Source organism: Pygocentrus nattereri, chromosome 19 (assembly GCF_015220715.1).
Source record: "Pygocentrus nattereri isolate fPygNat1 chromosome 19, fPygNat1.pri, whole genome shotgun sequence".
NCBI classification, from domain to species: Eukaryota; Metazoa; Chordata; class Actinopteri; order Characiformes; family Serrasalmidae; genus Pygocentrus; species Pygocentrus nattereri.
In genome coordinates this window covers 12628861-12917218 of record NC_051229.1, presented here as the reverse complement: position 1 = coordinate 12917218, position 288358 = coordinate 12628861, and the positions used below count along the sequence as shown (strand labels likewise).

The following is a 288358-nucleotide window of genomic DNA, read 5'->3' as shown; positions in this document are numbered from 1 at the left end:
TCCACTGCTGTAGTGGTGTTCAACACTTCGCATTGCGCTTGGTGATGTAAGGGTTGGATGCAGCTGCACAGCCTTGGAAACTCATTCCACAAAGCTTTCCCGCACAGTTCTTGATCTAATCTGAAGGCCACATGAAGTTTGGAGGTCTGTAGCGATTGACTCGGCAGAAAGTTGGTGACCTCTGCGCTTACCCCACGCTGTCATTTTATGTGGCCTACTACATCATGGCTGAGTTCCTGTCATTCCCAATCGCTTCCACTTTGTTATAATACCACTGACAGTTGACTGTGGAATATTTAGTAGCGAGGAAATTTCATGACTGGACTTCTATTACGGTACCATGCTGAAATTCACTGAAATTCAGCTTCTGAGAGCGACCCATTCTTTCACTGTTTGTAGAAGTAGTCTGCAGGCCTAGGTGCTTGGTTTTATACCTGTGGCCATGGAAGTGATTGAAACACCTGAATTCAGTGATTTGGATGGGTGAGTGAATACTTCTGGAAATATTGTGTGTCAGCTCAGCTAAAGGTACTAGCACGTGTAAGATAAATTTGAACTTGATGTCTATCAGCGGTCACACGGCAACACATTCTGCAGCAGCACTTAACTTCATGATGCTACAGGATGCTGCACAGTACAACATTGCCACTGTGTGGTGACCTTCAAACCTACAGCTCATCATGTGCATGTGCAAAGCCTTCTGTGCACCCATCGATGCCTCAGCTGAGCCATTTTGTTTGGTAAATCTGGCCCATAGTATTTGGTGCAATACAACTGCAAGTATATTTCATGGTCAGCTGGCTTGTATTCATACAAAATAAAGGCTCAATATATTTTTTGTATTTATTTTGTCTAGGTGGCAAACCAGCCATTAGGGGTGTACTTTGTGTACTTCTGGCGCCGGTCCCAAGCCCAGATAAATGGTGAGGGTTGCGTCAGGAAGGGCATCCGGCGTAAAACTTCTGCCAAAACTATCATGCAGATCACATATATGATTGCCATACCGGATCGGTCGAGGCCCAGGTTAACAACGACCGCCTCCGGTGCTGTTGACCAGCAGGCGTGCCAGTGGAAATTGGACTACTGTAGGTCGAAGTCCATCAAAGAGGAGAGGAGGAAGGCGGGTTAGAAGGCAGCGAGAGAGAAGGAAAGACAGGAGTGTGGAGGTTAGAGTAGGGACTCTGAACATAGGGACAATGACTGGTAAAGGCAGAGAGCTTGCAGACATGATGGAGAGAAGGAAGGTAGATATTCTGTGTGTCCAGGAGACCAGATGGAAAGGAAGCAAGGCCAGGAACATTGGAGGTGAATTCAAACTGTTCCATCACAGTGTAGAGAGGAAGAGAAATGGAGTAGGGATAATCCTAAAGAAACAGCTTGTGAAAAGTGTTCTGGATGTAAAGAGAGTGTCAGACAGTTGACACTGTTGATGGTATATTTTTGAATGTGGTCAGTCCATATGCACCACAGGTTGGTTGTCAGTTAGAGGAGAAAGAGGAATTTTGGAGTAAGATGGATGAAGTGGTAGATGGTGTCCCTAGACAGGAGAGATTAGTGATTGGTGCAGACTTCAATGTAAATGTTGGTGAAGGAAACAGAGGGGATGAAGAGGTGCTGGGTATGTATGGTGTGAAAGACAGAAATGCAGAAGGTATGATGGTTGTAGATTTTGCAAAGAGAATGGAAATGGCTGTGGTGAACACGTATTTTCAGAAGAGGGAAGAACACGGTGACATACAAGAGTGGAGGGAGGTGCACACAGGTGGAGAGGAATGAAGGTCAGTAGAGACAAGACAGAATACATGTGTGTGAATGAGAGGGAGGCCGGTGGAAAGGTGAAGATGCACGGAGTAGAGGTCATAAAGATGGATGACTTCAAATATCTTGGGTCAACCATCCAGAGCAATGGACAGTGCAAAAAAGAGGTGAGGAAGAAGTTGCAGGCAGGATGGAGTGGGTGGAGACGGATGTCAGGGCTGATGTGTGACAGAAGGATAGCAGCAAGAGTGAAAGGGAAGGTTTACAAGACAGTAGTGCGTCCTGCTATTATGTATGGTTTGAAGACTGTGGCTCTGTCTAAAAGACAGGAGGCTGAGCTGGAGGTGGCGGAGATGAAGATGCTGAGATTTTCGTTGGGAGTGACAAGGATGGACAAGATTAGAAATTAGCAGATCAGAGGGACCATGAAGGTGGAGCAGTTTGGAGATAAAGCCAGAGAGGCCAGGTTGAGATGGTTTGGACATGTGTTGAGGAGGAATAGTGGATATATTGGGCAAAGAATGTTGGAGATGGAGCTGCCGGGTAGAAGGAGAAGAGGTAGACCTCAGAGAAGGTTTATGGATGTAGTGAAGGTGGACATGGAGATGGTTGATGTGAAAGTAGAGGAGGCAATGGATAGGGCAAGATGGAGGCAGATGGTCCGCTGTGGCGACCCCTAAAGTGAGCAGCCGAAAGAAGAAGAAGAAGCAGACTTGTTATTGGCACTGTGGATAGGGCTGCCCACCACTCCAGGCAAGTGTGCTCACTGCCCCCTAGTGTGTGTTTATCTTCACTAGTGTGTGTATGTGATGTTTCACTTCACGGATGGGTTAAATGCGGAGGTGGAAATTACCTGGTTGTGGGATTAAAAAAGTATCACTTAAGCTTCTGTACCTTCTTAAGACACTGCAGTTATCATTTATTTTTCATCTTGAGATATTTTGTATTTAAAAATGTAAGTGTTTATTGATGATGTGATTCCTGTCACGATTGGCCCCTCCCAGACCTGTGCATGTGTTCCTGTTTTGGTTTAGCCCCCTTGTCTCGTGACTCCCCCCCTGATTGTCTTCTGACTGTTTTCCACCTGTTTTCCATGTGTATTTAAGCCCTGTGTTTGCCCTTTGTCCTTGCTGGTCTTTGTTTGTTCTTTGAATCTCTGTCTGTGTTGTTGGTTGCACTGGTGTTTGTTTGATTCTGGTTTGTCTGGTCCCCGATCTATCCATGTTGGCTCATTGACCCTGGACCGTTTTGAGCATGACCCTGGATTTGCCCATGATCAGTTGATTATCTCAACATGTGTGTCCGCCTCCTCACTCCCCGTTACAATTCAATGATTTTCTTGCTGATTTAGAATTTAAAGCTACACTATGTAAGGATTTTGTTAAATTTGAGAGATGTAGCCTTACTGAGTAAAGAGATAAAAACATGCTAATACAAAGTCTGTGTGCTGCTGTGATTTGCCCAGTAAAGCCTGAAATAATATTTTACAAGTCAGAGATGTTGGTTTGGGTTTAGCAGAGGTTTTTTAGACCACACATCCTCATGTATTAACAACATGTGCAGACTGAACAAAGACAGTCCGGCTCAATGTTTAGATATCAGATGCATATACTGATGAAGATATGATGAGCATAGTAAATCATTTACTCACATATTATTATTATTATTATTATGCAACAAAAGCAGCTAGAAGCCCATTTTTCATGTATGCAATAGAAATACTTCAAGCAACAAGCACAACCCTATCAGCCCATTTCAGTGTATAGTGTTGTGACTCCCATCTGTAGTTGTATCACATAATAATCTTCTCCTTCCTCCTATCTTTCCTCTGAAGTAGTTCTACAGTAATGCTGAATTAATTGGCTTCTGTTCTGCAGATTCTGAGAGCCTGAAGACACTGAAGAATTTAGCTGTAAGACGTGGAGGATCTCTCACTATTCCATGTTTATATGATGAGAAATACAAATCAAACCGTAAATACTGGTGTAAAGGGAGGGACTGGATCAACTGTAAAATAGTAGCCTATTGAAACACAAGTGGAAGAACATCAGTTACTGATCATCCAACCCAGAATATGTTTATTGTGGAACTGAAGAGCCTCCAAGACTCTGACTCTGGATATTATTGGTGTGCTGTGGAAATTAGTGGCGGATCAGATGACAGTGATTATGTGTACCTGACGGTCAGTTCAGGTAAGACGTCTCACTGTGTGAAGTAGAATCTGTTCACTGTAACTTAGACGTGTTATTTATGATGGAGGATGTATTTATACGACTCATTCTCTGTCTCTTTATTCAGATCCTGCTGTGTCAGTGATAAACAGCAGAGTGAGTGGTCAGGAAGGGGGCAGTGTCAGTGTCCAGTGTCTCTACAGTGCTGAATATAAGAAGGAAAACAGGAATTGGTGCAGATTTAAAGACAAGAGGTGTTTTTTATGGGTGAGGACTACCACATCCCAGAATTCAGCAGTGCTGGTCACTGACTATGGAAAAGGCTCTGTCAGTGTGGAGATGAGTGGTCTGCAGAAGAGTGATGCTGGCTGGTACTGGTTCAGTGCAGGAGATGTGGGGGTTATTGTTCACCTCACTGTCACTGAAAGACCTTCAAGTAAGATCACGTATCAGAAATACTGTTCATACCTGCTGATCATCAAGCTGTAATGTTGTTCCACTCACACCACTTTGTTTCTTCTCTCTTCTTCTCTTATGTTAGAAACAGCTGTGACTACAACTTTAAGCAGTCAGGAAACTCAGGAAAGTATGACCACTCCAGGTATGGTCACTCCTGTGCCTCTCGTTGTTACACAGGGCTCGAGTGCTGTTGGCAGCAGCCAATTTCTCTCTCTCTCTCTCTCTCTCTCTCTCTCTCTCTCTCTCTCTATCTCTCTCTCTCTCTCTCTCTCTGTGTGTGTGTATATATATATTATGAGAGAGAGAGAGACTTGTTGTCAGATCAAAACCTCATATTTCCAAAATGGTAGGTTTACGGGAGAACGAAAAAACATACTGTACTTTTAATGTAAGACAATGGAACCAGATGTTTTTCCAAGTAATTTTAGGTCATTTCTGTTGGTTCAATCTTCATGAAATTTACACACAATATATAGGACCACAAGTACTTTGAAATCATGTCAAAAACTGAAAAATGACAAAAATAGAGATACAACGTGTATATTTTATTACACAGACAGATATGATAAGAATATTATATTTATATATATTACATGTATTATTATTATTATTATTATTATTATTACTATTACTACTATTTCATATGGCGTGACTGACAGCTTTCAGAATCTATTAACTTTTCATTTCTTTATTCCTTTCTCTACAGAGGAAACTACATATTCTGGCACTGAGAAACCCAAGTGAGTAGAAAACCATATTAAAAATACTGAAGAGAATGAGTCACTATTGGTCAGTACTTATGGTGCATTTTTTGCATATTAATTGCCACATCAATACTAAGCAGACTCGTGCTGTTAAAATACATCACATTATTTATCTAAATTTATCTAAAATTATCACAATATTGCATTTAGAAAAAATGCTACCACATCATAAAAGTTAAGATACAACATGATATAACAAGAATTCTAATTCTTAACAGTGAGCTATGACGCGTTTGGAAAACCTTTCATTTATTGCTGACTGTTACTGACTGACAGGCCCTGCTTATTCTCTGCAGATAGACTGAATGTTATAATCATTTACATGCAGAAATGAAAGCATCACAGACTATAAGGGATGCATTTGTAAGGGATTAGTCTGTCGCCACCACCTGCCAGCAAAGAGCACACTATTGTAGCTTCTGCTTTTTTGGCCTTTTCTGCTATTTTCTCACTCCCAGTCTTATGAGTGTAACTGCTCTTGCTGTCTGAACCCCCCAGTGACGCAGTGATAACACATTATAGAATCTGTCATCACCACCACAAGATATAAACTGACAGTCTGATACCTCAGTTTGTGAATTTATACAGGTGGTGATTTATTCCTGCTTTGTTTTGTGTTTCAGAGAGTCACAGCAGTTCTGTCTTTCACACAACTGAATGATTCCACAAACTCTGAGATCCTGGAGGTGTCGATAATTAAGAAGCTACAACACTGCAGCTTTTGCATCTGAGCTTCTGTTGTGGGCAACAGGTTCATCAGCACTGTCAGTTTAGAACGTATTTCTTCATCTTCTTGCGTCATGAGCTCCTGTTTTGACTGCTGTTTCTGCTTTTATTGGTCTCTGTGAACAAACTCCAACCCAGACAGGGGTGCAACTACATACTTTCTGAGGTGGATGCAAACATATTATCGGCGTCCCCCCCCCCAAAACCCCGCCCCCCCATGCTAAACCCCGACCCCGCCGTCTATGTGTCCAGATCTCACTTATTCATGCACTTATACAATACAAGACAAATATTGTACACTTTTATTGTGTTATTTCATCACATATTATAGCAGATGATCATCTCAAATATCACAAACAAAAAACACATTTTTACTTTAGTATGTAACAGCAAATCTGAACAACAGCCTGGACTCTACATAAGATTTTTAACAAGAGTTTTAACTAAATCGTTACCTTTCGTGCTTTTGCACTTGCCCATTTGTCAAGAATACTATCAAATGAAATAGACTGCACCACATTGCTTTCAATTGAGATCACTGCTAACTGGGTCAAGCGATCATTGTTCATACTCGAATGAAGGTATGTTTTGATAAGCTTCAGCTTGCTAAGGGATCTCTCGGCAGATGAAACGGTCAGAGGCATGGTCAGGAATACTCTAAGGGCTACTGTCAAATTTGGAAACACCAAATCAAGATTCTCTTTTATGAGGATGCCGAGCATTTACAACTTAAAGTGACTGAAAAAAATTAAAATTAAAATCAAATATTTAAGCAGGCAAGCTAAAATAAGGAACTTTATAAACAGAATACAAATTAAATGGTAAGAGCATAAAACAAGCAATGAGGATTTAATTAAGAAGAAATAAAATAATTCAGAATAAACTGATAAGTGGACAGGCTAAAATGTAACGCAATAAAATAGAGATTAATAATTAGAATAATAAAATATAAGCACAAAGAAAGAGGGTTAAAACACCAAGTTTATATAAAAAAGTAAATTATGGAAATAAAATAAACAGTAAAACAGAAGACAGAATAAATAAAAGGAAGAAATGAATGAAATAAAAAGGTAAAAGGCAAAAAGTATGGAATAAAATAAATAAAAAGGTAAAACAGAAAATTAAATAAATAGAAGGACAAAATAAATAAAAATGTAAAGGAAAACTCAACTAAAACAGTTACAGGCTGAATGTGTCTGAATGTGGCTAAAAACTAAGAGTTTAAGATGATTTAGTGACACCAGCGAGCTGAGCTTTAGACCAGGCTGCCACGGTTAGGATATTAACTAGAATGTTGACTAGCTAGGTCAGCTAGCTAAACAGGCTACTATAAAGAGCTATGGCTTGACTAATGTCACTCGTTTTGAAGTTAAACCGAGAAAATAACCAGTTCAGGGTTAATCAGGTCGTAGCTGGAGAACCAAGTTTAGCTTTAACGTTAGCTTGCTGCCTCACTGCTACCATTCATCGGGCTGGCTGGGTAATATTAATATGGCTAGCCTTAGCTAGCACAGTAACATACATCTTAAACTGAAAAGGCGATCTCTTCTGATTGTGTGAATCTATTCACGGTGAAGTGCGGGATCTTTGGGGAAACTATGGAAGGTTTGACCTCTATTAGATTCTTTTATTTTTGAATAAGTGCATTTGGGAAGGCAGCAGTGAGGCAGCTTTGCTAGAACCCAGTGGTCCAATGCTACTTTGTCTACTTTGGTAGACAAAGGTGACGTAGGTGAATAAAGCGTAGAAACTGACCAACCTGCTGTCTTTCAACCACTTTGAGAAGCTTTTCTTCATCCCTACAACATCTTTTTCTCTCTCCCTCTTCCGTTTTCTGTTTTGTGCCCCGGAGAGCTTTTTTTTCTGTCCCTCCATCCTGAACACCCTGCAGGTGCTTGCGCCACGACGGGGAAAAATAAAAAATAAAAAAATAAAATCACATGCCTTGACGCGTTCCCTATGGGGCGCGTTCTCAAGCGCCTGTGTTTGGGAGCAAATGACAGGAGGGTAGGGGACGGAGTGGATGGGCGCCTGATTAGTGCTGTGCTGTTTTTTTGATGTGTATTATCATACTTGAACAAACAGCTCTTACAGAAAATGCAGACTAGAAATAATTTTCCGGCATCGTTTTGGCGCCCCTCTAGTGCAGCGCCCATATGCGCCGCATACGCTGCATACCCCCTTTTTGCGCCACTGAACCCAGACTACACACTAAAATCTCAGCCAGTAGAGTCTCACTTAAACCCAGCAATCAGTTCACGTCACCACTATTCTCTATTAACTGCAACGGTTCCTCTCATCCCAAATTTAGTATATAAACCTAATTCCAGAACTTGTTGGGACCGTATGTGAAATGGCAATAAACCAGAGCAGTGATTAGCAAATTCTGTTGAACTGTATTAAATTACAAACAGTACCAAAACACAATATCTGATGTTTTACATTGTGAACTTCATTGTTTTTTGTGTATGTAATTTTTCAAAATATGAAATTGGAACAGGAGCATATTTGTCATTGTTGAATCACCTTTGAAGTGACCCACTGCTCTTTAAGTGACATACGCAGAACTATGATCCTCACTTTTGTTTGTCATTCTTGTTGGGAAACTGTAAACTTCAATCAGACAGAAATAATTTCTTCAGAAATGTTCAAGTTTTGTATGTAAAATGGAAGTGATGCACTAATGTGGAGCTATAATAAAGATTAGTGTACGTTTCAGGAGGGTCATTTCTCGTGTGTGTGTGCGCTCAGTTTTGTATGTAAACCTCACATACTCACGGTTTCTCATGGTTACTCATGGTATGCGCATGATTTACAACTTTCATGCAGAACTATAATGCATATGCAGAAACCCCCAGTGGTAGAAAAGTGAATTCACTAGGAAAACCATCATGAGATGCACAAACTCTCATTGATTATCAGCTACTTCAGTATAAGTGACAGAAGGACTGGTGACTTTTGAGCTCACACACTGTAAAAATGTTTCCTCAGTCAACATGAAAATACTTACTGATTGTAGAAGTGAGTGAGTAAGTGTGTAATAAGTCTGGTGATGCTTGAGGATTTCAAACATTTCAGTTGTTTTAACATTTAATCCATATTTCTAAATTTTATTTTTTTTATTTTAATTCACATCTGATGTTCAATGTAAACTTGAAAAATGTTTTACACCTAGAAGTAAATGTGAAACATCCTTGTAGACTTTATAACCTAAGATTGAAAATCTGCGCAATGAAGTGAAATTGTAATTATTTAAACTTCATATTTGATTTCTAAGGTAAAATAAACAGCTGGATTTTAATCAATCAGAAGAAATTTTACATACAACACATCAGCTTTTTAAATGCTTTATAGGCTACTGAGAAATTTGTTAATCATATATTCACTCCAAACATGTAATGTCATAACAAATATCTCAACAAAACACTTATGACAGAAAAAAGAGCAATGAGCCAAGACATATTTGTTGCCCAAATTTTGCTTCTTTCATTTAGCACTGGATCTATGCGGCTAACATTGCTAACAAACACTAAAAGACAGTAGTGATTTTATATAAATGAGTGTCAATCTTGAGTTTTTGACCTGAAGATTAAGTTTAACAATGGAAACAGAATGACTAACGTAGCGTCCGGTGTACAAAGAGGAGCTGGACTTTGTAGGTTATTCAGAATTCAGCACAACACCTGTAAAGTGGAGGTCTTCAGCATTCAGCTACAGTCATTCTGTGTCCTAAACCACATCATCAAGTCTGAACTTTAATGAAGACCTAGATGTGGTTTGAAGGGTTTGAGAGACATGTTAAGGCTGTATTTATGGAAAAGATTTGGGTGACTATTGAATTTTAGTGTTTGGTTGGGATAGTGTAGCGGTTAACACCTCTGCCTTCTACACTGTAGACTGGGGTTCAATCCCCACCTGGGCAAACACCCTACACTATACCAATAAGAGTCCTTGGGCAAGACTCCTAACACCGCCTTGGCCTATCTGTGTAAAATGATCAAATTGTAAGTCGCTCTGTATCAGCCAAATGCCGTAAATGTTTGTTAGCAACATTAACCATTAGCTCCTGAGCTAAACTAAAGAAACAGTATTTGGACACAAAACTTGTCTTGTTGATGACATTTTTCAGCAATCCATTCCTTTATCTTTACATTTGTATAAGCAGTGTAGCTGCAGGTAATTCTAAAGGGCTTTTTACAGATAGAAAGTGTGAATCAAGAGGAAGTAAAAACCTTAAGCTAAAGTCTTAGAATGAAACCATTTTCATCATAATTATATGAGATATAGTACAAGTTCATTGTAAGATGTCTTGAATTGCAGTATCTTCATTGTAAGAGACCTGGCCAGAAACACACTCGCTTACACCTGAAATCAGAACACACAAAAGAAAAAAAACAAATCAAATGTACACAATTTTCACCTGACCCCAAAAGTGCTTAAAGGCAAAAATGTGTTTGGTGTCTGAGGTTTGCTTCTTAATTTTCAAGTTTAATGATTTTTAACTGCATTTTAAAACATTCCTCTTTTCATCTGCTCATGATTGAGCTCTAAACATCTATTTTTACTGCACATTAGCCTTAATAAGATCATTTCAAAAACATTTAAGCCTTTTCATATTAACTTTGTTAAAAGTTATATTTTTATTTTTATGTACTTTGTACTTCCTTTTAATTCCCCATTTAATGATTTTAAGCAACTTTGTATTTTTAATAATTTCTCTTCAACGCTTAAGCACTAAGCAGTAAGTATACTGAATTCCATTACGGACCATTTCACAGCTGTTGACCCTCACTCTGAGACTCTCTCACCTCTTATTCCAAAACCACAGAGCTGTAGATCACCTCATCATCTCTGACTGCCTGAGAGAGCTGGAAAATAGGACAGGGTTAGAAATAAAGGAGGATCTCTCACTCCTACCACCCTGAGTGCTCTTTCACCAGCTAAACTAAATGCTTAATAAGGTTGAGGTCAAAGTAATAGTGTAAACTATATAAACACTTATACGCTATATTTTCAAAAGTATTCATTCACCCATCCAAATCATTGAATTCAGATACTTTTAGAAATATAGTGTAGCTTTCAACCAGCTAATGTCCACTCAACTTACTGTGAAGTGATCAAAACAGTGAACTGCTACTGGTGAAAAAGGCTGTATTTTTACTTACAGTTTTCTTTTTGGTTGTTGTGGTTACGCTGCTGTAGATGACGACACTTTCATGATCCAATGCAGATGAAGACTGTGGACACAATATACTCAGTAACTTAATCTCTTAATGTTTCAGTAATCAAATACCGTTTGCATGCAGCAGTAGTTTAGGCAGTGCAACACGTTAAATAAAAGCATGTGTCCGCTCACCACAGACACTATTTCTGCCCAATGAAGACGACATAAGTGGGGTATAATCTGACAGCTGAGATGTACAAAGAAGAGGAACAACACCTAAACCTAATCATCATAGGCTAATTACTGCCATAGCAGGCGTGAAAATGTTTATGGACCATTTATGTTTTACCTTTGATGCCAAAGCCCATTGTAGTATTTGTTAAACAAAAAATGCAACTTTGAAAATGTATGAAAAAAAATAAATAATTTACCACAAAAAATGCAACATCATAAATATCGTTTCAGCATTTGATTGGGAGACTTGTGATCAATGTAGGCCTACCCATGTCTACACCCCTGATATACAGATGTGTGTGAAAAATAAAGCCTTAACTTTTTCTTACTACGATTCACAGCACTGTACATCACTGGGCTTTCAGTCGTAAGTGTCTGTTTCACACACACAAATGGGATTTTAGTCAAAAGTAGATGACCAAAAAACACCCATAAAGTATTTTATTCATTTTCTAAAAACAAACAAGCTTTCAAAATTACAAGTCTGATGCAAAAGAGGCACAACACTAACTACTGCACCAACAGCAAAAATGCACCAGAACCTCAATACTGACCGTGTGAACTGCAGTGTTACTGACCCTCCCTCTGCTCTCTGTTTGATTTCCATCTGTTAGAGGGAGATATTAAAGAATTAGTGGCCTACTTATACTTATGTAATAACACAATATTCATAATACACAAGATAGCACAACAGTAACATTCTGTTATTCATTTTTAATCCTGTCCTTTACAATAGCAACATTTTAAAAGCATGCTAAAAAAATCTGTGAGAAAATGTAAGATAAACATTACTTACTGCATTTTTTTGCCAACATACAGGTTATAATGATGGTCAAAATCAGCAGAAGCCCCAGGCCTACAGCCAGTAGAATCCAGATGAGCCTGGTATTTACATTTCTGCAATGAATAATTTCACTGAAAACTTTACATTTAACCTAAAGTACATGTACATGTACACATGCTGTCAAATAAGATACATTTTATTATCTAATGTACACAATTCAAATAGTTTAGTTCATCAGCATTTCAGATCATGTGTGAATTACTTCTGTTGCTTTCCTTCACTTGAGTCACTAACCTTCTCAGAAGCTGTTACTACTGAAATGGCATGCAAAACACAACATCAGTACCTGACCTTCACTAATGCTCTTGTGGCTGAATGCAGTCAAATTCTCACATCAATGTTCCAACATCTAGTGTAAAGCTTTTGCAGAAGAGTAGACTGTAATAAATGGGACAAACTCTACTAATACCCCCAATTTCAGAAGAAATGTTGGATAAGCAGGTGTCTACAAACTTTTGGACATATGGTGTATGTGTAAGTCAGCATTGCTTACATTTGCTGTACTAACTAAACTAAAGAGAGACACATCTTGGTTCATGTATTTTGAATTATCTTTCAGTAATGCATTTATAATCTAAGTTCAATTCATCTGCTTTTCACCTACTAATCTTCCCACTGTTGCTTGTGTCGTCTACCTACTCTGAAGCTGTTACTGCAGGAGGGGCAGTCCTTCTACTTCATAAAGCAAAATGCAAAAACATGCCACACTGAGGTGTGAAAGTCCAGCTATTTTTACCGACCAAGACCATTTACCAGACTGCGCTATTTAAATGTCTTGCAGAATGGAAACACATATGTCCAGAAATGTCAGACAGCCATTCTAATTAGTGAACTCAGCTACGTTAAAGTTGAACCCTTTACTGACACAGAGTTAAACTGTACACACATAGCTTGTATGATCTCCTTAGAGTACTGCTAATAGAACTGATGCTCTGGATTTGTGGCATGACACATAAGGTCATCATGCCCAATGTCAGAGGTTCATAAGGCTATATATACATACATACATACATATTATTCAAAGAATATTACACTAATCCAGCCTATCAGGAACGTCTGAAGAAGTTAATTAGCTGTGGTTGATTGTGGTTGGAACTAGACACCACAGGAATGTAGCTCTCCAGGACCCAAGTTGGAGACCTCTGCAATGGAGGGTACCACACAATGCTACTGAAGTGTTAGGTAAGATGTGACTCCATGAAGCAGACCTTTTGATTGAGCGCTAAGCGAAAAACAACTGCACAAATTACTAATAATTGTAATTGCATTACTATTTGGATTTTGATACCAAATAACTCTAGTGGGCTCACATTTAACAGGGCCAAGTTTAGACAAAAGGTGGTGAGGAAACACAGGAGCTGTAGATATTGCACAGTTTAAGGTCACTCCAACACTGCAGACATTTATACTGCTTTGTTATCTTCTGGTAACACTTCTAAATGCTGCAGGTTGTGAATAATATCTGTCTGACAAAGGAGTAAAAAGAGCACGAAGAACAGAAAAGGATCTAAACTGAATCAAGCTTATGATACTTTGGATATTCACGCATTTAATACCTTATGTAATACATTTTTAGATATTTATCACTTTACATTTTCAGTATCTACAAGGAGATTCACTTGTGAGAGGCCCCAAATATTGTGTAAGAACTTGCTAGGATGAAGTAGTCTGAAAGAAACAACATGCAATGTGCTCCTCAGTATGCAGTATCGTGCCTCAGGTGTGGTTTTGATAACTTTATATAACTTTTTACAGCTGAATGCTGATGAGACTGAAGTCTTGATTGTTGCTCCTGAAAAGGTTACCCCAATGATTAAACAAAATCTTGGTTTTCTTTCCCCTGTTGTCCACTCCAGCCTGTGTAATCTGGGTGTCATTTTTGATCAGTCATTGTTGTTTGACACACATGTTAAACAACTGACAAGATCTTGTTTTTTCTGCTTAAGGAATATCAGTAAATTGAGGTCTGTAGTTTCAAGGGTGGAGCTAGAGATGCTTACACTGGCATTTATCTCATCTCGTATTGATTACTAATGCTCTTTTTTCTTCACTTAGTATGTCTGCTCGTGACCGATTGCAGGTGATTCTGAATGCTGGAGCAAGTTTACTGACCAAGTCAAATAGATGGTCTCACATTACCCCTCTGTTAGTTTCATTACACTGGCTTCCTGTTGAGTATAGGATTCAGTTTAAAATCCTTACACTTATTTACAGAGTATTGCATGGTCAGAGTATCGCATGGTCAGAGTATTGCATGGTCAGAGTATTGCATGGTCAGAGTATTGCATGTTCAGAGTATCGCATGGTCAGAGTATCGCATGGTCAGAGTATCGCATGGTCCTATGTATGTGCTTGATCTGCTTCATCCATACGTATCAGCACATTCTCTTAGGTCGAGTAATTTACATGAACTGTCTGTTCCACGGTCTCGATTAAAGACTCGTGGAGATCGAGCATTTCAGGTTGTCGCTCCTAAATTGTGGAATACACTGCCCCCTTTTATAAGATCAAGTGATTCTGTGGAGTCTTTCAAAAAGCAACTAAAGACATTTGGATAATGGTCAAGGCAGCTAAGGTACTGCCAGTCTTGGTTTTTTTTTTTTTTTTTTTTTGTAATGTCATGTTGTATATTTTATATTGTGTTATGTTTTGTAAAGCACTGTATAAGTGCTGTATAAATAAAATTTGCCTAGTAGTGAGTCAGGTCCCTGAAGGTACTGAGACAGGAGATATTGAGAAAGCATTGGAACATATTAAAGCTTTGGGGAGGGTGCGAGTACGTGGGCGCTTATTTGAGCCACAGACCCAAAGTCTTGTAGTGTTGTGTGAGTGCAAAGGTAAGGTCAGTGCAGAGTCTGTACCCCGTGAAATACACCCTCTAGAGGGAGGTAGCCCATGGGCACTTAGTGGGCCTGATGATGTCACCCCTGTAGTAATGGCGACCAAAGTCACCCCCCCTGACCCTCCAGAACCGGTACCAAGCCCCTTAGAAGACCACCCCTACTCTGAACCTGCTCAGTCAGCGCCTCAGTCATCCATTCCCATGGAGACCTTTTTTCAGGTAGTTGAAACCCTCATTGAAAAGTCTGCAAAACCCTCATATGACAGCCATGTGTTCAGACGGCTAAGAGCCTTCTCAGGCCTAGTCCCCACTCCAGCTGGTGAAGAGAGCCTTGACATCTGGTTGGAACAAGCCAGATTGATGGTAGATGAAGCTGAACTCCCAGATCGTGAAAAAAGGAAAAGGATTTTGGAGAGTTTAAAGGGTCCCGCTTTCGAAATAGCCCAAGCTGTCCGCGCTAATGATCCTGATGTGACCCCTGATGATTATATAGCAGCTTTGGAGAAAGTCTTTGGCTCCACAGAAACTGGAGAAGATGTGTACATAGCTTTCAGATCTATGCGACAGCACTTTGGAGAGAAACTGTCAGATTTCTTGAGACGAATTGAGCGAACTTTGACTAAAGTTGTACAGAAAGGTGGACTCCTACCAACCCAGCGAGATGGGGCTCGTATAGAGCAACTGCTAAGAGGAGCCACCGAGTCTGAACTGATGCTGGTGCAGTTACGCATAAGAGAGCGCCGACACTGCCCTCCAAGATTTCTGGAACTGTTGAATGAGGTACGCGAGGAAGAGGATAGACAACTAGTGCGACGAAAGACCACCCTTGGAACAGCCAAAGCTACAGTGAGACGGTTTAGTGCCACTGAGGATATGCTAGCAAGCCCTTCTGAAACGGTCAAACTGCAAAATGAGATTGAACAGCTGAAGACCAAAATCTCTAAGATGACATTGGATGCTTCACAAGCCCATGTGGAAGATGAACTAAGGCAGTCACACAAAACAGTCAAACAGGAAGAAAGAAACGCAGTCAAGTGTATACAGCAACAAGTAAGTGACATGCAACACCAACTCCAGGCCATGGCCGTCACCTTTAAAGACACTACACAAAAGGCACAGAGAAGTAGACAAGGCGGCGATGCTACAGCAAGGTTCCCCAGTTCAGCGCGAAGAGACCCACAGGAAAGGTGTACAGAGATGAGTCGGAAAGAGACATTCTTTTGTTACCGCTGTGGAGAAGATGGCCATGTGAGCAGGAGATGTTTTGCTGCCCAAGACTCCAGTAAAGTAATCTCCAAGCTGATTAGTGCACTAAGAAGACAAAGACACAATGAGTCTTCACCAGTCAAAGATGAACTCCCAGTGAGCCAGAGTAATGTCAAGACCTGCACTGTCAAGACCAGCACTGTTTATACCCCCAAGCTTCCAAGTCTCCCTGATGGCCTAGTGGGTAAGACTTCATTAAGCCAAGTTATGATTGAAGGTAGCAGCTGTACTGCTTTGATGGACAGTGGCTCCACGGTAACCATTATTTTTGAACAGTGGTACCAACAGCATTTGAAGCATATACCGCTCCAACCCATTTCTAGCCTTGCCATATGGGGCTTAGGAGACTCAAGCTACCCCTACTGGGGTTATGTGGCTGTTAGCATAGAGTTCATTGAAGATGGAAACTGTCAGCAGCCCAAGTCCATATTAGCTCTGGTGTGTCCAGATCCCCCAGGACCTGACCAAGTGCCTGTGATCATTGGTACTAATGCAAGATCCTTTCATCATAGACCGAGTGATGAGTCCAAACTCGAAGAGCACTGTCGCCAGGCTAAGGTATGGCGTGTTAACACTCTTCCAGAACGCCGCAGAAATTCCTGCCTGAAAAATGGGCCTGTGGATGAATGTTCAGGACATAAAATGGGTAGGTCCAGGCCCGCTGACCATCCCTGCTGGTGAAGCCCGTCATGCCATTTGTAAAGCAGTGGTTAACCAGGGAGAGAAACCAAGCATCCTGGTCATTGACTCACAGAGTATGCTGCCATCTGGAGTTACATTACCTCCATGTGTACTTCTTCCTTCTGACATACAGCACGGAACTGTGTCATTATGGATACAGAATGAGACTGTCAGGGATAGGGCCATTCCAAAGGGTTCCATCATAGCACACATCTACTGAGCTGACGTGGTGACAGAAGTTAAGGCCACGACAAGCACAAAAGGCCAGATTGACCCTAAGCTCTTCTGTTTCGGAGACTCTCCCATCCCTAAGGCATGGAAAGAAAGGTTGGTACATAGACTAGCTCAAAGGACCAACGTGTTCTCAGTGAACGAGTGGGATGTGGGCATGGCCAAGGGTGTGAAGCATGAAATCCGCCTCAGTGATCCACGACCATTCAGAGAGAGGTCCCGTCGTCTTGCACCTGCTGATCTTGATGACGTCCGCCGCCACCTGCAGGATTTGCTGGCCGCAGGAATTATTAAAGAGTCTCGCAGTCCATATGCTTCAGCTATAGTAGTGGCCAGAAAGAAAAGCGGGAAGATCCGAATGTGTGTAGACTATCGTACCCTAAACTCTCGAACTGTCCCAGATCAGTATACCGTCCCAAGGGTGAATGATGCTCTCGACTGTTTATCAGGCAGTCAGTGGTTCTCTGTCCTCGATCTTAGGAGTGGATACTATCAGATAGAGATGGCTGATGAAGATAAGGAGAAAACTGCCTTCATCTGTCCCCTAGGATTCTACCAATTTGAGAGAATGCCACAAGGAATCACTGGAGCCCCCGCTACATTTCAGAGACTGATGGAACGAGTGGTGGGAGACATGAACTTGCTGCAGTGTCTAGTTTATCTAGACAATGTTATAGTTTTTGGACGGACCCTCGCTGAACACGAAGAACGGTTGTTCAGAGTCCTGGATAGACTGGAAGAGCATGGTCTAAAAGTCTCCATTGACAAGTGTCAATTCTGTCAGACTCAAGTAAAGTACGTGGGACACATTGTATCTGCTGCTGGAATCGCTACAGACCCTGACAAAATCAAGGCTGTTTCACATTGGCCGCAACCAACTGACCTGAAGTCTTTGCAGTCCTTTCTTGGGTTTTGTGGGTATTATAGGCGATTTATCGCCAACTACTCTGCTATTGTGCGTCCCCTGACTGACCTAACAAGAGGCTACCCACCCACGCAGAAAAGGAAAGCTCACAAGAAGGAACAGCCCTATCTCCGAAAATCTGAGCCTTTCAATGAGCGATGGACACCTGAGTGCACTGAAGCATTCGAGAAGATCAAGTACTGCCTCGCTCATGCTCCTGTTCTGGCTTTTGCCGATCCCAACAAGCCTTACATACTTCATGTTGACGCCAGCTTAGATGGGTTGGGTGCAGTGCTGAATCAGCAGTTTCCATAGGGCCTGCGCCCTGTTGCTTATGCAAGCAGAAAGCTTAGTAATTCAGAGCGAAATTATCCTGCTCATCAACTTGAGTTCCTGGCTTTAAAGTGGGCAGTGGTGGATAAACTACACGACTACCTGTATGGTGCACAGTTCACTGTGAGAACAGACAACAACCCGCTCACATACGTCCTAACCTCTGCTAAGCTGAACGCCACAGGCCATAGGTGGCTAGCAGCTTTGTCCACATATGACTTTGGGATCCAATATAGGCCGGGTAGAGAGAACGTGGATGCAGATTTGTTATCCCGAAATGCAGCCGAAGACAGGGGACGGCTGTCTCCACAGAGTGTTAAGACTGTGTGCAAACAAGTGAACTTCAGTAAGTCTGCACACATGTCCCAATGCATTGAAAGCCTAGGAGCATCTCCTCAAGCTATACCTGACTGCTATGCTTACCCAACTAAGCTGACTCCCAGTCTACCAGAACAAGTGAGTTCAAAAGAATTGCGACTTGCCCAAGAAAATGATGCCGTCATTGGTAAAGTGCGTCAAGCAGTGCTGAGGGGAGAATGGCCCACTAACAGATCAGAGGTTGACCCCGACTTCGCGTTGTTCCGAAGAGAGGAAAAGAAGCTCATGATGGTCAATGGTCTCCTGTATAGAAAGACTAGTAAGGCTGGGGAGGAACCGGGTCTTCAGTTGGTTCTGCCTGCGCAGTACAGGGAGAAAGTTTTGAAGTCCCTCCATGATGAGTCTGGTCATTTGGGCATCGAGAGAACACTAGCCCTGACCCGAGATCGATTCTATTGGCCAAAAATGCTGGCATATGTCACCAATTACATCAAGAATTGTGGCAGATGTGTGGTCCGAAAAACCATTCCGCACCGAGCGTCTCCTCTGCAGCAGATCTCAAGTAACGGTCCATTGGATCTGGTCTGTATTGATTTTTTATCTTTGGAGCCTGATTCCAAAGGTATTTCTAACATCTTAATTGTGACAGATCATTTTACACGTTATGCCCAGGCTTACCCCACCCGTGACCAGAAGGCCTTGACAGTTGCAAAGGTGCTGGTGGAGAAGTTCTTCGTTCATTACGGGTTACCTGCTCGGATTCATTCTGACCAGGGGCGGGATTTCGAGAGCAAGTTGGTGAAGGAGCTTCTACAGTTACTCGGAGTGAGGAAGTCACATACCACCATATATCACCCTCAAGGTGACCCACAGCCAGAACGCTTTAACAGGACCCTCCTGTCCATGCTGGGTACTTTGAAGCCAAGCCAGAAACGGCAATGGAGCCAACAAGTTGCCCTGCTAGTGCACGCATACAATTCTACTCGTAATGATGCTACTGGATATTCTCCTTACCTTCTGATGTTTGGACGTGAGGCCCGCCTCCCGATCGACCTCTGTTTTGAAACACCATTACAGGTGGAAGAAGGTGTTCACCATCAGCAGTATGTTGAGAGGTTACGGAGTAATTTGAAACAAGCATACCAGTTGGCTGTAGAGAATTCTGACCGACTGCATCAGAGAAACAAACGTCGGTACGATGCTTGTGTTCTCCCCCAAAAACTAGAGGAGGGAGATCGTGTCCTCATGCGTGCTTTTGGAGAAAGTGGGAAGCTCAAAGACAAGTGGAGTTCTGAACCCTATGTCGTGTTGGGAAAGCTACCCAACCTCCCTGTGTATCGCCTGCAGCCTGAAAGAGGGAAAAGGATAGTAAAGACCCTTCACCGAGATCATTTGTTGCCTGTGGGATGCCTAATTCGGTTGCCGGGGCGGAAGATGCCCAAGACGTAAGTCTCTCACAAGCTCCAGCCAGACAAACCCGACAGAACAAGCCACCCAAGAGAAGGAGTGGACATCTGTTGAGAGAGAGCAGTAGTGATCCATCTGAGTCTGAGGAAGAGAGGATCTACTCTAGGCCTACTGACCACTGGAGAAGTGAGCTGTCCCAGTTACAGACCTTATTTGCCAAGAGAGAAGTCCTGACAAGAGCTGATACCCCCAGTTATCCCAGTGAAGCAGAGGTCAGCAGTGAGGAAGCTGAGCCAGCCAACCTTCCTGAGGATGCGGAGAGTGTTGAGATGCCGCTGGACGATGACGAGGAGGCCGTGGAGAGCAGTCCGGAAGAAGTGCTGCCTGAACAGGGGAGAGTGTCTTTGTTCCCTAATGTGGGTGACGTGTCACACAATGCATGCAGTGATCTCTTCTCAGAACCAACCTCTACAGAGATGCTTCCCTCAGTTATTAAAGAGAAGCGCACTGTTAAGCCTGTAGTAAGGTTGAGCTATGAGGAACTAGGAAAACCTGCAGATCTACCAATAGAAATTGTACATAGAGGCCTTAGGATTGGAACATCACCGCTCAGTGATAAGGGTGCCACCGTAGTTCAGCCAAAGTTGCAGAATCTTAAAAGGGAGTTCAGGCGGGTAGAAACTGCAGTCTGATGAGGACATCCAGACCTTTTAGAAAGGGGGGGATGTAGCCCAGGGTCAAACCCATAACCCTAGTCTAACCTAGTCTCACTAAACGTTTATTGAAATATGTTTTGTTGAAGTGTGTTCTACCATGTGAAAGACTTTTATGCTGGCGGGGCATAGCTAGCTGGCATAACTAGCTGCTCCAATTAATATGCCAAAGTAGAGTGAAGCGTAGAAGGATCCCATGTGCTTGCAAGATCTAACCTTACTAGCAGAGCTCTGAAATCTCATTGGTACAGAGACAATCTGTCTACCCTTTTCTCCAATCAGAGTGGTACTGGTGCTCAGGGGAGGGGCAAGCGCGCACACACACGCTGATGCGCGGGCTCAGAGTCAGAGGGCTCCGACAGAGAGTCAGAGGCAGACAGAGAGTCAGAGGGCTCGGACAGTGAGTCAGAGGCAGACAGAGAGTCAGAGGGCTCAGACAGAGATAGAGAGAGAGACGTGGGAGAGGAGTCGTGCAGCTCGCGTGACTTAATAGTACTCCGTGTTTGAGTTTATTCAGTTCTGTTACTGTTTAAAGTGAGTAAACTGCTACCAGTCAGGGTTTAAACAGCAGTAACGACACTCTGCTGAAGTGCAGCCTGATAGGGGTGAGTTTGCAGTGGGTTTCCCTGGCGCTAATGCTGGGTGCAGTAGCTTTAGCATTAGCCGCTAGCCGTTAACCGCTAACGCTAGCTCCAGAGCCATTCAGAGGCTAGAGTTTTGGACTGTAGTCTGCCGTGATAAACCAAGCTACGTGGGACAACCGCTAGCTGATAGCGCCCGGGGTTACCGGAACGCTCAGGGTTCCTCAGTCTAGCCTCCGAGGGACGTGAATGCTGCCCGCTAGCGCTCCGAGTTACCGGAATGCTCAGGGTTCCTCGGGTGAGCCACCATTTCAAGCCCCACTGTCTCCCAAGAGCCGCTTAAGGACGAGTTTGTAAGCACACCACACCTAAGAACTGACTTGAGTACTGTCCCGATAAAGAAAAACAAGGGATTTCCGGAATACTACACTTCAACAGGCCTGCACCTTTTATTATTTTTATTCTTTTCTTTGCCGGCTTTAAAAGGTTCCTTAAAGAGTGACCGGTCACAGTAGCAGTTGTTTAACTAGTTAAGAGTATCCTTATCTAAATTGTTTATTTACAGCATTTGGTTATTTACATCTTTGGTATTCGTGTATTGTTTTTTTTTCGTTGCATAAAATATATTTTTATAATACACACTATTTTCAAAACTGTGTCTGACTCCACTCTATGGTTGTATGGTTGGTACGTGTAGTACAGTTAGAACGGGTGAAGTTAAGTTAACTGGTAACAACGGGAGCTTAACTGGTGGGAACCACACCCACGAACACAAACACCACCCCCTCTGTGGTAAAAGAGGGCTACACTTACTTTTCTTTACTTTACTATTCTTATTAATATAATGTTGCATGTGAGACCTAAACATCAAGCTGGATCTTCTCGTTGAGCCTCTGTGTGTGACTTTAATAAATAGAGTTGTGGTTTGAAAAACTCATGCCAAATTCAGCCTGACTCCTCTGACTTTTGAATTATCGTTTTACAGGGTGACTTGCAGCAGTGATCGGACACCATATCTAAAATCAATAAAAGTTCACCTCATCTGAATTTCACATACTTATATTGTATCTTTCCACTCTTGCTTGTGTCATTTTCTTTTTCAGAAGCTGTTACTGCAGGAGGGGCAGTTGTTCTTGAAAAAGGAAAGAGCAAAAACATGTTATATTGAGGTGTGAAAGCACAGCAGCTTTTTAACACTTACACAAAGTAAAGCGTCACTTACAGCTCTGCTGTTGTTGTCTCTGTATTTTTGGTCATAGTTTCAGAAACTAGCAGGACAAAACAAACATATTCATTCTTCTTATTTCTTGATTTGATTAATTGTAAACCTCTATTTGTGATCAGACCTGAAGTGGTTTCATTGATGCTCGTTTTCTCAGTGGCAGAAACTGGAGTCACAGCTGTTGTTGCTGTTGAAAATAAGATATAAAGTGGTGTGAGTGGAACAACCTTACAGCTTGATGATCAGCAGATATGAACAGTATTTCTGATACATGTGATCTTACTTGAAGGTCTTTCAGTGACAGTGAGGTGAACAGGAACCTCCACATCTCCTGCACTGAACCAGTACCAGCCAGCATCACTCTTCTGCAGACCCCTCATCTCCACACTGACAGATTCTTTTCTATCATCACTGACCAGCACTACTGAATTCTGGGATGTGTCAGTCCTCCCCCATAAGAAACACCTCTTGTCTTTAAATCTGCACCACTTGATATGTTTATTCTTATATTCAGCCCTGTAGAGACACTGGACACTGACACTGCCCCCTTCCTGACCACTCACTCTGCTGTTTATCACTGACACAGCAGGATCTGAATAAAGAGGCAGAGAATGAGTCGTATAAATACATCCTCCATCATAAATAACACGTCTAAGTTACAGTGAACAGATTCTACTTCACACAGAGAGACGTCTTACCTGAACTGACCGTCAGGTACACATAATCACCGTCATCTGATCCGTCACTAATTTCCACAGCACACCAATAATATCCAGAGTCAGAGTCTTGGAGGCTGTTTAGTTCCACAGTAAACATATTCTGGGTTGGATGGTCAGTAACTGATGTTCTTCCACTTGTGTTTGTATAGGCTACTATTTTACAGAGGAGCCAGTCCTGCCCTTTACACCAGTATTTATGGTTTGATTTGTATTTCTCATCATAAAAACATGGAAAAGTAAGAGATCCTCCGCGTTTTACAGCTAAATTCTTCAGTGTCTTCAGGCTCTCAGAATCTGCAGAACAGAAGCCAAAATAACAAAGGTTCTGCAAGGGTTCTTTAAAAGTAATAGTAGTTAGACACTTGCTTCCCAGTTTTTTAGGTCCACTTGCACATTTAGGTCCACTTAAACAATAACAGACTGTAGTCCATCTGTTTCTCTGTATCATTTGTTAAATCGCTTTCAGCCTGTTCTTCAACAGTCAGGACTCTCACAAAGGAGGTAATATTTGGGTGGTGCATCATTCTTTGCACTGCATAGAAGTTATATGTTAGCCAAGCTATGTCAGACTCACTGCTGGGCTGAGAACGGTGTAACCCTGATAAATAATTAACAGTAAAGTTCCAGAATAGTTATCTCCCTTAAATAGTTTATATAATTGTTGCGATAACTATACTCTATTCAGTCTCTGTTAATACATATTTTCCTGCTTTTATTTTGCTTGTTGGTCCCATAGCTCTCTGCATTTGTGGGGTCTGCTGGGAGAAGGGGGGCGGGCTGAGAGAAAAGGAAAAAGGGGTGCGAGAGTGCGAAAAAGAGTTCTAGCTGAGTGGTCTCCGTGGTCAACGGAGCAAAAATATAGCCCTGCAGTTGTGTTTGTCAGCTCGACATCACGCAAAACTGTAACTATGCCGCTGTACGATGAGTGAAATGACGGTAATGTTCTGTTATCGCTTGTGTTTTACTGCGTGCAGGTAGTTTAGGTGTCATTGAGGTGCAGGTTAACCCCATCAGGGACAGCACTAAGCCTCGTGGGAATAGCTAACGCGGGACTTGTTCGGTTAGCAAAACCAAGCTTTATATAGTCCAACCACGTTCAAGACCTCCCCTGTTCAACGGATACTCAGAACAACCTGTTAGCCAGCGGTTAGCCAGTCCGGCCAGCCGAACCTCCACCAACCCCGTGGTGAACAGTACTGCTAGCTTAGCCACCTGTGTGCATACAGCCCTAGTAGAGATTGGAGGCACCGCCATTGTAATTTTAAAGTCTCTAAAGTAGACATTTTTCATATTTGACATAAACCTAGTGAAACCAGGGTGCTCTTATAGGTTATTTCAGTCACGTGGGTAAAACACTTAAAACCTGGTTTAGGAGCGCTACAATAGTCCACCAGCCAATAAAGTCCTGGAGTCAGACACTGACCACTGATGAAGGACTAGAGGATGGATGGACAGCAACAAATACGGATGCTGTAATAGTCAGGTGTGTCTATTAGAGTGGACAGTAAGCGAACACAGTATTTATAAACTCCAGCACCACTGCTGTGTCTGATCCACTCGTACCAGTACAATACACACTAACATGCCATCACATCAGTATCACTGCATTGCTGAGAATGATCCGCCACTCAAATAATACCTGCACTGTGGTGGAGTGCTGGATATGATGAATTTTTTAAAAGAATAAAAGTTGGTGTATAGTGAAAAACACAAACTTGTATTTCTCTAATAAAGTTGGTATTAATCATAATATAGCACTGATGTTTCTTTTACGTGTAAAGTCCACTCCCAATCATGTGTCAAAGGACGTCAAAAAGGAAAAGGTCTCCAGCCGCTGAGTTGTGGAAAGAGAATATGGCTTCTTCTTTATTTCACTGCTCAGATGGCACACAGGTCCGTGGAGACCAGCTACGCCAATACAGTGTTCTGTCAGCCCTTATATACCCTTATCTGAGTTGTTATGATGTCACCTCAAAACTTCATGTTCCGTTAGACCATATTCAAAAACTTCCCCATCACTTGGCCTCTCTTAAATTCAGTGCGGCCACTTCTTTTTTAAAAAAGCTGGTTTCAGCCTATTTGTACCAGTATGTCTGATCCTTCAAGGCTCTACTGGACCATTTATCATAGGGACTCGAGTTTACTGAGAGTGCACCTGCAAGTAAGGTCATCTAAGTTTATTCTGCTTTGGAAAGCCCCCCAGTGGGCAGACTATGGCCTAATGCATCCTATATTGCATCTTAGTGAGATATATCCCTTTTAGCCAATGCTTAAGTATTCGATTTTTGATTACATATCTAATCTATTTACTTATCAGTTAAGGGTGTATTTATTTAAATTTGCCCATCAATGAAAAAAAAAAACATTGAAACATTTAAATTCTGTGTTTTGGAATCAATTGTAGGACATCAGCTCTAGGACTACAAAGTGCAACCTATATGGTAAGTGGACCTGTAAGGTTGGACAACGAGTGTAGATATATACCTAATAAAGAGGCCAGTGAAGGATATAGAACCAAGACAATTTAAAGAACAATGTGAATACTTAAATGTGTCTACACCACTTGCTAAACAGTTGCTCTCACAATGATGGTCAGTTATTAAAATGTTTTAAAAATGATTCCACAATAATGTTTCTACTCTTATAAGTTACAGGACTTTTGTGTTATTACACCGAACCTTTCTTGCTAAGCGTGAACCCAGAACCAACTTCACAACTATTGGTGTCCTTAAAAATGTTCACTACTAAGTAAAGACACTTTTTATGAAACATAGTAAACTAGAGACAAAACATTAAAAAGCAGGTCACATCAAAGATGTCAGTTCCCACCCTGACGTGGAAGAGTAAAAGCATTTAAAGTGAAAGTGTAAAGAACACAAGTTCAGTGCAAAGGAATGATGCAGCATTGATCTTACCTGAGATACAGAGGAGTAACACAAAGAGAATTAAAGAACTCAGGAGTGAGTAAAAGTGCATGTTTCTACAAGAGACTCCAGAGACAAATATGCTTCCTGCCTCTGAGTAAAGCGGCTCCACGTCATGACATGTGAACCACTTAGCTCTAAGGTCAGCTTTACAGTGAAACTTCCTTGCAACTTTATTCACTTGAAACCTTAATGAAACTAAATTGGACACAAATTCCATAAAGTATCTTGCAATTTGAACCTGAAACTCAGTCGCAACAGTTGCAAGTGTCTCAAGTTCTTGGAAGAGGTTTCATGAAACAGCCTTTCAGATTCAGCTGCTTGTGCTACTGTTCCTTTTTTCTTACTCTGCAGTTATCTATGTTAGATAACTCATTTTCTCCTCTCTTTATACCAGCTAATTCTAGAAATGGCTCAAATTTGGTTGGCATCCACATGAGCGATATACAAAGGTTACAAAATGCTTGAAACATGTAAATAACACCATCTGGATGACTTTATATAGCAAGAATGATACACTGTACAAAAAAATACAAGCTGCTAATTTGGCTAACTAACAGAGCAACTGAACGTGTTACATGCAACGTCTGTTGTTCTGAATTGCTTTATGTAACTGTCAAGTTGCATGGGAATTATGATGCATGCAACTTGTTTCATCATATAAAGCCAGCTTAACATTTCACACATACTGCCTCTGCATGGTGTGAACAATGCAAACATCTAGTATAATACAAAATGCATGAAAAAAACTCATGGTCATTATCAAACACAGTAAGAGACAAACATTTCTTGCCACATACTCATTTTCTGTCTAGATCTACTGGCTTGAAATGTTTGCGTCATCACACATAAAAAAACTGCTGAGGGTAAACAAATGCAGCATGCTCTGTAACAAAGAAGATTTTTATTACTCAAGTAAAGTCAGAAAAAGAACATCTGTAGAACTTACAAGTGCAGGTTACAAGTGGTGAGACTTTCCAGTACAGGCCAGCTGTACCACTCCACTGTATGTGTGAATGGCTAATGTGTGTAAGCTGCAGTCGCCACATTGCTGCTTCACACTCGTCACACAGAAGTCTGTGTGTAAAAGAGGCCTAACTATCACTTCAGTGTGCATTGGTCTTCTCTGATTGTGATTTGGCACAGATAACACAGCTGTGCAGCAATACTTGATAATACTTGAATACTTGAAAATGAGTGGAGCCTTTTTCTTTTTAGGCCCTTTAGTGACCAATGTGCTGGTGGAATGGATTTTTAAATCAACTCTGGTATTTGAAATTAATACTAAGAGATCTGCTCCAAAACATGCAGAAATCTTTATGGCTTTTATGAAAGGACTTAAAGCTGCCACTTGAACAACAGTTGGAAATAACCTTTGGTTTGTGGACACTGAAATGATGTCACTGTCTCATTTTAAATATCTCTCTTTGGTCCCTCCCAGGAAATGATAGCATCTAAATGTTTAAATTAAGTTTTGCAGAGGGAAGCGACCTAAAGGCCTCTAGGTCTTGTTTTTCTTCTGCTGGATAAGAGATGATATTTCAGTGCTAGTGAAGATCAACAGGTTACTAAAGTGTTTCTCGAGATATTCCATTAAAATCTCCTCCATATTTTATGTTACTCTTTGTGCTTATTGCTACATGCAAGCTAACGCTGCTGTGCAGTGAACCAACATCATAAGACTGGCAACAAAAACCAGCAAGGTTTGTCAAATGTGGGAGTAAAGCTGCTTTAGCAGTTATAGCCTGAAGTTCGAGGAGCCGGTGTTGTTTTAGAGATGATGTACAATATTAGACTTTCATGTGACATCATTTCAGCATGCACAAGCAATAGATTGCTTGTAGCATAAATGTAGCAATATTCATATTTCAGCTACTTAACATGCTGTCAGCTGATCCAATGACAATCAAAGGAAAAATGTATGGATGGACTTCATGTGTGAGACGATGTGCTCACATAAATATGGCGACCCAAGACTGTCAGCATTGCCAATGCAGTCGTCCTAAAACAGACAAATTCCTCTGAAAGTGATGTCCAATATATGAAAAGGGATCATGCATTTACTTTATTGTCCACAGAGACAGGCTCTGGAAGTCAATCAGTTGCCTCTATCTTAAGGGTTTGAAATAGTGATTTTCTATATCTTCCTCATAAACTGTAAGTTTGCAGGTGAATGCTTTCTATGTCTCAAACAGACTCATGACCGTTTGTCCAGCTCCCTGTATGTAGACACTGAGTTCATTCAGGTGTGATTTAATGTGTGTCAAAGCCACAAGTTCAGACGACCGGATGTCCTCAAGCTGTGGGTAATGCTGGTCCTTCTCAACAAGACAGATTTGAATTGCTTCAAAGCAGTCCACAAAACTCTGAAGCACATTTTCATTTCTTAGCCAGTTGACACTGGAGTGAACTGGGATGTCTCTCTAGGCACATTCCATTTCCTCTTGCCTGTGAGTCAAGGCAGAGCAGCCATTGCCATCACAGTGTTAAGATCAGAAATTGACATCTCAGCACAGAGATTTTCCTGGTGTGTTATGCAGTTGGTGTCCATTTTTGTCCAAAATTATTTTGACAAATCCTTTTTTTCAAAATCAAAGACTTTCAAAATGTTTTAAAAGGTTTTAGCCTAGTGTTCACCTGTTGCAGTGCCGTAGATGGGTTTCAAACAGCAAGTTTCCTATCATACTCCAGAAGAATCACAATATCTTGCTATAGCTGCCAAACAGGACAAAGAGTTGATCTCCACACTTTCATCAATTGTGACACTAAATACAGCACAGTCTTTCAGTCCAGTCACTTGCTGTTCCCTCATGTACCAGTGATACAGCGCTGAACAGTTCACGCCTAAACAGGCATTTCTTTAATCCCAGCTATGAAATTATCCTTGTCCGGTAAACCGTCAAACAAATCACCCACTGCACAAAATGCTTCTTTAATGTATCCTCCGTCTGTGAAGTGTTTACCATGTTTAGCAATGCACTGGGCTACACTGTATTGTCAAAAGTCTTCACTCACTCATCCAAATCACTGAATTCAGGTGTTCCAGACACTTCCATGGCCACAGGTGTATAAACCCAAGCACCTAGGCCTGCAGACTGCTTCTACAAACATTCATGAAAGAATGGGTCACTCTCAGGAGCTCCGTGAATTCCAGCATGGTACCATGATTGGAAGCCACCTGTGCAACAAGTCCAGTCATGAAATTTCCTTGCTACTAAATATTCCACAGTCAACTGTCAGTGATATTATAACAAAGTGGAAGCAATTGGGAATGACAGGAACTCAGCCACAAAGTGGTAGGCCACGTAAAATGACCGAGCAGGGTCAGCGGATGTTCAAGGTCCATGAAGACGTTGGTGAGGGAGTTTGGTGTGGAAGAACTTGACTGGCCTGCAAAGAGTCCTGACCTCAACCCGATATAACACATTTGGGAGGAATTAGAACAGAGACTGCAAGCCAGGCCTTCTCATCCAACATCAGCGTCTGACCTCACAAATGCTCTTCTGGAAGAATGGTCAAAAATTCCCATAAGCACTCTCCTAAACCTTGTGGAAGGCCTTCTCAGAAGAGTTCAAGCTGTTGTAGCTGCAAAAGGTGGACCAACATCATACTAAACCCTATGGATTAAGAATGGGATCTCACTCAAGTTCATATGTGTGTGAAGTGGCAGATGAATGAATACTTTTGGCAATTATATATATATATATATATATATATATATATATATATATATATATATATATATAGTAGGGCTGCAACAAACGACTAATTCAATAGTCAAATAATCTGTCGATTACTAAAATGAATAATTGATTATTCGGATTATGAATCACTACATTACCAAAATAATTTGCTATTAACTTTTAAATTTGGCTGGAGGTTGTTTTACGCATTTGTTAACTCTCTCTCTCTTGAAATAATTTGAGATGGCAGTAGGTGGCTGAAAAAGTAGTAGATGACTGGAAAATGTAAAAAAAAAAAAAAAAAAAAATCAATAACCTAGGCTTACATGCCATGTCCCAGATTTTGTATATTGATGCTCAAACTGAGACTCACCTCTTACTTGTGAACCACAGAGCTGTAGATCACCCCTTCACCTCTGACTGCTGGAGAGAGCTGGAAAATAGGAGAGCTTTAGAAATGATTGAGGATCTCTTATTCCTGCCACCCTGAGTGCTCTTGCGCCAGCTAAATGCTTAATAAAGCTGAGGTTCCTGCATCAAAGAGAGACATTTCCCTTCATACTTACAGCAAACAGCTAATAAAGCCTCCTCAACCTGAACTGTGATGTGGTCAAAGCAGTGAAGTGTTACTGGTGCTAAAGCGGTATTTTTAGGAGCTCACTTACCATTTTGTTTTCAGTAGTTGTGGTTAGATTGCAGTAGATCACATTATTTTCATGAGCTGGCACAGATGAAGGCTGTGGACATCATTTACTCAGGTTCACATAGTCTCTTAATGTGTAATCAAATGCTGTTAATATGCAGATGAAGGTGAAGACTAAAGTCCTACCTCCTCCTTTTTATTCCTCACAGTACTGTACGTCACTTCAGAGTCTTCAGCAGTTGAGAACTTTTCACATACATACACAAATACACACAAAGCTAGAATAGCAAAGTGTTGTTTATATATATTTTGTTTATTATATATATTATATATATATATAATGTTTATTAACATTAGTTTGGTACACTTTGTGTATTTTTGTGCAGCGCAAAGTAAAAGCAGTAGATAAAAACTTATGGACATTAATAAATTAGTAAGTAAATCATCATGAGTTGTTAATTTGCTTGGTCTCTTCCCTAAACACTGCCACCCTAACGCACATATTGATGAAGTCTGGCACACTAATAGTTTCTGTGCAGCACCAAAAAAATCTAAATTTATTTATCTATTGTCTTTAATGAACTGATGTGTGCTGACACTTGGTGACTCTAAGCACTGTTCAGTTTCTCAGTGTGTAACACACCACTCAGCATTTTGCTGTTATGGCATTAAATTAAAGCCGTATTAAGACACAGTAGGTCATGTCTTTTAGATAAACAGACAAATGCTAAAGCTACACTATATTTCCAAAAGTATTCGCTCGTCTGCCTTCACATGCATATATAATTGAGTGAGATCCCATTCTTAATCCACAGCATTTCATATGATGTCGGCCCACCCTTTGCAGCTATAACAGCTTCAACTGTTCTGGGAAGGCTTTCCACAAGGATTAGGAGTGTGTTAAGGGTCGCAGTCTGATTGAAGCTCTGATTCATCCCAAAAGTGTTCTGATGTTCAGCTTGGTCATTGGACGCATGTTCCGGTTCCGGTTGAGTGTACTGTGCGCATTTGGCTGCCGCTACTCGCCGGTGTTTAGTTTGTTTTTCTTTCCTTTTTGCGGGACTTTTGGCGCAGATACTCTCCAGTATTGATGGACTCTCTCTCTGTTTTCTACTAGCAAGCTGAATCTTGCTTTGTGATAATGCCTATGACACACCTGCGCGAGCCCTCTTCCTCTTCCTCTTCCTCTTCTCGTGCACCGTGACCGCACCTGTGGTGAGTGTGTTTGTGCCCTCTTGCTTCGTTGCTGTTGCCAGTTTGTTCTGTGGTCAGCTGCCGCATTTCTGCTTGTGCTTCTCACAGTCTTGGCTGGTGGTGTAGTGGGTGTGGTTGGCTAACGTGCGCGGTCTGAGCTCTGGCATGTTCACTCTTCTCCGTCATGTCCACGGCCGGTGTCCAGAGTTTTTGTTTTTGGCCTCGAGTCGTGCTGTTCATTCTTATTTTTTACGCTCTGGCAATGTTTAAATACTCACGAACTGAACTTACACACCTCGCCTGCCATGCGCGCTTGGATTCCGCGTCATATAATCTCTGCCGGACACTTGGGATTGCTCGACGTCCACGTTACATCCACCGCTCAAAAAGAGGACCTTCGTTTAGTTTTGGCCGTGATGGCTCTAATGCGCGGATCCCGAATATATGGACATATCGTGCTCGCCAGCGTGACACTAAAGCCATCCGTGGAGTAAATCGTGGCCATCTCCGTCCACTTTCAAATCTGGTTGAACCTTCTCTTCCCAGCCGTCGCTGCTTTAACCTCGTCCATCTTAACACACGATCCATAACCAATAAAGCCTCGTTAATCAACGACCTCATCACCCAGAAAAACGTGGATATGTTTTTTCTTTCGGAAACCTGGCAACAACCTGGTGACTACTTACATCTCCACTGCTGTAGAGTCCAGTGGTTTTCAACACTTTGCATTGCGCTTGGTGATGTAAGGGTTGGATGCAGCTGCACAGCCTTGGAAACTCATTCCACAAAGCTCTCTCGCACTGTTCTTGATCTAATCTGAAGGCCACATGAAGTTTGGAGGTCTGTAGCGATTGACTCAGCAGAAAGTTGGTGACCTCTGCACTGACCCTGCGCTGTCATTTTATGTGGCCTACGGACTCTACAACATCATGGCTGAGTTCCTGTCGTTCCCAATTGCTTCCACTTTGTTATAATACCACTGACAGTTGACTGTGGAATATTTAGTAGCGAGGAAATTTCATGACTGGACTTCTATTACGGTACCATGCTGAAATTCACTGAAATTGAGACCCATTCTTTCACTAATGTAATCAGCGGTCACACGGCAACACATTCTGCAGCAGCACTTAACTTCATGATGCTACAGGATGCTGCACTGCACAGCACAACATTGCCACTGTGTGGTGACCTTCAAACCTACAGCTCATCATGTGCATATGCAAAGCCTTCTGTGCACCCATCGATGCCTCAGCTGAGCCATTTTGTTTGGTAAATCTGGCCCATAGTGTGTGGTGCAATACAACTGCAAGTATATTTCATGTGTCAGCAGTTCCTGCAAGATGAAGGCACTGAAGCTATGGACTGGCTCGCCTGTTCCCCAGACCTGAATCCGATTGAGCACATCTGGGACATCATGTCTTGCTCCATCCACCAACGCCACGTTGCACCACAGACTGTCCAGGAGTTGGTGGATGCTTTAGTCCAGGTCTGGGAGGAGATCCCTGAGGAGACCATCCGCCACCTCATCAGGAGCATGCCCAGGCGTTGTAGGGAGGTCATACAGGCACGTGGAGGCCACACACAATACTGAGCCTCATTTTGACTTGTTTTAAGGACATCACATCAAAGTTGGATCAGCCTGTCGTGTGTTTTTCCACTTTAATTTTGTGTGTGACTCCAAATCCAGGCCTCCATTGGTTAATAAATTTGATTTCCATTGATGATTTTTGTGTGATTTTGTTGTCAGCACATTCAACTTTGTACAGAACAAAGTATTCAATGAGAATATTTCATTCATTCAGATCTAGGATGTGTTATTTGAGTGTTCCCTTTATTTTTTTGAGCAGTGAAGTAATGACTAATAGACATTTGTTGATACTGACTAAATTTGTGCTTTTTAATAGTAAAATCTCAATACTACACTTTTGAAGAAAGAAAACAGTAGACAGTGAGTTTTACTTACTGCACTTTGTCCTCAACATCCAGGTTATAATGCTGAGTAGAGTCAGCAGCAGCCCCAGACCTACAGCCTGCAGAACACCAGACAAGCAAGGTATTTCCACTGCTGCAATGAATGAAGACGTGTTACATGTAAATTAGTATATTTGCAGTGCTTACTGAACCATCTCAGTTCCTCTGGGATACACTCTTAAAACTGATGATTCAAATGTTCTTATGTAAAGACAATGGTTCTATATAGAACCATGAACATGCAAAGAACCTTATACATGATTAAAGGGTTTGCATCATGAAAGATTGATAGAGGATGTACTGTAGATGGTTCTATATAGAAGCTTTTTAAGAGTTCTATATTACACCAAAACGGATTCGTCTATGCCTGTGACAATAGAAGAACCCTTTTGAAATCATCATTAATACTGAAAGATATACACTTATTTCAAAGCAACATCAATGCCTGTTTAAACATGACCATGCCAATCCACATAGTCCATATAGTTGAATCCTTGTTAAGTAACAAAGTGCTTGTATTTTTGCAAAAGTTCTGACCAATAAAAAAACACTTGTGTATACTTTGGTGCCGCCTGCCACTCTTGACTGGTCTTCCCATGCAGACCATCAAGCCTCTGCAACTCATCCAGAGTGCAGCAGCATGGCTCATCTTCAATCTCCCCAAGTTCAGCCACGTCACCCCGCTGCTGCGCTCCCTTCACTGGTTTCCTGCAGCTGCGTGCATCAGATTTAAAACCCTAATGCTTGCCTACAAAGCCAAAAATGGACCAGCCCCTACCTACTTGATGGCAATGGTGAAATCTCTAACTGTACCACAAGTTGTTTGAGCTTTGAGCACAGCTCAGCTTGACCCACCATCCTTCAAGGTGCGTGGAAGACAAGCGTTGAGATTGTTCTCCGTGCTGGCACCCAAGTGGTGGAAAGAACTTCAACTGGCTGTCCGTACAGCAGAGTCTCTTGCTGCCTTCAAACACAGACTGAAGAGACATCTTTACACAGCACTTACATGAGCACTGAATTAAGTATTGATTGCAATATATTGTGCTGCACTTATTTATTGTATTGTATTGTATTGTAGTGTAGTGTAGTGTATTGTACTGCACAATGAGTTCTGTGTTCAACTCTTTTCCTTTCCTCTGGGTATCAACAGTGACTTTTTGTTTCTAGCAGTATCTGAGCTCAGCACTGTCTTTCTCCCTAACCTATTGCTATGTCTCTTATCTTATCTAGCTGGGTAGTGCATCTCTCTATAGTTTTTCTGTCTAATCTAGCTGGGTAGTGCATCTCTCTATAGTTTTTCTGTCTAATCTAGCTGGGTAGTGCATCTCTCTATAGCCTGTCTGTCTAATCTAGCTGGGTAGTGCATCTCTCTCTAGTCTGTCTGTCTGTCTAATCTAGCTGGGTAGTGCATCTCTCTCTAGTCTGTCTGTCTAATCTATCTGGGTAGTGCATCTCTCTCTAGTCTGTATGTCTGTCTAATCTATCTGGGTAGTGCATCTCTCTAGTCTGTATGTCTGTCTAATCTAGCTGGGTAGCGCATCTCTCTCTAGTCTGTCTGTCTAATCTATCTGGGTAGTGCATCTCTCTCTAGTCTGTATGTCTGTCTAATCTAGCTGGGTAGCGCATCTCTCTCTAGTCTGTCTGTCTAATCTATCTGGGTAGTGCATCTCTCTCTAGTCTGTATGTCTGTCTAATCTAGCTGGGTAGCGCATCTCTCTCTAGTCTGTCTGTCTAATCTAGCTGGGTAGCGCATCTCTCTCTAGTCTGTCTGTCTGTCTAATCTAGCTGGGTAGCGCATCTCTCTCTAGTCTGTCTGTCTGTCTAATCTAGCTGGGTAGTGCATCTCTCTCTAGTCTGTATGTCTGTCTAATCTATCTGGGTAGTGCATCTCTCTCTTTAGTCTGCCTGTCTGTCTAATCTAGCTGAGTAGTGCATCTCAGTGCATGTGTAAATTACTTCTCCCACACCCTCCTACTGATAGATGATTCATCTACTTTTTAGAAGTTACTGTAATACAAGCATCCATTCATCTGCTTAAAGCAAAAGGAGAGAAAAGCATAAAACGCCACATAAAGACTAAACGTTGGTACTTACTGGTTTGTGCCTTTGTTTCCACTCACAGCTAAAGAACAAAGAAAGACCAATTACACAAATAAATGTTTCCATTACTCAGTTAATGACACATTTAAAACATTTATTGTGATTATATCTGAAGTGGGCTCACCAATGTTGGCAGAAACTGGAGTCACAGCAACATTACAACATTGCAACATTACAGCTTGATCAGCAGGTATGAACAGTATTTCTGATACATGTGATCTTACTTGAAGGTCTTTCAGTGACAGTGAGGTGAACAGTAACCCCCACATCTCCTGCACTGAACCAGTACCAGCCAGCATCACTCTTCTGCAGACCCCTCATCTCCACACTGACAGATCCTTTTCTATCATCACTGACCAGCACTGCTGAATTATGGGGTGTATTAGTCCTCTCTACTGTGAAGCAGCTACAGTCTTTAAATATGCACCACTTCTGTTTATTCTGATATTCAGCTCTATAGAGACACTGGACACTGACACTTCCCCCTTCCTGACCACTCTGCTGTTTATCACAGACACAGCAGGATCTGAATAAAGAGGCAGAGAATGAGTGGTGTAAACATCATAAATGACGTCTTACAGTCATTACCTACACTGACCGTCAGAGACGAATAATCACCGTCATCTGAACTGCCAACAATTTCCACAGCACACCAATAATATCCAGAGTCAGAGTCTTGAAGAATGTTCAGTTCTACAGTAAACATATTCTGGGTTGGATGATCAGTGACTGATGTTTTTCCTCTTGTGTTTATATAGGCTACTATTTTACAGAGGACCAGTAATACCCCTACACCAGTATACAGTTTGATTTGTATTTCTCATTGTAACGCGGAGCGAGGCAGCAGACGCATGTGCGGAGGTAAGCGACTTTTATTGAGGGCAAATCCAAAATCAGGGTCATAACGGTCCAGGGTCAATGAGCCAATATGGAGAGATCGTGGGGCAGACATGACATAAACCAGAATCCAGCTAAACACAGACAACGATTCAAGCAACAATACATACAACTACAAAGACCAGCAAAGACGAAGTGCAAAGACAGGGCTTAAGTACAACAGGGTTAACGAGGGACAGATGGAAACCAGGTGACGACAATCATGGGTGGAGACATGAAATGAGGGGATGGACTAGACCAAAACCAAAACAAAGGGACATGTGGAAGTTCAAAAAACACATGGACAGGACTGGGAGGGGCCAATCGTGACACTCATTATAAAAACATGGAATACTGAGAGACCTTCCACGTTTTACAGTTAAATTCGTCAGTGTCTTCAGGCTCTCAGAATCTGCGGAAAATAATCCAAATAATACAACAGCATTACTGCTATTCAGGAACTGCACCAGTATCAGTATAAAAACAACAAACAGTTTGTGACTGAACAGAGTGGCGTTCTGTCAAACACTTTCAATGCCTGCCTTAAAAGGCCAGGGCCCACCAGCAGGCCCAAAATACACACTATAATCTAAGAATAACTCTGGATATGTCAGGATTGGCCCCTCCCAGTCCCCTCATGTGCTTTTGTTTACCTTTTAGTCCTGTCATGTGCTTTTGTTTTGATTTCTTCCCAGTCCGGCCCCCTTGTTTTGTGACTCCGCCCTGACTGTTCCTACCTGTTTTCCACCTGTGTCCAGTTATCCCTTGTTATCCCTGTTTGTATTTAAGCCCTGTGTTTTCCTGAGTTTCTTGTTGGACTTTGTTTGATGTTTTTTTTGATGTATGGTTTGTGCTGAATGTATTGTTTGATATGTATTCTCATGTAGTGTGTTTACAGTCTGTGTCTATCTAACTCATGTCTGTCCCTCCTGCTCTCCGTGTTGGCTCACTGACCATGGACCATCTAGACCCTGATTTTGGATTTACCCTTAATAAAAGTCGCTTATCTCCGCATGTGGCTGCCTCCTCGCTCCCCGTTACAAGATAAAGCCTTAGTATATAACAAGACTGGGATTTTAAGGGATAAAGCAGTGAAAGTGTGAAGAACACAAATAGACAGTACAGCAATAATGCAGCATTGATCTTACCTGAGATACAGAGGAGTGACACAAAGAGAATTAAAGAACTCATGAGTGAATGAAAGTACATGTTTCTATAAGAGACACCAGAGACAAATACTTTGCTTCTGTACTGTGAAGTAACTTCACAAATAAAGTCAGTGCCCTTCCTGTTTTGTTTTTTTTTTCTTTAATGCGTGAGGGAAAGTTTTCAAAATCCTTTTTTGCTCTCATGCTGAATATAATATGTACTTGAAATAAATAAATACATAAATAAATGTTGCATAAATTCTTTAAAAAATTACATTTTGGGTCCTCGTCCAAAACCTTTGCATAAAGGCCCAGGAATAATTTGTTATGCCAATGACCATCCCTCAATCTAATACATTAAGGAAGCCTATAAAAGGGTTCCTAAGGTCAGGATTAGGGTTCTGGGTTCACCCAAGGACATTAGAGCATAGCATACATAAATTTTGTGAATAATTGCTTTGTCTGGTCTAAGTACGGTGCATAGCCCTTTTTTTTATTGTAAGTTGTCCTTAGCTTACTGCCTAGGCCCAGGCCCCTATTGCCTGCCCATGACAACAATGCTGCTAGTTTGATTGGACCTACTTCAAACATCTTACAGATGTACAAAAGAGAATCTGGACCAACAGGTTTGTCGCATATGTCATTTGTAGTTCTTACACAATGGAGGTCGCCTTGTGTTCCCAGAGCCCTTTATTTGCTTATTGAAACGTCTTAAGAAACAGCCCTGAGTTTCCAGGGCCCGATGTTCTTTCTTTGTCGTTGTGAAAACGAGCCTATCTTCAAAAAACTAAAATATTTCCCCCCCTGTGTTCCCAAAAAGAAGGCTAGCAACCAAATTAACTAGATACTGGCAGTAAGGCATAACATTAATACTTAGGGCATGAAAGCTTCTGAGCACTGAAGACCAGTGTTTCTGACCCTTGTTCCTGGAGGCCCACTGCCCTGCACTTTTTAGTGTTTTCCCTGCTCCCTACACATCAGAGCCAACCAATCAGCTTGTTAACAGCTCATTATTGAGTTAAAATGTGTTAAAGCAGGAAAAGCACAGGGCAGTGGGCCTCCAGGACAAGGGCTGAGAAACACTGCATTAGACCATCACATTAGTGTGCTCTGCCTCCTGCTGGCCTGATTGTGAACTGTATCAAGCTGTGATAACTTTCCAACAAAAGAGCAGATTTTTTTGTTTTTGTTTGTGTGTTTGCTGCTATTAAAAATGTTACATCTTGCTACAATGTACATTTTGATTTCTCAGCATATTTATGCAGCACCTGTTGTATTAAAATTCTTACAATGTTCAGTGGCACTAAAAGACAAAGTGTCTGTGGCATCTTAGCAGATCAGAGTAATCAGGTCCTTTATTAATCACTTTGGGATTTTTTTTATCTATTTTGTGATGTTCTACTCAAATGAGCATTTTACTCTTGTACTGGCTGCACCTGTTTCATACAAAATACATTTCAAAATGATCTGAATCTGCTCTTCAATAATGATTGTCAAACACACAATTACTTTCTGACTCAAGAACAAAATGCAAATTAGATCTGACATTATTGTTATATTTAGTTTAATTTATTGGTCTTTTTAAAATATTTTACTATTATGATAATTATTATTTTCTGAAGTATAATTCATTGTTATATATTCTATCATTTTTATATTTTATTCCTATATATGATTTGTGCAATATATGTATTTCCTGCTGTATTGTCTAAAGTAACAATAACAGAATCAGTCTTGCTATAAACAAACCAAATAGAGCCTGCATAATGAAGGTGTTTTTTTTTTTTCTACTCCTCACCGAAGTGGAAATTCCCAAGGTGGTGTGGTCTGCTATGGTCAGCGATCTGTCAATCTGCCAGTGCCTACTGCCTCTGCCTCTTTTACACCAGTAATTCATTTTAACGTGTGAACTATCAGATCAGGGTACATTGACACACTTTCATCATTTATTGTCATTACTGAGTTATTTCACTTTCTTACATCACAGACAGAAGATAATTCTCAATGGTTATTGTGAATAAACTAAGACTGCATCGTATAGTAGCTACACACTGCTTAGAACATCCTACACTCTGCTTAGAACACACACTGCACACAGAACTGCACACTGCTTAGAACATATACTGTACACACAACTGTACACTGCCTAGATCACATGCTGCACCCACAACTGCACACTGCTTAGAACACACTGCACACAAAACTGCACGCTGCTTAAAACTGCACACTGCACACAAAACTGCACACTGCTTAGAACACACTGCACACAAAACTGCACACTGCTTAGAACTCACTGCACTATAATCTAATCACATGTTAAAAACAATGCAGAAAATAGTGATCATTACAGCGTGAAAATAGGCAGTGTTCTCTAACTTCTACAGTTCCATGATTCCTGATGTGAATCTAGAGTTAACAGTGACCACAAACAAGAGCAGCAACAATAACTCCAAACATGTAGCATCGCACCAAATATTTCAACATTTCACGGTAGCACTTTACATTAAGGGTACATGATCTGCCAGTAAATAAGGCATTTACTTCTGAATAATCAGAAAGTAATGAGTCATTAATCAGGAACAAATTAATAAGTCATATATTAACAACCACAAGACTAAATTACTAACCCATGTACTAATGCATGAAGATGATGCTAATAAAGGCTTTATTCAGTGCCTGAATTTATCAGAAATTCATGTGTTAATTAATTTTGTCTCAAAATCCCCCTCAGACACAGCGCTCTGGAATATTATGCCTATCAAAGGCAAGTGTGTTTTTTTTGTAGCTCCATCTTCTGATCATCTTGTCCTTCTGCTTCATCATGCTGTGTAAGCAGGCCTTGTATTTGCCTGTTTCTGTCTGTCAGATCTTAAGTTTATTGTTTTTGATTTCTTATGTTACCTCGGCTGTTTCTTCCCACCTAGTGACCGTTCAATAAAATTAAAAGCATATACTAACATTGTTTTGCAACTAGTCCTCATTTGTGACAGTTGCCAGTTTTAATTCATCTTTCAGGTTAATAATATGACGTGTTATAACTCCTATATTGATATGCAGTGCCTCATGAGGGAATGGCTTATCCTACAGTTACCACTGAACTCAGAGATGAGTTCATTATTGACAGAGACAGTGCAGTGCCTTTCTCCTGGGGTCATAAGAATCCTTAACTGTGTGCACATTTTTGTCCTTTCCCACATCTGATTGACCTCAACTGCTAATTGACAAGCTCCTGTTGTGCTGGTTGAGGCGTGTCAGAGTGAGGAAAATACAACATTATGCAGAGTCACCTCTCAATTCACTATAAAGAAAGCAATGATAACTGATGACTCATGATGAATTCGTGTTTGTGCCCCCTAAAGTAAAGTGATGAACCAGTCACACTTTGTTACTGATTAAATACTGATACTTTCATGATGAATTCATGATGTTTGTGCCCCTTAAAGTAAAGTGGTGAACCACATGTACCATTATGAAAGTTCATAATTTCATTGATACAAATAAAATTCATAATTTTATTGATACACAGTGCCTCATGAGGGAATGGTTTATCCTACAGTTACCACAGAAACTCTATGAAATTTCATCATGGTACACTTCGTTACTGATTAAAAGCTAACAAAATAGCAGGGGTTAATCATTACATACTGAACTGACAGTCAATCTTTTGTCCTCTCAAAAACAGTGATGAAAGATAAGTACAAACAAGACATCGACAAAATTCACAAGAATAAAAAAGCATATTTTATTATCATCTCATGACTTTTACACAATACACAGAACCAGAGAACGCGAATATGTCACTGTAGTACCTGGAAAATGAAGCGGAACCAATACATACTGGTTCTGTACAACGGACAGAACTGCTAACAGCTAATTAAAGTCATATTGCATGATATTCATATTGCAGTGTTTCCAAATAACTCATACAAGTCGAAGATCTTCCGATACAAGTCTGTGACTCAGCTTTACTGAAAAACTCAGAATGGAGAACAGAAGAAAGGGGAATATCGCGCCAGGTTAGCGCTCGGCTAGGCACGGTCAGCGTCCTCGCTGTGTCGGCTCAGTCTGTTACTACTAGGCCCTGTGAAGCGCTGCCATCACGCACACACAGCCCGTCAGAATAAGAGTCCCTGTCAAAGGAGGAATAACGAATGAAGCAAGCAGCATGAAATCAACGTGTGATTTTAACCAGACAGAATCGCATCAGAGACTACAAGAATCACACGAGGCTCGTGAGAAACAGCAACACCTTACTACTCTTAAAACCAAAAAGATTTACTGCAAATAAGCACCAAAGCAAATATTTAGGCTGGTTTACAACGATTTTACAAATAATAGCATTTGCAAATCCGTTCTGTTTCACCACAGAAAGCAGCTGCATGTTTTAACCGTTAGTCTGAAAATAGGAGAGGCACGAAAATACATACTAGCACTCACAACACTCAGTCAACAATACCGCGTGTAAATATTAACTATATCTACGATGTAAATTACTTATATAATACAGTGTGCGTGACTCACATTTCAAAGTAAGAAAAATGTGAAATATTGCAAAACAATTCAAAGAGAATCCCCCCCCCCCCCCCCCCCCCCCAATTATTTTCATTTGCTTCTCTTAAACATTTTTATGAGCGATATTCACTCAAGACTCTATGGCCACTTGGCATATAGCATTTATTACTATTACTGCCCTTTACTGGTGAAGAAAGCAGTTAAAATAGGAGTAATTTCCAGCTGTGGAAATTGAAGTGTTTGAAGTGTTTCATTACTAAACCAGTTAGATATAGCAATTTAAAGAAAACGAATAACAGATGGATAATGGGAAACGCATTTTCCTTTTTCTGAAGGTATGTTTCAGAATAACTGTGGCATATATTAAGATATTTCACAGTTTTAATGAAATCAAATGCCTATTTTCAGTAAATAAACTAGTTTACAGTTTATTGAACATTTAATAGTTTATGTTGTAGCAGTATGACATAGGTAATCATAAATTGCATCAATAGAATGAAACTAACAGCTTGTAGCAGTTCATCAACGTGTACTAATGTTCTTTTTGTATGCTAATTAACACATGAATTCGCAATAGATTCAGGCATTGAATAAAGCCTTTATTACATTCATCTTCATTCATTAGTTCATGGGTTAGTGATTTAGTCTTGTGGCTGTTAATAAATGACATTCATTTGTTTCTGATTAATAACTCATTACTTTCTGATTAGTTATTCATTAGTAAATGCCTTAATTACTGACAGGTCATGTACCCTTAATGTAAAGTGTTACCCAATTCACTTATGACAGCAATGTAAATGAGCCAAAACATGTTTGGAGAGAAAATTTTGCTTCTTTAGTTTAGCACAGGATCTTTGAGGCCAACATTGCTAATAAACACCAGAAGTCAATAGTCAGCTTTTATAAACTCTCAATCTTGAGCTGGAGATTATCTTTAAAAAATGAAACAGAATCACCAGTGTGGCGTGCATGCAAAGGGGAGTCAAATTCTATGGCGGAGTCAAAATTCGGCACAACACCTGTAAAGTGGATGCTCACAGTAAGTCTGTGTATTAAACAACATCAACAAGTTTGCATAACTTTAGTAAAGAACTTTAGTTATGGATAAGATTTGGGTGAATTGACTTTCAGTGTTTGTTAGCAATATTACCTTGTAGCTCCAGCACTAAAATTAAGCAGCAACACTTGGACTTGTCTTGGCTGATTGATGTCATCTGAGGTAAGTGAAAATTGTGTAAACTTGATTTTTCATCAGTCTATTCCTTTAACTTTTATGCAGACATATATGTGGTGCACTGGTAGGTACTGAAAGACTTTTTACAGGTAGAAGCCATTTGAATCATCAGGAAGTACAAACTTTAAGTTAAAGTCTTGAAGTCAAACCCTTTTTAACTTAAATGCCCCCTAATATATAATAGAAGTTCCATTGTGAGAAGTCTTGCATTGCAGTATCTTCTTTGTAAGAGATCTGGCCAGAAACACACTCGCTTACACCTGTAATCAAAACAGATTAAAAGAAAACTGACTAATCAAAATGACTCAATTTTCAAATGACCCCACAAATCCTTTAATGGCTAAAACATGTTTGGTGGCCAAAGTCAAAAGATCTTAGATGTTCTTCACATAATGATTTTTAAATCTATATTAAGAACATTTCTCTTTTCATGTGATTATTATGAAGCTCTAAATGTCTATTTTTACTGCACTTTACCCATAAAAAGCTAATTTCAATAACACGTTCATAAACTTTCTCTTTATGTAAAGTACATTGAATTGTCTTTATGTATGAAATGTGCTTATATAAATAAACTTGTCTTGTCTTGCCTATGTCACGCAAATAGATATTGAGATACCAAACATACATTATATGGACAAGAGTATTGGGACACCTACATATTACATCCACTTGAGTTTTTATGACATCTCATTCTAAATCCATAGGCAATAGTATAGAGTCGGTACCCTCTTTGCAGCTATAACAGCTTCCTCTCTTTTGGGAATATCTTGGTTTTCTGAAGCATTACAATTTCCCTTCACTGGAGCTAAGGGGTCTAGGCCAACCCCTGAAAAACAACCCCATAGCATTATGCCTCCTCCACCAGACTTTACATTTGGCACAATGCAGTCAGGGCGGTGACATTCTCCTTCACCAAACCCAGACTCATCCATCAGACTGCCAGATAGAGAAGCATGATTCTTTACTCTATAGAATTCCACTGCTCTGGAGTCCAGTCACAACACACTTTACATCACTCCCACCTTGTTTGCCATTGTACATTTTGATCTTGTGTGTAGCTGCTCGGCCATGGAAACCCATTTTGTTCCTAACGCACAGTTATTTTGCTGATGTTGCTTCCAGAGGCAACTCATTAATGAGTGATTCAGTAGAGGGTAGGCACTGTGCGCTTCAGCACTTGCTGGCCGCACTCTGTGATTTTGCATAGTCTACTGCTTTGTGGCTAAGCTGCTGTTGCACATAGAAGCTTACATTTCACAGTAAAAGCACTTACGGTTGACAGGGGTAGATCTAGCAGGACAGAAACTGGCAGAGGTGACGTCCTATGACAGTGCCATGTTTAAAGTCACTGAGTTTATCAGTTCAATCTATTCTACTGACAGTGTTTGTCTATTGAGACTGTACTTGAATCTATCCACCTGTTAGCAATGGGAGTGGATGAAACACCTGCAGTCAATAATTAGGAGGGGTGTCCCACTTACTTATATATATAGAGTATACACTATATAGTGTAGTTTGGCCAATTGACAACATTCACGGTACAACTCATTTTTCAGTGAACCGTTGATTTGAATAACAGTCCATCATGGGCCTTTTCACAGCTGTTGTATTTGGACCCTCAATCTGAGACTTTCTTACCTCTTACTTCAAAACCACAGAGCTGTAGATCACCTCATCATCTCTGACTGCCTGAAAGAGCTGGAAGACAGTACAGGTTTAGAAATAATGGAGGATCTCTCATTCTTTTAACCCTGAGCACTCTTCCACCAGCTAAACTAAATGCATAACAATCCATCAAAGCTATATTTAGATTTTTTCTCATAAACTCTTATAGCTTTCAACCAGCTAATGCCTACTCAACTTATACTGTGAAGTGGTCAAAACAGTGAACTGTTACTGGTGATAAAGGCTGTATTTTGCACTTACTGTTTTCTTTTTGGTAGTTGTGGTTACACTGCTGTAGATCACATCATTTTCATGATCTGATGCAGATGAAACCTGCAGACATAATTCACTCAGGGTAACTCATCTCTTAATGTTTCAGTAATCAAATACCATTTGCATAGAGGAGTGGTGTAAGCAAAAATAATTTGGGGGCAGATAAGTGAAAAAGTTCCAAATGCACCATTTTCCACAATGTCATAACATCAGGCTATAGCCTACTGCTGACAGCCACATAGATATCACTTCCACTCTATGGTGATACAAAACAATAGCAAGACATCAGTCGAAATGCCAGATTCATGTAAGCACAGCAAGCACTGCCACCCCTTTCACTAAAGGATGCATCCGCTCACCACAGGCACTACTTTTACCCAATGATGATAAAATCTGACAGCTGAGATGTACAAAGAAGAGGAAAGACAACACTTAAACCTAATCAACCTAGCCTAAATACTGCCACAGTGGGCATGAAAATGTTTATGGATCATTTATGTCCTACCTTTGATGACACAACTAATTGTAGCTTTTATCATAAAAAATGTGGCTTTGAAAATGAATAGAAAATGACACACTATCAGGGTTGGGATCTTACTCTTACAAATCAACAGGTACATCTTTTAATAAGAAAGAACTAAAGGCTTGAGGCAATGATAATGGGTGCTAAGCAGAGATTTGAGGGCTGAGAAAATAAGGTACAGCTTTAGATGGGTCAACTGGACTAAACCTTTCACATTCAGGATGCAGAGTGCATAATCACAGCAGCCATAGCACAAATAAAAATCAAATTTCATTGTCATGCAGCTTAAATATTCTTTTAGCATTTGATTAGGTGGGCTTGTAAAAAATCTGAAGCAAGAAAGGCACGACATTAACTACTGCACCAGAGCCACAATACTGACTGTGTGAACTGCAGTGTTACTGACCCTCCCTCTGGTCTCTGTTTGACTTCCATCTGTTAGAGTGAGATGAAGTGAATTAGATAATTTACACACTAGTCATTAGTGATGAATTAGTTGTCTACGCATAGTTATGTAATAACAGAACATTCACAACGTACAAGATAGCACAACATTAATATTTATTATTAGTTTTTAATCCTGTCCTTTTTAGTAGCAAAATCTTAAAGCATACTTAAAAGGCCTGTAATAAAACAGGAGATAGTTAACACTTACTGCACTTTTTAATCAACACGCTGGTTGTAACAATGGTCAGAATCAGCAGCAGCCCAAGGCCTACAGCCAGTAGAACCCAGAGAAGCCCAGTATTTCCCCTCCTGCAATGAATAATGATATTCATATATTTCGGTGATAACCACTGATAGTCTAAGTATCTTTAACCTAAGGCTTTTATAGTACATATTGCCAAATAAGATTTTTTGATCAATATTTGAAGTACAGCTTTGTCTTGCTGTTACTTGAGTCACTAACATTTTCTTAAGTTGCTGCTGCAGAAGACGCAGCTGTTCTGCAGAAAGCAGAAGAGAGAGAAAATGTACTGTACTGAAGTGAAAGCACAGCTGGTTTTAAAGACCAACACCACTTACAAAAGCTGCGCTACTTTTATGTCTTGCTGAATGAAGGCACATGATACACTGTCCAGTGTGTGGAATACCCCTTTAAAATGAGGTCTCTATGTTCCTGTGTGGGCTGAACACTTTAGTCTTACTTTGGTATTGTGGAATATAAATTAACAATTTAGAATGCAACCGCATACTTTAAGCATGACATAACAATATGTATTTCACCACACACATATATGACTGATGTCAGAAGAAAACCTTATATATATCTTCTATATCTTCATTTTTGTTGTTTTCCAGTTTTTGGCATAATTTGAAAATGTCTGTTGCCTTTTACACCTGTCCAGGGTGTATGCTGCCTTTCATCCGATGACAGCTGGGATAGGCTCCAGCTCAACCCACCCCCCCAAAACCTGAGGGGGAAGTGGCTTACAAAATGTGTGTGTGTGTGTATGTGTTTGTGTGTTGCCTTTTACACTGTGTGTTAATTTCATGATGAACGGACCAGAAGGAATGACCTAAAATGAAATGGAACTAATTCTGGTTCCATTGACTTACAATGAAAGTAAAGTAGGTTTTTTCCTTATCCTGTAAAGTTACCATTTTGGAGATACAAGGTTTTGTTCTGACAGCAGCGATATGCTACTCAATCTGCAAACAAAAAACCTTACCACCACACTTCTGTCCAACATCACACATGAGGCCACTGTCTATGCCCCATGCACACTGTGAAACTGTTTGCAACCTATCAGATTATGCAGAGGACTATACTAAGCAATGCTACAATCCAGTCAGAGCTAAAAAATAAGTGATCCTCAACATAACCTCACAAATGCCTGCTTCTGCTCAACATCTAGTGCTGCATCTCCCTTCTGAGAGCTTTTCTTTTTTCGAGATTATCCAAAGGGTTAATTTAGCCTTGTATTTAGAACCTTGACTACACCCAAAAGTATGCATACTTCCCTTGAAATTATTGAATTCTATGTATTGATGTCACAAGAGTTTAACTGCATGCACACAGCTTGTAGAAATTCCATAGAAAAGCACTGCCAACAGAATAGGATGCTCTGGAGCAACTGCACCCATGAACAATGTCAGGCAGGAGCCAGAGGGATGTGAGCTTTGGGCTGTGAAGCAGTGGTACTGCATTCTCTGGAGGGATGGCACTCCATCCAATACCTTTGAAATGATATGGAGTGAAGTTTTCCCTATTAATATCCTTCCTTTTCCTGGATGACCAGGAGTCTACAAACTTTTGGTGAAGTGGTGTACCTGCAGTCAGCATTGCTTACATTTGCTGTGCTTACTAAACTAAAGGAGACGTGCTGATTCCTGTATTTTGCGTTGTATTTGCACTGTATTTTTAATCTACATTTTTATAGCGTCTCTGATATCTTAACTATAAAATGAATAATGGTTCAGTTCATCTGTATTTCACATACACGTCTTGGTTCTTCTGTTCATTCTCAGAAGCTGTTACTGCTGCAAAAAGCAAAGGTGTGAAAGTACACCACTTATAGGACTTAAGTGTCAGACAGCCATTCTAGTTAAGGAATTCAGCTACTTTAAAGTTCCACCCATTACTGGCATAGGAGTTAAACTGCGTACACATAGTTTGTATAATCTCCTTAGAAAAGCGCTGCCAATAGAATTGATGCTTTGGATCAGCTACACATGAGCTTAGTGTCATCATGCCCAATGCCAGAGGTCACCTAGAAGGCAGTAAACCCCCTGCTGTGGAGCAGGGGAACTGTGTTCTCTGGAGTGATGGAGCTCCATTCAGTAGCTTTGGGATGACATGGAGTGTTTTATGTGATCCTAATGAACTAATAATCCAACATCAGTGCATCACTAGTGCTCTTGTAGCAAAATGCAATCAAATCCCCACAGTAATGTACCAACAACTTGTGTATAGAATTCATGGAATAGTAGAAACTGCAGCAGATAAAAGGCAGATAAACTCCTTATTAACAGGTGCTGTACTTTGGCCCATTTTTTATATGGAAGTATATGTTTAACTTAAAGCTACACTATGTAGGTTTTAGTGATTTGGAGGCCTCTCTGGAGGAAACGTGTAATTGCTCACAATACATGGAAAAACATTTTGTAATGTTGATTGTGCTTCTGATGCTTGGTAGCGCATTGAAAGAGTCTTCAAACATCTAAACATAGAGCCAGACCTTCTTCTTGAGCCAGTGAAGGTCTGTGCACGTGAGGATAATGTGTAAATACGTGTGCTGTGATTTGGAAATTTCCTGCCAAATCCAACTCAGCACCTCTGTCTTTTAAATGATCATTTCAACTTGCAGCAGAGCACACAAAGTGTATTTTCTCATAACACAACCCGTCATCTCGTAACACGATCCTTATTGTCTGCCTGCCAGCAAACATTGTATGCCCTCATGCAATAGCTGGAATAAGTGTGTTCAGTTTTGTAGCCATGTTTGTGAAGATGCTGACCTCACAATCAAGATCAAAACTGATCCTGCAGGCCTGGAACACTTACAGAGCATTTCAGACAGAGGGTGAATAGATATGTAAGAAAAGTAAAGTGTTTTATAAAGTTGAAGCATGTGAATCTATTCTAGTAGAGAACCCCCCCCCCCAAAAAAACTATGAAGACTCAGAATGAGCTTAATAGGCCAACTTTAACAAAAAACCTAACATAGTGCAGTTATGTGAGGTGGTTAAAGCATACATCTATATACGAATAATGCCTATTGCCTTAAATATTATCCCCATATTAGGAGTCTAAAATTAATACACATTCAGCACATCTGCATTTCACATATTTCTCACTCTTGCTTGTGCCATGTCCATTATCAGAAGTTGCTACTGCAGGAGGGTCAGTTGTTCTTCAAAAAGCAAAGAGTAAAATCAGGCTATACTGAGGTGTGAAAGTACAGCAGTTTTTGAACACATTCATGAAGTAGAGTGTCACTACTTACAGCTCTGCCGCTGTTGTCTCTTTATTCTTCCTCATAGTTTCAGAACCTAGAATGACAAAACAAACATATTCATTCTTTCTCTTTCTTGATTTGATGAATTTTAAGGTTCTGTTTGTGATCAGACCTGAAGTGGTTTCACCGATGCAGGTTTCCTCAGTGGCACAAACTGTAGTCACAGCTGTTGTTGCTGTGGAAAATAAGATATACATTGGTGTGAGTGGAACAACATTACAGCTTGATGATCAGCATGTATGAACAGTATTTCTGATACCTGTGATCTTACTTGAAGGTCTTTCAGTGACAGTGAGGTGAACAGGAACCTCCACATCTCCTGCACTGAACCAGTACCAGCCAGCATCACTCTTCTGCAGACCCCTCATCTCCACACTGACAGATCCTTTTCCATAGTCGATGACCAGCACTACTGAATTATAGAATTCTGTTGTCTTCCCCCCTGAGAAACACCTCCTGTCTTCAAATCTGCACCAATTCCTCTTTTTATTCTTATATTCAGCACTGTAGAGACACTGGACACTGACACTGCCCCCTTCTTGACCACTTACTTTGCTGTTTATCACTGACACTGCAGGATCTGAATAAAGAGGCAGAGAATGAGTGGTAAAAACACTTCCTCTGTCATAAGTGACATCTTATAAGTTTTAAGTTACAGTGAACATGTTCAACCTCACACAGAGAGACTTCTTACCTGCACTGACTGTCAGGTACAAATAATCCTTGTCATCAGGGGTCTCTTTCCCACCAATTTCCACAGCACACCAATAATATCCAGAGTCAGAGTCTTGAAGACTGTTCAGTTCCACAATAAACATATTCTGGGTTGGATGATCAGTGACTGATGTGCTTGTGTTTGTAGAGGCTACTATTTTACAGGAGAACCAGAAATACCCCTTACACCAGTATTTAAGGTTTGATTTGTATTTCTCATCATAAAAACATGGAATAGTGAGAGATTCTCCATGTTTTACAGTTAAATTCTTCAGTGTCTTCAGGCTCTCAGAATCTGCAGAAAAGAAGCCAAAACATACCACAGCCTCACTCCTCCACTCATAAAAGGGATCTGCAAGGGTTCTTTAGTATAAGCATTGATTATACACTCACTTTCCACTTTATTAGGTACCCCTATATTGTATCTATACTCATTGTCTATTTTATCAGGTTGCTGTTACCCAGAGCTGTCCCTACAGCCCATGGCCTGGACATATAGTTGAATCTATAATGTTGACTATACACTTGCACTATCTGCTATACATTATGCAGTTACACACATCTTAATTCTAAGTTTTCAAAAAGAGAAAAAAAGAATCAAAAATAATTTAAAAGACTTCAGACGCTGAGTTCCTGTGGGAAGGAGGAAAAGGTCTTTGCTTTATTTGAGCAACAAATGGCAAGTGGTCTCCGGAGACCCAAATGTGAAGACAGATTCAGCACATCCCCTTTGTATACATCCTTTTGGGGTGATAAGATAATCACCCCACCCCTTTTACAAAATTCCACATCATATTAGTCCGGATAAGACCCAAGACCTTTTTTAGTCACCCTTAAATGTATATGATATCTTTTTTATATCATGCTGATACCAGGCTATCCTATCCTTACGAGGTCATCTGACCTAGTTCTTCATGTGAGTTCAATATGTAAGTTTGAGTTCATTACAACTATTACTTACAAAGTCATCTCACACAAGTTTCTATACGAGTTCAAACTATGGCCTTTTCCTATACCACCTCTCTGTATGAGGAATCAATATTCTCACTTCAGTCAATCTCTAAACTACTGATTATCATTGATTACGAGAAAATGTATTCAGGTTTATTCAAATCACATTTACCATATAGGTGCGCTTTGAAGTTCAACAATAACAGACTGTAATCCATCTGCTTCTCCGCAAAATGATTAGCTCTCCTTTACCCTTTTTATCAACAGTCAGGACCACCACTGAGCAGGTGTTATTTAGGTGGTAGATGATTCTCAGCACTGCAGTGAAAATGACATAATAGTGACATGTTAGAGTGAGTCTGTGCTGCAGTGAATCACACCCAACAGCCAGCCTATGTCAGTGTCACTGCTGGGCTCGGAATAGCCCACCAATCAAACTTATCCGGCCAGTAATGTCCTGTTGACGTACTAGAGGATGACAAGCACAAACTGAGCAGCAACATATGAGCTATCGTCTCTGACTTAACATCTGTAAGCTGGATTGACCATGTAGGAGTGTTTAATAGACTGGACACTAAGAACAGATCCTTTTATTGTTAAACTACAAAGTGCACCTATGGTAGGTGGACCTGATAACATTGGACCCTGATTGTAGATACAACACTTTGACAACTTGTTGAACCATTTGAATAGTTAAATATTTCTTTGCCACTTAGTAAACAGTTACATACACAATGTTATGATGGTCAGTTATTAAAATGTTTCTACTGTTATTGGTTACATGACAATGACTACATGTTTAGGTACTATATAGAGTCCTACTGGCTAAGCGTGAACCCAGGAACAACTTCACAGCCATTGTTATTGTGAACCATTCCTTAAAATTTTCACTGCTAAGTAAAGACACTTTTTATGAAACACATTCAATTGGATATAAAACATTAAAAAGCAGATCACATCAAATATGTCCGTTTTCACACTGCACCCCGACATGGACAAGTTAAAGCATTTAAAGCCGTGAAAGTGTAAAGAACACAAGCTCAATGCAAAGGAATGATGCAGCATTGATCTTACCTGAGATACAGAGGAGTAACACAAAGAGAATTAAAGAACTCAGGAGTGAGTAAAAGTGCATGTTTCTATAAGAGAGACCAGAGACAAAAACTCTTCCTGCCTCTGAGTGAAGCAGCTGCACTTCAGAGCTCTTCCTTTTTTTCACATTTATGGCATTTAGCTGACGCTCTTATCCAGAGCGACTTACAATTTGATCAATTTACACAGGAAGGCGAAGGTAGTGTTAGGAGTCTTGCCCAGTCGCTCTTATTGATATAGTATAGGGTGCTTGTCCAAGCAGGGGATTGAACCCCAGTCTACAGCGTAGAAGGCAGAGGTGTTACCCGCTACACTATACAAACTGACTCCCGGTGACTTCTCTGACTTAATGTTTGAGATGTAGTTACACTTTTTTCTTTTAGTGTTTTGATAGGGTAGATTTCTCTTATTATTGCTTAATATTATGTTGGTTAGTTTTTCACGCTGTCATTTTGTTGACAAACAAGCATGAGTTGGTCAAAGCTAACTTTACTGTAACTAGCTTAGCTACCCAACCAAAGCTGCTTGTGCCACTGTTGACTGATCATTTCCAGTGTTAGATGATGACACCTAATTCTACAAATAGCTCAAATTCATTCGGCTTCCAAATGAGCTTCATACCACGGCTATGAAATGCTTGAAATATGTAAATAACACGTTGTTGTTGACTTTATACAGCATGAATGATAGGGTACCAAAAATACAAGCTGCTACTTTTCCTGACTAGTGATGTAAATGAATGTGTTGCATGTTGTTTTTAAATTGCTTTATGTGACTGTCAAGTTGCATGGGACTTATGTTGTCAGATTAACCAGGATACTGATGTCTCTCTGCACAGGTCAGCTAAAAGGCCTTAGGAAATCACATACGGCTGTTATAAAAGGGATTAAAGCTGGCTTTTGAGCATAAGTTGCAAATACTGTAGCTTTGGGTTTGTGCTTGTTTGGGGTTTTTTTCCACTGAAATGATGTCATTGTCCCATTTTAAATAACTCTCTTGGGGCACCGATATTTCGGTGCTAGTGAAGATCAACAAGTTACTGAAGTGTGTCTAGAGAATTAGACTTGCACTCTTCCTCCATATTTTATGTTACTCTTTGTACGTATTGCTACATGCAAATCAAATCAAATTTATTTGTATAGTGCTTTTTACTACAGATGTTGTCACAAAGCAGCTTCACAGAATTCCAGAAAAGACCAAGTGTTTTTTGCCCCCAACCCCTCCCCCCCCCCCCCCCCCCCCCAATCCTTTCAGGCAGAGTGGAACACATCCAGCTTGGTTTGTCGCCATTTCCGCTCTAGTTTCCAAACTGTTTGTTTTAAGGTACGTGTTTTATCGTTGTACCATGGGTCGAGCTTTTTCTGCCTTATTCTTTTTATTTTATGTGGCTCCACATTTTCTAAAGTGAATCGGAAGGTATTTTCTAAATAATCGGTTAGTAAATCTAACTCCATTTGGTCTGATGGAGTGAAAACTGGCATTGATAGTTCTGGCAGATTTTCTACAAATTGTAGGGCGGTAAAAGGTTTTATTGAACGCTTTGTAGAATAACGAGGGGATGTACATATATTATGGCTAAGATGTAGCTCATATGAAATTAGGTAATGGTCAGAGACTGCTGAGGTTTGCGGTAGGATATTAAGCTTATCTATGTTAAGACGTAGTGTCAAAACTAAATCTAACGTGTGACTACAGTAGTGTGTAGGCCCTGTTACATTTTGAGTAATACCAACAGAGTCTAGAATTGAAGTAAATGCCTTTTTAGTGGGTTATCTACCTTCTCAAAGTGAATATTAAAATCTCCTACAATTATTGCTTTATCATTGCACACAGCCAGGTTTGCAGTGAAATCACTAAATTCTTTTATAAATTCAGAGTATGGCCCTGGTGGTCTGTAAATGTTAAATAATGAGAACGCCTTCTTTTTTGTGACTGGATTTGTAACATGAATGGAAAGGACCTCAAAGGAAGTGAAAGCGAAAGACATTTTCTGTTTCTGACTAATATCTAGAGTATTTTGGTATATTACACAGACTCCACCTCCCTTGCCTGATAATCTTGGCCTATGTGCATAATTATAGCCTATAGACGTGGCTTCATTTAAAGCTGAATATTCATCTGGTCTAACCCACGTTTCAGTGAGACAGAAAATGTCAAATTTATGATCGCTTATAATTTCATTTACAATGACTGCTTTTGAGTTTAGTGATCTTATATTGAGTAGTCCAAATTTTAGATCTAAGTTGTTAGTGCTGTCATCTGAATATGGATATATATTGATTAGGTTGTTTAGCCTGTCTGTCTGCGGCCTGGTCCCGGCTCTGGATTGTCAGCAGCTGTTTACACTACTCTGCCGACTAAATAAAAGACTATGAGCTATGCTACAAGAAAGTAAGGCAGCACACTCCCGCGTGGGGTGGACACCATCCCTACCTATAAGACCAGGCTTGCCCTCGAAATGCGACCAATTGTCTATAAAGCCCACTTGATTTTCGGAACACCACTTGGACATCCAGTAGTTTAACGCCGAAAGCCTGCTGTAGGCTTCCGCGCCGCATTGTGATGGGGCCAGAGCAAATTACGGCATCGGACATTGTCTGGGCCTGTTTAATCACCTCTCTAATATTAGCCTTAGCTATCTCAGACTGCCGCAGATGAATATCATTGGCCCCTACATGAATGACTTTCCTCGAATATCTCTTATCAGCTGACAGTCTAAGGTTGTCACTAATGTCCAGCGCTCTGGCTCCCGATAAACATCTAACTGTTACTGCTGGCGCCCCTAAAGGAGTAGCTAATTTCACATGTCGGACAATCGAGTCTCCTATAACCAGAGTACTTTTAACAGGCCCCTCAGTGGGTGTTTCACTGAGCGGGGCAAACCTGTTTGACACGCGAATCGGAGGAGCGTGGTGTTCCGGTGGGCTAGCTTTGGCCTCAGTGTTAGCATTTGCCTTAGCTTTCCGGCTAGACCGCAGAGTCGTCACCCATTCACCCCGCTGTAAGGGCTCTAACGCCGGAGTCAAGGGGGTGCTAACTCTCCCTAGGGCACCCGGAGCTGCTAACACTGAATCTTGCTGTCTGTCCTTTAATAACCCTGTCCTTTAATAACCCTGTCCTTTAATAACCCTCTAACTGGTCCACTTTCTCCACCAGAGAGCTAACTAGCTGGCTGGATAATGACACAGCCACTGTCATTATCACTAGAGGCAGAAAAGGGGGTTAAACTAAACATGCCACACTCCGAGCAGACGAAACAACCAGCAGAAGCCATGATATTTCAGGTAGGAGGTTTAGGAGGTTATAGCACAAAACATTGCCGCAGTGATGCGCTCTCAGTCGCTCGCAGTGTCTCGCGCTCTCAGTCCAACACTGCTGTGCATTGAACTAACATCATAAAACTGGCAACAAAAACCAGCAAGCTTAATCAAATGTGGGGGTTAAGCTACTTTAGCAGTTGTAGCCTAAAGTTTGAGAAACTAGTGTTGTTTTAGAGATGAAGTACAATATTAGACTTTCATTTGGCACCATTTCAGCATGCACAAGCATTAGCTTGCTTGAAGCATAGATGTAGCAATATTCATATTTCAGTTGACATCCTCTCAGTTCAGAGGAGTTCAGAGGAACCAGTGACACTCAGATGAAAGATTTTGTATAAAAAATATCAGCTTCGGACCACCTTTGTTTACCACAGGGTGCAGTGGCAATGGCAATTCTTGAAAATGCCATCTACCCCCCACTTCACTTGTGAAGTGAAAAGCAGAGAAGGCATTAGCTACATGCTCCATGCTGACTAGCTACATTACCGAAAGAGTAGCTGTTAATGTGGTGAACATTGACATGAAACATGACAAAATGACAAGAAAATAAAGAATTTATACAAACACATAACTAATGTGTTTTGGGTTTTTTTAAATTAGCAAATGGAATTAACCACTACCTGGTAGCACTGCTAACATAGCATAGTGTTTTAATGCTGGCATAGTCATCAGCAGTTTTATTCATCTTAATCTGTCATTATTCAAAATGATAAAATACATTATTGAGAATCTTTATGGGCAAAAAATCAGGACATTGCTGATCATTCAAGTCAGAATAGATGAAGCTTTTTTATTGCCCTTTGAGCATTGAACTTAGCAATGCATGTACTAATGCTACTGACTACTTAAACTGGAGAAGTGTTGGTAGGGTGTAAGAAGTACAGAACACCAGCTTCTATAGTACAGTGCAAAAGTCAGTGACCAATTTCCTTTATTTAAGAACTTCTCACGGTGGGGCTTTTCTCGGTTTCTCAAAGATGAAAGCTTTAAGTGCTGCTTATCTGTTGGTGAGAGGTTTCGTGGTCTACCAGGTATTGAGTCCCTTGCTCTCTCTCACTTTTATTCATTTTTCATTTTATTTTCAGCTTTGAAAACTCCTGTTTTTGAATTATGTTCCTTTGACTTCGTCTTTATTTAAGCAGATGTTAAATTAGGTTATATCTAATATCTTTCTCCAAAAATGTAACCTGTTACATTCTCTTTTTCTTATACTATGGAAGCCAACATGTTTGATACAGTTCTTAATCTGACCAGCAGGGAGCACAGCACACCAAAAGACTGATGATTTAAACTGCAAAGAACCTTTCGTCCAATCTAAATAGCCAGAATTCTCCAGACTTATATGGGGATGTGGTGCTGTCTGTCCAACTGCCATTCATCTCTAATGTAAGGGGCATCATGCAAACTTCCAAAGAGGCTGTTTGGGGTGCAGACTTCGGCAGACTTTACTTCTGGAATCACTATTTATTCAGAGTGAAACAGACAATATAAATTACAATCACATGCTAAAGGTCCTCCACTGCACAAACCACACAATACACGCACAAGTGTCCAAACTCGGGGCCAATAAGGAAGCAAACTGAGCTGACGTCCTCAGTCATTTGTGACTTTTCCAAGCGAGTAACCCTGAGGTCTTGTAGATTTCATGCGATGACAGCCAGATTATCACAGAATGTAGGCCCAAAATCCATGAGACTACAGTCCAGGACTCTGGAGTCCAGAAATTTGTATTGTCTTTAATTCCCCTAGAATTATTAAGAGCTTTCATAAAGTTTAGTAAAATTGGCTTTGAAAAAATGTCTTGTTTTCAGCAATAATGAGAGAAATTTAACCTCTCAAAAAAAAAACAAAGTAAAACAAAGCATAACCATTTTAAAAAATTATGTCAGAGTAGTCTCAGAGAGGCACAGTACCAAGAAAAAGGAAGAAACAGGAAGAGCACTGGAGTCAAGCTGCTTCCATCAGCGGCAGGAAGAGTGTTTCTTATTTGAGCCTCTAACAGAAACATGCGCTTTTACTCACTCATGAGTTCTTTAATTCTCCTTGTTTTACTCCTCTGTATCTCAGGTAAGATCAATGCTGTATTATTCTTGTACTGTGACTGTTCTTCACCTTTTGACTACTTTAAATATGTTATACTGACGTTATATTGATCTGTTCTTTTTTACCTTGGCCTCTTAAACATCATTTTGTAGTGATTAACTTTTTAGACTGTTGCTGAATGCACCAACAGTTTTGAAGCAGTTGCTCAATTGAACTAATACTGCTGCCTAATTTGGCTTCTGTACTGCAGATTCTGAGAGCCTGAAGACACTGAAGAATTTAACTGTTAAAACTGGAGAATCTCTCACTATTCCATGTTTTTATGATGGAAAATACAAATCAAACCTTAAATACTGGTGTCAGGGGTATTACTGGTCCACCTGCCAAATAGTAGCCTATACAAACACAAGTGGAAGAACATCAGTCACTGATCATCCAAGCCAGAATATGTTTACTGTGGAACTAAATAGTCTTCAAGACTCTGGATATTATTGGTGTGCTGTGGAAATTGGTAGGAAATGGACCCCTGATGACAGGGATTATTTGTACCTAACGGTCAGTGCAGGTAAGAAGTCTCTCTGAGGAGCAGAATCTGTTCACTGTAACTTAAAGATTATAGGATGTGTCATTTATCTTGGAGGATGTGTTTACACCACTCAATCTCTGGCTCTTTATTCAGATCCTGCTGTGACTGTGATAAACAGCAGAGTGAGTGGTCAGGAAGGGGGCAGCATCAGTGCCCAGTGTCTCTACAGTGCTGAATATAAGAATAAACAGAAGAAGTGGTGCAGATTTAAAGACTGGAGCTGCTTCACAGTGGGGAGGACTGACACATCTCAGAATTCAGCAGTGCTGGTCAGTGATGATAGAAAAGGATCTGTCAGTGTGGAGATGAGGGGTCTGCAGAAGAGTGATGCTGGCTGGTACTGGTTCAGTGCAGGAGATGTGGGGGTTACTGTTCACCTCACTGTCGCTACTATAGGTAAACACTTCATTCTTAATTAATGACCTGAACCAACTATGGATGACTTTACTCTGAAGTTCCTTTCCTTGTACTGGCTTGTAGTCCCAAGTATATTTCTATTCTCAATTTACTTCACACTCTCTACAGGTGGAGATGAGATGCGAAGTAACAATGAAGGATCACAGCTGTAAGTACTATATTATATTACTATATTAAGCTATATTTATGCTAAACTTATGTTTTATTTGTTATTTTATTTTCTTGACACTGAGAATACTAGATAAAGTACGCAATTTCAGTGGTTTCTTTGGCAATAATATGCTATAGATTTAGTGGGTGCATCTGAAATAGCTACAATAGCTCTGGTGTCTTGAGGCCAACCTCAATACATGAAAGATTACCAAATGAAGCTTCCAGTTCATGTCAAGTGGACCGTACTTAAACAGATATATTTGAAAAGCATACAGTGGTCAATGCTACATTTCACTGAAAGACTTGAGGTGTCATTTCCTGCAGGCTACAAATATGATACTGAGTAAAGCTGGTAAGGAAGTAATGTTTGGAGGTATTGTTACACTAGTGAACCTCTTCAGGGATAAGTCTGTTAATAAGTCTGTAAACAGAGAGTAAAGATCTCACACCATCTGACTCACTGCAGTGATGACACCACACTGGCTCTCACCATAATCATTGGGCTGTTCCTGCTGCTGACATTGGTTGGTTTGGTCATCTGGAAAGTTAAGCATAAACAAAGTAAGTATTTTGTTCCACATCAGCAGTGCTGTGCCTGCAAAGCACCCATTGACTTGTTGGTTGACTAGTGCCACACATGTAATATCTGGTCAACAACTACCCTGTTGTCGTTAACTGACCATTGATGGCTGGGGTACAGTAGGTGTGGTGACCTCCACTCTGAGAAGGTGACAGCGCTGCAGAGGTTAGCATTCTGTGGAATTTAACACACTCAAAAATAACAACTCATCAGTTGGAATTTATATAGGACAAAAATAGCTTCTCCATAATAAAATACTTAACCCTTTTAAATCCCAGTCTTTTTATATACTAAGGCTAGTTTTTCAGTAACTATAGGGACTTCAATGCAAACCAGTTAAGCTATTCTTAGGTTGTAGAAGTGTGTTATAAAACTTGCAGGCAGGCCTTGGCCATTAAAGGGGTTAAAGTTCTAAAAGTTTGGACTTTTAGAATTAACTTCAAATCCATACTGGAGCAATTCTTCCAGACATGTCCTGGTAGTGCCCAGCTGATTTCCACAGTAAACATGCCTCTAAACTCACTCAGCCATATTAAAACAATATAGTCTGCTCCATCAGTTAGTGTGGCTAGTTGGATTAATCAGTGGGACTAGCTAGATTGTACACTTCATACTTCTCTATCTCTGTTGGACCAATGAGGTAATTCATACATAACCACATTTTACTCTGAAATACCTCTGACGGTAAAGACCACAGCTTGTCTGAGATCAGACAGAGCATCACCTTCCATCATTAAAAAGGAGCCAAATATAACCGTTCCTTATTAATATCAGTTTTACTGAACATGGATGTAAATTCTTGTTAGAAAATCGAGTGAATTTTCATTTCATTCAACTCACGTGAAGAAGATATGCACATACCTCCTTTTCATTCCTGGTGCATTCTTAAGATTCAAAAAAATTGTAGACACCATAGAAAGGCGTTGCCAACAGAACAGGGTGCTTTGGAGCACCCAGGCATAATCCTCTGGGGTACCATGCTCAATTCTAGTCGTCAGCTAGAAGGGTGTAAAGCCCCCCAGCAATGGGCTTTGCAGTTACTCTGCAGTTGATGGAGCACCTTTTAATACCTCTGTAGTGATGATTGTGGTCCAGAAATTATCATCCAACATCAGTATCTGACCTCTCTAATGTTCTTGTGGTTGAATGCAATCAGATCCTCACAGCAATGTTCCAACATCTCATCTAAAGCCTGCTCAGAAGAGTAGAGGCTGTTACTGCAGCAAAGAAGACAAACTCCATAATAATACATAAAATGTTGGTAATAAATAGGTGTCTAAAGAATATTGTTGATCTTAGTGATCTTTGGTTCAAAGTAAAATAAAAACATAAATATAAGCATTTGGGCCTTTTTCTATATTTTAAACCACACAGCATTCTGAAGGCACCAAGCCTGATGTTCTGCTACCTTGTTGAAATGTCCTACCGTAGCGCATATTTATTGCTCTGCATAAACCTGTTGGTAGGCTGCTTTGATAACCTAAATCAGAAAATGTTACAAGCATTAAAATTCTAGGTAGGATGTTGTTGCACTGGTACAGAAAAAGACACTGAAAGCATTGCACGTATGAATGAGTGCAGCAACTGGAAAGCAACAACCATCCAGCTCAAGTTTGTTACCGATAGCCAAGTCAATGCGAGAGTCGAGTCGAGCTGGGGGGCCTGAGCCGAGTGCATGAGTTTTGGTTTGTGCCTGTACAGGATACGCACTTGCATTGGTTGGATTCCATCACAGCTGGGGTCGTGCTCAACCTCAGGAAGGAAGCGCTGGGCTGGGCATTTCTGGTCTTTGAAAAGACCCTCTGATGTAGGTAGGATATTTTTTATAGACTAAATTACCTTATCATCAAGTAAGATGGATATGGAGCAAAATCATCAATACAAGCAAAATGTCTCTTCTGCAAGAAAACTGGACATTAAGCTTGAATGTGTCAAAAGAACTGCAGATACATTAGCGGAACAAAGGAGATTGATCTACAGAAAAAAAAGACATTCAAAAGCTAATGAGACACCAGTAAGAGCACTGAATTAGTAATCAGACTCTGAAGAGTTTGTCTATTCTGTTGACCCAGAAGGCAAAGAAACTATCAAAGTCAATGGATAAACACTGAACATGGTCCTAGACACAGGAAGCGGATGAAACTTCATAGGGGAAAATCTGTAGAACAAAATGTTAGTGCGCAATTAGAGCTGAAACCAACTGGAGAGAAATTCTATGTCTACGCCCAAGCCAACCTACTTTAGTGCTTTGGTTACTTTGAAGCACAGCTAAAATGGCAAAAAATGAGACAAATGAAGAAATATATGTGATCAAAGGAAATGTTGAAGCATTGCTAGGCAGTAATGCGTGTTTTGATCTAAAAGACACTAAACCCAGGAGATGGTGCAAGGCTGTAGATCAGTACAGTGATACATTTATACAGCTTATACAAGAGTTATATATCGCTGTTGTGAGAAGAAAAGCTCATATCTCCAAAATGACAACTTTACAGGAGAAGGAAAAAACCTACTTTACTTTTAATGTATTGTCAATGGAGCCAGACTTTTTTCCAAGTCATTTTGGGTAATTTCTTTTGGTCCATTCATAGTGAAATTTACACACAATGTAAAGGTCAACAGGTATTTTCAAAAGAAGTCAAAAACTGGAGATACGAGGTTGTTCAGACAGCGGTGATGTACTTATAAGAGTTCAATTCACTATTCAAAGGAAAGAAGGAAAAGGATATAGTCCCAAAATCACTGTGGAGGACAGACCAAAACTTTCAGCTAAAGGTTTGAGATGTGTGCCATATCCAGAGATGGAAGCTGTACGTCATGAATTTGTTGCAAGTTTGGAAGATGGAATAATTAAAGAAGTGAATCGCAATGGTTCTCGAACATCCTGCTAATTCCAAAGAAGGATGCTAAAGAAATGCAATGAGCTGACCAAAACAAAGCTGGGATTAGAGAAAGACACCCTGTTCCAACTATAGACAGTATTTAGCAAGCAATGCACGGAGTGTGTAATTGTTTGCTAGACTTAATGCTTGAAAAGGCTTTTGGCAAATAGAGTTAAACTCTGAATCAAAATACTTGACTACTACCATCACACACAGAGGTTGATATTGTTTCAGAAAGGTTCCCTTTAGATTGACCAGTGCTGCAGTGGCATATCAGAAGGCAATATTGTGTGGAACGGCAACAGTGGTCTGATATTTAGACGACACAGTTGCATACACGCAAAGTGAAGTCAAGCTGGAACAGGGGCTTAGAAAAGTATTCCAGAAATTCCAAGAGTGACTTTGAAAGAAGGCGAATGTGTTTTTTTTGGACAAATTTAGATACTAGGTCATGTTGGCTCAGCAGAAGGAGTAAAGCTTGTTCCAAAGAAAGTTGAAACTATTTGTAAAGTACCACAACCTGAGGATGTAGTGCAGCCTCAGTCAATCTGATGAAATTCATTTCAGATTTTGCAAGTATATCAGAGCCACTCAGGTAGCTGACATGAAGATGAAAACAATGGGAATGGACTTCAGAGAGTAAAAAAGCTTTCAGGAAAATAAAAAGTGCATTGGTGACTGAACCATGTCTTGCTCGTTTTAAGATAGAAACACCACCTGTGGTTATTAGTGATGCAAGCCCAGTAGGACCAGGACCATTCTACTACGGAGACAAGAAGATGGTCAGGAAAAAACAGCTGCATACCCTAGCCCAGGAGATGGCAACATGTGGCTCCAAATGCCAAATGCAGCTCTGTTACTGCCCTGTTCTGGCTCCACAGCAGAATTACTTTTCCTTCCTTGCAGTAAAATAAAGCTCTGCTGTTCATTCTAAAAGCTTGACAAAATAAATGAGCTAAAATGTTAAAGTTTTTACTTTCACTCCACTACATTTCAAAATCAAATATCTCACTTTTTACTCCACTACATTTTGAGAAATCTGTCGTTCCTTTTGGTTTTTGCGTGTATAAATACGTAACACGTCAAAACAAAAGAAGTGCAAAGCAAGAATACCAATCAGGGCACAGCGGTCACTTTGTTCTGAGCTTGTTTTGACCATACCAACCCAGTGCAAGCATAAAAATTTGGGAGCACATACGTCCCTAAATGATGGAATTAGCCTAACTTTGTGTAAATAGACCACAATATAGAAATGTGTCCACATATGCAGTCGTGACTGGCACGTTTCTTTTTTTCACTTTCATTTTATAGTAAATTAGTTTGGGTTAGTTTATGTTTATGAACAGAGGCCTACAGATCAATACAGTAAAGGAAAACTTATTTGTGATCCTGAGTTTAAAGCCAGTTTGTATTCAACTTGTAACTAATTTACAAAGTAATCTGAAACTGAAACTTTGCTTGTTTGTAAAAGTGATTTCAGAGCCACTCGGTTCTCCCTGGTGGAAACTGTTTACCTTCAGTGTTTTGTGCTTTGATCATTTTAATAGATGTCAGTGTCAGACTAACATTCTATTAAAAGACTGGTTTACCAAGAGAGACACTGGAGGATTTTCATCTAAAATGAGTTCAGGAAGCGAGTCTTGTTACAAAAATGATAACAGGACATTAGAGCCATAATTACTCTTTTAGTACTTTTACTTTCAATACTTAAGTACATTTGAAGACAAATACTTTTGTACTTTTTCTCAAGTTGAGGTCTAGAGTAAGGACTTCTACTTTTACTGGAGTAATATTTTACCTTTGGTATCTCTACTTAAACTCAAGTACATGATTTGTGTACTCCGTCCACCTCTGGGCACGACCAAAAGTGCTCTGAGCATTTGCACCCAGACTGTATCCTGTATGTAGTTTGTTCCCTTGCTGCAAGAATTAAAACTTCAAAGACAACATGTGATCCCAGGCTGATTATTTAAGAAGAATTTTCCTCACAACTGGTCAACTCAGAATGGATATATTGAGAATTGTGGTACCAGCTGCAACAGTGAAACAAGCACTGGCAATTGCACATGACACACACTGAAGTGTAAGCTCACACCAAAAGCTACCTGAGAAGTAAATTCTATCAGTCAAACTTGGATATGGATGTTTAAAGACCGATTCGCTATTGTTCAATATGTGTGTTTCAGGGCCTCTCCTGCCACTTGAACTACCACCCAGGGCTTAGTAGGCCCAGTTCTCCCCAAATCAGTATGTGCTGACTGCCATTGACTACTACATGTCTTACCTAGAGGCAGTTGTTATATCTGATATTTCATCTAAAACAGTCATTGAGAGCTAATGCAGATTTTTGTGAGGTTGGGACAAGTGAAGTTATTACAGACAATGCTAAACAGTTTGTGGGTGAACTCTTTCACTCATTTCTGAAATCGAATAGGATTAAGCACATCCAGACATCACTTTAATATCCCAAGATTAATGGCAAAATAGAGAGATTTCATAGGTATCTCAAAATGGAAAATATTGAAGGAAAAAATGACCCATGAGGAGAGACACTAGCTCACTTTATCTTCAGAAGAGGTATTCCCACAAACCTATCAAATATGCAAGAGAGGAAAAAAACAGCAAAAGACATAAGAAGTCATTACAGACAGTACAAATTAAAAATGAAGCTGTACACAAATGGAACAAAAAATGAAAACATTATGTACTGCTCAGACCAACTTCTGAGAATTCCTTTAAACTTGTCAACCCAGACTTTGGAACATGGATTGTTCAAAATGTCAGACACTTTCAAAGAACTCCACTTCAAATTGAACTGGCCTTTACAGAGTCTAACACTGGAGTGAAAACTGCAGTGTCAGAGATGCGGAATAATCCAGAGCCTGGTTCATCTGTATCCTCTTCCACATCTGATCGACCTCAGATCCCAACCAGTGGAATTATAAAGAGACCAGCGTGTTTCAGAAACATGGTTATGTGACTGGGCTGTTACTGTGGTAAAACATGCTTAAAAAGATTGGTTACATTGTAAGCTAAAAGCTCACTGAGATAGTAAGATAACTGAAAGAAAGTGACATTTTATTTATGGAAGCTAACATATATTTTATGTCTTTTAGGACAGTGTTGCTGAAGGAAGGGATGTAGTATAGTTGTATTATGATGAGAAAACTTTTTTCCTTTTTTGGAAAGTGGCTCTTGCTTGCCTGTATCCTAAATGCAGTTTGCCCTTTTTTTTTAGAGCTGTCGCAGTGACAGCTCAAAAAAAAAAAAGCATTCTTGAAAGTGTCTGACATTTCGAGCAATCCATGTTCCAAATTCTGGGTTGACAAAAAAAAACTTAACTCGTGTGACACACTAACTTTACTGTGCAGTAGTAGAAATTTATTCCACTTCTACCGGATTTCCCTCAGATAAAAACGGCACTACATTTCGTCTACATTTCGTGTGAATCTGACTGACCCATCACATTAGAATCCCTTCATTCTACATTCAGTTGGCATCAGCGACTTAGTGAAGTGTAGTGCAAAAAGTTTTCAATGGCTGAAGTTGCTGGAGTGAGTTTGGAAAGTAGTAATAAAGATAACACAGCATTTTCATAGGGAACATGTGGGTATCATGTTCAAGGCGAATATAAGAAGATATGCAAAAAGTTGAGAAAATGCCCTCAGACTCCAGAGGGTTAAAAATAATAGTTTCTCTTGAGATCAGTCAAAAGTTTTTTTTTCTCAACTTTTATACAATGTTCTATTTCTAATCCCTATTTATTGCAGTTTATTACTGTTTATTTTTCGAATAGCTTGGATTTCCGTAGTATAAACTGTGTATGTATGCTTGACGTGAAGTACAGACATGAAGTTGCTTCGTCACAAAGATGCACTTGCAGCAGCTGATGAGCAGCGTTGGCATGGAATAGAAAGATGGACTTGATTAGGCTAGGAGGATAGATCGGACAGAGCTCTGACATGATCGCCAAGCCATAAAATTTAACAAGGAAATTCTAATCAAGCATTCCACAAGCCATCAAAACAGCCAGGTTTTATTAGTAAATAATAAGCTTTGGGAATAGCATTTTATTTGAGCTGATCAAAACTCCAATTACTATGTTATGTTCGAAATAATGTGGAGTCAAAGAGTTGAAAGCATTTTGACTCTCAGAGCCGGCCCTGACTCCCAGGTACATCATAATCAAAGAATCAGCTATTTTGGAGTCGACTCATTATGACTAGTGTGATTGTGTGTTAATTCAGTTTAGATTTGTTACAGGATTTGATCACATTCCTTCTTCTGTCCCTCTGATATCCCATCCAGCATTTTCTGCTAATATCAGCCCAATGCAAATACTCATTGATTTCGATGTGGTCTCTCAATGTGGAATCCGCTTTAGACGTCAACAGACTTTCAAAAATGGCCCTATTTGAATGATGGAATGCTTAACCTTTCTTGCACATCAGTTGACATTCAGAAGTGATCTTCAGATAGTAAAGCTGCATTACACATCTCACATACAGAAAAGGGCCTGGACCAAACTGTATGATACAAACTCCCTCTGTAGGCCTGATACTGAGTATATATCTAAACACATAAGCCTTTAGATAACACACAAAAAAATCTTTAGATAACTACATATGCTTCCTCTGAATTTATGTATGCTGACAAATTTTAACCTAATGCTTATGTGAGCTACACCAGCTAAATTGGGTAGCTTATTAGCTAAGCGTCTAACTTCCCCCCAAGATGAGGCATTGCTTAATCTGGGCCTTGGTGTGCGGGGCTGCACTTGCAGTAGGAGTCATGTTTAAAGTCACATGGAACACAGAGAAAATAGTAAAAGTGTATGTATGATGCTAAACTTGAGTGTTATATTAAACATCCTTGAATAAAAAATATGATATAAATATGACAAAACACGGCTTAAAAACCAAAGATCAGACCTGTCTGAAACCTGTGTAGGGGAAGCTAATGAGCAGCTTGATTGACAGCTCTCTGTCCAGCACTCTTAGCCTGTTTGAACACTCATACAGAACTAAAATCATCTGGCAGCTTTTATGTGATGGTCACTGAAAAAAGTCACAGACAAACAGGCGTGTGAACAGGAGATAAGCAGCTACAGTCAGATGGTCCTGGTTTAGCTTTAGCTTGCTTCTTTGAACTTCTCGCTTCTCTGAGTTTCTCTGAACCTGAAACTGTTTTGTGTAGGTGGGGCAAGAGACATCAGCCTTTGAGATTGGTAAAGGGAATGCTTACGGAAGCATTACCCAACATTAGGACTGCCAAGTTTACATCAAGAGGACAGAAATATAGTGAAATGTATCTGTCATTTATTGGTCATTGAAACATTAGTCAAAGGGTTTACTTAGTACATGTTTACTGTCTGCCTGCAAGAACAAGATTAACCTAATTAGAAAGAAAACACACTGTTTTGATTACTGGCTGTACACTGTGTGCACAATTATTAGGCATTAATAACATTAAGTTATTAATGTTAATAAACCTCAAACATGAATGTTTAAGAAAGTCAAAGTGAGGTTTTGGCTTTCTAAGGAGAATATCTATATGCGCACATTTATTGGGCAACTATGATGGTGCAGAATTATTACGCAGCTAAATGAAAAACACACATTATCCCCTCTCACTTTATTTTCATCTGTTCAAGTGAGAATTATAAACAAACAACTCAAAACTTTCCAATGACCATTTCTGAGAAATAAAAAAAAAAAATTAGTGACCAATATAGCCACCCTTCTTTTCAATAACAGTGATAAACTTTCCATTCATGGAGTCAGTTTCTTGATGTGTTGACGATCAACTTTTTGTGCAGCAGCAACCACAGCCTCCCAGACCCTGTTCAGAGAGGTGTACTGTTTTCCTTCACTGTAAATCTCCCGTTTAAGAATTGCCCACAAGTTCTGAGTTGGGTTCAGGTCAGGTGAGGTGCATCTTTTTGAAAGATGCAGATTCTTCCTGTACCACTGCTTAAAGAAAGTGTCTTCTAAAAACTGTCAGTAGGCTTGGGAGTTGATTTTGAGCCCATCTTCAACCCGAAAAGGTCCAACCAGCTCATCTTTAATAATACCAGCCCATACCAGTACCCCACCTCCACCTTGCTGGCGTCTGACTCGAAGTGGAGCTCTGTCCCATTACTGATCCAGCCACGGGTCCATTCATCTGGTCCATCAAGAACCTAACTGTGTTAGCTTTGCCCATCTTACTAGTATACAGATCTGCAAGAAAAATTACATAAATATAATAAATAAATACAATAATATTACATAAACAAAATGTGTATTAAATCAATTAAATTTCATTTAAAAATTAACATCATTTCAGCATTTCTGCTCATAATGAATAACTTATTTGTTAATTTATGCATTTATACCTGCATGATTTAATTGATTTATGCTTTTATTATACATTTATTATGTCTACCACACATTTATTTATTTATTTGTTTGTTTGGTTATTATGTTTTCATGTACTTATTTGTCTCTTTTTCAAGTCAGCTTTCATTTTCTGTAGAATCCAGAATGTTCAATGAGGGAAAACTAATCTCTGCAGAGCTGTGATCCTCCAGAATCTGAGTTTGTAACACCTGGGGTCAAAGGGGGTTGACAAATTGTGCATGACAGCAAGGGAGATGTTTCTAATGAACTGGACGATAAGGCGGCTTTTAGGCTTTTGTAATTGCCATTTATAAAGCAACACTTCAGTGTTCACTGGAACATTATGATCATTTTTTCTCTCTCCCTATTTTTAGTATTAACCGCAAAAGGAGGAAGCAGTGGCTATTCGGTATGTGTTACATCACCACAGCTGCAGTCTGAGACATAAAAAGTGTTGGATGTTCTGCTTAGTTTCACACATTCAGGATAACACAAACAAGTGTGTGTGTGTGTGTGTGTGTGTGTGTGTGTGTGTGTGTGTGTGTGTGTGTGTGTTATTTTCTCTTTTTCATGTAGGCAAAGCCTGATGTTGTGTACGCTGATGTCGTCTTCAGTAGATGGACACAAAGGAATCCAAACAAGGTTTGTCCTTTTTGTTTGTTTGTGTCAGATTTTAGACAGTAACCCAGAAAGACTGTCATTCACGTACATAGTGTGTAGTCACTCAGAAAGCACTTAAAGGATCAAAGACATTGGCACTCTTGCAGATGCAGGCCAAAAACATGTGGACACCCAAAAATCACATCCAAGTGCTTGTTGAACATCTCAACCTAAAACAATCAGTCATCCCTATAAAGTTGGTCCTCCCGCCAGTAAAAGTCCCAACTTTCTGGGAAGGCTTTCCTCCAGAATTTGAACATCTAACAGTGCAGGATATTTGCTTTCATTCAGCCACAAGAATATCAGCTTGGTCAGGAAATGATGTAGGCCGAGCAGGCCTAGCTTACTATTTCAATTCAGCCTAAATGTTGGATGAGGTTGAGGTCAGGGCTTTGTGCACTGGGGAACCGTCATGCTGAAACCAGAAAGGGTCTTCTCCAAACTGCTGCCACACAGATACAAGCACACAATTCTGTAGAATGTATATGCTATTGCGTTAAGACTTCCCTTCATTGGAACTGAGGAACAAATCATGAAAAACAGACTATCATTCTTCCTTCACCAAGCTTTACAGTTGGGACTACGCATTCAGGCTGGTAGTGCTTTCCTGGCATCATCCAAACCTAGATTTCTGTGTCTGAGAACATGTTTCCGCTGCACCAGAGTGCTTTACACCACCCCAGCCAATGCTTTGTATTGCTTGTGGTCAGCTTGTGCTTGTGTGCAGCTGATCAGCCATAGAAACCTAATCCAGTAAGCTTCTAACAAACAGTTCATCTACTGAGGCAGGTCTATCAGAATAGAAACTGACTTCTTCAACAAGTGCCATCCTAGTGCATCCACGCTGAGTGTCACTGAGCTGAATGACCAATGCTAGTGCTAGTGTTTGTCTATGGAGATTGAATGGCTGCATGCTTGAGTATATGCACTTGGATGTAGTTCAAATGACAGAAATGACTCAACAGGTGAGAACACCTAAGACATAAGTTGCTTCTGTTAGAGTCTATACTTTACTTCAGTTTGGCTACTTTTCTTTGGTTGAAGGGTAAAACTTCAACCAAAAACCTAGTCCTTGTCCTTTGTCCTGGTGTCCATTTTGTGTTGAATAAAGACAATTTCGATAACACTTTCTATGAATGTCACATTTGTACACATCTATAAACACATTCACAACATATATAATGCATTCATAAGGCATCATAAACATGACTATAAATATTTATAAAAATACACATTATATGTATCCACTCTAAGTAAAGTGACGCATACTGTACTAAAGCCGCCTCCAATGTTAAGAGTGAGGCTTTAAGCTGAAGTATTTACTGAAGAATTTACTGAAACATTAAAACATACACAGTAAAGCACATTACAGGCTTCAAATGTCAGATTTTAAACTAGTGCTGTCATCAGTGTTTTACCCAATGTAGGAAAAATGTACACCACCGTTAGCTTGGTACTAACTCAACACTGCGTATCCCAAAAATGCAGCCCTAGCAGCACCACTGGTGAGAAATAAAATTCTGGAAATCTCAGGCTGTAAATAAACTTTTTATTCATCTTTGCGCTCTCCAGGCTGGGACTGACTTCTTTGGCACTGACAGAATAACACATTATTAACACTACTCATAATGCATTGTATTAGCAATTCATAATGTATAATACACATTAATATAAAGTGTTATTCAGTGTAATCTTTTTTATAAATAATAATAATAATTATAATAACCATGTTTATAATGCATTATGAATGCATTATAACATGTTATAAATGTGTTTGTAGATGCTTACAAATGCAACATTCATAGAAACTGGTACCAGAACTTCTTTTGTGGTTTTGTTTGTTAGAGTTGCACTAATGCTTACTTGGTATTTACTAGCCTATAGATAAGGCTGGCACTCAGGAATGACTGACACCACAACAATTCCCAGTGGTTGTGTGATGTATCTGTGGATTGTGCACTGAGCATTATAGTGAAAGAACAAAAACATGAAAACAATCTGAAATCATGAATTCTGTTAAATTGATGATGTAATGGACATAAAGCCAAAATAAGAGTGCTGTGGTACCACATATTCCATAACATGCCAAATAACATATCAGACCATACATTTAGACTGAAATGCTCATTTAAATTTGCAGTACTTCTAACAGCCTCTGGTTTAGTAATGGGTTAACTATTTTCCCAGGTTCAAAAAATGTACCTGCACCTTTATTTCTAACAGTGTATAGGACGCAAAACACGTCTACATCACCAAGTTATGGTCATCATCTAATCATTTGAATTGCCCTGATTACTTGCTTATTATGTCAGTGGTGATAATATGTAAAAATAATGGCATGAATATTTTGCTAATAGGAACTACATGCTTTAATACTAAAACGTCATGCTTTCAATGCTAAAAGTGAAAAAGGAGGAGCGCACACTAGTAGGGGAGTGATTGATAACAGGGAGTTTATTCTTGGGGTACTTTGACACTATACTAATTTTTCAAACATATTCATTTTCTTCCTCTTTATTGTTCTCTCGAATCTGTGTCTGCAGGGTGAGTCAGTGGGTGGTCAGTTAATGGGAAGCAGACATGAAAAAATGTTATGTTTGGCTTATGAATCATTTAAGAATAATGTAAGAACTTGCCAGTTAGCACCTTTCTAGAGGGTGAATCCAAATGGCATAGGGAACCATATGTGTTCCTTTAATATGTGTTTAAATATAGTGATCAGTATCCAACATGTTACATTGTACGTTCTGTAAGCATTATAAAATAGCTCAGCAAATGTTTTTTTATATCCCATGTAACTGCTCCACACACTTCTTCCCACAGTGAAGCTGTTGGGTGGGGAACCTCTATCAATTTCATGCGTGCTTTTGGCCAGAAATAATATGTAGATTGGTCTTATTTATGTATGTATTTATTTATTTAACATTACTCTTGGAAGCTGCCTCCTTGCCTCTGTTTGGTCACATCCTCACGCATCCCCTGCCAGTTCCTTCTAAGTAGTTGTTATTCATTGTGGCACAGCTGTTGTGCAGTTTATGGGCGCACTCAGTAAATTAGGAAGTAAAAGACTGATGTATTGAAAGGGTGAGTCTCATAGAAATCCAAATGTTCCTCGTTTGAAATGCTATTTGTCTGTGCAGTGATGATATTGATAAAGTTAAAGTTTTACTACCCAGTCCATAAAGTCCATATATGGAAACTAAGGTACAAAATGGCCCTTTTTGAGATTTTATTTGCACTATATCTACTGTTATCAACACGCATACATCCACCTTTATGGCCTACAGTAATTTAACTTTGCCCGTTCACACTAGGTTAGAAGTGTTTCTGTTTGTTTTTTTGTTTGTTTATGAGGCACAAGGCAGAGCGGCCAATCAGAATAGAACTCTTTTGCATAGATCAGTTACGGTAACACAAAAGCCCTGGACAAAATAAGGCTGGAATATGGCCTTGTAAAAATGAACTGTGAAATCAGCCTACACAAATGTTGTAAGTGGACAATGAGGTAGCTGTAAAGCTGTAAGCTGATTATGCTTATTTTAGAGGTATCTTACTTTATTTTTTAACCAGGTTACATAGTCTAGTTGATATGGAGTTTATACAACCCAATACTGAACAGAACTCTCAAAATGTTACTTCATATTAAAATTGAAAGTAAAAACAGAAATGTGGGGTAGTGTGCTATCACCGGTTCCCAGCCTTATCAGTTTCTGAGAATGATGTTGCCTACAGCACAGTCATAATCTCTCTTCACACAGCAGTCTTTGTTGTCTCTTGTGTAGCACCGTTCACTTACGTGGTACCAAATAATAAGGCAACATGAAAAATGATTTGCAACTGAACAATGAGCTGGACCCACAGCATAAAACTATACTGATAAAGTGATTAACAGGTTTTTTGCTCTATGTGGGTGAAATGATACGTTTGGTTAGTGAGTCAGTAAAGGCTTTCCACTCTATAATTGCAACTGGTTTTCTTCCAGCTCCCTCAGGCTGGCCATGATGACAGGGTCATCTATAGCTCAGTGAAAACGTCCCAGTGAAGGGGTGAGTATATCTTTCCCTAAACAGAATATCCGGATTTACTGTGTCATTTGAATACATGTTAACATACACTACATCTGCTGAAACAGTCACTTTGCTTTAAATCTGTTCACACACCTGGCTGGTCTCTGTGTTGTAAACATGCTGTGAAGAACTAGGGATGTACATTCTGACTTATATCGATACTCAGGTATCCACAAGAGTTAATGAATTAATGAACGGATACCTGGTGAACTGTGGAGAAGTACAAAGCAACAATAAAAGGGAGAAAAAACAGGCCTATGCCAAAATAAGCACAAGGCTGTAGGCTTACTTTTTAAATACCAGCACTGAAGGTTGAATTTTTAAAATCTGTGTATGATACTCTTCAGTGGAGCTTAGTGATGTGCTGATGTAATATTTTGGTAAAAAATATATAACTTTTCTCTGTTTCTGGACCCAGCTAACTTGGACTAGAGTAGTTAGCCTAGTTAGCAATAAAGCCCTGTCTGTTTCTGCCATCTTAGCCACATCCTTAGAAGAGTTTGACATGATTGGTCTTCAAATTTTGCATCATTGGTTTAGAACCCTGTGGTATAGAGTCAGTAGTCACGCTAAATGTTTCCACAAGTACATTGCAAAATCATACTTAAATTACATATTTAATTATCCATGTAATCTTGCTTAAAAATGATTTATTAAAATGGCATGGAAAGACCTTCATTTAACGTAAAATCAGAGCCACATTATCATATCCCACTTTCTGATATTATTAAACCATCAAACTATGTGAGGTTGGAGCACAGGGGAGTGTAAAACATCAGTATGTAGGTACCTAATACCTAATACCTAAGGCATGCTTACTGTAAGAGAGTTAGAAGTCACATATCTAATAACAAGAAATCTACCAAAACAATGTGTTTTTTGTAAAAAACAGATCAAAGAAATATACAGATAATCTGGCACATTATCACTGATTTCCTATCGATACTGACATGTGCAGACGTTTTCACCATATTAGTTATGCTCACTTATTCACATGACATATGTATCTAAAGGTGGGTCTGGGGCGTCACTGGCAAGTCCAGCATCCAACTGATACATTTCCTGATGTGTCTATTCAGGTTCAAACATAAACAACACAAGGCTCGTTTGTGCAGAAAATGTGGATCTCAAATCTGTAATCAGACATTGTATTGATTTTATGAGTTCACTCGCTTAGCCGTTCTACCAGTCCTAGCTGCATTAACATCGATTTTTCTCTGTGATCTAAATTAGGACCTGGCTGTGGTTTGAGCAGGTTGAGACATGTTTTGGGCTTGTATTTATTGAAACGGTGTGGGTGACTATTGAGCTCTGGTTTTATTATGATCATGAGCCAAACAGCAATACTAAACTAAAGAAGCAAAATTTGGTCTAAAACTTGGCTGATAGACTGTATTTGGGCAACAAGTAGAAAAATGTAAATGTAAATGTGATTTTTCGCTCACATTCAGGCAATCCTATTTCATAGTAGCAAAGTTTAATACATGTTCTCGTAAAACTGTCACAATTAATCATAAAATCTGTATTTTCCTGATTTCATCTGCTTATTCTCCATCTTTCCACGATGGAATGCGATGAATGCACAAGAACGTGATTCAGGATTTGCATACCGATATCTGGAACGGTTAACAAAGTACTCCAGTACCAGTGCACATCCCTACAAAACCAACAAACATCATCATTATGCATGCCTTAAATCTAATGCACAGTCTGTCAGAACTCAAGGAAAATAAATGACTGTTGGCATCTGTGTTTTCATGAGCTTGTGCCCTTTTGTCATCATACATGGTCTTAGCTGAGGAGAGGATATACACCGTAAGTCCCATCGCCCAGATCACCAGAGGATCTTAATCTCACCCTGCTAAACAGTCGTGTTTTGTAGGGATGCACTGATATGGGAGCTGTTGTTCAAACCCAACATCTGATATTTTTATGTATAGGGACCGATCACGAAATATAAACTTGTAGAAATTCTACTTTCTCAGAGACTTTGAGAAATTATAGTTTAGTAGTTCAGCATAACCTTAACATTCTGCTCTTCCAGAGTCCAAGAAACGCATCAACATTTCAAATTATCAGCCAAATCTAAACATCTATCCGATGAGCTTCTGTCTGATTTCCTTGTAGGGAATTATCTGTTTATACCAATATAGTTCCAGTATCGTTGTGCATTCCTAGTGTTTTTCTGAAATCCCCTTTTACTGTGCTGAGTGCTGATTCAAAACTCATAATTACTTCTGATATGTCTGCAAAACATTGGCATAACCATCCCATAATGCTTTATGGCAGATGTCATATTCTGTCATTGGATTTTTCCGTCATGGCATCAGTCGTGACAGTTACTGATAATGGGCCCCATTCACCAACTGCTCTTAAGAAGAAATTTCTTATTAAAACTCACTTATGCAGTTTTTATGAAGATTTTGTCATTCACCAATGTTTTCTTATTTGGGAGTTTTTCTTAGGTAAGAACAGAATTTACACACATTCAAGAGCACAACGGGGCAAACAGTTCTGCAGTTTAAAAACATGTACTTTTTCTCTCTCAACAACAAATTTAAGAAAAAACGTATATTGGTAAATGAGGCCCAATGGTAACAGGACACTGTGACATTATGGAAAAAAAAAACTTTTAATACAATGGTAACACTTTACTGTAGGGTGCCGTTCATAAGATTACATAAGCTTGTAATGGCAACTGACATAACACTGCATAACTGTTTATAAATGCTTATTCCAACAGGCATCATCTGTCATAAAGGCTTCTTTGGCTAACTTTGGTGAACATTGGCAAACATAACCTTTATAGCGAATAATGCCTATTATAAACATTTATGTAGGGTTATGTCAGTTATCATGACAAGCTTATGTAGGTGTCATATAGCCTTATGAACAGCATCCTACAGTAAAGTGTTACCAATACAACTTATAACAGTGTATGACATCTGCCATGATATTATGTAGTCAATGTTATGTAGCAGGGTTCAAGTAAATAGACAGAGTAATGGAGATCTTCAACAATTCAATGAAATCAAAGTGCATGTGTGACTTTGACGTTAACCATTTTGCCAGCGGGGGACTCGTCTATTTTGAGTTGTATATGTTTGTATTCATATTCATTTCTGTTTGCGTAAGTAACTGTTCCCTTATTTTTTTTCAGAAACCTGTCAGCATTTGTATCACTTAAACAGACAGAACATACCACATGGGTGCGTGGCTACCCTGAAATAGAATTTGAAGAAGTATGGGGAAGTGTGTGTGTCAAACACAACTCTGTTCTTTTCAAACAGTTGCACAGATCTACAGCCAAGGAGGAATTTACGGCCTTCTTCGTTACATGAAGTGAACAACCAATCCGATTGGACCTTAGTTCAGAAAAACTGCAGACTGCAGTGAAACTGTGCATTCAGACTGTGTATATTTGTGTCAGAACTGGCAGTCATTTTTTTCCCCATTTATAGTGGCTTCATATTTGAGGACAAGCTAATTTGTGTTTTATGTCATGCTGTCAATGGTATCTGTCCAGCAATGCCACTTTTTCTAAGAGCACTCAGGTGGAAGGACTCAGGGTCCAGCTAGCATCATCTACTTTGTAATGTGAGTTGACCCCTACTAGTGGTCTTTAACCCAAACATGTCCAATGACTAAGTTTAGTTTGATAAGGAAAGTACAGACCTAGTCTGAAAAAATACCAGTTATCCTTTGTTTGTAAATTTGTTTGTAAATTTCATGATGGACTTAAAAAAGTGACCTAAAATGAAAAGTTTGGTTCCATTGACTTCCATTAAATGTACTTATTTTCCATCACCTGTAAATCATTTTGGAGATACAAGGTTTTCTTCCAACAACCGTGATATTTTTGTACTGTATATAACTTACTCGGTTTTATTTTTTTTTAGATTTTTGAAGCATTTAATTACAAAATATGGTATAATGTTTTAAAATATATTTGTAAAGACTCAATTTGAGACCCACCTGTCTTCCTTTTTTTATATGTATACTGTTTTGTCCTTTTGTGGCACAGTGGGTAGCACCTTTCACTCACAGTAAGAAGGGCCTGGGTTTGATTCCCTGGCTGGGTGACCAGGGTCCTTTCTGTGTGGAGTTTCTCCCCGTGTTTCCTCCGGGTACTCTGGTTATCTTGCATGGTCCAAACACATGCACTCCGGCTAATTGGACATGCTAAATAGCCCCTATGTATGTATGTGTGTGTGTGTGTGTGTGTGTGTGTGTGTGTGTGTCTGCCCTGCGATGGACTGGCAACCTGTCCAGGGTGTATCCTGCCTTCCGCCCACTGGCAGCTGGGATAGGCTCCAGCACCCCAGCGACCCAGAAGGATAAGCAGTTTAGAAAATGTGTGTGTATGTGTGTCTTTTTGGCCCTTGGCTCACCTCAAGCATTGGACTTTGCTACCGCAAGATAAAAAGTTTGGGCACCACTGATCTAATAGAACAATTCTTTTTTATTACATGTAATTTTCATACATGAACTGACAATCAAATTTGAATTTTGTTTTGTCACACTAAATGGAATATGTCGTTTTCTTCTTGGCAAAGGCAGCTGGTGAATGTCAGATCATTATCGTTTGAGCAGTTTATTTACACACTTCTGCAGCTTTGCACCCAAAATGCCTTTGAACTTTCTGATTTTACAAACCATCAGTAAAGCTCTCACAAGCTCTCCAACAGCATTGTAAGAAAAACAGTCTTAATACAGTCTGGACTCCTTCTCCAGGCTTTCTCCACACAAATAAGAGTCTATCATAAGTTTGATGTTGTGCTGAGTGTTTCTCTCCGATCATTTTGGTAAACAGTTTCTGGAGTACCTAAAGAACTTCATTAAAGTTTACCTGTGGTTAAAAGGGTTAAGTGTCCAAATACTTTTTGTTACGACTGTAGACATTAATGGGTTAATGAAGCATCTCTTTAAGGCCTGATTGCCTGGGCTTCCTGGAACATTTCATAATGTAAAATCACTGTGTAGTAAATGCAGCTTCCCATATTTAAGAGCATATTTCTGTCTCTTTTCTTGTGCAGCCGTGGACATTGGCATTGACCTTTACTGCCACCAAGTGGTGGAAGACACTGTGATTCATTCTTTCTTTCTTTTCTTTTTTTTTGAAGCAATTGTTCATCAAATGTACCAAATGAACCAATAATTTTCCAATCCTGAACCTTTGCTAGAACATTTCATGGAACGTCTCTGTGATACTGTGTTACCACACTGAGCTCATGTCATAAATTCTTGATATTCCAGCATCTGCTTACTTCACACCTCTGCCCACTTGTGTAAAGCACTGCAGCATGTACACTGATAAACAAAGGATGTGATTTGCAAATTCTTTGAACAGGATGCATCACTTTGAAAGCTTTCTTGCCTTTAGGCACCTTTAAACCTCCTCAGCAATGATCTAGCAATTTATTCAGAAGACAAAACACAGAATGGCTTCTATTCTTCAGCAGCAGGAAAAAGACTTGGGTGAATGAGTGCAGTTTTCTTATAATTAAAACCTGAGAATTCAGATTTCCTTCTGCCCTTAACAATTGCTCTGCTTTTCTGTCATCATAGGGTGAAGCTGCAATTTACAAGTTGAAACATTGCTGAAACTCGAGCAAAGAACCACCAAAAACCAATTTCTTTATGAGCATATATCTCTCGGATTTTGTCCACAGCGTACGTGTAAAACTTTGCAGCTTGAAAGGACAATAAAAAAGTGACTCCAACATTATGCAAAGCAATAGCCATGCTGAATTATATTCATCATTTGCAGATGACTGCAGGCTACAAGTGTACCAAGTTTGCTGCCAAGTCAAGAGGCCTGATAGATTTTAGAAGCAATCATCAGCATATGCGACTGTGCTGCTGAGTTTTGCATTCATTAAGAAGTTGAGCCACTCTGAAATTCTGGGCTCTGCAATACAGTATTTCATTATTTTCACTTGCAACTTTGTTCAGCACATGCTTGTGGTATTGGAAGAAATGCAGTACTCAGCCTGTTACTGTGGATCATGTGATTCGTTTAATTGATAGTATTGAGTTGCCAGATATCCAGAGTTTGAATTCTGTCTTGTGGCAAAATAAACCATCATTATCCTTCCCAAGCAACTTTCATGTTCCTCTTTTAGCCTAATAATAATCAAAGAATTTTTCCTCTTAGAACAAAAACATAGACAGAGTGACCCCAGCGAGAGATCCTGATTTCTCTTAAAGTGCCCTGTGCACCCCATGATCTTTTTTTACCTGGCCTTGGATTGAGGAACTCTGGTTGATGAACAGTACCTCTGTGTCTGTCCACCATCTGCAAAAGCCTAGCAGGGGCTAATGTCCACTACTATAACCAGGGTCAGTACCCCTTTGCCCTGAAACTACTCACTGCACAGGAGGTTTGAATCCATTAAGAAGCCTTCACATTTGGCAAACCCTGGGCCCTGTAATACAGAATCTCATTTTTATTTGTTAATGTGCTGCTTGTAGGATTGCTTTGGATGCTCTATTACCTAAACATCCCCCCAGTGTCACAGTGGTTGTCAGCATATAAAGGTGTCTGCGCTCCTTATGACACATTTATCTGACAGATACATGACAAGCCTGGTTTTATTGTAGCATAGGAGCCAGAGCTCGAGTGCTATTCCTTGGGTAGGTGCGGAAAATCCTTTGTTCCACAAATAGAATGACAGTTTACACACCAGTACATGTTAAATTGTCAATTAAACATTTGCCTTGGTATTTAGCGCTGGGTCCCAGTATTTGAGATGCAAATAAATCTTATCCCAGCTCCTTTCATCATTACTGTCTCTCCAGTTGCAGCAAAATAATGCAAAGAGGTTGCTGTTTGTAAAAAAACAATTCCAGAATATATGATTACTGTGGAAGTTTCCCCTGTGTGTCTTATAAGAAAGCGAGATCCAAAGCTGGATCAAAAAGCATATTTTATTTACATAAAACAGGGACTTCACATTTATTAGACATTTGACAGTAACAGAAATAAATATATACTATTGTGCTGAGCAGAAGCTTAACACCTTCAGATGTCACCAACTTTAACCAGTTGAGATGAGTGTTTATATACCCTGAAGTGATTAATAGGCATTTTCTGTACAACCTGGTCACTCACACCACACGCGTACAAAATTACCTTCAGCTCCACAGAAAAATATTAGAATGTCAACCCAAATGCCATCTGATGACTTACCAGCCACTATTCATTTCTAGAAACGTTGGCAACCGATCTAAAAATCTAGTGTCTAGAGATTTATTTTCACAGTGTTATTCAAATAGAGGTCAAGAGTGTGAGAGAATATTATGCTCGCTAAACACTTATTTTGTGGCTTTCACAAATACTGACGTAACATCTCTCACACTTTTTTCCTGTAGTCCCCTCTGTCTCTCTCATATGCATGAGAATGCACACAAAATTCATGAATATGTATGAAAGCAAAACAAACAGATTCTCAAAATATAAAGAAAGAGTTAGAATGGATGGTGAGGATGGACATCAAAGCTATTCACACTGGCTGGCAGAAGCAAGAACAAAAAAAAAAAAAGATTTACACAGTCTCAAAAATGTCCTTCTCTATTCTCACCTCTGCTCTCAAAAAGTAGGTCAGTGGACTGTGTGACTACAGCAGCCTACTCCCCAAGATTCCTCGCCACTTCTAAAGTGGTCTAAAATAAAGGAAAAGGACATATATAGTACTCTGGCCCTCTATTTGATAGGTTCATTTGACCTGTTGATTTGAAGGTATTCAGTAGCCAGACTTCTTTTTTCCAGATTCTAAAGCATCATGTTAGTCAAAGTAATTTCCATCACGTACTTATCTTGTGTCAAGATAAGCCATCAACGTCCTTCCGAAGCAACCTCCATGTTCCTCTTTAAATCTAATAATAATCAAAGCATTTTTGCTCTCAGAACAAAAACAGAATTAGGTAGAGTATCCTTGAACACACCAAGAGATCCCACTGTTGAGCAACTCTTACTTCAAATGCCATGTGCAACAAATGACCTTTTCTGTAAATGGCTTTCTGGACCACTTTTCCTCTCAACTTCCCTATGCTGGTCTCCCTCAGCAGTGGATCTCGTAGGCGATCTGTGTGTCAAACAGCAGGCTCTGGTTGATGAACAGTCCCTCTGGGTCTGGCGGAGGTCCCTCACCACCCTCTGCAGGAGCCCTGCGGGGGCCAATGCCTGCTACTCTTCCTGGGGTCAGGACTCCTTGGCCCTGGAGTGACTCAGAATGCAGAATGCCCTGCTGCCCTGGGACAGGCGGTGGGGGCAGCACAGGCTTGGCACGGTTCAGCACGTACATCTCATGGCCCCGCTCATCCCTATACTCCTCAAGCTGTGCAAAGGTGGTGGGTCCATCGGAATAGTCATTGACATAAAGGATGGACTCCTCTTTGCTTGGCCCATAGCCATCACCCTCCTCTTTCTGCCGCTGACGGTGGCGGCCGTAGATCATGCAGAGCAGCAGCAATGCAGTCAGAGCAAGAAGAGAGATGCCAACGGCGATGGCCGTCTGGGTGGCAGTGCCCAGGGCATTGAAGTCCATGCTCTCCAGCTCATAAAGAGGCTCCTGGCTGACATCCCCTGAGGATGGATGATAGTTTGAGGAGGAAGAGGAAGACGAGGATGATGGGGAGTGCAGACGAGGCCAGACAGCTGAGGACGATGACGAAGAAGACATGTTGACGGAGAGGTGAAAGGTCACCCGGGCAACTCCCCCAGGATTCCAAGCTTCGCACTCATAACGTCCTGCATGGGCCACAGTCACATTGCTCAGGAACAGCATCCCACTACCCGTATCTGGATCAAAGTTGTCCCTGTCTCCATTATCCTCTATGCCTCGTGCTGAACCCCTGCCACCCACATTACCCCCATTACCACTAGGCCTGGCTGTCACTAGCCTTCCACCAGCCCTACTGTCCCCTTCCATCCCTACCTCCTGTACAAGCCCTCGGGGGGACAGCTGGGCTTTGCCGTGGGATGCCTTTCTCCAGGTAACCTGAGGCTGGGGGTAGCCCGAAGCTTGGCAGGACACTCGCAGGCTTTCTCCCAACCTCACCGTCAGGTGACTGGGCTCCAGTTGTACAGCAGGTGGGATGCACACCAGGCTGTTGGCTGGAACCTCCACCAGGCTTAGGTGAGAGAGGCGTGGAGGCTCTGTGCAAACCAGCCTGCGCTCGGCTGAGCTCAAGAGCCGCTGGCCCTCCTCGTTTATCCAGCCGCGAAGCCAGTGGAGGGCACAGTCACAGCGCCATGGGTTATCTGACCAACAGAGAGAGGAGGGGAGAATGAGAAGGGAAAGAAAGAGAGATTAAATGGAACACAAGAGAGAGAAGGATAGAAAGAAAGAGCGGGTATTTAGTGAGCAATCGGCCACGAGTAGTGGGAATAAAAGGAGGAAGAGGACATGAAGTAGAACAACAGAGAGAGAGAGAGAATCTCTCACCTCTAAATCCCTTCACACTGAATTGCCCTAACTTCAAAGCCATTGTCCTGCATCCTCTCTTTATACCCTTTTCCTCCTTTTGATTCGGATTCCTTTTGATACTCTGCTAATCCGTCTTTCCCTCACACTGTTTCTCCAACCCCTCTGTGCACTCTCTCCCTCCTTGGTCTATTCCTCCTGTCTCTTCTCTGAGCACTCCTTCCCTCCTTAGCTCCTTCTCCTTCACCATCCTGACAACCCAAACTAGTCCAGTTTGCATTTTAAAAGCAGAACCTTTCTTTCCTTCCAGTTTCATCACCCTGGTCCTCCCCACACATATTTAGTGCTTTTATTACTTCTGACCCCTTAAACCCCATGCACAGTTGTGCGTGAACGTACCTGTGATGCGGAGCACCTGTAGGCTAATGAGGGGTCTCAGTGTGGCAGGACTGAGGGTCCTCAGGTTGTTCCTGCTAAGGTCTAGCAAAGCCAGAGAGGACAGGCCAACCAGAGCCTGCTCATCCAGTACCTCCATTGTGTTCTCCTGCAAGTGCAACTCCTGCAGACGCTGGTGAAAACAGAGAGGATCTCTCATTATCATCTTCATCATCATCATCTCATTCCTCATCATAAGCATCATTATTCTTACCACAAGTAACACAATCGCCATCATCACCAACATCATCATTTTTGCTGTAAGTAATATCATCACCACCATCAGCTTTACTATACTCACCATAAGTAACATTGCCAACACTTTCATCATTATTACTGCCATAAGCGATATCATTTTCATTACTTACAAAATAATGGCCCACCTTTCAGCAATCAAGATTGTCTCTGAATGATCCTTCTGTCAAGCCAAGGTAAAACTCTGATAAAACTCCTTAGAACAAACCCATGGTGAGAGTGCTGGTGGTAGTAAATCTTTCAGAATTATTATGCTAAGAGATGGTGAAAAGGTATTACTGACCATCTGGAGGGCCATGTTGTTTTAATGTCATTCCTAAATTTTTTGAATTTTTGAAAAGTTTTGAACTTTTGAAAAGTTTTGAATTAACCTGTGTGGAGGGCCACATTCACATATCAGTATCGGAACTATTAACACTCAGATTGTGCTGGCTTTAAGGTATGCTAACCTTTATCTGGGTTGCTGTATTTGCAAATTAAACATTACAGAACAATGTTTAAATCAGCTAGCTAACATTAAGTTAGCTGTTCTTTACTAAAACAGTAGCTTCATAACAGTATCTACATGAATTTGTCTGATTAAACCAGAATGTACAGTGTTAGCCTTTCTGATTAAAACATTCTGTGTAAAGATAAATACTAGTGCACTCATGTCATCATGAGTGTATATAATTATAATTTCTATTTTACTAGTAAAGTTTGCGGAAACATCTTGTGTACAAGTCAATGAGTCCTCCATGGCATTTAAAACTGTTCTGAGCAGTACCAGTGCAGCTTTAGCATTAGATCATCAGAAGTGGCAGCTCTCAGCTCCCACCTCCTCCTAATTAGTCATGAAGACCTGACATGTACTCATCTGAGCGCTACTAAATTTCCTTTGTGCTACTGAGCTTTTTTTATCTGTTAGCACAATTGTTACAGATGCTACCAGGTAGTTGAAAATGAAAATTTGACAGATATAGCAACATTAACTAAGGGTGCTTTCTCACCTACCTTGTTTTGTCTGGACCTTTGGACTGGTGCCTCTGACCAAGGTATGGACCAAAGGATCAGAATTTGGTCCAACAATATGTAGCCATATTGGTCTCAGTCCGATTCAAACTGAACAATGGTTTGTGGTGTGAAAACACGTTTTTGTATAGTTTGGACTTTCTAACCAATTACAGGAAGTAGAAGCAGGTTATCATCACTCATTAAACAACAGAAGAGGAACAAAAACAGGAGAGCAAATATAAGCTGCATTTTTCTCCATTCAAACTGAAAAGGCTACCCACCGAATGTTAAGTATAGGGAGACACAGCCCACGTAGGTGATGACGATAGGAGGTAGTTACGTCGTGCAAAGTTCTTTCTAAATTGCAATGTGAAACCAAAACTAACCAGATCACATGTATACACTGTAACAAAAACATGAAGCCTGGTTTGAACCTTGGTCCAGACTTTTGGTGTGAAAACTTGCAAAAAGTCAGTTACCATAAGTAGCATCAATTATATCATCAATATCACTGCCTTTATCATCATTGCCTTCATTGTCACCATATGTAATATCATCATAACAATGACGACCTTCATCAACCTACAGATTATTATAGCTATTATTAAGCTGTGCATAACAGTGAAGTTTGGTCTGCCCTTCATTATCATTATGCTAAGCTGATTGCAGCTGTTTCTCTAGGCTTCAGAGTTTTCCCACAGTAATTAGCGCTCTCCATAATGTCACTTTAACATTTACTGAGAAAAGTATGCAAATACACAGTAAGTTCACACAGTCACAATCCCTGTGGCATTTTAATCCTGTTTTTCTGGCAGGTACGTTAACCTCAATATAAATAGGCTGTGTTTACTGTTGCCCATCAAGCCCTCCGCAGTGTTCATGTTATCACATGTTCTATGTTACATCTAACGGAGAAATTATTCTGTACAGGTTTTACAGAATCCAAATGGGACTAAGATGGCTGAAGCTCAAGCATGCAGAATAAAACACACCTGCAGTCCACGGAAAGTGTAGTCTTCCAGTCGGGTGATCCTGTTCCCTGCCAGGTAGAGGATACGCAGGTGCTCCAGGCCACGGAAGACATCAGCAGAGATCAGGTGGAGACGGTTCCCATTTAGGGCGAGCTCCAGCAGTTGACCCAGGCTTACGAAGGCTCCAGGCTCTAGAGCTGAAATGCTATTGTTCTGCAAGTAAAGGTAGTGAAGGCAGCCCAGGCCTGATAAGTCCTCCGCTCGTATCTGACCAATGGCATTGTCCTGCAGGAAAATCGTCTGTAAAAGAATGTGGAAGGGAACATATGAACCTTCCGCATCATTCTCAGGGTTTTAAAGGCTCCGTGCCCATCGACATCTGTTGTAATCAGAGAGTAATTAAACCTGATTTGCATTCATGTGTTCATCTTCAGTAAAACTGGCTGTTGGAATAAAATCTTGTATCTCTAAAATGGTAACTGGGACCAGGCGTTTTTTCCAAGTAATTTTGCAACAAAGCACAAAAACTGGAGAACACACCGTGACCACGCTCACATTACAAGCCTTATTAATTCAAAATTTTTGCTTAGACATGATCTTTCTGCTTGGACATCTAATATTTGTTTAAGTGACCTATATTTGTCTTTGTCTGTGTGGAAACAGACCACTGCCTTGGACCAACCCACATGCACACAAACAAATCAATAACGTCACATGAATTAATGAGCCATGTGTGTTCTGAACAACAACAACAAGTGTACAGACTAGCAGCGCAGGCCTTCATTTCAAAGATTATTTTCTTCAAATAGCTCTCAGCTGTTCATGATTAGGGCAAGAAGGTGAAAAAATTTGGCAGCTATTACTGGCACAAGCTTCAAATCAGCCAGTGCTGTGCTGCCAACACTGGATGATGACGCAGTGTGCGGATGCATGAAAAAACAAATAAACAAGGCAAACAAAAAACAAACACATGAATTATAATCTGACCATTCTTATTCAAGTTACATGGCTGCAAATTGAATATGTATCTTATCTAGGACCACATATGAAAGAGGCTTAGATGTTTTGTTTTTTTTTTAAATCAGATTTTTTGCATTCACACAGCTCTGAAAACATCAGGTCACACTTAAACAAAAAAGCCAGATTTGTGTCACTTCAAGGTGGTATTGTGAACCTACCCTTTGTCTGCATTCACCCTATAAGTTGGAAGGCTTTTAAAAACACAGCAGGTCAAATCAGGTTTCCTAAAATATCCTTTTTCGATTAGAGTGTTCAGATTTCAAGTTACAAGTGACCAAATCTGATGTGTATGAATGGACTGTGGACACATTTGCGACTACACAGATACAGTATTCTCAATGGTTGTCACAGTACCGTGAGAATATACTGACTAGGAAGCGGCAGGCTAAACTTATCGAACGGGTCACATTTATGAGCTCAGATGTTGATGTGTACTGAATGACCATAACATTCTGACAGCATGGACCACCATGCCCTAATGAAAAAACACCATATGAAGCTGCATGTACATAAATGTGATTTGAATATATTATTTTAACAATCAAAAATCAGAAGACATTTTAGACACAGGCACAAGTAATTACATTTTGAAGCCTGTCTTTTAAAGTACAGGGACAAGGAGGGCAACCAGGGACAAGCTGATTTTCAAGGAACACTAATTTCTAAACAAAATTTCCCTTCACTCCAGTTGTAGTTAATCAACCAAGACATGTTTAGAGTCCTTTTTTTGTTGTTGTTGTTGTTCTTCTTTTGGGGGTTTTATGCCTTCAACTATGGTGCTATCATTGCTCAGAGATAATAGAGCTGAACAGTCGCCCAAATCTTTTCCATAAATCTGTTGCCAAAACGTCCCTCAAACTGCTCAAAAAGCCTCCAGGTCTTCACAGGTTGCACATGCCTGCTGATGTGGTTTACAGCACAATTTGACCTGCTATGAACTATAAAGGCAAACAAATCATCTCTGCTCTGGGCAGAAAAAAAATATTTGAAAATGGCCAAAATACTTGTCTAATGCACTTTACTGTAAGGAAAACCAACCATAATGAATTTGTATTCCAGTATTTTAATTTTATATATTAGCAAATGGACCTTTGACATGACAAAAACAAGTGTTGTGGGATTATTTGATATCTTGCCTATTTGAAATGCATTTTGTGTAAACACCGTCCCACCACATACCACATACAACGTTAATGCAGAGCACAGTGCAAAATACGGGAAGTCAAAACTGTTCATTTAGTTCATGTATATTTAGTTGTATCTGTAACCTTTGTTAAAACTACATACGTTTGAAAAAAATATAACAAATAAAAAATACATTTAACAAATACTTTTTTGACCTTTTCATACATTGCAAAAATTATTTACATTTTTAAATACCTTTTTTTTCCATAGGGGTGCACAACCTTAAAGAAGACCTACAATGTTAGAAATAAAGGTTCTGTGCAGGTACATTTTTACTCATCAAGGTACAAACAATGTAAATGTTCCCTCAAAGGTACAGCAGTGAGTTTAAGATATGATATGATAAGATAGACTTTTATTATCCCACTGGGGGAAATTTGCATTGTTACAGCAGGATACACAGAAAGCAGATAAAGAGCAGTAAGTAGACAAAGATGTGCATCATACAAAATACAAAATATAAGATATACTATAGACTGGCGACCTGTCCAGTGTGTATCCTGCCTTCCGCCCGAAGACTGCTGGGATAGGCTCCAGCACCCCCCCGCGACCCTGACGGAGAAGCGGCTTTGAAAATGGATGGATGGAAGATATACTATAGAAATAAATAAATAAACAAGGTGTCTGTTCGCAGAAAAATCCAAGGTCTAATTGTGTACCTTAAATAATTTTTTCCAGGTGAAAAGTACATATTTGTATCTCTTCATGACCTAATGTTTTAATACAGAACCATAAAATAAGACGTCTGGAGGCAAGGCATGGCATGTGGAGTCAATACAACTAAAAAAATATCATTTTAATGGATTATGATAGAATTATGTACCGTGACTAAAGGTACTGAGATGTACCCTTGAGGGTACCACCCCAGTGACAAGAGGGACACTGCGCCAGTGACATTTTCATATCTTTTTCTGAGAGTGCAGATGCTGTTTGAGCAGGTTAAAAGGAACTTTGAGGATGCGTTTTTACAGAAACAATTTGGGCTATTTGGGTGACTATTGACTCCCAGCAACATTAGCCTCACCGCTCAAGTTCTAAAGCACAATTTAGACTCCAAATACGTCTTGGCCAATCAACTACATCTGGCATAAGTGTAAATTTGTGTAAATTTGACTTTTCGCTGCACCACTTCTTCAAGAATAAATAGTCTTAAGCTAATATGATGTTAGACTAGTTGTTTTTAATTATGTTTTATCATGAAGGTGTGAAACAATTTTTCAGTCCTGTGGGTCCCTAAATTTACCCCTGCAACTGTGCAAACACAGTTTTTTCTCATTAGAAAAAAATATATTTGCTCTGCAGTTCTTCTCGGTTTAGAGTCCCTGTGGTAAAATGAACATATAACAGCTTTTAAGATTCATCTCTAAAGGGTTGTTTACCGACCCGGGCTCAGGCAGCTGTTTTGGTTACATTACATTCAGATGGAGAAATATGCTAGAGGGTAGCATATCATAAAAGTGCTTTTTATCCAACAAGTGAAAAGTGGATCAATGGGAAGCTTTAGGCTCGCTAATCTTCCCCGGGTTTGATACTTGCAGAAACATCTTACTTGGAGTCTGTACAGCCAAGAACAGATACTCAAACCAATCAATTGGTAGCAGCATTTACGTGAACAGTGGCGAGCCCATGTGAGGCTTTCAGCACGCTTTTTTGGCAGTTTAGGAACACCGTATCAATTGCATAATGCATGACACCAATTAATTGCAGATGCTCTCTTTCATGGCATTTCCGCAGCGATTAAACGCGGGCGGAGCTAAGGCAGCCCATTTGTGTGGTGCAGGGTTATGTGGGTTAATTGAGCAATCCACGCGAGGCAGTCTATGAATATGCAAAGGCTGCAGTGGTGCCGGGGACATAGCCCGACTTAATGTATAGAGACAGGAAATTGAACTGTCACCACAGAGAAGGAAGTCCATACTCCTCTGGGACACAGTTGGCAATACATTCAGGCTAGGAGGTGAGCCACTGCTGTGGAGCTGATGTTTATCTTTTGTATTAAAATGAGATTGTACGTTAATTAGACTGTAGGTGTTAAACAGAGAGACTGCGCTCATGCATTAGAGAGAGAACATCAGTCATCTTCACTCTGATTACCAAATAACCACATGTCACGTATTACAGATAGAATGGACTAGAATGCATTTTCAAGGCTCAGCCTCATTCTCATTCCTGTTCAAGCCCTAACATGATTTCAGGCTACATTCACGTTGTCTCTTCAAGTCTTGTTGCTCGAAATGTTTTGCACGGTTCTGTTTTTTGCTCAGATCCAATCTTTCTGCATTGATGATTCGAACTCGTGTTTGTGAGTGACCCATATCTGTCATTAGTCTGAAAGCACCTGTGCCCTGACATAATCTGCATGCACACACTGGATGATAAGCACAGCGATACTGTGATATACACAGTGAAGTGTTGTGTGAGAAAAGGGAAAAAAAAAGGAAAACATGGATGTGTATTCGTTATGCATCCAGTTCAGGAGCACAAGTGGCTCGAGTCTGATTGAAAGGCTCCGATTTTTCTGTTGTGATAACTATGGAAAGGCTAAGCATTCGCAGGTTTTTTCTTACTCTGTTTTTCCATGATAACGAGCTATTTTAATCAGTTTTCTGGAAATCTGGTTATACTTATGTCATTATCACAGCAAAACATGTTATTTTTTTAAAGATCTTAAATTATTTATACCAGGGGTGTCCAAACGTCTCCACAAAGGGCTGGCGTGGCTGCAGGTTTTCATTCCAACAGCGCAGGAGCACATGGGATTATTTGCTGAAGACAAAGACCAACTGATTAAAACAGTGGAATCAGGTGAGCTCCAGCTCGTTTGGCATGAAAACCTGCAGCCACACTGGCCCTTTGAGAATAAGAAGGATAAGAATGGACACCCCTGTTTTACATCATTATCACAACATAACAGACATCACAGATTTGTTATTTAATGATATTGGCAGAAATTTCTCAAGATCTTAAGAAAACAACAGAGGGCATCTACATGCACTTAATAACGGCATAAAATCAGATTTTGTCAGTAATCCGTTCAACGCGTTTTCATGCACTTGAGTAATCAGATGAAGGAAAACTCCAGGTCTACATGAGTCAGGAAGTAATCTGATTTCTGCTTCACAACCAGCCAATAAACTCGCAGAATGAGATGGGATGTAAACATAATGTAAAATGCAAACTTCAAGCTGTGGCTTTTTAAAATATCAAGTCATTTTAATGTAAAATGTTAATGTATTATACTAGAAGACAAATTCAAATTCCTCGTTTTGTCAAGCATGTAGTTGGTTTCAGCATCGCTCCAAAAGTGTTTTGTTATGGTCGCTGTGTTAACGCTACTGGCTATTTCCTTGCAGCGGTCTATTTTCACATATTTTCACAGGAGCAGACTGAGGAAAACGAAAGAAATCAGAGTAAGAGTTTACTCTGAAAAACCCAATTACTGAGCTAAAATCCAGCAATCTTAGTCAGATTTCTAGAAATCTAATCTAAGCAAATTGGAGTATGCTTTTTACATGACCACCTGAATAATCCGACAACTATTTAACTGTTTGTTATGATAATGATTGGATTATTAAGTGCATGGAAACACACTCATTGTGACATGATAATGATACACATTACTCTAGATCTAGAAATAACTTATCATGGAAAAAAGAAGCACACAAATCAAGGCCCTTTAAAGGCTTCTGTAGAAAATATCAGGTCTGTGAAATTTGAACAAAAAATAAAACAGATTTACAACAGTTCAACCATATGATGTAAACGTAGCCTGTGGAACAAACCAGGTTTCTCACAATCAGAGTCAGGGTATACATGCTCTGAAAAACCCAATTACTAAGCTAAAATCCAGCACTTTTAGTCATATTTTAAGGACTTCATCCAATCTAAGTAAATTGGAGTATGCTTTTTACATAACCACTTGAATAATCAGACAACTGTTTAAATATGATAACGATCGGAACACTAACACTGGATTTCTCACAATCCAGTGCTGTTAGTGTTGAAATTGGATGACTTGTACTCCAACACAAAACAGGAATTCTGAAAATTCATTATTTTTATTTTGGGTCATCTGTGTTTTTTATGACTTCAGTAACATGATGCAGATAAATGCAGTCATGCTGTATCTGAAAGCTGCTACATCTATACCAAAAAGTGGCAGCACAATTATGCATGACCAGAGAAACTACAACGGCGTTGTAGGAGTTCACTGATTGAAAAATGAAAGGTTGTAATGCTCATCATGATGTCTGTTTAAGGGCAAAATCTCACCTCTTAAAAAGAGCTGATCGGTTGCTGATAAAGGCACAGACAAGAAAAGCCCCCATCATTGTGGAAATAAGCCCATGCGCAGCAGCCAGAACAACCTACAAAAAATGTGTTTTAAACCTTTAAGCCTTTTTCAACCCTTACTGTAGCTTTCAGTTTGGAGACTGGTCTTGTATGTGTGGAAATAACTGCCCAGGGGTGTTGCCAGCATGGCCAGTAAAGTTACTTTCAATGTAGCACTTTATTTGATTCTTGTTTTTTTAAATTGGCAACTACTTTTTAGTTAGGAATATAAAATGACTGGTCCAATAATAAAGTAAATAGTGTTATTTGTATTGCAGCTTTAGCTAATAAAAATTACTCGAAATGCGTCTTTCATGTGTTCATTTAGTGCACAAAGTGTGACATATAGTTTAAAAAAAAAAGATAAAAAAAAAAAAAAAAAAAAGTCCAATGGCCAAAGAAATCAGAATTGATCATTAAATTTCATGATCAGCACATTTTTTGTGTTCACACTATTAGTAACACATGTGGCTCACGAAAACAAACAGGACTGTAAACCATCAAGGCAGAAGAATCGAATTTGACCAAAAAACCAAATTGAGCAATGGAGGTTGTAATGTGAGCACAGCAGAAGCGGCACAAATCTGGTATGAAAAGATCTGATTTTGGCTATGTTCACATTACTAGCTTAAAGGGGCATAAATCCAATTTTTTTTTTTTTGCTTTAATGTGACGTAGACCTGGTGTTTTCAGAGCTGAGTGGATGCACAAATCAGATTTTTTTTAAAAAGATCTAATCAACCTTTGGATGCCTATCATTCTCAGTCTTGCAAACGTAATGAGAATGATCAGATCTGATTTATTTACTGCACACTCACATATTTCCATCCTCCTCCTGTGTTTACAGCACGGCAGCAGCAGCTAACCTGACGTTAGTCTCCGTTATAGATGAGAAGCCATTAATGCATCCTGCCTTTTTTCACCATCTCCCCTAATCCTGAACATCTGAGGGCTGATCAGAGCTAATAATCCCTGTGATTAAGGCTTGTGCTGATGGCTTGTTTATTTGTTGTTGTTGTTCATCTTCTTGAAGCACACAGATCACTCACATAACATTATGATTAGGATGCGCGCATGGTGATCGTGTCAGGGTGCAGGTTTGTTTACATTACAAGACAGATAGGGGTCATTTACACACAAATGTGAAACCAGAAAGACTGGAAAGAAGAGAAACATTGGACGTGAGAAATAAGATTAATAATATGACCTTGTCTTTGTGTTCACACAGCTTTAAGAAAATCAGATAACAGTGGAGTCCAAGGGCCTGAGGCCACATCTACAAGCTGGTATTTTGATTTAAACATGGACATAAACAAAGAGAGACCTTTAGAATTTTTGAACATTTTAAAACAAGTCAAGTTCTGACATTAAAATGAAGAATAAATATTCATATCACTGCACTATTTCCAGGGCACTATTCAAACTGGAGGAAATCTGTGATATTGACAATGTTAGGGCCTTTGTACAAAAAGGTAGGCGTGTTTTTTTTGTTGTTTGTTTTGTTTTGTTTTTTTCTTCCACTGAAACTCGTGTTCGGATGACTCTCAGGAGGATTAATCTAATGATCAGAGTCCATGGCAAGAGAGAACTCCAGAAATTCTGGATTCTTTATGAAAACATTGAGAGATTTTCAAATTGTTATGTTAATAATACAATTTGTAATGCAAAACTTTGTATTCCATTAGAAAGTGTGAGAAAAGTCTCAAATGTTTGGATCCCCACTGTATGTCACACTTAGACTAGCAAATCAGATTTGTGCTTCTTTAAACTGAAAGCAGACCAAGGTCCTGTTCACACCTGGTCATTTCATGTGCCTTAAGTATCCAGATAATATCTGCACAGAGTTTATTCACATAAAGATACAGGCATATATACAATAAAGATGCATTTAAATCTTCCTCTCCAAGACACATTCCACAACCCAAACTTCTTCCAGTGCTGTGACACCTCCCTCTACTTAATGTGAGTTTCCTCTCTGTATTTAATTCAGCAGCCTGAGTGAGTTAAAGTGCCAGTTTGGTTCATCTTTACTTCAGGTTGTCTTTAGTCACCGTTTTGCTATAATACATTGCATTTCAATGCATATAGTCCATGATTATGATGACTAATGCAGGATTAACAGCTGTCTTCTTGTAAACATGCCTAAAGCTTGGCTAAGAAAATGAGTAATGCCATGTAAAATTGTGATTTTGGAAGTGGCAAGCATCTTTTGAATAGAACAGGAAAAAGGAAGACTGGTTGTATATGAGCTTCATTTGCATATTATATACATACATCAATCGGGTTTCAATCTGACTAGTCTTGTGTACACTACATGACTTTTAAAGTCTTAAAAGTCTTATAAAATGACTGGGCATCTCATAATATTCAAATGGTGTTTTCAGATCTTTCTTGGCGACGACAATATTGGCATCAGAAACGATTCAGGATCACACACTACTTAAATATTAAGCTGTTGCTGAACGGAATGAACTCACTGAACACTGAACTCATGTGAACTCAACGTGAACTCATGTGAATGTGTTCTCCTGTTACTAGGAGACGCAATAGGCAAAGGTGGAGCGGCTCGCTGACATGGTAAAAAAGCACCAGGTAAACATGTTTAACTGAGGCTCATGGATTTAAAGTGTGATCCGTGTAGTATTTGTAATTGTTTTCAATGTACAACTCGATTGTGCTCGTGCCTTAAACTCAGCTCATTAAAAGCTTCTTCTTCGTTTACTTGCTGCATTTTCTTCTTTCATGCTCTCAGTTGTTGCAGGAGTCCGTTCGAATGGAGTTGTTGACCAGTTTACACTACTAGCTTAAGCTCAGGCCGAAAAAAATCAAACATGTTTGATATTCTCCGACTGGTCTGAAACGTGAGAGGGAGGCCAAAAATCTGAGCCTGTGCCCCTCATACATTTCTCAATTCTCTCTCTGTCGACTCCGACTGACTCAAAAATGTGTAGACAAGAACCATCTAGCACAAACTCAGCCAGACTGAGAAATAAGTTAGGTAGTGTAACCCCAGCTAAACTGGACATGCACTTGACTACCAATTGTAAACGCATGTGGATAACATCTTATCAGGTTATAATCTAGACACTAGTCAATGTAAACAGGGTCAAAGTGGCTCAAATGTGATTTTAAAAAAAAAGATCAGATTTTTTGTTCACACTGTTCCAAAAATCACATTTAGGCAAAAATCTGATAATGTGAATGCAGCCTGTACAATATACCTATATTCACTGCAGGGTCATACAGTGTATAGTCACTGACCTGCGTGCCGTGAATGATACCCCGCGGTATCTCTCTCAGTCCGATGGAGCCGCACTCAACTGTCAGGCTGTAACAGCGGCAGCCTGAGGGGCAGCCCAGAGAGGATGAGGGGAACAGGGCCAGTAGAGCCAACATTGTGGGAATATAGAGGAGGAGGACAGCCATCTCAGAACAGACAGCGCCTGCGGAGGAAAGGAGACACAGATACTGTAAGAAAGAGAGAGAGAAAGAGGGGGCTGAGGTGGAAGAAATGGGATTAGAGAGAGGAGGTGGGTTGAAAGAAAAGGGAAAGAAAAAGAATGAGGGACAGGGAAGAAAGAAGAGGAGGAAAGGAGAAAGAGAAGGACGCCGAGAGCAAGAGACTAAGGGAGTGAGAGAGAAAGCGATGTGTACAGTATTCGCTGTAGTGCATTGATGATGCACATGTAAATCTGTTATGTCAATAAAGCACACACTGAATTAAACTGAATTAACAAAACAGAGACAGCAACAAAGAGCAAGAGAAAACAACAGAGACAGAGATACTAGGAGAAATAAAGAGAGAGAGAGAGAGAGAGAGAGAGAGAGAGAGAGAAATGGTGAACTCAGAGAGACGTGAGACAGAACCAGGAGAGATCATTTGGACACAGAGAGAGAACAGAGAATGAGAAAAGAGGTATTGAGATGTCAACAGAGAGAGAAATGAGAGAGATAACTGGGCAGAGACAGAACACAAGATAAAGAAAGAGCAACAGAAAGAGAAATGATCACAGAGAGAAAGGAGACAGGAAAGAGTAGACTGCCACCCCACATACCCCCACACTTCTGACTGCCACCTCACATACCACCACACCCTTCTGACCACAGCCCCACATACCCCAACACTTCTGATCCTCACTCCACATACCCCGACAATTCTGACCCTCACCCCACATACCAATCACCCCCATACCCCCACCTTTCTGACTTCCACCTCACATACCCCCACCGTTCTGTCTGCCACCCTACATATCCCAACCTTTATGACAGCCACCCCACATACCCCACCCTTCAGACCGCCAACCCATATACCCTAACCCTTCTGACCTCCACCCCACATACCCAGACACTTCTGACCTGGTCTCCCAGTCATTGCCAACGTGAGCATTGAAGTCTCCCAGTAGGACTATGGAGTCTGTAGGCGGGACCCTTTCCAGAACCCCACCCACTTGCTCCAAGAAGGCCGAATACTCTGACCTGTTGTTTGGTGCATAAGCACAGACAACAGTCAAAGTTTTCCTCTCTGCGATTTTAATTCGCATTGAGGCGACCCTCTCATCCACTGGGACAAACTCCAACTGCATGGTCACCAGCCGTGGACTTGTGAGTATCCCCACACCCGCCTGGCACCTCTCACCCTGTGCAACCCCTGAGTAGGAGAGAGACCAACCCCTATCCAGGAGTTTGGTTCCTCTCAACCTCCTGCACAAATTCCGGCTCCTTCCCCCCCAGTGAGGTTACATTCCATGTACCAAGAGCTAGTTTCTGCTGCAGGGGCCTAGGCCACCTAGGGCCTCCCCACAATCTCCCACTGCCAATATGGCACTGCACCGCTCCCTCATGCTGGACCTTGCGGGTGGTGGGCCCACATGGCCTCCCCACATTGCCTCTTCGGGTTGAGCCTGGTATATATGTTATATGTTCATATTATTGTCATTGTTGTAATTGCTGGACATTACAGTCATGCCAATAAAGCTACATTCAACTTCAACCTGACTGAATGAGAATTAGAGTAGAAAGACAGAAATGCAGAATTAAGAAAGAGACAGAGAACATCAAAGTGAGACAGAGACAGAAATGAGACAGAAAACAACAGTGAGAGAGAGAGAGAGAGAGAGAGAGAGAGAGAGAGAGAGAGAGAGAGAGAGAACAACAGAGAGAGAGACCAGGAATGGGAGTAGAAACACAGAGAGATGTGTAGAATTAAGAAAGAGAGGCAGAGATTCAGACAGAACAACAGATAAAGGCACTGGGAACAACAGGGAGAGACGAAACAACCAAGATAGAGAAAGAGGGAGAAATGGAGAAAAAGACAAAGATAATGAGAAAAGAGGAGAGAGCAACAGTTAAAGAGAGGCTCTGACAAGAGAGGAAAAGAGAGACTAAAAAGAGAAGACGAAAAAGGACATGAGAAAGAAAGGACAAGCTAGAGTGAGAGACGATGAAAATAAGGCAGATGAGAAAGTGAGAGACTAAAAAGGAGATAGATAAACTCTAGAAGGAGAGAGAGATACACGTAAAGAGAGACTGAAGAAGAGGGAAGGACAGAAAAAGACTTAACAAAAGAATAGAGAGAGAATATGAGCGGTCTGATTGGATATATAATGCATGAGCAGCACGCTTAAGTGAATTGGAAAATGGAATATCATGGTGAAGAAAAATGGAACAGTGTGGTGAAAAGGAGCGGCGTGTTAATAAGACTCTACTGGAAAAATAGAGAAAAAAAGCAGAGCTGAGGGAACAGAATGATACGCCTGATGACAGGAAGCCACTCAGCTGCACTCAGGCCTACAGAGGAGCTCTCTGAGGAGCAATCTTCACTGTTTCTGCTGGGCTTCACTTAATTAAACATATGTGTAGAGTTGCACACAGACAGCCTCAAGAAGCTCACTCACTCACCACCAACCACCCCCCTCCCCTGCCGCCCATCTCCCTCCACTGAATAGATGAGGTGTTGAGCCTCTCGTACGCCCCGGCACACACCTCACCATTTCCCCTGAGGAGCTCTCTCACTGTAATCATCCCAAGATCAAAAAGTGCTGCCTGTGAGGCTTTTTCTGTCTCCCCCTCCCATCTCCCTCTTCATTTTCAATGAAGACATGGGCTATGAACACAGACCTGTAGATTACAGCCTCCGGTGCCAGGTTTAAAGCTAAGCTTGGATGTAAATCCGACAAGACTCGGTCGAAATCGGAATCGAGTTCCGAGGTGAGGCCAGACAGATGAAGAGGACGGCGGAATGCTGATCAGAACGTGAGCTCTCTGAAAGAATGCGAATGAAGCACAACATGCAAAAAAAGCCAAAGAAAGCAAAGGGAAATTTCAGATTTCAGACATCAGAGCAGGTCTCGGCTGTTTAACAATCCACTGATGCACCCAACTGAAGATGCATTGATCTTCTTTGCTGGTGTCATAATCAAAAGCATTCAGTAGAATTAATTATTGGAACAACTGTCATAATTATATTAAAAAAGTATGCATTTCAGCATGCATTTATAAATTCTTCAGGCTAGCTTCCATTGTAATAGTCCTTGATGCTCTTTTACTTTTATTGTCTGTATTTGTGTATTGATTGTGTTTTTAAAAATGAATCTCAACCAGAACAATCTACACTCTTTAAAATAAAAATGTAAAAACATTCTCTGCCAAAGAAGAACCACTTTTGGTTTCCTTTCTGAGAACCTCGAGTGGTTTTAATTGAGAGCCTATTCATTGTTGTAACATCCAGACAACCCGCTAGGCCACCTCCGGCCTCTAGTAGGGGCCAGAGAGCCAAGACTGAGTAATTAGGGCCTAGCGGTACTGGGTTGATGGCAAGTAAATACAGGGTCAGTATTGTTGATACTGAGACTTTTTACTTATAAATACAGCGTATGTACTCTCATGTAGGGACAGCAGTGTGTTAGGATTTATGAGGTGAATCTATCATCAATATGCTAAATCTGAATACATTTGCATCACCACTAAGTGATTTTTGCTTTCCACTGTGAATTAATCATGTACATGTTTAAACCCAGAACAGCAAAGCTTTCGGGCAAATAAAAATATTTTTTAATACTGTAGTGAACTTAATTTGCACGAAAATGAAAACATGAATTCTGCACGAAATTACTACCATAGAACTATGAATGGTTTAAAACGTACACTCTTCTTTCCTTCGGCCTGTGGATTTTGTTCAGTAACAATAAAATAATAAGAAAACCTAATTTCTCTGTTCCATTGCACTTTTCTGTCTTTGTTAAAATAATAATGGGATATATAATGGGAATAATGGGAACGGGAAGATGTCATGTACAACTTCAGGCTCCATTATGTCTGCATATCATATACACACACACACACACACACCCTCCCCCCTTTCACCTCAATTAATTACCCTTCATCTTTAGGTAGTATAAAAATCAGGTATTACAATGTTCTTGGGGTGATATTACAATGTATGTTTCCTAAGTGTGCAGTTCATCTCTGTAGGCCCTGACAGTGAGTGCTTGTCTCTCTGGCTAATGCTGATTGGTTGAAGAAGGTTGTTATAAATTCTTTTGGTAAAACCTTAAGAGTTAGTTCGGGCGGAAGCACAGAGAGTTGGGACTTCAAGAGATAAGCGAGAACTCTTTGTCTTGGGAGATGGGAGAAGGAGCGAACTCGAGTCCATACTCAGCTTTACTGGGGTGATGGGTGCCCTAAAGGTTCTCAAGCCTAATTTTTCCATTTTATCTAATTTTTCTTAAACTTTTCATATTTAGCACGATTTTCCTGTCTTGATTTCTATTTTTCATATTTTCTTCATTATCATAATTGTTTTGTCCAGTGTTTTCTTTTCCAATAAACTGGCAAAACTCCTTTTGGACTCTTAGTGCCACTGAGTCACGTGACAGCACTGCTAAGCATGACAATGAAACAGCAGAAAGAGGGAGGAGGAGGAGCACAGTGTACATGCAAGATGTGAAAGGAGCGATGTTTGCAGACATCTCTACTGTTTGATTAAATGAAAACAACATACTGAACGTACAGGAGAGAACTATCGATCCCATCATGGTGGTATCAATCTGATACTGAAACCACCGTTGGTATCGAGAGCATAAATATTTGGTTCTATCTGCCCATCCCTAGTGGGCATCCTACTTAAGGGGTGCTCACACACTGCTCGCTACTCAGTCTTGAGTTCTTACCGCCATGCCTGTTGCCCTGACTCAGCCAGTAACCTCAGTATCTGTCTCGAGTTTCGAGGCTTTGCTTTTCACAAATGGATGTCCAGCTTTAGTGTTTATTTAAAAAAAGTATCTTGACTGTTTCTCATTCTCCATGTTTAGGGAGAGGTGAGGGTGAGGTTAAAGAAGGGAGTTTTTTGGTTTCAGGTTTGGGGAGCTCTCAGTCCAGGTCATCTGAGAGCTCCCCAGTTAGCACAGCTACTATCCTCTTTGGTGGCACACTGTGCAGCATGTTAGTATTGTAATGGTGACCAGTTACTTTCCCTATTGACCGTGTTATCTTTTTGTTTTGTTCTGTTAGAGTTTTAATAAAATGTTTCCTTAAATCACTAGCTTAATCATTAAATGGGTTATAACCATACAGATAAAGTTAATTAAATTAAAGAATATTAATCCTCTGACTAAGGATAGGCCTTGATTTGCTTGTGTAGTTTGTGGATTATAAACATTGAACAATCTCTGAAATTTTAGAAGCATCCAGAAGCCAATAACCATTACTGACAGAGTAAAAAATGAGGGCGAGCTGACCCTCAAAGAGTGAGGTAAGCTGATAAGAACCTGTAGAAACCATACTTGGAGTCTGTTAGTAAAGCAAGAGTTAAATTGATAGCCTTGAAAGGATGGAATGGCTTGGTACAGCCAAGCTAGGAAAGTTTTTAAAAAATGTATATGATGTATGTTTGGAAATAAGGGTTTATAAGGAAAGTGCAGAATCAGGATATAATGGGGACTAAGATGATATGAGATTATGTAAAAGGGAGGGGTGATTACTTCATCAACCCAAACAGGATATAAAAACAAATGTTTTGTGATGATCTTTGCATTGTGGTTATCTGGGAACCGTCTTGCCACCTGAAGCTCAATAAAGAAGAAGAGCTCGGCAGCTGGAGTCTTTTATTCCACATTCTTTTATTTTTGGTTGGCAAGGAGAAAATAGCTCTTGTTCCAGACAGTTCCTTGTCTGGTTTGTTTTCCCAGCTCTTAGCTCCTTTCATTTCTTTTCTAAGTTGAACCTTTCTCGTAGCATTACTGACTACTAACGTGAGTCATGAGTTCGGTCCTCACTCAGGGTGAACCCCCTGGCGCATTACAACTGTAAGCAGGTACTTTAAAACTGTATTTCAGAACACATTACTGATATAATCTGTACTTTAATTCAAAGGGTTCCTCAATTACTTTCCATTGCTATTGGATTGCTTAAATCCTGGGGTGAGAAGTAACTTAAGCATTTTTAAAGTATTTTGACTTAAGTATGTCTGTCACTTAGTACTTTTTCATTTAATTTCAAAAGAAAAATCTGTACTTATACAGATATAATATATACATATAATATCTACACTTTTGTTATTCTAGATTATTATTATTATCTTTATTTTAAATCAAACACATTCAATTCAGGCACCTTATCAAGCACCAAATCCTCACAAATACAGTTCCTATTGGAAGTAAAACCAGAATGATGTGGGGGGGCTATTATGTAAGTCATTAGATTGAAAGAGCACGATAATGATGAACCAGTGTGTCTTCTGGTATTCTAGAAGTTGCAAATAAGTCGGAAACCTATTCCTCTCCCTTGTTTCACCTGTTTGGTTCAAAAACAGATCTTGGCATATTCTCTATAAAAAAACAAAACAAAAATATTAACAAGCAATTAATTAGATGTTGTTTACATCTAACACTCAGTAAAGCACACACTGTTTCAAATACAGAATTAGAATTTTAAATAAATACTTTTTTACTCTAACATGCACTTTTATTCTTGAGTATAAAAATGTAAATCGTACTTTTTGTCCTTTTACCAGAGTATTTTTTTTACCAAAGTACTTGTACCTTTACTTCGGTAACATTTTATTTGTATAGTTCACTTTAGATGCTTTGTAGATACTTAATTTACTTTCAAGTTACATTATCTACTAAATATCTACTAAATTGATGATAACTGTCTTTAACTCTAAACATGGATCTAATCCTAATCCCATCCTTAACCTAACCCAAAGCCTAAACCCAACCCTCACCCTGCTCCTAGCCCTAAACCTGGTTCAAATCCTAACCCTAACCCCACCACTGTTTAGAATCAACTGCGTATCAACAGATAGTTTGTTAACAATTTGAAGGTCTGTAGATAATCTATAGGGGAATATAGTGGACTATCCAACGTGAGATATTTTCTTGAGTAAGGAACCTCTGCACTCCTGGCACCTCTGCTCAATTCATAATTAAATGAAGACAGGTTAAAGCAAATTTCAACCACACACCTTTAAATAAGGCAAATTGTTTTCTGAAACAAAGTGCTCTTTTATTAAACATACCAGCAGAAGAGCACATACAGAGCACACTAACCTGGGGGGGAAGTCCCTATACACCCCTATACACAAAATACCCCCAATTAAACCCACTCCCTAAAACATAACACAAGCAACATATACACGTGACCTGAACTAACAAAAAACAACAGTAACAACAATAAGTTGAACTTTTGAGTCTTGCAGAGTCAGCTGCTGCCCGCGGTTCACTACAATATATTCTAGGTGACATTTAGCTGTCTGTCAAAACTATGGACAGCACACATACCAATTTTTCATCATTTTGCTGACAGCAGAATGTCATCATGTGACAAGGGATCATATGAAGATGTTCTTAAGCAGATAGCCCCTTAAAATCCTTAGTATATAATAAGGCTTATTATTTAGAAATTACAGGGACTTCAATGCAAATTGGCTGAGCTATTCCTAGGTCATAAAAATGAGTAATAAAACTTTGGGATGGCAGGAGTCCCTGGCCATTCAAGGTGCTGAGTGACAAACCCACACACAATAAACAATTGAGTAAAATGAATGCCAAGAGCTACAGCATAAATATGTTTATTCATCAGTTAGCATTCAGTGTAAACTGCAGTTCAATTCATCTCAAAGCCTGAGGAGAAAAAGGCTCTGCAGGTAATTGATGAGTCAGAGTAATTCATTCGTGGGAATTTTTTTCATTTTCTTTTTTTGATTTTTGAGTTGATTTTTGATTTAATGATTAATTTATTCTCTTTTAAAATCTGTTATTTGTTTTCATTTCCTTTCTCGACTCTGTTACTTTTTACATTTAACTTTTTTCTTCACATTTTCTTATCTGTATAGCACTTTGACTGCAGTGTATGAAAGGCACTATACAAATAAACTTGCCTTGCCTATAGCTGGGGGAAACAGGCCGGAATGCACTGGAACCCCTTCCAATAGTAAAAGTCAGGAACACCATAACAGCTCAGATTTGAAACATCTTGGTAACTACTGTCAACTACTGTCTTGGTAAGTACTCTGTTTTAAAGTGTGTGCAAGAAATGAAGTGTCTGGCTCGCTCAATCAATGGAAAGTAGGGGTGCAGCAGCAGTGTCCGCCCACCCAATTTCCAAGGAACCAAGGCACACAGTGTGTTTGGAATGTTAAAGTAGACAGGCCACTCCACAATCAGTAAGAAAAGTTGTAGTTTGCTTTCTAATTTTCTCAAAACTCAGTGTCATGTTACTGATATTTTTGCGGATTTGTGTTTTTATGTTTGAGTTATTACATTAGCCAGTGACTCGAGTGGAAGGTTATGACTGTGCTAACTTGCCTACTTATGTCAGACAGTCCTAAAAAGCTAGCTAGATACCTAAATATAAACAGAATATGATATCAACTCCTGTGAAGTTGTTCTCCCTCTGGAGAGAATCCACTTGGACTCTTCCAGGCTCCATTTACTTTGCACCACTACTCACACCTGCAGCTCACATCCTGGACTCATGAACTCCCTTTTATATACCCCTTTGTTTTACCTGCTTGTTGTGATGTCTCTGTGTTTGCACTTGAGTTCTGAGCCTGTTTCCATGTTGACCCTTAAGCTGACTTTCTATTTTTCTATTGCCTGCCTGTGTTTTGACTGCTGCCTGTATGGACTACGAATGCTGGACTGCCCCAAAAACGATTTCACATTTACAACTGACCTACATGACCTACAACATTACAACACAGAATGTCTTCGACAGTCCAGTTCACAACACAAAACATGCTCTTAGTTCATGAACCAATTCAGTGATGTTTATAAATATTCAAAGAGGTTGATTGTCTTTTCCTGACTGTTCTTTTCCTGCTCTACACACTATCTACATATCTGATGTCTAATCAACACATTAATGATTATAAGGTGGTTGGGATAGTGTAGTGGTTATCACCTCTGCCTTCTACACTGTAGACTGGGGTTCAATCCCCACCAGGGCAAGCACCCTACACTATACCAATAAGAGTCCTTGGGCAAGACTCCTAACACCACCTTGGCCTACCTATGTAAAAATGATCAAATTGTAAGTCGCTCTGGATAAGAGCATCAGGCAAATGCTGTAAAAATGAAAATAAGGTCTGAAATGAAAATGTATAGGCTATACATGGATGGAAACCTTGACCCACGAAGTAAGGTATTAATCTTAAGCTTCTAAGAAAAAACATTCAGGCTTCCAGCTTTCAAACTATCTTAGTATGTTTAAAGCGTGATTGATTAAAGCATTAGACATAGATTTTAATTCTAATAATTATAATTATTTTAAGGCCTGTTTATCAAACACAGGCACGCAGGCCAAGTCAGACCCGTGGCACGTTCCTATTCATCCAGCAAAATGATTTTAATTTTCTATTAACATCAGTCTATTTCACCATGAGCTGCACTACAGTTCCCAGCTTGCACTGCATGACTACATGCTTTTTTGGGGGGGGAGGGGTTGAGCTTGCTAACTTGCATTACATAAATGGGCCAACAACACGTTTGCTGTTCATTGACAATGTTGATGAGTGTGCCTTCACCAATGTCACACTTTTTCCCCACCCTAAAAAAATCTACTCTCTGTGTCACCCCCAGATGTTCACGTTAGGTCCCATGAGACTATGGTGACATCTGAGATTCTATGATGGAATGAATCCTTTCCTAAAGAATCATAATCAAATCAAACTGGAGGTCAGAGATTCACAGGGTGCATAAAGTGCAAAAAGTCATTTTGAGGTAAATAGACCGCAGCGCACCTCAGACACACACAGAAGTGTTGGCATAACAGCCATTAGCACAGAACACGGAGCTCTTCAAGCATGAAAAAGTTTCAACCTCGGTGTAACACCAGCCGAGTGGATCTTCACTTAAATCGAGTAGTGAGCCGTGAACAAGACGTGAATATTTCATGCCTGCTGCCTAATTCGGTGCGTATTTGTGAGGACAGCAAGTCAGATTAATGTAATGTGACCTACATAAGCCATCTTATCTGCTCAGAGCACGAAAGCGAAAAAGAAAAAAGAGGGAAAAGAGGGGAGCTGATAAACATCGGCAGAGAAATGGCAGGCTGTTCCTGTCAGCGCTATTCAGGCTCACTGTCCTGCGCTCGGCCTGCTATTCTCCCCCTGCTAGGCAGAAGGAGAATGGAGAGCGAAAAGAAAAGGAAGAATTTCGAATGAGGCTTGCTTCCAGTGGTTTCTTTTGCTACGTGAACAGCCTCCCAAGCAGTGGAGAGAGTGGAGGGATCCGGTGAGCCAGGGAATAAGGTGTGATGATGGTTTAGAAGATGTTGAAGGGTGTGAGGATTCTTTGCTCGTTGGAGAAAAAGACAATGTTCAAAAGCTGGGAGCAGATAATTTAAATATTTAGGACCCTTGTGCCATGTTATCAGACTTTAGCACCGTTCGACTGTTTGAGCTGGATTAGTTTTACCAGAGGAGGTTCTGTAATGCAATTTGTAAAAGGTTTGACCGGGCGATTCATATGGGATAAAGTGCCTGTGTAATTTCCCCCAAATCCTTGGACTGAAAGGTCAGCTGGATGTTTACATCAATGTTCCACGACAGGCACCCCACCCCTGCGGTCATCCTTTTTGCAGAACTACGATATAAGTGCACTTATATAGTAAGTGGAGCTGATAAAATGGACAATGAGTGTAGAAACAAGGCCACACTAAAGGCACAAGGGCACATAGAGTGCACCTTTGAATGGCAAAATGAGAAATGGGACACCCACAGGCATGTGCAAAATGAGGACCACAGGATCAGCGGTGTAGAAAATGGGACAGGGCTTCAACAACAATAACAATACAGCACAGAGCCACGTCTATTAGGTTTTGTTATTCCATTGTCACGAGGTAGACTGGAACTGAACTGTCCCAACCACCCAAGCAAAATGAAACAACTGCCGCGGTTTAAAAAACCTTGTATCTCTACTTGAAGTGATTAAAATAACTTTTTTTCTCGTTCCATTAACCTCCATTTCAAGTTGAGCATGTTCTCCTTGTCCTGTAAAGTTACCATTTTAAAGATAGAAAGTTTTTTTTTTCCAAATATGATATTCAGTGCAAACTGTGCAATGCATGTGATTTGACTCTTGTATATTACATACTTTCTCCAAAAATATGATGGGCCAATCATTAGTTAGATGTGTTAGTCACTGATCACATGATTATGACACTACCAACATGGACACCTCAGAGATGACAACAGGTGAGGAGCCTGGTGATTTTGAGGTCTGTACCTCCAGTTTCCTGAATGCTAGCAATGTGATACAGGGCACATCATGCTCTACTGACCTGTGGAGTTTGGCTTTGCTCTAATATTTCTCCAACAATCTACAGCGCTTCAAAGATTAGATAATAAATGTAGTTATCTCCAGTCTATCAAGGACTACCATAAAAAGTCAGGTGTCATTTGAGTGTGGGCACAACACCCTAAAAACCTGTAGAGTATAAAGTAAGTTACTCTAATTTTTGCCAAGTTATGGCACTCTGGACTCGGTATCATCTCGGTAATGCCACCTTGTGAGCCTAAATCAGATACTCCCTGAGGCCTAATGTGATCCAGGGCTTGTTGGAAACTCTACTGACCTGTTGCGTTTGGCTTTTTAAGTAAGATTTTTAAAGTCACTTGTTGCAAAGCATTCCTTGCTCCTGTGGTTTTATTCATGACATCAACTATTAGTCAACAGCGACTCGACTGTCAACTTTGAAATAACTGAAGTTGTGCAACCCCTATTTCCAACCGTTATTTGGAAAAACTTTGGATAGTGCAGTTTTGAGAGCTCTCTGTCAGCTATACATGGCTATAGCCCTAACTGTTTGGAGACGCTGGGTAACGTGGGCAGTGGTCCATTTAATGAGGGCTGAAGTTGATGTTCCACTGCGCCATTACCCATCAAAACCCTGTAAAAATACCAGTAGAGCAAACAGCTCTGAGAGAAGGTAGTGCCAAACACATGACCCTAAGATCACTTCACAATTCTTACTATCAGACTATTATTTCATAATGGATTGAATTCACTCCGTAATACTGTCAGACTATAAACGCTACACATACTGAAGATTCATACTGGATTAAAATCACTTCCCAATTCTTACTGTCAGACTTTCTATATACTATACACACTGCAAATTAACACTGGATCAAAATTCACTCCACAGTTGTTACTGTCACACTATAAAACTACACACTGCAAAATCACAATGGATTAAATTCACTCCACAATTATTACCGTCTGACTGTAAAACTACACACTGCAAAATCACAATGGATTAAATTCACTCCACAATTATTACTGTCAGAGTGTAAAATCTACATACTACACACACTAAAGATTCATGCTGGATCAAATGTACCAAATTCACTCCACAATTATTACTGTCAGACTTAACAACTACACAAAGTAGATTCATGATTAATTAAAATCACTCCACAATTATTAATATCAGACTGTAAGATTTATATACTATACACACTGCAGATTCATGATGGATTAAAATCACTCCACAATTATTCCTATTAGACTTCCAAGCTACACACACTGCAGATTCATACTGGATTAAAATTAATGCAAAATTATTACTGTCAGACTGTAAAAACAACATACACACATTCATACTGGATTAAAATCACTTTGCAATGATTACTGTTCAAACTACACTCAGCCGAGGTGTTCAAGATTAAAATCACACATCTTGTCAATTACATTATTTACAGTACCTTTCCAGGTAAAATTCAACTTGTTCCAATAGGGCTTATGAGACATAAATGTATAGCATGTTTGAGAGAGATGGGGGGGGACAGAAGGAGAAAGTGACTAGAAGTGAAGGTTAACGAAACAGATGGTATGCTCACTCACAGACGCTTGATTAATGATTCTCCCAAATTTGAAATAAACTATCTATCTGCCAGCTGCCCATCGCCTTCTGCTTTGAAAGCGCACTTCACCCGCCAACGTACCACAGCAACAGCTATAAACAGTCAAGCTCTCAACTGCCTCACCAACCGAGCATTTGTAGGCCTTCTCTTTATATGCCAGCTGGGGTTTGCAAGGAAAGTCAATCCGTCAGTTTTACTGCTCTAACAACAGCATCGAAAGGATCCTTAACCACCTCCAGCGTCTGTTCCTCAGGAGGTTGTCTTAAGACTCTTGGTAGTTGGTGGATTCATATCGACCTGCAGAAGAAGTGGAAGCCCTTTGTGACCAATGCAACAGTAATTAGTTCTGTAACGGATGTTTTACACATTTTTTTTTCTGCAATGTGGTCTTGCACCAAGTTTGGTAGGCTCCAAGTCTGTCAATTGGAATTTCAATGTTCAGTCTTATAGCTCTTGTTCTGTAGTAGTAAACTGGGACTAAGTTAGCCTAGTTGACTTATATTGAAAGTGGCTAATTTGGCTCTATTGTCCAGCACATTAAAATATTTGTAATGTCAGTTGTAATGGTTACATATTTAATCACAGCTTTACATGTTTCACACCCACAGTCTGATGCATAGTATATGCTAGTGCATACATGTATATAGTAGCAATGTCTGAGCCAATTCTTTTCAATGAATCAGTCAAACTGATTCAAAATTTCAACCAATTGCCAGTCATTTAAATTTATATTTTATTAACATGGTGAGTCTGCTAGACTGCTAGACTGTTCTGGTGCAAACTGTGCATGTTATTAATGCTGCAATGTTTAATGTGGGAACCTTTTAATGCACATATGTAGTCTCTGCTCATCCGGTAGCACAATGCCAATGGAATTTTCTGTCTTGTTAGTGTCAACCTAGTGCACATCATCATTAGTCTGTCAGCCTTGGCTTAAAAACAGACAGTCGAGTGATGTTTTAGTTGGTATGTTGTGGGTTTTACATATTTTTACTCAACTCTTGTCTCTGCATATTAGCTGAATAGCCTGTTAGCCTGTTATCTGCTGACCTCGGGCCGGCCTATTAAAAAGAGGACAGAAATTAGTTGAGTTATAAGAAAGAAAAAAAAATGATTTGATGGTGGTTTGACATCACTGTGTTTGCACTAGCTGTACTTGAGGTTTCTGTGTTAGTCGGTTGGCAAATACTCCAAGGAACACAAATTATAAGGAACATTTGATTCTTTAAAACGAACAGTTGGAAAGTTCCTGATTTGGTCAAATAAATTACTATTGACCACCACTCTCAGTGACAACGTGCATACACAGTTCCTAATACTAGTTTTTACCTGTTTGATGGGAAATACACATTTACAAGCCATTACCTCTCTGGAAACTAAAAAGCAATGTGCCTTTCAAGCAATTTATAGTTAGTAAGCAAGATATCTTATTTATTTGCACGTGCATATTCCTGAGTAGACAGTTCTCAGCCACGTTAAACCACAATGTCTGACGACAGTCCGATTTGTGAGCCTAGTTGGTTACAAATCTGCTGCAGTTGATAACTGCCGTAGTCATCACCAACTGCTGGGTGTCTTGCCTGTTGATGCTCTGTCAGGCCTGTAATGCAACCTTTTTTCAATCATCACTTGTTTTTGCCTTCAGTCTTGTCACAGTAAGTGAAATGCTTGCTCTGTGGGATTCAGGTTTGTGGACAGACAAGAATATTCCACTTTTGGCCCTGAAAAACTCTACAGCTGCTTCGGCAGTTGGCCTGTTGTCACCGTTTCATTTTTAAACACACTGCGCTAGAGTAGGCCTGCAGCTCCAAACCAATAAAAAATGTTTGGGCTGTGTCCATACTTTCAGATTATTCTATATAATTGTATTTTGTCTGAGTCTGCTCACATACCTTCTGGAATCTTCTTAAAAATTCACCCAATGATTAGTCTTAGGGCAGGTAAACAGACATAGCACTTGAAAGCTGCTGTAATGCATCTGGTCTGCATTTTACACGCTCCATGGGACTCGCTAAAATCCATGGCCTCAATATAATTGACCCATTAATGTGCCCTGTCCGTCACTTCTTCTCAACAGAAAATGCATCAAGGCTGTAAATGTCCTTTTTAGATAATCCATTAATAAACAGTGTTCCCTGGACAGCTTGTTTGGTTTGACCACGCGTGGGAGGACAGACTCTCCATCTGCTTTGTTTAACAGTGGGCGAACAAAATCCATTAGGTCTGCTGTCTTCAATGAAATGGAAGCTGTCTGACCAGATGTTTTAATATGACCAGCACTGAGAGGGTTTAACGGAAGTCGACTTTGGACCACCTGCCTGGTGGTGTCCATTTTGCATGCTTGTTGTTGGCCGTCGTGGTTACTAATGGCAGTTTCATCTGTTTACGCATCAACTTGTAGCCCTTGTAATCTGTAATCCTCTCAGAAATCCTGCCATAATCAGGCTAAATCTGTCGCCTCCAGCCTTAAACTCTGTGTTGTCTCATGCCTGGCATGTTGAATTCTGTGCATGAGGCCAAAAAACCATGTGTAGCTTTGCATTCGGAGTCATAATGGGACAGGGTTTAATTTCTACCCTGTGCAGCACTGCACGTGTCATAATGATGTATATCGACAGCGCTGCACATGCGCACGCCTGTCACTACTGCTTAAAATCATATTCATCCGATGCACATCTTCAGCCGTGTGATAATGGACAGTGGTGGCAGGAAGGAAAATAGCTCGCAGCAAAAAAAAAAAAGCCTGACTGCAAGCATTATTCTACACCATCAATAGCATGCGCCCTTGGAGCTTTCATCAATGTCTACTCGCGCTCGCGCTCCGTCTCTCACAAAACAATAAGCAAAGAGCGGCTGAATCATGCTCAGAGCATAATGGGACACTTGAAAGATGTTCACAATTGGAGGTAAAGAGAGGGAGAGAGAGCAGAGAGAAAGGGAGAAATGGGAAGGGGAAGAAGGATTAAAAAAACCCACAAATGATTATAACTGTATGTGATTAATAGACCTTTGAAGGCGTGTTAGTATGCAGACTGAATCATGCCGATACAATAAAACTGATAGTTCTAGTTTATGAACCTAATTGGCTGAGCTGCATTCGAAGCCATTGTAAAATGACTTGATACACACACACACACACACACCTATGACTGCATACTGAATTCTGTATTAAGTCACCAAGAACTACTGTGCTGCTAATGGACTGTTATGCTGCTGACATAGACTGACATTGTACTGACAGATAAAGAACCTGATTTTGTTTAAACTGAGGGGCTGATAACTTATTTTCTCACCAACTATAGGCTAAAAGACTGCAAGCTAATCAGGCTGAGAAGTAGCTATCAGGCTACAAACCGCTTCTCCACTAATATTCACTGTTAAGGCCTTTACACAATGAGTGTGATATACAGTTCTGTGCGAAAGTCTTAGGCACCCAAGACACATTTTCAAAATCTATTTATGTGTGTAGTATGTGTTTATTCACTGAGAAAAGTGTTAATATTTGAATGAACAGAATTTATAGAATATTACTTAATAATGACATTATATTATATATTGTGATAAACTCACTGCTGAGGTAAATTGTTTAAAAATTTGCTTAGATGCCTAAGACTTTCGCATAGTACTGTATTTGAGCAATTTATCTGAACAACAATAAATTCATGTGTTTGCATGGCAACACCCAAGATGACACAGCAGCTGAATTCCAGCAAATTTCTCAAATTTCTCAAATGCTAAATTGTGCAGAATCTCCAAATACAGAAATTACATATCACTGGGATACAAATGTCTTATGCAGAAACATTTAACATTTCAGCTTCTGAGTGAAGTGACGAAGCTCTTCACGCTAACGTTACTTTCACTTTTCCAAAATGAACAGTAGCCCAGTCTCCCTGGTTGAAGTCATACTGGCTATTTTGTGCTATGTCTCGTGTTACCAGCTTAAAATGAGTTCGCGGTCCAGGCTGCAAGTGAAAGAGTTTGTAAAGTTTTAGCACCTAAAATGAAGTGTAGAAACTCTCATGTTCTTTATTTGCTTTTCCAACCTGGAAAGCATCCTGCACAATTTGCCCACAGTTTGCCCATTTTGTGGGAAGCAAAAGACCATGTCATAGATATTCTGCCCCTCTTTCTGCAGCATGAACAATTTGGTGAAATTCTAAAATAAAAAAAATCGTGATGTGTCTGGTGTGGATGTTTTTGATGCAAAAAAATCACAATCTGAATATCTTTGTACTGTTTTTTTTGGATTTATTGAATGATTCCGTGAAAGTAATATGCTGTTTGAATGCTATGTTGCTTGAATGCTTTATTTACTTCAAATGTCTATATTTTGGTTAGATCTGCCTTATGCCGTGTTAAACCCACTGTGGGACAATGGATGTCTGGTACCATTAGCTTAAGGTGAACATACATATCACATTAAGATGCTAGCAAAAATTAGCATTAGTGTTGTGGTGGTAATTTTGCTAAACAAAACTTAAAGCTTAAGACTGATGTTTATGCTTTAAACAAAGCTATAGTATAATATTTTCATTATTACATGACATTTATGAAATGATAGCAGTACGTGGGTGACTTTAATGAGTGACTGTAAACTTGTTAATTTATGTTCTACCTTTTTATAAAAGCACACAACACATGGCCTCATGGTGTTTTTGTTAATAGCTGGCATTGTGTCCTGCAGTAAACTAAAACTTTCCAAATTGAATACATTTGGTCTTGCGTACATTTCCCCCCGAATGCCACTGTATCTTGTGAAATTACAAGGTCATTAAGAAGGTGAAGTAGGAATGCTGCTTCATGCGAGTTAACACTGCTGCATAGTGAACTGACATAAGACTGTCATAAGACTGGCAAATCAGTGAACTTTGTGAAACATGATAGTTAAACTGCTTTGGTAGGAGACTTATTTTCATGTGATGTCATTTCAATGTGCAGGAGTTTTAGCGCCCTTATAGCATGTATTATTGTTCACTATTCATATTTTGACTGTTCAACAATAGTTCATAACTCAGAAGATCCTGGGATATTCAGCAGAAAAATGTTTGTTTATATGAGCAATGTGTTTGCCTCTAGTTGTCGCTGGTCTTTGTTGTTTGAACTGTTATGGTTGTGTTTATATGTTGGTTCGGTGTTTCTGTGTTTATCATGTCTGACGTTAAATCTATCCCTGTTGGCCATCTGACTTTGGACCGCTATGACCCTGATTTTGGATTTGCCCACAATAAAAGTCACTTATCTCCACATATGCGTCTGCAACCTCGCTCCCCGTTACAGAAAGACCCGCCTCCAAAGGACGCGGCGGATAGGCTTGTCTGCCCCCGCGGACGTCGCGGCAGGCGAGCCTCTGTAACGGGGGCTTAAATAATAACAGGGTAAACAAGGAACAGGTGGGAACACAGGTGGAAACAATCAGGGGTGGAGTCACGAAACGAGGGGGCTGGACTAAAAAAACAAAACAAAGAACACGCGGGCTAAACCAAAACACAACACGAACACATGGACAGGACTGGGAGGGGCCAATCATGACACAGAGCTCCTAATCCAGGCCAACTACAAAACGTCTGACCTCAGAGGTCTATAGAATCTTGTAAACAATGTACCGGTTGTTCTATTTATATTTCTTCGTTTCCTTCTTTCTTTCTTTCTTTCTTTCTTTCTTTCTTTCTTTCTTTCTATTTACTATTTGTTTATCCTGTTTGCATTATTGTTTGTATAATTTCTAACATTCATGAATAGACAAAGAGAGAGTGAGTCAGAGAGAGGGAGAGAGTTTGAGGATATGATTTGCAATCTTGTAAATTATTTCTTTCCCATTCTATTTTTCTTATTTCTCTTACTTTTGTCTGTAGAGCACAGAAAGAGACAAAAATAGAGGTAGAGAAAGACAGAGAGAGAATTCCGTTTGAATGCATTATTATTATTTTCATATCTATGTTATGGACAAAATGTAATTTCCTCACATTCATGCCAGTGAAGCACAAAAAGAGACAGGAAAGGAAAAAGATTTAGATTAAAAAGGGAAAGAACGAGATAGATTTTTGTATTTCTTTGGAGTCAGAATGAGAAAGAGGCAAAGACAAAATAGAGAAAGGGGCAGAGAGAGATTATGATTATACATGATTTAAGAATGAATTAAATTTAAGATTAAAGGCCAATATGCTCCATTTTTCTTATATTTTGTTTTCCCTTCCTTCCTCTTATTAACATCTGTGATTTTATGTACCAAAAACTGCTTTACAAAGAAAAGAGACAAATGGACATAAAATCAGCGGACTCGAGAAAATAAAGACAATAAAAACATAGAAAAAGGAATAATAATAAAAATGTAAGGGTTCATATTTTGCTTTTAAAATCTATTTATAACATTAATTTTATCTATCTAAAGTGTTATTCATTTTTACCCAGAGAGAAAGAGACTACTGACCTTCCAACCTCTCTCCATCCCTTAGAATTAAACTGGCTGTTTTTGTGTCTTTAAGACTATATATGTAAATGAGCAATTTTCTGATTGGCTGCCCTGTATTGTGGCTCAAAAGGTACTTAGAGCTGAAGCACTGCTTACAACCTCAGTGTGAATGAGCAGAGATAAACTGCTGCAGGCTGAATAGAAAGATATGGATTTATGCAAATGAGTTGATTCTTGTTACATCATAGAAACAATGAATTCAGAACAGCAGCATAGTTTCTGTATATGTACTGTATGGACTGGGATTGAATGGTGTGTCTAGAATCTGAAACAATGGTTATATATCACTTTAAACTCCTTTATTTTAAAAAAAGCAAGGGGAAATTGGGTTTTCCATGACATGGGCACATTAACTTATCATCTATTGTTTTATTTCTATTTGTTTCCCTGTTTTTCTCTTGTTTATTATGTTTGTTAACACCTTGGCAAAATGTAATATTGTAACATTCATGCCAATAAAGCAGTAATGAATGGAATTGAGAGAGAGAGAGAAAGAGAGAGAGAGAAAGAGAGAGAGAGAGAGAGAGAGAGAGAGAGAGGCCTAAATGCCCTCTGGCCATTTCAGGCCATGCTTCTTGTGTTGTCATGGAAACAGTAGCCAATAGTGAAGGGTCTGGTGGAGGAAGGCGAGGCTCGGGGGCTTTGGGTCCAGGTCCAGGGTTCAGACACTTAAATCCACTTCCACTATATGCACAGAAAATGAAATGAGACTGCAAGCAAGATTTTACCCTCTTACAATCTATTTCAATCCTCCACTGACTCCTTCAACACGTACCAGTCATTCCCCACTGCACACAGTCCCTACTCCACACAGTCCCCCCTCCGCACAGTCCTTACTCCACACAGTCCCCATTCCGCACAGTCCCTACTCCACACAGTCCCCACTCTGCACAGTTCCTACTCCACACAGTCCCCATTCCGCACAATCCCTACTCCACACAGTCCCCATTCCGCACAATCCCTACTCCACACAGTCCCCACGCCGCACAATCCCTACTCCACACAGTCCCCACTCTGCACAGTTCCTACTCCACACAGTCCCCATTCCGCACAATCCCTACTCCACACAGTCCCCATTCCGCACAGTCCCTACTCCACACAGTCCCCACTCTGCACAGTTCCTACTCCACACAGTCCCCACTCCAGACACACCCCACTCCACACAGTCCCTACTCTGCACAGTTCCTGCTCCACACAGTCCCCATTCCGCACAGTCCCTACTCCACACAGTCCCCACTCTGCACAGTTCCTACTCCACACAGTCCCCACTCCAGACACACCCCACTCCACACAATCCCTACTCCGCACATTCCCTACTCCACACAGTCCCCATTCCGCATAGTCCCTACGCCACACAGTCCCCACTCCGCACAATCCCTACTCCACACAGTCCCCATTCCGCACAGTCCCCACTCTGCACAGTTCCTACTCCACACAGTCCCCACTCCACACAGTGCCCACTCCAGACACACCCCACTCCACACAATCCTCACACAGCCTGTTTTTATTTCACTGTTTTTGTGATGTCACAAAAACCAGCACATTTACATATGTCCTGCTGTTCAACCAACATTAGTTTAGCTCCACTCATTTACACTGAAGTATAAGGAGTGGTTCAGCACGGACTGCTTTTTGAATGAGGGACAGCCAATCAGAACAGAGCTCGTTCACATATATATCAATCAAAAAGGCACATTAACAAAAACAGCCTGTTTAATTCAATACAAAATCCCAAAATGTAGAATGTAGGAAAATAAATTGATGTTTTTTTAATTTCATGTTCAGTGAGTTTTCTTTATTTTCTACTGTTCTGGTATGTTGTTTTTATGTTTGTTTGTTTCTTTCTTTTTTACAAAGCACTTTGTGTTGCATTGTAATCCATGGTGTTCTCTAACAAACTTTGCTTTAATCAAGGCTGTCACGATTGGCCCCTCCCAGTCCTGTCCATGTGCTTGTGTTTACCTCCCAGTCCTGTCCATGTGCTTTTGTTTTGTTTCTTCCCGGTCCTGCCCCCTTGTTTTCAGACCCTGCCCCTGTTGCATTTAAGCCCCGTGTTTTCCCCTGTGAGTTTGCTGTTTGGTCTATGTTTGTTATTTGTTTCTTCTGGCCTCTGGAACAAACTCTCTGTTTGTTTATCCTGCATCTCTTTTGTCATGTCTGTTCCCTGTTCAATCCGTGTTGACTCTGTGACTCTGGATTGTTTTGACCCTCACTCTGTATTTGCCCTTAATAAATCTCGCTTATCTCAGCACGTGTCCACCTCATCATCGCTCCCCAATGTTACAGAGGTGTTCATAAGGCTACATAACACCCTTCATAAGCCCTTTGCGACAACTGTAAAACTTTATGGAAAATGTTATGACAACCTAATTTCAGACAAATTTTTTGTCAACTTGATACATACATATCCCCCTGAAGCTGAACTAGCCCTAGCTTCACAATAAGAGCCCCTAGCAAAATAATCCCGTGAATAAATAAATAAAGAGCTACTAACCTGGAATTAACATCCACATATTTCTTGAACACACTACATTGCCCTACAATATTATTGTTGTGTGAAATTTGTTATGATTATTGTTTTCATTAGAGTCACAGACAGAATGAGCACCCCTGCATGCATGAGTATATCTGCACTGACATGAAGTGTGTATGCATGTTCCCTGTGTATGTAAGTGTATCTGTAGGTGGGAGGTTATAATGGAAAAACATTCATTTTTCCTTTCACCAGCATTCCAGCTCCATCTCGCTGAGCCGTTTAATGCACCGCACCCCACAAAGTGTTTTGTGTCATCCTGAATGTGTGTGTTTTCACTCTTCCTGTTCCCCCCTCCCCCCATTTCTGATTGTCTGCTCGCTCTTCACCACTCTGTAATCAGCGAACACTGGCAGCGTAATCAGAGCACACTCACAAACACATACGCATAACACACATCTCTGCATCGGAAGTCATCAGAGGCGACTCACTAACACTGCATGTAACGATCCACTGCATAGTTCAGTGAAGGCCAGGAGCGCTGGCTCTAACTGGCTCGGCACCACCAGCCATCCTGCTGCCAGTGCCAACCACCACCGATCAACGACTAGGCTGGTGAAGAGCTTTGCTGTGTCTAATCACACATATGGAAGAAGATTACGGAGCATCTGTGCCAAGTCCTCCAACTTCAGAAGCAGTTGCTTCCATCAGGCTATCAGAGCAGATCTGCCTGATGGCACTTTAAAGCAATGGTTCAGTCAAAAGTCATATTTACATGGCTTCCCCATTATCAGAAATATAATCAGCCAGCTTTGGCATGATTGGTGCTGATCTAGTTTTGCAGAAAGCTAAAGCTATGAGAATAATGTAGCACACAAGCAATGGAAGCTTATAGCTAGTCTTATTAGCATTATGCCAACTGCATGAGTAAATCAGCACACACGTGTGCAAACCATATAAAGTTGTTAAGTAATCCCAAATAGACTTGTTTGTGTGGTTTCTAATGCTGTATTATCAGTGTCGGTCAGTATACTTAGAAAAACTAAAGGCTGAATACTGAATACTGTGTTATAATGTGATCCATTGCAATATATAATACAGTAATGTATTCAGAATAAATTTAGAATACATTTACAATTAAATACATGATGTTAAAGCACATAGGAAAATCTCTACTGCTGTTTTCTGTTAATGACATATAACTTGTCATGAAACACATGTAGAAGTCCAGTACAACATGCCACTCATAAACATGTCCACTACTCAGGACACTGTTCAGATCCATCATCCCTCAAAAGAGTTCAGTAATGCTGAGACTAATAACTGATCATCACATTGATTTATCAGTCCACTCAATCTTTAGCAGAGCTCAGTAACATTAAGATTAATAACTGATCATCACATTGATTTATCAGTCCACTCAATCTTTAGCAGAGCTCAGTAACATTAAGATTAATAACTGATCATCACATTGATTTGTCAGTGTACTCAGGCTTTAGCAGAGCTCAGTAACACTGAGATTAATAACTGATCATCACATTGATTTATCAGTCCACTCAATCTTTAGCAGAGCTCAGTAACATTAAGATTAATAACTGATCATCACATTGATTTGTCAGTGTACTCAGGCTTTAGCAGAGCTCAGTAACACTGAGATTAATAACTGATCATCACATTGATTTGTCAGTGTACTCAGGCTTTAGCAGAGCTCAGTAACACTGAGATTAATAACTGATCATCACATTGATTTGTCAGTGTACTCAGGCTTTAGCAGAGCTCAGTAACACTGAGATTAATAACTGATCATCACATTGATTTATCAGTCTACTCAGGCTTTAGCAGAGCTCAGTAACACTGAGATTAATAACTGATCATCACATTGATTTATCAGTGTACTCAGGCTTTAGCAGAGCTCAGTAACACTGAGATTAATAACTGATCATCACACAGATTTATCAGTGTACTCAGGCTTTAGCAGAGCTCAGTAACACTGAGATTAATAACTGATCATCACATTGATTTATCAGTGTACTCAGGCTTTAGCAGAGCACAGTAACACTGAGAATAATAACTGATTATCACTTTGATTTATCAATCTACTCAGCAGGGCTCGCCTGGGAGTTAAATTCAGTCCTGGACTTTTGTCTTGCCCACTAAAACCACAGGTGTAATTACCATGCCCCTCTAAACTTACTATTTTTACACAAGTGAAATTAAACTTTGTGCCTGCTACTGCTTGCAGCACATGCCCATTATAAAAGGCTATAGTTATTAACGTGTTTATATACATCACTTCGTACTGGGAGCATTACAGGGATTGGTGAATGGAACTGGGAGGTAAAAGGGGAGAAGGGGAGGAGCAGCTGGGCCAGGAGCACACTGGAACTTTGTGCTTCAACGAAATTCTTACTTTGATTTTTGATTAGAAATTCCAATAAGTGAGTAAAATATTATTCGGTCAGGGTTACTTTTCCATGGGGAGTTGAGGTAATGCAAGTTTACCATGTATGTAATGTTTGTTACCAATTTGTATGGAACAAGAAATCTCAGTATGAATGACTTGGATGGGAGCGGCTACTTAATTTACAACTGCCTTTTGTCCAGAAATACGTAGAAAACATTTAATTTGGCTGTTATTCCATTTAGCCTAACCATCTGTCTTGCTGTCTTAGGAGAATGTATCATTAGCATATTAATTAGCTTGGGAATGCACAGCCATCAGTCAACATCACTGCATAGAATCAAACCTTTTTTCTGTTTTTTCACTTTTTCACGAATTATACACTTGAGGTAGGACGTAGGTAGTACACTTCGTCTTGGTTTTAGCTACAGAGAACACAAGTAAACACTTCTTCAGGTGCTTGGATACTTAAGCAACTCTTTTTCCAAATGATGATGACGTTTATAGTGGCATATCAATTCACACAGGATTAATATGACATGATCTGAAGCTTGTTTTATAGAAGGTAAAAGGTGCTGGTATCTTTACTGACACGGGAGCATGTCACTGACATGGCACGTTCAGATGGGAATAAATTACCCATAATCACAGGTAAAAATTATATTACAAATTACATTACTAATTCTGTCCAAGTGGTGCTTAAGTGAGAAACAAAATGATTAAAGATTAAAAAAGGAATGTGCAATCTACTACACAGCAAATGATGATATCTTAACAGGTGAAATTATCAAATGTAGCCTAATTATCTAATATTTCTCAGTTTGAAATTGTTGTAAGCTTATTAGAAGGTTATTTAACTTATTTGTACACTCTCAGAAATAAAGGTATGAAATGGTCACTTTTGTCACTGGGGTGGCACCCACAACAGTACGTCTCAGTACCTCTAGACAGGGAACATAATTGTACCATAATCCACTGAAATTGCATTTTCTTTTCTGTATTGACTCCACACACCCCGTCTCGTTTGCAGGCTTTTTGTTTTATTGTTCTGTTTTAGAACATTAGGTTCTGAAAAGGTAAAAATGTCTACTTTTCACCTGGAAAAACTTATTCAAGGTACACAGCTAGACTTTAAAACCACTGTGGTACCTTTGAGAGAACATTTTGATTGTTTGTGCCTTGATGAACAAAAACTGTACCTGCACAGCACCTTTATTTCTAACAGTGTAGATGTTTTCACTTTTTCTGCAATAAAATAATCACACTATACTGGCAGATAATTTTGTTTGTTTCAACCAAATCTAATAAAATAAAATTATCTGCCAACATAGTGAGATAATTTTACTTAATAAAATGACTTAAGACAAGTAAATAAATCCAGAAATAAGCTAAATAATCATATAATACATTGACAAATGTCTCAAAATTAGAAGTGTATTTTTCAGATAGATTCATGATCATTTCCCTTGCCAAGACACATTTTTGTGTAGCGAACATCTGATAAGAGTATCGTGACAACAGCATGTTATACAGTGTCAGAAACTACAAGTCTATTTGAGATGTGTACTGATTTAGGCACAGTGCTAATTGGCAGGGTGTGAGTTTACATTACTTGATAGCCACATCAAAGCTCAAAGTAAAACCAAAGAAGCTTCAGACACCAAACATGTCCCTGCTGATCAGTTACATTTGGGCAGACTGTAGATTTCATTTACAAATTGGTCTATTGGTCTATATGTATTGTCCGTTGTTCCCGTGTTAAATGTAGCATCGTGGCTCTGGGGGAACTGTTTTTCATTCCTCCCTCAGCACACAGCTGTGATGAGAGGAATGACAATAAAGCTCGACTTGGCTTGACTTCAAAAGTCCAGGCTCCGTCCCACTACCTCTTCTAAGTGCACTCTCAAAATAGACTGTTATTGTGAAAAACAGCTGGTCAGGATGGCAGACTATGCGTTACTTATAAAGCGCCTGTATCACAGAAAACCAAATTGTCCTCACTTTGTCGAAATAAAAGATTGATGTGGTGTGTAAACATTCTTAAAACTGCAGAACAACACATTCACTCAACAGTCCACATACAAACGCAAACCAATACAAGGCAATTTGAATCCATTGTGTTTGTGATGTCACAACAGACATAAATATGTATTTATTTATGGACATTCGGCCTACAGTGGTTTAGCTCCGCCCAGTCCTATTGAAGCTATAAGGAGCATTTCATCCTGGCCTGCTTTTTTGAATGAGACCCAGTACAAGGCAGCCAATCATTTACATACAGTCAATTACATGTATCAGATTTTAGGGCACAGCAAAAACATCCTGTTTAATTTGAAGGCATAAAGAAACTTTGAATTATAACTGTTTTGCATGCATAAACTCACACAGGCATTAAGAGTGGTCTTATAAAAATGGTCTTATTAAAATATTTAAAAAGTGTGATATGGACCTTTTAACATAACCAGTGCTTTGTAGCTAACACTAATATGTGACCTAATCACACAACATGGGTCAGATGTGCGCTGTGTTCTTGTGGCCTGAAGCAAAATAGATTAAAATAGCAATCAAAGAGGAATTCCACCAATTTTACACATTTTCAACCTAAGTAAATGAAATGGTTAGGCTGTGAACAAAGTCATTCAGAGTGCTGACTGACGCATTGTTTTATAATAGTTTTGAGAGAGGATTTTGGCCTGAAACATAGTTAAAAATCTGTTCATGGTAGAGATTTACATGGAGAGCAATGTAAGGAAAAATAGCATTTTTTCTGATTTACCACTATTTCCCCTTTATCAATATCACATATAAACACTCTGAAGACACATGTAGGTTTACTGTTCCTTTCAGAAAGTCAATAAAATGGCTGTATTTGCACTGTAGATATCGCAAGTCTTGGTTCCTATCACCACCACTATAAGGAAATCGGAGCCTGTAGGTAAACCATTCTGGGTGGGTTGGTTTACATCTCATCCGTTGAATTATGCAGTTATATACATTGAAAAATCTATGGAATTTTTCTTTAACACTTCACTGAGATCATTTACAGTTTCAACCCAAAGCAAATCAATACAAACAAGTTATTTTTTCCATTGTGTCCAACCCAGGCCTTACTGAGCCTAATGCAGAGCTGTATTGAAATGGGGAAGGAAGAAAAGAGAGATGGAATGAAAATAGACTGACCTTCTGTCTTGTGTTTACACTCTTGGTCCATTTTATCAATTATAGACTGTGGTCCATCTGTTTCTCTGCACACGTTTTACCCTGTTCTTCAATGACCAGGACGACCACAGAGCAGGTATTATTTGGGTGGTGGACCATTCTCAGCGCTGCAACAACACTGACATGTTGGTGGCGTGTACTGGTAAGAGTAGATCAGACTCAGCAGTGTTGCTGGAGTTATTATACACTGTGTCCCCTTACTCTCCACTCTACTAGACACTCCTACCTTGTTGGTCCACTTTGTAGATGTAAAGTCAGAGACAATAGCCCAATCTGTTGCTAGACAGTTTGTGCTGGGCATCCTTTAGTTCTTCATCAGTGGTCAATGGATACTGCCCACAGGCCGCTGATGGATGCATATTTGTGGTTGGTGGACTGTTCTCAGTCCAACAGTGACACTGAGACATTTAAAAACTCCAGCAGCACTGCTGAGTCTGATCCACTCAGACCAGCGCAACACACACTAACACACCACCACCATCAGTGTCATCTCAGTGAATGATCCTCCACCCAAATAGGAGCTGCTCCATCCACACTTGGCAATGACATGCTGTGGCTGATCCAATAAGTGGACAACGCTAAGTGCAGATGTGAGCTGGATACAGTTTGTCTTTGAGACACATTGTAACCTAATTAGTTGCGAGACGTTCCACCGTTTGTTTTTTAGCATTACACAACTTTACCAGCCAATTGTTGCCCAGTTTTAACTTTTTTGAAAGCTTTTGTTGGCATCAAATTCTAAATGGCCATATATTTGAAAAAAAAAAAACAACTCAGTTTTAATATTTGATATCTTGTCTTTGTTTTATTTGCACAATGGACTGGCGACCTGTCCAGGGTGTATCCTGCCTTTTGCCCAAAGACTGCTGGGATAGGCTCCAGCATCCCCACGCGACCCTGACGGAGAAGCGGCTTAGAAAATGGATTGATGGATGGATGGATGATTTGCACATAATTGGATTCTGTTTTTATTTACAGTTTGCACAGCATCCCAACTTTTTGAAAAACAGGGCTGCAGAACAAAGTGCACTTTTATGGTAAATCGACCTGATAAAATGGACAAACTGTGTAGATACAAAGAGGTGTACTTAATGAAGTTGCTGGTTGGTGTAAATTAACACATTATCCATTATCCAGAGAACTTGCTTCTCCAAACTTTAATGCACGATTATGACCTCCTGGTGATGTTAAAGCTGCATTATGAAATTCTGTATGTTACCACTGAAAGAAGTAGCATTACTGTCACCCTGCAAAGCCTGAAATAATAATGTAAAAGTCAGCATGACAGGTTGGGTTTCAAAGGTGCTTTTCAGACCATGTCATACGTCTTTACATATTAACATCACACACAGAGGCTCAAAAAGGCCCAACTCAGTGTTTAAGTCTCAAATGTAAAATTAACATTAGACCATGATGGCAGGAACAGATCATTCACTTACATTCTCAGAACACACATCCTTCACCAGGTTTTGACTGATTCCCCTTTGAATGCTCTCTCACCATGCTCATAGTCATCAGGATCGTCCATGGGGTCTGAAGCACAACCCACATTACAGGACCTCCTTCTGCATGTCGTGCTATTACACATTTTCACCAGAGAGGTCTCCAAATCACCAAAACTTACACAGTGTAGCTTTAACATATTTTTTTTTAATTAAACCATAAAATGTAGCTTGTGCAAAAGTTATGACGCATTTTATATTTTATATTTTATTTGTTCCAATACGTTGAGTAAATAAGTGGAAGTTATCTAAATCTGCAGACAAAGGTCATATTTACGTTTTGCTCCCTGTAAAAGATGTGTACTTATTTTCACTTGGAAAATCAACATCTGATTTGACCAGGTTTATTCAAGCTTGTGCAAGCAACTGTATTATCATGGTTCTGTGGATTATTATCAGCTGTAATTGGGTTCAAAATAACAGAACGGAATGCAGAACAGGGCATCCAAACGAGAGCAGAGTGAAAAAGCTGAACACAGTGTGAAATGCTGACAAAAGGCTTCCTCTGACAGACTGAGTGTGCAAGCGTGTGTTTTATGGGGTTATGTATGTTGACGTGGGTGTACTGGTTTTTTTTCTTCTGCTGTATTTGTTTAGACCGAACGTTCCCATGATGATGGGATCACATGAAAAAATTATTTTCCTCATTTCATTTTTATTTATTTATTTATTCTTGATGCTGCAGGGACATTTTGATGGTTCCTAACAAGGATTTGTTTTTAAATCTTATGCAACCGGGGCAGCAGGACACGAGTTTAAATCCCAATGATGCACAACTGTCAACTGAGAGCCTAAGAGAGCACAAATTGGCTCTGCTGTTCTCTGGATGGAAAGAATGGCTTACTTTCTCTCTGCTGTCCATCAACATGCTGCTGGCTAGTCCTGGCCTTCTGCCAGTGCACGTACCCTGAATTGGGCAGTCAGCACTCTCCTCAAAATGTGTTCAGCTGCCCCACAATGCTGCGTGAGCAGCAGCTCAAAAAAGATAGTGGCCTCAGAGGAAACATATGCATGCCTTCACACTCAGACCGGTTGGTGTCATGCAGTATATAAAAATGAGGAGTATTCAGTACAGTGAAGGCGAAAGACCACCCTTTGTTTACTTAATTTCCAGCCATTAAGTACAAGATATTCATTTTTCAGGAGAGATTTCTGAGGAGATCAGAAATGAGGTAATCCATTTGTATACAGGAGGAGAAAGTCAGAGGAAAATAAATTCAAAAAAGTTACAGAGAAAATGGGACTCCTAACAAAAGTGGACCTGGCAGACCACCTAAACTGTCCCCAGCAGATAAACAGAACTTTGATTTTTGAGAGAGAGGAGAAAATCAAGCTCCACTCTTGCTTTAGATCTGAAAAAATCCACAGGAGTTTCTGTCCATCTTTACACTGTGAGAAGACAGCTCACCACTATGAGTCTGAAAGGACGTGTAGCTGTGAAGAAACCCTTACTAATCTATGAAAAGAAGAACGTTAAAAGTGTTTGGGATTACTTTCAGAAAATGCAACCAACTTTGAAGACTGAACTTCGGACTCAGCTCTGTTGATCGTCCTAACACAGGTTTAACAATAAATGGTCTTAAAACTTAAACCTATAACTGCTATTTCACTCTTTAACCCTGAAGGCTGGCATGCAGACTGCTGGTGACATAGCAACGTGGAAAACAGTCTCACCTAGCTAGCAGCTAACAAAAAGCCAAAGAGAAACATCAGTGTTATGGGGATTAATGCATTTATTTGTATTATGGTGTGGGGTTGTTTTTCAGGAGTTGGGCTCGGCCCCTTAGTTCCAGTGAAATTTACTCTTAATGCTTCAGCAGACCAAGAGATTTTGGACAATTCATGCTCCCAACTTTGTGGGAACAGATTGGGGACGGCCCCTTCCTGTTCCAACACGACTGCGCACCAGTGCACAAAGCAGGTCCATAAAGACATGGCTGAGCGAGTTTGGTGTGGAAGAACTTGACAGGCCTGCACAGAGTCCTGACCTCGACCTGACAGGACACCTTTGGGATGAATTAAAGCAGAGACTGCGAGCCAGGCCTTCTCATCCAACATCAGTGTCTGACCTCACAAATGCACTTCTGGAAGAACGGTCAAATATTCCCATAAGCACACTCCTAAACCTTGTGGAAAGCCTTCCTGGAATAGTTGAAGATGTTATAGCTCCAACGGGTGGGCCGACATCATATTAAACCCTATTGGTTAAGATCGGAATGTCACTCAAGTTCATATGCATGTGAAAGCAGATGAGTAAGTACTTTTGGCGATATAGTGTATTTATAGCCGAGAAGGTAAAATGGACAAAAAATATTGCGGTTTGATTTTTGTTAAAAGGACAAAATAGCTCTTCTTAACATTTGTCTAAGGCTAAGGGTTAGACCAGGGGTCAGCAACCCTTAGCCTTAGACTAAACTTTAATTGTTACCAAATTTTTTCAAGTTTTACATGTTTGTGCTCATTCTGTTTTAAAAAGGTGAAACATGGAGCTTTCGTATGAAGCACTTCACAAAGCCAGGGATACTTTGTTACTCCTGTAGATTAGAACTGTACAAAGTCAGGACAACAACAAACACAGAGACACACACACAGGCAATCTGAGGAGCTGTCTGAAGTGGGTTCTGAACCATTACATCATCTGCAGTAGCCCATGAGGATGTGGATGCATCTCCACTTGGGCAGTGCGCTTGTGCTTGCTGAATGGATCGATCCCCCTCTGTTTCATTCCCGGCACGTCCAGCTGGCTGTGACACCACAGCGCCGTGCTCCAGCCAAGCCTATCCCTCCACCACCACTAGCGCTGATGGCGCACTGGACGATTGAGGCATGCAGCATCTCCCCTCAATGACCTGTGGAGCCCAGTCGATACTGCTCACAAAGATAATCTATTCCGTCTGTCACATAATGCCGGGGTTATTACACATCCCTCAAACCCACCACTGACAGGTCATCAAACTGACATCCAATACCCGCCACGGGCTCTTTGAAAAATTAGTTTGTTCGACGTGTCCAATATCTTCCTCCTGTTTTCTGAACCGATTTAGAAATAAAACTCGACTTGATTTGATTCAGAGATGCAGATTTAATGTATCAGCCTGTAAGTCGTAGTTAGTCACTAAGAGGCTTATGGTCCACATTATGTCCATTATACTTAGCCAAGTACCACCATATTAAGCAGTTATGTGTTTTTTCAGGTCACAGACATCTACTATACACTCTGGATTTATATAATCATGTTTATATTGTTTCAATTGACTGTTTAAATAAGGCAAACTGAAAGAATATTTTGAATGCTTACATGTTTCTTGCCTGGTTAGACGGTTCTTCTCTATACTGGACGCTCTATACTTGCATGTTGCTCTCAAAAGAACCTATTAAAAACGGTTCTTTATAGCAACAGATAGTGTTCCACTATTGCCACAAGTGGAAGAGCCTCTCTACAGTACTATCTACAATCCATTTTGCCAAGAGTGGAAGGTTACAGTTTTATGTATTTGGTATCTGCTCATGATAGAACACTTAGAGCTAAAGCCAGCGACAACTTAGCCAAGACACACTCTGTGTTTTTATGATCATGTTTATGATGTTTTGATGGACTGTTAAAAAACCAACCAAGGAGGCTGTTTGACTTGCAAAGTGAAAATATATCAACATATATTAGAATTGGCTTATGCTCTGCCCACAAAAATGATCTGGGAGTAGCAGCTGTTGCTAGGCTGGACAAGCTTTACAGAACTCTGACAAAATGTAATTTAGGTTCTAGTTTAGACCAAGTTTCCAGTTTAAAATGCCACATTTTAATATGCTATTTTAAGGAATTTACAAAACTCAAACTGTGCTTTTTGTATTGGCCATCAGCCCAGCACACCCTTAAAAAAGAGGTTCTTCAAGGGTTCTCCAGTAAAGGTAATGGTTATATGTAGAGCCATGACAACTTAAAGAGCCATTTAAATGCATATATGGTTCTTTTCCCTTCTTCTCTATGAATATTAAAATTTGTTCTACACAGCACCAAATATGCTTCTGCTATTGTTGTGAGCAAAAGGAACCCTTTTTAGTACAACATAGAACTTTCTTTGCCAGGATTGGAAAGTTCTACTTTATGGTTTGTGGTACCTGCTGATGACAGGTACCAACAAGACTTTGCCAGCACAGATAGACCACAGTAAATAGAACTACCTGTTAAAGAGGTTCCAGAAGGACCCAGTGATACTTCATGGTGCTCTCCACTGTATGTGGTTACACTAGCAGCTGAAGCCAATGGCAATTTTGTGAATCATTATACCACCACTAAATACAGCAGAATGTAATGTAGAATGACAGAGTAATGATAGAGTTCTCTATTCCTTGTAGACATTTTGTGAGTAAATATGCAGAGATCAAAGTCGTATATCATTTCAAATCAGCCAATAAGTTAATCACTTACAATCCCAGGCTTATTATATTCTAACGCTTATCATTCAGTAAGTACCGGGACTTCAAAGCAAAACGGCAAAACGAGCTATTCTTAGGTTATTGAAGTGTGTAATAAAACGTTGGGCCTCTCGGTGGGTTTGGACTGGCAAGCAAGGTAGTTGTTAGCAAGTTAGATGCTTTAGAGTGGCATAAAATAAACCATAAAGGCAACACTGTTTGTCTCAAGCAGTTGGAAAATGAACTAGAACTACCATTAGACCTACCATTGGTTCTCATTTGGATCCTAAGAGGACAATCTTTTAAACACATAATATCATCTGAGATTAATTGAACACTCTAAATGTAGGGTTTTTTTTTTTTTTGCAAAAAACTCACTGGGCTATAATTTCTTAATAGATGAGACAGACCGAATGGGCTTGTTGCCAGTGTTCTGCAATGCATGTCCAACCCAGCAACAGTTTTTAGCAACAGATGCTACAAAATAATGCATTTGTGCACAAAGAATGTATAGATCAACTGCATTTTATGTCGAGGTAACAAAAGTCTATAAATATTGATGCTGCTCTGTTTGACTGAATAATAAGTGAATGATAATTGGCAAAATGAAAAGCTCATATAAAGAATTGTTAATATTTTGGAGCGTCCCCTGTTCCACCCGCACTGATCCTCAGGAGTTCCGAGCAGCTCTCCCCCTCTCGCTGTCTAATGACACAGATGGAGCTGCCTCAGAGTCAAATCCTACAGAAAAAATGGCTTTCATTGAGAGGCCACCACTGAGAGTCGCACCTACTCACTCTCTGTCAGCGCTCATCCATCTGGAAGGAGGCTGCTGTGTACAGAACAAATGGACACTGTAATCCCTCTGCCCTCTGCTTCCCTCTCTCTCTCCGTTTATTTATATATATATATATATATATATATATATATATATATATATACATAGCTCTGCCTCTCTATCACTCTTTTCATTCACTCCCTTCCTTCTTTCTCTCTCGCTCTTCCCATCACATCCCTCTATTCCATCTCTGTTTGACCCTTCTACACCCTTTGTCTCCTCCTTTATTCTCTCTTTCATTCTTACGTGCATTCATCTTTCTCTTCACTCTCAGCCATCCTTTTCTCTCTTCTTTCCTATCTCCTCCAGCACACACTCTCTCTCTCTCTTTCCTGCTTTCATGCCTTCTCTCTGCTTTCACTGCACACTTCACTCCCTCTTTCTTCCACCACTTTTTTCTTCCTTCACTCATTTCCCTCCCTAGCTCTCTTTCATCACTCTCCTCTAGCCCATCTGTTTTCGCTTCTTCACTCTCTCTTTTATTCATTCCTCTCTCGCTCTTTACCATCGTCTTTTTTTTTTCATTTTTACTCTTCATTTCCTCTTTCTTTGCTCTTTCACCTCACTCTCTTTCACAGTCTTCTCCTCCCCATCACTCTTGTTCCACCTTTCTTTTCTTTACTCTGTCTCTCTTCGGTCATTCCTTCACTAATTCATCGTCCTTTTTATCACTCTCTCGCACTTTCTTCTTCCCCTGTCTGCTTTTTCTTTCGCTTTTTCACTCTTTATCTCCTCCTTTACTCTCTCTCTCTCTTGCATTCCTTCATTCATTCCTCTCTCTCTCTGTCTTTCAGCATGCTCTCCTCCACATCTCTTTTTGCATCTTTCCTTAATTCACTCTCTCTTGAATCACGCCTTCATTAATTCCTCTCTTTCATGTCTTTCTCTCTCTCTATTACATTCTCTCTTTCCTTCTTCACTTCCTTTACTCTCTCCTTCCTGGTTGTATTCTTTTCTATCTCTCTCTCTCACACACACACACACACACACTCTCTCTCTCTCTTGCACTCTTTTGTCCTCCATCTATCTCCTGTCTCTTCTTCACTCTCTTCCTGTTATTCCTTCATTCACTCTCCCCCTCTCTCTCCCTCTCTCTCTTTCAGCGCACTCTCCTTCACTCCATCTCTTTTTCCATCTTTCCCTACTTCACTCTCTGTGGAATCATCTCTTTTTTAATTACTCTGCTTCTTTCTCTCTTTCAATTCTTTCTCTCGCTCTCTATTCCACTCTCCTTAATTTCTGTCTCTTTTATTCCATTCTTCACTATTTACTCCTTCATTCCTTGTTTTATTCTTTTCCATCTCTCTCTCTCTCTCTCTCTCTCTCTCTCTCTCTCGCTCTCTCTCTCTCTCTCTCTCTGAAATTCAGTACTGGCATCACTCCATGTCGCTGTGCTCTGTCCAGTGCTGGATGGTCAGTTTGAAAGGTCTACTCTTTTCCGTGGCCCTTTTCCACACACCTCCTCTCTTCCCACCACACTACAGTCATCCATCTGAACTACAACAGGAGATCTACTCTACTGTTAAACAGCACATACACAACACAGCAGTGAGAACGAACAACACACAGCATTTAAACACGCTCCATCACATCCAACCATGCAGGCTCATGAATCACTGCGTTAAGCCCACACTGGCCGCACTTGGAGGCACATTCGCGTCTGATAAACTGAAGCCGCTCTGCAGGGAAACGCTAGCAAATAGCAAAGGTGGCTTGGTCGGGTGAGATGAATGCAGTCCACCGGTTCAAAAGTCCAGCGCACAAACAAGAGAAACTACCGACCTGTCAAGCGGAGCCAAGTAGCGTAAATGTTCAGCCGACGCTTCAGAGCTGCGAGCTCGGTCTGAGCGGCGAATTCAACCCGCTCCTTCAGGACACGCGGAGCTTTCAGGGCTCTGGCATCAACCACAAACACAAAAGCGTCATTTCACCCGGTCCTGGTGGTCCCTAAAGGCCACGGTCCCGTCCCTCCATTCTTCTAAGAGGCGACGTGCTCGCTGGTCAGCGTCCACCGCGTCCCCCTTTTCGTAAATATCAGTCGAATGTCAGCTGGCGTTTGTCCCAGGCGGGCTGCGAGCGACTCCTCCGCTCTCTCCTCTTTCAAGGCATCGGTCGTCTCCCGATGGACGAAGCTACGGATCTCACCTCCAGCTTAGCCTTATACGCTCGCTCTGTTCCGTTTCCCCTTCTCTTTCTCCGACCAAAACCACCCCTCGTCCCTCCCCCCCACCGAGCCCCCTCCTCTCGCACCAGCCATTGTTCACACTGATTGGTAACGTAAGCTTCGCATCAACGCGCAAACCTCCGTCGCAAAGCCTCGGAGCAGCCTGGCGCCAGTCCAGCGCGCATTGTTTGCTTTCAATTCAATTTAGTTTCCTCACCAAATCCCATCTCATTTCTCCGAGCAGGGGGATAAAAGACGTGCCATGTGTTGCTCTCCTCTTGTTCTTGCTCTTTCTCAACCGTAAAGCCTCCGCATAAAAGATCAGAGCTCGGATCGAATGGGGGGCTCAATAGTTTTTCGCGCTTAGACAATTAGTGAATTTGCCTGCTTGAGTCTAAGGTCACCATAACCAAAGCCAAGCGTCTGCTAGAGGGGTATGAAACCCACCAGACCCAGTACTGAAAAGTGGAGCAGTGAAACTGCATTATCTTTAGCAGGGCTGGCCTGTGAACTAAATCCAAAGCCTGGACCACCCCTCTACAACCACACACTCTTTTCCCACCATGTCCCCCAAAACTCGTAGCACGTGTGGTTTGTCCCATGTGGTCTCCATTCATTTTACATAGGACTACATTAGAAACCATGCTTTTTTCTCTGTCTCACTCTCTCAGCAGCCCACCCACCTACTGGCTCAAAAAGATTGGTCCCAGTCCTCCTGATGGCCAGTCTTTCCCTGCTCTGGAGTGATAGGCCAGACCTAGCATCTGTGCCTGATTCACCAATGCACTTGTGGCTGAATGCAGTCAACGCCACACAGCAAATTTCCTTTTAATACCCTTGATCCTGGAGAAAAAAGTGTCTCCAAACTTTTGAACGTACAGTCAGGGTTGGGATATGATGGAATACAAGTATTAAGAATATGTATTCCGAATACAGAAATGGTCTTCATTCAGTATTATTTATATTCAAAAAAGCAGTATTTTGGATACAGTTACATTTTTAGGATAATGTTTTTAGTGTACGCATCCAGTGAATTAAAAAAAACACATCTTCAAATAAACATCAGTGCTTGTTTATTAATTAGGGCATGTAGCAAACATGCTCGTCACATTAATACTAAAGAAGTCTTCTACTTTACAAGCACTGCAGTTCAGACTAAAGCCTGAGTAGACTGATAAATCACAGTGACAAATCAGTTTGTAATCTTAGTGTTACTGAGCTCTTTTGAGGGTTGATCAAGCTAATAATCTCAGTAGTGGACATTTGTGAGTGTTGCAGAAGTGCTGTATTGTGCTCCTTGGGGGATTGTGGGAGCAACAGAGGACTGAAGCAGGCAATAAAAAAGGGAAAAAAATGTTCAGAATGTTTGAAACTTTATTTAAATGAAGTTTCTAGTGAAGTATATTAACAGAATAAGTAGCAGCATGAAGAAACCAACCGGTAACAGCAAGCAACAGCGGTAATTAAGTTAAAAAAAATAAGGCTTTCCCATATGCCTTACTAAGATGAATGTATTCTGAATACATTGCTTTTATGTACTGTATCAGACTATGTTACTGAATACATTCAGTACAGCGTATTCAGTGATCAGCCATCACTACTTTTTTCAAAGTATCCAAAGCTGCAAATAGTGTAGGAACTTTCAGCACCATGGACAGCAACACACAGTGACTGGTGCTGAAGAGCATTTCAGCTGGAAAACCCATAACTGGTAAATGGGATGAAGGCTGTTACAGAAGTAGCATACAGTAAGTGTCCATTTCTACTAATAACAGTCTTTAAAAAGGCACCAAAAAGGGTCCCACTTCTGGTTCTATTAACAACCTTGCGGCAGTCGTGGTCTGGATGTTAGGGAACTGGCACTGTGACCGGAAAGTCGCCGGTTTGATCCCCAGAGCTGATGGTGCATGACTGAGGTATCCTTAAACAAGGCACCTAACCCCCAACTGCTCTCTGGGTGCTGTGGATAGGGCTGCCCACCGCTCTGGGCAAGTGTGCTCACTGCCCCCTAGCGTGTGTGCTTACTAGTGTGTATATGGTGTTTCACTGCACAGCTGTCAGGTGAAATTTTCCCATTGTGGGACTTATAAGGGTCTCTTTCAAGCGTCTTAAACTCACACATAATGTAAAAGTTCTTTAGAAGAAGCCTTCAGGAAACTTTATTCTAAAGAGTGCAAAAAGTGTAATACCATCATAAACAAGTCATATAATCACAATTACACCAAATGATAGTAAAGTGCTGTGAAGGTCAGTTCAGTTGCCTTTACGTCATATGACACAACAACAGGTGATGTTTATTGGTCAGCGTGAAGTACCACAGCACACTACACTTACATCAGGGCCCATAGCCAATGACTTCTGGGGGCTACACTCTACAAACATTGTAGCTATAGCCCTCTGAAGCTGTGTTGTCATTTTGTAGTTGATGTCATGTCTCTATCTCTATCTCTACTCAACCAAGTTAAAGCTGTTTTTGAAAAAAATGAATTGCATTTTGGAAAAGTGTTGCTGTCTAGCCCTGTAGTATGCTGAAATGGTCCAAATCCGATACACTTTGTCACACATGCACCGATCAGACGTAACATTATGACCACCTCCTTGTTTCTATGTTCATCGTCCATTTTATCAACTCCACTTATTATATAGGTGCACTTTATAGTTCTACCATTACAAACTGTAGTCCATCTGTTTCTCTGCATACATCGTTAGCCCCCTTTTACCCTGTTCTTCAGTGGTCAGGACCCCCATGGACCTTCACAGAGCAGGTACTATTTAAGTGGTGGATAATTCTTAGCACTGCAGTAACACTAATGTGGCGGTGGTGTGTTAGTGTGTGTTTCACTGGTATGAGTGTATCAGACACAGCACAACTCGGTGTATATCTAGGGCCAGTCCCATTTCTTCTTCATTCACCTTGCCCCTTGGAACTGAGTTACAAGTTGAAATATTCCCCTATGAAATGGGACAACCCTCAAATAAAGAACATTACTTCATTAACAGGCTATACTAGCACTGCTCTGTAGGCGACCCTGCCAGTCTGCTGTGATAGCAGAGGAGTGTAGAGTTCAGCAACTTCACTGCTGGGCTTTAGTTAATTTAGGCCATCATATGTGTTCAAAGAGGGGGGATATTATAGTTGTTCATTATCACCCACCGTTAATTCCTCAGTGACACGAAGCTGAAGTCAGCTAATCACCAGCTTCTTGTTCAGATGGAGCGGCATTTATTAAGATAAGATAAGAAAAACTTCATTGTCCATTAGATTTGCATAAAATGGAAATTTGTCTTTGGCAGTCTGGCACAGAAATACATTCTTAGACACATAAAACACTTAAAAACATTTATAGCAACAGTGTACATGAACTATGTAGGGTGTTCCTTATTATGTCCTTATTCAGAATGCTCACAGCAGTGGGCACAAATGATTTTTTATAAAGGAGAAAAGATTCACATTTGTGGGTTTCTTTAGTCACTTATTAAGCCATCTTAGCAGCTTTTTATTTTTTTCTCTTAACACTACGTTTGGAGTGTGAGTCTGAAAAACCTCCATTTGGAGGGCCATGTAGCCCTAACACTTCAACCTACCCCTCCATCTCAACTAACTTGGGACACCCTAACCCCAGACATGAATGTGTAAAACTGAGGGGTAGGACTAAGTGGTAGGGGCAAGGAGGTGAAATGGGGTTGGGCTTTTATCTCTGAATGTCACTATACTTACAAGATCATTAAGTAGTGCAAATTCAAATATTCCTATATACAAGTTAACAATGTTACACACTGAACTGTCATCAGAAGACTGGCAACCTCACCAAAATACCCCACACAAGCCATCAAGCTTCATGCTTTGGACCTATAGCAAGAGTACAAACAGTGCATCTGCACAAATGTAGTTCTCACTCATCTTCTGCAGTGGCAAATGAAAGGGCTGAGGTTCACAACACATTGCACTCAAGATTTAGGTCCAATGAGTATCAGGTAAGACAATTCCATCGTGTTGTCATGGCTACGCTGTTAGTTTTCTAACCCGTAGTGTATGACGGCTTTCTCACACAAAGGCCAAGTGAAGAGATGACCTGTATCCATCTCCAGCTTTGTGTGCATATATCTGTGCATACTGCTCATGACGGTAGTTAGACATGCATTAAAGTCTCAAAAGCAGGATTCATTTGGCTGCTGTTGGGTAAGTCACATTGCACAGTGTGGAAGACAAAAAATGCACTTCACCCATGGCGGTAGAACCAACGTTTATTTTGGGAACATCCACAGTGCTAATTAAAGCAAAGCCTGGAACAGACGCACTGTAAACGATCGTCGTCAGGATGACCCCCACAAGGCCGATAGAGCTTGTAACCATCTGTCCTTAGATGGCTCACAGAGCTGCCAGGGAAAAAAGGGGAAAAACAAGAGTTGAGCAGAGCTCTTCTTCAATCAATAAAGGCAAAGGACTAAGACCTGAGAGCAGAGGTTTCAGAAGGTCTTAGGTGTGCAGGTTTTGGGAAATCCTTTAATTGCTACAGAGCTTTTATATTATATGGAAGTTCCTCAAACTTCAAACAGCTTCTATACATTCTCACATCTCACTTTTGGTTCTTAAAAGAACCATCCAAAGAAGCATTATTTATGGAGCCAAAAGTGTTTTTTTTTCGATGGCATTGCTCCAAAGAGCCCTTTTTGGCAGCTTTTTTTTCAGCAACATTTCAGATATGAATCATATCACCGTGGATGCACTGTAAAATGGCATCTTGGCAAGTGAAAGCATCTGAAAAGTAGGCAATATATTCAATTTTTCTCATTAAGAGTTTGTTGGAAATAAGTAAAATTGTCTGCCAGTCAGTGATTCACTCGATACAAATGTTCAAAATAAGTAAAAATGTGTAGAAATTAGTTGATACAACACTTGACTACATAACTTCAACATATATGTTATGATGTCATATAATGTATGATGTACAGTAGAGTAACAAAGTTATGTTACCATTACCATTAAATATTATGACATACAGTCACGTGCAAAAGTTTGGGCACCCCTGGTCAAATGAAATTGTTGCACTTTGTAATATACAATTACTGTTTATATGCTGAATTTGACATATTAGAAAAACATAACATCAAATACGGCCTGTGGAACAGCTATGCCACCATCTATAATTAGTTTTTTCTTTAAACTCAGCTACTTACAGGATACTCAGCATAAATTAGCAGCCAAACATGCTGTCATGACATTAGGGCATGCTTAAATCAGTGTTACGTAGCTGGGTTCAAGTGAAGTGTTACAGATTAATCCTAAAATTGGGGATGTATGATAATATAGGGATCGTTTTGGTTTCGGCAGATAATCACTTTAAGATGTATTGACATCAGACACACACGTTTAGGTTTGGCTGGTATTTCCAACCAATACTCCATAAAGCATTTACTGTATTCTGGAAGAGCAGAGCATTTAGGCAATCCTGGGCTGCTCCACTGTAATATCTTTCATTTCACTGCATTTATAACCCTTCAGTAATATATGTTATATATCCAGGCAGATGTAGTCCCAGTTGCTACACTTTATAAATGATAACAGTATCAACAACAGCAATCATTGAAAATGATTCAAACATTTTCTCAATTATGTCATAATAGATTTAAGATGATTTCACTTTCCAAGGTGTTATTTTATGCACTATATTCATGGTGCTGCCATGGCCATATATTACAATACTCAATAAATTTCATTAGTAGGCTGTTTGTCTTTGTTTTCACTCGTTTTTTATCTATGAACGATGTGTATAATACTGTGCTGTAAATTCAGAGCTCATGGTCCTCATTTCTCTCTGTTCTGCAATGAGCTTCTTTTTCTGGCCCTGATATTGTTTATATTTGGGTCACATTAACTTCTGAGGAAGAGTGCGGGGGGGTTTGGGGAGTGGGGGTGGTGGTGATCGAAGGCTGCCATGGTAAGATGAGCTGACCCACATCTGAAGCTTTTGAATGTGCTTTCTAGATAGGACAGGCATTTAGATATTCTCTCTCTCTATATCTCTTTCTCTCTCTCTCTCTAACTCTTTCTCTCGCTGTCTCTCTCTCTCCCTGTTCTCCCACTCTCTCTGTCTCTCTTCCCTCTCTCTCCCTTCCCCCTGTCAATTTTCTCTTTCTCTCTGTCCTCTCTTTCTCTCCTCTCTCTGTCTCTGCCATGCCTTCCTTTTCATCTCTTTCTGTCTCGTTCTCCTCTATCTCCCTTTACTCCCTCTCATCTCCTTTATCTCAACTTATTCCCTCTCTGATTTCTCGCTCTCTTTCCTCTCTGGGTTTCTCTTCTTTATCTCTTCTTTCTCTCTCTCTCTCTCTCCCTCTCTCTCTCTCTCTCTCTCTCTCTCCTTTTCTCCTCTTTCTCTCTCTTTTCTATTTCTCCCAATCCCCTCTCTCTCTCTCTCTCTCTCTCTCTCTCTCTCTCTCTCTCTCTCTCTCTCCTTTTCTCTCTCTCTCCTTCTCTCCTCTTTCTCTCTCTTTTCTATTTCTCCCAATCCACTCTTTCTCTCTCTCTCTCTCTCTCTCTCTCTCTCTCTCTCTCTCTCCCCTTCTCTCCTCTTTCTCTCTCTTTTCTATTTCTCCCAATCCCCTCTTTGTCTTTCTTTCTGTTTCTCTTTCCTCCTCTTTCTCTCTCTCTCTCTCTCTCTCCCCTTCTCTACACTATCTCTCGTTACTATTTCTTTCATTCTCCCCTTTCTCTCTCTCTCTCTCTCTCTCTCTCTCTCTCTCCTTTTCTCTCTCTCTCTCTTTTCTATTTCTCCCAATCCCTTCTTTGTCTTTCTCTCTGTTTCTCTTTCCTCCTCTTTCTCTCTCTCTCTCTCTCTCTCTCTCTCTCTCTCTCTCTCTCCCCTTCTCTACTCTATCTCTCTCTTTACTATTTCTTTCATTCTCCCCTTTCTCTCTCTCTCTCTCTCTCTCTCTCTCTCTCTCTCACTCTCTCTCTCTCTATCCCTGTCCTCCCACTCTCTCTGTCTCTCTTCCCTCACTCTCCCTTCCCCCTGTCAATTTTCTTTCTCTCTCTCCCCTCTTTCTCCTCTCTCTTGCGTTGCCATACCTTCTTTTCTTCTTCTCTCTCCCTCTCTTTCATTCTCTTCTTCTGTCTCCATCTCCCCTTGATCCCTTTTCTCTCTCTCTCTCTCTCTCTCTCTCTCTCTCTCTCTGCTTCCCTTCTCTTTCTGTCTCTCGTTCTCTCTCTCACTCTTCTTCTCCCTGCTCTCTATCGCTTCCTCTCAGCTTATCACTCCATTATTTTGTTTTTTATTTTTATAATGCAGCAAAAAGCCTCTTATGTTAATGTACATTAATGATAAGAGTGTTTTCTGTGCTCATGTACAGACACTGCTTTAGTGAGAAGAGGGTTTATTGTAAGACTGATGTTACACTTTTACAAATCGGCATACAGTGTGTGTGTGTGTGTGTGTGTGTGTGTGTGTGTGTGTGTGTGTGTGTGTGTGTGTGTGTGCGTGTGCGTGTGCATGTGTGTGCGTGTGTGCGTGTGTGCGTGTACATTTGTACATTTGTGATGAAACTCTGTAAAGCCCCTGGGCTGTGTCGGTCCGTGTCGACCCAGATCAGTGTAATTAACATCAGAGACAAATGTCTGGAGGAGGCGGGGGCTTCGGGACCATGCTGATCTCCCTGTACAGCGCGCTGCACACACGCTACATATGTGCCTACACTCACATACACACCCTTCTGTTCCCTTCTCACCATACACGGCTATCAGCATCTGAACAAGCCTGCAGAGACCGTATGGAACATAGGCGCGTGTGGGCGAACAGTGAAATACCTTTGCTGTTCTAAGAAATCTTGCCACAACTTTAGAAATGATGTTTGACTGAACTTGGAAGCTTGGAAATACATCCTTTTTAACTCCTGCAGGTTGAAGCTACAAAGTGGAAAAACATGGACACCTCCAAGAAAATAAACAGCAACAAGGTATTTATCTAATGTTAGTGATATGAGTGATAACTTTAACGTTTATGATGAATATCTCTGTCAAAACGGTGAACTTTATGGTCACTGACATAGTTTAATCAACTACTGTGTCTGTGTGTCGGTTGGTCTAAAGTAAATACTACTCTAATTTCATTTAAAAGCAGAGAAGTTTTACATCATTTTTGTTGACAGTGTGAGCAGCCATGTTGATTTGATATCATATGCTCAGCTTGGGGTTAAGAACTCCATTCCAACTTTCCATTTAGGAATTCCCAATGGAGGGGGCATTTTCTTCGATTTTTCCTAACTGGGGGTCTAAAATTTTCCTCACGCTCTTGTTGAGTTCAATGTAATGTATCAAAAACTGTCATACATTAATTTTTACATGACCATTTTACACCATCTGCTTTGGTTCACATTACAAGCATTCATGTAGGTAATTGGCTCAAATCTGCCATTAATGTGAATGAACACATGCGCACATCCTCATCAATAATAATCACATGTGTGACGAACAACAAATTAAACAGGTGAATAAAGAAGAGAAGATAATTTGCTCTGCAGCTTTCAGCTGTTCATTATTAGAGCAAGACAAAGGTAAAAAAACAGATGGGTGCGTTGCTTTTGCACTGTTTGCTGGTTCTAACCTCAGGTTTGGTGATGCTACCTCTGTAATGCTGAATGACGACACATGCAATTAAAAAAAACACATAAATTCCACTCTGAGCATTGTCACATGGCCATAAAGAAATAAGTAAAAACAAATAAATCAATAAATACAACCCCAGGTCCAAAAAATTGGGGATGCTGTGTAAAACGCAAATGAATGTAAATGAAAACAGAATGCAATGATTTGCAAATCTTATAGATCCAAATTTTATTCACAGTAGAACATAGAACGCATATCAGATGTTGAAAGTGAGACGTTTTACTATTTCATAAAAAACATGAAAACTCATTTAGAGCTTGATGGCAGCAATGAAACTCAAAGAAATTGGGACAGGGCCATGTCTACCATTGGTCTGGACCGCAGGCAGGCCCCCTGGACTCTTCTTCTGCAAAGCCATGCTGTTGTGATGGATGTAGTATGTGGTTTTTCATTGTCTTGCTAAAATATGCAAGGCCTTCCCTGAAAGAGATGATGTCTGGATGGAAGCATATTGTTGTTGTCAGAACAAAACCTCGTATCTCCGTTTTTTAAATTGTTTTTCAGTTTTTGACATAATTTGAAAACGCCTGTTGCCCTTTACATTGTGTGTAAATTTCATGAAGAATGGACCAAAAGAAACAGCCCAGAATGACTTGGAAAAATGTCTGGTTCCATTGACTTCCATTAACAGTAAAGCAAGTTTTTTCCTTTTCCTCTAAAGTTACCATTTTGGAGATACAAGGTTTTCTTCTGACAACAGTGATTTGTTGTACTAATACCTCTCTATACTGTTCAGTATTGATAGTGCCTTTCCAGATGTGTAAGCTGCTCACACTATAGACACTAATGCAGCCCCAGACCATCAGAGATGCAGCCTTTCAAACCAGCTGGATGGTCCGTCTCCTCTTGAGTCTACAGGAGAAGATAACGGCGGTTCTGGATCAAATTGACATATGGCTTCTTGTTTGCATGATACAGCTTTAACTTGCATTTGTGGATTGCAAAGTGAACTGTGTTCACAGACAATGATTTCTGGAAGTGTTCCTGAGCCCATGGAGTGATTTCCAGTACAGAATCATGCCTGTTTTTAATGCAGTGCTGCTCGAGGACACAAAGATCACAAGCGCCCAATATTGACTGTCAGCCTTGTTCCTTGTGTACAGGGGTTTCTCCGGATTCTCTACATATTTTGATGATATTGTGTACTGTAGATGGTGGGATATCCAAAGTCATCACAATTTTACATTTAAGAACATTTTTCTGAAATTGTTCCACAATTTTAAGTTGCAATTTTTCACAGATTGGTGAACCTCTGGCCTTCTTTGCTTCTGCGGGACTCTGCCTCTCTAAAATGCTCTTTTTATACCCAGTCATGTGAGTTAGTTGTACTTTGCTCCTCCAGCTGTTATTAATACCACTTACTTTGGATCTATGAGATTTGCAAATCATTGCATTCTGTTTGTATTTACATGTATTTACATTTTACATTTACTGTGTATGTGTGTGTGTGTGTGTGTGTGTTGTCTTTTGTTTATTTTTGTGTACATATGACATAAAACTCATCAAAATTACAGTCAAAATATGGTCAAAAATAAAAGCATGTATATAGCTATTGCCACACCAAAGGAGAGAGGCAAAAAAAGAATAAGTGTAAAGTGTGGGTTATTAGGGGCACTTGGCATAATGACAAAAACAGTCTGTTTCATTCTAAGGGATAAAAAGAGGTTGGAAAATAGTCATGAGTTTTGCGATTTATGAGATTTTTTGGTATATAAAACCACACAAATGTTACAAGTGGATCTCAGAGGGAACATAAAGCACAATGAACCTGTATGATAGAGGCTCTCTAAGAGTTGATCCCACACCAGTAGTGTATGCAATTTAGCTGCTCAAGGGAATCAATATCACAATAGAATAGTCACCATCACAACAGTAGTCACATTGGAGCATGTCTCCAGGGAGTTTTTAAAAAGTTGTAGAAAACATAAGCACAAAAAATCAGGTTTTGGTATGACAGCGACGATGCGTGTGATGTTTTTGTTGTGCTTTGTGTTCTAATGTTCATGTCCCTTTGTAGCTTCTGCCTGCAGTCAGAATGGATTCAGGCTGGAATAATGAAGAAGTAATAGCTGCATTCGAGGCTGGGAAAGGCTCGGCACAACAAAGGCAGCTTTCCTCAATGATTGCAGAGGAAAAATATGTGTGTTTGTCATGACTGCGGAGGATGGCATGGGCAACGGTGTGCCTAACAGATGTTCTCTTTTCACTAAGCTTAGTGGGTTTAGTGGATTGGGGCACAAAGAGAATTGCAGCTCATAAACGCCCAACACACACACACACACACACACACACACACACAATCTTCCAAAAAGTTTGCACAATTGTACGACGGAGTTGTAGACAAAATCATTCAGAGTGGTTTGATGTGAAGTGATTCTTTGTTTCTGATTTCTTTACAGTGGTGGTAATGGCAACCAGTGGTCACAATGTCTACAAACTAAATATAGCCATTGCATTTACAATCTGAAATGACCAGTGAACCTTTACACGTTTAATAGGTGTTTACATGCAATGCTGACAATGATAAAATTGTAGCAAATTAGGAAAACTAAACGTTCTTTGTGGACTACTTTGCCTTAGAACACCCTGTGTGTACCTCTCACTGTGTGAGTTCAGATTAATTTGGGATCTAAAGGGTGAAGTTTATTACAGAAAGGTGAGATCGAGACTTCAAGAAGGCTATAATTCTAAATGCTGCTTAAGCTTTACATAAAAAGGCTTAGTATACACACAACATATTCAATACTCAAATCTATAGTAAACGACAGATAGACAGATAGATAGATAGATAGATAGATAGATAGATAGATAGATAGATAGATAGATAGATAGATAGATTGATAGATAGATAGATAGATAGATAGATAGATAGATAGATAGATAGATAGATAGATAGATAGAATTATTGATTGATTGATTGATTGATTGATTGATTGATTGATTGATTGATTGATTGATTGATTGATTGATTGCTGTAAATTACACCTCACAGATTACTTCCTAGCAGGAAAATACAAGCTGCTGATTAGGTTAATTAATGGAGTAATCGAATGTGTTGCACACAACTTTGTTTTGTACTGTTTCATGTAACTGGCAAGTTGTGTGAAAATCATGTTTCAGGCAAACTACATGAAAGTTTCAGCATGTAAAGCCAGCAAGACCAACAAAACAAAACCAGGTTTGTATGGAGCCCTGTTAGTCTTAGTGTATAAACAAAAATAATGCATGGCCACGACTTAGTAAGGCATTGGAATGAGATAATTAAGTCGTGGCCATGATATAGTAAGGTGTGGGAATGAGATCCTAATGCGTGACCATGACTTAGTAAGGCATGGGGATGAGATAATTAAGTTGCGGCAATGACATAGTAAGGCATGGCAATGAGATCCTAACGTGCAGCCATGGTTTAGTAAGGCATGCAAATTATATAATTAAGCCTTGGCCACAGTTTCACAAGGCATGATCTTGCCATGCCTTACTTTCCAATGGAGCCCTGCTGATGACATCCCGTATAAACAATGCATTGCCACACTGTATTGCTGCGTGGGAATAAGATCCAAATGTGTAGCCACACATTGTTTTTTATTCCGGATGTCACCAGAAGGGCTCCGCAGGTTTGCTTCTGCTTGATTGAAAGAAAAGCTTTCAGCCACACACAGGCTTGTTTTCTGTCAGACACTGGACTGATGGAAGTCAGTTCTATGGTCTGATTGGAACTTGGAGTTTGGACACAGGTGGGCTTAGCACAGAAGTGCACTTCTGAAAATAAAGGTTTCATAAAAGGATTCTTAGGGGTGATATCACTGAAGAGCTGCTCTCAGCTCCTTGAAGAATTAAAGGCCTTTCAAGAAAACAAGTTTTGTTGTTTTATATCTGTTCATCGCTTCTTCTGAAATCAAAGGTATTAATAGACTGTTAATTTTTACTGCAGGAACAGCCTCTACTTATCTTTTATGACTTTAAACTAGCTGTTGGGACACTGCTGTGAAAGATTTGATAGCATTCAGCCAAGAGGTTGCTCTATCCTGGTCCTGATGATCTACCACTCTGCAGAGCTTAGCTCCAAACTTAATCAAACACACCTGATTCAGGTAATGAAGGACCGCATGTGGGTCTTGTTAAATGCTAAAGCTTGATGTGTTGGATCTGTGTTTTCCAGGGTGGTAGATTTCCAGGACCAGGACTGAGCAAGCCTGCTTTTAAACGGCAAGTACAAGTTACTCATTTTTTATTGTCAGGAAACATACTGTAACATCTCACACTGCTGTAGAGGTTCATTGGAGGCCCACAATGCCCGTTAAAGGGGCATGTTTTTATGTTGTTGTCCGTAACTTTAAGTTGTGTGTAGTGTATGTACTGTGGTTGCTGTGTTATTCTGGGAGTGCGTTTACATGCACTTAATAATTCATTAACCGCAGGAAATCATATTTTGTCAGGAATCCGATCAACACATTTACATGCAATTTAGTAATCACATCATGGGAAAACTCCAGGTCTACAAGAGTCAGGCTATAATCAGAGTTCTGCTTTGCAACCAGCCAGTAAACTCACAGATAAAAACATAACGTAAACTTAATGTACAACTCTTACTGTCGTGGCTTGAAGTTTGAAGTCCACCACTTTACTTGAAACTGTAACCATACATCATCTAGAAGAAAGTGATATTTAAATCCTTGATTTTGTCGAGAATGTAGCTGGTTTCAGCGTCACTGCAAAAGTGTTTTGCTGCCATCGTGCGGCAGCGCTGCTTGCTTGCATGCGCAGACTGAGAAATCTGAAAGAAATCTGAGTAACGGTATACATGCACTGAGCTAGCTCTCTTCCTGCACTCGGCTCTCTTCATCGGATTTCTTAATCAGACTTCCAGACCTTACTCTGATCTAAGAAAGGAGAGTATGCTGTTTACACCATTCTAAAAATCAGATAACTGAAGAAATCAGATTCTGACTGAATTGTTAAGCGCATGTAAATGAACTCTGCTGCCGGAGGTATACATGTTTTGTGTTGGGGGTTGGTCACCACAGGGTGGAAGCTTATGGCTGATGAGTTCAGTTGTTTGGTATGTGTCTTTCTGCTGGTGCCTTTCTGCTCAATAAAACAGCACTACTCACAGCAGGTTCAAGGCCTCCACTCTGTCTTACTCCGTGTCACAATATTATCACTTTCCAAAAAAAAAAAACCCAAGCATCTCTATTTTTTCTGATTTGTTTTTCTTTGTCATTTGAAAACAGTATCGCCCTTCATATAAAACAATGATTACACTGATGTAAATGCCAAAATCACTTGGAATAACATTGCTTTTCACTATCTTACATTAAGAGCTAAGAATGTTTTACTTTGCCATTTTGGAGCTGCTTATGTTTTTTGAATAGCAATGACACACGCACACACGCACACACACACACACACACACACATCTTCTAAGCTGCTTATCCTTCTGGGCCACGAGGAGCTGGAGGCTATCCCAGCAGTCACTGAGTGGAAGGCAGGAAGTGATGATATATTTAATGGAGAATTACATAGTAGTTGTAACAACTGAATATATCATCAAATTTTAGTATTTAGTATGTCAACCCTCACTACAGATATTTTACTCCACGTCCAGTTCAGTCTCAGAAGTTGGTTGCATGTTCTGGTTCTGCTTCTCATGATCCACGTAAACCCAAACACATTCAAAAAAGGTCATAGAAATCTAAATGCAGTCATACAAATGTCTCAGTGCTGAGCAAAGAAAACAACTTTGCGAAACAGTTTTATCCAGTATTTATAACAGGTTGCATGGTATTAATTCTAGAGGGCAACATACATACATACACACACACACACACACACACACACAAACACACACACACATACACACAGCACAACGCAATATCCATCAAAACAGCCTGAGCTCTGAACCCCTGAAATCCCCTCATGGCTTTCATTCTGCGATTTCTCAATTGCTTCATTACTATTTCAGAGGCATATTGTGCCACAATCGATACGTTTCCATTACGGTGACGAACGGCTGTTTTTCAAATGCTCTTCTGCCTGCACTGATTAAGAGGCAGAAAGTCAGGACAGAACATTGACGAGCTTCCACAAAAAAAAACAAAGGTATGAAAGGTGTTTATGATTTGAGCCCGTCTCTAAAATGAAGTCTGCCGACCTTGATCTTTATAGGGCTTCAATTCAGAGTCACCGGGAATGATTTTCACATTATCTGTTATTAATTTGAAGTTATCAGTGTCTATGAGAGATGCTCAACATGACTTCTGACTCTATAGTCAATTTACGAGTCTACAGGGAGCAAACATATATAATTTTTTTCTTTTACATAAATGTTTTGACACGTGGTGTGTGTGTGTGTGTGTGTGTGTATGTATGTATGTATATATATATATATATATATATATATATATATATATATATATATATATATATATATGCATAGGCCATATCTGTATTTTTTTCAAGCTTTTCATTTTCTTTTCTTTCACTTTATAACATCAATTTTTAATTTTGTAAACATTATTACAGTAACTAAGCTGCAAAAATTCACCATCTTTGTGATGTCACAAAAGCTGTGCATTTACATTTATCTGCCTAGTCAAGCCTACAGTTTAGGCTTGTACATTCACACGGAAGTTATAAAGAGTTTTGCAGTTGCTGCTCTTTAAATGAGGCACTATACAGCACAGTCAATCAGAACAAATCTCACTTATATATGTCAGTCTTAAAGGGACAGTAACAAAAACAACATGTTTAATTGTAAGGGATAAAGATAGGTTGGAAAATGGTTGTGTAAAAATGAATCATATCTTAAATTATCATAAGAAAAAAACAAAATACAAAACAAATACAAGCTATTAGCCCTTTAATCCCTTGTCCCTTACCCCTGTAGTCATGTAATCTCCCTTTTATTGGTGGTTCCCAGTTGAACTAAACTTTTTTTCATCAGCAATGTTAATAGAATATATTTAAATGATGCAAACGTACAATTTACACAACTTTTGTAGACAGAACTAGATTTTCCTCTTCATAGATGAACAAGCAAGTCAACATTTATAAAAGTGTTATTGTGCTTATGTTTTTTGTGGACGTCATGCATTAAAGGTATGAATTGTTTTCACAGTAGGGGGTTCCCTCCCCTTTCAACCTCAGTGTTCACTAGCAGCTCAACACAGAGTCACAACATTTCATACACAAAGTGTCAGTGTCCAAGTTAATCCGAAAACAGTTACATGGAAAACATATTTTACTTGATTATACTGATGAAAAAAATCTGAGCTGGCAGAATGGTCACATATGGTCACTCATTTCCATTCCGCCAGTAGAATGGAAATTAAGTTACTTAATAGGATTTTAAATGGTCTATAGTATAAAAGGTAAGATGTTCCATTAGATTGTGTTTGCCAAAGAAAACATTGGTTTTCTTCACATTTGCACAGATTTCCATTCCAAAGCCAGTTTTGGGCCCAAAGCTGCATGTCCGTCTCACTCACTATGACAATGTCAAAATCGAAGTCAGTCTCCTCTAATATATCACTCACACTGACACTTGGTACATCTTAGAGGACGACTCTGGACTCATGAAAGCAAGTTGCCAATACTTATTGCAAGCACACTGACAAATCCAAGGTCATCCTGCCCCCAGAGAAATGACATGCAGCAATGCTTCATCTTTCTCATTATATGACATATTGAATATAGCAAAGAGTATATATCTGTGCTTTTTCATCCAGGATTTATGGAATAAAAGGCTGCGTATCTCTGTACAGTCACAATAAGCCTGATCTTAAAGTCTTAAAGTGCCATGCTATCATTAAACTACCTGTGGTTTCCTAAATACCCTTTAAGATCCATAGTCCCTTAAAGGAATACTTCAGGCTAATCAGTACCTGCCATATGTGTAGCATGAAGTTGTTCACCACAGGTAACAACAGAGATATGCTTTCTGTTATAAGATACACTTTCTGTTAAAAAAACAGAAAGCCTACTGACTTGTTGCGTTAAAGCAACTGTCCACAGGTGTCTATCATACATAAGTGTCAGAGTTATATTGTTACGTGGGACTAAGAATCAAAACAGTCTTAATTCTTTTCCACATGACCTTTTTCTAACTGCTCTTTATCCCTTAGAATTGACAGGATGTTTTTGTTACGGAGCTTTTAAGACTGTATATAATGTATGAAAATGACCTCTGTTCTGATTGGCCGCTTTGTATAGTGTATCATTTAAAAAACAGCCTGGGTGGAAACACTCCTTATAACTTCAGCAGGAATGGGTGGTGCTAAACTGCCTTAGGCTATACAGACAGATAAAAAAAGCAGTAAAAACTTGGTTTTCCATGAGCCGCCCAAAATAAATCTCAGGTCCTTCTAGGCCTTCAGAGAAGACCTAATGATTTATGTTGCCTTTAAATGGGAATTTAAGAAGATATGCAAAAACAAGAAAATGCCTTTAGAGCCCAGAGGGATACATTTATATTTTGCTTTTAAAACTATAAGTATAAAATCCATTTTTACAAACTGAATTTGAAATCTTTATTTATATACTCTTCTATCTGAGCCATTGCACTGCTGCTGAAGATAAAAAAGTTTGGCAACTCTTCGCCCAGACTATCTATAAAAATACATGTTGTGGGCTTATAAAATATCTCCTTACACGCTTGGAAACAGGAAAGCCGTAGAAGAAGCACTTATAGTGGCATATATAGTGTACCTCTAAAAGAAATCTTGAAGTATGATGCATCATAAAGTCCCCCGCTGAAGAGAAGCAGCACTGCTGCCGGCTCACCAAACTTTACTACCCACTTCCAGTGTCTCACAGTTCCTTGCTATGGAAGGTTTGACTGAAAAGTGTGAACAAATGGAGAAAACAGCTCCATACAAATAAAACAAATGTAGGCAGAAACCTGCCAGGCTGGTTATGCTGGGATATTGAGCTTGTATAAGAAATTTGAAGACCTATAAGTATTACAGAATTCCACAAAGAGCTTCTGAGCTTTTCAGCTTTTCAGCTTGTCAGCTGGAGCAGTATGTAATCATTAGATTTGCTTTTTTTTTTTGGTAGGCTGTTTGACGTGACTTCCTGATATTTTCTTTCTGAGGGCATGTAACAAGTAGTTATGCAGTCTTTTTAGCAGTGCCTAGTAAAAAGAACAAAAAAGTAAGAAAATGAGCTTTATTAAATACACTACATTGCCAAAAGTATGTGGACACCCTCCAATTACTGAAATAGGTGCAGCTATTTCTAACAGATGCATAAGATCAAGCATTCAGATTCCAAAGACAAACACAAGCAGCAGAATGTGCCATACTTATGAGCTCAGTGACTTTCAACATGGCACTGCCACAGGATGCTTCTGTGTTCTGCTAGAGCTGCCCCAGCGAACTGTAAATGCTCTTATTTTGAAGTGGAAACGTTTAGGAGCAACAACAGCTCAGCCACAAAGCAATAGGCCACCCAAGCTTACAGAATGCAGAATTTGTGTGATTCTGGAATTTTTTTGTGAATTGAAGTGATCCTCACAGCCATGTTCCCAGCCTTCCCAAAAGACTGGAGGCCATTCAAAAATGACCTAAATGGCATAAAAGGAGAAGACCTCCCACACCACCTGTGGACCTTGCTGAACCGTTTACGCACTGCGCACTGGGGTTGGCGACTTCAAGGTATCGCTGATGAGGCCTGTCGGTCAGTGCAGCACGCGAGTGTGGCAACCTGAACAGACTGCCGAGCATATAATCACTGGCTGTCGCCTATACAGCCCACCCTCAGAAGCTGGCCTCTTTGACTTGGCACCAGAGACAAGGGTGTGGCTGCATGGCACTGAGTTGGCCATCTGATGATATATGAAATAGAGAGAGAGAAAAATGATCATATATGTAAAAAAAAAAGAGTATTTTTAGACGTTTTATTCAATTGTTGAGTACAAGAAGTTATTGAATAGTGCATACTGTAATCATTTATTACAACACTTTTTGTAACATTATCAACCTCCATGTATTTATAAAACCAATATAGAAGGAGATGGAGAAAAATTCCATTTACTGTAAAGTTAAAACAAATCTGTGCATGAGTTCAGCATGTACAGCAGGGATGCCCAGGCCTAGTCCTGACGATCTACCACCAGAATCTACCATTCTCTACTACCAGAGAATTCAGATGCAATGTAGGCTTATTTAAAGAAATTATTGTTATTATTATTATTATTATTATTATTATTATTTTTATTATTATTATTTATTACTATAGCACAGTACATTCCCTAATTCTAGTTAACAATCACTATTGCTAGCATGTAATGCTGATGCTAGATAGTCAGTGAAACTCCAGTGCACAAAAATGAAAAGCTAAACTAAATAATATGTCTGGGGGAAATTTTAAAGATGGCCCATTCATATATTTTTACAACTTTTTTTTTTTAACAAATTCCAGAAATTCCATCAGCCAGGTGACATTTCTGAATCAGTTACACCATAGCCATTGGGATAAAGTGTCAAGATTAGATTTAGTAGTAGTAGTAGTGATACTTTTTTGATCCCACAACCGGGGAAATTCCACCTCTGCATTTAACCCATCCGTGAAGTGAAACACCACATACACACTAGTGATCACACACACACTAGGGGGCAGTGAGCACACACTTGCCCGGAGCAGTCCATTATTGGCTCCATTATTTGATAAGGACAAAAAATAAGTGGGTGGTCTTACACAGGATGGAGTTTTTCCCAATGTTACCCGCACAACATACACATATAACAGAAATGAATAAACTGAACAGTGCATTAAATATTACATCCATCCATCCATCCATCCATTTTCCAAGCCGCTTCTCCGTCAGGGTCGCGGGGGGGGGGTGCTGGAGCCTATCCCAGCAGTCTTCGGGCGGAAGGCAGGATATACCCTGGACAGGTTGCCAGTTCATCGCAGGGCATATTACATACATGTTATAGACAAATTTTATGTAATCAACATCTTAATCCAGTCACTGAACCACATGGCTCTGTTGTGGTAAAGCTATGAAAAATAATGGCACTTTTCATAAATAGAGTTCATTTTATGCCGTGAAACTCTTTATAATGTGTCATATAATGTGTCATTTTTGACCAAGAATCAATCAATTCAATCAAACTACATGTTATATGAGCTATTTTCTCACTTAATGAAATGTTTTATGGCGACTATTTCCACTGAACATGACCGAATAACAGGACAAATCCAGGATAACAGGGTTGGACACAGATCATATTCCTCATTCGGCTGATTTTGCTCAGTAAAAAACATCTAAAATATGTAACATAGGGCAGAGATGAAAGTTGGAAATTGTTAATTTTTCATTTAAAATGAGTGAAGGTTAAAAATGGTTTACAGTCTAACAGGTAACAAGTTTTCAAACAGCCTAAACTAAGCAGCACTGAGAGGTTAGATTGTAATTGTAACTACTAATAACAATGCAGTTTACAGAAATGAATAATATAAAAATATATATTTCTTTTTGAAGTAATCAATCTCCACCCCTGTAGCCAAACCAATGTTTTGTGTGTAAACTGATAAAGAACAATAAGAATATTTACTTGTCTCTGTCAGTCTGCAGGACAAGACGATACAACGTCCTGTATAAAGCCTATTAATGGAATGTTCCATTTTTTACGCGGGGGGGGGCGGTTTGGGTAACAGGTTTGTGCAGTAAATGTGGGACATGGGTTGAAATGACTTTTTGTTTAATAAAATGTTTAAATAGGATAAATAATTATTTTATCATTAAATTGCTTGGAAATCAACCAAATGACATTGTAATGATGGTTACTGGAGGATTTTAATGAATATATTTTATAGAGAATACACCGTCAGTGAGGTGGGACAGCCCAAAATCACCATTTTAAAGGGGACGTTGTTTATGTGATCATTTAAGTACTTATTTTAGGCGTTTTATTTTAAGTACAGATGCCTTCGCTTTTCAACAGTAACTTTACTCCTTTAAAAAGCGTTATGGGCCTACATCGTTCATGGAAGGTGCCTAACACTTGGAGAAACCGCTACAGAACAGTCCCCGAGCTCCAGCGACGGACGGCTGGGTGAAGTGAGGCGCGAAGGGCCTTTTCGGGAGGGAGATTTGATGGGAGTGTCGCTGGCAGTCAGAGGGGCGGAGTCTGAGCTTGACACGGGGCCAGTTCAGCTGTCGAGCTGTGCCGACACAGAGGGCGCGCTGTGAGAAGGAGAAACAGGAGAAACTCCTGGCAATGTAAGTTCAGTCTTCACATAAAGAACTGTTGTAACGTTTTACTTGATTTTAGCATTTCCCCAGCTTTAGCGTTTAGCTTAACGAGTGTTCTGCACAAACACGCTGGGAAAATCTAGACCTCATGTGGTCTCGTGAACGCTCATGGCTGCCAAGCCTGTCTGTTTCTCTCTGAGATTTCAGCCATTTAGTTTCTCAAGTTAACCAAGTGTTGAGAAACGAAAGTTTGTAGCTAATATACCGCAGGTCTCTTCGCATTCTTCACACTGGGAGTGCTGAACCTGTCCGTTTGGTTTGTTCAGTCTGTCGGTTTACGAGGTGTGGAGCGATATTCGGTGGCTGCATTGCAATCACGATACACGCTAATGTTTTCGTCCTAGACGGTATCATGCCTGCGATTCCTTGTTTTCCAAGTTTTCCAGGAATCTAGTCCTGTCATAATCATGAAATCTTAGCATCTGATTAATTGCCCTATAACTACGTAATTGCAGTAATTTTGCATCTTTTTTTGTTCACTGTATGCAGTTTTTGAAGTGGTCAAAATAGCTGATTAGTTTCTGAGCTGTCAATATTAACCCCCATATGACGACAGACGCAGCTCGGGCCTGAAGTTTTGGTACTAATATTGGGACCCAGAGCTCCCTGTCCTCAGCTCCAAAGTCCCGGACGATGTGAAAAACGTTACAAATTAATTAAAGTTAAATCAAAGTTTTAGTTCTAATTTAATCTGTTCTCTAATGTAAAAATGAGTAGCAAATTAAAAGAATTGAAAAGCGCTCTTGGAAAAGTTAAAGAAAAGTGAAGAATCCATCTGCAATAAAAGTCAGTTATGGGGCAGTCATGGGCTGGAGGTTAGGGAACCAGCCTCGTGACTGGAAGGTCGCCGGTTCGATCCCCAGAACTGACAGCACATGACTGAGGTGTCCTTGAGCAAGACACCTAACCCCCAACAGCTCCACCGCTGCGGGCAAGTGTGCTCACTGCCCCCTAGTATGTGTGTGTGTGTGTGCGCTCACTAGAGTGTATGTGGTGTTTCACTTCACGGATGGGTTAAATGCGGAGGTGAAATTTCCCGTAGTGGGACTAATAAGGGTCTCTTAATCTTAAAGTCAGATGGAAAACCAAACTTCAGCCACAGGTTCGGTTAAAAGGAAGAAAAGGCTTTCTTCATTTATTAGTTCCAATGTGACAAAATGGCACCCGAAAACCGAAATGTCCAGACACTCCAAAGACTTTACACTTCATACCACTCTTGGGCGAGTTTATCACCCCTCCCGGGGGTGAGATCATCGCCCCACCTATTTTTAATATGTCCCGAAATCACCTTGGTTACCAATAGAACAGTTTTTTTTACTTCCTTAGGAACCCTTATTTCCTAGGGAACTCAAAATAAATTTTTAATGTAATTCCCTCATCCTGGCACACTAGGGCACCCTGACCAAGTGTTGGGTGCGTTCCTTATTAATTTTGACTGATGGGCTAATTTTTGCCGGCTCTTATCTATTTTGCTCATAAGTGGCTAGCTTGTTTTCGCTGAATATGCAGTGTTTCTCAGGCTCCTAGGCCAGGTGCCCCTACCATCAAAGATCTCTTTCATGGCCTATACTACCTGCTTCTGGAACAGAAACTCTCTCTCTCCGCTCCATATATGGAAGCGTCAGGCCTGCTCTTCCGCCAAATGGGTCTGTTTGTCTCTGTTTAATGCTTATAACTCTGTCTTTATTACAAAGCTTTTATTAAACGGTAATTTAAGGACATATTTCTTCAGAAATCATGACACTAACCTAAATATGGGCCGAGAACTTTATGAACCTCAGAGTAACAAAACTCTGTCCAAAATTGACAAATGATAATGGTCCATACATTAGGACCACCTCCTTGTTTCTGTGCTCATTGTCCATTCTATCAGCTCCACTTACTATATAGGTGCACTTTATAGTTCTACAATTACAGACTGCAGTCCATCTGTTTCTCTGCATACTTTATTAGCCCCCGTTCACCCTGTTCTTCAGTGGTCAGGACCCACACAGAGCAGGTTCATTTAAAGGGCATTATTTGGGTGCCCAGGTACAGTTGGATCAGACACAGCAGAGCTGCTAGAGCTTTTTTTAAACACCTCTGTGTCATCGCTGAACTAAGAATAGTCCACCAAGCCAAAATATCTGGCCAACAGCATCCTGTGACCACTGATGAAGGACTAAAGGCTGACCAACACAAACTGTGCAGCAATAGATGAGCTACTGTCTCTGACTTTCCATCAAGGTGGATCAACAGGGTAGGAGCGTGTAATAGATTGGATTGCTCTCTGTGGGCCCTAAAGCTGTCACAGCACTTATTAGTTAGAATGTTAGTTTTTTTCATAAGACCTATAATGTGTCTTATTAAATGTGTTTTCTGAGTTCTTTTGTGTTTTTACCTCAAACCAACTGGTAAAAACACTCCTAATTCACATTCTGTTTGTGGTAGTGTGAATACATAAATATGAAATCTGACAACTGTGCATTGTTGCCTGTGATAACATGTCCAGGCATGCTAGCTTGTGAATACTGCATCAGAGCTAAAGCATATAAATGACTAGAATTATTTACAACCCCAATTGCAATGAAGTTGGGATGTTGTGTAAAACATAAATAAAAACTAAATACGATGATTTGCAAATACTTTAACCTATATTCAATTGAATACACTACAAAGACAAGATATTTAATGTTCAAATGGATAAACTTTATTGGTTTTTGCAAATATTCACTCATTTTGAATTTGATGCCTGCAACATGTTCCAAAGAAGTTGGGACAGGGGCATGTTTACCACTGTGTTACATCACCTTTCCTTTTAACAACACTCAATAAGCGTTTGGGAACTGAGGACACCAATTGTTGAAGCTTTGTAGGTGGAATTCTTTCCCATTCTTGCTTGATGTACAACTTCAGTTGCTCAACAGTCCGGGGTCTCCGTTGTCGTATCTTGCGCTTCATAATGCGCCACACATTTTCAATGGGAGACAGGTCTGGACTGCAGGCAGGCCAGTCTAGTACCTGCACTCTTTAACTATGAAGCCATGCTGTCGTAACACGTGCAGAATGTGGCTTGGCATTGTCTTGCTGAAATAAGCAGGGATGTCCCTGAAATAGACATTTCTTGGATGGCAGCCTATGTTGCTCCACTTGTTCACTGACAGTGGTTTTCTGAAGTGCTCCTGATCCCATGTGGGAATATCCGTTACAGAATGATGTCGGTTTCTAATGCAGTGCTGCCTGAGGGATCGAAGGTCACAGGCATTCAATGTAGGTTTTCTGCCTCGCCGCTTACTTGCAGAGATTTCTCCAGATTCTCTGAATCTTTTGATGATATTATGGACTGTAGATGATGAAATCCCTAAATTCCTTGCAATTGCATGTTGAGAAACGTTGTTCTTAAACTGTTGGACTATCTGCTCATGCAGTTGTTCACAAAGTGGTGAACACTCACCCCATCCTTGCTTGTGAACGACTGAGCTTTTCAGGGATGCTCCCTTTATACCCAATTATGACACTCACCTGTTTCCAATTAACCTGTTCACCTGTGGAATGTTCCAAACAGGTGGTTTTTGAGCATTCCTCAACTTTCCCAGTCTTTTGTTGCCCCTGTCCCAACTTCTTTGGAATGTGTTGCAGGCATCAAATTCAAAATGAGTGAATATTTGCAAAAAACAAAGTTTATCCTTTTGAACATTAAATATCTTGTCTTTGTAGTGTATTCAATTGAATATAGATTGAAAAGGATTTGCAAATCACCGTATTCTGTATTTATTTATGTTTTACACAATGTCCCAACTTCGTTGGAATTGGGGTTGTAGTCTGTGGAAGGTTCAGCGATATTCTGTCTTTGCCATCAAACGTCATTGTTAATTCTTTTGCTCAGCTCTGCAGCCCTTTACCCTCACAATGGCTAGGGTGCTATACACGCTACAGCACACCTGTAATTTATATGTCAAGACGCTTTATTGACTAACGAAGTACAAATCGGGGCTGTATGAGTGCTGCTGTCGCCATCATTGCGACATTTCATTGTGCTGTCATTGTATGTCAGACATATGGCAGCAGTGACAAGTGTGATATCAGTTGAATACTACCTATAAGACGTGGTTAACGGATTATACAAAGGTGGCAGTATTGTAGAAGTATTATACAGTACTGTAGAAATCTTAGTTTCCTGTTGTAGTGCTGTAGTTCTTATTTGTAAGGATGGTCAAAACATGCATTAAAAGAAGAAAATGAGACTTTTTTTCTGGTGAACATCAATAGGTTGAAAATAGATTTTTTTTTTTTGCCTATATAAATGCCGGCTGCGCATTCAATACAGGTCAAGTGCATAACCTTCATATTCCCAGCAGTCCATTGAGTGAAGATGAACAATCCACATACTCACTGGAACTGGCTTTATTTAACTAACCCTCAACCTCAGCTGCTGCTGACTGCACACTTTAAGAGAATTAATCATCCACTGCGTATCAAAAACGCCGCACTTTATAAACAAATTATTGATTCCAATCAGAGAGTTTTTTTCACGCACTAGTAAATGCTCTGCTCAGCGTATGGTTTCACTGCATTGCTGAAGGTTTGCCCTAAGGCATCATATCTCTGCCAGTGAAATTAACACAGGGAATTAATTAGAAAAGTTTTGAAAATTAATTAGGAAAGCTCTGAGTGGATTCATTCGTTTTATTTCGGAAGATACAACTTCTGACTGGAAGTACAGCCCAATTTATTTTCCTTACTTCGGCTCTGACTGAAGTCCTAAGTAAGAGCCGAGCTCAGAAAATGCATGTCAAATCCATTTTCACACATTAATAGTCATATATTCAGCTAGATCTGGGTAATGGGAATGAGAAAGCTGAATACGGAGGTGTGGGATTGACTCAGAGGTTTTAGCCTTCCAGATCAGAGTTTTAATTTCACATCCCTGACTTCATAATTCAGGTTTATGTTGTGTTTAAAAGTTGATGTTGAGAAATTGATGCGAGCTTCCATGAGTTATTCTGACGAACATGATAAATGATAAATACTGGAACTTGAAAAAAATTTAAATAACCAAACATTTTTCTCTTTATTGAACAAACATTTGTTGCTTGCTTGAATCATTAAAAGTAAACTTGAACAATGTAATTGGTTTTAGTAGCATTTTCCTATTTAACTGACCAGATTTGCGTGACTATAGCTCAGTAAGACTTTAAGATAAAAATGTAAATAATATATTTTTCCATTTTTTATAATCTGTATAATACTGTTAGACTATATGCTTTAAAATGAATTATTAACACATTAACAAAAATATAGTGTTTTGCTCATCACTGCATCACGTTATGTTAGCCATTTTTTTCTCTTACCTCTGTTTTGGTTCACATCCTTAATTTAATTTGATGAATTAAACTCTTTCTTGACAAAAAAAAACAGACATGTTGAACACATTGCATGATGAGAATTAGGGTAAAAATAATACCACAAAACTCTAAAATCTAAAACTTTATCATTTAAGTTGCTGTACCACATAGAGCTCCAAATGATCTACTGAACTATGTACATTTTGTGTACATACAAGCTGTGTGATGATTGACGCTCAGATATTTTTCTTTTCTTTTGAGGCAGTTTTGAGAGTATTTATTAAGACAAGCAACCTACACATCCTACTAATTAAAATGTAAACTTTGTCTACTATTTATGAAAAATCAGCCGAATGTGGCACAAAAGTACAAATGTTGCAACTACATAATTAATATTCTCTTAAACGTATGTTGGTACGTTGATGCAAACACAATGAATTCAATAGGGAAATAGGGAAGCTTAATTGTAACTGGGATGTCCCGATCAAGTTTTTCTGCCCCCGATCTGAGTCATTTAATATTGACCATCTTCCGATATCGAGTCTCAATCCGATACTTCCAGTATATTTTCCTAGATAATACTATTGCACAGTGCACAATTCAACAACATTAGAGTTTGATTAAAATCAGTCCAATGTATATGCTTCAATAGCTGAATAGTTCTGCAGTGCATATATATATATATATGTGGAGGTTGTAGTTTAGCCTGACAAACTCTCACTGTGAGTTTCTATACACTTCAGGTTGTGTTATTTTACAGCCACCAGGAGTGTAATTAAAATACTACATTGTTCAAATGTTGGTACCTCTGGTGAAATAACATTTTGTTGATTTTTCAAGTGAAAATAAAACGCCCTGTACAGGAAACACACTTCAATAAAACATAGTTTTTCAAACGATGTTCAAATTTTAGTCTATGACTATAACCGCGCAGAAAAAAAAAATGCGTTCTTTAGCAGTCAAACGCTCAAATGATGAAATGCCATTGCATTCAAAATATTAATTAAGCCTTTAAGCAAGCCAAAACCTATTCAATGTGCAAGTACACAGGAAACAATAACACTGCTATTGAAGTGTTCAATACAGAAAAACACATAACTGTCTTTCTTTTATTTTTATATATATATATATATATATATAAAAAATGTAAACCAGTGTGTGTATACAGTTGTATGCAAAAGTTTGGGCACCCCTGGTCAAATTACATATGTTGTTGATTTTCTAAGTGAAATACTGTAGGTTCATGCGCTTCTCCTGAGAGCAAGCGTTGCACATTTTAATGCACACTTCCTGATTTTTTGCTGAATTTAACATATTAAAGAAATAATAAAAAATAAAATGTGACCTGTGCAAGAGCTATTCATGCCCCCCCCCCAATATTTTAAACTGAGAAACGGTGCAATAAATTGTATTCATTTTAATTTGAAAGGAGAAATTGTGTTGTTGTTTTTTTTTTTTCTAGCTGATACTCAGCTTATTAATACTGTTTCTCACCAAGTAATGCCCTGTAGTTTCAGTTAAAGTGTACTTTGAATAAATATAGTTTAGGCTGTGTCAAAAAAATGTTAGATTTTTTCCAGGCATGCTGTTTGCTTCTTTTCTGTATCTGGCTTTGTCTTGCTCTCTATTTTGCCCAACAGATAAAACATTCTCTTTGCTTTTCAATGCAGAATTCAAGATCTTCGACCCTGTATTTCATCCATTAACTATTGTAATCCAGGCCTGTTCGGGTTTGGTTTAATAGCTATTTATATGAAACTCTTTCCATATGGCAACTTTGAATAGGTGAATTGTGCAAGGCTGCTCCCCCATTTCTCCCCAGAGGCAGTACCAGCTGAACCAGTCCTTCCTGTGTTGCTCTGTTACATTTCAACTCTGTTGTGTGAGCAGGTGAATGGCATGCTTGTTTGACAAGTGAACAGGTTTTTGAGTCAGCCAATGACTCGAAATGAGGATTTTGTCCCCCTGGGAAGTTTATAAAGGAAATACAATCCAAATTCCCATTTTAAACAGTAGCTGCTCCAGTGTGATGTTTTTATTGCCCACTGCCTGTTCAGAAAGCCCAAATAGGTATTGGAAGGATGCCCACTGTCTCTCTTTGCCATTAAATGGTTTGGTTTTATTGCATCTAATCTCAGCATCCTAATTTAATTTCTGAAAAGATGGTAAACATTTTCACAGTTGCAGCACAAACACTTTGATGTATTGCTTATAACCACAAATCCTCTGCTCTGGGCTTTTAAAGCAGTAGTTTGGCAAAATAGCAATTATGTATTATGTAGCTAACAGATAATAGAGGAGCTAGCATAGTGTAAGTAATCTATACATGAATACGTAATCAGGTAGCACTTTATGTCGATAGTCCACTTAAGATGCTTTGTAGATGCTTCATTTACTTTTAAACTACATTTAACTAAATATCTACTAAATTTACTAGAATTTTCTTCAACTTTAAACCTGGCTTTAATCCTAACCCTAACCCTAATCTCAACCCAAAACCTAAACCCAACGCTCACTTTACTCGTAGCCCTAATGTTGGTCCAAATTCTAACCCTAACCCCACCTCTGTTTAGAGTTTCAACAGATAGGTTGTTAACAATTTGAACATCTGTAGATAATCTGTAGGGGATTATAGTTTTATTATATTTTATTATATTACTATCCAAATAAAGTGAGACCAATAATCATATTTTTGACTCAAACTTTGTGGAATTGTTAAATATTCTTATTTACTACTATGTTTCTGTTTTGTCTGTTAACAGCATGCCATATAGTGTCAATAACCACATAAGCAAGTCAGATTACTTAAAGGGGAATTCCACTGATTGACTTGTCCAGAAATTTTGAACAGTCATTGAGATCTAAGCAAAGTCATTCAAAATGGTTAATGTGAGATTCCTTTATAGTGGTGGTGAAAGGAACCAGGGGTCACGATGGGTGCAGCTCAAATGTAGCCATTTTATTTACCATTGAAAATTGTTTATTTATTTATGTATTTGTTGTTTGATGTTGGGTGTAAATTAACTAAAAGAAAAAAGAGAAACTAAAAAAAAATCTAAATAACTGAAATAATAGGGACTGTAGAACATAACCTGATTTCAAACCTATTGTGAAAGTGTCTCAGACTGCAGGCGGTATATTTCTAACAATTTCATCTAACAACTTTTTGTGAGAGAGCTTTTAGAGCTTTTAACCGTTCAGATGTTTCACTACCACTGAACAAACTGACTCAGTTTTTCTAGAACGGCGTATTTCACATCAAGCCACTCTGAATGACTTGATCGTAACCATTTAATTATGCGGAAATGTAGTAAAATTGGCACGAGACAAATCTGTGTTGAATGAGGAATGCTGTTTGTACAGTACTAATTGGCAGAAGATTCCCTCGGGCCAGTTTTGCAATACATGGTTTTTAGAGTTTAACTCCAATTGTTACAGTCGAAAGTGAATTTCCAGGTTGGGAGCTTGATTGGAAGCAGTTGATGGCACGGAAGCAAGTTAATCGCCAAGCTTTCATTCTAGCTCCGCAGTAACCAGGAGGCTTAGCTGTTTCAGTTGTTAATGACTTAAAGAAGTCCTGTGTGAGATGGACAGTGATGTAATCATTAGACAACAGCTAATGTGACAGCGAAGAGTGAGGGAAGGCAAAGAGATGTGTACACATACTGCATGTGAACAGGACCACAGAGCTTTGGCAAGTGTAGAGTTTAAAGGCACTCCCTTCACAATTTTACATCATTCTGCAAGTTCTTAGCAAAATAGAAAGTATCTGTATTTCTCAACCTCGTTCATCTCCAGGTTGCGTTTTGGCTTCGGAGGCATAAAAGGCGCAAATCAGTTCGGTTCACTTTGTTCTGCTTGTGTTGGGATATTTTGTAGCTGGAATGTGTTATGCATGTGTTACTCCCCCTCTTTGCCTTATCACCTTACAATCTGTGCTTCCTCACTGCTGTTCTTTTCTATATATCTGTCTTTCTCTCTCTGTGGTTCTTTACTCTTTGAAGTATTCTCCAGGGTATGTTTTGGTATGTCAGTCTGAATTTACATGACTAAATCATAAGGCAAATTACTCAGTAACTGCATGAAGTAAATGCTCATTTTTTATTTTTGCAAAGGTTCCCACAAAAAATGACAGAAAATGTGTTTTATGATCACACATATTGTTGTGTGCTTACAATTTACCTCTGAAAGCCAAAAATCTTAGATGCTCTTTGTATTATTTTATAAGAAATAATTTTTACAGAGCAGATGACTGAAGAGATGCCATCTGCTCATAGTCTGTTTACAGATTTGTGGGAAAATGGGTCGACTTTCAGTAGAAAAAAACAATTGTGAGTTCAGCTTCTTTTATTATAAGGGTTTAAAATGACATCCCACATCTATTTGACTGGCAGGAAGAAGGTTACAGCCTCATATGACACCCACCTTTTGAATGTAGCTTATGAAATCTGAAAGTTATGAAGAATATGACAGTGCATTTTGGAACCACCGGTGGTTCCAAGGAGTTTAAGAACCTTTCAACGAATGAGCTGTTACAGTTGTACTTGTCTCGCTCGTCCTCTCCTATAAGCAGTGCAGATTCGTTGAGATTCATCAGTATTTTTCTATCATTTGCATCTTGAAGGAATCTGATCTCTGAGCAAAAGTACAATGTAGATCACGATAACAAGAGACTACAGTACAATAAACAGTGGCACAAGCAGCTGTTTAAGGAGCTGTAGTTAAGCCAGCTGTTTACAGAAATGTTAGCTTCAAGAAACTCATGTTTGTTTGCATAAAGTTAATCGGAAGCTCATTTTCAACTTCTCCGTAAACAGTGGTCTGTTCTTGTGCGTTGCCCCTGTTAAAATCACATGAATTAATTCGTTTGATATGATCACTTGATGAGTAATCGTGAAGTTTCATGAAATTTGTTCCACAAAGTTGAGACACTTGCAGCTGTTGCAGTACAATTTCAAGTCAGCTGCAGGAGGCTTTACATTAGGCAGCTTAGTTTCAGAAAGGTTTCAAGCAGCTAAAGTTGTCAGTCAGCCTAAAGAAGCAAACATCAGACATCAAATGTCTTGGCTGATCAACGATTTTTTAGCTTTTTTAAAAAGACTTTAATATTGTTGCTTTGTATTTCTCTGTTGCAGGGAGGACATGCTGTTATTAGTGTTAGCTGTTTTGCTGGTGCTCTTCTGCAGCGTGGATGTTTGGTACTATCTGCGAATTCTGTCTTTGCTTGTCCGGGCCTGGTGGCTGTCTCCTGTGTTTGATGTGACAGGGGAGCAGACTTTGGGGGGCCGTGTCCTCCTCAATGACATTGACCTGTGCCACATGAACAACGCCCGCTACCTGCGCGAATGTGACTTTGCCCGCATCTCCCTGTATGCCCGCAATGGGGTACTCAAGACGATGAGGGCTCTGGGGGCCACTGCGGTAGTCGCAGCGACCACAATCCGCTACAGACGACCAGTGTGCATTGGTGAAGCGTTCGAGCTACGCAGCCGGATTGTCACGTGGGACGAGAAGGCGTTCTATCTGGAGCAGCGCTTCGTGTCCTGTAAAGACGGCATGGTGGCCGCGATTATGTTCTGCAAACAGAGCGTACTGCGGAGCAGCCCAGACAAAATCCTACAGCACCTCTGCCAGAGGAAAGTGAGTAAATTCTTAATCTCACAACAATCATATCATTGTCCCGTTTCTCTTCATCAGTGTTCTTGCACTACTCAGCATGCATTACACACATACATGATTCAACCTTTAGGAATCCATGTGGTGTCAACCAGCCATGACTACTAGCATAGCCACTGATCTATAGGCTTATAAATGCAATCAAGCTAGCATTAGTGTAACTCCTACCTCAGTCAGCAAGCAAAATTGTAAAGAAAACAGTGATTCTATCTTTATTCAGCACAAAGTGGACACCAGAGACAAGTTTCTTTATCGTTCAGCCAGAGAAAAGAAGCCAAACTGAGGTAAGATATCTAGCTAACCAGCTGCCTTGCAAACTTTAGCTATTAGCTCGTTGTCCTCCTCTTCTGTCGTCTTCTGGCCTTTGAATAATTAATTTTCTCCACTGTAATGATGATTTCATGACAGTTACTACAGTTACATGGCTGCAATAAGATATTCAGCTTCTTAGCTGTAACATTAACCATCTGCCTTCATTCAACATTCACCCTCTAGAAAAAATTAACACACAGAAGGTTTTCTTAGTCTTAAAACCCAGATATCTCTGTCTACAGACTGCTACGGCATCTCTGTAGGATGCGAGTAAGCAAGCAAGCAAAATTTATTTATATAGCGCTTTTTACAACAGGTGTTGTCACAAAGCAGCTTTACAAAACAATCAGTATTACAGAGAGAAGAGAAACGAAGAAAGAAAATCCAGGTCCGAGCCCCCATGAGCAAGCCAGCGGCGACGGTGGCAAGGAAAAACTCCCTAAAAGAGGAAGACGCCTTGAGAGGAACCAAGACTCAGAAGGGGAACCCATCCTCCTATGGTTGACACCGGACAGCGAACATTATTAGTATGAAGTATTATAGTAAAGTGGGAAAAGAACAGATCTGAGGGTGAGGACTGCACAGCGCTGTAAAGCAAGAAGCTCAGTGGTGGTCAAACCGGTCCAGAAGGCTGGTGAGCAGCGGCACCAATCAAGGCAGAAGAGGCAACAGCATCAGACGCACAGGATGGGCAGCTGATCAGCTCGGCAGAGACAGGAAAGAAAAACAGTCAGTTCTGTAAAGAGTGGCTGACCACAGATTACAATAAAACAGAGCAGCAGAGACTCCAGCAGGTTCAGACCTGACAGGGAAGACTAATCACCAAATGCTTGACTGTACAAATAAGTTTTTAGCCTAGACTTAAAGACTGAGGCTGTGTCTGATTCCCGAATATTAACAGGAAGATTTATTCCAGAGCTGGGGGGCTTTGTATGAGAAAGCTCTCCCCCCTGATGTAACTTTATTAAGTCTAGGTACCAATAGTAAGCCAGCGCCTTGTGATCTAGGTAGGCGCGATGGTTCATAGTAGGAGAGAAGCTCACTCAGGTACTGAGGGGCGAGTCTGTTTAGAGCTTTATAAGTCAGTAACAGAATTTTATAATCAATGCAAAATTTAACTGGTAACCAGTGCAGGGTTGATAAAACTGGATTAATATGGTCGAACTTTCTGGTTCTTGTAAGGACTCTGGCTGCAGCGTTCTGGACTAGCAGAAGCTTGTTAAGGCTGCCTTGTTAAGGCAGTAAGCATGTTAAACATCACATGTAGCAATGGTTACAGTTTTCATTTTAACCAGAGGGCCCTTTTAAATGAACAGTAACAAACCACACATATCCTTTGAAAAATTTCATTATACTTGTAAAAACAAAGAAGCTCTTAAAAAGACTATTAAAAATGTGTAAATAAATATATATAAATAAGTGTTTCTTACTGTAATAAAGAACAGTCGGAGAATTTAAAATCAGGGTTATCACACAAACGTGATTTATTTTTTTTTGAGTTGAATTAAGTAATTTTGATGCCCGTAGATTCAGTGCATTATGAAATTTCAGAAATCACCACTTATTTGATTTTATTCAATTATTTTGGTCAGAATTGTTTTTAAAAAGTACATGGAATATGCCAGTGTGACTAGAGGAACAGGGCTGGCCCTGTTTGATTTGGCCTCACAACCATGTCTCCTTCATTTGTGTATTGTTTTGTCTTTTTGGCTCTTGGTCCATATAAAAGGTTTAAGCTTTTTCTGCCTTAATGCTTGGGAAAAAATAGCCTGACAATTTTATTATGGCAAAAAATGAAAGCATACTTTAATGTTCAAAAATCAATAGTGCTGATTCGCCACCCTTAGGCTGACGCTTCAGAAAGCGTTGATTCATTTAAATACCTAGTGATTCAGCAAAATGCCCCAGCAGAAATCCACTCCAAGTTTGACTTGAAGGCTGCAGGGAAACAAATATTTCTAAAGTAATAATTATAAGGTTTTATGATGTGTCCCTGATCATCTTTGCAGCACACACAAATATTCATATGTAACACATATAAAGCATTGTAATTATAATAGAATACATTTCTGTATATGGATACCGCATCATCTAATGCAGTATTAATTTTAAGTACATTTTCAGTAGATCCCTTAACTGAAATTAATGCTCTATGCATGTATGCATGTATGCATGTATGTATGTATGTATGTGTAAAACCCTCTATACCTAAATATGGAATCTATAATCTGGTCAGCCTTGAACAGACCAACTATCAGTGTCATGGTTAACACATTGGATGCCTTCTTTCTTGTTGTTGTTGTTGTTGTTGTTGTTGTTATTATTATTATCATCATTATTATTATTGCTGCTGCTTTGGTAAATAATATAGGGATATATATAGGAATGTGCAGTAAGGTAGTAATATTTATATTCAGTTTCTTTTTCTTATGTCTTAAAAATTTAATCACAAAACGAAATGAACACCTTGATGCATTAATGCTGCGTGCAGGTTGCCACCATCTTTTCATTTATTTTTCAGGTTGAAGTTCCTGAGTTTCCTGAAGAATTGCAGCACTGGATCAACTTTATGAGCGCCAGCAGTCAGGCTCTCAAGGCCGAGAGCGGAGTGGATGAGAAGAAGAGCGAGTGAAGACAGAAATGAACGTGCTGCCTTTATGGGGCAGTAACGTACATGTTTACATGACGAATACTCGGGGAGTCGCACACAAAATGCATCAGTACTCACACTGCCTGGGATGCGCAATGTAAATGGAAACTTGAATGTGGTTTACATTAATTAGATCACATACATGGAAACTGTGTGTAGAAACAGATGTGCCATAGCTCATTAGACTGATAGTATGCTAGCTAGACATCTACACCACAAACACTATTACAATGCAATGTGCATTTCATCCTAATTTCAGAGTAATACTAATTCATACAATGTTTCACTCTTTGTTCAGTGCATACACAATATTTGCATCCTTTTTTAATGCATATATTATTTTTTTGTAGGCAGCACTCAAGGGTTTGGATATTACACTGTTGACAGGCAGTTCTGAAAACATGAGTGCAAAGGAAAAAAGAAATAAAGATTGTTTGACACTTGCTCTTTCCCTCACTATTCCCGATCATGAAAAATTGATGTTCACTATGTTGGGAATTGGCCAGTAAAACAGTACAGTGATTTCAAGCAATGCATTCCAAGACACTCAATATAGCAGCGCTGTGAAAGAAAAGTCACTTAAAATAAACCTGCTGACAAAATTCAGCTCTGGGGACAAATAAAATAAACCCAGAGCTCAACATGAAAGGTCCACTTGAAGGGTTGTGACAGCAAAATTTCATCAGGAAAGTGTGGAATCCTTATTAAAAGTAGCCGCTGTAATTATTATTATTATTAAAAAACAGGACTTTTTCGTCTGTGGATGAGTCAAAGTTGTAAACACTTTAATTTTTTAAACACTTATTTTTTTATTATATTTTTACAAGCACTAACCAATGGCCATACAATTTTAAAGTGTTTACAGTACTGTGGGAAAGTTTTAGGCATCTAAGCAAATTTTGAAACAATTTACCTCCTTGCACAAAGGCGGAGGTAGCGGTCCTGCTGCTGGGTTGTTGCCCTCCTACGGCCTCCTCCACATCTACTGGTGTACTGGTCTGTCTCCTGGTAGCGCCTCCAGCCTCTGGACACTACGCTGACAGACACAGCAAACCTTCTTGCCACAGCTCGCATTGATGAGCTGCACTACCTGAGCCACTTGTGTGGGTTGTAGAGTCCGTCTCATGCTACCACGAGTGTGAAAGCACCACCAACATTCAAAAGTGACCAAAACATCAGCCAGAAAGCAGAAAGGTACTGAGAAGTGGTCCCCACCTGCAGAACCACTCCTTTATTGAGTGTGTCTTCCTAATTGCCAATGATTTCCACCTGTTGTCTATTCCATTTGCACAACAGTTGTGAAATTGATTGTCTATCAGTTTTGCTTCCTAAGTGGACAGTTTGATTTCACAGAAGTTTGATTTACTTGGAATTATATTGTGTTGTTTAAGTGTTCTTTAAGTGTTGTTTAAGAACTTTGAAGTAACCTTCACAAGCTTTAGTTGAAAATTCCTGCTCTGTTAAGTCCTTTAACAAAGGCTGTTTTCTAAGGTTGTCATCACATTTTCCATTTAGTTGATGGAACATCTAGTTAAGTATATCCACAGTTCAGCTTTGGCTGTTTTATATTTTCATTTTAGATAGATCAACCCAGATATATCTCCAGTCTATTTCCGATTAATGATATCTTCAGTGCTTTGAGAACTAGTGCTAGTTCTAATAGCAACCCTTGTGGAGAACCTTCAGCCTGCTAAACGTGACCGAGCATCTAAAAAGTCATCAGGGTTAACAAGCAAAGCATTAGCTTGGAATTTGTACAGAAATTCATACAAAAGATCACTATTCATTTTTCTAACATTTCAAAAAATGCTTGTCTTGGCTAGTTTGCTAAAATAAGTATTGAAGGGGCACCTATAATGTTTCCATTTTTCCCTTTACTGTGCTATATATTATATATTATATTTTATAATAATAATACATTTATAATATAATAATAAAATTATATATATATAATTTTATTATTATTATTATTATACCCCTGCGATGGACTGGTGACCTGTCCAGGGTGTATCCTGCCTTCCGCCCAATGGCCGCTGGGATAGGCTCCAGCACCCCCACCCCCCCACCCCACGACCCTGAGGGAGAAGCGGCTTAGAAAGTGTGTGTGTGTGTGTGTGTGTGTGTGTGTGTGTGTGTGTGTGTGTGTGCACTATATATTTTGTGCATGTAAATGGTCTACATAGCTCAGAAACGGACACTAGAAAAGTAGCGGTGTTTACAGCTACTCGAAAGAAGACTGTCTGCAGACTGCAAGACATGGGCAGAACTGTAGGGGCAAAACCATTCTGGTTTCTACCAGTCAGAACAGAGTAGGTGAGCTGACCAATCAGTGCACACTGTTAGAGCAGGATATATTGCACAGTGTGCATTAAAAGCACAGGTGATATAGTAACACCGAAGTGTGTGAACATGTTCTAGCAGACCCCTAAAATGAAATTATGAACATAATGGGTTCCTTTAACAAGCATGGAATGAAACCAGATGGCATCTTCCACTGTCCAAATTTAGTTCCAGTACTTGAGCACAGAAGTACCAAGAATGGTTAAAATACTCAGAAGTGTGCTCATTCTGACTAGTGAGGATGCTTTGGCTGCTGACTCGTGTTTTTCTAAGGTTTATGGGTTTTAGGCCCCTCCCCTCTTTAGATTACACCACTGATTGCACACTATGAGCAAGTGTACAGAACATCTTTTACAGGTTCTTTCCAGGAACACAAGCCTATGGTAAGCCCTTTTGTCAAATGGATTTGTTTGGCTATTCATAATTACATGTAGAGGATGCATATTGAATAGTTAACAGTGTAAACGGAATGCTAGTTCAACATCTCTACGATTACAGTCAGACTGAAAGAAAGATATCTGCAGATACTCAAACCTAGCGCTGTTTCTGAAAATGTCTGGGCCCTAGGTGACATACTAGCTTGCAACCACCACCCCCCAAACCTCCCAACACCCAATGCTATTCTTTTGAAAGTTAGTGTATAAAAATAATTAGTACTTATTTCAATTTGATTGGAAAAAAAATATATGAATCTGTGTTATCTTTTTATACAAATAAATTGGATTATACTGCCTATAGCCAGAAATGTCCCTGCTTCAGATCTCTTATACTGGCTTTATTGCAATTGGAGCAATTCAGCAAGCACACCAGGAAGCTAGAACTAGTTCTCAACATGGCATGAAAGGCTTTGATATCCGCATGACTTTGATATCTACAGCCTCACTTTGACTGGTCAGAATGATAAGAGCTGTCTAGGCAAAACTCCCTTGAAGACAATCATTGTAGATATGCAGATAAAATGACTTTTGACTGGTAATATTTTAATTCCTGTATCTATAAAGGTCTTGAGGAACTGAGGATATTAATCGGAATGGGTCTTTTCAGAACTACAATGCAGATTCATCCGGGTTGAGTTAGGACTATTAATAATTTAAACAATAATGGCTAACATGACGTCAACCTTGCAAAGGTGTTAGAAATAAATGTATATTTTAGCATTTTGGCAGTTCAGGTTGTAATTACAGATATCCTGAAGTAGCGTTTGACTCTGTGGTTTGTCTATGAGTGTCTGGGTTTGAATCTGCCTGAGGCTTTGCTTGTTTTTTTTATTTCGAGAAAGTGCTTAAAAAGTGGCATGCCGGGTACACCTTTGAAGCATTTGCAAGTGTTTATTCAAGACAATCAAGCAAAACTATAAACCTGGCCTGCATTTTAAATTAGTTGTTTTTAATAAAGAAATGAAGTGCTCAAAGTAACAATATAGCTCTGGTTAGCTCAGTCCTTGTAAAAACCTGATTGAGGAATAAAGCTGTTCCGGGTACAACGTGTGGTGTAGATGTCCATGATGGAGGGGAGAGTGACCCCGATGATCTTCTCAGCTGTCCTCGCTATACGCTGTAGGGTCTTGCAATCTGAGGCGGTGCAATTCCCAAACCAAGGAAGTAGAGGCGCTGCTGGGCTCTCTTGGCTATGGAGTTGGTGTTGAGGGACCAAGTGAGGTTATCTGTGATATGGACACAAAGGAACTTGGTGCTCCTGACGATTTCCACAGCAGAGACAGTGATGTTCAGTGGGGGGTGGTCACCTCGCACTGTTCGGAAGTCAACAACCATCTCCTTAGTTTTGTCTACATTCAGAGACAGGTTGTTGGCTCTGCACTAGTCCGTTAGCTGCTGCACCTCCTCTCTGTATGCTGACTCATCGTTCTTGCTGATCAGACCCACCACAGTCGTGTCATCAGCAAACTTGATGATGTGATTTGAGCTGTACTTTGCAGTACAGTCGTGAGTCAGTAGAGTAAACAGCAGTGGACTGAGCACACAGCCCTGAGGGGCACCGGTGCTCAGTGTGGTGGCACTGGAGATGTTATTTCCGATCCTGACTAACTGAGGTCTCTTAGGAAATCCAGGATCCAGTTACCACATACACACTAGTGAAGACACTTGCCCAGAGTGGTGGACAGCCCTATCCGCAGCGCCTGGGGTACAGTTGGGGGTTAGGTGCCTTGCTCAAGGGCAACGTCATGTACTTTTGGCTCAGGGGATTGAACCGGCTGGGGATCCCTAACCACCAGTCCACGACTGCCCCCAAAATTTTCCCTGGAGGAAGTGCACCGTTCCTGGAAATACTGCAATATCAGGTTGATGCGTGGAGTGGACAGAGCAGGCTCCTATTCCATCTCCTTTTTCCAAAAATCTATTTAATATATGGTCCCCGGATAGGAGACGTATCAGATATTAAACTGATAAGAGCAGATAATACACTTGATCTTAGCCAAAAGGCCGAGAAGAGATTTCTCTTTGCTTTTGACTTTTGATTAATATTTGAAATTATAAAATGGAATGGACAAAAATGATGGAACCCTTAACCCAATATTTTGTTGCACCATTAGCCCTTTAGAAGCAAGCGATTTCTGTAGTTCTCAATGAGACTACTTCACCTGTCAACATGTAGTTTGGCCCACTCTTCCTGAGCAAACTGCTTCAACTGCCTCAGGCTTGAAGTGTGCCTCCTCCACACTGCATGTTTCAGCTCTTTCCATAGATGGTCCATAGGATTCAGATCAGGGCCCATTGAAGGCCACTTCAGAATAGGCCGATGTTTTGTTCTTATCCATTCCTGGGTGCTTTTAGTGTGTTGTGGGTCTTAATCATGCTTTCTTTGTCAAAAAAGTAATAGTTTGTCTCTTTTCACACTTTCTTTGCTTTACTGTATAAAAAACCAAAGTCATACTGATTGCATTGTTTCAGTGAACTGCAAGCCTACCAACAAATTTATCCACGTCTGTTTATATCCAAACATACCCAGACACTCCATCTAATTAGTGAATATGGCTATTCTGAAGGGCCCATATCATAGACACTCCTCACTACTTCTGAAATAAAGGATTTGATGTTGTATGTAAGCACTTTTAAAGTTTTAAAACAGCATTCGCTCCCCAGTTTATACAGTCCATAAAACAAAACAGCCCATTTTAAATGTATTTTTGTGACGTCACAAAACATACACCCACACATTCCTGCAATGCACCCAGTCTATGGTCACCATATCCAGTCCTGAGCGTGGGTTAGAGGGGTATAAAGCCCCACAGCCCAGCACTGGTGGGTTTTATACCCACCTCTCTGGAGAGATGGAGCACCATCCAATTTCTCAGATGAGTTGAAGTGGCGTTTGTGATGGAACTGAACATCCATCATTATCTGACCTCACTTACGGTCTTACATGCAACCAAATCCTCACAGTAGTGTTCCAGTATCTAGTGTAATGTCTTCCCAGAAGAGTCAAGGTTGAAACTGCAGTAAAGGGGGATAAACTTCCTATTAATACCCTTTATTTCAGAATAAACGTGCCTACAAACGTTTGGACATGTAGTGTGGCGTTAGCTGTACTGTGGAATGGAAAAAGAGCTTTTTTAACCTGAAGGAGGCGGAATCATCGCTGCCCACGTGACTGCTGCGCACGCCAATCCAAAGGCACACGGAAGTACCTTCATTCTGCACCCGGCTTTTCATAGCGTGAGTAAATGAAAATGCTGTCTGTTTGCAGGATTAAAAAAATATCTCTGAATTTAATATTTCTCATTTAGTGAGTTCGGGCGTGTTGGAGCGCTTGTTTTGTGGTCCTGCAGCCGTAGTTTGTCGCCTCTGCCCGGTTAGCCGCATCAATATGAGTGGGCAAAGCTAGCTAGCGCTCTGTCTTGCAGCCAGTGAGGCTGTGGAGGCTACAGTGAGAAGATGGTGGTTTTCTCATGATGGTGTTTAAATATGTGAGATTTGCAGTTGCATTGTCGGAAAACAAGCGAAGGCAACGAAGCCTAAGCATTTGAAGCATTTGTGCGGAGTTATAGAGTACTTTGAGTCTTGTTATGCCAGCTTAGGTTTATAATTTATGTAGGTTGTTGGCCTGAATACAGATGCTCTGAAGCCCAGTGCTGTAGCCAAACCATAACTGACTCAGTTTACCTGAGTTACCTCAGAATACTCAGTAATGTCAATGTTTTTTTCTTTCTGTTGTTGTCTTGTTTGTTTATTTTACTCTGTGAATCTGTTTGACTATATAAAATGTAGAGTATTATTATTATTATTATTATTATTAGATTAAGAGGACCTTATTAGTCCCACAACAGGGATATTTCACCTCTGCATTTAACCCATCCGTGAAGTGAAACACCACATACACACTAGTGAATACACACACACTAGGGGGCAGTGAGCAGACTTGCCCGGAGCGGTGGGCAGCCCAATCCGCAGCGCCCGGGGAGCAGTTGGGGGTTAGGTGTCTTGCTCAAGGACACCTCAGTCATGTGCTGTCGGCTCTGAGGATCGAACCGGCGACCTTCCGGTCACGAGGTCACCTCCAGCCCATGACTGCCCCCATGTTATTACAAAAAAATATATATTAATAATATTGTTATCCACTGTCAGGTTAACCAAGTCATGTCCAACCATTGAATTTAGCACTGGAAAGAAAAATGCCACAAATTTTGCTTTGAGTGGTCTAAAGAAGGGGTGTCCGAACTTTTTATGTTGGCGGTCAACATGTTTGTGGTGATCTGAGGATAAAAAGTATTTTATGATGTTACGCTATATTTTGTGAAAATAAAATACTTAAAAATGCATAATTTAAGAGGAAAAAAGATCATAATAAGCTGTATATGGTTTAAAATATGTTTGTTTCTTGCTAGGTGAGTGTGGGAACAAGGAACCTTTCTGGCCGTTCATATCAATTGTTCTAAAAGGCCAGCTATGGCCCATGGTCGACATTTTGGGTAGCCCTGGTCTACAGTGATGAAACATTGTGCAGTTATACCATGGATCCATTTGAATTTTGTGAATTAATGTCATTTTAATTTACACTACACCAATTTTAGCCATATGGGTTAATCGATATGAAATATTTCCTCTGACTAAGCAAGCTCAGAGAACAGATGGACCAAAAGAAATGAAAAATGTCAAGTCTGGACAATAATGGGATAATGACCATGAGAAATTAGCGTTCACTGAGTAACTTGAAGTAACTTTCTTTGTAACTTTCAAGTGTGTAGGCGTGTGTTTAATCCCCCTGATACTATCTCTGATTTTAGAGGCAGCATGCTGTGGGTCCTGTCAGCCCTGTTGGTGCTGTTTGGCTGCTTTGACGTGTGGTACTTCCTGAGGGGGGCATGGGTCGTAATAAAATGTGCACTCCAGGAACCGGTCCGAGATGTGCTGGCCGAGCAGGTCATCCATAGCCGAGTGCTTTCTCAGGACCTGGACTTCATGGGCCACATGAACAACGCACGTTACTTGAGAGAGTGTGATATGGGCAGGGTCGCCTTCTACACCCGCAACGGGATCTTCAAGGCCTCTCGTGTGTTGAAGGCCACGATGGTCATTGGAGCCTCAACCATCCGCTACCGGCGCTCGCTTGCGTTCGGGGAGGCCTTTGAGCTGCGTACCCGCATCGTTGCCTGGGATGAAAAGTCCTTCTACGTGGAGCAGAGATTCGTCTCCAAATCAGACGGCTTCATCTCTGCAGTGATGCTGTGCAGGCAAAACGTCCTTCGCAGCTCTCCAGACAAGATTTTGGAGTTCCTCTGCAAGAGAAAGGTAAGATCATGATGACTCCTGTCAGGTGAGGTGCACAGGAGTTTTAGAGGTGTTACAATACATCATATCTTATTAGGGATGTAAATTGTTAACCAATTAACCATTAATTGACACATAAACTGTTGTTTCAGTGCTATTGGTTGAAAACATTGACTGAATTTTAATTTTCAATAAACAACAGATCCTGTTTGTATAATCAGGTTTATCATTTAAGTTGAGGAATGTTTTTGAATTGTACACATAAGGGTGTAATAGGCAACTCATTTTGCTGGATAAACCTACAAAAAAATGAACTGTAAAGCTATAAATAGTGGTGCTTTTGACCACTGCTTAAAACAAGCACCTGTAATCAATTAGACAAAGAACTATCTTATTGATGGCCAAGTAGTGACTATATAATAAATACAGAACCAAAGACTTAAAAATATAGCTCAGATGGGTTTCCCAAAAGCATCTTAGCGCAATGTTTATTTTTAAATGGTCAAATAAGCATCACATTACACACTCTCTCTACTAGTTAAGGTGATCTTACAAATAAAAAGGGGCTCTTTAGTTCTTGGTCATGTAATCATTAACGTATTTTATTATACTCCAGTCCACAGTCCATGCAAGCAGTACTTTTTAATTTCTCAGTGCATTAATACAGAATTCAGTTAATATGTTTGCATATGTCAAGTATTTTAAAATGGCTTTGAACGTGGTTCAGCCAGTCAGACTTTATAACCGGAAGTATCTGTTTTAAAATTGATATTTTGATGGGTCACATCCTTAAACATTAATCACTGTCTGGTGATGGTCAGTTATCAGCCAAAAGAAAAGTTGCACCCCTATATCATTTTGTATTGTATCGTATGTATTTCTATTGTATGTAATTGTATTATATCATATTATATTGTTTAGTATTGTGCCAAAGGTGTTGACTTTTGCTTGCGTATTAGCTCATCGCTAGGGCTTTCAGTTAGGGCACTGTAAAGCTCATTACTGAAAATAAGTGTCCATATCTTTTTAATATCTCATTTTATTTTGTTTCCCTGAGGCCTGACATTTGTGTGGTTTTATGTACCAAAAATTAATAATTTAGTTTTACCAGACAATTTTCCAACCTCTCTATATCCCTTTAAACCTTTTATTAATATTCATTTTGGACAAATATATGTAAATGAGAACTTACTAGCTGCTTTGTTTTGTGCCTCTGGCCTAAACCACTAAGCAGGGCTAAACTGCTGTAGGCTGAATAGATGGATATGTAAATGAGTTGGTTTTCATGACATCACAAAAAACATTGAATTCAGAGTAGACCCTTTTTTGCAGCTTAGTTTCTATATATGTGCTCTGTGGACTGGGCAGTGGATGGTATATTTTAAAAGTTACAGCGTTTACATATAACGTCAAACTGATTTTCCATGAAATGGGCCCTTTAGTGTACTAACAATTGGCACATTTTCCTGGCTGTTTGTTTTAGGTGGAATGCCCTGATATCCCAGAGGACCTTCAACAGTGGATCAAGTTCATCTCAGCTAGCAGTCAGGCACTGAGAGCAGAGAGTGGATTGGAGGACAAGACCAAGTGATTTCAGATAGGGACCATATATTCTTTATCAAGCACATGTCCCCTAGTTCTTATTTATGTGATGTGAGTTACCTTAAAAGGAACATATAATCTTGAAAAAAGCCATTTCTAGTTCTGAATGTGTACACCCAAGCTTAAAATGTGGAGTCGTCCATTCGCCCATGCATATCTAAAAACCTGTTCCTGGTATTTGTAGAGTGCGTATTATAACTTTAAGTAGAAAAATGGTACCTTAAAGCACTTTGAGGTCTTTGCATTCAACTTGATTTCCGTTACTCCTACAACCACATTTTCAAATAAATTGGAACACTGTGCAAAATGTAGATAAAAGTAGAATGTAATGCTAGGAAAATAGTACAAAGATGACATGTCAAATTATAAAAAATACATCCCTTTTAAATTTGATGCCAGCAACACATTTCAAAAAAGTTGAGATAAGGCAAAAAGGCTAGTAAAGTTGTGTAATGCTAAAATAAAACCTGGTGATTAATTGGCAACAGGTCAATAACATGATTGGGTATAAAACAAGCATCTCTGAGAGTCTTTCAGAAGTAAAGATGGGAAGGGGTTCACAAGTCTATGAAAGACTGCACAGGTTAATAGTGCCACAATTCAAAAATAACGTTTGTCAATATAAAATAGCAAAGAAGTTGGGCCTGTGATCTTAAGGCTCTCAGGCAGCACTGCATGAGCTCAGGAACACTTCTGAAAACCATTGCCTATGAGCACAGTTCATCGCTGCATCCACAAATGCAAGGTAAAAACTATACTACACAAAGAAAAAACCATATATAAACAGGATCCAGAAACGCTGCTGCCTTCTCTGGGCCTGAGCTCAGTTGAGATAAACTGAGGCGAGATAAAAAAAGTGTCCTGAGGTCTGATAAATCAACATTTTATTGTTATCAGTGCACACAGATGAAAAGCTTGCATCCATGGAGTTGTGGGGGTGCATTAGTGCACATGACACTTGTGAAGGCACCATTAATGCTGAAAGATATATATAGGTTTTGGCAAAATATGCTGACATCCAGATGACGTCTTTTTCGGGAAAGCCCTTTCTTATTTAAGAAAGACAATGTCAAATCACATTCTACATGTATTACAACAGCATGCCTCTGTATTAAAAGAGTCCAAGTGCTAAATTGTTATCCATTGAAAACAGTTGGTGCTTTACGAAATGAAAAGTATGATAAAGGAGATCCTATATCCTATATTGAGCAAGAATGGGAAAACATTTCACTTTCAAAACTAAGAAAAAAAAGAGGTGATGCAGCACAGTGATAAACATGCCCCCCTCCGAACTTCAAGTTCAAAATGGCCATTTGGTTTTTAAAAACATCTCTCAGTCTGAACACTTGGTATGTAGTTTTTGTACTATTTTAATTATTTTTTAAATAAGGTTTACACGATTTGCATATCATTCTGTTTTCACTTATATTTTGCACAGCGTCCCAACTTTTTTGGAAACAGGGTTGTACTATAGTTGATGCTGACTGGACACGGAGAATGTCTTTTGTTGAAAAGGGAACATTTGATTGCATGTACTGGGTCCTTAGAGATGCTAGTATATCTGACCAAATACATAAATGAATAAATATATCTGATCAAGTAAATTATAACCAAACATCTTTATCCTGAACTTGAAAATAGCTTTACTTCAAATGTGCAATAACTACTGATGGTATTTTTGCAGATTTAAAAGTATAATTCTGGTGAAGTGAAAATGATTCTAGTGACTGTTATAATATCAACAGTTACCTATTTATTGACTGTTTCTCCAGGTCTGTATTATTCTGAAGTACTGTCTGTGGATTTGAATCTTCCTAAAGGATTGTTTATTATTTATATGAAGAATGTGTTTGTTTATTTTATTTAAAGTACTTGAGAAGATGCACTGAAATGCAGTTTGTGCACAACAAGCATTTGCATGTTTTTATTTAACAGGCATTATTTGAAATGAAATCAAGCAAAGTGAAAAAGATCTGCATTTTAAAATAAAGTCATTTTAATAACGATTTGTGACTAATGTGCATTTCCTAGTATTTGCACCAGTAATTTAGCATTCCTAAACCCTGCCAGTTTGGAGCTTCAGTCTTCTACCTCTTCTTGCTTTAATACTGCCATCTAGTGCCTGCAAATTTCTAGGTTAGGCCCATAGTGGTAGTTTTAAAGGGCAGTTACACCAAAATATCTGCATAACTTGGTCACTGAGATGTACACAAAGTCATTCAGAGTGGTTTGATGCAAAGTGTTTCCTTGTAGAGAAGCTGGCCCCCTCGTATTTCTTTACAGTGGTGTTGATAGGAACCAGAGGGTGGGATGTTTAAAATACAAATAAAGCCCTATTATTTACTATCGAAGAAAAGCAGTAACATCACGTATGTCTTTTGAGTTTTAATGTGTGATGTTGATGATGGACAAATAGTGGAAAATCTGGAAGTTTCTTTGGGAACTATTTTGCCACACAGCACCACAGACCACTCTGAATGACCTTGTTTGCATCCTATCGATTATAAAAAATAAACTTTTTTGTACTGAAATTCCCCTTTAATGTTCTTTGGAAGTTACCCAGTCATATTCTGCTCTTCATGGTTACAGGAACACAAAAAAAACTGATTATAAAAATTGATAAAAACGTAAATTCATCTGATCGTGTTCCAGCCGGGGGTGCCCACTACTTCATCTGTGATTGGCCTCTTAATCATAACAAGACTAACCTATAATGACTAAATAAAAGATCAAATTAAAGGCAACATTAATCAATATATTCAGTGAGTGCAGTCAGTTATTTATTTGATGATTGCAGCCTCACTTTGTCCTATTCTTCATAACTTTCATATTTAATAAGCTACATTCAAAAGGTGGGTGTCATATAAGGCTGTAATTCGTCTTTCCAGTCAAATAGATGGGGGATGTCATTTTAAACCCTTATAATAAAGGAAGCTGAACTCAGTTTTTTGTTGCCTGAAAGTCGACCCATTTTTCCACAAATCTGGGCTATAAGCTGAAAACAGATGGCGCCTCTTCAGTGATCTGCTCTGTAAAAATGATTCTAAAATAATTCGGAGCGTCTAAGATTTTTGGCTTTCAGCAGTAAATTGTAAGCCTATAGTAATATGTGTGATCATAAAAGACATGTTCTGTTAATTTGAGGGAAGCTTTTACCAAACAATTTATAAAATAATATAAAAAATTGCATTAATATTATGCAGTTACTGAATAATTTGCCTTATGATTTGGTCATGTAAGTTCAGATGGACAAACCAAAATATACCCTGGAGAATAAGAGGTTAATAGTCAAATAAATGTATTAAGCTGTCTCATATTGTGACCTCAAGATGTCAAAATATATTTAAAATATAGGTATATATTCCTTACATATCGGCTTACTGGACAAATGCCCTACTCTTTCTGCTTAGGCCAACGCGAGTTTAAATTAGATTTTGTTTCATGCCTTTGGAGAGACATTAGTCTTATTATTTTCTCAGCTTTCGACCAGCTTGTTGATATAAATAACTCCATGGCACTGGAGCGTAATGGTGTAATAGGGGCTGTAAAAATATGGATGAGGTATTTATACATATATATATATATATATATATATATATATATATATATGTATATATATATATATATATGTGTGTGTGTGTGTGTGTGTGTGTGTGTGTGTGTGTGTGTGTGTGTATATATATATATATATATATATATATATATATATATATATATACACACACACACACATCCCTTCCTTTTTTATTTTGTTTTTGGATTTATGATCCATACATGCCTTCCCTCCAAATGCATTTCTCAGTGAAATATGAAATCTAATTAAAATAAAAACATTAAAAAATTCCTCTTCACACACCCCCTTCGGGCTTCCGGATACAGGCCCGTCCCACTTGTCACATGACCCTCCCTCTTCCTGCAAAACAAACCCTGCCTGCCTGCCTCGTTGCCTCGCCGCCTCGCCCCGCAGTGTTTACTCTCATAAACCAGAAAATGGCGCAGGCTGGAGTGTTTTTAGAGCAGGATCAGTTTAACTGCTCCATCTGTCTGGACGTGCTGAAGGACCCTGTGACGGTGCCGTGCGGACACAGCTACTGTAAAGGCTGCATCAAAGGCTACTGGGACCAGGACGACTACCTGGGGATTTACGGCTGTCCCCAGTGCAGGCAGAGCTTCGCCCCGAGGCCCGTGCTGGGCAGGAACACCATGCTAGCCGATGTCGTGGATAGGCTGAAGAAAACGGGTCTCGGTTCCTCGTCGGCGCTTTCCGAGGCTCCTATGTCCGAGCCGACGTTCGCCGAGCCCGGGGACGTGGAGTGCGACGTGTGCACCGGCCGGAAGAATAAAGCCTTCAGGTCGTGCCTGGTTTGCTTAGCTTCGTACTGCGAAACTCACCTGAAGCCTCACTACGAGTCCCCTGCCTTCCAGAAGCACAGGCTGACGGCTCCGTCCAGCAAGCTGCAGGACAGCCTCTGCTCTCGCCATGACAAGCTTCTGGAGGTGTTCTGCAGGACAGACCAGCACTGTATCTGCTACCTTTGTCTGACAGATGAACACAAAGGCCATGACACTGTTCTGGCCTCAGCAGAGATGACCGAGAAAAAGGTAGAGTTTCTAGGCCATACTGGGGTCTATTGTGTGACGTGTACGACTTTGTTAAAGGGGGATTCACCTTAATTTCTTCATTATTAAGTAATTATGTTAGTCATTCAGAGTGATTTGATGTGAACTGCTGCAATGTTCCCTTCTAGTGAAGCCTACCCAGTCAGAAGTGATCACAGCGATGGTGATAGGAACCAGATGTCTGAAGTGTTTCATGCGTCTAAAAGCTCTTTCACAGGAAGTTATTACATGAATTGGTTATAAATATGCTGCCTGATGCATTGTTTTACAGTAGTTTTAATTTGGGTTGTTTATCAATATTTGTGATATTAAGATGTGGCCTACTATTTTTTGAGTATATTATATATATATATATATATATATATATATATATATATATATATATATATATATATATATATATATATATGTATATATATATATATATATATATATATGTATATGTAAGTAAGTAAGTGATACTTTTTAATACCACAACCGGGGAAATTCCACCTCCGCATTTAACCCATCCGTGAAGTGAAACACCACATACACACTAGGGGCAGTGAGCACACTTGCCGGAGCGGTGGGCAGCCCTATCCACGGCGCCCAGGGAGCAGTTGGGGGTTAGGTGTCTTGCTCAAGGACACCTCAGTCATGAGCTGTCAGCCCTGGGGATCAAACCGGCAAGCTTCCGGTCACAGGGCCAGCTCCCTAACCTCCAGCCCATGACTGCCCCCAAACGGCCAAAGCAAAATAGTCCCCAGAGAAAGACAAAAGAAGACACGCGTAGGTTCGCTGGTGGCGTGGATTGTAAACAAACTGGCTATGTTTGCATTGCGGATGTGATGCCCAATTCCTATCACGTATCACTTCCTATCACCGCCCCTGTGAAGTCGATACGTTTCTCTACAGTTAAGAATTTCAGGTCAAAACGCCTGAATGAGTAGTTTCATGTCTCAGTGGTTGAGTAATGCAGAAATTTTCCCTTGAGCGCAATTTATCATATACTACTTAAAATTCTTGGGTTTTTGTCAAGGTGGCTTTTTGCCCACCTCAAAAATGTCTTCAGAGTTTTCACCTCCCCCTCCCACCACCCCCGCTGATCATAGAGAGAAAGCATGCAGTTAGCTCAGAGAGCCTCCCTAATACTGTGCAGAATATGTCATGATTTGAAAAGGAAAGGAGGGTGTATTATACTTTAACTAAAGCATTTAACATTTGCTTGTGTTTACAGAACGCCCTGGCCGAGATGCAGAGGAACTCTCAACAGAAGATTCAGGAGAGAGAGAAGGAGTTGCAGGATCTGAGACAGGCCACTCAGTCTCTCACTGTGAGTTGAAGACTTGAAATGTCTGCTCAGAACAGATAAAAGTTGTTGGGCTCACATTCAGGGTTTCTTTAATCATCGTGACTCAACATCTGTTGTTTCTATTGATCCGTTTGTTTTTTGGTTGATTTGGGATCAGAAGGTAGTTTGTGGTTCATCTCGATCAGCGACCAGCATCATTTACCATTCTGTATGTTTCTTTCTTTATGGTGTAATGAAAGTTTTTGCCTTTGATGTGTCCTGTAGTGTATTTAAATATGGGAATCTTATTAAAGTATCATATAAATGTTATGAAATGCCATTAAACATTTAACAGTATGCAGTGTCAAAACGTTTTCAGAATCTCACTCCCAATTTTGGAATCTGATCATTATAACAGAAAAAATGTAATTTTTTTTTTTTCCTGGAATTAAAAAAATACATTTGTATTATTTTTGCAGTCAAAAGTTTGGTGCACCCCTTAAAGGGCACATATCATAACATTTCTCTTGTAACTTTTTTCCCCTAAGGCCATGTAAAATATTTGTGTGGGTTTATGTGCCAAAAACAGACTGATGGATGCAAATCATCAAACTCTTTTGTTTCAAGAAAGTGAGGAAATGTAGTTTTCCTGTAAATTAAGATAAGCTGATTTGTTAAGTGGCTACAACAGTTAGAATTATGACACCGTTTACACGCCATATGCTTTTCCACCTACTACAATAAGACATTCAAGACAAGACAAGGTCTTGTCGTATCATCCTGTATGTTACACCCTTTATATTTGTGCTGATTTCAAACCGCTTTCATATCTCTGGAACAGACCATATATACCCATGTTATCTCTGTCATTAAACCTGGATGATAAGCAGGAATCAACTGACATGTTCACTTTCAAGTCATCCCTATTCTGATCCACTCATACTCTGTACCAGCTCTCTGCGCAGGCAGCTCTGGAGGAGAGCGAGCGGATCTTCACGGAGCTGGTGTGCTCTATAGAGCGGCGGCGCACGGAGGTGAAGGAGCTGATTCGGGTTCAGGAGAGAGCAGCCATGGCCCAGGCAGAGGAACTGCTCCGGCAGCTGGAGCGGGAGATCACTGAGCTGAAGAAACGAGATACTGAGTTAGACCAGCTGGTCCAAACAGAGGACCATATCTCCTTCCTCCAGGTAGCTGTACCAAAATGGAAATGGATTTAAGATGCTCCACAAATATGTGTACTTAAGCATCTCGGTGCCTGCAGTGCACATCATGTCCATGAAATCTGGTCAAAAAATGTGAACTAAAATGGACAAACATTCGTATACTACATGATTATAGCTTATAGAATCTAAAACTAAAAGGGAGATTGTGGCCAAAATGAAAAATTTAGCCTTTGTTACATGTGTTATAAACATGCTTACATACATCCTATAGAGGTGCTGCAGGACGCTGTAGAGTAAGCTTGTCCCCTTCTGATGGCGTATCTTGAAGGGTTTTTTTTTTGTTTTTTTTTAAACTGCTTTGGGGTGGGTTTTTGAGCGGGAGTTGTTTTTATTTTTTAGCGGAAGGAAGGCGGATTGCTAACATTACTGCAAGGAAGCAAAATATCTTATTGCAGCCATATAACCATAGTAACCATAGTCGTTACAACGGAGAGACTGAATTACTCAACTGACAGATTGACTCATCAAATAAAGATCACCACTAGCTAAAAGTTTAAGTTGCAAGGCAGCTGGCTAACTAGATATATAACGAGCTTGGTTGTATTTATTAGCCTTTCAGGCTATGAGTTAGGATAGGCTGACCCCACAGGAATTCCTTATAGTACTCTCAAGTCATGTGTCTTTCTGTAGTCCGCAAAAATGAACGGGATTTTTGAAAATCACACTAAACGGTACGCGGAAAGATACCAACATGATCCTTTTTTTTATTCTGTGTACATTTTTCAGTTGATTGTATCTGAATATTCTTGTCATTAATGAGTCGAAATATGAACATTGCTACATCAGCGCAACTCCTCTCTGAAATAACATTGCATGAAAGTAAGTCTGCTATTAAACTTCATCACTAACAACACCAGCTACTATGGTAGAACGAATACATGACAGTGATATAAAATCGTGAATCCTGTGAAACCGATGAGGCTGGGGGACACAGTGCTGCACTATAGATTGTTACATAACATGACAAATAACATATGAAACTCCGTTGGATTTGCAACGAAATGGTAACATGGCCTACTAACTATGGGCATCCTTGGAAATGTCAAGGCACAGCTGTTTTAGTAGGCTTTCACTACAGGCTTATGTAGTGCCTATTGAAAAAATACTGTGCAGCCCAGTGCCCTAGGCTGTATTCATGAATTCATGCAGTCATCAACAGTGAGAAGATTTACATGAAACCTATAAGCTTTTTATGCTGGAGCTGATGGTTATCTATGGACAGCAGGACAGCAGCACATCATTTGCATCCGTTGCCTTATCTACTTTCACTCTATGCTATATATAGTGTTTTGCTGTGGGTTGCAGTATCTCTAACCTCCAGCCCCTTCCTCTTTTTCTTGATGTTCATGTTTAGAACTACAGATCTGCATGCACTCAGCCTGTGACCATGGACATACCGGGCATTACCGTGGACCCAGGGTTTGGGTGTGTGATGAGTGCTGTGTCTGAATTCCAGGCTTTGTTGGAAGATGTCTGCCAAGGTGGATTTGTGAACATCTCAGAGAAAGGTGAGATATCAGTGGCTGTGAATCCAAGCCATGCAGGTTTGAGATTAAATCAACTATTGTTTCACATGTTCATGTGATCTATAACCCTCATGCAGTGCAGGCTAGATCACAACTAAAGTGCTGTTTTGAACCTGTGATTGTGATGTCATGTTCTTAAGTGCTTTGTTCCCTCTGGGGTAACAGAGTCAGGGTTCCCACATGTCTGACCTGTAGTTGTAGGTATTATTATTGTAGCATTTTCTGTGACCCTGAAGCTTCTATTTTGTCTGTTCCCAGTCATTAAATATTAGAAAAATTAAATACTGTGCTGCATGTCATGTATCATGAAAATTTCTTGGAAGTATTGTGATATATTTTTTTTCATATCACCCACTCCTGTGGGTGTGCCAGTATGTCACCCAGCCAGAAATGGGGATTTAGGGATTGTATTGATGACTATGAAGGACAGAAAGTTGGAAAATGTGTTATGACTTCTTTTGATATATAAACCCATACAAAATTGTAATTGGACTGTAGTGGGGGAAAATAAAATACATAAAAAGTAGGATATTTAGCTTTTTATGTTAAGAATGTTTGTGTCATTTTTAGGATGGCCTTTTGGGAGCAATAGCTAACATATTTGAAAGTCTGTGTAGAAAGATGTGTAGTTTAGGTAGGAAAAGTGTACTTTTAGCTGCTCATTTTATCTGAAGTGTTTTAATTAAAAACAGTTCATTTTAAAACTGTTTTTTTTAATGAATAAATATTGAATTGATATCAGCCTTTACTCAAGGTTCAGTATTGGTATTGGAAAATGGGAAATATCTCAGCTACAAAAACATCAACAGCACAGAAACAACGCTTAGTGTAAAATTGGTCTCAGTCCTGTCGTTCTAAAGGTACTTTATACTGATGTCTTTTTCTCCTTTTTTACAGTGAAGGATGTCACCATTATTCAGAATACAAAACCAAACATGGATACAGAGCCAAATGCAGGTAAGGATTTAAGTCAAATTATGGATGCAAAGCAGATACACTATCAATAATCCAAAACTATATTTTGATGTTGATATGTATGTGGGCCATTCTACTGCATTAGTTTAAAATGTGGTTTAAAAACCAATTATGTATTCAGACCTGTGGTATCTTCAAGGATTATATTATTGTCTATTTATACCCAAGGCATCAATTGACATAGTAAGTTGATTAATTGAGTAATAAGCTAAAAGCAAATAAAATCTTTTGTATATATTTAGCTTATTTATAAATTGTATAAAATTTATAGAGTACTTTGTTTTGGGAGGTGGCTGCCCAAACCCTAACCCATAAATTTCAACTTAAAAATAATACTTACATTTTTAAAAAATGTTTTTTGTGTTGTTGATCTGTTTTCTTTCGCACATTTTCAAGTCATTAATAAAAGTTTTAGTTCAAAGTTTTGTCACGTGAAAAATATTGTGATTGTATGTGTGTACAACTGTTTAAAGTTGTGTTTGCTAGTCATGGACAGATCTAGGGTTTTTGAGTACATTACCGAAACATTTGGTCAAGAGATATTGTTTTGGTAGTGTCAAAATGGAATGTTTTTTAATAAAATAAATATAACTAAGGTATATGGTCACTCACAGCAAAAGGCTTTTAGTCTAAATTCTAAGTCATTACAAAGTCTGAAATGGGTTTCCAGAATACAATGATTTGCAAATCCTTTTCAACCTATATTCAATTGAATACACTACAAAGACAAGATATTTAATGTTCAAATGGATAAACTTTATTGTTTTTTGCAAATATTCACTCATTTTGAATTTGATGCCTGTAACATGTTCCAAAGAAGTTGGGACAGGGGCGTGTTTACCACTGTGTTACATCACCTTTCCTTTTAACAACACTCAATAAGCGTTTGGGAACTGAGGACACTAATTGTTGAAGCTTTGTAGGTGGAATTTTTTCCCATTCTTGATTGATGTAACTTTCCTGGGTCTCTGTTGTCGTATTTTGTGCTTCATAATGCGCCACACATTTTCAATGGGAGACAGGTCTGGACTGCAGGCAGGCCAGTCTAGTACCCGCACTCTTTTGCTACGAAGCCACGCTGTTGTAACGTGCAGAATGTGGCTTGGCATTGTCTTGCTGAAATAAGCAGGGACGTCCCTGAAAAAGACGTTGCTTGGATGGCAGCAAACGTTGGTCCTAAACCTGTATGTACCTTTCAGCACTAATGGTGCCTTCACAGATGTGCAAGTTACCCATGCCATGGGCACTAACACACCCCCACACCATCAGAGATGCTGGCTTTTGAACTTTGCGCTGATAACAATCTGGACAGTCATTTTCCTCTTTGGCCCGGAGGACACGACGTCCATGATTTCCAAAACCAATTTGAAATGTGGACTCGTCAGACCACAGGACACTTTTCCACTTTGCGTCAGTCCATCTCAGATGAGCTCGGGCTCAGAGAAGCCGGCGGCGTTTCTGGGTGTTGTTGGTATATGGCTTTCACTTTGCATGGCAGAGTTTTAACTTGCACTTGTAGATGGAGCGACAAACTGTGTTCACTGACAATGGTTTTCTGAAGTGTTCCTGAGCCCATGTGGTAATATCCATTACAGGATGATGCCGGTTTTTAATGCAGTGCCGCCTGAGGGATCGAAGGTCACAGGCATTCAGTGTTGGTTTTCTGCCTTGCTGCTTACTTGCAGAGATTTCTCCAGATTCTCTGAATATTTTGATGATATTATGGACTGTAGATGATGAAATCCCTAAATCCCTTGCAATTACATGTTGAGAAAAGTTGTTATTAAACTGTTGGAGTATTTGCTGATAAGTGGTGAACCTCGCCCCAACCTTGCTTGTGAACGACTCAGCCTTTCAGGGTTGCTCCCTTTATACCCAATCATGATGCTCACCTGTTTCCAATTAACCTGTTCACCTGTGGAATGTTCCTCAACTTTCCCAGTCTTTTGTTGCCCCTGTCCCAACTTCTTTGGAACGTGCTGCAGGCATCAAATTCAAACTGAGTAAATATTTGCAAAAAACAAAGTTTATCCATTTGAACATTAAATATCTTGTCTTTGTAGTGTATTCAATTGAATATAGGTTGAAAAGGATTTGCAGATCATCGTATTCTGTATTTATTTATGTTTTACACAACGTCCCAACGTCATTGGTATTGGGGTTGTATTACTTAAATGCAGCCTTTGTAAATTATTAAAATGACAAGTGATTCCAGTTTTTTTGAGTAGTAGTGAATATGCCATGTTTAGCAACTCCTAATTTAGCCATTTTCCAAATTATGGTAAATCCAGTTTGTATGCCACAATCCCAGATGGGGATTTGTACAGACTGAGCAGATTAGAAGTGATTTTAATAATTTTAATAATTCTTCTTTCACAGCTCTTCCTCCAGTGGCTCCAGTCACCTTTCCAGTGACCCCGATTTTTCAAAACACTTTTGGAACTGCTGCACCCACATTTAACGGTTTTACATTCGCATCATTCGGTGAGTGTAACGATTGATCTTGAATAAATCGGACACTAAATAAAAATGAACTTTCCTAAAACAGTTAAATCAGTGTGCACATACACTGACCAGCCTTCACTAAGTACACCTCCCTTGTACCTGGTCCATTTACCGTATAGGTGTACTTTGTACTTCTGCAATTAGAGATTATAGTCCATCCACTTGTACCAGCGCAGCACACACTAACACTCCACCACCACGTCAGTATCGCTGCAGTGCTGAGAATGATCCACCACCCAAATAATACCTGTGTTGGTCCTGTAGGGCTCCTGACCTTTGAAAAACAGGGAAAAGGGGCTAATAAAAAATAAAATAGCTAGAATCAATAAAAAGATCAAGTAGACAAAAGTAGCCCATGAATGTAAATCCAACAACAGAACCACACTCAAATGCTGCTCTAAGTCTATAATGGAGTCCAGAGCTGGAGGTATGGACACACTACCTAGATCAATCAATCAACCAACCTTGGCTTAAACTCAGAATACATTGAGGAAGACCATCTACAATGTAGCCAACGCAGAAATCAGGGATTGAAAAAATTGGATTGTACAAACATATCAGATGCTAAAAAAAAAGATGATTATTATTATTATTATTATTATTATTATTATTATTAATCATAATATTAAATTGAATTGAAAAACAGGTTAACAGTATTCAAATTAAACAGTTGCAGGCTGAGTGGAGGTAAACTAAACCCTTGAAATGCTCATGTGACACAGTGATCGAAGCTTTAGAGTTTGCTGTTATGAATTCCAGCTCACTGGTGCTGTAGCTAAAGGCAGATTTTCCCAGTAAAAGCTCTCAGCACCTGAAGGGTAATCCAATCACTGGACAGAGTCTGATAAAATGCTTTATTTACACTGAGTATTTTTGTGATGTACAGTGGCTTATGTCCAGTAAGCACTTTATAGATAAAAGGAAGCCACTGTGTCTCCTGAAGCCCAGCCAGAGATGACCAGCCAATCTTTTCATGTAGTACACACTGATTGGTGTTGTAGGGGTCAGCAGTAATGAATCTTAGACTCTGTATACCACTAGATTTAGATTACACTAGAGTTAGTTGCAGATACATATCTGTAAATCACATTACCAGAATCCAGGATAGACAATAGCGTTGCTTCAACAGTCCTTTTCCTTGTGTGCTTTGGGAAACTTACTTTGTTTTGATTTTGTTTTTTGCCACAGTTTACATGTAAGCTTGTTAATATGGTATTTAAAAGTGCATTCATTGTCCAGCCATATGCTGAGGTATTTGTACTCACTAGCTCTCTCAATGTCAGATCCCTTCAGGGGATTATACTGGAAATCAGCATGAATTTAGTTTTCTCAATGTTTAAGACTAGTTTATGATTGTAAAAACCCAATTGCAGGCTATTAAAAAGATGCTGCAGTTTACCAGTATAGTCAGCTGAGGAGTACAAGATGGTCATGAGCATATAAATGTACTTTGCAGGCAGTAATTGAGGTGTCAATGTTTGAGGATAGTCTGTGTATTGAAGTTTGTTCATAGGTCAAGTTGACATAGTATCCCCTGTGTTTGGCCAGCCAAGATGTGCTTAGTGTTCGAAATGTTCTTCTTTAGTTCTTCAATGGCGATCCACGACTAATACAACGAATTCTATTTATGTTCTGAGTTATTTGAAAAGAGATAAAACATTGTAAATAAAATGTGCCATAGCTTTTTACTGGCCTCATATGTTTTAAGATTTTTTAAGTTTAGCAAATAAGCAGTATCTGTGTATTAAGGTATGCAGAAATGTGTTCTCTATAGAGGATGTTGACTTATTTTCACTTTAAATCATCAAAAAAAAAATCTGTTTTGACCGTGGCTGCCCAAAGTTTTGCATACAGCTGTAGAGTTCTCGCTGGATCAGACGTGTTGGAAAATCTGCCACAAACAAGGCATTATAAAGCTCGCTCCAAACGCTTCTAGTTTGTGCTCTTGTAACGCCCAGAATACAATGAATAACATGAGCAAAAAGCTAGCTAACAGTATTGTTACCTAACTGAACTGCTCTGTTTTACTGCATGTAATCTGTTCTGCACACACGACACATCAACATGCTTATTTTGTGTTTTCTTGGGAGACGTTTTAGCCTTGATAACTTGTTACATCCATCTCCAAGCTGCTGGTTTGTTAACCACCGGTCAGTGTTGACGAGCGCACCATCACCCTAATTTGAGCTTTGCGTGCATGAGGCGTTTTATTGACTTAGAGATTTCACACTCAGTTTGTTCCCATTTAGCCCAAAATTCCTCATGGTTGTCCCCAGATATTCTTATTATGAGATCACTTTCTGGCCCAGATTACTTAGACTTCAACTTAGGCTTGTAGTTCTAGTACAAAACCAAGAAGCAAGCTTCAGACACCAGCATGTCTTGGCTGATTGACTGTATTTGGGCTAATCCGTCTAATTTGGATGTTCCATTGCAAACTTCTGTTACTGAATTTTCTGATGAGCATGCAAGAAAGCTTTTCTTCTGATGACTATTCTACACATATTTGTGCAGGTTTCGCTACACGGTAGAACAATGCACCCATACTCCAGGGTCTGCTGAATCATTTCGGAAGGCCTATTTAATCAGACGGGGGTTTTGATTTGTCTTTCTAACAGTCATATGAGCAGTTCTCTCAAAGTTTTCTTGGTCTTCCAGATCTCAGTTTGACCTCCACCATTCCTGTTAAATTTTGTTTCTCAATTACATTCCTAACCAAAGAAAAGAAGAAAAAATGCTTTGCTGTCTTCTTATTGCCGCCTTCTGCTTTTTGGGCATCCATCCATCCATCCATCCAATTTCTAACCTGCTTCTCCGTCAGGGTCGCGGGCTTTTTGGGCATCAATTATTTTAATTTTTGGAGTGCTAGGCATCTGCTTAGTGGGGCTACAGATTGTTAGGACAAGGATGGAGGAGTCAGAGTGTTCACAAAGCTTTCAAATTGGCATCACCTGGCCTTTCCTAACAACGACTGTGAACAAGCCATAGCCCTAACAAGCTTATTAAGGTCCGAGACCTTGGTAAAAGATATCTGAGAGCTCAAATGTCTTGGGGTGCCCAAATTTTGCATGATCTTCCTTTCTTTGCTTTCACTATAAAATTGTGCAAAACAAAAATACACAATCTTGATTAAAATGTTGAAAAGAATGTTTCGTCTTTATGTATTTAAGAGAGCAGTTCATCTTCTACTCACTAAACTATAAACGGTCACTTTAAGGTTTCTAAGTCGCTTTCTGAACTCCTTTCTCTTTTTTTTTTTTTTTTTTTTTTTTTTTTTTTTTTTTTTTTTTTTTTTTTTCTCTTTAGCTTCCAGACCTTCCGGTACTCGCCTGAGAACTCAGCAGCGGAGGAGACGGAGGTAGCCTCATTGTAGGCCTGACTGAGAACTGACCAGTATTTATAGTTTGTTTTATTTACCATTATCTGTGCATGATATGACAACGAAATATTTTTTTTTTATTAAAACAGCTTGAGCTTCACACACTAATTTAACCATGAAAGAGATCTATTGCAGAGTGTAGATATATCAGTGTTTTTATTTTAAAAATGATTGAAAATGTTACTATGTTTTATTTTCGCTGGACAATGGAACCAGCAAGCTGCTCGCATCCATTCAGTAGCATGACTTCATTAGTGAATCAGATTCTGTTACCATATTAAATGCACAGCTTTTAAGTATTTGTACAAAGCTAAAAATATTACGTACACTATAAAAGAGACTTTATCGGCAGTGTAATTATTTGACTGACGTGAACAAGATGTAATTAGCTGCCTGAACTAGCTTTTTTGTTAATTGTTATTTGTTCATGTATGTGTGAACCGTCAGAATGTTTGTGAAATAATGTTTTATGTAAGGCATTTTTACAAGAAGAATGCCAAAATGCTTATTTTTCAGAACGTGGAAAATAAAGTGTTTTCCCAAGTGACTTAATGATTGTATTTTATGACTGGTCAGTAAACTCTACTCAGTATTCATTTCATGTTGGACAATATTACCCTTCATAAATTTGCATAATTATGTATTAAAAAGGTTTCATGGAAGTTCTACATGACCAAGTAGGAATCTCACTTTCAGCTAGAATCTGTGTTGTTGGTTGATCTCAGGTTGCACTTCAGTAAACACCAAGATAAATTAGAACTAAAAAAACAAATCCACGTCTGAGGGGGGAAGCAGCATGACCATGATTTGTTCAGATTGTATTACAACCTGCTCCCTGTAGGCCTTAAAGACAAGGTGTGATGGCCTTAGCATTACACTAATTCATCAAACTCCTCATTTGTTGCTTTAAACTTTTAAAACTAAAGGCTCCTATATGTTGATCTGCTTAAATGTATAGTTCTGAAAAGCCCAACTGGTAAAGAATCTTTTAAAAGAACACCTCAGCCAATATGAAAAGTGCACCCAATGCTACATCTGTTGAAGACATTCTTATTCACATCCTACAGCAGTGCTGCCGTAGTCTCTACAGTGATATTTTCTGCTTTAACAATAAGGAAACCCCCCATCTGATGGTGTTTCTTTAAGGTGGGAGGAACTTTTCAAAAACTGCAACTATGGTGTGGGTTTTTGAAATGTCTTTTTTTTTTCAGCTAGTGAATGCAGCCACCTAACGTTACTGCTAGAAAGCCAAATATCTTATTGCCATCGTATAACTATCTTCAAATCATCAATACAATTGAAAGAACGAATTACTCAAATGATGTGACTCATCAGAGCTAACGAGCTAAGTAGTAGAAGAAGCAAAGTAGTAGGATATCAGGTATCTTCCCTCAGTGTCTGGCATAGTTTTTGTGCTGAATACAGCTGCGATGATGAAATATTTTACTTTTTTAAATATTCTATGAAGTATTGTTTATTTATTTTGCTTAAAAAATCCCTTGTCCTACCACATCCCAAAAGATGTTCTACTGGATTCAGATCTGGTGAATGGGAAAGCCACTGAACAACACTGAACCTCCTTGTCATGTTCATGAAACCAGTTTGAGATAACTTTTGCTTTGTGACATGGTGCATTACCATACTGGAGGCGGCTATTAGAAGATGGTAAATTTTGACCATGAAGGGATCTGTATGGTTAGCAGCAATACTCCAATAGTCTGTGGCATTCGATGATTGATTGGTATTAACATTCTCAAAGTATGACAAGAAAACATTTCCCAAACCATTACACCACCTTCATCAACCTTTACTGTTGACACAAATCAGTTTGGTTCCATGGATTCATGCTGTTTGGCGCCCAATTCTAACGCTACCATCTCTGTGCCTGTGTGGGATCGTCACACCAGACTACATCTTTCCGGTCTTCAACTTTCCAGTTTTTGTGAGCCTGTGCCCACTGCAGCCTCAGCTTTCTGTCTTTGGCTGACAGAAGTAGTGCACACCGATATGTCCTCTGCTGTTGTAGCCCATCCTCCTCAAGGTTTGACGTGTTGTGCATTCTGAGATGCTTTTCTGCTCAACACAATTGTGGTTTTATGTATTTATTTAAAATCTAGCAACGCTGATCTGGCGCTGAACAGCAGTGAGTGGTGGTACAGCGGAGCTGACACAGTGTCTTAACAACGCAAAAATACATCTTTGGTCAGCTCTTTTAAGTGACGAGACTCACGCATTTAGATCTGATCTCATGCTCCCACGACACACTTAACATATCTCACTCACTTTTATGTCTCTCCCCAAAACAACCCACAGATGAACCTGAATGCTCATAAAATTTCCCACTACTTTCAATTAAATAAATATTCAATTGTCCTGCATAGTTTCAATGCAGGTAGCGTTTTCTGATAAGGTGATTTAGGCTCAGAAGATCCTAACTATAGTTTTACATGGGGATCAACCTAGATAATGTGTTGTGGACGGATATTTCAACAAGGTAGCACCAGCACGCTTTCATTTATTCTGGGTAATAAGCACAACTGAGAGCCTAGTAGCTAGCTAGGAGTCCTTGCTGTCCCCCAGGCTGTGCCAAATCACAATCAGTCTGGAGTGCAGAGCTGGCAGCTGGGGTCTACTAGTGAAAAGCTAATACTCAGCTAGAAAAACATTTGCTTCCCCACAGATTTGCCTGGGTTCATTAAAAGTGGCAAACATGTCGGTTATTCAACTGCAAAAATATTTATTTCATGTTATAATTAAATATGGGGCTGAATAAACAGAAAGTCTGAGAAAGGTGAGTTTGAGGAATATAATGCTATGCTAACATATTCATACTTTTTAATATTATATCTAAAGTCTTTTTTAAAGCTTTTATAATATATAATACATATAATATATAGTTATATTATATATACATATCACTGTATATTCATTATATATTTAATATCCATATTATAGTCTTTATAATAAGATGTAATACTCTTGGCAAAAATAGTTCTTTAAATGACCATCCACTGACGTGGTTCTTCTGTGGTCGCTTCCTTAATGGCACCTTAGTTTTTAAGCATGTAGGTTATGTAAGTGCCGGGAGCTGTAAACTCTACAAGGTTCCTCACAGTTCTCAGTTACAAAAATGGGTCCACTGGTAACAGACATACTCTTGAAGCCTGCATTTGATCATCACTTCCTTCATATCTTCCTGTCACTTCCATGCAAAGCATATCCATCCACCTGCTTCATTTCCACGCCTGTGGCAGTAGCCCGTCCTTTCCCTGTCCTGATCTTGCCTGTGATTGGCTGCTGCGGGCTATTTTGAGCACAACCTGGATCACCTTTCGCCTGTACAGCGGTTTCCCACGCCCAGTGTGTACATAAACCCTATTGTCTCCCTCCCTCTGCCTTTTTCACTCTTATCTCCCTCGCCCTCGCCGCATACCAAAGTACGCTTGGAAAAATGGCAGCCGCAGCTACCATCTCAGTGGACGAGGACCAGTTCAGCTGTCCTGTGTGTCTGGAAATTCTGAGGGATCCGGTGACCATTCCCTGTGGCCACAGCTATTGTATGGACTGTATTAAAGGCTATTGGAGGAAAACAGAGCACAAAGCAGGCTACAGTTGCCCTCAGTGCAGAAGAGGCTTTAACCCAAGGCCTGTTCTGGCCAGGAACACCATGCTGGCCGAGTTGGTGGGCAAATTGAGGGAGGCTGTGGTCCAGGAGGCCCCTCAAGGGCCAGCTAAAGCAGCAGAAGTGGACTGTGACGTGTGTTCTGGGAGGAAACGGAGAGCTGTGAAGTCTTGCGTTAAGTGCTTGGCTTCCTACTGCGAGGTTCATCTCAAACAGCACAACGAGCGTGACCGCTCCAAAACCCACAGACTGACGGAGGCCATGAGACACCTGCAGAAAAGAGTGTGCTCTCAGCACAGCAGGCTGTTTGAGCTCTACTGCCGCACAGACCAGCAGCTCATTTGCTGCCTTTGTACCACAGATGGACACAATGGACATCATACAGTAGCAGCGTTGGAGGAGAGGACTGAAAAGCAGGTGACCGTTCATTTCACTTTAACTCTTTTTATGTAACGCCTTTACAGCAGTCTCAATGCAGCTGTCCAGAAATGTAGGTCCAGACTCCCAAAGACAACAATTTTATTCTTAAAATAATTGCCAGTCATATAAGTCATGTAGGTATTTGATTAAAGGGCTTAAAGTGATGCAATCAAACCTCAAACTATTTTGTACTTTTTATGGATATCGGTATGTCATACAGTATCAGAAACCACATAGGCATATCTATTTAATATTACTTAACAACCTGATGTGGTTTGAGGCCAGTATGTGATTTATGATGGTTTAGTCATGCAGTTTGCCCAAAATAATTGCTGGGCTATAAGCTTCCATTAGTTGTGAGAATTGAAATACTGAGGGGACCCGGTCCTCCTCAGGCCGCACCAGATCAGCAGACAGCATGATATGTATTGATACATAACTCGAGAAAAAGAAAATGAATTGAAAGTAACTCTCAGAAATGATGTATGGAAGCCCATTCCCTCCAGCTAGAGGAGGAAAAAATCGTCTATGTACTTTTCCTTTTCTGGCAAAAGTACGTCAACATTTTAATTTAGTATCTCAAAATGACGGCATGCTTTGTCAAAATAACTGTTAAAATTTTGACTCATCTTGATATAATGACGTCTCACAATATTGACTCTTGAAATTTCATGTCATTTTCCCAGCAGATTTTGAAATATGAAGTCAAAATTTTGGGAATATAACTCAATATTTTCAGTTACTAAGCCGTTGAGAAAGTAAGTCATTATTTCAATACAGTAAGTCATTATTATGAGATACAGTATAACCATTTCAAGAAAATAAGTTGTTCTGAAAGTCATTAATCTGAGATAATACGTCAGCATTTTGACATACTGCTGTCAGAAACTCAAAAAGAATTTATTTCTCCTCTACATGGTTTCTGTAATGAGTTCATTTGTCAGATTTGAAGGCATTTTTCCAGATTTAAAGATTAAATTTAATCCCGGTATCCCGTTCCCTTCTTTACTTCAGTCAGGAAAGATGGCCAGTAAGTAGCCTGCACTTATGGTTGCTATAAAGGCTGGAATGACGCAGCAAATCTGTGTTTGGTGAACACCTGAATAAAGAGTAAACAGAGTGGTCTACGGGAGGAGAGAAAAGGCACCAGGCTGAATAGCAATTTGGTTCTGACAGCAGCAGGCAAATCTATGAGAATATCCAATATTAGAACTTCAACAGCAGCTGCCTGTGGAAAAACTGATTACAAACAGTGATGAGTTGAAATATAAGAATACAATTCATTTAATTTGTCATGTTCTATATGACCTGGGTGCTCTGCACTGTGATGTCTAACTGCACAAATCCTGTTTCCTGATACAAAAACAATGACGAACACCAAAACTCCAGGATGTGCAAGCCTCCAGACAAATGACAGTGTTGTCTTAAGAAATGTCACCAGCTCGAAAACAAAAATTGGGGTCACAGAGTCAAAAGCTCTGGGGCAGCAGTGCTGTGGTTTGGAAACTGGACATATTGCACATATTCAATTTATCAAAGTAACTGCCAAAGAGTCATACAGCTGACATTTGATTAAAGCGATAGCACATTTTCCCTTTACCCTTCAGCCAAAACTGGAGGTGCCTGAAGTTTACTTCTTTAGTCTTACATTGAAGCTGCAAGGCTAATGTACTTAACAAGTAATAAGAGCCTATATGTGACCGATTAGGTCTGCACAAACTACATGCATGAAACACTTTTTTGCCACTTTAATAGGGATTTGATTCAGATTAATGAGAGGTTAACATTACTAATAAATTAATAATTATGATTATGGTGTGCATGCATTTTTTCAGGAAAACCCAACTGGAAATCTCTTATTTTTCATTTTTTTTACAGGTCAGGTATTAAAGCTGTTGTAGAATGGCCTAAAATCAGAACTTGTTTGTCAAGCACTGTTTACAATCTGTGTGTGGAAAGCTCCCTGCAAGGGTAGTGTTGTGGCAACGTAACCGGCATTGTTCATGTTACTCCCAAAACAGAGGCAGTTAGAAGAGGCCTTCAGAAGATCAAAACAGAGGAGCAAAGAGAAAGAAAAGGAGCTTAAAAGTATTATGAAATACCTCAAGGTAAGTACTTCTGTAATAGTGGCCAGCAGCTGGCGTGGTCATTCCGATGGCAGAATGGAAATCGGATATTTATCATTAATATAATCAAGTACATTTCCCCCATAACTCTAAAATCAGGTTAACTAGAACACTATTGGCTCTATATGTGTGAAATGTAGTGACTCTGTGTTAAGCTACTAGTGAGCAATGAAGGGTGAAAGGGGAGGGGTGAGCACCCCCCTACTGTGAAAACTATTCAAACCTCTCCACAAAGAAGGCAAGACAACATGGACAGCACAACAGCAGTTTGGTTTATATGAAAAATATGTTGAGATCAAAATAAATTCCATGAATGTTTTTGAAGAATGCACAGAACATAGGAAATGCATAGAGTTCCAAAAAGGTGGAAATATCGTTGCCATTCAGCAGGATGTTTCTGAAATCAGTGTTTACTTTGGGAAAACGTCATGAAAAGCTGATTTTTTGCTTGTTGTACTGTAAACATTAAAGTTCTAAAATGTACCAATCACCAGTCCATATATGACCACCGATGCTCCAGTCTGTGTGTGGAAACTATGGTTGTGATGTCAGAAAACTGATGAGAAAACTGACCAGTGCTGTCAAAGTTAACACATTAATAATATGTTCATTTATTAACACCACTAACTTTTCTAACACTTTTAAGGCAGTTTTCTTGTTTGATCCTTAAAACCATCCATAGTGCTGTTCATGGTATAACTTCACAACCGTAGCACTCTTGTTCAAATAAAGCTTTTAAAAGGCAACTTCCAGTCACGGCAGTTGTTTCCAGCTGCTGTGGATGTCAAAGTTTGAAAACCTCTAGTCAGATTGCATATTTTGTTGCTTTTCTAAGTGAAAATAAGATAACAAATCCTCTACAAAGGAACAAAAATAAAACCTAAAATATAATGTGCCATAACTTTTGCAAGGGCTATATTTTAATTTTTAAGTTTTTTCATTAAAAAAATATTCAGCAATAACCTGTAACTGTGCAATAAACTGTGAAGAAGTGCATTCTTTGTATAGGATGTTTTAACTAAAAAAAAACTGACCAACATTTGGCATACACCTGAAGCTATAAAATTCAGTTTTTTAAACTCTTAAGCGTCAAATTTGAGCAATTACAACATTTGCAGTTAATTATGATTAACTACATAAAACAAAAAGATTAAGCTTTAAAATTTACATATCACTGTACATTCAACCTGCAGTAGTTTGCAGTCCTGTTTTTTATATAACTGGGGAAATAGGAAGTGGCCACTCCTCATAAACCAGCTTTGACCCTATTCACTATACAGGACACTGCTTTGTGGTTATAGTGAACTGGCAGAACGACTTTTACAATGTTTTTCAATGGAATCTCCTATCGCACAGTAATGAGCAAGCCCTTCTGATGTAGTGTCCAAAATCAGTAGGTGCAGTTGCTCTTGTAGTTCCCTGCAAAGTGTATTGCACAGTTCAGAGTTTTAGACATTTTAAGGGTGATTGTATTGTGTGTCTCTTGAGGATGTGTGTTTGATTATGATGCTGCAGGTCATTCCATTGAAGGTATTTATCAACTGCAGTTCCCTTAACCCATATGCAGTGCTCAAGTGTGTAGGGAACATAACAGTACTGCTTAGGCACCCTGTAGAATGGAATGTAGCTATTTACAACCCCAATTCCAATGAAGTTGGGATGTTGTGTAAAACAGAAATAAAAACAGAATACAATGATTTGCAAATCCTATATCCAGTTGAATACACAACAGAGACATTTAATGTTCAGACAGATAAACTTTATTGTTTTTTGCAAATATTCACTCATTTTGATGCCTGCAACAAGTTCCAAAGAAGTTGGGACAGGGGCAACAAAAGACTGGGAAAGTTGAGGAATGCTCAAAAAAATGTTTGGAACAGTCCACAGGTGAGTGTCATTATTGGGTATAAAGGGAGCATCACTGAAACACTCTGTTGTTCACAAGTAAGGATGGGGCGAGGTTGTACTACCATCACAAATTCTATTCCCTATAATATTAATGGGGTGATAGTCATTGGCTGGAGGTTAGGGAACCAGTACGTGACTGAAGTGCCCTTAAGTAAGGCACCCAACCCCCAACTGCTCCCCGAGCACAGTGGATAGGGCTGCCTACTGCTCCAGGCAAGTGTGCTCACTGCCCCCTAGAGTGTGCATTCACTAGTGTGTATGTGGTCTTTAGCTGCACAGATGGGTGAAATTGCCCACTGTGGGACTAATAAGAGCCACTTAATCTTAATTGTTCTATATTGTGGTCCATATATTCGAATGTAGGGTAGTGTTATTAAAGAACCATTTTGGACATGGTATATGTCTTAATGCATTGTCCCTCATCTTGCCTGTCTCTGATTAGCGTTCCGCACAGGCAGTGGAAGACGACAGTGAGAGGATTTGCACAAAACTGACCCGCTCCATCGAGAGGAGGCACTGCGAAGTGAAGGAGCTGGTCAGAGCTGAGGAGAGGGCAGCACTGGCCCAGGCAGAGGGACTGCTGGAGAGCCTGGAGCTGCAGATAGAAGATCACAGGAGGAGGGAGAACGAACTGGAGCAGCTCTCACACACCGAGGATCATATCCATTTCCTACAGGTAACAGCATAGGGGTTACTTCAAAGGTTCCGAGTTCACAGCTCGACTGGGCTAGTTAGTTCCACGTGCTGGAGGCCATGTCATAGCAGATGAAAACATATCCGGATATTGAAAGGACAAAGGGCAGGGGCGACAGACCTGCAGCTGAGGAGGAAAAAAATACTCTTGTTTTAATCTGAATCTGCGATTCAAATCTGCAGACATGAGGTCATATTTGTCTGCGTCATGGCTCAAGTGGAAGACCTTCTTAGCTGTGCTTCAAAGGCCATGCTTGCTGGTGTCTCACCTGAATTGAACTGTCTCAACAACTGCCTCCTTTTCACCTCTAGAAATGCAAGGCCCTCTGCATTCCTGCTGAACTCGAGGAGTTGCCCTGTGTTGATGTACATCCATACTTCTCCTTGATGATTCTGAGAAGAGCCCTCACCGAGCTGAGAGAGCGAGTGAATGACGTGTGCGACAGGGAGCTGTCCAGGATCTCTGATTTGAGTGAGTTTAACATTTCTTTAGTTAAACTGTGAAATTGTACGCAAACTGCATATTTTATTTTGGGGGTATTTCTCAAAGCAGGATTGCTCATGGTTCTTACAGCAATGGCACAGAACAACCTCTTCTGGTTTCCTAAAGAACCTTTTAATTAATGCATATTAAAAAAATCTTTGTTGTAAACAAGATGCACAAGTGTGATCTGTTGTAAACACGATAACTCCCCTCCAACAGCAGTGTTGCAGGGGTCTCTAGAGTGAAAGTTTCTCATTTAAAGGTTAGAAAAACCCCCTTATGATGATGTATCTTGAAAGCAGGGTGGATATTTGGTTGAGGCTTTATTCGGTCAGAAGGCAGAGAAATAATGTTACTGCTAGGAAGCAAATATCTTATTGCAATATAACTGGGGTGAATTTCTTCAAATCACTGAAGACACTTGGATAGACACCTATGACAGAAATAAGTCATCAGATGTGGAGAAGAGCAAGCTAAATGCTAACATTAGCAAGGTAACTGACTAAATACCTCACCTCAATCTGGCTTCTTTTCCTGGCTGAAAGGATAAAGACGCATGTCTCTGGCATCAATTTTGTGCTAAATAAAGACAGAATTATTGTGTTCCTCACAGTTTTATTTGACACATGATATTTACACTAATGCTCTCTATTAGCATATAGATCATTGGCCAGGCTAGCAGTCTGGGTTGGTTGACACCACAGGGATTACGAGTGGTTGTATGCCATACATTATATGGACAAAAGTATTCAGACACCTACACGTTATATCCACAGAAGCTTTCATGACATCTCATTCTAAATCCATAGGCAATAACATGGCGTTTGCAGCTGTAACAGCTTTCACTCTTCTGGGCCAATTCATCCAGAAGAGCATTTGTGACGTTTTACAAGAGGGCCTGGCTCACAATCTCTATTCTAGTTCATCCCAAATGTGTTGGATGGGGTTGAAGTCAAGACTCTGTGTAGGCCAGTCAAGTTCTTCCACACCAAACTCAGCCAATCATGCTATTATGGACTTTGCTTTGTGCACTGGTGCTCAATCATGCTGGAACAGTAAAGGCTCTTCCCCAAACTGTTCCCACAAAGTTGGAAGCATAGAATTGTCCAAAATGTCTTCACTGGAATAAAGGGGTTTAGGTCAGCCCCAGTAAAACAACCCCCTAGCAATATCCCCCCTCCACCAAACTTTACACATTATACAGGTAACATTCTCCTGGCATTAGCCAAACTCAGACTCACCCATCCGACTGCCAGATAGGAAAGCATGATTTATCACTCCATAGAACACATTTCCACTGCTCCAGTCTAGGGGCAGCTTTACACCATTTTTACTTTTATTTGCATAATGCATGCTGGGTATTGTAGTAGAAAATGTGAATCGTGAATTATGTCAAAAAAAGAGGTTGTGGGATAGAATGCTGTGCAACAGAATATTACATAGCATGACAAAGAAAGTATTAAACTAATGTAGCTGGATAAACTAATAACCCATAGTTTGACAGGAGCAAAGCTAAGGTACATTCATCCACTTAACTGAGAAATCCTGCTTCATCAAATACTCAAAAAATACTGTTTTGAAACTCACTGATCACGTCATCCACCTTCATCAGAAAAACCCTTTTCGCACAAGTACTTTATACTGTACATATTGTTGATTTTGTCCTTTGCTGCTTGTGTGCTTACAGTTAAAGATGACCAGAGCGAGTCAGATGAGACCCCCCCTTGTGTTCCTGTACATACTGAAATAGGTACTGCACGCCACACTGGCCTTCGGGCAACGCGCTCATGAAATTTGATCCAGACTATCTTTATGTAAGAGACTAATATGAGCTAATTGCTCTCTTCAATGGTTTTCAGTTTCTCCTGCAAAAAGCACAGATCAACCACAGAGCGAGCCAAAGATGAGGGCAGACTTTCTGCAGTGTAAGCATTTTCTCAGATCACAGCTCTTCAAAGGCATGATTACTGAAAGCTACGTTTGAGGTAACATGGTGTTCTTAGGCAAGTAGGAGCTTCTGTGACCTGTTCACACTTGATAAATTGTGAGCTCCACAGCCTTAGCTCACAACTTCTGTTTCAGGGCTGTTTCTGAACATAACTGTAAACAACGTCCCACCCATCCCAGTGGTATTATGCTGCATGAAAGAAGAAAGGAAATAAGGAAAACAAGTTGAATAAATGTTAAGGTAAAAATAATAACAATAATTGAGTCCCACCAGTGAAAAAACACATATTAACCAGTCCACCCTTTTTTGATTAGTCATTTTGTTTTCTATTTAATTTTGTGCAAATAAGACTATGCTTTATTTACATTTTAAGCACCCCTTTATTTTAATTACATAACATCAAACAATGCCATACCACGCTTGAATTATTTTTTTTTTACCAAAAAATGTCACGTATACTGGTTTTGTTGTAAGGGCTCAATTAAAGCTACACTGTGTAAGTTTGGGGGACTTAGAGCCCTCTCTGGTGGAAATGTGTAATTGCATGCATTGTGTGAAAAAAGTGGATGAATCTGCGAGCGTATTCAAAGAGTATTCAAATGTGGATGTAAAGGCCTTGAGCATCCTCATATATCATATTTCAGGTATTTTTTGGTAACATCATGATCAACAAACAAGTATAAAAATACAAACCACTGATCCTCTGCATATACCACTTATAGCAAGAAACAGCCCTGACTTGAGTCACACTGCCTCTCTGTACACCAATCACAATGGTTCTGTGAAAAATTTCATTTACACAATTTTTCATTTACCCCAGATGTTGTCCATCAATCAAGTTTGTTGTCCAAACATTCTGCAGTTTAGCACAGAAGCTATGAGGCTGACTTTGAAAAACACGAAGTCAGGAGTCACCCAGATCTTTCCCTTTAATACATCTCAAAAACTCCTCTCCACCCACTTAAACTTAATCCAGCTCTTCTTTAAGGTCACAATAATCAGTGTGGTTTATGACACAGTATGACTTGCTGTGAACTTCAAAAATGACCAAAAATGACTATGTAGCTGAACACTGGGGGCAACAACCTTAGACAAGCACTAAATTCTGACTCCCATTCACTTGCATCACCCAGAGGAGTCAGAATTTGGCACGTTTTGTCTAAAGTGGTGGCCTGCTGTGGTCAGCCACACAGTGAAGGTATGTTCATTTTGAATGTTATACTGTGCACAACCTTAATGATAACCTTTAAGCAGTTTAAGCGGAATGAGTGAAGTTTTGGGGATTTACGGAAAATATTTGGGTGACTGTTGACTTCTAGTGTTTGTCAACGGTGTTAGCCACATAGGTCCAGTGCTAAAATCAATTGTCAACAAAAATGACCAAACATATCTTGGCTGGTCATCACCGTAGATAACTCGAAAATGATGTGAATCACATTTTTCACCAAACCATTCCTTTAATTCCATTAATAGCACTTCTGGGTTTCTCTCCCCAATCTGCAGACTGCTGTGAGGTGACGCTGGACCAGAACACTGCTAACTCCTACCTCTGCTTGTCTGAGGGGAACCGAAAGGTCAGCACAGGTCACGAGTCCCAGCACTACCCAGATCACCCGGACCGGTTTGGCATCTGGGCTCAGGTTCTAGGCAAAGAGGGCCTTTCCGGACGTTGCTACTGGGAAGTAGAATGGGCTGGCAAAGGCGGAATCGCTGTTGGAGTTTCTTACAAGGGAATCATCAGGCTCGGTGGAGGCCCAGATGGTAAACTGGGTTGCAATTCCAAGTCCTGGAGTTTGGATTTCTCTGATGGCCTTTGCACATTTCAGCACAATAAAAACAAGTCAGAGATACCCACTCCGATTTCACCCAAGATAGGAGTCTATCTGGACCACAAGGCAGGGACTTTGGCATTTTACTGTGTCTCTCCGAGAGGGGATACTATGACCCTGCTCCACAGGGTACAAACCACATTCTCCCAGCCACTCTACCCTGGATTTTGGGTAGGGCTGGGCTCCACACTGAAACTGTGCCCCATTTACAATTTCTCAGCGTAGAGAGGGGAAATGCACTGTAGCTGTCAGAAAAATGTTTCTGAACTCTCTGGAACGACCTGGACTTCTGCAGGAGACGCGTTACATTTTACAGTGTCATCTATGAACAAATAACTGCTGGAACAAAATCTTGAGTCTTTATAATGGTAATTGTACAAGAAAAAGAAAAATGTTCCATTCATCACATTTCCACACAATAGAAGAGACATCTGGTGTTCTCTGATTATTCCAAAAAAAAAAAAAAAAAAATTTATATTTATATATATATATATATATATATATATATATATATATATATATATATATATATATATATATATATATATATATATATATATATATATATACACATATACATACACACACACACATCCATGACTGAAAAAGCATGTGAACGCATATTGGCTTTTTTCTTGCTATAAGCAGAATAAGCAGCCATGAAGGGTTTCTATATGTCGATTATGTCCATCTTGATGGCAGAAAAATCTCAGGAAACATGACTGATGCCTTTACTTTCAAAAATAAGAAAAAAAAAAAAAATCCAGACAGCATCAGTTATGCACACACCACCTTTATCTCATTTTAAAAAAAAAAAAAAAAAAAAAAAAAAAAAAAAAAAAAAAAAAGACATTTGGCACGGATTCTTTTATCCCTCTGCACACAGCAAATTGTTATTTCGTTGCATATTGTGTTAACATTTATTTAACCTTTCATGAATAAAATGAATTAAATTTTCATTCTGGTGTACAAAATGTAAACGAGTAAGACATGGCTGAGAGCTCCCCCAGGTAAGAATTCGTTAGGATTCCCAGATGTTCAGAAACAGCCCTGATCAGTCCACCACAGTAGCTGGGAAGTATGGCCATTTCCTCCATACAGTTCAGTTCATGTCTGTTTTGAGGTTGTCTTGCTTGGATCCCAGCACTGAGGCTGAAGTTAGGTTGACTCCTTATTGAATTAGCCGCATGTTTTGGATCACAGTCGTATCGCACAACTCCGTTTCGGATCACAACCATCCTGACATGATTTTGTCGTTTCCTGATACAACTTGGAATCATCCCATAATGACTGCAAGCTGCCCGAGGCCCTTAGGCAGCAGGTCAGGCCACGGCATCATATCTCCACCATGCTCCACACTTGGGACAAGGTTTTGGTGTTGATGAGCAGAGATTCGTTTTCTCCAAACCCAATGCTGCATTCATTTTTAAAAAGGTCAACTTGCCCGTGCAGACAATACCACTTAATATGGTAGGTGTGTTCGTATGCTGACCATCTTCCATCTGAGAATTTGCCCAACTGTGGGCTGATGAATTCCAACTCAAAAATCCTTGAGCTGCGTCCTCTGAAAGACCGCATTTCTTTTTAACTGCTTGAATTCTGCACTGACTAACTTTCTAATTACAAAAGGTTACACCTGAACTGATTGAAACACCTGGCCCCAATTACCCTCTTCATGATCCTGGAGGCTCACAGACTTTACATCTTTGACACGGATTACATAAACCATTTGTTTAGAGAAATGGCATTTTAAAATGCTATATTGCATTGCAAATGTTCTGCTGTGCTTAGATGGTAATCAAAATTCATATCTAGGAGCCCTTAAGCAGAAAGCCAGGTAATCCCAAAGGATTTGCAAACTCAACTGTACTGCACACATTTCTGCTAATTTAAGTGCTATAAAAATGTGGATATTATTTTAAAAAAAATAAAATTAAAAAGACAAAGCTTTACAAACTAAGTGTTTGTTTTTAACTGTTTATTAGTAACCGTACAACAGCAGTAACTGAGGTGATGGGTTGATTGTTGAGGATAGGCTCAGATCTTATTGAAGGCAGCAACGTCAACACTCTGGACCTGTAAAAGGAAATGAGTATAGCAAAATTAACTCCTACTCTAAACACAAATTGCTTTACAATTAAATTGAAATGCTCAGGAAAATACTCAGTAATTACATAGTCCTCAAATTTGGTGATTTCTTCCTCAAGCATGTCTGTTCCGACTTTGTCGTCTTCAACCACACAGTTAATTTGCAGCTTCTTGATGCCGTAACCGACAGGAACCAGCTTGGAGGCACCCCACAGCAACCCGTCTGCCTGCACTGAGCGTACGCATTCCTCCAGCTTGGCCATGTCCGTCTCATCATCCCACTGAGAGGAAGACGGATGGGTTAGGTACAGAGTATGAAGAAAAGGAAGCAAAACTTAATGAGCAACTGCAAATATGCTTATTGAAATGGGTCTGAAATCAAAAGGTCAGTGAGTAACAACTGAATCAAAAGAATTGATTAAATCTAAAGCAGTAAAACAAGCATGGACTCGAGGAGGGCATACAGGCTTGACGTCAAGCAGAATGGAGGACTTTGCGATGAGGGCGGGTTTCGCAGACTTCCTAGCTGCATATTCCTGCACTCTCTGTGCCTTTATGCGCTCTGCCTCTTCATCTTCCTTGTCACTGCCAAACAGGTCGATGTCATCATCCCCTTCTTCATCTTTTACTACCACCTTGGGATTTGGAGCTGGAGCAGCCTAAAGTTGAGAAGAAGAATCAGATAATGAGGAATTGATTCTATTTGTAGCAAGTAATTTTTTAAACCAAGTCGCTTCAGGTTTATCACCGTCAAACTGACTGCATAATGTATAGCTGGGTTTCACACAGATTTGGGGCTGATGCAGTTTCACTCTGTTCATGAATATAGTGGAAATAAGCTAGCTTAAGCAGAGTTCCCAGTTTTTCATGCCAGGACTCGCATGTAGACGCATAGCTGTTCTAAGAAACCCAAATATTTTTGATATGAAAATACACTGTTCCTTAAGCTTGCAGTCCACGTTTGCTCAATATTACTATCATCATTCAAGAGGTACAGTATCATATCAATGAATGGAACACATAGGCCTGCACTATGGAGCTTTACTGAAAAGAACTAGGCACTATTGACAAAAGGAGTACATATGAGGCATGTACAGTGCTGTGCAAAAGTCAGAGACCACCCTTCATTTATTTCATGTTCATGTTCTATTTTATTTCCCTCTTAAGGCATAACTAAAAGCCTCATTGTAGTATTTAGTATGTAATGATTATTATATTTGGTAGATATGCTTTCAGTTTTATCAAAGAAATCTGCAAATATTTTTCCACACCTGAGGTTCAGTCTTCGAAGTTGACTGCATTTTCCGCTTTTCACGATCCATGTAATCCCAAACATATTTGAGAGTCTAACAAGAGTCTAATCTCAAAACATCTCCAGAGAGAAAAAAAAAAAAGGCCATTTTCACCGGAAACATAATAAATGAAGGGTGGTCTTTGACTTTCACACTTCAGCTCCCAGTTAAAAGCAAATAAAATTGCAAGCTTTGAGCACAGCGACCAAAGATTACTTCTGTGAAATTGGCCAAATTGATAACACATGGCACTTTGGAAGGAGCAGTGCATCAGGAACAGGGTGATACACACAGACATATACATATACATAAAAACCCACACAGACACACCCTTGAGACCCACTGGTTCCCACACTGCGACCTAAAAGTAGGACGCGACCCACAGTTTGAAAACCAGTGACCTCAAGTATCTGACAGCACAATCTGACAGTTTAGCAGCAACACACACACACCCACTGGGCATTTTACTAACATCTATCATAGCAATGCAGATACAGTGTGTGGAGGATGTGCATCTTTATTTACCTGCAGGGCTGAAGCTGGTTTAGTTGGCTGGCTCTGGCTTTTCTCTAGAACTGACATTCTGGACTCTAGTTTGGACAGCATGGCCCTCAGGTCATCCACCACTGACAGGATGGAAAGACATCAAAACATGAGAGCTGTTCGTTAACTGCAATTGCAACATTCTGTACACATTGAAAGACACACACATACATAACATAGATACACACACACACACACACACACACACACCTTTACGCAAGTTCTTGTTGTCCAGCTCCAGATTCTTCAGGCGTGAGAGCAGCTCACTCTGATCCGTTTTGCTGGCATTCTGACTCTGTGGCCAAGGACGAAAAGATGAAAGTTAAGAGACTTAAATTGCCCAGTGGAACCTGCTGCTGCGATAAACACATGCGCAAGTCAGATCTCTTGACGCAGGTACACTCTCTGCAGAGGGTAATGCTAAGCTCTGAGTGAGCACACAGAGATACACTCCATGCAGGTCTGTAACAGACATACCAAGAAGGCTTGAATAGTACAGCTTTTGCCTTTAGCTTATTGCAGTATTACTCTTCATAGTGCTGATGTTGCAGCAGTGCATAATATGCAAATGAGCCCCTAAAAATATTTTTCCAATTTATCAGAGGCCCTGTTCACAGTTGGTATTAACATCTCTCTCGACTGATCTGATAAGTGGACAGTGAGATCCCGATGTCTCGAACGCATCTCAAAGCTTAGGACTTTGGCTTTCTTGACTAGAGGAAGGATACCAGCTACATTTATAACGGCAGTATCTCGGAGTTTGTCAGAGAGATGTGGTGCTATTTCTTGTTCATGTAAAGGCTTTTAGAAACATTTAGACTGCACTGTAAATGCAACTTTAAAACAACTGGAAGAGGAGATGAAGGAACAAAAGTATAAGTCATTGTTGTCTTTACTGTGATGAAGCAGGTGATTAGACAGCCTTCTGTTAGCGACACATCAGGACACTTTCGTGTTTACAGTATAAATTTACGTGGTCATATGCATCCTTGACCACCTCCAAAAGTGGTTTGAGTGATCACAAGACGTCTCAGACAGAATGGACCCTATTCTTGCCAGTCCACTTATGGCCAGACAACCCATGACAAGTTGATGCCAGGTGTAACTATTTCAACAAACGATTTGTCAAAACAATGCAGCATAAGCTATTGATATGGTTAAAGACCATCAATGCAAACCAAAGGCATACTGCAATACACAGAAATACAACAGCAATACTGTGTCCAGAACATGCAGCAAAGGCAATTTCAACTTCTCAAAACCTATGTCTGCCTTAAAAAGGACAAGCATGAAACAACAACCTTACTCAGTAAACATGCTCCCAAATGCCCTGGTCTAAAAAAAATAAAAAAATAAAAAGACACAAAAATGGCACATGCATACATGTACATTCACACGCACAGACACAAAACAGCACAATCTTCAGCGGTAGCTTTAACTGTCTCATGCAGTGAGAAGTGAGACAGCACAGAGTTTGTGTGTTTGTGTATGATTCTCTCTCATGCTTTGCCACTCTCCTGTGAGGCCCACAGTGCTGTGGCACTTACCGTCTTGCGCTCGCGGGTTTTTTGGGGACGTGAGTGCCCTTTTCCTGTCTGTAGGGCTGCCTTCACCTGAGGGGAGTTCACAAACCCCCCGCCGCCATGCGCACACATACAGGAGAACAGAGAAAAATAAGCAAGGTCAGTTAAGAATTTTTAAAACAAAAAGAACAGAATGTATTTCAGATAAATGAAGGCAGGGCTGTTGCAATAAAACCATTAGTTTTTAAATTCTCAATGAGTGGGTTACATCACCCTGCAGTCCACACACTAAACTGTATCACATTTGGGGGAAGAAAAAAACCCACACCAACCGCACAACATCCACACAGCCCAAAAGGTAATATTGAATTTTACAGCATGTCAAATTCAGCCAGCATGTCTGCCTTCTGTTAATACGCTTGCTGTGTTTAGGAGCAAATAAGTAATGTAAATATTTGAGCTGTGATATTTCTTCTTTAATTGCTAAGGTTTAGTGCTAAAACATTACAACATATACAAAAAGCATTGTAGCAATTTACATACACTTAATTTAATAACTGCATAAAATCAGACTCAAGTTTCATTCAACACCTTTACATGCAAGTGTGTAATCAGATAATGGAAAACCCACAGCTTTTCAATTTACCAGCAAATGCAAATATACATCATTTAGAACATGAATATTCAAGTTCATTTTCTCAATCATGTACTTGGTTTCAGCTTCACCCTGTGTTTTGTTGCCGTTTTGCAGACGCTGCATTAAATCCTGCCTGCTGTTACCACGGGTGCGCCCTGCTTGTGCACATGCACAGATTGAGAAATGAAAGAAATCAGAGTAAAGATGCATATGCACCAAAAAACACTGAGCTAAAATCCAGCTTTTTATCATTCCACCACTTTATCTTCATTCACACAATGGCTCTATTGGATCCAATTCAAGTCTTAAAATTCCCCCCCCCCCCCCCAACCATTTTTTCCAACACAGCCATTTATATATGATAAAGTAACCTTTAGCCCACAACAATACAAATAATTTTTATAGTCTGCCTAGATCAGGTCTCTTGGAATATTTGAAATGCTATGCATGATTTGATATTGTTTAGTTATTTTGAAAAATATACCCAAGTAAAAAAATGACTACATTCGTAATCAAGTAATCTATATAAATTATTTTGACAATGAATTCTGAAAGTAGTCAGTAGGGACAACCTTAGAATACAGTCAATATTTCTACTTTGGCTACAAAATTAATGCATACAGACTTTCACTTGTCATTTATTTACATACGTTTCAGTTATACTTCTAAACAATGAAAACAAACATCCCACATGTGATTTTTTAATGTGGTTACTACACTTACACGGCTAAACGGAAGGAAAATAGAGTGAAAGTTTGTTCATTTGACTCCAGTAGACATGGCATGTTGCAGTCAATGAAACCACAAGCCACAGACACAAAAATACCCTCAAGCAGCCTGTGAGGCAACAAGCTCCCCCTGACACCACTAAGACAAGCAGACATGAAGGTGATTACTGAGAGTGTAGGACATGCACACTGCATTGCAGCACACAAGGAAAGCGTAGGCACAGCATACAAAACACTGTACATGCCACAGAGTGCATATGTGCACACGCGCTATATATATATATATATATATATATATATATATATATATATATATATATATATATATATATATATATATATATATATATATATATATATATATATATATAGAGTTAAAGGTTGGACCACCTTTTGCCTTCAGAGCTGCCTTAATTCTTCATGTCATACTTTCAACAAGATATTGGAAACATTCCTCAGAGATTTTGGTTGGTTATTTGAGTTGCTGTTGCCTTTCCATCATCTAAAACCAGTCTGCCCATTCTCCTCTGACCTCTCCCATCTACAAGGCATTTTTGTCCACACAACTGCTGCTCACTGGATATTTCCTCTTTTTCAGACCATTCTCTGTAAACCCTAGATGGTTGTGAAAACCCCAGTAGACCAGCTGTTTCTGAAATACTCAGACCAGCCCATCTGGGACCAACAACCACGCCACGTTCAAAGTCATTTAAATCACCTTTCTTCCCCATTCTGATGCTCAGGTTGCACTTCAGCTAAATGTCTTGACCATCTCTACATGTCTAAATGCATTGAGTTGCAGCCATGTGATTGACTGATTAGCTATTTGTGATCAGCAACTGAACATGTGTACCTAATAGTGGCCAGTGAGTGAACACACACACTGAACATGTGTACCTAATAGTGGCCAGTGAGTGAACACACACACTGAACATGTGTACCTAATAGTGGCCAGTGAGTGAACACACACACACACCACACACACCACACACACCACACACACCACACACACACCACACACACCACACACACCACACACACCCCACACACACACCACACACACACCACACACACACACACACACACACACACACACACACACACACACACACACACACACACACACACCAAAACTGCTAGTTTGATGCTGCCGTTTTATCGTATGGCCAGAAGCCATTTAAGAAGTTGTCCAGAAAATTTAATTAAAATCATACACTGGCTATAGATAACATTGAGTTTGACTAAAAACTTAAAAATCATCATATTTGTTATTTGTTGCTAGTTGAGACAGACTGGTACTGCCACTACATTGTAGAATCAATGTAACTTTGATTCTCATACCTAACTACGCCCAGTCTGGAAGCACAGCATCTCCAGAAAAGCACCTCCACTTTGGTGTGAGTGAGGGATTAAGAGTCATGTCCGACGCCAAGGTTTTACCCAGTCAGTCCTGGGATTTGAACCCATGTCCCTCGGGGTGCTGGCTCACTTTTCCTACCCTTAGGAATTCCTGAAACTAACTACCACTAAATAAGGATTTAGAAACAATGCAGCTCATTCCAGTTCTGGTCCTAAAGCCACACAGGACAACTAGTGCAGCACTGACTGCCAGCATTTCTGGCTGTCCATCTGGTGACATCCACTTCAGCACTGTGCGAGAATGATTTTATGCAGGGGTAATGATCACTGCTGCAGGCTAAAGTGAACTTGAAAGCCATACCTAGAGACTGTTACAGGCAGATAGAAAGTGGTTTTTCCATTTAATTGCCCATTCAAATCAAGAGCACATCAAGGCCAGGCACTTTAGGGAGCAGGACAGCAGTGACTGACAGTGAAGAGCGTACTCGGAGTCAAAGTGATAAAAACTATTCAGTTCAGTTAAAAATAAAGTACTGCCTCATTCTACATTCCATTCTGATTAATGGAAGTTTGAAGCTTGGGGAGTTTGGGCTGTATTCTGGCCGGGGAGGGGTAGTACTCACTCCGTCTAGGGACTGCTGGATTTTCTGGCGGGCTTTAACAATGTCCTGCAGGATGGCACTAGCATCTCTCTCCTGAAAGGGTACAGCGGGGTAGAGAGGGCCGAGTCAAACGGGCAAGCGAGAGGCGGATGGGGAGAGGGCAAGCAAGCAGGCAAGCAGAAAGACGCTCACATACATGCACATAAAAAGGTGGGCAATATGTTTAATGGACAAATACTAAAAAGCATTTGTCATTCTTAATATGAATCATGATGCATCATTTGAGTTTTGTGCAGATGTTAAAAACAGAAAATGCTAGAACAGCAGACCTACGTTTATTAAAAGGCTTTAATAGAATAGGAACACTATAACTTTTGTAATGTAACATTTGCAGAAATAAACTGTAAAAAAAAAAAAAAGTTAATATTTTACTATGGCAAAAGCTGGGCTGACAACCTGTATATGCATTGTACGAGGGTATTAAAACATGTTTACTAGATCTTTTCTAATACAAAATACTGATCCAATATTTATTCATTTGAAAGTTACAAAGCTTTTAAATGAGCATCTTTGAATTCATTCTTTATTCCCTCCGATAGCCAATACAGCATACCTGGTACTGTATTTGTACAATCTCTACTTTCAGCTTGTTTTGCTCACACCGAGAGCGTGATAGTAAATCAAACTGTAAGCATGTTGTTGCGGAATACAATCCAGTAAACAAGAGGGGCTGTGCAATGCTTTACCGACTGAAACAAAATGACATTTAGGCAAACTGGCAGTTTTTAAAAAGCTGAGCTGAACCTGATGACTTTTCTGGCTCCAACTATAAAACAAAAGAATACTTTTTTTTAGTAGAAGGAACTGTGACTTAAATCTCTGATTAAGAAAATATCTGAGGAAAATATCTATTTGGGAACTTTCTGGCCAATATTTTGTTGGCAATTTAAAATGTGACTTCTATACAATAAGCTTGAGGCCAAGACCATCAGCATGTCTATTTTACCAGGTTTGACGTTTTAACTGAATGTACTGGACAGTTCACCATCTTATCAAGTAAAATTTCTCCACATTAAATGAGTTTTAATTAAAATTGCAGCTCTTATGATTTGCAAAAATTGTGATTAACAGAAATCATCATTGAACTTTTGATACAATATTCAGGCCTGCTATTCTTTACCTTAAATTTTGCATAACTATTGTACAAAACCAATAGAACACTTGGGATCAACATGTTATTTGTGACAACACACACGTTCTACTGCTTAAACTTGGCATGAAAACAATATCATATTGTCCACCTCTACATGCATACATAGATAAACTCACTCTTCACACACCAGCTGAAGCAATAAGGTCTAAAGAAAGATGGACACCAAGCAGCCATGCAACTCATGAAGGAAAGAAGAGCTTCAGAAAAAGAATGTTCAGCCATGCTTCGCTTCCTGGCCATGGACAACAGCTGAGCAAAACAGGCAATCAGGTCCTGTCAAGACCAGTGCTCCTCTAACTGAAGTATTAATATAGTTAATTAGGTGCCGTCATAACCGTAGACGTGGATCATCAAGGACTTACACATGGGTCAAGTCTAATACAGGAAAGTCACAAGCTGAAATTTCCTCTGTGTCGTGTTCAGTTCCCAAAGAAAAGCAGTACCTGAGGAGCCTGAGAGATGCCGTTTATTCCCTCGTAGAAGCGTCTCTCCGCCTCATCATATCTGGATTTGTCGAACCAGATCTTTTCCTGGCCAAGGCACTGAAGGTCACTCATTTTGGTTCTGCAGGAAGGGAGAGGAGACAAAAAATAAAACGTGGGTGGAGTTAGAACTTACGGAAGAGAGAGAAAGAGACCAACCCAGACAAGTTCTAAATATACTGAATGTGCCATCATTTTCTTTTTAGTGCAAGTGTAAAAGGTGTTGCAAATTAAACTGCATTAAAATCAATGCGACAACAATGCAGCCCCCAAAAACTATGTAGTGAAAAAAATACAATTATTAAAATAAATTGAACACAAATGGGATTATAAAAAACACGACGTTTTTGAATCGACAGTTCTCTGACTGGCCCATCCATGCTCCAAACAATGCACTCTTGCATAGCAACCTATGAGAAGCAGGACAAGCCTTAAAAACCACTCAACCTAAGAAGAAACTGTAGATATGTATATCACTTTTTCCCCTCAAGTGTTTCTCATACTGTACTTGGTTACCCATCTTGCCAAGGGGGGGGGGGGGGGATCTAAAAACTTAAGTATGTTCGTTTTTCTACAGCAAACAGGTTTTGGGCCGTAGTGTACTAGCATTACTGCTATTGAGTGCTGATGTGACTGCCAACGAACAGATCAGCTTGCCATGTGAAGCAGCACTTTTACACATTAATATGTCTCTATTATGAAGTATTTTGCCATTTCTGACTGTTCGCATTATTGAATATGTAAACACTAAACATTGATGCTAAAAACCTCTGATGTTTGTAGACATCCTCATAGCATGTGAAACCCCATACAATGTTTATTAAATGCAAATCAAACAGCCGTTCTGGTCATTTGAATTTCCCTCCATTTGGTAGTCCATTTGGGACGGCTTTAATAACCAACTTGCCTGGAATGCACTAGGCGCTGCAGCAGAGGCTTGAAACATGTGAACAGATGTTTTCTGCATTCAAATTTCTTCTTGCTTATTCAATCATATGTTCATCTTTAGAGATCTTAAACCATGCACACTAAATGTAGTCCTAACTTGTGTTTTACAAAAGAACACATTGTGTGCATCAATTTCTCATAAGGTTAAATAGGATTACTTACATTCTGCAAGGCTTGTCCAATCTAGCAACTGTTGCTATGAAAGAACTCATTTGTCTGTGGACCATGGATGAGTACATCTTTCTGTCCCAGATATCATGGCAATTTATCCAACAATCAATAGTAAATATCACTACTATTTTTTATAGTGGAGACAGCTTTAACTCCAACAGATTTTAAAACGAAAGCTCTTGAACACTTCAGTGTGTCGCCATTGTTTTATTACTGACTTTGTACTGATTAGGCTAATGATTACATAAGGCTGTTAAATCTTCCAAATATCTGAGCTGCAACTCAAATATTTGTACAGAATTTCAGGGTATACAAATAGCTTAAACAAGCAAAGCTGAAATACAGCAAGTACTGCATGTAGTTACACTCTGTACTAAACCACACAGATCTAAAGTTCTATCAATGCACTATGACGTGATCAGTGCACATCTCCGTGAGGATGAGAGGCCACCACATGCCTCTCTCTCTCAGTAAAAGCCATTTGTTGCTTTTGCTGACAAGGCTAATGAACAATAGCGCAGACCTAGCATACTCCAAACTCTTCCCGTCAACTGGCTGGCTACTGGTGCCTATTTGTTTCCACGAAGCAGCTATAAGCCACGTAAAAAACAGGTAGAGGTTTTGATGCGAGGATTCGTGTTGGCAGAGAATTGGGACGACATTCCAAAACCACACTCAGTGCAGACAAGCAAATAAAACATACAGATACATAAATACAAAAAAACAACATATGTGAAAACACTGATTTCATAAATCAAGCAGAAGATAAGACAACTGAAAAGAAAATGAAAGTATTGTCCCATGCCCTGAATGTGCCATACTTGTCCCGTCCTTTCTGAGGGGTACGTTCGGTCTCTGAGAACACCCTCTTCCTGCCTGCTCCCCTGGGCGCCATCCGTCCCCTCTGAGGCTCAGACGATGAGCGATGGTGGCTATGAGGCCGAGGGCTGCCCTCATCACGGCTTTGCTGGCTGGGGTTCCGCTTAGCTCTAAACACCAGGGGCCGATGGACCCGGTCCCTTGGAGAGGACGACAGTGGAGGGGCCCTGGTCCCCGAGCCAAAGTTCTGAAAGTAGCCCTCGGCTTCTTCGTACATGCTGCTGTTAAACCACACAATCTCTCCCCTGGTGCCCTGCATGGGCCCAAAGCCCTCTGTGACGTTTCCCTCCAAGCCCTGGCTCTCTGAATAGGATGAGCGGTTCTGTCTTCTCCTGGCCCCGTGGGGGTCATTCCCATTCACGTTAGCGCTAGGCAGGCTGGGACTGTTCCCTGAACCCTGCCTGGGCCTGCCTGTGCCTCTGGCCCAGGACTGATCAACCCTCTGATTCTCCATCTTGTGATGAGTTACAGTAGAGACAAAAGGGAAGGGGCAAGTGAAAAGGAAGAAGCTAAAGAATAGGGATGGGCTGAGTTATTCAAATATGTGGAGCACTCATTTTCAGGTATTTGAGTAAGCCATGTAAAAAGTGAAAGACATCTAAGCAGAGCTACATACAGACAAAAAGATGGAAAAAATGCATATTTAAAAGTTGTGAGCCCAAAATTTGAATTTACATATGCCTAAAAGACAAAGATAAAATCACAAAAACAACCAAACAATTAAGTGCAGGTCATGCTAGCTGCACCTAGGTATGCCAGACATTTTAGCTGACAATGAATTGATCTACAAATTGTGATTAAATATTTAATTGTACAATTTCTTTGTTTTATGTGGCTAAAGTACAAGTCTAAAGCAGCTAAACTGTAATAGCTTATTAGCTGCCTTGCTTAGCCAGCTCCGTATTTTGCAGCCAACAGATTTACTGCACTGCATTTTGCATAAGAAGAAGTGTCTGCAGCTACACAGTCAGCCAAAGCTTACATTTCACTCGAGACTGAAAATGTCAGCAACGCATGTGCTCTACAAGTATACACTCATGCGAGGGTAACAAACCCCTCCTAAACATGTTATAGCTCACAAGTTACTTTAAGTACTTAGAAAAAAGTAATTTCCATTATTTATGTTTAATTGGCTCTGGCCAACTAATGAAAATGCGTCCAGCTCACATATTTGAATAGCAAAAAATAGTTTAAATGCCCATCCCTACTAAAGAATTAGTTCAGTTTTATTAGGTGTAGCTAGCAACTGAGGGTGGAAAGCAACAATGTCAAATGCATCAAACACACTTCAGAGATAGTACAGGTCAGCAACAGCAGCCAGTCAGCCAAAGAGGCCTGAATAACAGCAACTTCATCGACTGTCTTGATGAAGGGCATCATTACACATGAGCTTGTCAATATTTTATCTTTATTGCCATACGATAAGAATTATTTGGCGATAGTTTCTTCTGTACAAAACAAGAAAGTAAAGAGAAGGTTTGGAAGATAAAAAGGTTGGAGAAAAAGTCAAGAAAACTGAGTTTTTATAACTTTATAAAAGTTTTAAAAAGGGTTCATTATTATTATTTATTATAATAATAATAATAATAATAATAATAATAATAATAATAATAATAATAATAATAATAATACAAGCTCACAATATACTGCCCAGCTGTGGAATCCAAAGTAGGTTGACAGATAAACGAATAGATAATTTCACAATAATCAAATGAAAAAGTAGCAACCAATAAGATCAGCCAGTAGCTCATCCACATGAACTACAACATGCTTCTTCAGCGGCAACAAATCTTTTTCAAAAGGGCTACAAATCATGCTTGAAGTCCATGCGTGAATTTTGTAACAAGCTAACAGTGACTTAAATTAAAAGGAAAAAATAAATAACCTACATAAAGAGAACATTCCCGATCAATAGATCAACTCCGGGTGGGTCAAAAGATGCCAGGAAACATTACAAGCATTCCACACAAATGACATCTGAACAACACAGATCCAGAGTGCTTTACATTCTGGAAATTTGAATGCCCATCAGGGCCACATTACCGCAGACATCATGCCTCTACACAACACAGCCGCTCGCCATTCTCTATTCAAACACTCACCTTCTGATGTGCTCAGAAAAAAGTGAAGACGAGGCTTTGCAGGTTCTCTTTAACAATAAGCATTGTGACTGTTAGAAGTAATGAAAGAAAATGTGCAAAGAGTGGGATGCAAAAGTCTAAGCACCCATTTTTTTAATGGAACTGAAAAGAGAAAAATAAAGAAATCTCAGTATCTGTGTGGTGAAAGCTCAAGCCTATTTTTGTAATTAGTGCTATATCCTTATACCATGACAACACACAGTGATGTTGCTTTTTCAGTTAACATTTTTAATATATCATATAAAAATAGATAAGCTTTCTATCCACGACAACGCTCATAAAATAGAAACTGCTTGGCAACAGGGGCACTGCTTTCTCTTTTGTGCTCTTAACCTGACAGTTATGTGCAATGTATGTTATTTGCTGGGGGTCCAGCACTAATTTCAATGCAGTCAGCATATATTTTCACTTCTTAGTGCTTCTCCTGCATGAAGTCATACACCTTCATATTGTGATACTCCAAGAAATAATATACAACCTGTCACAATATATTTTTTTCTGACATCTGATGAGTTAGAAGACAAAATAAGTCCACATTTTAAAATATACAATTAAAAATGAAATAATTCTTTGTATTTAATATTTTACACACTGTGTTGCATTTAAAAAATAAATAAATAAATAAAAAAAAACCACAACACACACACAACACATTGCAACATATTGTGTGTAATTTACCATGATTAAGAAAAATATCGTCATATTGACCAGCTCTTCATCCACCTGGGAAAAAGCGTATTAAAAGTGTTACCATGCTGAGGTGGTGCCAACTTCTTCTAGCTTAAAGTTAATCCATATATACAATGTGTGCTATTATATACCATGGGTGCTTAACTTTTTGCACAGGACTGTAAACAAGCATACAAGCATGAGTTGCATGAAACAGTATTGCCTTTAAGGTGGTAAAGAGACAGCAGTAAAAAAAGAAATAAGTGACCTTACATTTTCATCCAGGGCAGCATTGGTAAGAGACAATGTGATCAAGGCATGTGAACATGGTTATATGAGGATGGGGCAACAGTCATTACAGAAGGTCAAGTTGTCAGTGGTCTCAGGGGTCGGAGTTCCACCAGAGTGGGTTAAAAGCGTCAGATACCTGAACACCTTCCTCAGCTTATTCTGCTTCCATACACGGAGGAGTGAAAAGCAAATTCACTGGAAAATTCATTAGAACACCAACTTAAAACACATGCATGACCATCAACGTCAGCCACGAAGATGAAGTTAGCGTTAGCTTCTCATTCCACCTTAAACGGTGCGGCGGTTACGTTCTCGCGCGTGAGGGCGTCATACTGCTCAGAATGGAACTGCAGCACGATTTAAGGTGGAACGGAAAACTAAAGTTGAAGCTGGAGAACAGGAAGCCCAACTTCAGCTTCTCGTTCACAAACCAAAGCTATATTGACAGTACGGTTTTGGGGGGTAATTAAAAGTCTGAGTACTTTGTCGAAGAAAGGCGCTGAAACGCAGTTAGCAGCTTTGCCGGTACCGTTACTGAGCTCCCTCATCTTAGCTCATCGAAACATGGCTATAGATAGACTTCCCCTCGTCAGTTTAACCCGCTGCACACTCACTCGGCCACATGGCGAGACCACAGCACTAATAATGAATAATTCTGGCCAGGCTGTTGGACAATTCCAGTTTAAAACGCAGTACACCTCAATACATCGCGAAAAAACTACTTTTCACTTACTTTTGGGACTTTGTATTTCACGGCCGGAGGACAGAGTGAAGTCTCTGGCAGAGCGTGTTGTTCAGAAAAGGACTCTCTAAGCCGGGTCGCTTCAATTTATTCCTTAAAGAGGGGGGGGTACACATTTTAAGCAGTCATACCGGTGACATGCTATAAAATATAGCCTATTTAGACAACGATTTAAGGATTAATAGCAATATGATATAGAATATTCTGCGTATTAGCAATCGGGACTGAACAATGCTTTGCAGAATCTCAGTACAGAAAACAATGCAGCACCCCGCCCTCTCACAGTTGGTACGTTCCGCTAACTTTGCTCTGTCTGTTGAGTCTGTCAAAACAGCCCCTCAAAACTCGAGAGAGTGACTCCCGCACGCGTCGCTCCTTTTTCTTTGTTTCTTTCACTTCCTTTGTCTATATGTGTAAAAGTATTTCGTTGAGTATTCGGTTCTAAAAATGCAAAAACCTGGTCATAAATTCCACTTAGACACTGGAGATCCACAGCTTTCATTAGTGAGTATGATACATCTCAGTATCTCTGCTTGCAGTTACAGATAATAGTTTCAAGGCTACATTCGCAAATCTTCACAGAAACGATGACAAATTCATTGCCAAACCTAAAAGCTGATTTTAGCAGTGAATTTAAATAAACGAATAAATAAATGACGCCTGACACGAATCCCCCACAGAACGGGGCTATAAACTAAAAACCTGTAGACACGACAGCGCATTTGTAAGCGAAGACTAAAAAGCAGATTCACGAGGAGGAAAGCGTTCAGAAGCGCAAGATACAACAGCAGTTTTAAACAGCGAGCGATATTTAAGGCAGGAAACTTTGTTTGCTTAGACGCACACAGTGGGTTGCACTCCTGGCAGAATATCCACCAACATAACTGGTTACTCGTCAAAGGCAAAGCAAACGTTTACCAGGAGTGGGGTTCGAACCCACGTGGACATGCGTCCATTGGATCTTAAGTCCAACGCCTTAACCACTCGGCCATCCTGGTTCACGTGATGCAGATTTTTCCATGTGAGTCACATTGACATAACCATATTGGTCATTCTGACAAAACAGCTTCAGATCAATAAATAACTGAGTGTAATCATCGCACAGTTAATCTGGAATTATAAAATGAAATAGATCAGTTTGACACAGCACAATATTGTGTTGTTATTTTTTTTTCATGTCTTTTATGTCCAAATTTCTGTCTCTTATCCCTGACATTCACCATTTTTACCCATTGCTTTTAACTGTGGAATCGCTTGAATTTAATGTTTTGCTCTAAGCAAGAAAAATCTGTCAATGTGTTGCAGTAATAACACAAAATTGCAAAATACAATATTGTGTAAATATATATTGCTGCTGACGGAGCAAAACCTTGTATCTCCATTTCTGATCTTTTTCAGGTTTTGTCATAATTTGAAACTGCCTGCCTGTTTGTTACATTGTGGGTTTATACCATGAAGAACGGACCAAAAAAATGAACAAAGATGACTTGTAAAAAATTCTGGTTCCATTGATTTACATTAAAGAAATGCAAAGCATCAAATGCAGTGGTGTAAAGCGCTGCTATTGGACTCTAGAGCAGTGGAGACGTGTTCTCTGGAACGATGAATCACACTTCTCCGTCTGGCAATCCGATAGAAGAGACCGACTTTGGCGGTTGTCAGGAGAACACCAGTGTGATGCTATTGCACAGATATCAGCAACTTTCTACAGAGTCAATCGCTACAGACCTCCAAACTTCATGTGGCCTTCAGATTAGCTCAAGAACAGCGTAGAAAGCTTCATGGAGTGGGTTTCCATGACCAAACAACTGCATCCAAGCCTTACATCACCAAGTGCAATGCAAAGCATCAAATGCAGTGGTGTAAAGCGCTGCTATTGGATTCTAGAGCAGTGGAGACGTGTTCTCTGGAATGATGAATCACACTTCTCCGTCTGGCAATCCGATAGAAGAGACCGACTTTGGCGGTTGTCAGGAGAACGATACTTGTCTGACTGCATTGTGCCAAGTGTAAAGTTTGGTGGAGGGGGGATTATGGTGTGGTGTTGTTTTTCAGGAATTGAGCCTGGCCCCTTAGTTCCAGTGAAAGGAACTCTTATTGCTTCAGCACCAAGAGATTTTGGACAACTTCAGTTTGGGGATGACTCCTTTCTGTTCCAACATGACTGCGCACCAGTGCACAAAGCAAGGTCCATAAAGACGTGGATGAGCGAGTTTGGTGTGGAAGAACTTGACTGGCCTGCACAGAGTCCTGACCTCAACCTGATAGAACACCTTTTGGATGAATTAGAGAGAGTAGACACAACAGCACATTTGTAGGCGAAGAATAAAAAGCAGTCTCACATGGAGGAAAAAGTTCAGAAGTGCAAAGTAGATGAACAGTTTTAAACAGCGAGCCGTATTTAAGGCAGTTAATACACAATCTCTATTTGTGCAGACACAGTGGGTCGTTTTGGCTAAACATCCACCAACACATCACGTTACTTGTCAAAGGAGACGTTTATCAGGAGTGGGACTCGAACCCACGTGGGCATTCACCCATTGGATCTTAAGTCCAATGCCTTAACCACTCGGCCATCCTGGTTTACATGGCAAAGATTTGTCCATGTGAGTCACATTCACATGTTTAACACTAAACTTATACTGACTCCTGAACCTAAACCTACCCTTAACTTCAACACCAAACCTACACCTATGCCAGAGGATAGTCAGTGGATAGTGGATGCTGATGCTATTGCACAGAGATCAGCAACTTTCTACAGAGTCAATCACTACAGACCTCCAAACTTCATGTGGCCTTCAGATTAGCTCAAGAACAGCGTAGAAAGCTTCATGGAGTGGGTTTCCATGACCAAACAACTGCATCCAAACCTTACATCACCAAGTGCAATGCAAAGCATCAAATGCAGTGGTGTAAAGCGCTGCTATTGGACTCTAGAGCAGTGGAGACGTGTTCTTTGGAATGATGAATCACACTTCTCCGTCTGGCAATCCCATAGAAGAGAACGACTTTGGCGGTTGTCAGGAGAACGATACTTGTCTGACTGCATTGTGCCAAGTGTAAAGTTTGGTGGAGGGGGGATTATGGTGTGGTGTTGTTTTTCAGGAGTTGAGCCTGGCCCCTTAGTTCCAGTGAAAGGAACTCTTATTGCTTCAGCACCAAGAGATTTTGGACAACTTCAGTTTGGGGATGACTTCTTTCTGTTCCAACATGACTGCGCACCAGTGCACAAAGGTCCATAAAGACGTGGATGAGCGAGTTTGGTGTGGAAGAACTTGACTGGCCTGCACAGAGTCCTGACCTCAACCTGATAGAACACCTTTGGGATGAATTAGAGAGAGTAGACACAACAGCACATTTGTAGGTGAAGAATAAAAAGCAGTCTCACATGGAGGAAAAAAGTTCAGAAGTGCAAGGTAGATGAACAGTTTTAAACAGCGAGCAGTAACACAATCTCTATTTGTGCACACACAGTGGGTCGTTTTGGCTAAACATCCACCAACACATCCTGTTACTTGTCAAAGCAGACGTTTACCAGGAGTGGGGCTCGAACCCACGTGGACATTCGTCCATTGGATCTTAAGTCCAACGCCTTAACCACTCGGCCATCCTGGTCCATGTAGCAGAGATTTGTCCATGTGAGTCACATTCACATGTTTAACACTAAACTTATACTGACTCCTGAACCTAAACCTACCCTTACCTTCAACACCAAACCTACACCTATGCCAGAGCGGGGTCAGTGGATGCTGATGCTATTGCACAGAGATCAGCAACTTTCTACAGAGTCAATCGCTACAGACCTCCAAACTTCATGTGGCCTTCAGATTAGCTCAAGAACAGCGTAGAAAGCTTCATGGAGTGGGTTTCCATGACCAAACAACTGCATCCAAGCCTTACATCACCAAGTGCAATGCAAAGCATCAAATGCAGTGGTGTAAAGCGCTGCTATTGGACTCTAGAGCAGTGGAGACGTGTTCTCTGGAATGATGAATCACACTTCTCCGTCTGGCAATCCCATAGAAGAGAACGACTTTGGCGGTTGTCAGGAGAACGATACTTGTCTGACTGCATTGTGCCAAGTGTAAAGTTTGGTGGAGGGGGGATTATGGTGTGGTGTTGTTTTTCAGGAGTTGAGCCTGGCCCCTTAGTTCCAGTGAAAGGAACTCTTATTGCTTCAGCACCAAGAGATTTTGGACAACTTCAGTTTGGGGATGACTCCTTTCTGTTCCAACATGACTGCGCACCAGTGCACAAAGCAAGGTCCATAAAGACGTGGATGAGCGAGTTTGGTGTGGAAGAACTTGACTGGCCTGCACAGAGTCCTGACCTCAACCTGATAGAACACCTTTTGGATGAATTAGAGAGAGTAGACACAACAGCACATTTGTAGGCGAAGAATAAAAAGCAGTCTCACATGGAGGAAAAAGTTCAGAAGTGCAAAGTAAGTAGATGAACAGTTTTAAACAGCGAGCCGTATTTAAGGCAGTTAATACACAATCTCTATTTGTGCAGACACAGTGGGTCGTTTTGGCTAAACATCCACCAACACATCACGTTACTTGTCAAAGGAGACTTTTATCAGGAGTGGGACTCGAACCCACGTGGGCATTCACCCATTGGATCTTAAGTCCAATGCCTTAACCACTCGGCCATCCTGGTTTACATGGCAAAGATTTGTCCATGTGAGTCACATTCACATGTTTAACACTAAACTTATACTGACTCCTGAACCTAAACCTACCCTTAACTTCAACACCAAACCTACACCTATGCCAGAGGATAGTCAGTGGATAGTGGATGCTGATGCTATTGCACAGAGATCAGCAACTTTCTACAGAGTCAATCACTACAGACCTCCAAACTTCATGTGGCCTTCAGATTAGCTCAAGAACAGCGTAGAAAGCTTCATGGAGTGGGTTTCCATGACCAAACAACTGCATCCAAACCTTACATCACCAAGTGCAATGCAAAGCATCAAATGCAGTGGTGTAAAGCGCTGCTATTGGATTCTAGAGCAGTGGAGACGTGTTCTCTGGAATGATGAATCACACTTCTCCGTCTGGCAATCCCATAGAAGAGAACGACTTTGGCGGTTGTCAGGAGAACGATACTTGTCTGACTGCATTGTGCCAAGTGTAAAGTTTGGTGGAGGGGGGATTATGGTGTGGTGTTGTTTTTCAGGAGTTGAGCCTGGCCCCTTAGTTCCAGTGAAAGGAACTCTTATTGCTTCAGCACCAAGAGATTTTGGACAACTTCAGTTTGGGGATGACTTCTTTCTGTTCCAACATGACTGCGCACCAGTGCACAAAGGTCCATAAAGACGTGGATGAGCGAGTTTGGTGTGGAAGAACTTGACTGGCCTGCACAGAGTCCTGACCTCAACCTGATAGAACACCTTTGGGATGAATTAAAGAGAGTAGACACAACAGCACATTTGTAGGTGAAGAATAAAAAGCAGTCTCACATGGAGGAAAAAAGTTCAGAAGTGCAAGGTAGATGAACAGTTTTGAACAGCGAGCAGTATTTAAGGCAGTTAATACACAATCTCTATTTGTGCAGACACAGTGGGTCGTATTGGCTAAACATCCACCAACACATCACTTGTCAAAGGAGACGTTTACCAGGAGTGGGGCTCGAACCCACGTGGACAATCGTACATTGGATCTTAAGTCCAACGCCTTAACCACTCAGCCATCCTGGTTTACATGGCAAAGATTTGTCCATGTGAGTCACATTCACATGTTTAACACTAAACTTATACTGACTCCTGAACCTAAACCTACCCTTAACTTCAACACCAAACCTACACCTATGCCAGAGCGGGGTCAGTGGATGCTGATGCTATTGCAAAGAGATCAGCAACTTTCTACAGAGTCAATCGCTACAGACCTCCAAACTTCATGTGGCCTTCAGATTAGCTCAAGAACAGCGTAGAAAGCTTCATGGAGTGGGTTTCCATGACCAAACAACTGCATCCAAGCCTTACATCACCAAGTGCAATGCAAAGCATCAAATGCAGTGGTGTAAAGCGCTGCTATTGGACTCTAGAGCAGTGGAGACGTGTTCTCTGGAACGATGAATCACACTTCTCCGTCTGGCAGTCTGATAGAAGAGACCGACTTTGGCTGTTGTCAGGAGAACGATACTTGTCTGACTGCATTGTGCCAAGTGTAAAGTTTGGTGGAGGGGGGATTATGGTGTGGTGTTGTTTTTCAGGAGTTGAGCCTGGCCCCTTAGTTCCAGTGAAAGGAACTCTTATTGCTTCAGCACCAAGAGATTTTGGACAACTTCAGTTTGGGGATGGCTCCTTTCTGTTCCAACATGACTGCGCACCAGTGCACAAAGCAAGGTCCATAAAGACGTGGATGAGCGAGTTTGGTGTGGAAGAACTTGACTGGCCTGCACAGAGTCCTGACCTCAACCTGATAGAACACCTTTGGGATGAATTAGAGAGAGTAGACACAACAGCACATTTGTAGGCGAAGAATAAAAAGCAGTCTCACATGGAGGACAAAGTTCAGAAGTGGAAGGTAGATGAACAGTTTTAAACAGCGAGCAGTAACACAATCTCTATTTGTGCACACACAGTGGGTCGTTTTGGCTAAACATCCACAAACACATCCTTTTACTTGTCAAAGCAGATGTTTACCAGGAGCGGGGCTCGAACCCACGTGGACATTCGCCCATTGGATCTTAAGTCCAACGCCTTAACCACTCGGCCATCCTGGTCCATGCAGCAGAGATTTGTCCATGTGAGTCACATTCACATGTTTAACACTAAACTTATACTGACTCCTGAACCTAAACCTACCCTTAACTTCAACACCAAACCTACACCTATGCCAGAGCGGGGTCAGTGGATGCTGATGCTATTGCACAGAGATCAGCAACTTTCTACAGAGTCAATCGCTACAGACCTCCAAACTTCATGTGGCCTTCAGATTAGCTCAAGAACAGCGTAGAAAGCTTCATGGAGTGGGTTTCCATGACCAAACAACTGCATCCAAGCCTTACATCACCAAGTGCAATGCAAAGCATCAAATGCAGTGGTGTAAAGCGCTGCTATTGGACTCTAGAGCAGTGGAGACGTGTTCTCTGGAATGATGAATCACACTTCTCCGTCTGGCAATCCCATAGAAGAGAACGACTTTGGCGGTTGTCAGGAGAACGATACTTGTCTGACTGCATTGTGCCAAGTGTAAAGTTTGGTGGAGGGGGGATTATGGTGTGGTGTTGTTTTTCAGGAGTTGAGCCTGGCCCCTTAGTTCCAGTGAAAGGAACTCTTATTGCTTCAGCACCAAGAGATTTTGGACAACTTCAGTTTGGGGATGGCTCCTTTCTGTTCCAACATGACTGCGCACCAGTGCACAAAGCAAGGTCCATAAAGACGTGGATGAGCGAGTTTGGTGTGGAAGAACTTGACTGGCCTGCACAGAGTCCTGACCTCAACCTGATAGAACACCTTTGGGATGAATTAGAGAGAGTAGACACAACAGCACATTTGTAGGCGAAGAATAAAAAGCAGTCTCACATGGAGGAAAAAGTTCAGAAGTGGAAGGTAGATGAACAGTTTTAAACAGCGAGCAGTAACACAATCTCTATTTGTGCACACACAGTGGGTCGTTTTGGCTAAACATCCACAAACACATCCTTTTACTTGTCAAAGCAGATGTTTACCAGGAGCGGGGCTCGAACCCACGTGGACATTCGTCCATTGGATCTTAAGTCCAACGCCTTAACCACTCGGCCATCCTGGTCCATGCAGCAGAGATTTGTCCATGTGAGTCACATTCACATGTTTAACACTAAACTTATACTGACTCCTGAACCTAAACCTACCCTTAACTTCAACACCAAACCTACACCTATGCCAGAGCGGGGTCAGTGGATGCTGATGCTATTGCACAGAGATCAGCAACTTTCTACAGAGTCAATCGCTACAGACCTCCAAACTTCATGTGGCCTTCAGATTAGCTCAAGAACAGCGTAGAAAGCTTCATGGAGTGGGTTTCCATGACCAAACAACTGCATCCAAGCCTTACATCACCAAGTGCAATGCAAAGCATCAAATGCAGTGGTGTAAAGCGCTGCTATTGGACTCTAGAGCAGTGGAGACGTGTTCTCTGGAATGATGAATCACACTTCTCCGTCTGGCAATCCCATAGAAGAGGACGACTTTGGCGGTTGTCAGGAGAACGATACTTGTCTGACTGCATTGTGCCAAGTGTAAAGTTTGGTGGAGGGGGGATTATGGTGTGGTGTTGTTTTTCAGGAGTTGAGCCTGGCCCCTTAGTTCCAGTGAAAGGAACTCTTATTGCTTCAGCACCAAGAGATTTTGGACAACTTCAGTTTGGGGATGACTTCTTTCTGTTCCAACATGACTGCGCACCAGTGCACAAAGGTCCATAAAGACGTGGATGAGCGAGTTTGGTGTGGAAGAACTTGACTGGCCTGCACAGAGTCCTGACCTCAACCTGATAGAACACCTTTGGGATGAATTAGAGAGAGTAGACACAACAGCACATTTGTAGGTGAAGAATAAAAAGCAGTCTCACATGGAGGAAAAAAGTTCAGAAGTGCAAGGTAGATGAACAGTTTTGAACAGCGAGCAGTATTTAAGGCAGTTAATACACAATCTCTATTTGTGCAGACACAGTGGGTCGTATTGGCTAAACATCCACCAACACATCACTTGTCAAAGGAGACGTTTACCAGGAGTGGGGCTCGAACCCACGTGGGCATTCACCCATTGGATCTTAAGTCCAATGCCTTAACCACTCAGCCATCCTGGTTTACATGGCAAAGATTTGTCCATGTGAGTCACATTCACATGTTTAACACTAAACTTATACTGACTCCTGAACCTAAACCTACCCTTAACTTCAACACCAAACCTACACCTATGCCAGAGCGGGGTCAGTGGATGCTGATGCTATTGCAAAGAGATCAGCAACTTTCTACAGAGTCAATCGCTACAGACCTCCAAACTTCATGTGGCCTTCAGATTAGCTCAAGAACAGCGTAGAAAGCTTCATGGAGTGGGTTTCCATGACCAAACAACTGCATCCAAGCCTTACATCACCAAGTGCAATGCAAAGCATCAAATGCAGTGGTGTAAAGCGCTGCTATTGGACTCTAGAGCAGTGGAGACGTGTTCTCTGGAACGATGAATCACACTTCTCCGTCTGGCAGTCTGATAGAAGAGACCGACTTTGGCTGTTGTCAGGAGAACGATACTTGTCTGACTGCATTGTGCCAAGTGTAAAGTTTGGTGGAGGGGGGATTATGGTGTGGTGTTGTTTTTCAGGAGTTGAGCCTGGCCCCTTAGTTCCAGTGAAAGGAACTCTTATTGCTTCAGCACCAAGAGATTTTGGACAACTTCAGTTTGGGGATGGCTCCTTTCTGTTCCAACATGACTGCGCACCAGTGCACAAAGCAAGGTCCATAAAGACGTGGATGAGCGAGTTTGGTGTGGAAGAACTTGACTGGCCTGCACAGAGTCCTGACCTCAACCTGATAGAACACCTTTGGGATGAATTACAGAGAGTAGACACAACAGCACATTTGTAGGCGAAGAATAAAAAGCAGTCTCACATGGAGGAAAAAGTTCAGAAGTGGAAGGTAGATGAACAGTTTTAAACAGCGAGCAGTAACACAATCTCTATTTGTGCACACACAGTGGGTCGTTTTGGCTAAACATCCACAAACACATCCTTTTACTTGTCAAAGCAGATGTTTACCAGGAGCGGGGCTCGAACCCACGTGGACATTCGTCCATTGGATCTTAAGTCCAACGCCTTAACCACTCGGCCATCCTGGTCCATGTAGCAGAGATTTGTCCATGTGAGTCACATTCACATGTTTAACACTAAACTTATACTGACTCCTGAACCTAAACCTACCCTTAACTTCAACACCAAACCTACACCTATGCCAGAGCGGGGTCAGTGGATGCTGATGCTATTGCACAGAGATCAGCAACTTTCTACAGAGTCAATCGCTACAGACCTCCAAACTTCATGTGGCCTTCAGATTAGCTCAAGAACAGCGTAGAAAGCTTCATGGAGTGGGTTTCCATGACCAAACAACTGCATCCAAGCCTTACATCACCAAGTGCAATGCAAAGCATCAAATGCAGGGGTGTAAAGCGCTGCTATTGGACTCTAGAGCAGTGGAGACGTGTTCTCTGGAACGATGAATCACACTTCTCCGTCTGGCAGTCTGATAGAAGAGACCGACTTTGGCGGTTGTCAGGAGAACGATACTTGTCTGACTGCATTGTGCCAAGTGTAAAGTTTGGTGGAGGGGGGATTATGGTGTGGTGTTGTTTTTCAGGAGTTGAGCCTGGCCCCTTAGTTCCAGTGAAAGGAACTCCTATTGCTTCAGCACCAAGAGATTTTGGACAACTTCAGTTTGGGGATGGCTCCTTTCTGTTCCAACATGACTGCGCACCAGTGCACAAAGCAAGGTCCATAAAGACGTGGATGAGTGAGTTTGGTGTGGAAGAACTTGACTGGCCTGCACAGAGTCCTGACCTCAACCTGATAGAACACCTTTGGGATGAATTAGAGAGAGTAGACACAACAGCACATTTGTAGGCAAAGAATAAAAAGCAGTCTCACATGGAGGAAAAAGTTCAGAAGTGCAAGGTAGATGAACAGTTTTAAACAGCGAGCAGTATTTAAGGCAGTTAATACACAATCTCTATTTGGGCAGACACAGTGGGTCGTTTTGGCTAAACATCCACCAACACATAACTTGTCGAAGCAGACGTTTACCAGGAGTGGGGCTCGAACCCACGTGGACATTCGTCCATTGGATCTTAAGTCCAACGCCTTAACCACTCGGCCATCCTGGTCCACGTAGCAGAGATTTGTCCATGTGAGTCACATTCACATGTTTAACACTAAACTTATACTGACTCCTGAACCTAAACCTACCCTTAACTTCAACACCAAACCTACACCTATGCCAGAGCGGGGTCAGTGGATGCTGATGCTATTGCACAGAGATCAGCAACTTTCTACAGAGTCAATCGCTACAGACCTCCAAACTTCATGTGGCCTTCAGATTAGCTCAAGAACAGCGTAGAAAGCTTCATGGAGTGGGTTTCCATGACCAAACAACTGCATATATGCCTTACATCACCAAGTGCAATGCAAAGCATCAAATGCAGTGGTGTAAAGCGCTGCTATTGGACTCTAGAGCAGTGGAGACGTGTTCTCTGGAATGATGAATCACACTTCTCCGTCTGGCAATCCGATAGAAGAGACCGAATTTGGTGGTTGTCAGGAGAACGATACTTGTCTGACTGCATTGTGCCAAGTGTAAAGTTTGGTGGAGGGGGTATTATGGTGTGGTGTTGTTTTTCAGGAGTTGATCCTGGCCCCTTAGTTCCAGTGAAAGGAACTCTTATTGCTTCAGCACCAAGAGATTTTGGACAACTTCAGTTTGGGGATGGCTCCTTTCTGTTCCAACATGACTGCGCACCAGTGCACAAAGCAAGGTCCATAAAGACGTGGATGAGCGAGTTTGGTGTGGAAGAACTTGACTGGCCTGCACAGAGTCCTGACCTCAACCTGATAGAACACCTTTGGGATGAATTAGAGAGAGTAGACACAACAGCACATTTGTAGGCAAAGAATAAAAAGCAGTCTCACATGGAGGAAAAAGTTCAGAAGTGCAAGGTAGATGAACAGTTTTAAACAGCGAGCAGTATTTAAGGCAGTTAATACACAATCTCTATTTGTGCAGGCACAGTGGGTCGTTTTGGCTAAACATCCACCAACACATCACTTGTCAAAGGAGACGTTTACTAGGAGTGGGGCTCGAACCCACGTGGACAACCGTACATTCGATCTTAAGTCCAACACCTTAACCACTCAGCCATCCTGGTCCACGTAGCAGAGATTTGTCCATGTGAGTCACATTCACATGTTTAACACTAAACTTATACTGACTCCTGAACCTAAACCTACCCTTAACTTCAACACCAAACCTACACCTATGCCAGAGCGGGGTCAGTGGATGCTGATGCTATTGCACAGAGATCAGCAACTTTCTACAGAGTCAATCGCTACAGACCTCCAAACTTCATGTGGCCTTCAGATTAGCTCAAGAACAGCGTAGAAAGCTTCATGGAGTGGGTTTCCATGACCAAACAACTGCATCCAAGCCTTACATCACCAAGTGCAATGCAAAGCATCAAATGCAGTGGTGTAAAGCGCTGCTATTGGACTCTAGAGCAGTGGAGACGTGTTCTCTGGAATGATGAATCACACTTCTCCGTCTGGCAATCCCATAGAAGAGGACGACTTTGGCGGTTGTCAGGAGAACGATACTTGTCTGACTGCATTGTGCCAAGTGTAAAGTTTGGTGGAGGGGGGATTATGGTGTGGTGTTGTTTTTCAGGAGTTGAGCCTGGCCCCTTAGTTCCAGTGAAAGGAACTCTTATTGCTTCAGCACCAAGAGATTTTGGACAACTTCAGTTTGGGGATGACTTCTTTCTGTTCCAACATGACTGCGCACCAGTGCACAAAGGTCCATAAAGACGTGGATGAGCGAGTTTGGTGTGGAAGAACTTGACTGGCCTGCACAGAGTCCTGACCTCAACCTGATAGAACACCTTTGGGATGAATTAGAGAGAGTAGACACAACAGCACATTTGTAGGTGAAGAATAAAAAGCAGTCTCACATGGAGGAAAAAAGTTCAGAAGTGCAAGGTAGATGAACAGTTTTGAACAGCGAGCAGTATTTAAGGCAGTTAATACACAATCTCTATTTGTGCAGACACAGTGGGTCGTATTGGCTAAACATCCACCAACACATCACTTGTCAAAGGAGACGTTTACCAGGAGTGGGGCTCGAACCCACGTGGACAATCGTACATTGGATCTTAAGTCCAACACCTTAACCACTCAGCCATCCTGGTTTACATGGCAAAGATTTGTCCATGTGAGTCACATTCACATGTTTAACACTAAACTTATACTGACTCCTGAACCTAAACCTACCCTTAACTTCAACACCAAACCTACACCTATGCCAGAGCGGGGTCAGTGGATGCTGATGCTATTGCAAAGAGATCAGCAACTTTCTACAGAGTCAATCGCTACAGACCTCCAAACTTCATGTGGCCTTCAGATTAGCTCAAGAACAGCGTAGAAAGCTTCATGGAGTGGGTTTCCATGACCAAACAACTGCATCCAAGCCTTACATCACCAAGTGCAATGCAAAGCATCAAATGCAGTGGTGTAAAGCGCTGCTATTGGACTCTAGAGCAGTGGAGACGTGTTCTCTGGAACGATGAATCACACTTCTCCGTCTGGCAGTCTGATAGAAGAGACCGACTTTGGCTGTTGTCAGGAGAACGATACTTGTCTGACTGCATTGTGCCAAGTGTAAAGTTTGGTGGAGGGGGGATTATGGTGTGGTGTTGTTTTTCAGGAGTTGAGCCTGGCCCCTTAGTTCCAGTGAAAGGAACTCTTATTGCTTCAGCACCAAGAGATTTTGGACAACTTCAGTTTGGGGATGGCTCCTTTCTGTTCCAACATGACTGCGCACCAGTGCACAAAGCAAGGTCCATAAAGACGTGGATGAGCGAGTTTGGTGTGGAAGAACTTGACTGGCCTGCACAGAGTCCTGATCTCAACCTGATAGAACACCTTTGGGATGAATTAGAGAGAGTAGACACAACAGCACATTTGTAGGCGAAGAATAAAAAGCAGTCTCACATGGAGGAAAAAGTTCAGAAGTGGAAGGTAGATGAACAGTTTTAAACAGCGAGCAGTAACACAATCTCTATTTGTGCACACACAGTGGGTCGTTTTGGCTAAACATCCACAAACACATCCTTTTACTTGTCAAAGCAGATGTTTACCAGGAGCGGGGCTCGAACCCACGTGGACATTCGTCCATTGGATCTTAAGTCCAACGCCTTAACCACTCGGCCATCCTGGTCCATGTAGCAGAGATTTGTCCATGTGAGTCACATTCACATGTTTAACACTAAACTTATACTGACTCCTGAACCTAAACCTACCCTTAACTTCAACACCAAACCTACACCTATGCCAGAGCGGGGTCAGTGGATGCTGATGCTATTGCACAGAGATCAGCAACTTTCTACATAGTCAATCGCTACAGACCTCCAAACTTCATGTGGCCTTCAGATTAGCTCAAGAACAGCGTAGAAAGCTTCATGGAGTGGGTTTCCATGACCAAACAACTGCATCCAAGCCTTACATCACCAAGTGCAATGCAAAGCATCAAATGCAGTGGTGTAAAGCGCTGCTATTGGACTCTAGAGCAGTGGAGACGTGTTCTCTGGAACGATGAATCACACTTCTCCGTCTGGCAGTCTGATAGAAGAGACCGACTTTGGCGGTTGTCAGGAGAACGATACTTGTCTGACTGCATTGTGCCAAGTGTAAAGTTTGGTGGAGGGGGGATTATGGTGTGGTGTTGTTTTTCAGGAGTTGAGCCTGGCCCCTTAGTTCCAGTGAAAGGAACTCCTATTGCTTCAGCACCAAGAGATTTTGGACAACTTCAGTTTGGGGATGGCTCCTTTCTGTTCCAACATGACTGCGCACCAGTGCACAAAGCAAGGTCCATAAAGACGTGGATGAGTGAGTTTGGTGTGGAAGAACTTGACTGGCCTGCACAGAGTCCTGACCTCAACCTGATAGAACACCTTTGGGATGAATTAGAGAGAGTAGACACAACAGCACATTTGTAGGCAAAGAATAAAAAGCAGTCTCACATGGAGGAAAAAGTTCAGAAGTGCAAGGTAGATGAACAGTTTTAAACAGCGAGCAGTATTTAAGGCAGTTAATACACAATCTCTATTTGGGCAGACACAGTGGGTCGTTTTGGCTAAACATCCACCAACACATAACTTGTCGAAGCAGACGTTTACCAGGAGTGGGGCTCGAACCCACGTGGACATTCGTCCATTGGATCTTAAGTCCAACGCCTTAACCACTCGGCCATCCTGGTCCACGTAGCAGAGATTTGTCCATGTGAGTCACATTCACATGTTTAACACTAAACTTATACTGACTCCTGAACCTAAACCTACCCTTAACTTCAACACCAAACCTACACCTATGCCAGAGCGGGGTCAGTGGATGCTGATGCTATTGCACAGAGATCAGCAACTTTCTACAGAGTCAATCGCTACAGACCTCCAAACTTCATGTGGCCTTCAGATTAGCTCAAGAACAGCGTAGAAAGCTTCATGGAGTGGGTTTCCATGACCAAACAACTGCATATATGCCTTACATCACCAAGTGCAATGCAAAGCATCAAATGCAGTGGTGTAAAGCGCTGCTATTGGACTCTAGAGCAGTGGAGACGTGTTCTCTGGAATGATGAATCACACTTCTCCGTCTGGCAATCCGATAGAAGAGACCGAATTTGGTGGTTGTCAGGAGAACGATACTTGTCTGACTGCATTGTGCCAAGTGTAAAGTTTGGTGGAGGGGGTATTATGGTGTGGTGTTGTTTTTCAGGAGTTGATCCTGGCCCCTTAGTTCCAGTGAAAGGAACTCTTATTGCTTCAGCACCAAGAGATTTTGGACAACTTCAGTTTGGGGATGGCTCCTTTCTGTTCCAACATGACTGCGCACCAGTGCACAAAGCAAGGTCCATAAAGACGTGGATGAGCGAGTTTGGTGTGGAAGAACTTGACTGGCCTGCACAGAGTCCTGACCTCAACCTGATAGAACACCTTTGGGATGAATTAGAGAGAGTAGACACAACAGCACATTTGTAGGCAAAGAATGAAAAGCAGTCTCACATGGAGGAAAAAGTTCAGAAGTGCAAGGTAGATGAACAGTTTTAAACAGCGAGCAGTATTTAAGGCAGTTAATACACAATCTCTATTTGTGCAGGCACAGTGGGTCGTTTTGGCTAAACATCCACCAACACATCACTTGTCAAAGGAGACGTTTACTAGGAGTGGGGCTCGAACCCACGTGGACAACCGTACATTCGATCGTAAGTCCAACACCTTAACCACTCAGCCATCCTGGTTTACATGGCAAAGATTTGTCCATGTGAGTCACATTCACATGTTTAACACTAAACTTATACTGACTCCTGAACCTAAACCTACCCTTAACTTCAACACCAAACCTACACCTATGCCAGAGCGGGGTCAGTGGATGCTGATGCTATTGCACAGAGATCAGCAACTTTCTACAGAGTCAATCGCTACAGACCTCCAAACTTCATGTGGCCTTCAGATTAGCTCAAGAACAGCGTAGAAAGCTTCATGGAGTGGGTTTCCATGACCAAACAACTGCATATATGCCTTACATCACCAAGTGCAATGCAAAGCATCAAATGCAGTGGTGTAAAGCGCTGCTATTGGACTCTAGAGCAGTGGAGACGTGTTCTCTGGAATGATGAATCACACTTCTCCGTCTGGCAATCCGATAGAAGAGACCGAATTTGGTGGTTGTCAGGAGAACGATACTTGTCTGACTGCATTGTGCCAAGTGTAAAGTTTGGTGGAGGGGGTATTATGGTGTGGTGTTGTTTTTCAGGAGTTGATCCTGGCCCCTTAGTTCCAGTGAAAGGAACTCTTATTGCTTCAGCACCAAGAGATTTTGGACAACTTCAGTTTGGGGATGGCTCCTTTCTGTTCCAACATGACTGCGCACCAGTGCACAAAGCAAGGTCCATAAAGACGTGGATGAGCGAGTTTGGTGTGGAAGAACTTGACTGGCCTGCACAGAGTCCTGACCTCAACCTGATAGAACACCTTTGGGATGAATTAGAGAGAGTAGACACAACAGCACATTTGTAGGCAAAGAATAAAAAGCAGTCTCACATGGAGGAAAAAGTTCAGAAGTGCAAGGTAGATGAACAGTTTTAAACAGCGAGCAGTATTTAAGGCAGTTAATACACAATCTCTATTTGTGCAGGCACAGTGGGTCGTTTTGGCTAAACATCCACCAACACATCACTTGTCAAAGGAGACGTTTACTAGGAGTGGGGCTCGAACCCACGTGGACAACCGTACATTCGATCGTAAGTCCAACACCTTAACCACTCAGCCATCCTGGTTTACATGGCAAAGATTTGTCCATGTGAGTCACATTCACATGTTTAACACTAAACTTATACTGACTCCTGAACCTAAACCTACCCTTAACTTCAACACCAAACCTACACCTATGCCAGAGCGGGGTCAGTGGATGCTGATGCTATTGCACAGAGATCAGCAACTTTCTACAGAGTCAATCGCTACAGACCTCCAAACTTCATGTGGCCTTCAGATTAGCTCAAGAACAGCGTAGAAAGCTTCATGGAGTGGGTTTCCATGACCAAACAACTGCATATATGCCTTACATCACCAAGTGCAATGCAAAGCATCAAATGCAGTGGTGTAAAGCGCTGCTATTGGACTCTAGAGCAGTGGAGACGTGTTCTCTGGAATGATGAATCACACTTCTCCGTCTGGCAATCCCATAGAAGAGGACGACTTTGGCGGTTGTCAGGAGAACGATACTTGTCTGACTGCATTGTGCCAAGTGTAAAGTTTGGTGGAGGGGGGATTATGGTGTGGTGTTGTTTTTCAGGAGTTGAGCCTGGCCCCTTAGTTCCAGTGAAAGGAACTCTTATTGCTTCAGCACCAAGAGATTTTGGACAACTTCAGTTTGGGGATGACTTCTTTCTGTTCCAACATGACTGCGCACCAGTGCACAAAGGTCCATAAAGACGTGGATGAGCGAGTTTGGTGTGGAAGAACTTGACTGGCCTGCACAGAGTCCTGACCTCAACCTGATAGAACACCTTTGGGATGAATTAGAGAGAGTAGACACAACAGCACATTTGTAGGTGAAGAATAAAAAGCAGTCTCACATGGAGGAAAAAAGTTCAGAAGTGCAAGGTAGATGAACAGTTTTGAACAGCGAGCAGTATTTAAGGCAGTTAATACACAATCTCTATTTGTGCAGACACAGTGGGTCGTATTGGCTAAACATCCACCAACACATCACTTGTCAAAGGAGACGTTTACCAGGAGTGGGGCTCGAACCCACGTGGACAATCGTACATTGGATCTTAAGTCCAACACCTTAACCACTCAGCCATCCTGGTTTACATGGCAAAGATTTGTCCATGTGAGTCACATTCACATGTTTAACACTAAACTTATACTGACTCCTGAACCTAAACCTACCCTTAACTTCAACACCAAACCTACACCTATGCCAGAGCGGGGTCAGTGGATGCTGATGCTATTGCAAAGAGATCAGCAACTTTCTACAGAGTCAATCGCTACAGACCTCCAAACTTCATGTGGCCTTCAGATTAGCTCAAGAACAGCGTAGAAAGCTTCATGGAGTGGGTTTCCATGACCAAACAACTGCATCCAAGCCTTACATCACCAAGTGCAATGCAAAGCATCAAATGCAGTGGTGTAAAGCGCTGCTATTGGACTCTAGAGCAGTGGAGACGTGTTCTCTGGAACGATGAATCACACTTCTCCGTCTGGCAGTCTGATAGAAGAGACCGACTTTGGCGGTTGTCAGGAGAACGATACTTGTCTGACTGCATTGTGCCAAGTGTAAAGTTTGGTGGAGGGGGGATTATGGTGTGGTGTTGTTTTTCAGGAGTTGAGCCTGGCCCCTTAGTTCCAGTGAAAGGAACTCCTATTGCTTCAGCACCAAGAGATTTTGGACAACTTCAGTTTGGGGATGGCTCCTTTCTGTTCCAACATGACTGCGCACCAGTGCACAAAGCAAGGTCCATAAAGACGTGGATGAGTGAGTTTGGTGTGGAAGAACTTGACTGGCCTGCACAGAGTCCTGACCTCAACCTGATAGAACACCTTTGGGATGAATTAGAGAGAGTAGACACAACAGCACATTTGTAGGCAAAGAATAAAAAGCAGTCTCACATGGAGGAAAAAGTTCAGAAGTGCAAGGTAGATGAACAGTTTTAAACAGCGAGCAGTATTTAAGGCAGTTAATACACAATCTCTATTTGGGCAGACACAGTGGGTCGTTTTGGCTAAACATCCACCAACACATAACTTGTCAAAGGAGACGTTTACCAGGAGTGGGGCTCGAACCCACGTGGACATTCGTCCATTGGATCTTAAGTCCAACGCCTTAACCACTCGGCCATCCTGGTCCATGTAGCAGAGATTTGTCCATGTGAGTCACATTCACATGTTTAACACTAAACTTATACTGACTCCTGAACCTAAACCTACCCTTAACTTCAACACCAAACCTACACCTATGCCAGAGCGGGGTCAGTGGATGCTGATGCTATTGAACAGAGATCAGCAACTTTCTACAGAGTCAATCGCTACAGACCTCCAAACTTCATGTGGCCTTCAGATTAGCTCAAGAACAGCGTAGAAAGCTTCATGGAGTGGGTTTCCATGACCAAACAACTGCATATAAGCCTTACATCACCAAGTGCAATGCAAAGCATCAAATGCAGTGGTGTAAAGCGCTGCTATTGGACTCTAGAGCAGTGGAGACGTGTTCTCTGGAACGATGAATCACACTTCTCCGTCTGGCAATCCGATAGAAGAGACCGACTTTGGCGGTTGTCAGGAGAACGATACTTGTCTGACTGCATTGTGCCAAGTGTAAAGTTTGGTGGAGGGGGTATTATGGTGTGGTGTTGTTTTTCAGGAGTTGATCCTGGCCCCTTAGTTCCAGTGAAAGGAACTCTTATTGCTTCAGCACCAAGAGATTTTGGACAACTTCAGTTTGGGGATGGCTCCTTTCTGTTCCAACATGACTGCGCACCAGTGCACAAAGCAAGGTCCATAAAGACGTGGATGAGCGAGTTTGGTGTGGAAGAAGTTGACTGGCCTGCACAGAGTCCTGACCTCAACCTGATAGAACACCTTTGGGATGAATTAGAGAGAGTAGACACAACAGCACATTTGTAGGCAAAGAATAAAAAGCAGTCTCACATGGAGGAAAAAGTTCAGAAGTGCAAGGTAGATGAACAGTTTTAAACAGCGAGCAGTATTTAAGGCAGTTAATACACAATCTCTATTTGTGCAGACACAGTGGGTCGTTTTGGCTAAACATCCACCAACACATCACTTGTCAAAGGAGACGTTTACCAGGAGTGGAGCTCGAACCCACGTGGACAATCGTACATTGGATCTTAAGTCCAACGCCTTAACCACTCAGCCATCCTGGTTTACATGGCAAAGATTTGTCCATGTGAGTCACATTCACATGTTTAACACTAAACTTATACTGACTCCTGAACCTAAACCTACCCTTACCTTCAACACCAAACCTACACCTATGCCAGAGCGGGGTCAGTGGATGCTGATGCTATTGCACAGAGATCAGCAACTTTCTACAGAGTCAATCGCTACAGACCTCCAAACTTCATGTGGCCTTCAGATTAGCTCAAGAACAGCGTAGAAAGCTTCATGGAGTGGGTTTCCATGACCAAACAACTGCATCCAAGCCTTACATCACCAAGTGCAATGCAAAGCATCAAATGCAGTGGTGTAAAGCGCTGCTATTGGACTCTAGAGCAGTGGAGACGTGTTCTCTGGAACGATGAATCACACTTCTCCGTCTGGCAGTCTGATAGAAGAGACCGACTTTGGCGGTTGTCAGGAGAACGATACTTGTCTGACTGCATTGTGCCAAGTGTAAAGTTTGGTGGAGGGGGGATTATGGTGTGGTGTTGTTTTTCAGGAGTTGAGCCTGGCCCCTTAGTTCCAGTGAAAGGAACTCCTATTGCTTCAGCACCAAGAGATTTTGGACAACTTCAGTTTGGGGATGGCTCCTTTCTGTTCCAACATGACTGCGCACCAGTGCACAAAGCAAGGTCCATAAAGACGTGGATGAGTGAGTTTGGTGTGGAAGAACTTGACTGGCCTGCACAGAGTCCTGACCTCAACCTGATAGAACACCTTTGGGATGAATTAGAGAGAGTAGACACAACAGCACATTTGTAGGCAAAGAATAAAAAGCAGTCTCACATGGAGGAAAAAGTTCAGAAGTGCAAGGTAGATGAACAGTTTTAAACAGCGAGCAGTATTTAAGGCAGTTAATACACAATCTCTATTTGGGCAGACACAGTGGGTCGTTTTGGCTAAACATCCACAAACACATAACTTGTCAAAGGAGACGTTTACCAGGAGTGGGGCTCGAACCCACGTGGACATTCGTCCATTGGATCTTAAGTCCAACGCCTTAACCACTCGGCCATCCTGGTCCATGTAGCAGAGATTTGTCCATGTGAGTCACATTCACATGTTTAACACTAAACTTATACTGACTCCTGAACCTAAACCTACCCTTAACTTCAACACCAAACCTACACCTATGCCAGAGCGGGGTCAGTGGATGCTGATGCTATTGAACAGAGATCAGCAACTTTCTACAGAGTCAATCGCTACAGACCTCCAAACTTCATGTGGCCTTCAGATTAGCTCAAGAACAGCGTAGAAAGCTTCATGGAGTGGGTTTCCATGACCAAACAACTGCATATAAGCCTTACATCACCAAGTGCAATGCAAAGCATCAAATGCAGTGGTGTAAAGCGCTGCTATTGGACTCTAGAGCAGTGGAGACGTGTTCTCTGGAATGATGAATCACACTTCTCCGTCTGGCAATCCAATAGAAGAGACCGAATTTGGCGGTTGTCAGGAGAACGATACTTGTCTGACTGCATTGTGCCAAGTGTAAAGTTTGGTGGAGGGGGGATTATGGTGTGGTGTTGTTTTTCAGGAGTTGAGCCTGGCCCCTTAGTTCCAGTGAAAGGAACTCTTATTGCTTCAGCACCAAGAGATTTTGGACAACTTCAGTTTGGGGATGGCTCCTTTCTGTTCCAACATGACTGCGCACCAGTGCACAAAGCAAGGTCCATAAAGACGTGGATGAGCGAGTTTGGTGTGGAAGAACTTGACTGGCCTGCACAGAGTCCTGACCTCAACCTGATAGAACACCTTTGGGATGAATTAGAGAGAGTAGACACAACAGCACATTTGTAGGCAAAGAATAAAAAGCAGTCTCACATGGAGGAAAAAGTTCAGAAGTGCAAGGTAGATGAACAGTTTTAAACAGCGAGCAGTATTTAAGGCAGTTAATACACAATCTCTATTTGTGCACACACAGTGGGTCGTTTTGGCTAAACATCCACCAACACATCACTTGTCAAAGGAGACGTTTACCAGGAGTGGGGCTCGAACCCACGTGGACAATCGTACATTGGATCTTAAGTCCAACCCCTTAACCACTCGGCCATCCTGGTCCATGTAGCAGAGATTTGTCCATGTGAGTCACATTCACATGTTTAACACTAAACTTATACTGACTCCTGAACCTAAACCTACCCTTAACTTCAACACCAAACCTACACCTATGCCAGAGCGGGGTCAGTGGATGCTGATGCTATTGAACAGAGATCAGCAACTTTCTACAGAGTCAATCGCTACAGACCTCCAAACTTCATGTGGCCTTCAGATTAGCTCAAGAACAGCGTAGAAAGCTTCATGGAGTGGGTTTCCATGACCAAACAACTGCATATAAGCCTTACATCACCAAGTGCAATGCAAAGCATCAAATGCAGTGGTGTAAAGCGCTGCTATTGGACTCTAGAGCAGTGGAGACGTGTTCTCTGGAACGATGAATCACACTTCTCCGTCTGGCAATCCGATAGAAGAGACCGACTTTGGCGGTTGTCAGGAGAACGATACTTGTCTGACTGCATTGTGCCAAGTGTAAAGTTTGGTGGAGGGGGGATTATGGTGTGGTGTTGTTTTTCAGGAGTTGAGCCTGGCCCCTTAGTTCCCGTGAAAGGAACTCTTATTGGTTAAGCACCAAGAGATTTTGGACAACTTCAGTTTGGGGATGGCTCCTTTCTGTTCCAACATGACTGCGCACCAGTGCACAAAGCAAGGTCCATAAAGACGTGGATGAGCGAGTTTGGTGTGGAAGAACTTGACTGGCCTGCACAGAGTCCTGACCTCAACCTGATAGAACACCTTTGGGATGAATTAGAGAGAGTAGACACAACAGCACATTTGTAGGCAAAGAATAAAAAGCAGTCTCACATGGAGGAAAAAGTTCAGAAGTGCAAGGTAGATGAACAGTTTTAAACAGCGAGCAGTAACACAATCTCTATTTGTGCACACACAGTCGGTCGTTTTGGCTAAACATCCACATCCTTTTACTTGTCAAAGCAGATGTTTACCAGGAGTGGGGCTCGAACCCACGTGGACATTCGTCCATTGGATCTTAAGTCCAACGCCTTAACCACTCGGCCATCCTGGTCCACGTAGCAGAGATTTGTCCATGTGAGTCACATTCACATGTTTAACACTAAACTTATACTGACTCCTGAACCTAAACCTACCCTTAACTTCAACACCAAACCTACACCTATGCCAGAGCGGGGTCAGTGGATGCTGATGCTATTGCACAGAGATCAGCAACTTTCTACAGAGTCAATCGCTACAGACCTCCAAACTTCATGTGGCCTTCAGATTAGCTCAAGAACAGCGTAGAAAGCTTCATGGAGTGGGTTTCCATGACCAAACAACTGCATATAAGCCTTACATCACCAAGTGCAATGCAAAGCATCAAATCCAGTGGTGTAAAGCGCTGCTATTGGACTCTAGAGCAGTGGAGACGTGTTCTCTGGAATAATGAATCACACTTCTCCTTCTGGCAATCCGATAGAAGAGACCGAATTTGGCGGTTGTCAGGAGAACGATACTTGTCTGACTGCATTGTGCCAAGTGTAAAGTTTGGTGGAGGGGGGATTATGGTGTGGTGTTGTTTTTCAGGAGTTGAGCCTGGCCCCTTAGTTCCAGTGAAAGGAACTCTTATTGCTTCAGCACCAAGAGATTTTGGACAACTTCAGTTTGGGGATGGCTCCTTTCTGTTCCAACATGACTGCGCACCAGTACACAAAGCAAGGTCCATAAAGACGTGGATGAGCGAGTTTGGTGTGGAAGAACTTGACTGGCCTGCACAGAGTCCTGACCTCAACCTGATAGAACACCTTTGGGATGAATTAGAGAGAGTAGACACAACAGCACTTTGTAGGCAAAGAATAAAAAGCAGTCTCACATGGAGGAAGAAGTTCAGAAGTGCAAGGTAGATGAACAGTTTTAAACAGCGAGCAGTATTTAAGGCAGTTAATACACAATCTCTATTTGTGCAGACACAGTGGGTCGTTTTGGCTAAACATCCACCAACACATCACTTGTCAAAGGAGACGTTTACCAGGAGTGGGGCTCGAACCCACGTGGACATTCGTACATTGGATCTTAAGTCCAACGCCTTAACCACTCGGCCATCCTGGTCCATGTAGCAGAGATTTGTCCATGTGAGTCACATTCACATGTTTAACACTAAACTTATACTGACTCCTGAACCTAAACCTACCCTTAACTTCAACACCAAACCTACACCTATGCCAGAGCGGGGTCAGTGGATGCTGATGCTATTGAACAGAGATCAGCAACTTTCTACAGAGTCAATCACTACAGACCTCCAAACTTCATGTGGCCTTCAGATTAGCTCAAGAACAGCGTAGAAAGCTTCATGGAGTGGGTTTCCATGACCAAACAACTGCATATAAGCCTTACATCACCAAGTGCAATGCAAAGCATCAAATGCAGTGGTGTAAAGCGCTGCTATTGGACTCTAGAGCAGTGGAGACGTGTTCTCTGGAACGATGAATCACACTTCTCCGTCTGGCAATCCGATAGAAGAGACCGACTTTGGCGGTTGTCAGGAGAACGATACTTGTCTGACTGCATTGTGCCAAGTGTAAAGTTTGGTGGAGGGGGGATTATGGTGTGGTGTTGTTTTTCAGGAGTTGAGCCTGGCCCCTTAGTTCCAGTGAAAGGAACTCTTATTGCTTCAGCACCAAGAGATTTTGGACAACTTCAGTTTGGGGATGACTTCTTTCTGTTCCAACATGACTGCGCACCAGTGCACAAAGGTCCATAAAGACATGGATGAGCGAGTTTGGTGTGGAAGAACTTGACTGGCCTGCACAGAGTCCTGACCTCAACCTGATAGAACACCTTTGGGATGAATTAGAGAGAGTAGACACAACAGCACATTTGTAGGCAAAGAATAAAAAGCAGTCTCACATGGAGGAAAAAGTTCAGAAGTGCAAGGTAGATGAACAGTTTTAAACAGCGAGCAGTATTTAAGGCAGTTAATACACAATCTCTATTTGTGCAGACACAGTGGGTCGTTTTGGCTAAACATCCACCAACACATCACTTGTCAAAGGAGACGTTTACCAGGCGTGGGGCTCGAACCCACGTGGACAATCGTACATTGGATCTTAAGTCCAACGCCTTAACCACTCAGCCATCCTGGTTTACATGGCAACGATTTGTCCATGTGAGTCACATTCACATGTTTAACACTAAACTTATACTGACTCCTGAACCTAAACCTACCCTTAACTTCAACACCAAACCTACAACTATGCCAGAGCGGGGTCAGTGGATGCTGATGCTATTGCACAGAGATCAGCAACTTTCTACAGAGTCAATCGCTACAGACCTCCAAACTTCATGTGGCCTTCAGATTAGCTCAAGAACAGCGTAGAAAGCGTCATGGAGTGGGTTTCCATGATCAAACAACTGCATCCAAGCCTTACATCACCAAGTGCAATGCAAAGCATCAAATGCAGTGGTGTAAAGCGCTGCTATTGGACTCTAGAGCAGTGGAGACGTGTTCTCTGGAACGATGAATCACACTTCTCCGTCTGGCAGTCTGATAGAAGAGACCGACTTTGGCGGTTGTCAGGAGAACGATACTTGTCTGACTGCATTGTGCCAAGTGTAAAGTTTGGTGGAGGGGGGATTATGGTGTGGTGTTGTTTTTCAGGAGTTGAGCCTGGCCCCTTAGTTCCAGTGAAAGGAACTCTTATTGCTTCAGCACCAAGAGATTTTGGACAACTTCAGTTTGGGGATGGCTCCTTTCTGTTCCAACATGACTGCGCACCAGTGCACAAAGCAAGGTCCATAAAGACGTGGATGAGCGAGTTTGGTGTGGAAGAACTTGACTGGCCTGCACAGAGTCCTGACCTCAACCTGATAGAACACCTTTGGGATGAATTAGAGAGAGTAGACACAACAGCACATTTGTAGGCGAAGAATAAAAAGCAGTCTCACATGGAGGAAAAAGTTCAGAAGTGGAAGGTAGATGAACAGTTTTAAACAGCGAGCAGTAACACAACCTCTATTTGTGCACACACAGTGGGTCGTTTTGGCTAAACATCCACATCCTTTTACTTGTCAAAGCAGATTTTTAACAGGAGTGGGGCTCGAACCCACGTGGACATTCGTCCATTGGATCTTAAGTCCAACGCCTTAACCACTCGGCCATCCTGGTCCACGTAGCAGAGATTTGTCCATGTGAGTCACATTCACATGTTTAACACTAAACTTATACTGACTCCTGAACCTAAACCTACCCTTAACTTCAACACCAAACCTACACCTATGTCAGAGCGGGGTCAGTGGATGCTGATGCTATTGCACAGAGATCAGCAACTTTCTACAGAGTCAATCGCTACAGACCTCCAAACTTCATGTGGCCTTCAGATTAGCTCAAGAACAGCGTAGAAAGCTTCATGGAGTGGGTTTCCATGACCAAACAACTGCATATGAGCCTTACATCACCAAGTGCAATGCAAAGCATCAAATGCAGTGGTGTAAAGCGCTGCTATTGGACTCTAGAGCAGTGGAGACGTGTTCTCTGGAATAATGAATCACACTTCTCCGTCTGGCAATCCGATAGAAGAGACCGAATTTGGCGGTTGTCAGGAGAACGATACTTGTCTGACTGCATTGTGCCAAGTGTAAAGTTTGGTGGAGGGGGGATTATGGTGTGGTGTTGTTTTTCAGGAGTTGAGCCTGGCCCCTTAGTTCCAGTGAAAGGAACTCTTATTGCTTCAGCACCAAGAGATTTTGGACAACTTCAGTTTGGGGATGGCTCCTTTCTGTTCCAACATGACTGCGCACCAGTACACAAAGCAAGGTCCATAAAGACGTGGATGAGCGAGTTTGGTGTGGAAGAACTTCACTGGCCTGCACAGAGTCCTGACCTCAACCTGATAGAACACCTTTGGGATGAATTAGAGAGAGTAGACACAACAGCACTTTGTAGGCAAAGAATAAAAAGCAGTCTCACATGGAGGAAAAAGTTCAGAAGTGCAAGGTAGATGAACAGTTTTAAACAGCGAGCAGTATTTAAGGCAGTTAATACACAATCTCTATTTGTGCAGACACAGTGGGTCATTTTGGCTAAACATCCACCAACACATCACTTGTCAAAGGAAACGTTTACCAGGAGTGGGGCTCGAACCCACGTGGACATTCGTCCATTGGATCTTAAGTCCAACGCCTTAACCACTCGGCCATCCTGGTCCACGTAGCAGAGATTTGTCCATGTGAGTCACATTCACATGTTTAACACTAAACTTATACTGACTCCTGAACCTAAACCTACCCTTAACTTCAACACCAAACCTACACCTATGCCAGAGCGGGGTCAGTGGATGCTGATGCTATTGCACAGAGATCAGCAACTTTCTACAGAGTCAATCGCTACAGACCTCCAAACTTCATGTGGCCTTCAGATTAGCTCAAGAACAGCGTAGAAAGCTTCATGGAGTGGGTTTCCATGACCAAACAACTGCATATATGCCTTACATCACCAAGTGCAATGCAAAGCATCAAATGCAGTGGTGTAAAGCGCTGCTATTGGACTCTAGAGCAGTGGAGACGTGTTCTCTGGAATGATGAATCACACTTCTCCGTCTGGCAATCCGATAGAAGAGACCGAATTTGGTGGTTGTCAGGAGAACGATACTTGTCTGACTGCATTGTGCCAAGTGTAAAGTTTGGTGGAGGGGGTATTATGGTGTGGTGTTGTTTTTCAGGAGTTGATCCTGGCCCCTTAGTTCCAGTGAAAGGAACTCTTATTGCTTCAGCACCAAGAGATTTTGGACAACTTCAGTTTGGGGATGGCTCCTTTCTGTTCCAACATGACTGCGCACCAGTACACAAAGCAAGGTCCATTAAGACGTGGATGAGCGAGTTTGGTGTGGAAGAACTTCACTGGCCTGCACAGAGTCCTGACCTCAACCTGATAGAACACCTTTGGGATGAATTAGAGAGAGTAGACACAACAGCACTTTGTAGGCAAAGAATAAAAAGCAGTCTCACATGGAGGAAAAAGTTCAGAAGTGCAAGGTAGATGAACAGTTTTAAACAGCGAGCAGTATTTAAGGCAGTTAATACACAATCTCTATTTGTGCAGACACAGTGGGTCATTTTGGCTAAACATCCACCAACACATCACTTGTCAAAGGAGACGTTTACCAGGAGTGGGGCTCGAACCCACGTGGACATTCGCCCATTGGATCTTAAGTCCAACGCCTTAACCACTCGGCCATCCTGGTCCACGTAGCAGAGATTTGTCCATGTGAGTCACATTCACATGTTTAACACTAAACTTATACTGACTCCTGAACCTAAACCTACCCTTAACTTCAACACCAAACCTACACCTATGCCAGAGCGGGGTCAGTGGATGCTGATGCTATTGCACAGAGATCAGCAACTTTCTACAGAGTCAATCGCTACAGACCTCCAAACTTCATGTGGCCTTCAGATTAGCTCAAGAACAGCGTAGAAAGCTTCATGGAGTGGGTTTCCATGACCAAACAACTGCATCCAAGCCTTACATCACCAAGTGCAATGTAAAGCATCAAATGCAGTGGTGTAAAGCGCTGCTATTGGACTCTAGAGCAGTGGAGACGTGTTCTCTGGAACGATGAATCACACTTCTCCGTCTGGCAATCCGATAGAAGAGACCGACTTTGGCGGTTGTCAGGAGAACGATACTTGTCTGACGGCATTGTGCCAAGTGTAAAGTTTGGTGGAGGGGGGATTATGGTGTGGTGTTGTTTTTCAGGAGTTGAGCCTGGCCCCTTAGTTCCAGTGAAAGAAACTCTTATTGCTTCAGCACCAAGAGATTTTGGAAAACTTCAGTTTGGGGATGGCTCCTTTCTGTTCCAACATGACTGCGCACCAGTGCACAAAGCAAGGTCCATAAAGACGTGGATGAGCGAGTTTGGTGTGGAAGAACTTGACTGGCCTGCACAGAGTCCTGACCTCAACCTGATAGAACACCTTTGGGATGAATTAGAGAGAATAGACACAACAGCACATTTGTAGGCGAAGAATAAAAAGCAGACTCACATGGAGGAAAATGTTCAGAAGTGCAAGGTAGATGAACAGTTTTAAAGAGCAAGCAGTATTTAAGGAAGTTAATACACAATCTCTATTTGTGCACACACAGTGGGTCATTTTGGCTAAACATCCACCAACGCATCCTTTTACTTGTCAAAGCAGAGGTTTACCAGGAGTGGGGCTCGAACCCACGTGGACATTCGTCCATTGGATCTTAAGTCCAACGCCTTAACCACTCGGCCATCCTGGTCCACGTAGCAAAGATTTGTCCATGTGAGTCACATTCACATGTTTAACACTAAACTTATACTGACTCCTGAACCTAAACCTACCCTTAACTTCAACACCAAACCTACACCTATGCCAGAGCGGGGTCAGTGGATGCTGATGCTATTGAACAGAGATCAGCAACTTTCTACAGAGTCAATCGCTACAGACCTCCAAACTTCATGTGGCCTTCAGATTAGCTCAAGAACAGCGTAGAAAGCTTCATGGAGTGGGTTTCCATGACCAAACAACTGCATATAAGCCTTACATCACCAAGTGCAATGCAAAGCATCAAATGCAGTGGTGTAAAGCGCTGCTATTGGACTCTAGAGCAGTGGAGACGTGTTCTCTGGAATGATGAATCACACTTCTCCGTCTGGCAATCCGATAGAAGAGACCGAATTTGGTGGTTGTCAGGAGAACGATACTTGTCTGACTGCATTGTGCCAAGTGTAAAGTTTGGTGGAGGGGGTATTATGGTGTGGTGTTGTTTTTCAGGAGTTGATCCTGGCCCCTTAGTTCCAGTGAAAGGAACTCTTATTGCTTCAGCACCAAGAGATTTTGGACAACTTCAGTTTGGGGATGGCTCCTTTCTGTTCCAACATGACTGCGCACCAGTGCACAAAGCAAGGTCCATAAAGACGTGGATGAGCGAGATTGGTGTGGAAGAACTTGACTGGCCTGCACAGAGTCCTGACCTCAACCTGATAGAACACCTGTGCGATGAATTAGAGAGAGTAGACACAACAGCACATTTGTAGGCGAAGAATAAAAAGCAGTCTCACATGGAGGAAAAAGTTCAGAAGTGCAAGGTAGATGAACAGTTTTAAACAGCGAGCAGTAACACAATCTCTATTTGTGCACACACAGTGGGTCGTTTTGGCTAAACATCCACCAACACATCCTGTTACTTGTCAAAGCAGACGTTTACCAGGAGTGGGGCTCGAACCCACGTGGACATTCGTCCATTGGATCTTAAGTCCAACGCCTTAACCACTCGGCCATCCTGGTCCACGTAGCAGAGATTTGTCCATGTGAGTCACATTCACATGTTTAACACTAAACTTATACTGACTCCTGAACCTAAACCTACCCTTAACTTCAACACCAAACCTACACCTATGCCAGAGCGGGGTCAGTGGATGCTGATGCTATTGCACAGAGATCAGCAACTTTCTACAGAGTCAATCGCTACAGACCTCCAAACTTCATGTGGCCTTCAGATTAGCTCAAGAACAGCGTAGAAAGCTTCATGGAGTGGGTTTCCATGACCAAACAACTGCATATATGCCTTACATCACCAAGTGCAATGCAAAGCATCAAATGCAGTGGTGTAAAGCGCTGCTATTGGACTCTAGAGCAGTGGAGACGTGTTCTCTGGAATGATGAATCACACTTCTCCGTCTGGCAATCCGATAGAAGAGACCGAATTTGGTGGTTGTCAGGAGAACGATACTTGTCTGACTGCATTGTGCCAAGTGTAAAGTTTGGTGGAGGGGGTATTATGGTGTGGTGTTGTTTTTCAGGAGTTGATCCTGGCCCCTTAGTTCCAGTGAAAGGAACTCTTATTGCTTCAGCACCAAGAGATTTTGGACAACTTCAGTTTGGGGATGGCTCCTTTCTGTTCCAACATGACTGCGCACCAGTGCACAAAGCAAGGTCCATAAAGACGTGGATGAGCGAGTTTGGTGTGGAAGAACTTGACTGGCCTGCACAGAGTCCTGACCTCAACCTGATAGAACACCTTTGGGATGAATTAGAGAGAGTAGACACAACAGCACATTTGTAGGCAAAGAATAAAAAGCAGTCTCACATGGAGGAAAAAGTTCAGAAGTGCAAGGTAGATGAACAGTTTTAAACAGCGAGCAGTATTTAAGGCAGTTAATACACAATCTCTATTTGTGCAGGCACAGTGGGTCGTTTTGGCTAAACATCCACCAAAACATCACTTGTCAAAGGAGACGTTTACTAGGAGTGGGGCTCGAACCCACGTGGACAATCGTACATTCGATCTTAAGTCCAACACCTTAACCACTCAGCCATCCTGGTTTACATGGCAAAGATTTGTCCATGTGAGTCACATTCACATGTTTAACACTAAACTTATACTGACTCCTGAACCTAAACCTACCCTTAACTTCAACACCAAACCTACACTATGCCAGAGCGGGGTCAGTGGATGCTGATGCTATTGCACAGAGATCAGCAACTTTCTACAGAGTCAATCGCTACAGACCTCCAAACTTCATGTGGCCTTCAGATTAGCTCAAGAACAGCGTAGAAAGCTTCATGGAGTGGGTTTCCATGACCAAACAACTGCATATATGCCTTACATCACCAAGTGCAATGCAAAGCATCAAATGCAGTGGTGTAAAGCGCTGCTATTGGACTCTAGAGCAGTGGAGACGTGTTCTCTGGAATGATGAATCACACTTCTCCGTCTGGCAATCCGATAGAAGAGACCGAATTTGGTGGTTGTCAGGAGAACGATACTTGTCTGACTGCATTGTGCCAAGTGTAAAGTTTGGTGGAGGGGGTATTATGGTGTGGTGTTGTTTTTCAGGAGTTGATCCTGGCCCCTTAGTTCCAGTGAAAGGAACTCTTATTGCTTCAGCACCAAGAGATTTTGGACAACTTCAGTTTGGGGATGGCTCCTTTCTGTTCCAACATGACTGCGCACCAGTGCACAAAGCAAGGTCCATAAAGACGTGGATGAGCGAGTTTGGTGTGGAAGAAGTTGACTGGCCTGCACAGAGTCCTGACCTCAACCTGATAGAACACCTTTGGGATGAATTAGAGAGAGTAGACACAACAGCACATTTGTAGGCAAAGAATAAAAAGCAGTCTCACATGGAGGAAAAAGTTCAGAAGTGCAAGGTAGATGAACAGTTTTAAACAGCGAGCAGTATTTAAGGCAGTTAATACACAATCTCTATTTGTGCAGACACAGTGGGTCGTTTTGGCTAAACATCCACCAACACATCACTTGTCAAAGGAGACGTTTACCAGGAGTGGGGCTCGAACCCACTTTGACAATCGTACATTGGATCTTAAGTCCAACGCCTTAACCACTCAGCCATCCTGGTTTACATGGCAAAGATTTGTCCATGTGAGTCACATTCACATGTTTAACACTAAACTTATACTGACTCCTGAACCTAAACCTACCCTTAACTTCAACACCAAACCTACACCTATGCCAGAGCGGGGTCAGTGGATGCTGATGCTATTGCACAGAGATCAGCAACTTTCTACAGAGTCAATCGCTACAGACCTCCAAACTTCATGTGGCCTTCAGATTAGCTCAAGAACAGCGTAGAAAGCTTCATGGAGTGGGTTTCCATGACCAAACAACTGCATATATGCCTTACATCACCAAGTGCAATGCAAAGCATCAAATGCAGTGGTGTAAAGCGCTGCTATTGGACTCTAGAGCAGTGGAGACGTGTTCTCTGGAATGATGAATCACACTTCTCCGTCTGGCAATCCGATAGAAGAGACCGAATTTGGTGGTTGTCAGGAGAACGATACTTGTCTGACTGCATTGTGCCAAGTGTAAAGTTTGGTGGAGGGGGTATTATGGTGTGGTGTTGTTTTTCAGGAGTTGATCCTGGCCCCTTAGTTCCAGTGAAAGGAACTCTTATTGCTTCAGCCCCAAGAGATTTTGGACAACTTCAGTTTGGGGATGGCTCCTTTCTGTTCCAACTTGACTGCGCACCAGTGCAGAAAGCAAGGTCCATAAAGACGTGGATGAGCGAGTTTGGTGTGGAAGAACTTGACTGGCCTGCACAGAGTCCTGACCTCAACCTGATAGAACACCTTTGGGATGAATTAGAGAGAGTAGACACAACAGCACATTTGTAGGCAAAGAATAAAAAGCAGTCTCACATGGAGGAAAAAGTTCAGAAGTGCAAGGTAGATGAACAGTTTTAAACAGCGAGCAGTATTTAAGGCAGTTAATACACAATCTCTATTTGTGCACACACAGTGGGTCATTTTGGCTAAACATCCACCAACACATCCTTTTACTTGTCAAAGCAGAGGTTTACCAGGAGTGGGGCTCGAACCCACGTGGACAATCGTACATTCGATCTTAAGTCCAACGCCTTAACCACTCAGCCATCCTGGTCCACGTAGCAGAGATTTGTCCATGTGAGTCACATTCACATGTTTAACACTAAACTTATACTGACTCCTGAACCTAAACCTACCCTTAACTTCAACACCAAACCTACACCTATGCCAGAGCGGGGTCAGTGGATGCTGATGCTATTGCACAGAGATCAGCAACTTTCTACAGAGTCAATCGCTACAGACCTCCAAACTTCATGTGGCCTTCAGATTAGCTCAAGAACAGCGTAGAAAGCTTCATGGAGTGGGTTTCCATGACCAAACAACTGCATCCAAGCCTTACATCACCAAGTGCAATGCAAAGCATCAAATGCAGTGGTGTAAAGCGCTGCTATTGGACTCTAGAGCAGTGGAGACGTGTTCTCTGGAATGATGAATCACACTTCTCCGTCTGGCAATCCGATAGAAGAGACCGAATTTGGTGGTTGTCAGGAGAACGATACTTGTCTGACTGCATTGTGCCAAGTGTAAAGTTTGGTGGAGGGGGTATTATGGTGTGGTGTTGTTTTTCAGGAGTTGATCCTGGCCCCTTAGTTCCAGTGAAAGGAACTCTTATTGCTTCAGCACCAAGAGATTTTGGACAACTTCAGTTTGGGGATGGCTCCTTTCTGTTCCAACATGACTGCGCACCAGTGCACAAAGCAAGGTCCATAAAGACGTGGATGAGCGAGATTGGTGTGGAAGAACTTGACTGGCCTGCACAGAGTCCTGACCTCAACCTGATAGAACACCTGTGCGATGAATTAGAGAGAGTAGACACAACAGCACATTTGTAGGCGAAGAATAAAAAGCAGTCTCACATGGAGGAAAAAGTTCAGAAGTGCAAGGTAGATGAACAGTTTTAAACAGCGAGCAGTAACACAATCTCTATTTGTGCACACACAGTGGGTCGTTTTGGCTAAACATACACCAACACATCCTGTTACTTGTCAAAGCAGACGTTTACCAGGAGTGGGGCTCGAACCCACGTGGACATTCGTCCATTGGATCTTAAGTCCAACGCCTTAACCACTCGGCCATCCTGGTCCACGTAGCAGAGATTTGTCCATGTGAGTCACATTCACATGTTTAACACTAAACTTATACTGACTCCTGAACCTAAACCTACCCTTAACTTCAACACCAAACCTACACCTATGCCAGAGCGGGGTCAGTGGATGCTGATGCTATTGCACAGAGATCAGCAACTTTCTACAGAGTCAATCGCTACAGACCTCCAAACTTCATGTGGCCTTCAGATTAGCTCAAGAACAGCGTAGAAAGCTTCATGGAGTGGGTTTCCATGACCAAACAACTGCATATATGCCTTACATCACCAAGTGCAATGCAAAGCATCAAATGCAGTGGTGTAAAGCGCTGCTATTGGACTCTAGAGCAGTGGAGACGTGTTCTCTGGAATGATGAATCACACTTCTCCGTCTGGCAATCCGATAGAAGAGACCGAATTTGGTGGTTGTCAGGAGAACGATACTTGTCTGACTGCATTGTGCCAAGTGTAAAGTTTGGTGGAGGGGGTATTATGGTGTGGTGTTGTTTTTCAGGAGTTGATCCTGGCCCCTTAGTTCCAGTGAAAGGAACTCTTATTGCTTCAGCACCAAGAGATTTTGGACAACTTCAGTTTGGGGATGGCTCCTTTCTGTTCCAACTTGACTGCGCACCAGTGCAGAAAGCAAGGTCCATAAAGACGTGGATGAGCGAGTTTGGTGTGGAAGAACTTGACTGGCCTGCACAGAGTCCTGACCTCAACCTGATAGAACACCTTTGGGATGAATTAGAGAGAGTAGACACAACAGCACATTTGTAGGCAAAGAATAAAAAGCAGTCTCACATGGAGGAAAAAGTTCAGAAGTGCAAGGTAGATGAACAGTTTTAAACAGCGAGCAGTATTTAAGGCAGTTAATACACAATCTCTATTTGTGCAGGCACAGTGGGTCGTTTTGGCTAAACATCCACCAACACATCACTTGTCAAAGGAGACGTTTACTAGGAGTGGGGCTCGAACCCACGTGGACAATCGTACATTCGATCTTAAGTCCAACACCTTAACCACTCAGCCATCCTGGTTTACATGGCAAAGATTTGTCCATGTGAGTCACATTCACATGTTTAACACTAAACTTATACTGACTCCTGAACCTAAACCTACCCTTAACTTCAACACCAAACCTACACCTATGCCAGAGCGGGGTCAGTGGATGCTGATGCTATTGCACAGAGATCAGCAACTTTCTACAGAGTCAATCGCTACAGACCTCCAAACTTCATGTGGCCTTCAGATTAGCTCAAGAACAGCGTAGAAAGCTTCATGGAGTGGGTTTCCATGACCAAACAACTGCATCCAAGCCTTACATCACCAAGTGCAATGCAAAGCATCAAATGCAGTGGTGTAAAGCGCTGCTATTGGACTCTAGAGCAGTGGAGACGTGTTCTCTGGAATGATGAATCACACTTCTCCGTCTGGCAATCCGATAGAAGAGACCGAATTTGGTGGTTGTCAGGAGAACGATACTTGTCTGACTGCATTGTGCCAAGTGTAAAGTTTGGTGGAGGGGGTATTATGGTGTGGTGTTGTTTTTCAGGAGTTGATCCTGGCCCCTTAGTTCCAGTGAAAGGAACTCTTATTGCTTCAGCACCAAGAGATTTTGGACAACTTCAGTTTGGGGATGGCTCCTTTCTGTTCCAACATGACTGCGCACCAGTGCACAAAGCAAGGTCCATAAAGACGTGGATGAGCGAGATTGGTGTGGAAGAACTTGACTGGCCTGCACAGAGTCCTGACCTCAACCTGATAGAACACCTGTGCGATGAATTAGAGAGAGTAGACACAACAGCACATTTGTAGGCGAAGAATAAAAAGCAGTCTCACATGGAGGAAAAAGTTCAGAAGTGCAAGGTAGATGAACAGTTTTAAACAGCGAGCAGTAACACAATCTCTATTTGTGCACACACAGTGGGTCGTTTTGGCTAAACATACACCAACACATCCTGTTACTTGTCAAAGCAGACGTTTACCAGGAGTGGGGCTCGAACCCACGTGGACATTCGTCCATTGGATCTTAAGTCCAACGCCTTAACCACTCGGCCATCCTGGTCCACGTAGCAGAGATTTGTCCATGTGAGTCACATTCACATGTTTAACACTAAACTTATACTGACTCCTGAACCTAAACCTACCCTTAACTTCAACACCAAACCTACACCTATGCCAGAGCGGGGTCAGTGGATGCTGATGCTATTGCACAGAGATCAGCAACTTTCTACAGAGTCAATCGCTACAGACCTCCAAACTTCATGTGGCCTTCAGATTAGCTCAAGAACAGCGTAGAAAGCTTCATGGAGTGGGTTTCCATGACCAAACAACTGCATATATGCCTTACATCACCAAGTGCAATGCAAAGCATCAAATGCAGTGGTGTAAAGCGCTGCTATTGGACTCTAGAGCAGTGGAGACGTGTTCTCTGGAATGATGAATCACACTTCTCCGTCTGGCAATCCGATAGAAGAGACCGAATTTGGTGGTTGTCAGGAGAACGATACTTGTCTGACTGCATTGTGCCAAGTGTAAAGTTTGGTGGAGGGGGTATTATGGTGTGGTGTTGTTTTTCAGGAGTTGATCCTGGCCCCTTAGTTCCAGTGAAAGGAACTCTTATTGCTTCAGCACCAAGAGATTTTGGACAACTTCAGTTTGGGGATGGCTCCTTTCTGTTCCAACATGACTGCGCACCAGTGCACAAAGCAAGGTCCATAAAGACGTGGATGAGCGAGTTTGGTGTGGAAGAACTTGACTGGCCTGCACAGAGTCCTGACCTCAACCTGATAGAACACCTTTGGGATGAATTAGAGAGAGTAGACACAACAGCACATTTGTAGGCAAAGAATAAAAAGCAGTCTCACATGGAGGAAAAAGTTCAGAAGTGCAAGGTAGATGAACAGTTTTAAACAGCGAGCAGTATTTAAGGCAGTTAATACACAATCTCTATTTGTGCAGACACAGTGGGTCGTTTTGGCTAAACATCCACCAACACATCACTTGTCAAAGGAGACGTTTACCAGGAGTGGGGCTCGAACCCACGTGGACAATCGTACATTGGATCTTAAGTCCAACGCCTTAACCACTCAGCCATCCTGGTTTACATGGCAAAGATTTGTCCATGTGAGTCACATTCACATGTTTAACACTAAACTTATACTGACTCCTGAACCTAAACCTACCCTTAACTTCAACACCAAACCTACACCTATGCCAGAGCGGGGTCAGTGGATGCTGATGCTATTGCACAGAGATCAGCAACTTTCTACAGAGTCAATCGCTACAGACCTCCAAACTTCATGTGGCCTTCAGATTAGCTCAAGAACAGCGTAGAAAGCTTCATGGAATGGGTTTCCATGACCAAACAACTGCATATATGCCTTACATCACCAAGTGCAATGCAAAGCATCAAATGCAGTGGTGTAAAGCGCTGCTATTGGACTCTAGAGCAGTGGAGACGTGTTCTCTGGAATGATGAATCACACTTCTCCGTCTGGCAATCCGATAGAAGAGACCGAATTTGGTGGTTGTCAGGAGAACGATACTTGTCTGACTGCATTGTGCCAAGTGTAAAGTTTGGTGGAGGGGGTATTATGGTGTGGTGTTGTTTTTCAGGAGTTGATCCTGGCCCCTTAGTTCCAGTGAAAGGAACTCTTATTGCTTCAGCCCCAAGAGATTTTGGACAACTTCAGTTTGGGGATGGCTCCTTTCTGTTCCAACTTGACTGCGCACCAGTGCAGAAAGCAAGGTCCATAAAGACGTGGATGAGCGAGTTTGGTGTGGAAGAACTTGACTGGCCTGCACAGAGTCCTGACCTCAACCTGATAGAACACCTTTGGGATGAATTAGAGAGAGTAGACACAACAGCACATTTGTAGGCAAAGAATAAAAAGCAGTCTCACATGGAGGAAAAAGCTCAGAAGTGCAAGGTAGATGAACAGTTTTAAACAGCGAGCAGTATTTAAGGCAGTTAATACACAATCTCTATTTGTGCACACACAGTGGGTCATTTTGGCTAAACATCCACCAACACATCCTTTTACTTGTCAAAGCAGAGGTTTACCAGGAGTGGGGCTCGAACCCACGTGGACAATCGTACATTCGATCTTAAGTCCAACGCCTTAACCACTCAGCCATCCTGGTCCACGTAGCAGAGATTTGTCCATGTGAGTCACATTCACATGTTTAACACTAAACTTATACTGACTCCTGAACCTAAACCTACCCTTAACTTCAACACCAAACCTACACCTATGCCAGAGCGGGGTCAGTGGATGCTGATGCTATTGCACAGAGATCAGCAACTTTCTACAGAGTCAATCGCTACAGACCTCCAAACTTCATGTGGCCTTCAGATTAGCTCAAGAACAGCGTAGAAAGCTTCATGGAGTGGGTTTCCATGACCAAACAACTGCATATATGCCTTACATCACCAAGTGCAATGCAAAGCATCAAATGCAGTGGTGTAAAGCGCTGCTATTGGACTCTAGAGCAGTGGAGACGTGTTCTCTGGAATGATGAATCACACTTCTCCGTCTGGCAATCCGATAGAAGAGACCGAATTTGGTGGTTGTCAGGAGAACGATACTTGTCTGACTGCATTGTGCCAAGTGTAAAGTTTGGTGGAGGGGGTATTATGGTGTGGTGTTGTTTTTCAGGAGTTGATCCTGGCCCCTTAGTTCCAGTGAAAGGAACTCTTATTGCTTCAGCACCAAGAGATTTTGGACAACTTCAGTTTGGGGATGGCTCCTTTCTGTTCCAACATGACTGCGCACCAGTGCACAAAGCAAGGTCCATAAAGACGTGGATGAGCGAGATTGGTGTGGAAGAACTTGACTGGCCTGCACAGAGTCCTGACCTCAACCTGATAGAACACCTGTGCGATGAATTAGAGAGAGTAGACACAACAGCACATTTGTAGGCGAAGAATAAAAAGCAGTCTCACATGGAGGAAAAAGTTCAGAAGTGCAAGGTAGATGAACAGTTTTAAACAGCGAGCAGTAACACAATCTCTATTTGTGCACACACAGTGGGTCGTTTTGGCTAAACATACACCAACACATCCTGTTACTTGTCAAAGCAGACGTTTACCAGGAGTGGGGCTCGAACCCACGTGGACATTCGTCCATTGGATCTTAAGTCCAACGCCTTAACCACTCGGCCATCCTGGTCCACGTAGCAGAGATTTGTCCATGTGAGTCACATTCACATGTTTAACACTAAACTTATACTGACTCCTGAACCTAAACCTACCCTTAACTTCAACACCAAACCTACACCTATGCCAGAGCGGGGTCAGTGGATGCTGATGCTATTGCACAGAGATCAGCAACTTTCTACAGAGTCAATCGCTACAGACCTCCAAACTTCATGTGGCCTTCAGATTAGCTCAAGAACAGCGTAGAAAGCTTCATGGAGTGGGTTTCCATGACCAAACAACTGCATATATGCCTTACATCACCAAGTGCAATGCAAAGCATCAAATGCAGTGGTGTAAAGCGCTGCTATTGGACTCTAGAGCAGTGGAGACGTGTTCTCTGGAATGATGAATCACACTTCTCCGTCTGGCAATCCGATAGAAGAGACCGAATTTGGTGGTTGTCAGGAGAACGATACTTGTCTGACTGCATTGTGCCAAGTGTAAAGTTTGGTGGAGGGGGTATTATGGTGTGGTGTTGTTTTTCAGGAGTTGATCCTGGCCCCTTAGTTCCAGTGAAAGGAACTCTTATTGCTTCAGCACCAAGAGATTTTGGACAACTTCAGTTTGGGGATGGCTCCTTTCTGTTCCAACATGACTGCGCACCAGTGCACAAAGCAAGGTCCATAAAGACGTGGATGAGCGAGATTGGTGTGGAAGAACTTGACTGGCCTGCACAGAGTCCTGACCTCAACCTGATAGAACACCTGTGCGATGAATTAGAGAGAGTAGACACAACAGCACATTTGTAGGCGAAGAATAAAAAGCAGTCTCACATGGAGGAAAAAGTTCAGAAGTGCAAGGTAGATGAACAGTTTTAAACAGCGAGCAGTAACACAATCTCTATTTGTGCACACACAGTGGGTCGTTTTGGCTAAACATACACCAACACATCCTGTTACTTGTCAAAGCAGACGTTTACCAGGAGTGGGGCTCGAACCCACGTGGACATTCGTCCATTGGATCTTAAGTCCAACGCCTTAACCACTCGGCCATCCTGGTCCACGTAGCAGAGATTTGTCCATGTGAGTCACATTCACATGTTTAACACTAAACTTATACTGACTCCTGAACCTAAACCTACCCTTAACTTCAACACCAAACCTACACCTATGCCAGAGCGGGGTCAGTGGATGCTGATGCTATTGCACAGAGATCAGCAACTTTCTACAGAGTCAATCGCTACAGACCTCCAAACTTCATGTGGCCTTCAGATTAGCTCAAGAACAGCGTAGAAAGCTTCATGGAGTGGGTTTCCATGACCAAACAACTGCATATATGCCTTACATCACCAAGTGCAATGCAAAGCATCAAATGCAGTGGTGTAAAGCGCTGCTATTGGACTCTAGAGCAGTGGAGACGTGTTCTCTGGAATGATGAATCACACTTCTCCGTCTGGCAATCCGATAGAAGAGACCGAATTTGGTGGTTGTCAGGAGAACGATACTTGTCTGACTGCATTGTGCCAAGTGTAAAGTTTGGTGGAGGGGGTATTATGGTGTGGTGTTGTTTTTCAGGAGTTGATCCTGGCCCCTTAGTTCCAGTGAAAGGAACTCTTATTGCTTCAGCACCAAGAGATTTTGGACAACTTCAGTTTGGGGATGGCTCCTTTCTGTTCCAACATGACTGCGCACCAGTGCACAAAGCAAGGTCCATAAAGACGTGGATGAGCGAGTTTGGTGTGGAAGAACTTGACTGGCCTGCACAGAGTCCTGACCTCAACCTGATAGAACACCTTTGGGATGAATTAGAGAGAGTAGACACAACAGCACATTTGTAGGCAAAGAATAAAAAGCAGTCTCACATGGAGGAAAAAGTTCAGAAGTGCAAGGTAGATGAACAGTTTTAAACAGCGAGCAGTATTTAAGGCAGTTAATACACAATCTCTATTTGTGCAGGCACAGTGGGTCGTTTTGGCTAAACATCCACCAACACATCACTTGTCAAAGGAGACGTTTACTAGGAGTGGGGCTCGAACCCACGTGGACAATCGTACATTCGATCTTAAGTCCAACACCTTAACCACTCAGCCATCCTGGTTTACATGGCAAAGATTTGTCCATGTGAGTCACATTCACATGTTTAACACTAAACTTATACTGACTCCTGAACCTAAACCTACCCTTAACTTCAACACCAAACCTACACCTATGCCAGAGCGGGGTCAGTGGATGCTGATGCTATTGCACAGAGATCAGCAACTTTCTACAGAGTCAATCGCTACAGACCTCCAAACTTCATGTGGCCTTCAGATTAGCTCAAGAACAGCGTAGAAAGCTTCATGGAGTGGGTTTCCATGACCAAACAACTGCATATATGCCTTACATCACCAAGTGCAATGCAAAGCATCAAATGCAGTGGTGTAAAGCGCTGCTATTGGACTCTAGAGCAGTGGAGACGTGTTCTCTGGAATGATGAATCACACTTCTCCGTCTGGCAATCCGATAGAAGAGACCGAATTTGGTGGTTGTCAGGAGAACGATACTTGTCTGACTGCATTGTGCCAAGTGTAAAGTTTGGTGGAGGAGGTATTATGGTGTGGTGTTGTTTTTCAGGAGTTGATCCTGGCCCCTTAGTTCCAGTGAAAGGAACTCTTATTGCTTCAGCACCAAGAGATTTTGGACAACTTCAGTTTGGGGATGGCTCCTTTCTGTTCCAACATGACTGCGCACCAGTGCACAAAGCAAGGTCCATAAAGACGTGGATGAGCGAGTTTGGTGTGGAAGAAGTTGACTGGCCTGCACAGAGTCCTGACCTCAACCTGATAGAACACCTTTGGGATGAATTAGAGAGAGTAGACACAACAGCACATTTGTAGGCAAAGAATAAAAAGCAGTCTCACATGGAGGAAAAAGTTCAGAAGTGCAAGGTAGATGAACAGTTTTAAACAGCGAGCAGTATTTAAGGCAGTTAATACACAATCTCTATTTGTGCAGACACAGTGGGTCGTTTTGGCTAAACATCCACCAACACATCACTTGTCAAAGGAGACATTTACCAGGAGTGGGGCTCGAACCCACGTGGACAATCGTACATTGGATCTTAAGTCCAACGCCTTAACCACTCAGCCATCCTGGTTTACATGGCAAAGATTTGTCCATGTGAGTCACATTCACATGTTTAACACTAAACTTATACTGACTCCTGAACCTAAACCTACCCTTAACTTCAACACCAAACCTACACCTATGCCAGAGCGGGGTCAGTGGATGCTGATGCTATTGCACAGAGATCAGCAACTTTCTACAGAGTCAATCGCTACAGACCTCCAAACTTCATGTGGCCTTCAGATTAGCTCAAGAACAGCGTAGAAAGCTTCATGGAGTGGGTTTCCATGACCAAACAACTGCATATATGCCTTACATCACCAAGTGCAATGCAAAGCATCAAATGCAGTGGTGTAAAGCGCTGCTATTGGACTCTAGAGCAGTGGAGACGTGTTCTCTGGAATGATGAATCACACTTCTCCGTCTGGCAATCCGATAGAAGAGACCGAATTTGGTGGTTGTCAGGAGAACGATACTTGTCTGACTGCATTGTGCCAAGTGTAAAGTTTGGTGGAGGGGGTATTATGGTGTGGTGTTGTTTTTCAGGAGTTGATCCTGGCCCCTTAGTTCCAGTGAAAGGAACTCTTATTGCTTCAGCCCCAAGAAATTTTGGACAACTTCAGTTTGGGGATGGCTCCTTTCTGTTCCAACTTGACTGCGCACCAGTGCCGAAAGCAAGGTCCATAAAGACGTGGATGAGCGAGTTTGGTGTGGAAGAACTTGACTGGCCTGCACAGAGTCCTGACCTCAACCTGATAGAACACCTTTGGGATGAATTAGACAGAGTAGACACAACAGCACATTTGTAGGCAAAGAATAAAAAGCAGTCTCACATGGAGGAAAAAGTTCAGAAGTGCAAGGTAGATGAACAGTTTTAAACAGCGAGCAGTATTTAAGGCAGTTAATACACAATCTCTATTTGTGCACACACAGTGGGTCATTTTGGCTAAACATCCACCAACACATCCTTTTACTTGTCAAAGCAGAGGTTTACCAGGAGTGGGGCTCGAACCCACGTGGACAATCGTACATTCGATCTTAAGTCCAACGCCTTAACCACTCAGCCATCCTGGTCCACGTAGCAGAGATTTGTCCATGTGAGTCACATTCACATGTTTAACACTAAACTTATACTAACTCCTGAACCTAAACCTACCCTTAACTTCAACACCAAACCTACACCTATGCCAGAGCGGGGTCAGTGGATGCTGATGCTATTGCACAGAGATCAGCAACTTTCTACAGAGTCAATCGCTACAGACCTCCAAACTTCATGTGGCCTTCAGATTAGCTCAAGAACAGCGTAGAAAGCTTCATGGAGTGGGTTTCCATGACCAAACAACTGCATATATGCCTTACATCACCAAGTGCAATGCAAAGCATCAAATGCAGTGGTGTAAAGCGCTGCTATTGGACTCTAGAGCAGTGGAGACGTGTTCTCTGGAACGATGAATCACACTTCTCCGTCTGGCAATCCGATAGAAGAGACCGACTTTGGCGGTTGTCAGGAGAACGATACTTGTCTGACTGCATTGTGCCAAGTGTAAAGTTTGGTGGAGGGGGGATTATGGTGTGGTGTTGTTTTTCAGGAGTTGAGCCTGGCCCCTTAGTTCCAGTGAAAGGAACTCTTATTGCTTCAGCACCAAGAGATTTTGGACAACTTCAGTTTGGGGATGGCTCCTTTCTGTTCCAACATGACTGCGCACCAGTGCACAAAGCAAGGTCCATAAAGACGTGGATGAGCGAGTTTGGTGTGGAAGAACTTCACTGGCCTGCACAGAGTCCTGACCTCAACCTGATAGAACACCTTTGGGATGAATTAGAGAGAGTAGACACAACAGCACATTTGTAGGCGAAGAATAAAAAGCAGACTCACATGGAGGAAAATGTTCAGAAGTGCAAGGTAGATGAACAGTTTTAAAGAGCAAGCAGTATTTAAGGCAGTTAATGCACAATCTCTATTTGTGCACATACAGTGGGTCGTTTTGGCTAAACATCCAGTTACTTGTCAAAGGAGACGTTTACCAGGCGTGGGGCTCGAACCCACGTGGACATTCGTCCATTGGATCTTAAGTCAACCGCCTTAACCACTCGGCCATCCTGGTCCATATAGCAACGATTTGTCCATGTGAGTCACATTCACATGTTTAACACTAAACTTATACTGACTCCTGAACCTAAACCTACCCTTACCTTCAACACCAAACCTACACCTATGCCAGAGCGGGGTCAGTGGATGCTGATGCTATTGCACAGAGATCAGCAACTTTCTACAGAGTCAATCGCTACAGACCTCCAAACTTCATGTGGCCTTCAGATTAGCTCAAGAACAGCGTAGAAAGCTTCATGGAGTGGGTTTCCATGGCCAAACAACTGCATCCAAGCCTTACATCACCAACTGCAATGCAAAGCATCAAATGCAGTGTTGTAAAGCGCTGCTATTGGACTCGAGAGCAGTGGAGACGTGTTCTCTGGAACGATGAATCACACTTCTCCGTCTGGCAATCCGATAGAAGAGACCGACTTTGGCGGTTGTCAGGAGAACGATACTTGTCTGACGGCATTGTGCCAAGTGTAAAGTTTGGTGGAGGGGGGATTATGGTGTGGTGTTGTTTTTCAGGAGTTGAGCCTGGCCCCTTAGTTCCAGTGAAAGGAACTCTTATTGCTTCAGCACCAAGAGATTTTGGAAAACTTCAGTTTGGGGATGGCTCCTTCCTGTTCCAACATGACTGCGCACCAGTGCACAAAGCAAGGTCCATAAAGACGTGGATGAGCGAGTTTGGTGTGGAAGATCTTGACTGGCCTGCACAGAGTCCTGACCTCAACCTGATAGAACACCTTTGGGATGAATTAGAGAGAATAGACACAACAGCACATTTGTAGGCGAAGAATAAAAAGCAGACTCACATGGAGGAAAATGTTCAGAAGTGCAAGGTAGATGAACAGTTTTAAAGAGCAAGCAGTATTTAAGGCAGTTAATACACAATCTCTATTTGTGCACACACAGTGGGTCATTTTGGCTAAACATCCACCAACACATCCTTTTACTTGTCAAAGCAGAGGTTTACCAGGAGTGGGGCTCGAACCCACGTGGACAATCGTACATTCGATCTTAAGTCCAACGCCTTAACCACTCAGCCATCCTGGTCCACGTAGCAGAGATTTGTCCATGTGAGTCACATTCACATGTTTAACACTAAACTTATACTGACTCCTGAACCTAAACCTACCCTTAACTTCAACACCAAACCTACACCTATGCCAGAGCGGGGTCAGTGGATGCTGATGCTATTGCACAGAGATCAGCAACTTTCTACAGAGTCAATCGCTACAGACCTCCAAACTTCATGTGGCCTTCAGATTAGCTCAAGAACAGCGTAGAAAGCTTCATGGAGTGGGTTTCCATGACCAAACAACTGCATATATGCCTTACATCACCAAGTGCAATGCAAAGCATCAAATGCAGTGGTGTAAAGCGCTGCTATTGGACTCTAGAGCAGTGGAGACGTGTTCTCTGGAATGATGAATCACACTTCTCCGTCTGGCAATCCGATAGAAGAGACTGAATTTGGCGGTTGTCAGGAGAACGATACTTGTCTGACTGCATTATGCCAAGTGTAAAGTTTGGTGGAGGGGGGATTATGGTGTGGTGTTGTTTTTCAGGAGTTGAGCCTGGCCCCTTAGTTCCAGTGAAAGGAACTCTTATTGCTTCAGCACCAAGAGATTTTGGACAACTACAGTTTGGGGATGGCTCCTTTCTGTTCCAACATGACTGCGCACGAGTGCACAAAGCAAGGTCCATAAAGACGTGGATGAGCGAGATTGGTGTGGAAGAACTTGACTGGCCTGCACAGAGTCCTGACCTCAACCTGATAGAACACCTGTGGGATGAATTAGAGAGAGTAGACACAACAGCACATTTGTAGGTGAAGAATAAAAAGCAGTCTCACATGGAGGAAAAAGTTCAGAAGTGCAAGGTAGATGAACAGTTTTAAACAGCGAGCAGTAACACAATCTCTATTTGTGCACACACAGTGGGTCGTTTTGGCTAAACATCCACCAACACATCCTGTTACTTGTCAAAGCAGACGTTTACCAGGAGTGGGGCTCGAACTCACGTGGACATTCGTCCATTGGATCTTAAGTCAACCGCCTTAACCACTCGGCCATCCTGGTCCATATAGCAGAGATTTGTCCATGTGAGTCACATTCACATGTTTAACACTAAACTTATACTGACTCCTGAACCTAAACCTACCCTTACCTTCAACACCAAACCTACACCTATGCCAGAGCGGGGTCAGTGGATGCTGATGCTATTGCACAGAGATCAGCAACTTTCTACAGAGTCAATCGCTACAGACCTCCAAACTTCATGTGGCCTTCAGATTAGCTCAAGAACAGCGTAGAAAGCTTCATGGAGTGGGTTTCCATGGCCAAACAACTGCATCCAAGCCTTACATCACCAACTGCAATGCAAAGCATCAAATTGGACTCTAGAGCAGTGGAGACGTGTTCTCTGGAACGATGAATCACACTTCTCCGTCTGGCAATCCGATAGAAGAGACCGACTTTGGCGGTTGTCAGGAGAACGATACTTGACTGACTGCATTGTGCCAAGTGTAAAGTTTGGTGGAGGGGGGATTATGGTGTGGTGTTGTTTTTCAGGAGTTGGCCCCTTGGCCCCTTCGTTACAGTGAAAAGAACTCTTAATGCTTCAGCACCAAGAGATTTTGGAGATGGCCAACCTCAACCTGATAGAACACCTTTGAGATAAATTAGAGCAGAGTCCTCTCTGCCAAGCCTTCTTGTACAACATCATTGTCTGACTTCAGAAATGAGCTTCTGGACGAATTGTGAAAAATTCCAATAAACACACTCCTAAGCATTGTGGAAAGCCATCCCAGAAGAGCTGAAGCTGTTATAGCTGTAAATGGTGGGCCAACATCATATTAAACCCTATAGATTAAGAATGGGATTTCACTCAAGTTCATATGCATGTGAAAGCAGATGAGCAAATACTTTTGGAAATATAGTGTATCATAACATAACTTCGTACTCCTTGGCCATTTTATGACAATTCACAGCAATTCTTGGATCTGATAAGTCTTATAAGATGATGGTCTCTACAATTAGGACTGTTTACTACCAGTTATCAGCACAACATTTGAATTGATCACACCCTTTGACCAAATGTGAACATCTACATTTGTAAAAGTGCAACAAGCATTTTATTCCATTCTGAAGATGCAACATTTGTTATCGTGAGCTTGGTACATCCCTGTCGAAAGCACATACATTAGGCGCTGTCCAAGATAGGGATCTGAACCCACACAGACATTTGACCATTGGAGTAAGAAACCTTAACCACTTTGCTATCCCAGCGTCATAGTAATCGTTCTTGGTGAGAGAACATCCATTCAGACAAGACATCCACGTTAAAGTTGCAATGGCCAGCCATGTGCTGTACGTCAAGGGCTCCATCATTGATGTCCTTGTAGTGACAGGATCAGCTGACATCACCAACCACTGGCATGGGGGACAGGCAATGTCCTCTGATGTGTTCAGAGGGCTGGGGATGTCCCTTCTTCGGCTTTGGCCTACATCTTCAGGCAAATGATGGACATATAAGAGCTCTGAAGGCTGGAGTCCAGCCTGATTTCTCTGTCATACCAACTAAACCTGGTAATGACTTGAGATGTGTTTGAGCTGGAATTTCACCAAACTCTGTATGAACCTGTCCCTCCTGGACTGGAGTTTCCCACCACTGACATACAGGGACAATTCAAGGGCCTTCGGCCCCTCTGGTTTTTATTTTAGCCCCGGTTTTTTTTTTTCATTTCACTCTTTTAAAAATAAAAAGCAGTGAATAAAAAAAAGAACATAATTAAATGACTTCTAAATAACCCCTGCAGAACAGGCCTATAAACTAAGTTTGTAGGCTAAGATTAAAAAGCATATGAATCTCATATGGGTGGAAATATTCAGAAGTGCAAGACAGAACACTGGAGTTTCCCACCCCTCAAACACAGGGACAATTCAAAGGGTTTCAGCCCCTCTGGTTTTTACTTCAGTTCCTGAAATTGTTTTCCTGTTCACTCTTTTACAAATAAATGAATTTCTCCAGATTTTTAAATTAGTAAATTGGTTAGTCATAAGGCTATGGAATGTATTACCGTTAGAAATCACAAACACAACTTTTTGTTCAATTTTTTTTTAACATAAAAGCGAAACACTGGCTAAAGCAGAGAACCTATGAACATTTTACACGTTTTAGTTGATACATGGACATAAAAATACATTGACAGTAGGAATAAAACTCACCTCAAGTTTATGGTTGTAGATTTTTCAGGGTGTCTCGTTCTGTTCAAATCAGGCAAGAAGTTATTGATTAATTCAAACCTCTCATGCTTCAGGTAGTACACATATAGAAAAATGTGCACAACTTGAAGGCCCTTTTGCGTTCAGCTGTGACAGCTTTTCTCATTTTTGAGTGGCTGATCCCCTCTAAGAGTCCTAAAACTGCTCCTGATACATCTCCATGGCATAGAACCAGAGCTCTTGCCAGGAGTGGGGTTCAACTCAGCAGGCCAATTTGTCTATTGAGCTTTATGGCCATTGGCTTAATCCCTCAGCTATCTGGCTCCTGTTACCCAAAATGATCTTAGTAGACTGAAAACATTTGACTGGTGAAGTTATTTACTACCTTATTTCTGCTTATAAAACAATATTCTCTTAGAAGATCGGTGGGGAAACATTTTGTGAACAGTCATATTGAAACTGTGGCTTAATGTGTAGAATCTTAGTACTGGAACACTGCCTGGTTATTTTCCCTAGCAATGACCACTTGCTCTTAGAAAAAAAGGTATGACACTGTCACTGGGGCAGTATCCTTCTTGTCACTGGGGTGGTACCCTCAGGGGTACATCCCATTACCTTTAGACAGGGAACATAACTGAACCATAATCCACTGAAATAATATTTTCTAAGTTGTACTGACTCCACACACCCTGTCTTGCCTCCAGGCTTTGTATTAAATGATTCTGTTTTTAACACTTAGTTTATAAAAAGATACAAACATCTACTTTTCCACTAGGAGAAACATATTTAAGGTACATAATTTGACCTTAAAACTGCTCTTGCAGGGAACATTTACATAATTTGTACCTTGATGAACGAATCATGTACCTGCATGGTACCTTTATTTCTAACAGTGTATGATGCTTAGCATTAATGAGTGATTGCACGTTTAAACATAGTAATCTGTTTGAACTGTATTGATTGGTTAAGATGCCTGTATTGCCCATGTCATACTTTCCATAACATGTCCATATTTATATACAATAAAAGTAAACAAACATACCACATCTCTTGGTCCATTACTTCAGTTTTCATTTGCCAGTGTGCACGTGTAGGACCCTCAAACTGGAATCTTACCAAGCTGCAGTCATCTCTAAATTACTGCAATCACAAGCTTCCGACTGTTCTAAATGAGTTCCAATTATCTGTCAGAAAGTGCAGCTAAGGTTGGAACAGAATCAGAATGGCAAAGAGTTGTTACTTGTTCCATCTAATGCCTGCAAATGAATACCCATGTGGAAATCTGACACTTGCCTGGTCAGTGGTGTAGCAGATACCTACAGGATAAAGATTTGGATTTACAAAAGATGCAGAAAAGGAAATCTGATTAATAATATTATAATATCACTGTAGGTCATCCCATCAGTTGCATTTTGTTTGTTATAAAAAGTCTGGCTAACATGAAGCCACATTTACTACAGAGATGTTTAGACCAGAGGTCACCCAGCCCCCTCCTGGAGATCATACTTTCCTGCACATTTCGCCTCCAACCCAAAACTAACGGCTGATTTATGTTTCTTTGTCGAATCAATGCAGAGTCTACACTGTAGCCAGCACAAATGGCCTATGCTGTTGTAAGCATTTATGCTTGTGCAATAGACTGGCTGTGTCGCTCTGCAAGTACACTACCAAAACATTAGGCAAACGTACTTGTGCTTCAAGTTCTAACACTTTTTTGTACAATCTGTAACGCTCTCAACTGGATTTAAATATATTGGTGAAAGAGGAAATGCGAGGTTAACAGGCGGCCCAATCACAGTTGTGATTTGTTTCACTGCAATGAGTAGTTGCGTTTTTGGGGAGGTGCGTATCAGGCCATGGAGCAGAGTACAGCATATAGTACATGGCACCTACAGCGTACCTACAACGTAGATTTAATACAAAAGCATAAATTGGCCTTAACACTTCATTCAGCTAATCAAGGAGTTCTGAAGGCGGTAATTAGATTAGGACTGAAGCTAAAGCTAAAGAAAGTTGCATCTCCAGGAGCAGAGTTGGTGAGCACTGATTTAGACATGTAGACACATGAAATGCAAATTTCTCATCTGTGAGTTTACAAAGTCAGGAATCACCATCATCATCTCAAATACATGAACCATATCAGCAAAAGGGGCTTGCTGAGCTGCCCTCAGCAGGAGCAAGGTACAAACCCACATGGTCATTTGATTGTTGGATCTTAAGTCCTAGCTTTTTCTCTTCATTCAGGGGTCAGGGCTTGCATTGTGCACTTTTCTTCAGCTTCAGTACAGATGAGCCTCCAGTACAGGTAACAGAACTCATAACCTCTATTCCTGGCCTGAAACTGAGGCTCTCCTAACTGAAACAGATTTTAAACAATGGCAATAATATGTAAAGCATTATTATATTCACCAGGAGGGTATTTGCACAGTCTCAGCCTAAAGGTACTAAAACGGCTGCTAAAATGGTTCTTAAAACCTCTGGCCCACAACTGCCAGGGGGTAGTTGTGGGCTGGAGGCTTTGGAACCAGCTTTATGGCCAGAAGATCACTGGTCACTGGTTCGTTCCCCTTGGTTGACAGACTAATGCGCCCTTGAGCAAGGCACCTAACCCCCAACTGCTCCCCGGGTGCTGTGTATAGGGCTGCCTACCACTCAAGTGTGATCACTGCCAACTAGTGTGCATGTATGTGGGTGTTTCACTGCACGGACGGGTTAAATGTAGAGGTCTAATTCCTAATGCAGATCACTTCATAGAACTGGCCTGAAACACACCCACATATTCACTCACATTAAGCAGATTAAACTCTCCACAAGGGGGCTTCCTTATAAATTAAATAGCTTTTGATCCTTTATAAGAGTAGTGCATCACATCAGTGACACTGTGTCCTCATTCAACTTTAAAAAAAGCTCTTTATGCATGCACATTTCATCTTCAAAGAAAGGTTCTTTAAAGAACCAAGAGTGGTTCTTGTAGGATATCACTGTATTTTCTAAGATTTATAGCATAAAAGTCATTAACTTGCTTTTTCCCCTTGTATTTCTATACCAAACTCTTTATTAGGCTCTGAGCTTTTGCCAGGCTGCATGACAGTATAACAAAATACTGAATATGAATCTGATTAAAATGTATGGTTTGTTTCTTCTACATGAAAAAAAAATCCTTGCCAGAAGACATTTAGACATTTCACTGAGAAGGTCACTACAGAAACATGCAGTGTCAATGAATACGTCACATACAGCATCTCACTGTGTTACCCAGAGGCAATTTTCTCTGAGTAAACTTCACATTGGTTGCTTAGCTTCAAGGGCCCACGTCATGGAAAACTGAATTTTCATTGCTTTTTTGGAAGAGTTTGATATAGTATGTAAACATTGCTGAAGTTTATAAATATACTGTTCATTCCTCAATCCACACAGCCCTTGAGAAAAAAGTCAACGACGCCAGCACAAGTGTATTGTATACCCAAAAACCCAGGTTTGAAAAAATGCTGGACGAAGTGGTTGTGGCTGGTCTGTGTTTACACTGTGCTCCTATTTTATTTACAGCAGCCTACACATTGAAATTATAAGGAGTGTTACCACCTAGACTGGTTTTTGAATGAGGTACAACACAAGGCAGCAAATCAGAACAGAGTTCATCTCAGTTTTAATGGAACAGTAAACAACTTGCTTAATTCTACGGAATAAAGAGAGTTCCAAAAATGGTCACGTTAAAATTAATTAGGAATGTTTTTGGTACATAAACCCTCACAATAATACATGGGCCCTTTATGCTCCCTCTAAGCTGTACAAAGGAAGGTAAAAATAACTCTGTAAAGGCTTTGCAGGCTCGACTTGAGAAAAAAAAAACTGATATATTTTCTCAGCACTTCAGGTGCAAGACATCAGTCAAAATCCTTTTAAATGTTTATTAAAAATGTGCCAGTGAAGGAAGTAGTCTACATTTTGTTTTTCAGTTTGTACATAACTCACTAAGAGATTGAGACTGGCAGACAAGGTGCTGGGCTTAGATCTTTCAAACTCTGGAAGCTCTAATAGATCACAGTGTCGAGGCACTGATAACAATGATTGTCTGAAGGCTGATGAAAATGAAAAGGATAAAATGGAAATGATAGAATAAAAGCATATGACTTATCTGTAAAATGTTTTACGTCCCCAATATAGTGTATAAAACCAGAAATATCGAGTACAGAAGCAGGGCTGGCACCAGGGCAAAATCAAAAAGGTGGTCAGTGAAACAAGCCTGGCAGTTACCCAAGTAAAACTGCACAATCTGATTGATCCTGCAGTCAGTCAGTGTTCCAGTGGACTGATTCAGCAGTATTATATAGAGAAAAGCCAGGGAAGACTTTTTACACATTTTTGCAGGAAAGTAGATGTCCAGTAGAAGGGTTGAGAGACAACTGGCCTAGCCCTACACCACAAGCATAATGCTGTTGTCAGAACAAAGACTCGTATCCCCAAAATGGTAAATTTACAGGAGAAGGAAAAAACATACTTCACTTGTCATGTAAGTCAATGGAACCAGATGTTTTTCCAAGTAATTTTAGGCCATTTGTCCATTCATCATGACATTTATACAGAATGTAAAGAGCAACAAGTATTTTCAAATTATGTCAAAAACTGAAAAACGCCAAAAATGGAGATACGAGGCTTTGTTCCGACAACAGCGATAACGATAACAAAACACAACAAAGAACATAAGACCTCTTTTGTTCCTCAGAACAAAAACTACACAAACACACACACATTTTCTAAGCCGGTTCTCCCTCAGGGTCGCGGGAACAAAAACTACGTACTTAATAACCTACATAAGAATACGATTTTGTTTAAAAGCCAGCTTAGCAGAGGTGTAATATAAGATACATTGGTACAATAAAATAGTTCCTTGTTGGGATTCAAATACTACTAGTTTAAGAGTTTAGATATTCGTATTGAGAAAATGGTTCAAATGCCCATCTCTAGTAGTATCCCTGACCTCTGACAGTAAAACAGTCATTGATAGAAGTAATTTAGTTATTTCTAACGGCTCAAGTCAACTGAGAAGCAGGACTGTCCTGTTAAGCAAGCAATTCCCATAAGGCCCCCCCAGGATGTATGGAGCTTCTTGGCAGTGTTTTGTAGAAGAACTTTTCATTCTTTCCATCTCAAGGACTTTCGTTGTGGTTGGTTCTAAGTACCCAGAGCCAGCATTAGTTATGAGGCCACTGCGTATCTGCTCATCTTCACAGGGAGACCCCTCAGCATCTGAGCGCGCTAACTTCTGACGGGCTAAACTAGCTCTTATACATTATTGATCTCAGCTTTAGCAATCTCATTAGACTGCTCTAATGAACGAGTGCACTTCTGGGCTAAAGGAGTTGGATTTGACCCCACATTTTACTTCTTTCTCTGACACATTTATTCATAAAGACAACAATGCTCATTATTTATCCCGTGTGGTGGCATGAGGGAATTGAGTAGGGGCTTGTTTTTGTGATTTGAACCAAAATGAAATTATATAGGACACCTTTCAAAATCACAAATGACCTCTCATTAAGAGTTTGCATCCGCTTGCACTGTTTCTCACTGCATTCTGCTATGCCAGATCTCTCTGCTTGCTGGTGGTGGGCGTGTCCATGACATGGAAATGAAGGAGCCATACTGAACAAATCTGGGGCAGTAACAATCTGAGACGCTGTTTGCTGTTGCATAGAGGCTTACAGTAAGACCAAAATAAAGACTTAGGCTTTTTACACACACAATCTAAATCGCTTCTCCTTCAGGGTCGGATGCTGAAGACTATCCCAAATAACCTGGTCGTTTCCCCAGTCCATCACAAATCAGACACATACAACAACACACACACCTACGGGCAATTCAGTGTGTCCAATTGACCCGATTGCACCTCTTTGGGCCCAGAGGAAACCCATGCAAACACAGGGAGAACATGCAGACTCCACAGAGTCAGGACCCTGATCACCTAGCTGGGGAATGGAACCCAGGGCCTAGTGGCTGTAAGGTGACAGCACTACCCACTGTACACCATGCTGCCTTACACGTTTTATGCTTTTACAGTTTTCAGAAAGCATCAGTTGTCCACATTGGTCTTTGCTCAAGGTGACCAGCAAGCTAGCTAACTTAGCAAGTAACCTACATAAACTACACACAAATCATCTCGTGCCTACAAATCTTCACTGTCATCTCTTCCACACAAAAGCAGTTATTTTCATTATTATGGCCGCATCACAGCACATGTTCACTTGCAACTTTGCATCCTTTTCCTTTTAATAGAGAATTCTGACACATTATGTGGTGTATGATGGGTTGTGGTGAAAGTCAACAGCAACTCTTCTCCTCTTCTTTTTTTTTTTTTTTTTTCTTCTCCTCTTCTTTGAATACATGACAGCTTTACATAATGAAGAAACATCTGTTTTCATACAGAACTGTTGACAGCAAAAATTTGAAGGGAAGATATTTGTTTGCATGTAGTTAAAATGGTTTACCAAGTGCAAGTGTAATTTATATCGAGCAGGAAGGCATAGTTTAAATCATTCTAGCTTGTGAGTCTCATTTTAGTCTCATTGTAAGCCTCTGTGTGATGGCAAACAGCATGTCAGATTGTTTACTGCCCCAGACATGCTCAATACGCTTCATTCATTTCCATAACAATGTATGAACGACCACCAGCTGTGAGCAGAGAGATCCTGCACGGTAGAATGTGTCAAGAAAAGGTGCATGTGGAAGAGCAGCATCATGCACAGTGCAATGAAGCAGAGCTCACCTCATTAAAATGAATAGGATGTGGCAGGTGAGGTTACAAGTAGACGTGTACTGTAAAGGCTTAAAACACTCTGAGAGGGAAAAAAAAGCTTATTTCTGGAATTTTGCCCAAATTCATTCCAAAGCTTCCTTAAATTTGCTCTGGAGCTTTGAGGCTAATGTGACTAACAGGTAACAGGATCTTATTCCCCCACCAATTAGCAAACATTCAGGCCCTTCTAGGCTTTCAGAGAAGGTTTTATGATTTCTGTGCAGTCTGTGATGTTTAATTCATTTTTGATCAATATAATCATCATATTGTATTTCAACTCTGCAAGCATTGTAGTAATACTCTTATTTCTCTGTTAAATATTAGTTGTAAATAAAAGAGTTAAATTCTTGCAATGGAAAACTGTCATCTCATTGGCATCTAGTTAGATACAGTCAAGACAGCTTTCCAATTTGTTAGGACTTCAGGAACTGAACAGAGGGCCTAATGTATCAGATTAGCTACTAACGTAAGAGGAATCAACCAACAATGACTTCCAATGGGTGGGACCAATTTTGTGAGAAAAAGGTCATTCTACACTAATAAAAAAGACGGTTCTTCAAGGGTTCTTTAGGAAAAAAATGGTTCCATGTAATACCATATACACTCAAGGATCCCTTTGCATTATTAAGCCATTTTATTTAGTAAGGAACAGCATAAACATTTATTTAAGTGTGTAGACCTTCTGGAAGTTCTGTGTGCATCACTGAATGTGAGTATAGCTGGCAGTGTGCTTCAAATGAAGAAAGAACTAATTGAAATTGAACTAATGCACTGTTGTAAATGTACTTAAACAGAACTGGTACATAAGCTGTTTTTGTGTGGTGGAGTTCTGTTCAGCAAGTAGCACATACTACACCACAGTCTTAAACCACTGTGTCATTGTTGCCAGTAGGATGAAATTTTGCTTGTTTTCTTCTGAAGTGTACTGCCGTTTATGAGTGGCAGCCTGACCGTTGCTTTTCAGCAAGTTGATTAATATGGAAAACAGCTACAGTTCTGTGCCCGGACTCTTTACTGAAAGAGACACTGTAAATCTGCTACATACAAGGTAAAATACGTATATGGTAATGTCCATAAAAAGCTTAAAATAAAATACAAAATGTCTTTTACAAGTCTTAAATATCTCTGTTTAAATAAGCACTATTTAAGGTTTTTTGCTGTTGTTAAAACTGAAAGAACTGTTACTGAGCATTATTGAAAAACCCTGTTTATGTATCGTGTGCCTGCGCTGCTACAAGTCGACCTGTAAAGCCTGAAATAATTCAAAAGTCCGGTGTCAGGATGGATTTTGCACAACTTTTTCAGACCACTTTGTACAACTTTACATGTTAACGTCACACGCACAGACTCATAAAGAAGGATTGGCTTGATGTTTAGGTCTCAAATGCGAATTACACTGATTAAGATACGATGACAGTAATAGATATTTCACTCATAACCTCAGAAGAAACGTCCTGCACCAAGTTTGAACAAGTTCTCTTCGAATAGCCTTTCATCTCACTCACAATCGTCTGATTTATTTGTCCTTAGGGGTCCAAAGAATAACTGATGACACGAAACGTTCCTTTGTACTTTGTGTGCAATTACACATTTCTACCAAAGAGGTCTCTGAATCCCCAAGGCTACATAGTGCTGCTTTAATCTAGAACAGCCAGAAAGTGTTTATATGAATCTCTTTTAGCACAGTGCTAACATATTACTAGAATCCCATAAGAGCGCTTTTGACATTTATGGACCGAACTGAAGGCCTAGCTCTAATACTCACGGTTCTCCACTGACAATTAAAACTGCATGCATAAGGCCTGAAACATACTTTATGCAAAGACACATATCCAAATGTCAGCGCTTGGCCAAACGCACTGCAAACTCTCTTTCCTTCTGTACAAACTCACCACGTGTTCTTATGTTGCTGTGGTGGTTGAAACACTACTCGGTGCTGAAGGGGGTGCTGAAGAGTGCAAATCAGAGAGGGATCTACTGTTATTCCAGCAGCCTCAACGGCTAAACGTGGACAGTAAAGGAGAGTGAGCTGCTTTACCTCTTCTCTTGGACTGGAAATTCAGTAATTAATCATATTTTCATGCCATCTTTGCGTGAGACTCAATTGCTCGTCTGCTATGGCACGCTGGCGGTACACAACCAAGGTCAGGCTTGGCTGTCGTTCTAGCGCCCCTTGCTGTAATGCTCAGAATGCAGCTAGCGCTTGCATTGCATTATAAAATGCGTTGTGACACATTTTAGAACACAACCACGTGTGCTTCCCCATCTGCCTAGCTTGAAGCATCTGCATTCGCATCCTTGCGTGAAGTATGTTTCGGGTCTAAATCATCACACATTTACCTTCTACTCCACATAGCTAAGAACAGTAGTAGCCATCCTGAAGCCAAGCCTAATTGCTCCGACTTGCAGTCTGTTGGAGGTGTATTCTGAAGGATTACATGTAAATCTGTTTTTTTTTTTTTCAGGTTTGGCTCCTGGTAGGCTGCTATTAGATTTCATTCCAGGAACATCATTACTCACCACTGCAAAAGCTTGTAAAGATCAAAGTAAAGTGGAGATATGGGTGCTCCCAGTGGTGGACTTATCTTGGTACTGCAAAGCTTTTGTCACGAACATCAAAGCCTCCCTCAGCCTTCAGTATCATTACAATGTTAAAGCCATTAAACATGACTTTGAGTCCAGTTCAGCCGACTGTAATGCGTTCTCCACGGCTGCTACACCAGGAAAATGTAAGGCCTACCTTGTGATGTTTGAGGTGTTCTTGGTTTTCCGATCTGAGGTCAGTAATGCGGTTTTCTCTTACAATAAAGGGTAAGGCTAGGATTCTGATAAGTGGAGCTGGCTCTATAGTTAACAAAAAAAATATTTGTGTGATTATCCCATGTACTTTTACATCTTGCTATATTTTCTATGTTTTAAGCCTACCTTAAATTGGCCCTGTGCAAAGAAATTAAGTTCAACTGAATTCTCTGAGTTAGCCTGACAAAAAGAAAGTGCAATAAGCAGTTTTTCTATCATTACCATGACATGTATTTCTGCATAAAACACATGGTTAGGGGCTGTGAGGTCAGAATGGCACAAATGACCTCACACATGTAGTGTCAAAGTGATGTAATTACATTGACTGGAATATAACATTACAAGAGCAACAAGCACTTCCCTGTGCTGGGCTTAAATCCTGCTCACTCACATAGAGAATGAGTGACTTAACCACTCAGGTACACACAAAGCACTCATGCACAGCTCAACAGTACCCTAGCCTGTAAAAATGCTTAAAATGCTGTGACTACTTTCATGATGTAGTTATAAATGCATGGACTGTATGATAAAATGTAGAAATCAATGAGGGCTACTGTGACAACAAATCTGCATCGTCAAAAGGAGCTTTTTTTGCTCATTTTGTATTTTTTCACGATTTCAAAACTTGGACTTTACATTGTGTTAAAATGTCATGATAAATGGACCAATAGAAGCCATCCAAAGTGATGTCCAATATGGTCTTGACCTAATAACTTCCATTAAAAGTTAAGAATGTTTTTCTTTCACTTGTAAAGTTACCATTTTCCGACAGCGACGTTATATTTATTCATTTCTGTAGCGCTATATTTAAAATAAATAATACATACATTGCAACTGCAAACACAAACAGAAAGAGCTTTTCAGGGAACCCTCACTCTTTTTAGACTTAAGACTTGGCTTGGCTTTTCAGACAGAAGCTCCTCATGGAACTCACTTTTGCAGGGTACAAATTCTCCATTAGCAGTCAAAGATTTCAATGCTTCATAAGAGCAGTGCTTCACATCTGTCACGTTCTCTCTGGTAGGCTATACAGTACACAAAAATGTGCTTGCACGTCTGATGTCAGGAGTTATTAGAATTCCATCATTTTTATTTTGTAATTTTGTGGGTTTTTTTGCTATTGGCTTAAAAGAGGTTACATTCATCTTTACACACCTTCTGGAGTTGCGGGGGGGTGCTGGAGCCTATCCGTTCGCACCAGTCAGATTCAATTTAATACTAATTGATCGCTTCTCATATTCTCACTGTGATATAATTTTGCACTTCATGTCCAAGTTGTACAGTCCTACCTTAAAGGGCCCATATCACAAAAATATCCTCAGTGTTTTTTTAAGAAAGAGCTTGATGTAGAATATAAACACTGTTACGGTTTCAAAAGAAGTGTTCACACCCAAATCCATACAGCCCATAAATGGAAACTAAGCTACAAAAACAGCCCCTGTTTATTTCATTATTCTTGTGATGTCATGAAATGAACAGCAATGCGTTTACATATACCCACTTATTCAGCCTACAGCAGATTATAAGTATATAAGAATAAGTTACCTATATTTGCTGCATTTTACTCTTACAGCAACACTAGATGCTGGAATATCAGTTCTGGATCACAAACGCCACTCCGGCTCATTCTAAAGGTATTGGACGGAGCTCCATCACTCGAGAGAAGACAGTTCCATTGCTTAGTCCAATGCAGGGGGCTTTATACCCCTCTGTCCAGAACTTAGCATTGGCCTTGGAGATCTTAAGCTACTCCAGAGCCTCCAATTCTGTTGGTAATGCCTTACTATGGAGATTATATTAACTATTGGCTGCATCATTTTATTTATTTGCTTAATTAACATACTTCCATATGTAAAGATATGCAATAGAAGATTAAAATTAGATCCCTACAGGCACACACTTCTCTAAATTGTGAGAGTGGCTTTTAATCCACATAGGGTTTGCCCAAAGGGTTCCAATACCCTCACGAGTCAGCCACAGCTCTATTGATTTGTTAAGTGTTCAGTGACTGAAGAAAAGAGGGGTGCCACAGTGAGATATTGACTTTACTTTCCTTTTTAAGCATATCTAGAGTTCCACCAAACAGCTCCTTATAACCAAACCAGTCTCTAAATGGCCAAATGAGTCAAATCTTTTTAGTGTTTAGTAATATTGTATTGATTTTGGCATTGTGCAAGCAGCACAAATGCGGTAAACTCTAGCAACATAATGAATAATATATATAAAGGGTGAGAAACAATCTGTTGAATTAAGGTAATAATAAGTAGTTTGTCCTCCTTTGCTGCCACAAAAGCCTCTGCTCTTCTAGCAGCACTAGGTGCTGGAACACTAGTTCTGGATCACAAATGCCGCTCCAGCTCAGTCCAAAGGGATCGGATGGAGCACCATCACTCCAGAGCCCACTGCTCAGACCAATGCAAAGGAACCTACCGTCACCCTCTGATGCTTGGCATTGGAACTGGTGATCTTTGGCTCATATGTGGCCTCTCCAGAGCATCCCATTCTATCAGTAATGCTTTTCTATGGAGATTATGTAAGCTATGTGCACTGCTGAACACCTATGTCAGCAATGGGTGCATCTTAAAAGGGGAATGCCACCATTTTTTCCACATAATTCAGAGGTTGATATGTATACGAAGTCAATCACAGTGGTTTGATGTGAAATGCTCTATTAAATAGAAACTTACTGACTTAGATGTCTTTACAATGGTGGTGAGAGGAACCAGGGGTTGCAATGTCTACAATACAAATAGAGCCATTTTATTTACTATCCAAAATGGTACAACATGCTACAACCACTGTCCATTTTATCAGCTCCGCTCACAATACAGGTGCATTTTATAGTTCTACAGTTCTATAGAAGTTCTACAGTCCTATACAATTTTATACTTCTCCATCTGTTCCACTGCATACATTGTAGCCCCATTTTACCCAGTTCCTCAGTGGTCTGGAACCCTATGGGACCATCACAGGGCTGGTATTATTTGGGTGGTGGATCATTCCCACTACTACGAGTGGATCAGGAGTTTTTAAACTCTGTCCACGTACTGTCCACTCTATTAGACACACCTGTTTTATTGGTCCATCTTGTAAATGCAGAGACAGTAGCTCATCTGTTGCTGCACATTTTGTGTTGGTCATCCTCTAAACCTTCATCAGTGGTCACAGGACTCTGCCCACCAGCTACTATTAGCTGGATATCATCACTGACAGTGAGGTGTTTAAAACTCCCAACAGCACTGCTGCATCTGATCCACTCAGACAGGCACAACACAGACTAACACTCCACCACATCAGTGTCAGTATCACCACAGTGCTGAAATGATCCACCACCTAAATAATACCTGCTCTATGGGTGTCCTGACCTTTGAAGAACAGGGTAAAGATAGGAGACAAAGTATGCGTAGACACAGATGGACTGTATTTGTTGAACTACGAAGCGCTCTTAATGCTAAGTGGAGCAGACAAAGTGGACCGAGCGCAGAAACTAGGAGGTGGTTTCAATGCTATGGCTGATGGGATACATCTGGATATCCATCCGTCCATCCATCCATTTTCTAAGCTACTTCTCCCTCAGGGTCACGGGGGGTGCTGGAGCCTATCCCAGTGGTCATCGGGCGGAAGGCAGGATACACCCTGGACAGGTCGCCAGTCCATCACAGGGCAGACAGACAGACACAGACAGTCACTCACACACTCACACCCAGGGGCAATTTAGCATGTCCAATTGGCCTGATATCCAGAAAACATCTGGATATCAAATCAAGTAAATTCAATGCACTGCTTTAAAAGAATTTCACCCACTTTCATGCTTGACAGGCAGACACAAACACTCAAATGTAAACAGGAACAGGCTGTAACTGCCTGTGATGACACTGTTTAGCAGTTTACCACAAGCAGTTACTCTCCACACCGATTTGCTTTAGGATAATAACAACAAAACCTGTCGCACTGTCCCCGTATGACCACAGACAAACGGGCTGGCCACGAACCTTCGTGTTCGCCAGCACCTCGCTCGAATATTCCGCTCCACCTTAAATAGTGCAGCAGTACCGTTCTGGTGCCTAGAGGACTATGGAACGCCCGCGCCATTTAAGGTGGAGCGGACAATTGGGATGAGAAGCTGGCGAAAAAGAGGCTAACTTGGCTAACATCGCCTGTATACGCCTGCACGCAGACGCGTCCGAGCCCCCACACGCGCGCGCGAGCCGCATCATCACCGCTGTGACACTCTTCAGCTTTGAGTTGGGATTCGCTCGTGAAGATGCTCCGAGGGTCCGCGTGCGCAAAGCCGTCCGCGCGAGCGTCCGCGCTCCTCGTTCTGGCTGGATGTGCCGCCTCAGACAGCGCGGCGCGCGCTCAGAGCAGATTTCACCACACAGCGGAGTTTTATTCGGTCTGAGGGCTCCGGGGAACATGGACGCGCTTTGTCTCTGGATATTTGCTACTTTTTGGAGAGCTGTAAGTTCCTTCTGTAACTTTTGCTTTATTAAAAACGCTTAACGCAAATCTTTCATCTATACGCGCATAGATTGTGTATCTGAGATTAGCTGCAGTTGTCAAGTTTGCACATAAACGAATAGACGACTACCTTTTTGCGCATTGTTTAACTAATAGAAGCAGGTTTTTGATTTGAATTTGCATTTTGAACTGAGAGAACACTTTGTAATATTAGGCTCATAAGATAGGGGGTATATATATATATATATATATATATATAGGCACGTTGGCCTTTATGTGTATACACACACACACACACACACACACACACACACACACACACACACACACACACACACACACACACACACACACACACACACACACACATTCCACTAAATCAGATACACACAATAACTAACCTACCCACAGTGAAAGGTATATAGTATACATAGTATACAGTATAACTTTAAAGCAGAAGGAAAAAAAACATCTTTTATCTTTAATGTAAGTCAATGAAAGTAGACTTTTCTTAGTTCACCCATCATGAAATTTATATAATATAAAAGGGCAAGAGACATGAAAAACAACAAATGCAAGGTTTTCTTTCAACGTAAGTAATATATATATATTGCTGTTGTTGGAACAAATCCTTGTATCTCCATTTTTTTTTTTGATTTTCAGTTTTTAACATAATTTGAAAATGCATGTCGTCCTTTATATGCTGCATAAATTTTATGAAGGATGGACCAAAATAAATGGCCAAAAATGACTTGATAAAAAGTCTGATTCCATTGACTTACATTGAAAGTAATGTAGGTTTTTTCCATCTCCTGTAAAGTTACCATTTTGGAGGTATGAGGTTTTCTTCCGACAACAGCGATATATATATATATATATATATATATATATATATATATATATATATATATATATGTGTGTGTGTGTGTGTGTGTGTGTGTGTGTGTGTGTGTGTGTGTCGCTGTTGTAGAAACGGAATGTTGTATAAACCTTTAAACCTTTTTTTTAACTGAAAGAAACGTCATTTTGAGATTTTGTTGTCACATCATACTTATATGCGCTTTTCTACATGTAGGTTAGATTAAAGGCACTGTATTTGCTTTGCAGTGTAAGTTTTGGTTCCATTAAATGTGTTATTTATGCTTAAGAATAATACTTGACTCTGTTTATCCAAATAGTTGAATATGAAAGTTACTTGAAAACGTTACTGTAACAGCTGCAGGCTTACTGTATGTAGGCTGGCTTAAAGCCATTGTAGTGTCATTTTTGTTAACATTAAATGTGACTCATTTGTTCATTATTCAATATCTTCCTTGTCAGGAACAACTACTATAACCTGTCATGAGTAATAATCAGAAATATTTTGCTGCATTATTTACAAGTTAATATCCTTGATCAAACCACAAACGCTGTAAAATATTGTTCTATGTGTCACTGAATGCCAAAAGCTGGATTCGTAGCTTGGCCTGTGAACTTCCAGACATGACCTATGCCTTTGGTTTAGTGATAGACAGTTAAGTAACACAGTTAAGTACTGCTGCTGCCTCTTTGTTGTCAGTGACTACAGCTTGAAATGAAATATCACCCCTGTTTCATCAATTAATTATGGTGCCAATATCTATATTTTATCTGTGGTGACCTTTTTGGTTGATTTGATCTGCACATGATGAATGGCTGCTGTTTGATGATATTCACATTTCCCTGCTCCAGATATTTTGATGGATTGGATGAATTGAACTGTATTCTTTCTTAATCAGCATCTAGAGAACGACACCCTTGGAACCACCCCTCCCTTTCCTTTTATATTGCTACAGCCTGCTAGTAAATCATGCATAGAATCCAATCACTTGTCTCACTTGAGTCTCTGAAATTTAACACAGTTTAACTGAAATGTATTTATGCAGTGCTTTTTCACAACAGACATATGGGTTGAGACCTCCTAAGCTCAGGGAGACAAGTGTCAGGAAAAGCTCCCCAGTAGCATGACGAAGAAACACGGAGAAGAACCAAGACTCAAAAGGGAAAAACTTCCTAAGAGGATGAGGAAGAACCAGAGTGGGATCAAGACTCACAAGGATAAAACACCCAAAGAAGAGGAAAAACCATTGAGGGGAACCACGACTCAAAAATAAGACTCTATAAGAGCACAACGAAGAAGCACTGAGAGGACTCAAAAGAAAAGGCTCCCTCAGAGCAGAGGTGGATTTAGTGATCCTGGGTCTCTATGCAAAGAGAGGAATGAAGCCCCCTGGATGCACATTTATGCTGTCAGTGGATAGAGATACTTAGACAGCTAGCTAAGTAGACCTAGCAGATATAATTTAGCAGATAAAACTGATCTGCCCAACATAATAGCACAGCACGGAAGCTCTCCGATTTTAGCTGAAGTCTTGAGCGACTTTTTTTCTGATAGATCTGTGGTTTGTTTGCAGTTTGACTTGGCCTTGTATTTGATGTTTCTCCTCTCCAAAATGTAGATCAGGGTGGACCTCCTGAAGGCTTTGCAATTCTAAATTTGAACACTCATTTGCTGTTATTTCTGTGTTTCTCTGCTGCATTTGGATAACTTTTATTTGAACTTCCATCTCAACACTCAGAAAATCACAGTGAAGCACACACACACACACACACACACACACACACACACACACACACACACACACACACACACACACACACACACATTGTCTGAGCCGCTTATCCCTCTGGACCGCAGGGGGAGCTGGAGCCTTTCCCAGCAGTCATTGAATGGAAGGCTCAGCAAAGAACCTCCTCTCCAAAATATAGATCAATGTGCTTCATGCCAGTCTGTCTTCACATAGTTGTGTCATGTAACAACATGGATTAGACAATTATAACTGAGTTATAATTGACACTGACAGCTGGAAATAGCAACAATTTTTATAATGTGTTCATATATTTTAGAACAAATTATTACACATCAACACATACAGTATATCTAATTTGTATTTGGCTCATGGGGGCCCTAGGTGACTGTACATCTTTGCCTAGTGTAGGGTCGGCAACACACGGCTCCAGAGCTGCATATAGTTCTTTTACTGCCCTGTTGTAGGTCCACAGGACAATTTGATTTTAAAACTAAAACTTTGCTTATCTAACAGTTTTAGCAATAAATAGTCTTAAATGCCCGCAACCCTGAGGGAGAAGTGGCTTAGAAAATGCATGGATGGATAGTCTTAAATGCTGGAGTTAATATATAACTGCTAAATCACCCTTTAACCCTGAAGGTTATGGCTGGTCACCATAGCAGCACAGATAACAATCTTGCCTAGCTAGTAGCTAGGCAAAGCGAAAGATTTAAG

At 40.8% G+C, this 288358-nt stretch overlaps 9 protein-coding genes, 46 non-coding genes and 1 pseudogene across 63 annotated transcripts in view; 6 read left to right on the top strand and 50 right to left on the bottom strand.

Annotated features, from left to right (window-relative positions):
• LOC119261622 overlaps positions 1-4418 on the top strand; it is a 10599-nt pseudogene extending 6181 nt beyond the window's left edge.
• Positions 4419-10176: 5758 nt separating this feature from the next.
• Positions 10177-28070, bottom strand: LOC108410866 (polymeric immunoglobulin receptor-like). The gene is made up of 11 exons (XM_037531129.1): positions 28039-28070; positions 23317-23645; positions 22902-23210; positions 22743-22805; positions 22619-22664; positions 22454-22528; positions 12073-12158; positions 11831-11883; positions 11044-11115; positions 10687-10746; positions 10177-10243 (listed from the first exon to the last, which is right to left on the bottom strand). Exons 1-10 carry the CDS (start codon positions 28068-28070, stop codon positions 10690-10692), a joined length of 1122 nt encoding a protein of 373 aa, XP_037387026.1. The 3' UTR covers positions 10177-10243; positions 10687-10689.
• Positions 28071-41667: 13597 nt separating this feature from the next.
• LOC108410855 (polymeric immunoglobulin receptor-like) lies at positions 41668-52855 on the bottom strand. 3 transcript variants are annotated; one of them, XM_017682151.2, is made up of 10 exons: positions 52788-52855; positions 50743-51057; positions 50308-50628; positions 50161-50223; positions 50037-50082; positions 46742-46842; positions 46469-46521; positions 45552-45623; positions 45264-45323; positions 41668-42006 (listed from the first exon to the last, which is right to left on the bottom strand). In XM_017682151.2, exons 1-9 carry the CDS (start codon positions 52846-52848, stop codon positions 45267-45269), a joined length of 1089 nt encoding a protein of 362 aa, XP_017537640.2. In that variant the 5' UTR covers positions 52849-52855; the 3' UTR covers positions 41668-42006; positions 45264-45266. The 3 variants fall into 3 exon arrangements, with proteins under 3 accessions (XP_017537640.2, XP_037387100.1, XP_037387099.1); XM_037531203.1 differs by having other exon boundaries at positions 50320-50628; XM_037531202.1 differs by lacking the exon at positions 41668-42006 and adding an exon at positions 42967-43882.
• A 5241-nt stretch (positions 52856-58096) lies between these two features.
• LOC108410856 (polymeric immunoglobulin receptor-like) lies at positions 58097-78753 on the top strand. Of its 3 annotated transcripts, XR_001856519.2 has the most exons (10): positions 58097-58192; positions 58419-58733; positions 58848-59150; positions 59280-59319; positions 59791-59885; positions 69538-69572; positions 69740-69805; positions 73806-73869; positions 77051-77099; positions 77181-78753. XR_001856519.2 is itself a non-coding variant. In XM_037531065.1 (9 exons), exons 1-8 carry the CDS (start codon positions 58132-58134, stop codon positions 73863-73865), a joined length of 975 nt encoding a protein of 324 aa, XP_037386962.1. In that variant the 5' UTR covers positions 58097-58131; the 3' UTR covers positions 73866-73869; positions 77181-78753. The 3 variants fall into 3 exon arrangements, 2 of the variants coding, with proteins under 2 accessions (XP_037386962.1, XP_017537641.2); XM_037531065.1 differs by lacking the exon at positions 77051-77099; XM_017682152.2 differs by having other exon boundaries at positions 77051-78753.
• Positions 78754-79836: 1083 nt separating this feature from the next.
• lrrc24 (leucine rich repeat containing 24) lies at positions 79837-132388 on the bottom strand. The gene is made up of 5 exons (XM_017682164.2): positions 131976-132388; positions 95771-95952; positions 85994-86272; positions 83718-83886; positions 79837-83155 (listed from the first exon to the last, which is right to left on the bottom strand). The coding sequence occupies exons 2-5, from the start codon at positions 95933-95935 to the stop codon at positions 81954-81956; spliced, it is 1815 nt and encodes a 604-aa protein (XP_017537653.1). The 5' UTR covers positions 95936-95952; positions 131976-132388; the 3' UTR covers positions 79837-81953.
• A 20769-nt stretch (positions 132389-153157) lies between these two features.
• Positions 153158-167683, top strand: them6 (thioesterase superfamily member 6). Its single transcript, XM_017682154.1, has 3 exons — positions 153158-153245; positions 163738-164242; positions 167112-167683. Coding segments are annotated over exons 1-3 (618 nt in total). The 5' UTR covers positions 153158-153243; the 3' UTR covers positions 167223-167683.
• A 4159-nt stretch (positions 167684-171842) lies between these two features.
• LOC119261671 lies at positions 171843-172033 on the bottom strand. The gene has a single exon (XR_005129162.1). It is a non-coding gene; the product is annotated as a U2 spliceosomal RNA (small nuclear RNA).
• A 1172-nt stretch (positions 172034-173205) lies between these two features.
• On the top strand, positions 173206-178914 carry si:ch73-52e5.2 (protein THEM6). The gene is made up of 3 exons (XM_017682155.2): positions 173206-173254; positions 174823-175327; positions 176790-178914. The coding sequence occupies exons 2-3, from the start codon at positions 174830-174832 to the stop codon at positions 176895-176897; spliced, it is 606 nt and encodes a 201-aa protein (XP_017537644.1). The 5' UTR covers positions 173206-173254; positions 174823-174829; the 3' UTR covers positions 176898-178914.
• A 1903-nt stretch (positions 178915-180817) lies between these two features.
• On the top strand, positions 180818-205878 carry LOC108410860 (E3 ubiquitin/ISG15 ligase TRIM25-like). Its single transcript, XM_017682157.2, has 15 exons — positions 180818-181510; positions 182745-182840; positions 183752-183985; positions 185376-185529; positions 186445-186504; positions 188902-189006; positions 192334-192385; positions 194344-194447; positions 195751-196445; positions 198470-198556; positions 200925-201158; positions 201488-201647; positions 203347-203409; positions 203519-203584; positions 205111-205878. The coding sequence occupies exons 1-15, from the start codon at positions 180899-180901 to the stop codon at positions 205659-205661; spliced, it is 3273 nt and encodes a 1090-aa protein (XP_017537646.2). The 5' UTR covers positions 180818-180898; the 3' UTR covers positions 205662-205878.
• A 1521-nt stretch (positions 205879-207399) lies between these two features.
• eef1da (eukaryotic translation elongation factor 1 delta a (guanine nucleotide exchange protein)) lies at positions 207400-221823 on the bottom strand. 5 transcript variants are annotated; one of them, XM_017682159.1, is made up of 11 exons: positions 221736-221818; positions 220004-220050; positions 217844-218355; positions 215865-215985; positions 214230-214301; positions 210907-210972; positions 209570-209654; positions 209342-209442; positions 207989-208183; positions 207611-207805; positions 207400-207512 (listed from the first exon to the last, which is right to left on the bottom strand). In XM_017682159.1, exons 3-11 carry the CDS (start codon positions 218353-218355, stop codon positions 207474-207476), a joined length of 1386 nt encoding a protein of 461 aa, XP_017537648.1. In that variant the 5' UTR covers positions 220004-220050; positions 221736-221818; the 3' UTR covers positions 207400-207473. The 5 variants fall into 5 exon arrangements, with proteins under 5 accessions (XP_017537648.1, XP_017537649.1, XP_017537651.1 ...); XM_017682160.1 differs by lacking the exon at positions 214230-214301; XM_017682162.1 differs by lacking the exon at positions 217844-218355 and having other exon boundaries at positions 221736-221812.
• An 836-nt stretch (positions 221824-222659) lies between these two features.
• Positions 222660-222742, bottom strand: trnal-uaa. The gene has a single exon. It is a non-coding gene; the product is annotated as a tRNA-Leu (tRNA).
• Positions 222743-224244: 1502 nt separating this feature from the next.
• On the bottom strand, positions 224245-224327 carry trnal-uaa. Its single transcript has one exon. It is a non-coding gene; the product is annotated as a tRNA-Leu (tRNA).
• Positions 224328-225276: 949 nt separating this feature from the next.
• Positions 225277-225359, bottom strand: trnal-uaa. Its single transcript has one exon. It is a non-coding gene; the product is annotated as a tRNA-Leu (tRNA).
• A 964-nt stretch (positions 225360-226323) lies between these two features.
• Positions 226324-226406, bottom strand: trnal-uaa. Its single transcript has one exon. It is a non-coding gene; the product is annotated as a tRNA-Leu (tRNA).
• A 959-nt stretch (positions 226407-227365) lies between these two features.
• Positions 227366-227448, bottom strand: trnal-uaa. Its single transcript has one exon. It is a non-coding gene; the product is annotated as a tRNA-Leu (tRNA).
• Positions 227449-228393: 945 nt separating this feature from the next.
• Positions 228394-228476, bottom strand: trnal-uaa. The gene has a single exon. It is a non-coding gene; the product is annotated as a tRNA-Leu (tRNA).
• Positions 228477-229421: 945 nt separating this feature from the next.
• On the bottom strand, positions 229422-229504 carry trnal-uaa. The gene has a single exon. It is a non-coding gene; the product is annotated as a tRNA-Leu (tRNA).
• A 952-nt stretch (positions 229505-230456) lies between these two features.
• On the bottom strand, positions 230457-230539 carry trnal-uaa. Its single transcript has one exon. It is a non-coding gene; the product is annotated as a tRNA-Leu (tRNA).
• A 945-nt stretch (positions 230540-231484) lies between these two features.
• Positions 231485-231567, bottom strand: trnal-uaa. Its single transcript has one exon. It is a non-coding gene; the product is annotated as a tRNA-Leu (tRNA).
• Positions 231568-232522: 955 nt separating this feature from the next.
• trnal-uaa lies at positions 232523-232605 on the bottom strand. Its single transcript has one exon. It is a non-coding gene; the product is annotated as a tRNA-Leu (tRNA).
• A 955-nt stretch (positions 232606-233560) lies between these two features.
• On the bottom strand, positions 233561-233643 carry trnal-uaa. Its single transcript has one exon. It is a non-coding gene; the product is annotated as a tRNA-Leu (tRNA).
• A 952-nt stretch (positions 233644-234595) lies between these two features.
• trnal-uaa lies at positions 234596-234678 on the bottom strand. The gene has a single exon. It is a non-coding gene; the product is annotated as a tRNA-Leu (tRNA).
• Positions 234679-235623: 945 nt separating this feature from the next.
• Positions 235624-235706, bottom strand: trnal-uaa. The gene has a single exon. It is a non-coding gene; the product is annotated as a tRNA-Leu (tRNA).
• A 955-nt stretch (positions 235707-236661) lies between these two features.
• On the bottom strand, positions 236662-236744 carry trnal-uaa. Its single transcript has one exon. It is a non-coding gene; the product is annotated as a tRNA-Leu (tRNA).
• A 955-nt stretch (positions 236745-237699) lies between these two features.
• Positions 237700-237782, bottom strand: trnav-uac. Its single transcript has one exon. It is a non-coding gene; the product is annotated as a tRNA-Val (tRNA).
• A 955-nt stretch (positions 237783-238737) lies between these two features.
• trnav-uac lies at positions 238738-238820 on the bottom strand. Its single transcript has one exon. It is a non-coding gene; the product is annotated as a tRNA-Val (tRNA).
• A 952-nt stretch (positions 238821-239772) lies between these two features.
• Positions 239773-239855, bottom strand: trnal-uaa. Its single transcript has one exon. It is a non-coding gene; the product is annotated as a tRNA-Leu (tRNA).
• A 955-nt stretch (positions 239856-240810) lies between these two features.
• On the bottom strand, positions 240811-240893 carry trnal-uaa. The gene has a single exon. It is a non-coding gene; the product is annotated as a tRNA-Leu (tRNA).
• Positions 240894-241848: 955 nt separating this feature from the next.
• trnal-uaa lies at positions 241849-241931 on the bottom strand. Its single transcript has one exon. It is a non-coding gene; the product is annotated as a tRNA-Leu (tRNA).
• Positions 241932-242886: 955 nt separating this feature from the next.
• On the bottom strand, positions 242887-242969 carry trnal-uaa. The gene has a single exon. It is a non-coding gene; the product is annotated as a tRNA-Leu (tRNA).
• A 955-nt stretch (positions 242970-243924) lies between these two features.
• On the bottom strand, positions 243925-244007 carry trnal-uaa. The gene has a single exon. It is a non-coding gene; the product is annotated as a tRNA-Leu (tRNA).
• A 939-nt stretch (positions 244008-244946) lies between these two features.
• trnal-uaa lies at positions 244947-245029 on the bottom strand. Its single transcript has one exon. It is a non-coding gene; the product is annotated as a tRNA-Leu (tRNA).
• Positions 245030-245983: 954 nt separating this feature from the next.
• On the bottom strand, positions 245984-246066 carry trnal-uaa. Its single transcript has one exon. It is a non-coding gene; the product is annotated as a tRNA-Leu (tRNA).
• A 951-nt stretch (positions 246067-247017) lies between these two features.
• Positions 247018-247100, bottom strand: trnal-uaa. Its single transcript has one exon. It is a non-coding gene; the product is annotated as a tRNA-Leu (tRNA).
• Positions 247101-248039: 939 nt separating this feature from the next.
• Positions 248040-248123, bottom strand: trnal-uaa. The gene has a single exon. It is a non-coding gene; the product is annotated as a tRNA-Leu (tRNA).
• Positions 248124-249076: 953 nt separating this feature from the next.
• Positions 249077-249159, bottom strand: trnal-uaa. Its single transcript has one exon. It is a non-coding gene; the product is annotated as a tRNA-Leu (tRNA).
• Positions 249160-250113: 954 nt separating this feature from the next.
• trnal-uaa lies at positions 250114-250196 on the bottom strand. Its single transcript has one exon. It is a non-coding gene; the product is annotated as a tRNA-Leu (tRNA).
• A 960-nt stretch (positions 250197-251156) lies between these two features.
• On the bottom strand, positions 251157-251239 carry trnal-uaa. The gene has a single exon. It is a non-coding gene; the product is annotated as a tRNA-Leu (tRNA).
• Positions 251240-252184: 945 nt separating this feature from the next.
• On the bottom strand, positions 252185-252267 carry trnal-uaa. Its single transcript has one exon. It is a non-coding gene; the product is annotated as a tRNA-Leu (tRNA).
• Positions 252268-253222: 955 nt separating this feature from the next.
• On the bottom strand, positions 253223-253305 carry trnal-uaa. The gene has a single exon. It is a non-coding gene; the product is annotated as a tRNA-Leu (tRNA).
• Positions 253306-254259: 954 nt separating this feature from the next.
• Positions 254260-254342, bottom strand: trnal-uaa. Its single transcript has one exon. It is a non-coding gene; the product is annotated as a tRNA-Leu (tRNA).
• A 960-nt stretch (positions 254343-255302) lies between these two features.
• trnal-uaa lies at positions 255303-255385 on the bottom strand. The gene has a single exon. It is a non-coding gene; the product is annotated as a tRNA-Leu (tRNA).
• A 945-nt stretch (positions 255386-256330) lies between these two features.
• On the bottom strand, positions 256331-256413 carry trnal-uaa. Its single transcript has one exon. It is a non-coding gene; the product is annotated as a tRNA-Leu (tRNA).
• Positions 256414-257368: 955 nt separating this feature from the next.
• Positions 257369-257451, bottom strand: trnal-uaa. Its single transcript has one exon. It is a non-coding gene; the product is annotated as a tRNA-Leu (tRNA).
• A 945-nt stretch (positions 257452-258396) lies between these two features.
• trnal-uaa lies at positions 258397-258479 on the bottom strand. The gene has a single exon. It is a non-coding gene; the product is annotated as a tRNA-Leu (tRNA).
• A 955-nt stretch (positions 258480-259434) lies between these two features.
• On the bottom strand, positions 259435-259517 carry trnal-uaa. The gene has a single exon. It is a non-coding gene; the product is annotated as a tRNA-Leu (tRNA).
• A 960-nt stretch (positions 259518-260477) lies between these two features.
• trnal-uaa lies at positions 260478-260560 on the bottom strand. The gene has a single exon. It is a non-coding gene; the product is annotated as a tRNA-Leu (tRNA).
• A 945-nt stretch (positions 260561-261505) lies between these two features.
• Positions 261506-261588, bottom strand: trnal-uaa. The gene has a single exon. It is a non-coding gene; the product is annotated as a tRNA-Leu (tRNA).
• A 945-nt stretch (positions 261589-262533) lies between these two features.
• Positions 262534-262616, bottom strand: trnal-uaa. The gene has a single exon. It is a non-coding gene; the product is annotated as a tRNA-Leu (tRNA).
• A 955-nt stretch (positions 262617-263571) lies between these two features.
• Positions 263572-263654, bottom strand: trnal-uaa. The gene has a single exon. It is a non-coding gene; the product is annotated as a tRNA-Leu (tRNA).
• A 955-nt stretch (positions 263655-264609) lies between these two features.
• On the bottom strand, positions 264610-264692 carry trnal-uaa. Its single transcript has one exon. It is a non-coding gene; the product is annotated as a tRNA-Leu (tRNA).
• A 960-nt stretch (positions 264693-265652) lies between these two features.
• trnal-uaa lies at positions 265653-265735 on the bottom strand. The gene has a single exon. It is a non-coding gene; the product is annotated as a tRNA-Leu (tRNA).
• A 948-nt stretch (positions 265736-266683) lies between these two features.
• On the bottom strand, positions 266684-266766 carry trnal-uaa. Its single transcript has one exon. It is a non-coding gene; the product is annotated as a tRNA-Leu (tRNA).
• Positions 266767-267726: 960 nt separating this feature from the next.
• On the bottom strand, positions 267727-267809 carry trnal-uaa. Its single transcript has one exon. It is a non-coding gene; the product is annotated as a tRNA-Leu (tRNA).
• Positions 267810-268754: 945 nt separating this feature from the next.
• Positions 268755-268837, bottom strand: trnal-uaa. The gene has a single exon. It is a non-coding gene; the product is annotated as a tRNA-Leu (tRNA).
• Positions 268838-284846: 16009 nt separating this feature from the next.
• The window catches only part of ghrhra (growth hormone releasing hormone receptor a), a 49414-nt gene continuing 45902 nt past the window's right edge, over positions 284847-288358 (top strand). The window contains exon 1 of the mRNA XM_017707364.2: positions 284847-285035. Within this exon, the coding sequence (XP_017562853.2) occupies positions 284904-285035 (132 nt within the window). The 5' untranslated portion in view covers positions 284847-284903. The remainder of the gene's footprint in view (positions 285036-288358) is intronic.

Coding starts and splice junctions, on each gene's coding strand:
- LOC108410866 (XM_037531129.1), bottom strand. CDS start 28,070: ATGTCACATGAAAGTCTAATATTGTACATCAT. Junction 22,529..22,618: donor GAGACAACAACAGCAGAGCT/GTAAGTGACGCT, acceptor TCCTTTTTCAAG/AACAACTGCCCCTCCTGCAG. Junction 12,159..22,453: donor AGTGGAAAGATACAATATAA/GTATGTGAAATT, acceptor TGTAAATACCAG/GCTCATCTGGATTCTACTGG.
- si:ch73-52e5.2 (XM_017682155.2), top strand. CDS start 174,830: ATGCTGTGGGTCCTGTCAGCCCTGTTGGTGCTGTTTGGCTGCTTTGAC. Junction 175,328..176,789: donor AGTTCCTCTGCAAGAGAAAG/GTAAGATCATGA, acceptor TGTTTGTTTTAG/GTGGAATGCCCTGATATCCC.
- LOC108410856 (XM_037531065.1), top strand. CDS start 58,132: ATGCGCTTTTACTCACTCATGAGTTCTTTAATTCTCCTTGTTTTACTC. Junction 58,193..58,418: donor TTTACTCCTCTGTATCTCAG/GTAAGATCAATG, acceptor TCTGTACTGCAG/ATTCTGAGAGCCTGAAGACA. Junction 58,734..58,847: donor GTACCTAACGGTCAGTGCAG/GTAAGAAGTCTC, acceptor CTCTTTATTCAG/ATCCTGCTGTGACTGTGATA.
- lrrc24 (XM_017682164.2), bottom strand. CDS start 95,935: ATGGCTGTCCTCCTCCTCTATATTCCCACAATGTTGGCTCTACTGGCC. Junction 86,273..95,770: donor GTATCATTCACGGCACGCAG/GTCAGTGACTAT, acceptor ATTCTTTTACAG/ACGATTTTCCTGCAGGACAA. Junction 83,887..85,993: donor ACACTTTCCGTGGACTGCAG/GTGTGTTTTATT, acceptor TGTTTTCACCAG/CGTCTGCAGGAGTTGCACTT.
- them6 (XM_017682154.1), top strand. Junction 164,243..167,111: donor AGCACCTCTGCCAGAGGAAA/GTGAGTAAATTC, acceptor TTTATTTTTCAG/GTTGAAGTTCCTGAGTTTCC.
- eef1da (XM_017682159.1), bottom strand. CDS start 218,355: ATGGAGAATCAGAGGGTTGATCAGTCCTGGGCCAGAGGCACAGGCAGG. Junction 214,302..215,864: donor GCATCTCTCAGGCTCCTCAG/GTACTGCTTTTC, acceptor GTACCCTTTCAG/GAGAGAGATGCTAGTGCCAT. Junction 209,655..210,906: donor AAACCCGCGAGCGCAAGACG/GTAAGTGCCACA, acceptor CCTTGGCCACAG/AGTCAGAATGCCAGCAAAAC.
- LOC108410860 (XM_017682157.2), top strand. CDS start 180,899: ATGGCGCAGGCTGGAGTGTTTTTAGAGCAGGATCAGTTTAACTGCTCC. Junction 189,007..192,333: donor TTTTACATTCGCATCATTCG/GTGAGTGTAACG, acceptor TTTTCTCTTTAG/CTTCCAGACCTTCCGGTACT. Junction 201,159..201,487: donor ATCATATCCATTTCCTACAG/GTAACAGCATAG, acceptor TTTCACCTCTAG/AAATGCAAGGCCCTCTGCAT.
- LOC108410855 (XM_017682151.2), bottom strand. CDS start 52,848: ATGCACTTTTACTCACTCCTGAGTTCTTTAATTCTCTTTGTGTTACTC. Junction 51,058..52,787: donor GTTACTCCTCTGTATCTCAG/GTAAGATCAATG, acceptor TCTTTTCTGCAG/ATTCTGAGAGCCTGAAGACA. Junction 45,324..45,551: donor CAACTACCAAAAAGAAAACA/GTAAGTGCAAAA, acceptor ACTGTCTTCCAG/CTCTTTCAGGCAGTCAGAGA.